This window comes from Channa argus, chromosome 9 (genome assembly GCF_033026475.1).
Source record: "Channa argus isolate prfri chromosome 9, Channa argus male v1.0, whole genome shotgun sequence".
Taxonomy (NCBI): domain Eukaryota; kingdom Metazoa; phylum Chordata; class Actinopteri; order Anabantiformes; family Channidae; genus Channa; species Channa argus.
Window position 1 is genome coordinate 10,629,773 of NC_090205.1, and position 237,517 is coordinate 10,867,289.

General features: G+C 41.2%; 12 protein-coding genes and 1 long non-coding RNA gene across 28 annotated transcripts in view; 11 read left to right on the forward strand and 2 right to left on the reverse strand.

The window, feature by feature from the left end:
• The window catches only part of fbxl3a (F-box and leucine-rich repeat protein 3a), a 7,442-nt gene extending 739 nt beyond the window's left edge, over positions 1-6,703 (reverse strand). Inside the window, exons 1-5 of one of the 3 annotated variants that reach the window (XM_067515823.1) lie at positions 6,481-6,703; positions 4,541-4,922; positions 4,271-4,393; positions 3,051-3,222; positions 1-2,654 (exon numbers count right to left, since the gene is read on the reverse strand). The exon at positions 1-2,654 is cut by the window's left edge and continues 739 nt beyond it. In XM_067515823.1, the coding sequence (XP_067371924.1) occupies positions 2,014-2,654; positions 3,051-3,222; positions 4,271-4,393; positions 4,541-4,921 (1,317 nt within the window). In that variant the 5' untranslated portion in view covers position 4,922; positions 6,481-6,703 and the 3' untranslated portion in view covers positions 1-2,013. Of the gene's footprint in view, positions 2,655-3,050; positions 3,223-4,270; positions 4,394-4,540; positions 4,923-6,409 lie in introns of all 3 variants that reach the window. The other 2 variants (XM_067515821.1, XM_067515822.1) reach the window with 2 other exon arrangements.
• Positions 6,704-18,760: 12,057 nt separating this feature from the next.
• On the reverse strand, positions 18,761-78,670 carry mycbp2 (MYC binding protein 2). Of its 4 annotated transcripts, XM_067516055.1 has the most exons (85): positions 77,951-78,670; positions 75,638-75,713; positions 68,564-68,779; positions 66,720-66,873; positions 66,275-66,471; positions 64,983-65,225; positions 63,745-63,816; positions 63,518-63,614; positions 63,341-63,414; positions 61,018-61,156; positions 60,734-60,810; positions 58,962-59,166; positions 58,679-58,843; positions 58,399-58,557; positions 58,102-58,306; positions 57,800-57,945; positions 57,205-57,315; positions 56,726-56,830; positions 54,562-54,681; positions 53,983-54,064; positions 53,651-53,768; positions 53,170-53,528; positions 52,827-52,999; positions 52,174-52,299; positions 51,834-51,961; positions 51,499-51,590; positions 51,249-51,383; positions 51,042-51,125; positions 50,832-50,928; positions 50,551-50,743; positions 50,063-50,337; positions 49,395-49,616; positions 49,016-49,207; positions 47,793-47,999; positions 47,515-47,652; positions 47,212-47,390; positions 46,995-47,137; positions 46,766-46,866; positions 46,458-46,676; positions 45,495-45,717; positions 44,681-44,799; positions 44,509-44,596; positions 44,320-44,369; positions 44,062-44,234; positions 43,763-43,907; positions 43,394-43,600; positions 42,673-42,728; positions 42,469-42,584; positions 40,629-40,726; positions 39,422-39,538; positions 38,669-38,809; positions 37,315-37,392; positions 36,087-36,311; positions 34,915-35,047; positions 34,667-34,792; positions 32,734-32,913; positions 31,251-31,361; positions 29,023-30,654; positions 28,692-28,861; positions 28,331-28,578; positions 28,073-28,240; positions 27,226-27,383; positions 26,936-27,135; positions 26,554-26,703; positions 26,309-26,469; positions 26,024-26,180; positions 25,664-25,888; positions 25,473-25,538; positions 24,946-25,185; positions 24,737-24,826; positions 24,562-24,642; positions 24,206-24,472; positions 23,257-23,540; positions 23,043-23,139; positions 22,764-22,883; positions 22,578-22,679; positions 22,356-22,484; positions 22,113-22,245; positions 21,851-21,954; positions 21,307-21,495; positions 21,098-21,205; positions 20,650-20,859; positions 20,462-20,569; positions 19,818-19,983; positions 18,761-19,462 (listed from the first exon to the last, which is right to left on the reverse strand). In XM_067516055.1, the coding sequence occupies exons 1-85, from the start codon at positions 78,220-78,222 to the stop codon at positions 19,347-19,349; spliced, it is 14,361 nt and encodes a 4,786-aa protein (XP_067372156.1). In that variant the 5' UTR covers positions 78,223-78,670; the 3' UTR covers positions 18,761-19,346. The 4 variants fall into 4 exon arrangements, with proteins under 4 accessions (XP_067372156.1, XP_067372157.1, XP_067372158.1 ...); XM_067516056.1 differs by lacking the exon at positions 31,251-31,361; XM_067516057.1 differs by lacking the exons at positions 31,251-31,361; positions 32,734-32,913; positions 37,315-37,392.
• Positions 76,238-81,993, forward strand: LOC137133003 (uncharacterized). Its single transcript, XR_010915193.1, has 3 exons — positions 76,238-77,727; positions 79,328-79,448; positions 80,035-81,993. It is a non-coding gene; the product is annotated as an uncharacterized lncRNA (long non-coding RNA).
• Positions 81,994-82,838: 845 nt separating this feature from the next.
• scel (sciellin) lies at positions 82,839-92,641 on the forward strand. 2 transcript variants are annotated; one of them, XM_067516064.1, is made up of 22 exons: positions 82,839-82,973; positions 84,166-84,191; positions 85,077-85,143; positions 85,338-85,400; positions 85,513-85,569; positions 85,679-85,711; positions 86,059-86,130; positions 86,212-86,280; positions 86,660-86,731; positions 86,820-86,882; positions 87,011-87,064; positions 88,018-88,053; positions 88,236-88,289; positions 88,382-88,447; positions 88,537-88,590; positions 89,091-89,159; positions 89,287-89,325; positions 89,427-89,468; positions 89,687-89,758; positions 90,522-90,630; positions 91,538-91,640; positions 91,770-92,641. In XM_067516064.1, exons 2-22 carry the CDS (start codon positions 84,179-84,181, stop codon positions 91,784-91,786), a joined length of 1,224 nt encoding a protein of 407 aa, XP_067372165.1. In that variant the 5' UTR covers positions 82,839-82,973; positions 84,166-84,178; the 3' UTR covers positions 91,787-92,641. The 2 variants fall into 2 exon arrangements, with proteins under 2 accessions (XP_067372165.1, XP_067372166.1); XM_067516065.1 differs by having other exon boundaries at positions 82,889-82,970; positions 84,164-84,191.
• A 616-nt stretch (positions 92,642-93,257) lies between these two features.
• On the forward strand, positions 93,258-103,153 carry slain1a (SLAIN motif family, member 1a). 3 transcript variants are annotated; one of them, XM_067516062.1, is made up of 10 exons: positions 93,733-93,864; positions 94,045-94,147; positions 95,006-95,142; positions 97,814-97,930; positions 98,656-98,766; positions 98,999-99,148; positions 99,882-100,211; positions 100,712-100,900; positions 101,085-101,418; positions 102,268-103,153. In XM_067516062.1, exons 1-10 carry the CDS (start codon positions 93,759-93,761, stop codon positions 102,341-102,343), a joined length of 1,653 nt encoding a protein of 550 aa, XP_067372163.1. In that variant the 5' UTR covers positions 93,733-93,758; the 3' UTR covers positions 102,344-103,153. The 3 variants fall into 3 exon arrangements, with proteins under 3 accessions (XP_067372161.1, XP_067372162.1, XP_067372163.1); XM_067516060.1 differs by lacking the exon at positions 94,045-94,147 and having other exon boundaries at positions 93,258-93,864; XM_067516061.1 differs by lacking the exons at positions 94,045-94,147; positions 97,814-97,930 and having other exon boundaries at positions 93,258-93,864.
• Positions 103,154-103,260: 107 nt separating this feature from the next.
• wu:fc50b12 (uncharacterized protein LOC103911624 homolog) lies at positions 103,261-105,944 on the forward strand. Its single transcript, XM_067516067.1, has 3 exons — positions 103,261-104,030; positions 104,164-104,327; positions 104,969-105,944. The coding sequence occupies exons 1-3, from the start codon at positions 104,010-104,012 to the stop codon at positions 105,201-105,203; spliced, it is 420 nt and encodes a 139-aa protein (XP_067372168.1). The 5' UTR covers positions 103,261-104,009; the 3' UTR covers positions 105,204-105,944.
• A 949-nt stretch (positions 105,945-106,893) lies between these two features.
• kbtbd7 (kelch repeat and BTB (POZ) domain containing 7) lies at positions 106,894-109,627 on the forward strand. The gene has a single exon (XM_067516063.1). It carries the CDS (start codon positions 107,280-107,282, stop codon positions 109,149-109,151), a length of 1,872 nt encoding a protein of 623 aa, XP_067372164.1. The 5' UTR covers positions 106,894-107,279; the 3' UTR covers positions 109,152-109,627.
• A 2,063-nt stretch (positions 109,628-111,690) lies between these two features.
• Positions 111,691-114,465, forward strand: zgc:101559 (Ras-related protein Rab-33B-like). The gene is made up of 2 exons (XM_067516066.1): positions 111,691-111,978; positions 113,253-114,465. Exons 1-2 carry the CDS (start codon positions 111,721-111,723, stop codon positions 113,697-113,699), a joined length of 705 nt encoding a protein of 234 aa, XP_067372167.1. The 5' UTR covers positions 111,691-111,720; the 3' UTR covers positions 113,700-114,465.
• A 495-nt stretch (positions 114,466-114,960) lies between these two features.
• katnal1 (katanin p60 subunit A-like 1) lies at positions 114,961-126,726 on the forward strand. 3 transcript variants are annotated; one of them, XM_067516175.1, is made up of 11 exons: positions 114,961-115,104; positions 116,195-116,368; positions 117,177-117,337; positions 118,621-118,777; positions 119,902-120,029; positions 120,130-120,235; positions 122,253-122,411; positions 122,512-122,638; positions 123,010-123,144; positions 123,366-123,492; positions 125,263-126,726. In XM_067516175.1, the coding sequence occupies exons 2-11, from the start codon at positions 116,207-116,209 to the stop codon at positions 125,459-125,461; spliced, it is 1,461 nt and encodes a 486-aa protein (XP_067372276.1). In that variant the 5' UTR covers positions 114,961-115,104; positions 116,195-116,206; the 3' UTR covers positions 125,462-126,726. The 3 variants fall into 3 exon arrangements, with proteins under 3 accessions (XP_067372276.1, XP_067372277.1, XP_067372278.1); XM_067516176.1 differs by having other exon boundaries at positions 115,005-115,089; XM_067516177.1 differs by lacking the exon at positions 114,961-115,104 and having other exon boundaries at positions 116,290-116,418.
• A 1,049-nt stretch (positions 126,727-127,775) lies between these two features.
• tspan7 (tetraspanin 7) lies at positions 127,776-139,716 on the forward strand. 2 transcript variants are annotated; one of them, XM_067516178.1, is made up of 8 exons: positions 127,776-127,974; positions 133,963-134,151; positions 134,491-134,565; positions 134,668-134,763; positions 135,125-135,280; positions 135,573-135,746; positions 136,595-136,680; positions 136,965-139,716. In XM_067516178.1, the coding sequence occupies exons 1-7, from the start codon at positions 127,810-127,812 to the stop codon at positions 136,661-136,663; spliced, it is 924 nt and encodes a 307-aa protein (XP_067372279.1). In that variant the 5' UTR covers positions 127,776-127,809; the 3' UTR covers positions 136,664-136,680; positions 136,965-139,716. The 2 variants fall into 2 exon arrangements, with proteins under 2 accessions (XP_067372279.1, XP_067372280.1); XM_067516179.1 differs by having other exon boundaries at positions 127,782-127,974; positions 135,663-135,746.
• Positions 139,717-148,391: 8,675 nt separating this feature from the next.
• On the forward strand, positions 148,392-150,210 carry LOC137133399 (mid1-interacting protein 1-B-like). Its single transcript, XM_067516977.1, has one exon. It carries the CDS (start codon positions 148,901-148,903, stop codon positions 149,390-149,392), a length of 492 nt encoding a protein of 163 aa, XP_067373078.1. The 5' UTR covers positions 148,392-148,900; the 3' UTR covers positions 149,393-150,210.
• A 2,059-nt stretch (positions 150,211-152,269) lies between these two features.
• Positions 152,270-195,201, forward strand: si:dkey-100n23.5. Of its 4 annotated transcripts, none has more exons than XM_067516202.1 (13): positions 152,273-152,461; positions 154,663-154,715; positions 155,399-155,453; positions 156,531-156,587; positions 156,688-156,748; positions 158,473-158,560; positions 161,554-161,643; positions 162,131-162,169; positions 165,962-166,040; positions 168,647-168,694; positions 173,932-174,014; positions 186,153-186,300; positions 194,732-195,201. In XM_067516202.1, the coding sequence occupies exons 1-13, from the start codon at positions 152,381-152,383 to the stop codon at positions 194,897-194,899; spliced, it is 1,050 nt and encodes a 349-aa protein (XP_067372303.1). In that variant the 5' UTR covers positions 152,273-152,380; the 3' UTR covers positions 194,900-195,201. The 4 variants fall into 4 exon arrangements, with proteins under 4 accessions (XP_067372306.1, XP_067372304.1, XP_067372303.1 ...); XM_067516204.1 differs by lacking the exon at positions 152,273-152,461 and adding an exon at positions 153,227-153,245; XM_067516205.1 differs by lacking the exon at positions 186,153-186,300 and having other exon boundaries at positions 152,270-152,461.
• An 8,932-nt stretch (positions 195,202-204,133) lies between these two features.
• On the forward strand, positions 204,134-234,163 carry bcor (BCL6 corepressor). Of its 2 annotated transcripts, XM_067515393.1 has the most exons (14): positions 204,134-204,939; positions 213,240-213,321; positions 213,481-216,657; positions 218,079-218,135; positions 218,634-218,793; positions 219,804-220,145; positions 220,984-221,268; positions 222,596-222,909; positions 224,179-224,463; positions 229,985-230,151; positions 230,765-230,910; positions 232,817-232,894; positions 233,045-233,198; positions 233,296-234,163. In XM_067515393.1, exons 2-14 carry the CDS (start codon positions 213,319-213,321, stop codon positions 233,624-233,626), a joined length of 5,499 nt encoding a protein of 1,832 aa, XP_067371494.1. In that variant the 5' UTR covers positions 204,134-204,939; positions 213,240-213,318; the 3' UTR covers positions 233,627-234,163. The 2 variants fall into 2 exon arrangements, with proteins under 2 accessions (XP_067371494.1, XP_067371495.1); XM_067515394.1 differs by lacking the exon at positions 218,079-218,135.
• Positions 234,164-237,517: the final 3,354 nt, after the last annotated feature.

A 237,517-nucleotide genomic window follows, 5' to 3' on the forward strand; every position in this document is an offset into this window, starting at 1 on the left:
TGGAGCATTCTTCTGTAGTAAGTGTGCAGGCTTAGATTCACTACAGGGAGTGCTGTGCTTCTTCCTTACAAATCTTGCCAAAGTCATGATAACTGACCAAAATTGAGTGCTAGTGGAGCTTGAACTTTTGGACCACCTGTGTGCTACAAACTACAGCGGTGGGTCAAGATCAAGAAAACTATCCTTGCTGCTGGTCTACCTGCTTATTACAATTCCTTCTCTAGAACTGAAAAACAGCGTAATTACAAAAGCATTATCCACATCAATAAATTATACAACCTATGTTCTCTAGTGACTGCGGCATGAAAAAGATCCATATAGTAAAGGATAACTAATAGTCTGCTTTTAGAAAAGACACGAGCAGTCAAGGAAACTTCAAACCCTGACAAAGGGTGAAATAAAGAAATAAGTACATTTCTATCCATAATAATCAAACACACAGCATTTTATATACAGATGCATTTGACTTCCTTCTTAAAGGAAAAAAGTTTGTTTCACTCATCTGACTTGCCAAATCTCTTTCAACTGAAATGAATGCATTTTGGGACACGAGTACTAGTGAAATCTGCCAAAACTATGTCAGTAATGAAAAGATGAATACTGCACCCACCCTCGCATGTACGATGTGATAACATGACAGAAAGCAAATGTCGATAAACAGGACTGCAGATATTCAAAAGAGAGACAGGTTTAGAGTTTGAACAGGCAAATAGCAGAAGATACAAATGAAACCTATATAGCAAATATATAATTATTTAAATCACCTGAGAGACACAAAGGGTTAGTTTTGCCTTCCCTGTGTGGATTAATTCTCAGCTGTAGACTATTCTACGTTGAATAATTACAAAGCAGTCCGAGTATGAAGGTTGGAGACTCACCATCTACCATCAGATTCAGACTCATCTGTGCACAATATATATTTACAAAGAATAATTTGATTAATTAGTAATTATAGCTTTACTACTTAAATATACTGCCCTTTACATCTGATCTGATTCATCAGAAGCCAAGAGAAGCATAAATAACCAGCATTAAAACCTGGGCCCAATTAAGAAAAATTGGAGCATTATAAAGCTAATTTCCTTGCTTTCAATAGAGCTGAAAGACTTGATTTGTCCTATCATTTTGTCACATAAGGTGCTTCAGAAATCTATGACTGTACAGACGTCCTAACAAAAGAGAAACTATATTGTCAGTTGTCAAATCAATTGATGCATGACACAGGAAAGAAAGATCTGCATAACATTAACATAACAAACATTAATTAGCACTCTACACCTTCACATCACAAATATCAACCCCACCCACCCAACCACACCCACGTTTTTGTCCTGGCCTACTTCTAGGATTTTCAACAGTCATGTTTCCTTCTGTGACGCATGATTAAGGAAGGAAGAAAAACTTCCTTAATCGTGGAGGTGGGGAAGAGACTCCAACACTTCAGTAGTTGCACAGTGCAGAGCCACCATCTTAGATTTGATTTACATCGGCCACATGTTAGTGTTACAACATGCATTTTCCCAAAGGTTTTCCCAATTTTCCCAAATTAGTCCACAAAGTAAATAAAACATTAAAGCACAGATGCATATGTGCACACATACTGACACACTGACATCTCTCATAATATAGATTATCATGACCAAGCTACAATGTTCATATTACTCATTATATGTTTACAAAAATTATTATTATATTAGATATATATTTTTTTCCCCACCTTCAACTGTGCTAAATATGTGAAGAGGCCAGCCTTCTGAGCTCTGCCCCTATATTAGAGATCCCCAAGTCCACTTTTAAGTTAACAAGCAGAAAATTTTGTGGTGTTTGGATTACATGATAACACTGTGGCAATCCGGTGCCACATTAAATCTCACCCTGCACTCCACATAGGAGTTGACCATTTTTATGCTCTACATGCTGGTACCAAACATTCCACTACAGCTGCATATTTAAAGGCTTTTCAATGCAAATATGTTCTACACCTCAAACTTTATGCACTAAACCTTTTTGTCTTTACCAGGTCGGCATCATGTCTGGGAACCAGACTCGGCCCAGGTGCTTAGAAACCTCCCAATGAATCTCATCCAGAGAGTATTTGTGATCGGGGATCAGCACCTCCTCCATGATGGACAGCTGGGAAAGCCTTCGACCGCACATCTTGACAAACTCAACAAATGCGCTGCAGGACACTTCACACTCACCCAGGCCAATGGCTGACAGCTGGGTGCAGTGCTTCGCAATGCGAATCAGCTCCTCATCCAGAGGACGCAGCCCATTGGCGCACACCACCAGTTCCACTAGACGGGGGCAGTGGAGGCCAACACGGCCCAAGACCTCCTTGCTGACTGAGCGACCGAAGTAGAGGTGTGTGACAGGGATCTCCTCATTAAAAAAAGGGCCAAACTCATCCTCATAAAGGAAGAAGTACATGACCAGGTTAAATTTGGGGGAGTGCCGCACCATGGCATCCCAGCTGCTCTTCTTGATGGTGTGGAAATGCTGGCCTGGGTTCTCGCTCACCACATCAATGCGCAAGTGTTCCAGGTGGACGTGTTTCTCCGAGGACAGAGCCAGCAGGAGGTCATCACTCAGGAGGTGGTAGTTCAGTGCCAGCTCTCTCAACCCATGACACTGGTCTGCGACACACAGGATCCCTGTAATGTGGACAGATCCACTTTTTATTTCCTTAAACTGATGAAGGGAAATTGAAAAGTTATTACTATAAGCAGAAAAAACCTCCGCACTCATTATCACAGTTAAAGTTAAAAACAAAAAAAAAGGAAAATATATGAATTGGGCTAAAACAAGAAAACCACATAATTCATTTATACTATGTCTCATCACACAATGTTTGCCAGTCCACTGCAAGAAACTACAATATTTTATGAAGTCATACAAGACAAATACAGTGTTAAAAAGCTGCTGAATGAAAAACGCAGCCTTGCTTAAAATAGTAAAACAAAAACGTGACTAAACAAAAGCAAAGCTTAAAAATACAATCACAAAAACCAATAACACTGGGGGAATGATGAATCTTTTGTTCTCGGTACCTGCAGGCGAAACGTGAGGGCAGCTGCTCATCTTCAGCAGTTTCAAGGTGTCACTGTTATTAGCCACCAGCACCTTCAGAGATGGATCATCAACTGGTGTGTCATCAATTTTCAGTGAAGACAGTGATTTGGAGTTTACAAACACCACAGTCAGAGCAGAGATGAAGTGAGACTGTAGAAGACACAACAAATCACAGAATTGAGTCTGACATTACATTTTAAATGTGGCTACCAAGTTGACAACTAAGCCTCAGGATTTGATGGCCAAAAGGGACTAAATGGTTGCTGTTAGGTGGTTAAATGTTTGTCCAAAAGCTGTTTATTAGCAGGTAATTCCAAATTGCTAGCTTACAGTACCTTTCCAGTTTTAGTGCTAATTTTCACAGCCCCAACAATAATCCCTTAGATTTAGCAGTCCTCTCCTAAAAATCAGCTCTGTGAATAATGTGTAATAATATATTGCCTATTTTAGGTTTTTGCGAAAAGATTGTCCCTATGCAATGGGCGCTGTAAACAGTTTCAATGGAAATACAGAAAAGCAGTTTCAAATCATATCAAATCAGCCAAAAACAAATGCTAATCAATTATTTGTCGGATAAAGTGTGTAAGAAAACCCAGGTGCACCACTACAGTATGAGCTAAGTTCAGAGTGCAGAGTCACTGCAGGCATGAATGAACTCATACTGTACATCTGACAGCTTCTCCAATCACTGAGATTTTCAATAGAAAGATAGTTTATACTACAGGAGAAAAATGTTCATTGTTTTTCTGAGGCAGTGAAAGTAAATATGTTGTAGTCCATAGGCAACATAGGGAACTTTCCAGCTCCATCCAAAGTTAAGATGAGAATAGAAAAACTATAATTACTTAAACCATAAAGATGCTACTACAATCTTATATAGAGAGAATGTTTCTTAAGAACAGGAAACTATAAAGACCCGGAGCAGCTGTAGCTCAATTATAAGTTGATCGGTTGGTTGCCCACAAACCACAGGCTCAGTGGTTCAATCACTGGTCACGGCTACGTGTTAAAGTAGGCAAAAGAAAATGAATCCCAAGCTGCTCCGGGTGGGTCAATTAAGCATCTTGCATGACGGCCATAGCCATCGGTGTGTGAATGGTGAATGAGAAGCAATATTGTCAAGGGCTTTGAATAAAAGCACTGTATAAGTAGTCATTTACCATTTAAGACCCAGAGCCCTTATGTTTATTAGTTTTACCTTTGGGACCTCCATGAAACTAGGCCTGGCTGTAGAGATGAGCCCCAAAGTCTTCAGTGAGCAGTTCACCAGCTGTGAAAGAATGTCACATGCTGCTTCTGCAGATTCTGTGCTACTGTCCACCTGGCAAATACAAACAAATGATGATCATCATTTAAGGGACACAAAAACGTAATTTTGAAACCAGGCGGTGCAGGCAAAATGTAAACATGTAAGCCCAGAATCGAGATGTGTATTTCAACATATACGCACAAGCTTAACCATGTTTACCTTGAAGCTTACATACTGCAGGTGGTTGGAGTGCCTCTTTATGATCTGCTTGATGAGGTCTGGATGTGTAGCTTTTAAGTAAGAGCTAGCTGGCTGGTTAAGCTCAAACTCAAAGCATCTCCACAGCTCAGGCATGTGAAAAGCCTGGTTCCATCCATGACACACCTGAGAGGCATAAGCCCGGTCTAGCAGTGGAAGGTACTGGAATATGTGGAGTAGAAGCTCCTGAGGCAGCCGAGCCCAGTCACTCTCTGCTGACCCACTGGCCACCACTACCTCAGATTTCTCGCTTGTTTGCTTCCGAACCTTCTTGCAAACCTCTGGTGGACTCTTACTAGAGGAGCTGTTACTGTCCTCCTCAGCTCCTTTCACCCGCTTCATCCTGAAAAATGGTGATAATGTAGTTTGTTATAGTCCAGCAAGGCATATTACTGACATTGTAAAATTACACTTAATGTGATACTGAGTAAAACCCTATTGTAATTGTCATTTTGTGGCTGTTGTCAGTTGGCTATTGCAGATACCACTTCTTTGGGCAAACGTGTATGTAATGCAAAATAACGTGCATGAGTATGCTGAATTTGAAAATTATCTTCTACCCTTTGCCGGTGTACCTCTCTGGTGGGAAATTTGAATAGTATGACTGGCTTATTGCTTTACAAATCCAACATTAAAGCAGATACATCCCCTCGTATTACTAAGGCTTACTTATTGTACTTCATGTCTTAAAATATCTCCACAGAGCCTAAACAATACTGTTGAAGGTCAGTCAATCATTAAGAACTTTAAAATTTCTTCAAGCACATCAGTGCTCTGCTGCTGAGGATATGTTCACTAGAGACATTGTCAAATAACAGCAACTCACAATAGAGGTCACACCCATGCTTCCCAGTAAGTTCAAATACTGGACTCAGCTCAACATCGAGTGTTCAAAAGAGACTGTGTGATTTAGGCCTTAATGATTAAAGTGCTGCAAAGAAATTAGGAGACCTAACTGGGCTAAAAAAAACCTGTAAACTGTAGATTAGAGAAGTGGAAACCTGTACTTCGGCCGTTTTTGTCAACTTTGACATTCCTTGTTTGAACACCTGTGATTTATTAAATGTAAAGTTAATGTGAATGGATCTGCATAAATGGTTCAAGGACCCAAAACACATCACAAGAGTGAAAAGAAAGTGCTGCATCTGACCTCCACTAACACCTAACACACAGATGAAGCATGTGTATGAATTTATTCAAGACTGCTTAATAATTACAGGTGTCTAAAAATCCTTAAACAGAGAAAATGTCAAGTGTCCAAAACGCTTATTAAAGCAGATTTAAAACCCAACACGTTTATTAATTGTTTAGATCATTCAAGCTCAATTAGGCCATTTTGCGGTTTTAATATCTTCATTATTCTCCAAAATGACCAAAAAAAGAATCTAAAACATTGCTACTGGTCCTGTAAGTACATGTATGAATGTATCATATGTATTTTTTGTCACGTCTTACTGCAGAAAAACGCGACTGTTATGGTACAGTTAGGCTGCGGGGCTGTGGCTAACAAAAGTTAGTATATTCACCTCAACGCGGGTAGCAACGTGCATTTAAGTAAAACACAGATGGTCGTGCAGTTTATGATTTACACCGGTCTTTAAAGTGACCAACAAGGTAAAAGAATGTAGCGTTAACCGTTAGCTTCTTAGCCAGTTTTAACGTAAACGCTAGTGAGCCATTGAAGCTAATAAACTTGTTATGAAAATGTGCCTTGGCATGATTCTATGCTTGTGTAATATTCGAAATGTTATGTGCAGAGTGACCCACGGGCCATGCCGTACGGAGAAAATTCATCTAGTTACAACACGGCTAGATTGCTCGGCCATTTACCTTCCTTACCTTGTTGTTTACACACAGCTAGCTCGGTAGCTGTTAGCAAGAAAATCCGACAACTGACTCACTTGACACTTCAGTCCGGGCCCACGCTGGGAAAATTCATTTGCATCAAGCGAAAAAACGGGCATCGGAGCAGGATAGGCGAGCCGGCAGACAAGAAAAGACAGATATTAGACGTTTTCAGTGAAGAAACAGCCTTAGCGGGGCAGCTCTGCTAAGTTGACCTAATTCCTTCGCGGGAGTTACGACCCCCCTAAACCTGAAATGGCGCTGTGTTGTTGTGACAGCAGCGGTGCATTGTGGGAAATGTAATACGAAATGGCTGTTGTCAAAGATCTTAAGTATACGAGTTATTATTCACTCCTGCTTTTATTTTAAAGGCTATTGCAGCACCAATCCTCCGAATGGACAACAGAACATTAGAATCTGAATCTGTTTTATTAGCCAACTGTACATTTCATATGAATGTGTGTTTATCCTATTTGTTCATGTTATTAGTCGTTGTTTAAAATAATCTACCAAAGCTATTTAGTGGGAGAGCTGTAAGCACAGCTCTCACACTATTGAGATCCTTTTCTTTATTAGTGGGAGAGCTGTAAGCACAGCTCTCACACTATTGAGATCCTTTTCTTTATTATTATTATTAGTGGGAGAGCTGTAAGCACAGCTCTCACACTATTGAGATCCTTTCTCTTTATTATTAGTGGGAGAGCTGTAAGCACAGCTCTCATTAGTGGGAGAGCTGTAAGCACAGCTCTCATTAGTGGGAGAGCTGTAAGCACAGCTCTCACACTATTGAGATCCTTTTCTTTATTATTATTATTATTTCGCCGTTTTTCGGTCACTATCTCCTCCTAGACGGTTTGTCGTAGAAACTTCGTTCCACTTCCTAAACGTAGGTCTGTTTTAGGAGATCTATGCTATTACTTTTCTTATTAATAACTTTTATACTTTTTATTATATTTCACTTTTTATCAACTTTTTTTCCCATTGAAAATGAATGGAAGCCACTTAAAAATTCCCTTCAACTTGCCACTTTTCATCTGCCTCTTGTGTCATCATACTTTGGAGTAGAAACTTCATTTAAACTTTATACGGGTCTAGATCCTTTCAACTTTTTCTGGGTGGATCAGCTTCTTTGTATCTTTTATACTTTTTGAATAATCGCAGTTTTAGTTTTAGGCAACTTTTGGAGCTTTTTCAACTTTTCCATTAGTGTGTATTGCGGAATGTTGGAGCAGCTAGAGTGGGTGACATCACACGCACTCTAACTTTTCAGCTTCCACTTTTAGCAACTTTTTTCCTTCTTTTCCTTCTTTCCTTCAATCAACTTTAATCTTACATAAACAAACTATACATCAGAATGTAGGTATTTTTGTCTTCTTTCAGTAAATATAACTCTCATAGTGACAGGACTGACGGTTCTTTCTCCAAGAGTCCAGAAGCGGAGAGAGTGCCGTCTGAAACTCCCATTGGAGCCCATTATAACAGAGGTTCTTAAATTCTCCTCAAATCACAAACGGGGGGCTGTTTTCAAATTGCCACCACGCCTTCATTTTATGGAGTATATTCAAATAAAGTACATCAGTGTGTTCATTGAAGCCTTTTGTCACTCACAGTTTTTGAATTGTTTCGATAGGACTAATACTTTTTCATATTTTGAGCATTTTGCGAGGCATAGTCTCAGTACTTTTCCAGCCTGCCTTTGCATTTGGCTCACATGACTCAGCAGGCAGGCAGCAGTCATTGTCATGGTAACGGACACAGCTGCATGACGTCATGTAATCAGCCTCAGAGCTGTGTCCACACACTTTACCTGAGTTTTTCTCCCTCAACATACACAGTGGAGACACACACAGACACACACCCTCACAGACAGGAAATACCCTTTCAAAATAAAAGCCTTTCATAATATTTTATCCACTTTTTAGCATTTAAATGCTAAAATGACTTTGTGGTGAAGTTTCCCTACACACACACCCTCACAGATAGGAAACACACTTTCAAAATAAAAGCCTTTCATAATATTTTATCCACTTTTTAGCATTTAAATGCTAAAATGACTTTGTGGTGAAGTTTCCCTACACACACACACCCTCACAGACAGGAAACACACTTTCAAAATAAAAGCCTTTTATCATTCTTATTTTAATTATTTAGCATTTAAATGCTAAAATGAGTTTGTTTTGAAGTCTCCCTACAGTGGACACACAAACTACCACACAGACACAGACAGGAAACACACTTTCAAATTAAAAGCTCTTTTCAACTTTTTTTTTTTTCAACAGTTTTTCAGCATTAAAATGGTTCCTTCATTTCTAAGTAGTTACTTCTAGCTTTTTTCTTTACACTTTAATAGCAACTTTTTTACTTTGCTTCTTTTTTTGTTTCTTTTAACTTTGGGAATATTTACCTTTTCCTTTGTTTCTTACTACTTCTTTCCACTTTTGTTAATCAAGTTGTTGCTTTTTCACTTCTTCCTTTACACTTTTAATAGCAACTTTTTTACTTTGCTTCTTTCTTTGTTTCTTTTAACTTTGGGAATATTTACCTTTTCCTTTGTTTCTTACTACTTCTTTCCACTTTTGTTAATCAAGTTGTTGCTTTTTCACCTCTTACTTTTTTCTTTACACTTTCAATAGCAACTTTTTACTTTGCTTCTTTTTCTGTTTCTTTACACTTTAAATATCAACTTTTTACTTATTTACTTCCTCCATTGTTACTTTCTACTTTTTTTCTTTTCTGAATTCAACTTTTCCTGGGATTTTGGATTTTTTCCTTTTCTTGTCATCTTCTTCTTTCTCTTTTTGTTTGTATTTATCTCTCTTCAGCGTTTGCGGCTTTGAACGTACAAACGCCTCTGCTCTCAGCAGCTTCTGAGCGGTCGGCCTCTACCGGGCGACTTAACAGCTCTCCCACGTAATTTCCTTGGAAATTGCCTTTTCTAGTTATTATTATTATTATTTTTATTTCGCCGTTTTTCGGTCACTATCTCCTCCTAGACGGTTTGTCGTAGAAACTCCGTTCCACTTCCTAATCGTAGGTCTCTTTTAGGACATGTGGGCTATTACTTTTCTCATTAATAACTTTTATACTTTTTATTATATTTCACTTTTTATCAACTTTTCTTCCCATTGAAAATGAATGGAAGCCACTTAAAACTTCCCTTCAACTTGCCACTTTTCATCTGCCTCTTGTGTCGTCATACTTTGGAGTAGAAACTTCATTTAAAGTTTATAAAGGTCTAGTCTCTTTCAACTTTTTCTGTGTTGATCAGCTTCTTTGTATCTTTTATACTTTTTGAATAATCGCAGTTTTAGTTTTAGGCAACTTTTGGAGCTTTTTCAACTTTTCCATTAGTGTGTATTGCGGAATGTTGGAGCAGCTAGAGTGGGTGACATCACACGCACTCTAACTTTTCAGCTTCCACTTTTAGCAACTTTTTTCCTTCTTTTCCTTCTTTCCTTCAGTCAACTTTAATCTTACATAAACAAACTATACATCAGAATGTAGGTATTTTTGTCTTCTTTCAGTAAATGTAACTCTCATAGTGACAGGACTGACGGTTCTTTCACCAAGTGTCCAGAAGCAGAGAGAGTGCCGTCTGAAACTCCCATTGGAGCCCATTATAACAGAGGTTCTTAAATTCTAATCAAATCACAAACGGGGGGCTGTTTTAAAATCGCCACCACGCCTTCATTTTATGGAGTATCTTCAAATAAAGTACATCAGTGTGTTCATTGAAGCCTTTTGTCACTCACAGTTTTTGGATTGTTTCGATAGGACTAATACCTTTTCATATTTTGAGCATTTTGCGAGGCATAGTCTCAGCACTTTTCCAGCCTGCCTTTGCATTTGGCTCACATGACTCAGCAGGCGGGCAGCAGTCATTGTCATGGTAACGGACACAGCTGCATGACGTCATGTAATCAGCCTCAGAGCTGTGTCCACACACTTTACCTGAGTTTTTCTCCCTCAACATACACAGTGGAGACAGAAACACACACACCCTCACAGACAGGAAACACTTTCAAAATAAAAGCCTTTCATAATATTTTATCCACTTTTTAGCATTTAAATGCTAAAATGACTTTGTGGTGAAGTTTCCCTACACACACACCCTCACAGACAGGAAACACACTTTCAAAATAAAAGCCTTTTATCATTCTTATTTTAATTATTTAGCATTTAAATGCTAAAATGAGTTTGTTTTGAAGTCTCCCTACAGTGGACACACAAACTACCACACAGACACAGACAGGAAACACACTTTCAAATTAAAAGCTCTTTTCAACTTTTTTTTTTTTCAACAGTTTTTCAGCATTAAAATGGTTCCTTCATTTCTAAGTAGTTACTTCTAGCTTTTTTCTTTACACTTTAATAGCAACTTTTTTACTTTGCTTCTTTTTTTGTTTCTTTTAACTTTGGGAATATTTACCTTTTCCTTTGTTTCTTACTACTTCTTTCCACTTTTGTTAATCAAGTTGTTGCTTTTTCACTTCTTACTTTTTTCTTTACACTTTCAATAGGAACTTTTTACTTTGCTTCTTTTTCTGTTTCTTTACACTTTAAATATCAACTTTTTGCTTATTTACTTCCTCCATTGTTACTTTCTACTTTTTTTCTTTTCTGAATTCAACTTTTCCTGGGATTTTGGATTTTTTCTTTTTCTTGTCATCTTCTTCTTTCTCTTTTTGTTTGTATTTATCTCTCTTCAGCGTTTGCGGCTTTGAACGTACAAACGCCTCTGCTCTCAGCAGCTTCTGAGCGGTCGGCCTCTACCGGGCGACTTAACAGCTCTCCCACGTAATTTCCTTGGAAATTGCCTTTTCTAGTTATTAGTGGGAGAGCTGTAAGCACAGCTCTCACACTATTGAGATCCTTTCTCTTTATTATTATTATTATTATTTTTATTTCGCCGTTTTTCGGTCACTATCTCCTCCTAGACGGTTTGTCGTAGAAACTCCGTTCCACTTCCTAATCGTAGGTCTCTTTTAGGACATGTGGGCTATTACTTTTCTCATTAATAACTTTTATACTTTTTATTATATTTCACTTTTTATCAACTTTTCTTCCCATTGAAAATGAATGGAAGCCACTTAAAACTTCCCTTCAACTTGCCACTTTTCATCTGCCTCTTGTGTCGTCATACTTTGGAGTAGAAACTTCATTTAAAGTTTATACGGGTCTAGTCCCTTTCAACTTTTTCTGTGTTGATCAGCTTCTTTGTATCTTTTATACTTTTTGAATAATCGCAGTTTTAGTTTTAGGCAACTTTTGGAGCTTTTTCAACTTTTCCATTAGTGTGTATTGCGGAATGTTGGAGCAGCTAGAGTGGGTGACATCACACGCACTCTAACTTTTCAGCTTCCACTTTTAGCAACATTTTTCCTTCTTTTCCTTCTTTCCTTCAGTCAACTTTAATCTTACATAAACAAACTATACATCAGAATGTAGGTATTTTTGTCTTCTTTCAGTAAATGTAACTCTCATAGTGACAGGACTGACGGTTCTTTCACCAAGTGTCCAGAAGCAGAGAGAGTGCCGTCTGAAACTCCCATTGGAGCCCATTATAACAGAGGTTCTTAAATTCTAATCAAATCACAAACGGGGGGCTGTTTTAAAATCGCCACCACGCCTTCATTTTATGGAGTATCTTCAAATAAAGTACATCAGTGTGTTCATTGAAGCCTTTTGTCACTCACAGTTTTTGGATTGTTTCGATAGGACTAATACCTTTTCATATTTTGAGCATTTTGCGAGGCATAGTCTCAGCACTTTTCCAGCCTGCCTTTGCATTTGGCTCACATGACTCAGCAGGCAGGCAGCGGTCATTGTCATGGTAACGGACACAGCTGCATGAGATCATGTGATCAGCCTCAGAGCTGTGTCCACACACTTTACCTGAGTTTTTCTCCCTCAACATACACAGTGGAGACAGACACACACACACACCCTCAAAGACAGGAAACACTTTCAAAATAAAAGCCTTTCATAATATTTTATCCACTTTTTAGCATTTAAATGCTAAAATGACTTTGTGGTGAAGTTTCCCTACACACACACCCTCACAGACAGGAAACACACTTTCAAAATAAAAGCCTTTCATAATATTTTATCCACTTTTTAGCATTTAAATGCTAAAATGACTTTGTGGTGAAGTTTCCCTACACACACACACCCTCACAGACAGGAAACACACTTTCAAAATAAAAGCCTTTTATCATTCTTATTTTAATTATTTAGCATTTAAATGCTAAAATGAGTTTGTTTTGAAGTCTCCCTACAGTGGACACACAAACTACCACACAGACACAGACAGGAAACACACTTTCAAATTAAAAGCTCTTTTCAACTTTTTTTTCTCAACAGTTTTTCAGCATTAAAATGGTTCCTTCATTTCTAAGTAGTTACTTCTAGCTTTTTTCTTTACACTTTAATAGCAACTTTTTTACTTTGCTTCTTTTTTTGTTTCTTTTAACTTTGGGAATATTTACCTTTTCCTTTGTTTCTTACTACTTCTTTCCACTTTTGTTAATCAAGTTGTTGCTTTTTCACTTCTTCCTTTACACTTTTAATAGCAACTTTTTTACTTTGCTTCTTTCTTTGTTTCTTTTAACTTTGGGAATATTTACCTTTTCCTTTGTTTCTTACTACTTCTTTCCACTTTTGTTAATCAAGTTGTTGCTTTTTCACTTCTTACTTTTTTCTTTACACTTTCAATAGCAACTTTTTACTTTGCTTCTTTTTCTGTTTCTTTACACTTTAAATATCAACTTTTTACTTATTTACTTCCTCCATTGTTACTTTCTACTTTTTTTCTTTTCTGAATTCAACTTTTCCTGGGATTTTGGATTTTTTCCTTTTCTTGTCATCTTCTTCTTTCTCTTTTTGTTCGTATTTATCTCTCTTCAGCGTTTGCGGCTTTGAACGTACAAACGCCTCTGCTCTCAGCAGCTTCTGAGCGGTCGGCCTCTACCGGGCGACTTAACAGCTCTCCCACGTAATTTCCTTGGAAATTGCCTTTTCTAGTTATTATTATTTTTATTTCGCCGTTTTTCGGTCACTATCTCCTCCTAGACGGTTTGTCGTAGAAACTCCGTTCCACTTCCTAATCGTAGGTCTCTTTTAGGACATGTGGGCTATTACTTTTCTCATTAATAACTTTTATACTTTTTACTATATTTCACTTTTTATCAACTTTTCTTCCCATTGAAAATGAATGGAAGCCACTTAAAACTTCCCTTCAACTTGCCACTTTTCATCTGCCTCTTGTGTCGTCATACTTTGGAGTAGAAACTTCATTTAAAGTTTATACGGGTCTAGTCCCTTTCAACTTTTTCTGTGTTGATCAGCTTCTTTCTATCTTTTATACTTTTTGAATAATCGCAGTTTTAGTTTTAGGCAACTTTTGGAGCTTTTTCAACTTTTCCATTAGTGTGTATTGCGGAATGTTGGAGCAGCTAGAGTGGGTGACATCACACGCACTCTAACTTTTCAGCTTCCACTTTTAGCAACTTTTTTCCTTCTTTTCCTTCTTTCCTTCAGTCAACTTTAATCTTACATAAACAAACTATACATCAGAATGTAGGTATTTTTGTCTTCTTTCAGTAAATGTAACTCTCATAGTGACAGGACTGACGGTTCTTTCACCAAGTGTCCAGAAGCAGAGAGAGTGCCGTCTGAAACTCCCATTGGAGCCCATTATAACAGAGGTTCTTAAATTCTAATCAAATCACAAACGGGGGGCTGTTTTAAAATCGCCACCACGCCTTCATTTTATGGAGTATCTTCAAATAAAGTACATCAGTGTGTTCATTGAAGCCTTTTGTCACTCACAGTTTTTGGATTGTTTCGATAGGACTAATACCTTTTCATATTTTGAGCATTTTGCGAGGCATAGTCTCAGCAATTTTCCAGCCTGCCTTTGCATTTGGCTCACATGACTCAGCAGGCGGGCAGCAGTCATTGTCATGGTAACGGACACAGCTGCATGACGTCATGTAATCAGCCTCAGAGCTGTGTCCACACACTTTACCTGAGTTTTTCTCCCTCAACATACACAGTGGAGACAGAAACACACACACCCTCACAGACAGGAAACACTTTCAAAATAAAAGCCTTTCATAATATTTTATCCACTTTTTAGCATTTAAATGCTAAAATGACTTTGTGGTGAAGTTTCCCTACACACACACCCTCACAGACAGGAAACACACTTTCAAAATAAAAGCCTTTTATCATTCTTATTTTAATTATTTAGCATTTAAATGCTAAAATGAGTTTGTTTTGAAGTCTCCCTACAGTGGACACACAAACTACCACACAGACAGGAAACACACTTTCAAATTAAAAGCTCTTTTCAACTTTTTTTTTTTTCAACAGTTTTTCAGCATTAAAATGGTTCCTTCATTTCTAAGTAGTTACTTCTAGCTTTTTTCTTTACACTTTAATAGCAACTTTTTTACTTTGCTTCTTTTTTTGTTTCTTTTAACTTTGGGAATATTTACCTTTTCCTTTGTTTCTTACTACTTCTTTCCACTTTTGTTAATCAAGTTGTTGCTTTTTCACTTCTTCCTTTACACTTTTAATAGCAACTTTTTTACTTTGCTTCTTTCTTTGTTTCTTTTAACTTTGGGAATATTTACCTTTTCCTTTGTTTCTTACTACTTCTTTCCACTTTTGTTAATCAAGTTGTTGCTTTTTCACTTCTTACTTTTTTCTTTACACTTTCAATAGCAACTTTTCATTTTGCTTCTTTTTCTGTTTCTTTACACTTTAAATATCAACTTTTTACTTATTTACTTCCTCCATTGTTACTTTCTACTTTTTTTCTTTTCTGAATTCAACTTTTCCTGGGATTTTGGATTTTTTCCTTTTCTTGTCATCTTCTTCTTTCTCTTTTTGTTTGTATTTATCTCTCTTCAGCGTTTGCGGCTTTGAACGTACAAACGCCTCTGCTCTCAGCAGCTTCTGAGCGGTCGGCCTCTACCGGGCGACTTAACAGCTCTCCCACGTAATTTCCTTGGAAATTGCCTTTTCTAGTTATTATTATTATTATTATTATTATTATAGCCCGTTTTTCGGTCGCTATCTAGTCCTAGACGGTTTGTCGTAGAAACTTCGTTCCACTTCCTAAACGTAGGTCCCTTTTAGGACAGGGGTGGTATTACTTTTCTCATTAATAACTTTTATACTTTTTATTATATTTCACTTTTTATGAACTTTTTTTCCCATAGAAAATGAATGGAAGGCACTTAAAATTTCCCTTCAACTTGCCACTTTTCATCTGCCTCTTGTGTCGTCATACTTTGGAGTAGAAACTTCATTTAAAGTTTATACGGGTCTAGTCCCTTTCAACTTTTTCTGGGTGGATCAGCTTCTTTCTATCTTTTATACTTTTTGAATAATCGCAGTTTTAGTTTTAGGCAACTTTTGGAGCTTTTTCAACTTTTCCATTAGTGTGTATTGCGGAATGTTGGAGCAGCTAGAGTGGGTGACATCACACGCACTCTAACTTTTCAGCTTCCACTTTTAGCAACTTTTTTCCTTCTTTTCCTTCTTTCCTTCAGTCAACTTTAATCTTACATAAACAAACTATACATCAGAATGTAGGTATTTTTGTCTTCCTTCAGTAAATGTAACTCTCATAGTGACAGGACTGATGGTTCTTTCTCCAAGTGTCCAGAAGCAGAGAGAGTGCCGTCAAAACTCCCATTGGAGCCCATTATAACAGAGGTTCTTAAATTCTAATCAAATCACAAACGGGGGGCTGTTTTAAAATCGCCACCACGCCTTCATTTTATGGAGTATCTTCAAATAAAGTACATCAGTGTGTTCATTGAAGCCTTTTGTCACTCACAGTTTTTGAATTGTTTCGATAGGACTAATACTTTTTCATATTTTGAGCATTTTGCGAGGCATAGTCTCAGCACTTTTCCAGCCTGCCTTTGCATTTGGCTCACATGACTCAGCAGGCGGGCAGCGGGCAGCAGTCATTGTCATGGTAACGGACACAGCTGCATGACGTCATGTAATCAGCCTCAGAGCTGTGTCCACACACTTTACCTGAGTTTTTCTCCCTCAACAGACACAGTGGAGACACACACAGACACACACCCTCACAGACAGGAAATACCCTTTCAAAATAAAAGCCTTTCATAATATGTTATCCACTTTTTAGCATTTAAATGCTAAAATGACTTTGTGGTGAAGTTTCCCTACACACACACCCTCACAGATAGGAAACACACTTTCAAAATAAAAGCCTTTCATAATATTTTATCCACTTTTTAGCATTTAAATGCTAAAATGACTTTGTGGTGAAGTTTCCCTACACACACACCCACAGACAGGAAACACACTTTCAAAATAAAAGCCTTTTATCATTCTTATTTTAATTATTTAGCATTTAAATGCTAAAATGAGTTTGTTTTGAAGTCTCCCTACAGTGGACACACAAACTACCACGCAGACACAGACAGGAAACACACTTTCAAATTAAAAGCTCTTTTCAACTTTTTAACAGTTTTTCAGCATTAAAATGGTTCCTTCATTTCTAAGTAGTTACTTCTAGCTTTTTTCTTTACACTTTAATAGCAACTTTTTTACTTTGCTTCTTTTTTTGTTTCTTTTAACTTTGGGAATATTTACCTTTTCCTTTGTTTATTACTACTTCTTTCCACTTTTGTTAATCAAGTTGTTGCTTTTTCACTTCTTACTTTTTTCTTTACACTTTCAATAGGAACTTTTTACTTTGCTTCTTTTTCTGTTTCTTTACACTTTAAATATCAACTTTTTACTTATTTACTTCCTCCATTGTTACTTTCTACTTTTTTTCTTTTCTGAATTCAACTTTTCCTGGGATTTTGGATTTTTTCCTTTTCTTGTCATCTTCTTCTTTCTCTTTTTGTTTGTATTTATCTCTCTTCAGCGTTTGCGGCTTTGAACGTACAAACGCCTCTGCTCTCAGCAGCTTCTGAGCGGTCGGCCTCTACCGGGCGACTTAACAGCTCTCTCACGTAATTTCCTTGGAAATTGCCTTTTCTAGTTCTACTTACTGTTTGTAGCTTATCCCAGTTGTACACGCCCCTGTATTTGACTCAACCTGTAAAAGTGTTATAATGTCTAGTTATTGTTTTAACGACCAATTTGAATTACTACTGCTGTAAACCTTACAGGTGAAATTAACAAAGTCGGAGTTAAAAGTATAAAACTACAACTGTGTGACTGAAATCTGTTGCTGAGCCATTGCGATACTGTAGGTTACAGGAGAAAGCTGTACTAATATACTGCAAAAAATATATAAGTGAAATGATGATGTAACAAGAAGGACTATTGCCAGTCATCTACCAATTTTCCTCCTACTATATACAACCCATGTTGTTGTTGCAACTAATGGGAAGTATGGTAACAAAAAGAATAAAAGCCCACATTTCAAATTCTCTGGAGGTTATTGTAGGCTGGAATTCATTGTATGTTTTTTTTTTTTGACATATGACAGGAAGTGACTAAAGCAAGTTTGCTATTTGGTACCAGGGAATAAGACAATATTGGTAATGATAGTAATGCATCATTTAGTAATCAAATAACTATTTAAGGATTGACAACATTAAGTCTTCAACTTAAGAGTAAGTAATTTAAACACTGCTTTAAAAAAATGACACATTGAACTTTGCTAAACAGAGAACCTGGTTTATTACCATTCAACTCCATCCACCACAGATATTACAGAGCAGATTCACAAGTATTAAGCTTTTAATATAACAGCAGCTGCTTTTTTTCCATACTCTGTTTTCCTGACCCCAACCCACCCCTGCCTCCTACTAGGGAAAAGCTTTACAGGTGCACAATTGTATTTGGTGTGAAGAATGGCCCCTCACATAATTCAGCTGTAATCAGTCTCGCTACGGTTTTTCTTTTTTTCCCTTTTGTATTACTGTAGGGTTTAAGTTTTATATTTCGTTAAACACAGCTGCAAATCGGAATTACATCCATCATTATTCACTGCATGTGCCAGACTCCATCGCATTTCCAGAAAACAGAAGAGGTCTGACATTTAGACAATGGGGGGGAATTACAACTGTCTACTGTATAAAAATGTACAGTGGCTTTATAGACATACATTCCATAGGTTAAACAGCTGCAAAACAGGAGGCACACCCAGTATTGCACTTCATTAAAAGTTCTGGCTCAAAACATAACCCAGAATATCAAACAAAACTGAAGTGAAGAGTAGCAATTTTGGAGACAGCTATTCTGAATGGTATCATTATATACAAGATAGGATAAATCGTACACTATTTTCCTCCCAAAGATAATATTCTTAACAGTCTTATCCACCTGTTCTCTTTTTTTTTTTGTCAGTCAACCGATGATGCACTTGACATTGGAGAATACTGTACAAGATTACGAAAAATGTTTACATATACCAATATCTTAAATATATAGTTAGGAAGCTGGAAATACAGCCTGTTCCTTTTTTTTTTAACCCCACGCTGATCCATAGTTCCTTTAAGCAAATGTTATTTCATATTCAACGTTTAATCTGGTATTGATGCCCTTCATCAGGAGGTGTGATCAGGTGGTGTGCAATGTCTATAGAAGCCGAGGGAATACAACGGCCGCATGCAAACACGTCACAAGTTATGTTCATTTTTTTCTTTTTTTAAAATTCTATTGTTGTTTTTTTCATTCAGGTTACTCTGAATCCACAGGAGCCGCCATTCGCACAGCCACAGTTTGCAGCAGAGCCCAGATACTGATGTTGGTAGAAGATCACCCCCCGAGAACTCTCGGGCACAGAGCAGAAACCTGGTCCAGGGTCCAGGAGGCTTGGCAATACAAGAGCCAAGCTTCACGACTGAGCTTCAGGAGCAGCAGCCAGAAATCACAGTAGACGAACTGGTTTTCAGTAAGAGTCTCTTGTCGTTTAGAAGGTGTGGGCATTCCTGCACACCCCACAGCCCAGGGCGAACTCCTCACCTGTTGGTGGATGGACCACATGCAAAGGGCACTCAGTACCCTCCAATTGCTTGCCTTTGGGCCCTGTGGCAGAAAAGACAATGATTACATCTCAGTTACATCTGATTGCTTTCAGTCTCATATTTGCAACCAATAAGTAAGTGTTTTTGTCTTTGTTATATGGAGTCTTTTTATCTTTCAGTTTTGAGAATTAAAATCCCACTTATTTCTTCCAGTCAAACAAGGTATTCATTACTTGCATTTGAAGCCTATACCTCCAACAGCCCTCATCATTGGCCTTATTAGCATTAATGTAATAAAAGGAGGTGTTTGTTGGGACAATACAGATTACTTACAGATGATCTTGCTCAGACTATTGCTACAATTAAAAAATGTTGACATTTTAAAGATAAATATGGCCAATAAAATCTTTAAGCACCTGCAGGACAGTGGGGTAATTCCTCTTTGGGGACACTGGTCATTCTCTGGAAGTCGTCATGGCAGGCGTTGCAGAAGTGTGTGGTACCAAAGCAGAAGAAAACAGCCACAGAGCAGCAGTACCGACATTTATACTCGAGGAAGTCTGTGCCATGTTTGGAGCACATCTGGTGAAAGCACACAGGGGATATCAGGGGTTGCGATTATATTTTTGTGTAATGAGAACAGATACACACTGTTTGCAAGCAACAGCTGCATATTGTGGCTATATTTTCTTGCTGAGAACGAGAGAAGATTGGTACTAGATTTCTGAAGTAAACATTTCCTCATAACCTCATAGTTCTGATAAGAGTCAAGAGTCACTGGTCTGATAAGGAAGTTGTTTAGTATGTAACCATCACTATACATTTTATTTAGTCCGCTTTAAACATTATGGTAGGTGGATTTTGATACCTATTTTTTAATACCACACCAGTGTAGCTCTTTACCTCTTTCTCTAGTTTTGCTAAACTAGGCTAACCTAGCATGCTATTTATAGCATCATAGACTCTTGACAAGTACTGTAGGTGAATATGCACATTTACCATGTGCAACAATTGTTTTAGACCAGCTAGTTTATGATCCTCACAGACATAATTTACTCACTTGAGCCCTAGAGACATCTGAGCATGCTCCACAGATCAGCTCACTGGGGTCATAGTCATCTCCCTGTCCTGCCTCTGCATCACAGCGAGCCTCTCCTCCAAAGTAGGCCTAGAAAAAGGACACCCGTTATTTTTCTACCGAAAAACATTTAAATATAAACATTTTCGCATGTTTAATTTATGCGGTACCTTCTTGCACTTGTAACAGACATAATATGCGTATCTGTTCATGGCAAAGCCTGCAGGGTCGTTGTGGAAGCGTGCTCCTGGTGTAGTTATTGCCTCACTTTTATGCAGACCCTCATACTCCAGCCTCATCAGAGCCTTTCTCCTTACATCTTCATAAAGTTCCTTGATAGGGTCAAGCAGGTCCTTAATGACTGAGTGATTGATTTTGTTCTGGAGGTGAACAAATAAATAAACAAATCAGCCCTTGTTTTTATAGGTAGTTCTGTGGGGTTTCACTGTGTTTAACGATAATGACAGCAAGCAAATGCTTTACTAAAAATTGAGGTATTCCAACAATTTATTTAGGCAAACCAAGCTTAATCAACATCAAGGTGCGGTGGAGGCTGTTTACAGCGTTGTCGTTGCTGAGTTAATCTCTTAAGTCAGAGAGGATCAGGTAACATCTTACCTTGCAAATGGGACACAACATAAACCCAAATGTGATCCTAGGCCCAAGCCAACGATTTTCAAGAACACGCCGAGTACACTGAAGGTGGAACACATGAGTGCAGTCCAACTGGAAAGAGAACAAAGAGTTAAAGATAAATGATATCACACTTACACCTACCAAGTGAAACTTTTAAACCTTCTGGATAAACAAGTCGTATTTAGAGGTACCTGTACAGCAGGAGCAGCAGAGAGGGCTTCTGTGAAGCAGATCATACACATGTCATCTGCATCCTGTTTCAGACAGCCAGTGTTCTTGTCACAGCCATGCAAACATGGGAGACAGGTCTCTTCATTCTTAACTCCTCCACAGGGATGTCCACAAGGATGAGTCTTGCTGCAAGCCAATTTAGCGTACTCCTACATACGGCATGAGTGAAATTAGTGAAACATAGTAGTGTGTCAAATACTGTAGGTTAAGTAAAAGCTTTACTTTAGAACAGTTCTTCCATGTCTTGGCTAGATATATGCATCTCCATTATCATAATCACAATGGATGCAGTTATAAGACCAGGCTCTTAAACAAACTATAGCTCAGTATTTCAAATATTTTTCCACTCAGACTTCAAATTCTACTTCTGTGAATCAACAAAATCCTTCAACTGTGACATGAATTAGGTTTCTGTGATTTGAATCTTGACAGAGTACATATATAAATAAATAATTAGTGTAATAATGGATAGTAATAATCTCATTAATAGTTGATGTTATATACCTGGCAGTCTGGATCTGAGCAGACGCTGCCAACTGCTGACAGCTCCGTGCCATTCCTCGTACCACAGAACCTGCAGGCATCTGAGCTGCTAGAAGCTGGTTTACCTATAAAATATTACAATTTGTCAGATCGGGTTTAGATTCTGGAGGTACAATGGTTGGAAACATAATTTTTACACAAATTAAGCATTTCTTTCAATAATAAATAAGCAACACAAACAACACCCATACAGTCATATTGATCTGTGTACATGTTACGGCACCTGTGTGCTCTCTGAACTCCACCATAGCCTTCATAGTCTTAGAGTCAGCCAGAGCCATGAGCCAGAAGAGCTTGGTCCTCCCACATCCTTCATGAAGATCCACTTTTATTGCCTCCTCTTCCTCCTTGAACACCTGAAAGCAGCCGCAAAGAAAAATGAATTTACACTTTCCCGCTGTACTTTACATTTTAGTTATAAATAGTTCTACTTTATTCATAACCCAGAAAAAGAGATCAACCCCACCTGTCTCTGGTGAGAGCGTGTGCGTCTGTGCAGGTGGAGAAAGCGGTCACAGTCGGTGCAGAGGTTTCCACAAATGTTACACAGGATAATGGCTGCCGTCTCACCATCATCATGGTTGTCACACATGGGCTGTGGATAGAAGAGGAGAAAATAAATATTGTTTACCTGATAAGTCATTTATTACTATATATTATAGCACATAGCCTTTTATATTGTTCTCACCATCTGTTTCTGCTGTCCATCTTTACCCATCCAGCGACCAGAAGAGAGCCTGTCTACATGGTCCTGGTCCAGCACACAAAGTGATGCTAAGGCAAGCCACAGCTATGAGCAAGTACAAGAAATTTTGTATTACTTTATGCCCTTTATTTTTAAAAATGTGTTCTTTATGATGTAAATAGTTCATACCCTTGTGGTCGCGATACACCGTACAGGTGACCGATGCTCCTCCTCCATTTTGGTCAGTGCTATGATCGTCTCAGCTATTGCATTTTTGGTGACTCTCGACCAAGCATCTGAAAGGTGGCCCTAAAACAGCACACAACTGTGTTAAAGATAGTTTTCTTTGTATCATAACGCTCACAAAATACCACAATAAAAATACTACAAAGATGATGAACATAGTTCCATGTTTCATGAGAGGTGCAGACAGTTAAATAGGAGAGAATGATATAAGCAGGAACTTACAGCTGCCATGTCTTTGACCAGCTTTATGATGATCTCTGCAATCTGAGGAGGAGTGGAGCCTTTCATCCACCAGTGGCTCTCCCCTCTGCGGATGTAACTGAACATAAGGAATGCCAAAGAATTTGTCATTTCCCACAGCATAAGTGAATTTGTGTTTATGACTATAATAAATTACATACTTTTGAACATTGCAACAGGCCAAGAAAATGCTCACCTAGAGTTGAAGATCATGGGTAGTGTCACAGTTGTGACCCCTTTGCCAGCAGCCATGCCGGCTGTACCAGAGATGGTTGTGCCTTTGGCTTTCAGTTGCACGGTGAGGGCTTTTGCAATGCAGCCCAGGAACATGTCAAGAATACCGAGTTTATTCCAGTCACCTTTCTCTGTGGAGTGGATGATGTCACTGATGTCTGCTGGTGGCAGAGCTTTCACCCCGATGACGCTGGCAAGTCTCACAGGTGTCACCTCTGGAAGGACTCGTCTAAGCAGTGACGTTACCTGAAAAGCAGTGAAGAAGATCAGATGACTTTTTTTGTGTAACATGGTATTTAACTTAACACATATACACACACACAGAAAATAAATAGAATATGTATTTAAATAATTGATTTTACTTCATCATGACCGCATGGTCACCAACAGCCAGTACTTGGTTGGGGATCGCTTGCAAATATATGTGAGAAACATCCTTCTCTACATGTAGCAAATCATATAGACACCCTGTGAAAACTGCTACAGTCCTCTAACACTTAAAGCATTTAAAGTATCCACTGTATTTAAAAACGTATTAACATTATTAAAAATCTCCTCTGACTAAGCATTGTGTCCAGTGTGCACAAGGACACAAATACCCTTGAGCATGAAGGCAAGTATAATACACATTACTGCCTGTTTCATGCAATTCCTCTGACTGACAGTTGGTGGTGGTAATGTATCAAAACACTTGCAAATGCAGGTAAGTGGAGGACTGCAAGATATTAAATATGGGTGTAACCAGTCTATGTTTGAAAATTTTTAAATTCTAGTGTTGCAATTGTTTAATGGATAAGTCAGCTTCCTCAGAACAAAAGGAAAATGTGTTTACAGGAACACTCCACAGGGTACCTTTTAACAGTAACTTTCATGCGACTAAACCAAATTTGCAAGTGTGTCCACTCGCCTACCTGTCTCTGTACTCGTGGGGAAGCTGTGTGCAGCAGAGAAAACAGGTCTTGCAAGAGTGTCAACTGCTGAGCAAGGTACTGGCGGCCCACATTTGAGCCACTCAAAGCTAGGACCATGGACAGGAGTTCAAAACAGTAGGCATCGGAGGAGGCGTCATCATCACTGGGTTGGGAGTTGGCATTCTCTTTACTGGAGATGGCGTGCTCCCACTCCTCTCTCACACGTGTTGCCTCCATACGGATGGCTTGGACAATGTGTGCGCACACCTGGAAATTAATCCATTCGTTAGGTTAGAGGCGCTCATCCTGTTAGATTTGAGAAGATTTGAGGAAGGTTAGAGGAACTACACATTCACCTGTTTCTGCAGGTTGGTCAGTTTGCTTCTGCTGAATATGATGCCAACCATGTGCTCTTTAAGGTCTGCATCAGATGGTACCTATTTAAAAAAACAAAAACAGACAAACATTAGGTTAAAGGTCGCTAAATATGCAAGTAAGTAAACAAGTCAGTTAAACTATCCGAGAGCAGACCTTGTCTTCTCCCTCTGGTGACGAAAGCAGGTTTTTCTCCTCTTGTTCCGGAGTTGGTTCTGCGTCTCCACTTATTAGTTTTCCAAAGACCTAAATACACACACAGACATAACATTAAAGTTTGAAAGACAATAAAACAATTTCCAACAGAAATAAATTAACTGAATAATGTAACAATAAGGCACATGGATGAAGCAGTTAAGGCATACCTGTGAGGTGATGAGGCGAAAAACTCGTAGTGTTTCTGCCTCGCAGTTCTTCTGCTGGGCCATGCTGGCTGAGATCTGCCCTATAATCTTGATGCTCTCACCCTCTTTCCAACCAAGAACTTTGACTTGGCGAACCCTCAGAGTGTTTTCAGGACCTTTTAGTTCCACCTTGATCACATGATGATCACCTCCAGGAAGCTCACTGGTTACCCAGCCCATGTGACGTGAATCAAGGTCAACCTAGGATGAAAAGGCATAAGGTAAATGTGCAGTATATTAAAACTTATAACAATAAAAGTGTATGTTGATCCCGTGAAAGAGAAGGGACAATATAATTTGGGAATCAGAAAAAGTATAAGCTGATATAAACAGTATAACACAACAAAAAAAGACATGAAAACAAGCTACCTGTTTGTGTTTTGAGAATAGCTTTGATTATAGTACTTCATTGTAAGTAAAAATACAGTGTATATACACAAGTATATTATTTTTACTCAACTTATTCATTGCAAAGAAATTTACCATACCTGTTTGATTCTGCATAGGTCCTCGATTGCTTTTCCACACAGGAATGTAACTGATGTGACTTTGTTCTGTGGAGTTATAATTAAATTCACTTAAATACAGTGTCATATTCTTTCCAGTGTAGCCTTTTATATATATTTAAAATCTAAAAGTCCCCAAACAAGTCAGTGCCTGGTTTGTTGTTGCCCCTTACCCCAATGTCTCTGGAGTTGTCAACATGAACAGATACATTTGAGGCATTTATGCCTTTTACACAGCTAATGGTAATGCTCTTGGTTTTGTTCTTGTCCTCATCTCCAGACTCCCAGAAGGTCTCCGTAGAGCCGTCTGTTAGGCTGCCAATCATTGCAGGACGACTAGACGTCTTGATGTCTACTACACTGGTCAGGTCCTTCAGACAGGTCACCAGGCAGAGATCCTATCACAACATACAGATACATTAAAGTCACGTCAGCGCACAACAGACGATAACAAGAGGATTCTTTCTGGTGGCTCAATTGGTGTTGATCAAAGGAAGACAGATGTAATGTATAAGTAAATGTAATTTTCTAACCTGGCTCATTGCTTCGTAGCCTGACTGCACACTGATGTTGAAGCTTTCTTCACTGTCTCCGTCATCTGACTTGGACAAGATGTTGTTAATGTGATGAAAAACATTGCTCTGGTGGAGGAACTGGTGGTCTGATTGCTTGAACTTGAGACTCCAGCACCTAAAAGTATAAAATCATAAACAGATTCTAATGAAATGTACATAATACAAAAAAAATACTAGAGTTAGTGTTAAAAGATACTTACACAATAGATTAAAAACTGATTTATTTTCTAGCAGAAAATGTACCTAAGCGCCATCTGCTGAAGTGAGCTGCCACTAGGTAGTGACATCATCAGGTCAGAGATGGTCTGGAGGAGGCGGTGAAAAGTGTGCGGGAGAGGATGGGCTGCCTCTCCGGCGATGACAATGTCCGAGAGAGGATGTTCACAAACACCAAGGTCTCTTTCCTGTAGTGTGCAGTTCAGCATGTTCAGAATTCTAAGTTGCCACAACAAAGAAAAGGTAAAGCTGTGTGCTGAATGAGTCTTTACCTGTTCTACATTTTCTTTGTTCCCCTTGTTCTCATCATCTTCCTCATCCTCAGGTTCAAAAGGAGAAGGGGTGAGAGATGCCACAAAATGCCACAGGATGTCGTGCAGAGAGGTGGTTTGGATCACATTGCACAGCAGCCAGTTGAATGCCTGACAGGAATACCATGAGTAAATCATAAGAATTAGTCTTATTATTACATAAATATAACATTAAGTCAAATTAAAACATAACTGCTAATTTACTATCCACATTAACTTGATTAACTCACAATATTCCGCAAACTAACTGCCTATAACCCAGAGTTACTGGTCTATAATAAGATATAATTAGAGCATGATTGAGCTCTGTAAAAAAAAGGTACTGCAGCTCAGACTGGCATACCTCCATGGCAAACACTCTGCAGGCAGACTTTCTCAGTGCGTGCTTCATGGCCACCTCCAGGCCCTCCAGGTCATGGTGCTGGATAACAAAAGCCAGAACAGGCCACTGGAAGTTCCTCTCTCCCTTACTGAGAGAGCCGTGGGCTGAGATCAGCCGGGAAAGCTCTGGAGAAGGGTGCCTCAACAAGGAGGATCCCACCTCTAAATGGAGGAGAGAGCAGGTGGATGATACAGATGGATGCTGTAATTCAATAATCAATAGTGATTTCTGTAATGATTACGTGTCATTACCTGCATCCCCACTGTGGACCCTACGCCTGGGCACAGCTTTGACTCGGGCTGGAGAGGGTGAGTGTTGCTTGTCATACTCAGAGGCTACGACTGAGTAAGACCTCTGAAACACTGTGCGCTTAGCGGTGTCGCTGTCTGTGATTGGACTGGTTTCGAGACTAAAAGAGAGCCCATAAGGACAAAGAGAGATAACCAGTGTTTAACCTCAAGGTAAAATATCTCTGAAGACATACAATCTGTTCAGATTTTTTACATAATCATAAATGAGTGTTAGCTGCCAAAACAGTGTGTGTTTTTTCAACAGCTATTGAGGGTGGGAGGATGAGATGGATGTATATATATGAACAGACTCTGGCAGTAATTATAAGAAAACTTTTGTTAAACAATAAGATATTTTTATCCACTCTGAACGACTAATGTCATGCTACAGTTTTTCTGATTGACATAAAAACACAAGCCCTATACAGAAACTGAAGCACTCAGGCTACAGGATGAGGCTGGTCATAATAAAGAGTCTTAACAATAAAGGCACATTTTTTTGAACAATATGCAATGGTGCTTGCTGTCAATCTATATGGGAGGTGGGAGGGTGGTGTATATTTGAATGAAAAAATGGCAATGTTTTGCTGGTCTGCTTTGAACATACCTTTCTTATTCTGGGAAATTTAAATATCTCAACAAATTTAAGAAGAAATCGGCAGAGGTGACAAAATGGTGTTGAATATACATATTAATCATTTTGCATATATGCCCCTTTATAGTTGATGTAAAGTAAAAAGCTGTGTCACAAGAACATTTTTAAGTTACAGTATGAAATATCACAATGACAGAAAATGGAACTACTTACCTGGGTGGCATTGATTTCATATTACTCTCTGGTTCCTCAAACACATTTGGGCAGGCATCTGGGGTGACCGAAATGTAAGGAGCGGGAACAGATGTTGAGCGCAAATACCTCATCTCATCTTGGAAGAGATTATCATCTTGGTAAGCCCCAAAGTTTTCTGTGTGTTGCCTGGTCAGTCAGGGGAGAGTGAGTCGCACATTACTATTAGGTTTTCTTACGAACAAAACGTAAGCAATTATTAGCTGAGCTGTTAGCTACCTAGCTAGTGTCTGTAGGTAGAGACAACCCATTTTATTGGGAAGTTCATCTGACACGCCTTCCTTGAGGCTGGGAAGCAGTTGGGAATGCAGAGGCCGGGGAGGGTGGTGGCACAGCATGCTGGGCTCAGCAGCACTGCTCAGGGACAGCAGGAATAAAGCGTTTGCCCGAATCACCTGGTGGGCCTCCATAGTGGGCAAAGCCCTTGGGGTCTTTACCTGCAGAGGTTTCTTTCTTGACTGCTTTACCTGACGAAGAACATGCAGATTGAGTTTGGTTTGTATAGTCACAGAACTCAGACTGATGAAAAAAGTTGACAGTGGTTCAGTTCCTTGCAAACCTTGCAGCGGCAGCAAATTACCTTTTCCCTGGCAGCAGTCTGTTTCTCTCTAAGGTACTTTTCCCGACAACGATCGCAGACCAGGTACCAGGTGCTGCCTCCAATGCCTCCATCTCCACAGTTCCCAGCCCAACCACCACAGAAGTGCCCAATACTGTTGTAGCCCTGGCCTCCAGCATAGCGTCCACAGCCTTCCATAGAAACACATAGGAGGGAGCACAGAACATATTTTAAACTTATGGCACTTTTCTCAAAGTTGCTATATGAAACTGACATACTAAAAGACAATCTGAATGACTAATCTACATTTACCTTACCACAACACTCTACCTATAACTTTCTGAATTCTTACCTGGATGAGCTTGTCTCATATGGTAGGTGACAGGGTAAGGGTGAGATTCCCCGCAAAGCTCACAGATGGTGTCTTTCTCTGGTCCACCCATGGCGAGCTGTGCCATCTCTCCAAACAGATTCCCTCTTGGGCGCACCTCTGCCTTCTCCCTTTTCTTTTTTTCCTTCTTTGCCTTTTTACTGTCTTTTTCATGTTCCTTCTTTTTTAAGATTGCACTTGACCCTGGGCTGGGGAAGATCATGTTCTGAGTTGCTGCCTTGATGGTTGCCATTGATATGTCCTCCCAGAATGCCACCAAATGCTGTAATGTTAACGGTAAGATTGACTTTGCCCTCATTGAGGGATGAGAATTCATCTCATAGGAAATGGCCTCTTTCCCATCCTCACATTTCTCTGGCAATGGAGGTTCCTTCAGCATAGACAGCACCTTGTTTTTGTTGATGCTTCCCATTTTGGAGATGTCTGGGCCATGAGGAGCAATATTAAACATGTTTAGTGCAGAGGAGATCTCTAAAGAGTGGCGGTTCTTTAACTTGCTCTCCTTTTCCTCAGCCCCCTGTCCTCCCAGGGAGCTGCGGATTGGTGCATGCTCTTTGGTTAAGTCTGGGTTGAACTTCAGGAAGGAGGAGCAGGCCATGGCATCGTGGACAATACCTTCATGCCAAAGGAATGCTGCGAAGACTGCTCGTGCACATTCAGCCACAGAGGGTGACATGGCCTGTTTGGCAGGCTCTGTGATCCTTGATGTGCTTTCACCTTTAAATAGAGGGCCCGATTTATCCTTTTTAGGCCGCGTGTGTCGACTGGAGTTTTTGCGACTGACTTTAGGCGAAGAGCGGCTCTCTAGTTCCTCCTTTACAGGGGCTTTTCCAATGCTAAAATGAACCTTACATGAGCTCTCGTCAGCATTACGGGCTTCCACGTTCTCATCATTGGTGTCCTCATTGGAGATAAGAGCACTAGAGGTGCACACCTCCACTACTTCACTGTGGAGGTTCTCCTGGGTTACATGTGGAGAAGGAACGCGGTTTTCTGCATTGCTGATCACACCCTTATTTGGATCTTTAGTAGATGGTTTGGGGGAGGTAGATCTGCCTCTAAGCGGCTCTGTAAGTGGAACCTTTTTCTTTCTGAGTGTGTCTGGGTCCAGAGTGTATGAATCTGATTTGGATCTCTCTCTGGGAGGGTCCAGCCGAGCTTTGGAAGATGGACTAACTTTAGGTTGTAGGTTCTTGTCATGTTGGGTGGAGGACGAGTGTTGAGGGGAGGAGTTGCTAGATGGACTAGACCTTCCTGAGGAGGATAGTCCCTTTTGTTTGGGAGAAGAGGAACGAGAGCCAGGGTTCGGGGACTCAGCCCGAAATCCGGAGGTTCTACCATCTGCCTTTAGAGCCTGAAGAGTGTTGTGATTGGGCGAGTGAGAGCGGCTGTGAGAGTCAGACCTCAGCTTGGCTGTGTCTGATCGCAAAACGAGAGCTTCACTGGCAGAGAGTCCACTCTCACTTGTCTTGATCCTGCTCTGTTCTGACAAGCGGCTTCCTCGACTCTCTTGTTTGGGAGAGCGATTTTCCTGACGGTGTTTGGAGGCTGGGGACATGGGCCTTGCACTGGTCATCAGGTTTTCTCGTTCACCTAAATGTTGATAATTCAAATGCAATTACCACAAAACAAGGCAACGACACAAATAGTTTACTGTAACTCTAGATAAAAAACTCAAGATCCGAGTGAAAAATAAAAAAATGTAATGTTTAAAGGACATGATAAAATGTCATGAACTAAACTTTACTTTTATGATAACAGTGGGTGAAACCTGTATTTCACAAGGTGTGTTTTTCACACAGAGTGGTCTGTCTAATAGTGAACAAACTGTGATATGAATGAGAATAGCTAGTGGACCATGGAAAACTGATGAAAAACTGATTCCAGCCTAGTCTTGGGACTTCTCCTGAATGTAGCCTGAGAATTAGCCAGAAATAGATGTTTTAATGGACATTAGTCGAATAACTCAAGATTTCCAGAACTCATTTTGAAAGTATTTGTATTACCATTTTCCCCTCTTAATTGTAACATTGTATTTAGCTAGTATCAACTGTGGTTCTTTGTACTTTAGGGGCATCGCTCTAAACGGCACACAAGATTATAACGACCACAAAGCACACTGCAGTTTCGTGTGTTCCTACCCACCCTCTGCTCAGTTTTAAGATGGCATGCATGCTGGGATTACCCACCCTTTTGCCTTAGAACGAGAGATGAGAGAGAAGTGCCATGCCCAGCCAAGGACACACTGCTTTTGTGCACACGCTCACGAGAAGCAAGGCTGCGAGATGAGCCATCTACAGCTGAAAACAGTGGAGCAGATAAACAAACAAGGCATGGAATGCAAGGAAGCCACCCCGAAGAAAAAGTAAGAAATCTAATAGAGGCTATGGGGTCAAGTCAACAGGGCAAAATATAGAAAGAGGCAAATGTTAATGTGTGGGAAAGAGTAGCAGAAAGGCAGAGAAACTGAAAGACAGAAAGAGACACTAACAGTAAAGGAAAAGAGATTACAGAGCCCTGTAGGTGTCATGGAGGAAAAAAAGACTGTGCATTTATAATTTCCATATTTTCCCCCCTCCCTTCTTTTAGTGAGTAGAAAACACCTTTAAGTGGACTGAGCCAAAGTTTGAAGATACATAAACATCCTCAGTATCAGCATTTTACAGCAAATAGTCCATTACCTTGTAACACATGGCTAAGGCATGTTGTGTTTAACATGTAAAATCTCCATCCAAGATCATAACAAACCCTATGTAAATAAGTCATCCAACGTGTAAAGGGCACATGCATTAATATACTAATGGCATGAACTTGATATATTTCAGGTATATGTTTGAGAGCATGGGTTTTTCCCCTCCATGATTGTTCCCTCTTTCTGGGCTCCAAACGAAATAGGAGCAGGTTAAGAAAAAAAAAAAAAAACTACAAATAGACAAAAATATAAATACAGAAGAAAAGACTAACATAAAAAACAACAACAACAACAAAAAGTGTTTCAGACTAAAAAAGCTTCAAACAGATATTCTGGATCTTGTTGTAAGGTAATAAATAGTCCCATTATTTATACAGTGGTAGTATATTTATAGAAATAAATGAAATTTTACTGCTTACTTTACGGCTTAATTTTACTGCTAATTTTGGTTACTGTAGACTGAACTCTGTTCTAATTTAGCCCTGGGCTGGTGGAGGAATAAAATAAAATAAGGTGTTATTCAATGATGGAGGATGCACATCTAAAGTTAAATCAGTACTGAAGAGATAAAGAAGAGAGGAACAGCAGCCTAAACAAGACGGCAGACATAAAAACGAGAAACTCAGCCTATTATTTGAGCAAGTGGCAAAATATCCATTTTGTTTAGTCTAGTATTAAAGTTTGAAATCATGTTTTCTAAAACAAGTGAAAATACCTGTAAATGCATGCTTTTTCGAAGGCAGTGTCACTTGATTGTTTTAGAAACAAGATTGAAACAATGAATAATAGACTTGACTGCTTGTTAAGGATATTTCTGCACTTTAGAACATAACTGCAGCGTTATGTATCATGCTCCTGCACTCTCCAGAAAATAGATAGAATAAAATGAATAGAGTACAAATTTTGCAAAAAGAAAACTCAGCAGGAAAAGGAGCAACACTTGTGCAAGCAAGCGCTGTCAAAAAGCAGGACAGACTTACTTAGAAGCTGTGGTTGTGGCTGAGACAGTTGGGAGGGGGATTGTCCAAACACAAATGGGCTGTGGACAAGGGAAGAGGAGGAGGGAGGTTGGGCGGCTTGCTCAAATATGGAGGAGGAGGGAGCTGCTGAGAGGAAGGGCCCAGACTGAATGGAATTCAGTATGGCACTCAACCGGTCACCTGCAACATGGAGACAGAGTAAGGGGACAAACTACAGCTTATACTATGGTTTGATGTTTTCAAAAGAGGGTCTTGGGGGGGGGGGGGGGGGGTGAACTGTCATTCACTTATTATTTCTAAAAGTAAGTCATCCAATTATCTCCCACAACAGAATAGATGGGCAGATGAACTACTACTGTATGCGTTTCCAGGGTCAAGAAGTTAAAGTCTTGAATGAGACTTTCTGCATGAGAACATTAAGTGACTTGACACTGGAGGATTTTCAATGCTTGCGATGAGCAATTTCATCTTAGTTTGTATTCACTACAGGCTTTCACCAAATCTACAGAGCGAAGCAGCAATCGAATTGAGTGAAATTTGTTGGGCAAGCCACATCTTTCACTTTCACACTTTGCTAACATGTGCATCTTGGTCATCAAACATAAAAAAAGCAGAGCACAAAGTCATCAGGAAGTATTCAAGATTGACTGCTACCAGTTAGCTCAAACCATCTCAAGAGGAGCAAACAGTGGAGAGTGCATCCAGCTCTCTAGGTCACATAAGCTTGACTACTCCAAAGTGTAACTACCACCAATTATCAGCCTGTATAAGAAGCCACTTACAGGGTTCTACCCATGTTAATGTTGGCCAAAAATACATAAAACACAGGCATCTTTCTACTTGTGTGAAAGCAAATGTGATTTTAACATTTGCAGTCATGCGGAGGGCTTTTATAGCTTTCACGCTTTGGACTGCAGTCAGACCTACAAAGATTTGCATTTGGTGGTGTCATTATTATGATCTGCCTGATAAAATGTATACTTGATTATGGAATAGCATCTGGCTTTTATCCAGACACTTGGAAAGACAAATTTAAATTAATCCTTTATTCTGCAGAAATAGCCTGCTTTGACAGAAAGATCTCTGTATTATTTACATAATCATGGTTTTCTGATTAGCATAACTAAGTGTCTCAAAAGACCAAACACCTTTTACAAGCGAAGTGAGGAAGAGAAAAGCTGTATGAAAGAAAATGGTCACAGCATCAGCACAATATTCAGGCAGAAAGAAACATCTGAAGCCTGCAAATCTCTGGTGTTGGCAACCCCACCTTTGAGAGTTCTTAGTAGTTTTTGAAAAACACAGATTATATAAATGATTAATCTTTTCTTAGCCAGTAAGTTCTTACAGCGTGGATTACAGGGTGAACAGAAACAAGTTCAGCTCCAGTTAGCCTATAATACCCTGCTAAACATAGCCCATAGTAGTCCAGAGACTGGCCCATCCACACAGACATAGACATATGTCTGATATTGCAAAGATGTTAGGCATGAAATACAGACGGCAGACACAATACAATGCATGCATAAATTAAAAGGCATGATAGATTTGTGACCGATGGCACCTGTGAATTCAGAGGCACTGACCGACACATCTGTGCTTATTGTACCAAGTGTTCCTCCGACATGAAATTCTCGATACATTTAAAATAGAGTAATGTATCAAACATCAAAGGCTAAGGGAGAAGTCAGACACTACTTGTTAAATAAAGCAGGGGAAAACCAACACACACAAGCAAAGTTGAGCTGAGGCAAATAATCAGTATTGCATAAATGTCACCTGAAATCTTTGATTAAAATCTGTGAGGTCACCCTTAGATGCAAATGAACTGAGTTAGGAATGTGGATGTTAAAAGCAAAGTGATATGCAGGTTAAGGATATTTTTGCATAATGTGGCCTCTTGAAACTTCTTAAAACATCTAGCTGACCTCACCTTTGTTGTTGGAGATGCCATAATCAAAGCCTTGCGCTCCATTTGAAGTTGTGGCTCTGTTGAAGGCCTGCACAGAAAAGGGGCTGGGTGGTGGTGTCTGAGCCCCACACTCAAGCAATGCTTGTTCTTTAAGACAAAATTGGATCATGGTATATTTCAATATATCAGTTGAAAGTTAAAACATGTCCCCATTGAGTTTAAAGAGATTATAAGCAGGGTAAGATAATGAGGTCAAGCTATGGGCTTACCCTCATCGTGGCGAAGGTACTGATTTTCTCCACGATCTCTGGCCAATGACCAGGCCTCTCCTTCATCACTTTCACAGAACTCCACTACACTGTTCTTATCCAGCTGTACCCAGGTCCCCTCTGAGTTGACAACCTGATACACAAACAACACTCTTTATCCATACCCACACACAATGAACACTTGTCACCCACATTTACAAACTCTGTGCGGCCCTCCCCTAGAAAGCAGGCACAACAAATTTCCATATCAACCCTTGTTCGATCTTACTGCACTTACTTTTCTTCGATCTTACTTTTACTGCACAAACCATGGTACAAACTCTACTACAATAGATCACCAACATGCAGAATTTCATTCGCACATACAAAATCCACAAGCGATGATTCACATGAAATTGATTTTGTGCATCATTAGACACTGCAGGAGAAAACTGTTATAGCTTTTAAAAACTTACTCTAAGCAAGGGGTAGCTTATTGAAAGGTAAATGCAGGAGGTTGTTTTTTATGAACTTTCTGAAATATTATAATTTTGGAAAAACACACATAGATGGAAGTATTAGTATGTGCAGGCTGCACCTCTCAGATCAAGAAAGGGCATTCCATTACAGGCTCAGAGAGGAAACTATTGAACAGCATGACACGCCACAGCAGCCAATGACAGGTCATTTCCAAAAGACGAGAGTCCCCACTCATCACAAGACCAATGACAATTCATACAGTTCAATGTATAATGACAGATTTGTTAATAGTGTAAGAAAAATACAGTCAAGGCAGAGAAAGGCTCCAGTATTTTGTGATTATACTTCCACCAGACAAACCTTTAAAATGCATTGGATTTACAAACAAATGTACTTAAATTAGTAAGGCAGGAAGACTCATGAATGGTGCAGGCACAGAGTAGTTAAGACCTCAAAACGTGGTAAGATAAAAATCACACGCCCACACTCAAAAGCAGCCGATGTATTCAGAAAGAAAGATTACAATATTCACTCTTAAAATAAATTCATGAAAAAGAGGGGAACTCCAATTTCTGAGACCAAAATCTACTAACAGCAGCTTTGGCCAATTAGGTGAATTAAACAGACTGATTTATTCAACTCCAGCCACAAAAAAAAATAAAATAAAAAAATAAAAAAAATAACACAATGCATTATTTGGGGTGAGTGCGTACCTCGCCTATGGCCTTGACCTTGTTGCCAAGAACTAACATTCCAATGGGGATACCCCTAAGGTTTGGGCAGCTTCTGATGTTGTGACCAGAGGGCCCAGTCTTCACTACCTTATAAAGCCCCGGGCCGCCGCCCTGCCCTGCCCTGTTCTGCACCCGAATGGGGGCCTCATGCGAAGGGCAGCTGCTCACCTCCTTTACGTTCTCCTGCGATTGGCCCCTGACCTCCTGCAAGAGGTAAGAGCATGGATCAGAGACAGTAACACACAGACAGGCTAAGGTTCAGACTACTAAGTCCAGATTTATATAGGTGAAAATCGTAAGATAGCAGTGTAACACAAGGTTCAGCAAACCTTTTGTGTATACATTAAAAATGTAAAGTATGAAGATTCGGCATGAAGAGCATACCAAGTTTAAAAAGCACCTGGACATGTGCTGTGTAGTCTTCAAGATCTTAAAACAATAGCTCACTAATTTAAGAAAGACTTGACACCCCTCTCAAGCTAAGCACAGCTAACCTGGCCAAGGCCTAAACTAACCTTACATTTACTGGGCAAACAAGAGTGTGCCATTATTATTCTTCTCTAACTCGTGGCAGAAAGTAAATAAGTGCATTTCCAAAGACAATTCATTTAAACTACTTTAAGATGCAGATGAGATTTTAATTTGAAACAACTACATATTCAAATAAAAGGGAGCACTGAAATCCTGAAGCACTGAACGCCTTTATCCTCAATCGCAATAAGTAATACATGTACATTACACTTGTTTAAAGTTTCATCATAATTAAATATCAAAGTACTTGCACTACACACAACATATGGATTTAATATTCAACTAAATACTGAATTGTTGCAATTTAAAGGACTGATAAACAATGGACCGATACAAATAAGTACAGTGTTAACTTATTTTTTATACAGTCTAGAGGGGGGCATGCTATCACACACAAGAATATAGGATAATGTATGACAAGCCTTTCAAACAAGACCTCATGCAACAGACTGCACATTAGTATCTTCAACCCCATGCAACATACAAGCTTAACCAGTAATTACTCAAAACTCCCAACTGTGCACATTGCAGTAGTCTAGCCCCTGATGTATTGTGTCATCACTGTACAACCATGCAACCTCTGATATCTCATTACAAAGTCACAAGGATCAAGAAGACCACAAATAGATAAACTTTGGGGCAGTCAAGTTATTTATTCCTCCTTAATACAACTCACCTGTAGTGGAAATATTGTTAAGGGTGTCCACGACAAAAAGCCGATATCCCTGACTCCTTGGCTAGCGTTAAAGACATTCTGAGCAACAGATCGTGAGACAGTCAAGAAAAAGAATTTGACCGTAGGAAGGAGAGAGAACAGGATGGGGAAAGGTGCGCGTGTATTTTTTTGGAAGAAAAAATGTTTTTGCCCTTGCTTTCCTGGAATTTCCAGTGTCAGAGGTTATTTGAGAAAGTGAAGAAGAAAGAACAGAGTCTGTCCGATTTTTCGTGAAGCACTGATAAAAGGTGACATGAGGAACTGTGAACATAAGACACGGCACAGACTGACAAATGTTCAAACACTTAAGGGTAAAACCAAATGCATTAAAAAAAAATACGAAACCCAGTTGCAAGGACAGAAGAATTGTAAGTTCACTCTATACACCACACAATCATGTTCAAATCACTGACCAAATTAAATATTGCATATAAAGAAGAAACTTCCAAAAAAATTCCCCACTTGGATGATGTAGTGTGTCATGCTGTTCAGACAGAGACCTTACATGGATGCCTACTAGTGTCTAAAGCATCCCAATGAGAATGTTGAAATTGTAAAGCAGAAGAGGTACAATTTCGAATAGAAACTTATTGTAGACCAGAGATTGCTTCATGACAGAAAACCAACTCGATATTAACTTGTCTTCATTCTAAAACACATCCTGTTACTGCAATAATTAAGGCTTAAATTATACCCAGATGTATTTTTTATTTGATTTTGTTGCATACTGTGGCAGGTTTTGTGGCATGGAGCAAATTGTAAAACGAAACCCTTGCTGTTACATGCTGTTGGGTGTGCGTGTTTTTGAAAAAGAAGACTTTACAGTGGAGACTAATCCACTTTAATATCGGATAAAACTGCTCCTTTACTACATCTTTCTTTATCTCTCCATTCCTGCATTGGGGTTTAGTTCAATGCACTAAACATATATTCCCAAGGCATATAAGCATTTAAGGCTGTGCCCAAATAAACACACAATGGTCACATTACGATAAACTTTTTGCTTTCAAAACATAACTTAATGCATGCACGCTCCCAGCTGCTGTTCTTTTGCAGTGTGTTAGTTCATGTTTAATACTCAGTGCCATTGTGATTGATGCTTCGTGCAAGAAAACACTCAATAGTTATACAGTGACAAAGTTCTCAATTTACCATGCTTCGAGGACAATTGGGTGCCAAACACCAGCAAGTTCTTGAAACCCATTACCATTAAACAACAAAGATTACGTCATAGCTTTCCCTCAAATGAACAGCACAGGAGCCTCTCTTTTTTATTTAATGGAGTCAGACCATTCAGCAGGCCATCTTTACTTACGTCGGCTGGGACAAGTAGGCTCCTGCCCAAGTGCTGGTTAAAAGAGAGGCACCAGGCTTCAGTGTACCCATTCATGCTGGGAACATACTTCTTTATTGTTTCATCATTCAGCCTGAGCCACACACCATCATCATTGTGGATCTATAGGAAAACCAGCAACAAAACAGAGCACAGCCATGCCATCCTGTTACTATGGAAACAGGAGGAGCATCACCCTTACACATACATACACGCGCACACAACACGTCTGAGGCTGCAGGAAAGTCAAATTAGAGGACTGTAAGCTGAGGTTACAGAAGGTGAAAACAGTGCTAGTGTTACTACCAATCGGAGGAAATTGCGGCATTTTTAAATATATTGAATATGAGTTCCATCCACATGTAATTATTAAGCTTTCAAGGTACACTTTTAATTTTGGAATTAAATCAGTCACATGCACCACGGGATATATGATGCAGGCATTTAAGCCTGTAGCCTCAGAGTGCCTTGCAAGAGAATGAAGCAACATAAATTAAATGCAACAAATTCATAAGCTTTGAAAGAAAGTAGTAATCTTCACTGCGAGACGTAATTACATATAATACACAGAAACCATTTAAGAAAATTTAAAGACTTTCTAAAAAATTACAATAGATTACAATATTTATGATTCAGATCCAATTTCAAGAAGAAACACAGAAATGGAATAAAAGTGGATAGAGCTTTAGCTAGTATACTTTTAAAGAATAATTTACATTCTGCCTGATCAATTACCTCGTCAATGAAAGTGATGGTGCCATTGACATGCACTATGCCTATCTGTTCACTCTGCAGGGAGGGGTGACTACGCACACGCAGGCCTGCGCTGTCCTTGGACACAAATTTGCGGACCTGAGAGAAGCAGAGGGGGAGATGGAGACTGTGAGCGGCCGGAGCAAAGAACAGAAAGTAAAAAAGACAAGTCCAACAGGAGGAGAAAAAAAGAGGAAGCAGGACAAGCGGGAGAATGCATGCAGTAGCCCACACAGACCCTGCTTCCAAGGAGATATACACACACAGCAAAAGAAGAAGAAATTTTAGCAGCTCTATTTTCAGTAGCACCAGTTGGATGAAGTTTGCGATGCATTGACAGTCATGGAACACTTGTCCCAAAGGAACATTTACATTGTTGATTTAAGGTGCATTGTTGCTCGTTTCCCCATTGTGGATTCCAAAATCAAAACTGCACTGCACATGCCTAACATCAATTTGAAAAATGTTCTGCATCTGAAGTAAATTTCATTAACTCTTTTGATGGATTTTTAAAGTATGAGATAATAATCCATCTACACATTCTGACTAGACAACAAGTATGTTTACACGCACACCAAAGCTTGAATACCTTGTACAGCATATTAGCAAGTGAGTTTCTCTAGTTGTAAAGCAACATCAAGCAGCAGTCCTCTTTCCTAATACCTGTAAAAAGTAAAGCAGGTCTGGAATTCCTACTTAAGAAGCCAACTCTTTGGCTGTGTCAGAATATTTCTGTTCACTTTGGATCAGCACTTTTCTGCACTGGATAGATTGTTTACGAACACTTTGTGTACGTTTCAAAGCTGGAAGAGCCTGTGCATGGCTTCTATTAGTCTAGTACATTTGATTTTTAAGATCAGCAAACTAAAAATAAGGAGGTAAACTGAAAACAACACACCCAAAAGTCCATTCTGTGTCAACAGCAACACTTACATCTTTTCGAAATTATAGCAGTATTTCTTTTCAGTGTTGATGCCAAATATTGCTAAATTAGGCTTTTAGATAAGAATTAGCTATTTCGTGGTGTAGTCAGATATAAATGTTGATGATGTAGTTGTACAAAAAATGCCAAATTGTTTCCAGTTTCTGTTGAGTGCATGCCAAGTGATTGGCCACATGGATAGATTTTTAAAGATGTGATGTTGTGCATTTTCATGGCCACATTTATTACTCAAAAGAAAAAGCTCACCTTGCTAGGCTGAGGTTCAGCCTTTGGTTTGACCATTTGAGTTCCAGGTGGTATCATGCCTTTAGGAGGGTCCTTGACCTCTACCTCCAATCCAGCATCTAAATGGGGAGGGGGGCACATTTACAGTTCATTATTATTATTCAGTGTTTAATCTATAATAGCAAAAGCATGGCGGACTCCCATGTCTATATGACAGGCATTTTTAAAAAATAATTATTTGTGTTTGGGAATGTCTGTAAGGTCTCTGTCCATGTCTCCTTCCTGTTGTAGTATGATTCACTTCTGACAGTATTGGTAAGAAAAGCAAACAAACCCAGGAATGCATGAAAACTGAATGAGAGTGACCTGAAAATATACAGCTTTTTATGGATTTCAAATGTGAACCCAAGTGCAGGCAGACAAGGTTATTTTCACTGATTAATCACCCAATCTTCTCAAGGTAACAGTAGTTTGTGATATATTTTCTTGTAGAAGTGAAATGTCACTATTTGTCTTGTCTTTCACTTTTCATGTTACACATGATGAGTTAGTAATCAGCGTCAGTACAATAGTTGAAGATAACTGATCCGTAAGGGACTATTGCAGATCTCTGTTGTAATGAAATTTGAGTAAAAGTACAATATAAGTTATTAGGCTGTTATTAATGCTAACATGAGCATTGTCCCACCTACAAGAAGAAAACCAGGGGACACGCAACCAAAAATAACTTTTTTTCCTAAATCACCAGTGCCAAATGAAGACAATAAAGGGAGGAGAGGTAGAAGATGGATGAGACGTATAAAGGGCAGAAGAGGACAACTACAACCTGCCGGTGAATCATCAAATATAAGCAAACATAGAACATCTGGTTTGGACCAAGACCCTATATGACTACCCATGGTAGACTAAGTTCCAATTTGTTAGTTTCAAAAGTATTTACTAAACAAAGAAAAATCTTTCTGGAGGGGAAAACAGATCTCAGGAACAGGATGCAAGGAGAGCACTAAGAAGCATAGATGAAAATGTCAATAAAGGGACTCTTATGGGAAAATTTTTACAAAATGATTTACTGGTGAAAAAAATAAAATAAGTGCAACAATGACACATCCACACTGTGTTCCTGATGAGAAAATGAGTAGTTGAGGAATAGTTCAAATTGGAGTTTGTGCCAAAATGGGAGTTTATTATGGTTTTATTTTAAATATAATTAATTATCTGGATGTTTTTATATATTTTAATACATTTTTCTTTGATCTTTTAACTTCTTGCATTGTGAAGTACTTTACTTAATTACATGGAAGTTAACAGCCTTAAGTTAAGTTAAGCGCATGTCTTGTGTTGCAGGAGAAATAAATAACAGAATATTTTAAAACGTGCATGATAAACCTCTATAATCCTTTTGTCACTCTTTTTTTTCTCCTTTCAGCTTATCCTGTGAGTTTAGGGTGACCACAGCGGATCATTAGTCCGCATGTTGATTTGGCACAGTTTTTGCCCTTCCTGACGCAACCCTCCCCAATTTCTACCGGGCTTGGGACCAGCACTGCACGGCTGGGGATGGGGATGGGCTGTTGGGGGGTTCTGTGTCTCGCCCAGAGACATTTCGACATGTGGTCAGGAAGAGCAGGGTGCAAACATCCAACCCTATGGTCGGTAGGCAGTCACTCTACCAAACTGAGCCACTGCCGCCCCTCTTGCCACCATGTCTGAAAATAATTTTTAGGCAAAACACTAATATTTAATTCCACTCTGAAGACTTTTACTCTCAAGCTATTAATTAATCACTATGCATTGCAGCTACATTACATGTCCTCCCGTGATAAGAAATGGGCCTTTCTAATGGACATTTACACCGACTTACCTATTTCAATGCCATCAATGGTGACGTGGATTGTATAGAGGCCTACAGCTCCTGGGGTCCAGTTGGCACTGTAGGTGCCATCAGTGTTTGCACGAATCAGCATGTTTTCACTAGGTCTGTGTAAGACATGAGTCATATCATGAGTCATATCATGAGTCATATCCCACTGGAAAGCTTGCTTGGTTTTTGAATTAGTCAACTTACCTCTTTGGGGTGGGGGAAGCAAAACGCAGCTCTTCAAAGGAGTAGTTTTCATATGCCTAAAGAGAGACAATGAAACAACTTTGATCTAAAAAGTATCGCAATTTTACAAATAACAGAAAAAGTTGCCATTGTGATATCCCCTGAATCAAAACTGTAATCATTGTCATGCATTCTCTATCACATTTAATCTTCATCTCTGAAATGCCGTGAATTATGTATAGTCAAATTTGATTAATACTTTTGTAAAGATTCATTATGCATTGTTATTTCAATATTATCTAAAAGTTATGGAGTCACAATATTGTCAACAGGTGGTATTCTTTGTCTTTACTAACACAATTCAAATAATAGATTTTCTCTTAAATATATTACATTATATTATGGCTCAACTTTTTGAAGCAAATCTGCTAAAACAAAAAACATAGCTGCTCAAAATGCTGGAAATTTCTACACATGTTAACATTGCAGTCGCTATTAATTTTTGGGGCAGCCTAGGAGATAAGACTGGGTCATCCACTAATCGTACTGTTGGCAGTTGAATAACTGGCTCCTTTGGCCCATGTGTTGAAGTGTTCCCCACTTTTGAGTTGTTTTTAAAATGTAATGTAATGCTTGTAGCAATGTGTCTACATCTGCCAAATGGCAACTCATTGTGGAAAATCTGTAACCTTAATGTAAATGAGTTTGTTAGTGATTGACAAGCTAGTTACATTAGGCTGACCTTCATCATGGTAATAGCAATGTATCGAGCCTCTTTGACAATCATGGGCTCGTATGTGGCCTCCAGTTTTGGCATTGGCAGACCTCCAAAAGTGAGATCAGGGCCAGAAGATGAAGGGGAAGAGCTTCCAGGTAGCCGTTGCAGCTTCTTTACATTTTCAGCCTGCACTGACTTCTTTTGTGAAACAGGTACAGCCTTTACTTCCACCTAGATATAAAAAAAACAAGGAAAATGAGTCAGAGAGATGTACCAGTGGAAAATTCCAAAAAACAACCTGAACTACTTTTTCAGATTTCATACTGACATTGCAGGCAAAATTATACTAGGTTTTAAATTCTGTTAGAAGAGGAAAAAGCTATTATTTTTAACCTTCATGTTGGGAACATGCACCACATCTCCATACTGGTCTTTGGTCTGTACAACCACAGTAGTGGGCCATCCACATCGTATGTCATCTTTGTTCAGGATCAGAGATGTCTTCTGTGGGTCTGCATAAGAATCTGGTTGTAACCACCTGGATGTCACAACAGAGCAGAAGGAGAGAAACATGGTAATAAATTGTTTCACTTTGTAATGATACCTGGGAATCTCAGATCAAAATCTTAACTGCTACTGAATTAGAATGGACGAGACAGCCAGAGCTGAGGATACTGAACACAAAACTATACCTGGCAAGACGTCCCCCACTTGAGTTCTGTACACAGGTGATGAAGTCTTCAAGAAAAGAGTGCTCATTGGTTTGGATGTGAAGGGGCAGATTTCCCTCCAGAGCCTCCAGGATGGTGGGGGAGTGAGACAAGGCCAGACCTTTACCTAGGATTCCAGAGTGGGCCTTACACACCTGTATGTGAGAAAAAAATTAAGGGTTCTGAAGGGAAGCCACACAAGTACACAAAGATTATCTCTGTATTTAATAGGTGGCATACTTGAAGTGAAGCTTCCTCAAGAATCTCAAGATCATCCTCAAGTTCATTGCCTGAAAAAAACAAAAAAACAAAAAACATAACTCATCTACTCAAGATGTTAAACAACATTCATTGCTCCCAGCATTTATGAACCAATGTATTACACAGTCATAAAATTACACTAATTTTCTCATTCATAGTTTTGCATACCTATAGGAAGGGCCAGGTCTTTCTTCATCAGGGCTGCAGCACATACGCTGCCCAAATAGGCCAGTTCTTTCTCTAGTTGGATAATACCCTGAAATGTCCAAAGTATTTTGTCAAAAGGGTGTTTGCACATAAGCACAGTGACAGTATGTCAGTTTAGTTCACAGAAGTGTACCTCATCTGGGCCAGGGTTGAATTCATATCCCACAGCTACACACTTAAACCCATAGAAACAAGCTTTCTCATCTTTAACATAATCTGAGGCAGTTTCCAGTGAGAACAAAACTTCATTTCCTGAAAGTAGAGGGGAGGGGGGAAAAAAAGAGAGAGAGGATGAAAACACAGGCAGATGGGAAGGGTTCTGTAAGCAATCAGTAGTAAATTAATGTCTGCTGTAACAGGTGGCTAAGTAAAGCATCATCAAACTGATTAAAGCACTCATGAGTACTATTAAGATCAATGAACAATAAATAGGATGCAAGAACTGTTGGGTAATACAAGATATTTCTTTAAAAAAAAAAAAGTGCTCCCTTTTTAACTTGAGCGCCCTAGAGCCTGAGAAGAAGCACTACTGCATTTTTGGGCTATATTCTGGGTGAGAAAGTTGCTTGGAAAATGAATGCTACCTGAGAAGAGACATAGTGATCCAGCCTAGAGTGTGTAATACTCATCTAGCATTTAAACTTCTAACAACGTAGACTGCAAGGGTGGTGGTGTCTGTATTTTGTCTAGTTTCTCTGTTCAACTATTTTTAATTTCAGTAATGTGCAGAAACACTAGCTTAGCTTGTGCTGCAGTATCACACAGCTTTCAAACACGCAGCACACCGCATTCTACAGATGATCTACACTACCTACTTTTAAATACTGTATATTATCATATATATATCAAATAGTCCTCCAAATTATTGTTTTTTTTTAGCATTGGGATTCATTACCGTCAAAGCAATTACATTGTTGTAAAATTCAAAACTACACTGCTTTTCTTACCTGGAAGCACAAGGACAGTGGTCGGCCAGCCTGTTGAGCCCGAGAACTTCTTGAGCTCGGTCCAGGTGTTGATGGTGTCATGGATCAGAGGTTTGCTCCCCAGGCTGGACAGATGAAGGGTTCGGCTAGGGATGAGCAGACGCAAGACATCCTCTGGCTGGGCAGTGCCACAGAGCAGATCAAACTCAATGGAGGTCCATCGAACACAGTCTGGGAAAGATACCTGAAGCAAAGTGAAACAGAACAGAAGATTAATGTCAGCCTAAATTATATGTATGTGTCTAGGACTATATTCAGACCGTCTCACTCAGTAACACAGGAACCTATGACAAAATTACACAGTCGTGTATGGAAAATAAATAAATGTTTGGAGCTGTTTCAACCTTTTCTGCACAGCAACGTGTCATCATCCAGTGGCAAATCATGTACATAGTATGAAGGATGCTGGTGGATTCATTTGTAATGTAAACACTCCTTGAGCTTTTTAAAAGAAACTTTTCTGCTGCAAAGAATCAGCTCAACTTGCGTATAGTACCTGCTGCCTGGTACTTTCTGGGTATCTCCTTAATTGAGATTTCAAGCAAGCTAAGGCAACATTAACAGGCCACGTAAACACTAATTACTGATGAGGCAGAGGGAAGTTTCCCTAACACTGTGTCCACAGTCATCTCGTCATCTAAACCAAACTGATGGAATATTTAAAAAGTGATTTTTTTTTGCACTAGAAAACAAAGCAATGCGAGTGGAGTACATTTGAGCCAAATCCATAAAATGGAAAAGAGGCTTATGATAGCTGATAACCAAGATAACTATCTTTGAGTTCTACAATACTCTGTGAGTATTACAAACACAGAAATCCATTCAACAACTAGACTTCCTGAATCAAATTTTGTACATATAACAATGCACCCCCACCAAACATTTTTCTACTGTAAGCAGTCAGAATGCCCAAGGACACTTTACCTTGTATTGTGTGACGCTTGCTTGCTTGTATGGGTGGTCACTCTCAATTACTGAGTAGTGGTTTGAGGTGGTACAAGCTGACAGGCCCTGCTCAGGCTGGTTGCCAGTTGTGCTGTCGGTTGACTGGTTGGGATTAAAGGTGGGTGGAGCGTATTTTTGGTTGAGAGCAGAAACAGCAGGCAGCAACTCCTGAACCAGTCCAAAGACCTCCACAGCAGCCTGGATAAGAAAGAAGTAATTTCTCTCATGGATAGCCAATTTAAAAATACATAAGATGAAGGTATTGCGCTCCTGGTTTGACCACTTACCTTAGGTACAGATGCAGCTACAGGGCCAATATAAGCCAGAATCAAGGGCAGGAGCATGGAGAACAGACTGGATGAACTTAATAACTCAGGAATATCATCTGCTGCAAAGAACAAAGGAGATCGTTTTAAAAAAGCAGCAAAACCTACTGAATAAACTAGATATAAATTTCTCTAAAGCAATTACGAGTCCTTGTATAATATAATACATGTGTACGTTTGCTTTGCTTACCATCAACAGCAAATGCCCTGTGAAGGAGGTCCTTTGCTGCTCTGACCACAGCACTGACAACAGACAGGGCTCTGCTGCAGTTCTTGTCTTCTTCGTTGGCTTTGCTCAGCAGCTGTGACTGGAGGTCTCCATCATATTCACTCCTTTAGACAATAAAGAAAGTTGAGTTAGAAAAAGAAAAAACAAATGAGAGACTTTAAAAAGCTGTCTTGTTTACCTGTAGTAGAGAATCTGTGGGATCTGTCCTCTGGTCTGGTTAGTCCCATTGCTACTCAGGCTGCAGGTGCTGAAGGTGAAGGACACACCATCAGAGCACTGCACTGTGGTCATGCCTCCATCACCATTAGCTGTCCGGCTGCCATAGTTTCGCAATCGAACAGCATACTTCACCCCTTCCTGTAGGAGAAAATTGTAATTGTATCCATTTAAAAGAAATGTACAACTAATTACAGTGTGCAAAAGTGTTGAAGCACTTTCCAAAATGACCACATTTGTATAATTGTCTTGAAGCTCTATACACCTTGAGTGGCACGGCCTTATCCAGGCGAATCTCTGCAATATCACTGGGAGAATCATCCGTGCTGTAGGTACCCTTCACCAGCTCAAGAGATGTCCACCTATGAGAATGTGCAGAGTCCCCTGGGTGCTCTATCTGTGCCTGTAGTATTAGGAAACAAAAGTGGTACAAAACAAAAGACGTCAAACCTTCCTAACTAATTAAGCTATGCCAAAAAAGATTATGTAATTTTTTACAAATTGTAATTAAATACAAGCAGATAATATTTCCCAACCACTTACATCATCAGCTAGCACTTCTAGTTCATACTCATGGATGCCCCCTCCTCCATAGACACAGACGCCCACCAGCACAACGCCTGGCTTGTCCACTGTAAGACAGATGGCATCCGGAGAGCCATTGCCTGTGTTCCAGCTTCGGCCCTGGCTCGTTTTAGTGAAGCGGTTAGGAGATGCTTTCACGGAATGGAGAGAGTTCAACCCATCAACCTTTAGAGAAAGAACAAATTACTCAGTTTATTACATACCACAAACAGATGATCAACATATTTGATAAGGATTTCCAAAGTTTAAAGGCAAACATTAGAAAACAATGAAATGCTGAATAAACGTTAAAATGTTCTATGCAATCTGCAATACTATCATTCTGAACTCAAAAGGCGGCAAGCATACCACCAGGTAAACAATATGAAAAAGAAAAAAGAAAAAAAACTGAGCACAGAGCATAAAAACAGGAGTAAATTTCAAAGTTTCCTTTAGAATGAGGGATATAAAATGTTTTTCATTTAAATGCAAAATGTTTTTTTGTTTAGAAACAAAAAAGTGCAGACAGGAAATTGAATGTCTCTAAAGGACCCACAGACATTAACTAAATAACATGAAATAAGAACAGGGCATTTAGAGCATGTGATCAGCCAGCTGACTACACCAAGCCAGACGCAGCTGCAGGGGGACCTATCCAGGTGCTCTAGGGAGAAAGAGTTGTTCCCCTAACAACAGACAGTGGAGAAAAACAGTAGTGTTGAGGGCTGTCATTGAGAGGTGTTACTATGACAACAAGAGCTAAAGAGTCCATTGACTGCAGTGGATGAAAATGTGTGCAAGCAGACTGATGATGTACATAAAGAGTGAGAAAGTGAGGGCAAGGGACTTAATGACCATAAAACATTAGAGATTCCAAAACACGCCCCTACTAGTGTTTTTGGCAATAATAAAGACATCATATGTGTCCCTGTGATAAGTTACTTCAATAACAAAAGGGCTTTGGGTAAAAGGACTGGAAGGAGGAACTAAAAACAATGTAGCCAGGATGGCAGAGGTCTTCAACAACTCATAATGCTGTATTGTAAAGAGATGAAACAATACAATATGTTAAAAGAATTTAGTGTTTTCTAAAGACACCAGCCCTGGGTACATGTTTTAATAAGTCAATCCCCAAGTGCCTACATACAAGCCTCATGCAGTCATTTGGGATGTGCATGAATGTACAGCATTAGATACTTTACCTCAGAGCCCAGGGCAGAGGCTGTGAGTTCAGAGACAATGGAGGCTAGCAGACCACAGGTGTTGGAGACCAAATGAGGAGAAAACAGCTCCACCTCCTTCCTCAAACTCTTTCTCACCGGCAGCACCACAATCACCAACATCTTCTCCAGTACCTCCCGGAAACTGGTCATACCCATCAAATTCTCCTCCGTCTGAAGGGTAAGACACAAATATGATCATTATGTTAATTTACCATGTCCCTTTTCTAAAAGAAGAGCATATGTTATTGATCACAGGCCACGATGTTCTCCAAATAATCAAACATTTACTAGCGCTGATGTCTACAATTATGAAGTGAGGATATACCTGACATATAGCATATAATGTGCAAAAACGTACATGGCTTAGTTTCTCCATATGGGCGACCAAGAGAGGGAATCGATGAGCAAGGGCAGAGTCATTCTCTGTGCTGACTTGTTTGACCAGTGAACGCAGAAGCACTTCCCCGTCATATGCAATGGGCAGGATAGACGTTAGCTTCACTGAGGTGTTGCATAGAGCTGACATTACGGCTGCTAGCAGACGGCTGCTGGATGTGCGGAAGTTGGCTTCAGCAATGTCCTGAAATCCATTGAGGACAAGAATTAGTATGGTTGTATTATCTTTTTTAAACCTGTCTAATATTCATTCAACAAACAAGTGAATAATGTCAGATAAACATGGTTTCAAAGCTTGTCCCTCTGTACCTACAAAACAAAATAAGCCTGTTGTATTTCTCTGTATTTACAATATGTTTTATTCCAGTCTCTTCTTACTGTATCAATTCCATTTCAAATTTTGGTCTGCTGATCGAGCAATACAAGCTGTTTCACAGCATTACTTCAGACTCGAATTTTAGATGTGGCATTTTCCTTTTTGTTTGATTAATATTTAATAGTCTTAGATAGATCTTGCTGCAGAATCACAAAACAATGGACTGCAGTCCTTTCTAAAATTCCTGTAAATACAGTGACCTCATTTGCCTTCAGATCCTTTACAGCAATAATAATTTTTTTCAGGTAAGTTACCTGGTCTAGGCAATTAAGAAGGTCACACAGGCAAGCCCATTGCAGAGCTGGGGTTGGGTAAAAAGAGTGGAAGCAGGCAGTGAAGGTGTTGTGGCACTCCTGTAACACAGCTTCAAGCAGGGTAAGAGGCTGAGACAAGTAGCCCTGGGGATCATTGTCCAGCTTGGTCAGGCAGTTGTCCATGCCTTCAGACAGGATCTTCTTCAGCAAGCTGCGCGTCTTTCCCACACACTCTGCCAGCTTGCTTGACTCCTCCACGACAGCTTTGGTGCTGGCTAGAGAGCAAACAATTTAAGATCTTTTCATAAGTTTTACACTGAATGATTTAAATCACTTAAAAGTCAAGTATTAAATTGCATATTAACTACTTCATTCTGAAATGAATACTGCTTTTATTCAGAAGGGCTTTAATACTCAATTAATCCTTTTGCAAATAGACAACTGTATTTTTTAAGGATAAAATGCTTTTAATTTCTCAGTTTTCCTACCAGCTATGGGGAAAATCTCACAGATGTAGACCCTGAGCAGACGGAGACAGCAAGTGCCTACAAAGCGCAGTCTCTCTAGGTCCAGCAGGGTGGCTGTGTACTGGAAGCCCTTGAGCCCACGCAGCTCCTCCACACCCAAAACCAAGGTGGTCCAGCTCCAGTGAAGGATACTCAGCAGAGATTCAAAACACTCCTACCAAGAGAAAAGTCACACACAGAATAAAAATACATGTTAAGAGACACTAAAGCAGGGAGAAACAGAAAGGTGGGAAGGTACTCACCACTGACACTGTACGAGCAAACGAGCGTTTCAGAATATGGACTGGTTCACTGGTCTGTTGTTTTCCTTTAGATGCATTGCCATCGTTTGAAGGAAGCCTAAAAGTAAAATATAAAGAAATAATTAAATGAATTTACTTGATGATAGACAAAAGTTTATAGACAAAACGAGCTCTTGTCACTGTGAATCTAATGTAATACATTTTACTTGCCTGTAAAGTAGCTGAGGTATTTGACCTGCATTAACATCTGTACCATTGTTTGACTTCTTTGAGCTTTTGAACTGAAAGACAACACTAAAAGAAGGAAAAAAAAAACAGGCAACATCAACATCAAATTCATACATTATTTCATATTATATATTGTAATCAAATAACGAATTAAAACACATATGCTTATTTTCTAATGCAGTAGTTTACCCATCATCAGTGGTAATGGTAGCCTGTCCATGGGAGCCACAGTCACTACTGGGGCCAGACACTCTGGCCCATGCCACATACCACCAACCCAGCTGCAGCAGCACAGGTTCATCAAACATCATGGCATATTTCTCCCTAAACATAGTAACACTTATCGTTAATATCCAACAACTATGACAAAAATAATTCCATAACTCTGCATTACTTGTAAAAACTTGGGACCAGAATTAAGAGGTCTGAAAACATGTACCTGGCAGCACAGTCATATGCGAGTACATCGGTCTCAGCCAGCAGATCACCATCTGTCTCATGGTCCCCACCATCAGGTCCAAGCTCAAAAAGCTGAATAGCAACAAGACTGGGTAAATATATTTCTGACTTTCATTAAAGATTTGGATCCTTCCTTATGGATTGTTATAGCTATTCATTTCAGAAGGTGTATGTATTAGAATGTAATGGTCAAACAGCTCAACGTTGTTCACTGGCAACTTATCAACCCATTAAATTAGCTTTCGTTCACAAATACAGATGAAAAAAAAGCTTTAAACAAACAGAACAGTGAAAATTTTAGACAGAAATGCTCACTTTGATCTTGGCGGTGTATTCCCCTCGTCCTCCAAACAGGCCCAATCCACCCAGCAGGATGTCTGCATCAGCACAGAAGCGAATGGCCTCCACAGAGTGTGCTGAGTAGCCCCAACCACCACCATGACCTACAACATCACACACTGGATCAACAAGACTGTGCGGGGTTCACAGAAGCTTTGTTGTGCATTTATAATGATAATTTAAACACTAACTAATGGTAACAGGTAATAGGTTGGTTTGGCTTCATATCATATTAATAATATCAAATCAATGCTTATAATAGCCAAAAGTCCCTGTGTATCATTTATCATGTACTCTATGCAAAGATTCCACTTACTCTCAAAGCGGTTTACCACATTGTAGTCCTCCTTAGAGTAGACCTTCATCACTGCCTGGGTCTCTTCCTCTGCACTGGCCACACCCATCTTCAGCTCTTGCATAGCTGCCAGTGTATCTAGGCAACCTTATATGACAGTACACAAATGTTCTTACAACTGATAGATGAGAAACCTTAATATTCATAATATACATTAAGAATTCCTGATGACTATAGCCCCTTTCATACATGCAGTGGAATTCTGACATAATCCTGACTTTTTTAAGAGTGGGTGTATGAATGAAAATATCCGAGGCTGAATTCTCCTAACTTTCTCTGGAGTACAACAGGCTTAAAAGAACAGGGCTAAACAATCTCAATACAAGTTATCAAAATTAAATCAATTTAAAACTTTATTTATATAGCACTTTCCGTGCAGATTAATGCTATTCAAAGTGCTTTACAGAAGACTGAAGAGGAAAAAAGACAACTGCAAGTGATGATTGATTAAAAGTAGAAAAATGCCCAATATAAAAATAAAGTGATGGGAGCTGGGAGGTAAGTACGACAATAAGTAGTTCCAAAAGACTCCACAAGGTCCCAGAAAGTTAAAGAAAACATGGTTTAGAGTATAAATGACAAAAATGTGAAAAAAATGTTATGCAAAAGATTACCAAGGATGTGCAGAGCTCCATGAGAGCGAGTCGTAGTGGCATGTGATCCTGAGGGCAATGCAAGCTCTGGACTGAGGATGCCACAGCGAGACTGTAGGTCAGTAGCAGATGGCATTCTGGCATCAGCTATCACTGCATTGTAACACCACATCTCTCTGGAAGCCGGCAAGAACCTAAAAGCACACAGGGAGACATGATAATGAATAACACACGGAAGGGATTAAAAATCCAAAAAGCAGTGAATTTCATATGCAGAAAAGTTTACATAATAATGCTGATAAATAGCATACATAAATCAAATAAACTAAGGATTGAATTTTGTTAATCACTACTTTGAACTCACCTCCATATGACATCATAGACAGGGTCCAGACAGAGGCCAAAACCTTGCAAGTCCTCCTGCTCAGAGTCACTGAAGGTTCTACAGCTTCCATCCATTTTGTTGATAAGCAAGCATTTAAATGGAGGCGGCTCAGACACGGAGGATGGCACAAGGCCAATAATGTGTTTGCTGGCAAAGATCTCTGAAGTAGCTAAGACATGGGAGTTGATAAGAGCCTCATCGATCCGCAGGAATGTTTGATCTCCACTGGCTCCAATCCACGTAGCCTTTCGTCCATATTTAGCACCAATATTGGGCATGGGAGATGGTTTGGCATTCCAGTAGGGCATGTCTAGGATTGGCCGGCCCAGCTGCCCTTTCTGGATTAAAATAATGCATATGTTCACATACTGTAGAATATTTGTGGTCCACCATATCTAAATCAGTATAATGTCCATCTTAGGTCCGACTATGATTATAAGGAAAACATTTTTTTTCTTACCGAGAAACTGCCAAAGGTAAAAACCTGGCCATCAATGAGGAGAATGGCTGTGTGATTACTGCCTGCTGTCACCTGTACACTTGGATTTGGAAGGGCCTGCACCAGAGTTGGAGAACCCCTAGCAGGAAAAACATCTGTTTTAGGAACTATGATCACATGTGTGATTTTATACAAATTTGTAATGGAATTCTAACTTCTTAAAAATGAATAGACTTCTGCATTTTCAAAACTTTACTAAAACAACTGGCCTGAATATACAAATGCTGGCTGAACACTGTATTAAATTTTTCGGTTTTCATTCATAAAAACAAGCAAGTGAACACAAAACATACCTGGAGTTGACATCTCCATGTCCAAGCTGCCCATGTTGGCCGTAACCAAAGGTGTAGACATCTCCATTTTCCATCAACACCACTGTAAAACAACAGAGTCATGATTTTTTTTTCCCACTTTTTTCCTTCAAAGGGCGACTTTACCAATTTTAAACTTGCTTTCTATGGCTTTAGTTTAAGGTGTAAATATACATGTAATGCTTTTAAACTTCTCTATGACTTGAATACATTACTACTTCTAGGTGAAAAACGTTTCTCCTTCATTAGGAGTTCAGATGATGTCTTCCAGGGGGTCTCTGGAGAAGCAGGTTGACTTTGATTACAAACTTCATAATATGAGCAACAAGATGACATAATCTGAAATGAAAGTTCTTTTCCGGTGATGTCATCTGGATGCATTTTTCAGAGAGATATTTAGAAGTCAAAGGTTTTTAACGGCATTTATGTACTATCCAAACTAGAACCAAAAGAAGCAAGTCCTTTAAGGTAAGCCCCTCTTCTACACATATTTAAAAAGGTTCTGTTCATATAGTATGCTGACAAACATACCAAAATAAGCAAAGAGAAATCAACTTATACCTGAATGATGGAACCCACAGCTGACCTGCACGGCTCGCAGTTCACAATCAAACCTCACTGCCCCTGGGGGGTAGGTGGTGATTTTGCTGGCATCCTTCTCTCCACGCTCACTGCTACCATCTACAAGGCAAACACTGAAGTTAGTATACTTAAGTAAAGAAAGAGGAGAGAGTGAGGTATAGCAGCAACGTCAGACCACCGAGGCCGATGTCTCTGCAGAGTCCTGGAAAACAGAGCTGGAGGGAGAAGAGGACTCAAAAGAAATTTGGAATAAAAGGAGAAAGCATGCTAAAATAGAAAGGAGAGCAAAACCTCTGTAACAGAAAGGCTTTTGGCAACCAGTCCCATTAACAAATGGACAGATGCAAAAATAAATGTATTTTCTTTATAACATCTGTCTGTGTTTAGTGAGGAGGAGGAAATCTGGTTTACCCTGAGCCCTGTGTAAGAGGTCACAGTTGTGAGGGGAAAAAGTTGGATAGATACCCATGCATTATTGTAATTATAACTGTACCACCTTTTTGGACCAGGAACCAGCACACTGTAACTGGAACCAACCAGATGAGATAACAACTTTGGTTTGGTATCAATATTGGAACTTCACAGTCAATATTAAATAAACTCTACGTGGCTAATGGCCCAAACATTCACAGAGCAGAGTTGGAAATTTAGTGCATGGATACACGTGTAAATGTTGGTGAGTAGATAGAAGTGCTCTTAAATGATATTTGAAGCCCACAAAAGCTGCTCTTGAAGTCTCAGACAGGAATACCAAGTCACTGGGGGTACTTGAGACATCCATTACTCTAAATGACTGTAATAACATGAAGAAGGATGCTCAAGGCTGGTACAACCAGTAAAAGGAAAGTTATTCCGTGAAGTTTCAACGTCTTAACTGACAATAAGGGGGAAACCGCTGCTGCTGTGAAATAGAACACTGTGGGATCATAGTTTCCACATGACATTCACACAAGCCACTTAAAAATAAAAATTGTTTTTACATAGGTTTCCAGATTTCAGGGGATGCTTAACAAGGGCACACAATCATTACAACTTGGGACCAAAAGTTAGACCCAAGCAATAAAGTCCAACAGGAGTTTCAGACCAACCTATAACAACGTAATATCCTGAAAAGTAACAGCAGCAACAGTTTAGACAGTAAGTGTGCTGATATACAGAAGGAGCATTATTTGTCGTCTATTGTATATTTAATGATATATTATCTTTTACTCACTGTACATTAACTGTCGAATATTTTCCTCTGAATACTAATAAAAATCGATCACAAGTCATGCATCATTGCCTACCATGATGAGATGACTTGTTTCATGTTTTCTGCTTATTATTTAAATAATTATGCAACTATTTTAAAATGTGTTCATTGTTTGAACCTCTGGTCCATACAACTACTAATTTCTCCACACAACAAACACAGGCACTCAGTTGTCTGATGCTTAAGTGCCTGAAAAGCTAAATGCTTTGAGAAACTGTTATTTATCAGGATTGTGATAAACCCCTTGTGATAAATCAAGTCCACAGATGTTTGGGAGTGGTTTCAAAGTGATTTCCATGAGACGACTTTGCATGTAAGATCTCTGACTTCCCCCTTCTGTGTCATACTTGTCAGGTTGTTCATCAAGGCTTGCTCTCTGCAGTGCTAGCTGTTTTATGTGCTTGTTATACTGCAGTTGCACCCATTATGTCACAAATCAGGTGCTATGCAATCCATATATGTAAATCTATATAGATATGTACAATGGTTTCTACTCAGGTCCAACAGCACAAGGCAGAGCAGGGATCCTACTATTAATGATTAGAACTGCTAACGCAGAAAAGTAATTTTATACTTTATTAAACCTTATATAAGAAGAAAGAAGAATAGAATAATGCATATTATTGATGTACAGTTTTAAATGCAAAAGAGAACACCCTGTGGAAGATACTGGACTTTAACCCAGTTTTAAGACTTCACAGTCCTTTCTTCACTGTGTGTCAAAGTGTCCTTCTTGCCAACGGGCTACATTGCTTGTTACCATGAGACCTGGTGAAGACATAATAGTCCTGCCTTCAGAGAGTGAGAGAGGAGGTGGACGGGACAGCCAGATTGGGAGATGAATCAAGAGGGGTGTCTCTGCACCCATTGAGGTAGTGAAGACCATAGTACCTTTGTGCTTGTCCCGTTTATGCCTTAGTGCCTGAAGGGGTCTTATTCTGGCTAGGGCCTGCTCACGCTGGTTCATAAAAATGGGACCAGGAAAAACAAGGGGGCCTGGGGGAGAAAGAAACTTTCACATGCATGCACAATGCTCACAAATGGGAGAGAACACATGATAATACTACACCACAATAATACACACACCACACACACACACACACACACTAAAACATTATAAGGACACGAGCAAGAGGGGAGCCACCAATGCACAACACCCAATCTTACAAAGTAAACTGCTACTAAAAAGGATGGGCATACCATTAGCTTCAGCCTATTAACTAATTTACTAATCCCCGCTCTCACCTTTTCACTTTCCCTGTACCTAAGTGCAGTAAAGTCTTGACTCTTTACAACAACAACAACAACAACAACAACAACAACAAAACTACACTAAACACATTCCCATACTGTCTAGCCCTGATCCATACCTCGGCCCTCCTCCAGTCTGTGTCGGCGATTGATCCTCTGTCGTTTCTCCTCCTGACGGATCTGAATGTGCTCCTCGATGTTCACTCCTGGAGGGGGAGGGACAGGCACAGCTGAAAACACAAAAGGCCCCAGGTACAGGCAGCCCAGAGAGGATGCAGGGGGAGGAGGAGGGAAGACGGAGCAGAGCAGAACAAAACAAGACACACATCAATGAATGATGGAGAGACGTGACACTGAAGCAATGACTTTGCACAAAACAAGAATAAAGCAAAGGACAAACCATGGCAATTGTACAAAATACAGCATTCAAGCAAATGTAATTTGCGGCATAAGCAGTGCAGGGGCACGGCTCAGAAAGATCTACTGTACAACTCACTCACAAACACACTCAGGACAGTCATTTACTCTGAACAGTTAAGGAGGTTCTAACATATAGAGCGCCACTAAAAATTGTAACATTACATCGTCTTCAGGTATGTACATGAGAATGACTTGTTAGCAAAATGTAAACAATAGAAGTGGTGACAAGTGCGATATTTTATGAACGAAAACAGGGGGGAAATGTGAAGTCATGTTTAATATCTGTTGGCATACCTAGCAGCAGGTCCAGTGGAATCATCTCCTTCACAGCATCAAAAATGCCTCTTTGTCTGGCTTCCTGACCATCAAGCTCCCTGGCACAGGCCTTGCAACAGCCACATGCTGAGCATCCAGACTCCCCAGAACCACAGCCACAGATGCTGGTTGACAGACACGTACACAATTACAAAAACATATTAAGTTAACTTAATAATAAATTTACTAACTTAATAAACAGGTTAGTCATAAAAGACCCTCCCAACCATATAAACATTTCCAGCATGTCAATCCTTTTTATAGTTTGTGAGCTCCCTTACCCTCCTGGTACTCTGTCTGGCCTTCCGCTGCTGACACAGCTTGCACCGTAGCCAGTGCAGTCTCCACAAACAGTACAGACCATGCATTGGTCCAACTTCCACTTGTGCATACCAGGCTGGCACATCATGCTCTTCTCTTCTTTCTCCTCTAGCTCGTCTTCTAGGTCTTCGTCCATGGCTGTGGCCATGCTCTCCACACCAAATGCTACACCCACCAAATACATAAACATATACGTATGCAAGATATAATATACAATGTGATGTGTATTTTTTGCCTGTGTTGGCACATTTTCTCACCTTTCCCTGCCTGGCTCATTGCTCCAGTGTCTCTGCCACACTGGCCCTTGTTATTCACCCCAAATGTCCACACTTCACCACTTTTGGTCAAAACACATGTATGGGCCTTTCCCATGGCAACCTGAGTTACAAAGTGACCTTTGAGGTCTGTAACCTGGCCTATGGAAAGGAAACAAATAGATCCAAACAAGGTGTTTATACTTTTTGTATAGAAATTAAAATAAATTACAGTATCCCAGATGTTATGAATGTGAAAATATCCTTGACCAAGTCAACTTACACGTGCTGTCACTGTAAATGGCATCTTTGCCAAACATGTATAGCTCTCCATCCTTGGTGACAATGCTGCTGCTGCCATTGTTACATGCCGTATACACTGCTGTCTTGGTCTCTAGTTTGATCATTTTCTTGGGCTTGTACGGCTTGGGCTGTCTGCGACTTTTAGCTGCAAAGGAAAATAACAGACAGTACCACTAGAGCTTCAGCTAAGATGTATCTTTGATTCCGTGTTTAACTAAGGCTGAACAGAATGCATGGTTAAATATAGGTAGAAATTGTCTTACTGGATTCTCCATCCTCTCCCTTGCTGGCAGAGCCTGTAAAGAACACACTTCCATCTTCGGCTACCAGCAATGCATGAGAGCCATCGTGGCCGACTGAGAATTGAACAATCTTCGGAGATTTTGTAACAGGTAATTCCACCCATTTTCCTGCTGATGGTCCTCCCTGCTTTATACCTAGGCTCTGGTACTTTCCTGTGTAGTAGATCTGTGAAAGAAAGGTGAGGGAAAGGTAAAGGTAAAGGCAGTCGTCCACTGACCACAGGGTGAGTGGTTCAATCCCTGGCCCTGGCTATATGTCGAAGTGTCCCTGGGCAAGACACTGAACCCTTAACAGCCCATTCCCCTCCCCAGCTGTGCAGTGCCGGTCCAAGCCCGTTAGAAATTGGGGAGGGTTGTGTGAGGAAGGGCATCCGGCGTAAAAACTGTGCCAAATCAACATGCGGACATTGATCCTGAACTAACGGGATATGGACAAAATAAATAAATAAAAAAAAAATTATAATAATTTAAGGATGTACTGTATATACTTGCTAGAATACACTGCAGCTAAAACTATGCCAGGATCGAATATTTTGTTGAATTTTTAATAGGGGCCTTTATGGGGAACCACAATGTGCCAACACAGCAATCTTATTGAAATAATGAGGACCCTATGTTTTTTAATGCACTGCTACTGTCAGTCTGAACATAACCTGAACAACAGGAATACATTTTGATGATACATGTTCAAAGGCTGCTGTATGAGATCATTTTTTTTATAACTCCAATCTTCTGACATTCACTTTGCAAATGACATTTCCAAAAGAATGCAGAGTGAACAGTAGATTGTAAGCCTTAAACAGTGGACCTTTGACTTTTGTCAGTAATATGACCTTTGTGCCATTATACACGTCAGCTGCTCCTATTTTTACTCATCTAGCCAGCCAGTGTTAGGGTAATCCGCAGATAAAGTACGCTGTGAGATTAGGCCTCTAGGCAGACACAAAAATGTTCAACAGGCAACTGCCCTGAACTGCTATCTATAAAACAAGCACGTAGCACCACACCTATAGTACAGACACACCACCACACCCTCCACACCCCAGCAAACTACATAGCTAGAGTTCTCTCAATTAGAAAACAGTCAGAAATAAAATGATAAATATCTTCATAGCTATAAGCGCTGCCTCCCAACTTGCCCACTATTCTTATTTAATAAGTTTATGGATAGAAAAAATGTAGTGGGTTGTGTTTTCCTGAAAGTGAACATTATATCAGAGGAAGGTCAGACCCACTGGCTAGCTAATCACTTCCAGTTATTTAAGCAGGGATGTCAGTTTATAAGATCAGTGGGCCTATACACCAACAAGAGCTAGGACTTAAGCACAATAAAGAGCGCAAAGACCACGAGGCATCCAATAATACAGCTCCTTTTTCTGCATTAAAGACAATCTAGGTTGGAGGGAAGACAACTATTTCCAAAACAAGCAGATATCGTATTGTTTGCTCTAGTACAGCCTAATCCAAATGAAATCATACTTTAGCTACAGTAACTACATACAGATGTCATAAGCTAAGAGAATGCTAATGTTTCACAATGGTCTTGTTTAGTCCGCGTGACACAGAAGGAGAAAAATCATTTTTGATCATTTTTCCCCTTGGGTTCACCCTGTAAAGTGCCTAGCCTGTCATTTGCAAAACAAAAGCTCTTAGATCTCAGCAGCTAAATCTGTACCAACTTTCATTTGGTTAAATGTTTTAGGCACGGCAGCAAAGAAGATTTTCACTCTCACCTTTCCTGAAGCAGTTTTCATCAGAGCAAACTCCCTGCCTGCTCCAAGCAATGCTGCCTCTTCATCAAAGCCTGTGCCTGAGAGAATAATAAACTATTTAGAGACAAATACATGAGGAGACAAGACTGGAAATAACTTTATTTAATTCTACTATTCTGAATACTTTCTAAATAATATGCAACCCTGTAGAGACTCATACAGTATCCTGGTAAGGGACAACATAGCCATATGGAAATCACTTCTCAAAGCCTCTTTCAGTTCTCAGTTCATTTTGAATCACTTACTGATGATGTGCAGATCCTTCTCGAGGTCAAAGAGAGAGATGCCGCAGGCGTGCAGACATTTCCTTGCCAGCTTCAGCTGCAGTTCCTGCTGCAGGGCTGGGTCTGAGCTCATAGTATAGATCCGCACTACAAAACCATCCTGCAGGAGCCAAAAGGAAGAAATGTTATTTAGATTCTCAAAACATTTAGACACAAGGGCTGAAGAATTTTTTAACATAAGTGGCTAAATCAAGTTAAAAGCCCAGCAGTGGCAGTGTTTATAGCATATCACTTCTCTTAACAACAAGAGGGTTATGAAATCTATGAACCATTCACACAGTGTGACTCAAAGTGGAGCATATAACAAATGCCACAACTGGCACAAAGGGCGGTTAGTCATTCTGCAGGGGAGGATACTGAAAGGAACAATTTACAGGGAAGAAACAGAGTAAAGAGAGGAAAACAAAAGAAAAATAACTGGGAAACTTGGAAAATCGGGAATTAAGGGTGGTGTGTTAGTGGTCTGGTTTTCACTATGTGGTAATGATCACAGGTTCATCTGTTATGCTTTTATTCCTGCGGAGCAGAACACATGCACCACTATTCTAACAAGTATCTTCTCCGTACTTTTCTTTTCTTACCTTCTTCCTCTGAGTATCCCATTAACCTCCCAGATTTCACCTACACCAACCTCTTACTGTTTTTCCCAGCATCTAAGGTCCTTTCACTTTGTCTTTTGTGGATTCCCTCAAATGTCAGTGGTCAGTAAAATGGTTGCATTTGCATGCTGCACACTAAAAATCCATGTACATAGCTTCAAAATGACTCTCCCAGAACTCCCCCATACAGTATCCTGCCCCCTTGACTAGCCTAGAAACTGCTTTTCAGGAGGAAGGCAAGCTATAATGGCAGATATTTGGATAATTTGCAAGGTTCCCTCCCCCACTTACATTACAGGGTCCTTATGCAGATAACTGTTTGTGAGATTAAGCCAGACCCACTTATACACAACACAAATACATATGCAGAGAAAAAGACACAGCTATACTTATAGATAATGGTAGTGGTCAGCTGAAAAGCCTTTAAAGTGATACAGGGGCCTCAACAGTAGGAAGGGTAATACATGATTCAGAGGGAAATTAGGAGGAACAACTACCCTCTTTGTAACAAAGTAAAGAATTGATTTTCATGCAGGATACAACATATAGTGAGTGAAAAAAGCTACCCCAAATTGCACAAGATAAAACAAGGAGAGATGACCAGGGGGCGAAATTGATTGTAGTGGTAAACAATTGATCACTAAACTAACATGTGAAACCGTTTTCCCCATCTTACTTTTTCGTTCTAAACAGGAGCACTACTCAGAAAAGCCAATATACAACCCCAATTCAAAAAAAGTTGGGATGATGTGTAAAACGTAAATAAAAACCGAATGGAATGATTTGCAAATCTCCCATGTGAAGATGATCCAGGAATGCCACCGTATTCTCTGGGCCAAAGCTAATTTAAAATGGTCTGAGGCTTAATGGAAAACTGTCCTGTGTTCAGATGAATGAAAATGTACAATTCTTTTTTTGGATACCATGGATGCCCTGTCCTGTGGACAAAAGAGGAGCAGGACCATCCAGCTTAAATGCCTCCATCTCTGATGGTGTGGGGGTGCATTAGTGCCTATGGTGTGGGAAGCTTACATATCTGGAAAGGCACCATCAATGCTGAGTGCATAGAGGTTTTAGAGCAAAATATGTCCCATCCAGAAAACATCTCTTTCAGGGAACGCCTTGCATATTTCAGCAAGACAATGGTAAACCACATCCTGCCTCCATCACAACAGAATGGCTTCACAAAAGAAGAGTCCTGGTGCTGAACTGTCCTGCCTGCAGTCCAGATCTTTCACCAATAGAAAACATTTGGCGTATGATAAAACAAAAAAATCCTTCAACAAAGGCCCAGGACCTTTAAGCAATCCTTCATCAGACAAGAATGAGACAACATTCCTCTCCCAAACTCCAGCAAATGGTCTCCTCATTTCCCAGATGTTTACAGAAAGTTGTTAAAGAAGATGCGATGCTACACAATGGTAAACATCACCTTTTTTAAACATTTTTGAGATGTGTTGCTGCCAATGAGCTAATATTTTCCATTTCTTGGTAAAATCAGAGTAATGTCAGGGGCAACAGATTTGGTTGTTTGCGTTCACACATAGACGCACCCCAGAGAAAGCCTGGAAAATGTCTGAATTCCAGTGCATGTCTGAAAGGGGCTGTGGTGAAGCACTGTACTGAGGACATTCTGCTGTGATATTGAATACATTTAAAAAATGTCTACTTCCATCTAAACTTACATCTTTGCAGGCTGCAATCTGATTGATATACTCTCCATCTGTGAATATGATGTTCTGGCCATCTGCGTGTTGACCTGCAGAGTTGCAAAAAACCCAATACATTAATTTTAAGTGAATATTCAAAAAATTGCAATTTTTTTACTTAACCTTAATTGCAAAAAAGTGTTTTTTCCGCACCTGGCATGGTGACTGCCCCCTCATGCTCCAGAGTCTCAGGGTTGATTTTGATGGCCGATATACTGTGGTTACTTGTGTCCTTATACAGCAAGTACCCCTGAAGAGACAACACAAATATTACTATGCTGAAATCACAAGAGACTGTGTGCTAATGTAACTTTTACAGGTGATTGGGACCAGATTTAATTATGGGGGGTGGGCATCCTGATGAATCCTTTACCACTTACCTGAGCAAAGCCCAGCCACGATCTCTTCTCCTTTCGATTTCTGATTCGAGACGTGGAGTTGTATACATGGCCCTGTGGGAAAACAAATACATGAGCAAGAAATAAATGAATACATGAACACACAAAAACAAACCAAGAGGTGACTTAAATTACTGATCAAACACAGGTTTTCAGTAATGACACATCAAACACATAAAATATTTTTTTTTACTTTAGAAGCTGCCACTTACACTTACTGGACTCTTTATTAGGCACACCCGTTTAAATGCTTGCTGACACAGATATCTGAATCAGCCCATCACATGGCAGAAACTCAATGCATTTGGGCATGTAGGCATGGTCAAGATGATCTACTGAAGTTTAAACTGAGCATCAAATTGGGGAACAAAGGTGATTTTGTTGACTTTGAATGTGGCATGGATCCTGCCTTGTATCAGTTCAGGCTGGTGTATGGGATATTTACTTGGCATACTATGGGGCCCCTATGTACCAACTGAGCATCATTTAAATGCCACAGCTGATCTGAATCATTATTGACCATGTCAATTCCTTTATGACCCTGGTGTACCATCTCTTGACAGCTACTTCAAGCAGCATAAAGCACCATGTCAAAAAACTATAATCACCTCAAACTGGTCTTTTAAACATGACAATGAGTTTACTGTACTCAAATGTCAGACACCATATCTCAATCCAGTTGACCATCTTTGGGACGTGGTGGAACAGGAGATTCGCAGGCTTGCTGCCATCATTTCAATACAGACAAAAACCTCCAAGGCATCTTTCCAGCACTTTGTTAAATCTATGCCAAGAAGAACTGCGGCCATTCTGAAGGCAAAAGGCTATCCAACTTAAATACTTTGAATTCAAGGTTACTTTAGCCTTTCAAATACATATGTAGGTGGTACATGGTACCTTTCTGTTTGAACTTGATTTAATCGCAATACAATACCAATTCATTACATGAGGTTTAAGAAAATATTGATTTAATTAAATAAAGAGCTACTGCTAGAATATACTATTTTTTTCTGAACAGATTAGACACCCAAGAAAAGTATTTATGTCAAACAGTCCATTTTTAAGCTTTGGGACAGTGTATTTTTCAGATGTTTAAATTGAATTTCTAATAAAATATGTTTCATAAAAATTCTCATCACACAAAAAAACATTTAATTCTCCAGTGTATGTGAAAACATCTAAACATCCAGTGACGATTTGTAAAAGTGAGTGTTACATACCCTGACAGTGCCACTGTATCCAGAGCCTACTTTGTAAAGTCCATCTTTGCAAAGCAAATACAGAAAGGAACCATCAGTCTGTAGAAGACAGCGCTCATCTTCATCAATGGTCACCTCCTTTAGTAGCCACTTGTTCATTAAGGATGCACGCTTGATGCCATTCCCAAACCAATCCTGAATTTGAATCTTCCCCACTAGGACTGCCTGTACACTCCTCTGTAGTGCATTCAGTATGGTGGGCACCTGGTCAGATTTAGGAGGACAAGGAGAATGTTTAGAGACTGTAGCACTGCAGACCTCTGACCCGACATACAGAAGTGCGTTTTGTACAGCTTCTCTGTTGCTGTCTGATTTAAATGGTTATATTAGTCACTATGGCTATGGTTACATGCATATTTGCTCTCTCCTAACTTCCCCTAAATGCATTTTCACACACATTTGCATTATTTCTATGGCAGATATAACACACTGCTAATTTTAACAATCATACACATGTAAACAAATACAAACAAACAGACTAGTACAGCACATAGGGGTACACTTCCCCCAAGCCTGCCTGCCATTGTGATGATTCACAGTCCAGCTAATGCTTAAAAAATGAGTAGGCAGTAAAAAAAAAAAAAAAGTTTATGTCTATGGGGGATAAAATTGTGGGAAAAAATATCTCCACAGTTCCGGTATGGTCCAGAATTAGATCTGTATGCAGGTAAAGATCAAACAATTTTAAGGTCACAAACATTATTACAGAAACTGTTTTGATATAGCAGAAGCAAAAAAACTGAAAGAAATAAACAGAATGTGGAGAAAGGACAAACAGCAATCAGAAAACCAGGTATGGGCAGAAGAAGGCAGGAAGGGTAACATAATCAAACACCAGAACAGCTTGACATTTTGGCTATCCAGACTTTGCCCTGGGTTTCTCTGCTCAAGGGAAATTCATGGAGGAACCAGATGTTTCTTTATCCACAAAAAATGCACTTTGGTGAAGTAGAGAATTCATATTAACCCAGAAGAAAAACCTAAGTAAATAATAGTTTATATTTGGAATATGGCTTAAAATCATTACAAATATATTTGTTCAATGTAAAATCTGAACAGGTGATCGGTACAAAGATAAGAGGTTGACATAGTTACTGAGTTAATTGTATCCAACAAAACGTACAATCTCATAATTTATAAAGACTACTCATTTTTGCATTTGTGTTTCTAACAATCTAGAGATGCAAACTTAAAACAAATAATGAAGACAATTGTATAGTCCAATTTGTAATTTATTTCAGTTGCTGAAATACCTGTATCGTCTGGCAGGCATGGCTGCCATTGTTGGTGAGGATGGCAGAGACAGCCTGCAAGATTTTGCCAGTGTCTCCCCACGCCACCACCAAGCTGAAGAGGCAGGCACATGACAGGGCAGTGATGGCTTGTCCTGTCGGGTCATTGGGCCCTGTGCTTCGAACAGTGGTCTCCAACAACAACTGGAACAGAGATTCTGAGAAGGCATGCAATTGGTGAATAGGTTAAATGGTTGTAAAAATGTGTGCAAGTAAATCAGGCTAAGCAAAACACAGTATTAGACATTAAATAAATTCACAATAATAAACAAATGACAAAAGACAAAATAAAGTAAAACAACTATTACTTAAAAACATAACATCACTCTAACTAAACAACAATTATTGCATTAGATTGTGCAGATATACTGAATAAACCCTTGTATGTGCATATTTTCAGCCTCACCTAGCACATCAGGAGGCTCAGTCTGAAAGCCCTCAGGCTGTTGTCCCTGCAGCATGTCCAACAAGGCCTGCAGGCTGCGCAGGCACAATGATGGGTGGGAGAACCGAGTCTCTTTAATCAGCTCAAAAACCCCACACAGGCCAATACCAATGATCTGCAGACACAAAGAAATAAGCTAGTAATCATCATTCTCCCATAAAGCTTCCACGCTAATTAGCTGTGATACCACTTCATACAGCAACATACTGATGTACTGAATGTGCAGTTTAAAAAAGAAACAAAATCCACACTTTTGTTAAATGCTTAGCATCGTCAATATTGCTGATAAAGAATTCTCTTCATTTTAATATGTATTCTAAATAAAATAGAACTGTTGAAGTACAAAAGTTTTTGATAGACGTTTTTCTTTACAAGCCTAAGAATCCTACAATAAAACAACTAATATTGACAGTATGTGCAGTTACTACCACTGCCGTCACCATCTATCCACTATTAACATTGTGTATAATAACAGACCCGCTTAAGCACATGGAAATGCCAGACAGAGAAAGAAGTTTGGCCAATAAAAATGATGCAGTTTTTATTTGCCATACATTCAAGAATACTCACTTCAAGCTTTAGCTGTTTCAGTTGAGGAAGGACCAGTGTGGTGCAAAAAAAAGTAATTTGCTGATACTGGAGATTCAGTATTTCAACAAACACATACACACACACAGATTTTATTTGCAATAAATTAATTAAAGTGTAGCCTCCAGAGATTTGAATTTCAGGCCAAGTGCACCAAAGGGCTAAATTCTTTCACATAATCTTAATGAAAAGATTGAGGAGTGTGTTTTACCATTTTTGGTAATGACTGAATCTGGTCATCCTGTTTTGTTTTGTTTTTTAGTTCATAAGGGTCTGTGATGCTGCTGCTACTGCTGGATGCTAACATTTCCCTCTCTGCTCATGTTCTCTCTGTCTTTGCATCATTTTCATCAACAATGCTTGGATTTTCCATTTAATTTCTATACATAGAACCCATTACCTAAATTGACTAGGTTGGGAAACAAATTGACTGTGAGGGCCAACCTGCATTGCATTTAAGTTTTATGCTTTATTTCAGTTTGTAAAAATATTTAAAAGCCATGTTTTTGCACGTGCAAATTCTGAACCCTAGCGAACCCTAGGGTTGGTGATTTAATTCTAGGCCCCTCCTACACATGTGCAAAATCAAAAAAAAAATGTATATTTATATTTGTGTCGTGTTCAAAGTGACACAGAAACTTTACAAGGTGATGTTCAGATTAATGGTGGTGCCCATGCCTCTTTATTTGGATGACAAGCAAAAAGGTAGCTCTTCAAATTAAATTTTGTTTCCATAATTGATTCATTCTTTAAATTAAGAATTATACAGACTGAAGCTGTTCTCTCATTTGAACTCATGAGTCCTGCTATGTGCTACACTCAGCGGGAGATTCTGTCGAAAGTATTCTCACCTACTAGAAATACTACATTTAGTTTGGGCATGGGGGGGTGTCTGTGTAATTATCTGTCTGTGTCTGGGTAATATCTAGAAGAGCTCTGTGTTACAGTGCATCTCTGAAAACAGCTCAAGAAAGACAAACCAGCAGACGGGTAGAAGAACGATGTAGGGAAAACAGATCAGGAAAGGCTACAATCCTCATGGAGAATGGGAGGGTACAAACCTCTAGTAAAGCAACTTCAATTGTCACCACAATATGAGCCCTACATACAAGCCTTGAGATAAAAGCACCATTGTTTCCTTAAGATTTAAAAAAAAAAACTTTGATATCAAGTGCTGAACCACCACATTATTAGACAATGCAAAGCCCTACTCATACCTTTGGTAGCTTCACAGCAGGCTCGCGGTACTCTTCCTCCTCCTCACTGTCTGAGTCGCCACTCTGCACCGAGCTTCTGGAAGCCAAAACTAAGGAGGCCTCTCTCTGCTGCCAGTCCAACACACAATGTCGCACGTTGCAGTAGACATTGAATGCAGATGGGTTGCTGTGCAGCTTAATGTCCGGCACAAAAAGTGCTCCATCTAGACTCTCAGCCTGTGGAAAAAAGTATGCATATACAATTACAGAAGATCTTCTTAGGTTGTGTTTCCCTTGTAGACACATCATTCCCAAAGCCTCAAAATCATTTTGTTGAAATTTTATTTTTCAAATTATCTTTAAAAAACTATTTTAAAAGACGTGTAACTAAAGACAACCATCACAAAAAAAAAAAAAAACGTGACTGAGTGAGACCATAGTTTTTGTGGAAAAATGAAGTGGGTGAAACTTTAGATGTCTCCAAGGAGCTTGTAATTCTTTGGAGCCAGTGCTGGTTCCGGATTTCATTCGTGATAGCCGCCACTTTTGGTTCAGAACAATGCCAACAGGAACATGCTGCTGAATTTTAGATTGTCTGTTTCAGGTCAAGTTACCACTGACTCATTAATAATAAAAATAGCTGTAAACATTTTGTCACATGGGGTGGTTGTTGTTCATTTCGGTTTGTGTCTCTTGACTGTTAGAGTCATGCAGCTGATGAAGTAGTTGTTTTATTGTTCATCCAATAACCATATTGCTGACCAAAGCATGTGCTTGTTCACCACAATAAAGTCATTCTAATCTGGCTTTATTAGGAAAGGCAGATTTGAGAAATCCTTACAGGCACAGCTCCCAATACATAAACCTGAGTAACTCTAAGCAGCTGCTGAATGCCATTTAAAACAGTAGGTGAGTAGCGTAATATTGCTACACAGTCTTTATACCCTATCCTGTTACTTTCATCATGTCTACTCAGTGATATAATTGTGAAATTGCAAATAAATAAATAGATATAGATATATAGATATCCTTTTGCTATGGACACTCACTTTTGTACACACTAGGTTTTAAATATGTGTACCCATTTTAAGATCAGCTCAACACAGCTGTCACAGTTACAAAAAGGCTGACCCGAGATATTTTTCACTAACACATAAAGTTCATTAACTGTTGACTCTAAACTTTAGTTTTTGTTTTTTTTAACTCATCTTCAGCTCTAACAAAGTTTTAAAGTTATTATGTAAAACTTCTCACATCCATATTAAAAATCTAAGAATAGAGGATGTAGTATGTACTAGAATGTAAAGAAAGAAGTGTGTGATTTAGGGTAATGTAAATAAAACTGAGATATTAGATATTAGTGTTAATCTTGTTTTGTAAGTTAGAAGAATGTGTAGTACATAAACCTTAATTAATAATATGTTTCTGTATTACATTATTACAATGGGGACAAGTTCAATTCTTCTTTTACCTCCAGCTGTTCCCTTTCAGGGGTCACCAAAGTGAATCATGTGCCTGTATCTAACCCTGTCCTCTGCATCCTCTCCCCTGTTCACCAACTAACTTCACGTCCTCTCTCACTACATCCATAAATCTCCTCTTTGGTCTTCCTCTAGACGTCCTGCCTGGCAGCTTCAACCTCAGCATCCTCCTACCGAAATATTATGTTTCTCCTCTGAACATGTCCAAACCACCTCAATCTGGCCTCCCTGATTTTTATTAAAACCATTTAAGAAAATTCATGGAGGCTCTAGTTGTTTGTGCTGTTGAAGTACACAATAAGAGGTGTTTTTAATATTGAGTCTACCTTTTTAAATGAGATAAGCAAGCCAACTGGGAAAAAATGGATGCTTTGCTCTTTGCCTTGTGCCTGATCTTGTGCATGTGTAATGCACTGGTTTATCTACAAATAGCTGTTTTTTTATGGGTGTGTCATATTCAATTCATCTTCTACAAATAACATTATTTTGCACCTTTTTCTACATGTGTAGTAGAATGGCAATATTCTGTTTAATAGCAGAAAGTAGTATGTAGTACAAAAAAGTAGTTCAATTTACAATTACATCATTACAGCAAAGGTTAAGCACTTACATCCAAATAATCATTACAGTATCAAACCTACACTCCACATAGAAACTTTCTAAACTAAGTCATAGATAAGCATTCTCCAGTCCACCAAGCATAGCCTTTTTAACCACAGTCATAAGGCAACCACTTGAGAATTTTATTGATCAACGGTGCTTTTTCTTGCAGTGTTGTGCTTATTGAATCACAATGACACAGGATGATGTCATCTATTTGGGGCGAGAGGTCACTCATTATCATCTTAAACCATTGGGGAAATTTCCCATTTCCCTTCCCATCTAAAAGCTCGGTCGAATGGTCTCCTGCTTTGCTGATAGAACAGCGTTTGTGGAAATGTCTCATTCTAACCTTTCTGTTTTAAAAAATGTACCTATGTACTATTTGGTATCACTTTGCCATTAAGGTTAATGGATTGCAGTAGATAGATTTAGCTGTTGTTGACATAGGGGCAGCACATTCAGTGGTGTCGCCTTGGCTAGTGGGTCTCCAACTGGTTGGCTGCCGCCTCTCCGTGTGAAGTTTGCGTGTTTAAAAAACAAAACAAATGGCTGCACACTAAAGTTTCCCAGTTTTTTTAACCAATGTTTCAACAGTTTGAATGTACTACACTGTTCTTCTCAGAGTTCAAATACATACATACATACACACACACACAACACACTAATGACTAAATTAGTCTAAAGGCAGGTCACTCCGTGATAGACTGGCGACCATTCCAGGGTGTAGCCCACCTATATCCAGCAGCTGGGATTGGCTCCAACACTCCTACAACCCTGAACAGAACAAGCAGTTTGGATAGTGGATGGATGGATGAAATCATGATTCTGATCATTAATCTTTGAGTCCAGCTGAATCCAAAAGGTATTTATTATGTAAATTAAAGCCTCCCCATCTGTTAAGGACACAACTGTCTCTTTTGTAATGTGTGTTTATGATTAGGGTGCCATGACTTTACAACACAATCACCAATTTAAGATATGTATGTTAATCTATCATCTGAGGCTCAATCTTGAACACATGACAAGAGGTAGTTAAAGTAAAAATGGTGTGTGACAGGTTCAACTAGACCTGGCAGCTACTGATCTATAATTGAATAGATAACTCGGAACATAAAAACTGAAACCTTTACACTATGTCACGATGCACACAAGCAAATGTAGACCCATGAATCAAAATCCTGAAAACCTGTGGCTACTGTTTTCTTCTCACTCCAATCTTCTGCATAATCTATAATATCTAAAGTGGTTTGTATGGGGCCGCTTTTCACATTTAGAATAGCTACATAGTTAAGCTTGATGGCTTTATGTAAAAATAAGAAAGCAGACTTTCAAGCCAGCACCAGTTCAGATTAGTAAATATGCAATTTACCAACTACTGAATATTAAAATCCTTAACATAAAAATGAGATTAAAACTTAATTTGTAGCAGATAGAACATGATTTTTTTGCATACAAAATTATCTTAGAGACTCTGCAAATACTGTTACCAAAACAGAAAGAGTGGCTGGAAATGTTCTTTTGGGTTTTTCAACCACTGCTGTATATTTGTCTTTCAGAGAAATTGATGCTTAGCTCTGTGCCGGATCTTGTGCCTGTGTAATGCACTGGTGTCTGTCATATCAATTTCTTGTTTATCTAGGAATAGCTTTGTGTTGTGAGTGTATCATATTCAAGTCACCTTCTACAAATAACATTATTTTGCACCTATTCTACATGTGAAGTTTAATGGCAATATTTTGTTTAACAACAGGAAGTAGTATGACAGATATAGTACAAAAAAGTAGTTCTTTTGCAGTAGTAAAGGTGGTGGATGGACAAAGGAGGTGGCAAATAATATTTTTGCAGATATTAAAATATGAATATTCTGACATAATAAAAAAGAAATGTAATCCAGCACATATAAAAATTACTATAAAATGTACCTTGCTAATGCAGAATATATGTATATGATTGTAATATGTACAGTGCCTTGAAAAAGTATTCATACCCCTTGAACTTTTCCACATACTGTCATGCTACAACTAAATACAAATGTATTTTATTGGGATTTTATGTGATAGACCAACACAAATGAACTGTGACGTCGAAGAGAAATGATAAATGGTTTTAAACATTTTGTAAAAATAAATATCTGAAAAGTGTGGTGTGCATTTCTATTCATCCCCCCTCTCTTTCATACCCCTAGCTAAAATCCAGTGGAACCAATCGCCTTCAGAATCACCTAATTAGGAAATACAGTCCAGCTGTGCAATACAGTCTCAGTATAAATGCACCTGTTCTGTGAAGCCCTCAGAGGTTTGTTAGAGAACATTAGTGAACAAACAACATCATGAAGTCAACCAACACATCAGACAAGTCAGGGATAAAGTTGTGGAGTAGTTTAAAGCAGGGTTAGGTTATAAAAAGATCCAAAACTTTGAACATCTCATGGAACAATGTACAATTTCTCATCCGAAAATGGAAACGACATGCCCATCCACCTTAATTGACATGCCGGAGAGCATTAATAAAAGGAGAGCAATAATCAGAGAAGCAGCCAAGAGGCCCATGGTAACTCTGGAGGAGCTGCAGAGATCACCAGCTCTATTAGTTAGGACAACTATTAGTCGTGCACTACCCAAATCTGGCCTTTATGGAAGAGTGGCAAGAAGAAAGCCATTGTTGAAAGAAAGCCATAAGAATTCCTCTTGGCAGTTTGCTACAAGCCATGTGGGGGACACAGCAAACATGATGAAGAAGGTGCTCTGGTCAGATGAGCGAAATAAATTGAACTTTTTGGCCAAATAGCAAAACGCCATGTGTGGCAGAAACCTAACACTGCACATCAACCTGAACACACCATCCCCACCGTGAAACGTGGTGGTGACAGCATGATGTTGATGGGATGCTTTTCTTCAGCAGGGACAGGGAAGCTGGTCAGAGTTGGTGGGAAGATGGTTGGAGCAAATTACAGGACAATCTTAGAAGAAAACCTGTTAGAGTCTGCAAAAGACTTTGGAGGTTCACCTTCAACATCAAAAGCTTTTATAATTCTTCTTTTTAATTTACATAATGCCTGTGAAATCTTCCCAACTCAGGGGGGATGAATACAAAAACCACCACACTTTTCTGATTGTTCTGTGAGCTTGGCACATTTGTGAGTGGTGAGGGGTATGAGTGGGGCTTTCAAGAGTTCAAAGAGAGCCTCATAGTCATGCCAACAACAGCATTAATGATTAATTTAAAAAAGTACCCATAGGTATCTTAAATCTGTTGATTCATTTGAAAAAGGCTTAAATAATGAGAAAAAAAATGTTGGGAAGATTTCACAGGGATTATGTAAATTAAGAAAAAAAAATAATAAAAGTATGTGGTGATCTTTTTGATTCTCATCAATTTGTACCTTCACAGTGTGATTATTATCATTTTGAAAAACAATTTGCACAAGACATTATATCGCGATCTTAACTGGGAGAATAAGGGTTTATGCTTGGTCTTTTGATCTGACTGCACTTTCACATAAACACATCACAAGACAAAGAACAGATGAGGCCCTCTGAAACCACACACTTATCTGACTACGCTGAGGCAAGACATGTTTGACAGAGCAAGATGAGCACAACACATACAAATACAGCAAGAGTGCCCGGTTAACACCCCATGCTTTTAAGCCTGCATGCCTTGACTAACACTGAAATCTTTGCCTCTAAAAACACTAATATGTAATATTTATGGAGAGTGATTTGCTGAACAAGTCAACCTGAAGAGAATTTAACTGACTAGCCCATCCCATGTTAAACTGCCTGAGGGGAATAGGTAAAATATGACAAAGTAGTAGAGCCTCTGTTCACTCTGCTTCTATCACATTAATTTCTCTTGCATCTGCTGCTCGAGAAAAAAAAAGTGTAACAAAATTAAATCCTAGCAGTGACTAACAATATTACAGAACAACCACAGAGCAGACTGCTCCTTCACTCAATAAGAAAAACAACAAGGAGATGACCCCATATATTCTAATTACATTTGCTGACATAACTTTGGGAATCAACAAGTTAACCTCTATGTTATCCAAGTAGGTGTATAGCAGACGCAAAAACAACACTACATCCTCTGATACAGACCAGGAGTCCTCTTTGACTCAAGGAGATGGATGCAAGCAACAGTTGCCGTGGAGACATTGAACATATCAGGTCGCTCGGCAACAAGCCATCATGCACAAGCCTGAGCCACTCCCATGTGTCTTATGTGCCAATACACATCTTTAGCTTCATGTGTAAAGGGTCTTTCCTGTTCATCATTACCCCACCCGTTTGGTCATATCACTATCTGTTAACTTCATTCACTATCAAAACACATGTAAGGACTTGTCAGTGCATACCTAGAGCTGTGACAGTTGTAACCCGTAAAATAAAAGAGTCAGTGATGTTTTCTATTGCAATTGTATTTAAGTAGTGCAAAGGATGTGCTAGACATTACATCACAGTAATAAATAATGGAACTGCTAGTGGTTTAACATTGCAATGACCATGCATTTTGTATTCATTGATTAGAGGGCCAAACAACTAATTGTTCTCTAACAAACAAATGCATTTTTTTTCAAAATTGCAAAGATGCAATATAAGACCAAATTTTTTAAAGTGTTGCTTTGTGTGTGTGTGTGTGTGTGTGTGTGTGTGTGTGTGTGTGTGTGTGTGTGTGTGTGTGTGTGTGTGTGTGTGTTTTTTTTTTTTTTTGGTTGTTCCTGATACTTTTTTTAAAACCCAACCTCTAGCTGGTAAGCTAAAATGCCTACAAGCCATCGGGCATCACTACCTGATGTGTTTGTGCCACTCCATACAAACACAAACCAAACAGCCAAAAGAAAATAGCTCTGATGATGGCGAACTTTATAGAGAAAGACATGATGCCCCTGAGCAAGCAGTATAGCATGTTCTCTTACACACATACTTTAGACAGACAGCAAAACTGGAGCTCCGGTCTTTTAAGTTGAATTATATTCAATAACAATTATTTTGACCATCAGACATCTTACCTTTGTTCTTGATTTGACTTTGGACTTGACCTTCTGTCGCCTTTTGAGTTTCTTCTTACTCAAAGCCTTCTTTCCCCTAAAAACACACATTGATTACTCAGTACTGCAAAATATACAGTGTACTTAGCAACGGTTACACTGAAACACATCTACATTCATCTTTATCCAACATAATGATGTGGGAAGTATTGGGGGGAAAATTAAGTTGTGGTCAACACATCCTCTTTTAAGCCAGCCATGATATTGGAAAAATCATGCAAATTATGCTTAAGTTTTCTTAGTCTACCTAGTATATGCAACTAGAAAAGTACATGTGCTATTATATGTATGAATATCTACTTAATAATAAAAGGTGCAGAGATAATCATTACATTCACTGTTCCACAGCTTGACAAAGCTCCTTTTTGAGGTATTTAAATTCTCTCTGAAATTTGTTTATCACTGGCTTCTTACGGCTGACAAATTAAGCACCACAAATACAATTGCTACTAAAAATAGAAAGGCAATACAGAAATATGTAGTCATTATTACTTACAGAAAAGCAGTGTATAGTGAGTAAATACCAAAGGGCCAATCAGGGAAATAAAGCTTACTGATTACTAAACAGTTATTTCACTAATTGATATTTTTCAATTAAATGTCTGAAAATATACATGATGATAGATTAGTATGAATTTTTCATCTGAAAATCCGCCTTTTCATTATGCAATGTCACTTTATATTTCGGAAAGAAAAATAGCTTTAATTGTGGCATGCGCAACAGTTCCAAGTCGATAATAAGAACTGTGATATCTGCTCTTTGGCAATTTCACATTTTGACAACATTTTGTAGCCTGTTAAGTCTTCCTATTCCTAATTTATAAATGTCTCTCTTTCTTGCAGATTATCTTAAGGGAGTATTGTTATGCTGGTGATTCAGTTCAGTCTGGGGACTGAGAGAGACCTGCTAAAAGCTCCCATTTCCATTTCTTGAAGGAGTTTATGATGAATTTTAAGGTCTGCTCTGGATTAGCATCCTGTTGCAGGAGACGATTTCTTCTCAGTTTCAGTTTCTTCACTGACTGCCGGACACTTGAGAACACATTTGCTGTAATCTAGTTGAATACACACTGCACTTTGTGCATGCAGCTTTTTCCCCTGTGTCACTCAGCCAAAAAGTCGGAAGCACCATTTATTCCTCAGTGCTTAAGAAGCGTTGACTTTGTAGTCTGTCCCCTAGTTTCGACATGGCAGTTTTGTACATGCAAAAAAAGTAGCGGTGCTATACCGTTTAATAAAAAGGCACTAGACGAAAAATAACTATGGCTTTGTGGGTGATGATGTTGCAATGATCCAGCTACTCAGTCAGTCTACAAACTGACTGACTAGAATGACGTAACTGTATTACCCGCTTATGCCAAAAAAGCAATAGAGGCTATTCACCTCCCAGCTCATCCTCATCCAAATATGCCAAACACTTGCATGTTTAGGTGCAAGAGGCTGCCCTTGTTATGTTTTAAGTGCACATTTGGTCATGGTCACTTTAAAATGTAGTTATATGTAAATATGTTCAGATTAAGGTAATCTTAGTAAGGGCTGATTGGTTCCTTAACCTTAGCTAGCTTCCCAAACTGTGACGCCGTTGGGCCTAAAAAGCACAGCTCACTAACAATACATCAAACTTTATTAAATAACTGTGTGCTATAATCTCTGCTGACAACCCCCCAGCAATGGGTTTTTTAATGTTTTACAAAAAAATCTAAGTATTAGCAACACAAGCGGCGCGTTTGTTTACGTTTAACGTTAGCTAGCTGGGTGGCAGCTATTAGTTGCAACTGTTGTGTTAGTCAATTAGCTAGCTAGCGTGTTTGTTTGTTTGGGATATAATGCTAAGCCGACGGTGCACTTTTCTGAGTGCGATACGGTCCAAGTGGGTGTTGGTTTCGTTTCAGGGGCAATGTTTGGGCGAAATGCAATGTCCACAGCACTCACAGTGCAACCCCCCCGCGCAAGACTGATCTAACGTAACGTTCGCTTAGCTTAGCTAACACGGATAAGCTAGGGAAGTCGATGCCAAAATGCTACATTAGCAAGCTGATCCCCAGAACACGGTGCGTCCAAACAATTGATTGTTTGCAGTTAAAACAGTGTCTTACATGACGATTGTCCCACTATCGTTAGCTCATGAACCACATAAACCGTGGGTGTAGCTGATGCTAACTGACGTGCCGTTGAGCAGGGGTTAATGTTAGCTTGCGGTCGTTAGCCTCGGTTAAAATGACACATACTCCTTTTTAACCATAACGCTATAAATGTTTCATTTTAACCACTTACCTTCCTTGATTTATCCCTTGCTCTTTATCACTGATAGCAGTGGTATAAATCCGTCTGTATCTTTCCGCCAGTGCTCGCCCTGAGAGTAAAAGCTGGTACCGAGTCCGACAATCCGACTGGGCTCCGGGTGTTGGACAAGAACCCATGCCCAAACCAAAAGTAGAGAGATCGGCTCTGGCTCCAGAAATGACCCTGACACCCAGCCCCATCGAGGGCGATGAGGAAGGCAGAATCCCTCCACCGGCGGCCGCTGCCGCAGCAGCACACATCATCGTTTTGGAGAACAATGCATATATCACTCAAAAGATAGCACAACTAGATAATATCTAGCCACCAGACGCAGCCCACTTGTCAATAAATCCAACACATTTGAACCCAGTTGTCCAATTCAAGTTGCAGAAATACCACGATTATCATCCACAGTCCCTACTAATTATAAGCGCAAATTGTAGCCTCTCTGGTGGTGCAACTAACGTTACGGTCTTCCGATCCAGCCAAAGCGTCAACACGATGGTCGCCTCCTGAAAATATATCTTCTCAAGCCATAACAAAACTTCTTGAAGAATGACAGGATCGGTGGCATTAATTTCCAAAAGGCGCTTTGCGGAGTGTGAGCTCCATTCCTTCCTTGAATAATTCTTGACCCCGGAGAGGCAGCACCCTCAGTAGGGTTGCCATCTTAGCTCCATCATCCCTCCCCTCCCTGGCTGAGTCTTGCGTCGCTAGCATGCCGGGATATTTTCATAAGTCCAAACGGAGCGATGCTGTAATTTCTTAATTTTAATAATTATCCCCCTGTATGTCTTTAATCTAACCTACAGTTTATTTTTTAAAAATAATAATAACCACTGTGGCTGAAATATTGCCCAATAGTCAGCAGATCTAACCTTATCGAACATATTGCAGACTGTGCACAGTAGAAATCTGGATATTTTATTTGCGGAGGTCCAGGACCCCTCCCCATTCGACCTAAAATTGGCTCACAGACACTTTGAAAGCCGATCAGATGCTTTGTCGCACACAAAAGCATCGAGCAATCTTTAAAAATAACTTGTATTATATTGAGGCTGCTTTGATTGTGCTTCTCATCTGCTATCATTTTCAGTCCATTTACTAGTGCTCTATTAATAGAAGCTGCCTGGAATATGTTTATACCTCTCCAGCGACCAATGTGTAACTCTGAATGTTTCCCTTTTAAGTAATATGTGCCAGAACCTGCTTTCCCTCTATATCTACTACAAAGGTGCACCTTTCTAGATGATGTTGCTCTCACATAGCCAGCTGACAAATGCCCTACATGTTATTTTTACTACCTAAAAATCTAATTGCATGGCCTCAGTAGTCCAACATTTTACTTTTATTTTCACCTTCTGATAGGAGTCAAACAATGGTGCAGAGGAACCACAACTGCAGGGTTAAACTAAGCGATGCTGCGTGTTGGGTAACAACAAAATGGCAGAAGAGGCCACTGCAAAGCAAAGGTGGATTCAGAAAACAGGTGCAGGAAGAGCATATTTCACACAAATTTACACAAAACAGTCACTTATACAGCTACAGTATGTATGACACGCATGTGATTCCCAAATGCATATATAATCTTTCCTTTAAAGGGTGGTACAGATGTATGTACATGTGGATGTACATTTACAGTTACTTGCAGAGAGAGAGATTTTCCCTGGCTCTAGTGGTGCTTTATTGGCTGTGAGGCATTGCAATTATCCAATGACAAGAGAGGGGTCGGTCCACAGTCTCTTCTCATAGCAACTCAGGAAGCATTCAGCAATTTACATGTAGAGTGTCACAGAACCTGCAGGTATTAGTGATGACAACAAACTCTTACAGCTGAGGGACTGTGTTGGAGTTTCAGTATTAAATATAATTAAAAGGGAGCCCAATTGAAGTGACTAGAACTATGCTGAAAAAATTAAAAATAAAAACCATTCTGGACCACAAACTGCTGAGATTCATTGGCAGCCTTTACGTACAAGTTTATAAAAAAAGGAAATTATTTGGCATTAAATTAAGTGACCTGAAGATGCAGCCACAATTGTCATTTAACCCTTGGTTGTCTCGCCTCTGTCCAGCTTGGACCAGTGAAAGGAGGAAATGCACAACCATAGCTCAGACAACAAGCAAGATGAACTGACAGAGATGACAACACAACTGGACTGTTACGAAAGTATGTTAAAAGTATCAGTTCATGTTTCAGCTCACAATCACTGGAATGAATAAGATTGGCATAAATTATTATATTGGCATACCATTGTGTCAACGTGTCTTCCTGAAATACAGGAAGATTTCCGAAACTCTTTGCGTTTGTGTAATCACCATAATCACTTTCAGTTACCATAACCGAACAGGTTCTTTTGACTCAACAGTAAACTCACCAGGACATATTAAGCCTCCAGAAACCTGCCATATTTATTTATTTTGTATCAGGTTGCACAACCAGTAATGTCACTTCCACTAATATAGCTTTAGCACCACCCAGTGTGCTGTATGAGGAATTAATAAGGCCTACAGTAAATCAGCACCTTTTTGAACATAGGTGACAAAGTGCTTCATGGTAAAATAACACATAATAGATATAATAATAAATACTAGAAAATGGAGATGGTAAATGCCTGTGTGAATAAGCGAGATGTGAGAAGTGACTGAAAAACAGTTTGATTCGGAGCAGACCTAAAGTCTATTGGAAGATAGAAGACGGTGTAAAATCTCGGAAATATGCAAAGGGACCAGGCCAGACCATAGGACAAAGGGCTGTATTTTTCAGAGTAATCAAAAGAAAAAAGTGCTTAACTTTTTCCAACAATCTCAGCTAAAAACACTAACATTAACCACAGAAGTAATCTGTTTCCAGCTTGAGAGCCCTATACATCACTGCCCCTACGTTTTTTATCTGAGCTTTTAGGTATGGGTCAACCTAGTACAGCCATTGCCCCCATCCAGCAGACAGTCTGTTTAGCTATCATTGCTATGAGGAATGTTAACAGATAACCAGCTTTTAATGTCTCTTGGGCAGCCTGCCAATATCTCACATTAATTTCTCTTACTCACGCTTACGGAAAATTTATTTGCAAGTCATGTGTGAAACAGTGGAATGATAACTCATACTTTCAAGAACTGAGAATAAGAGTGATGATCCTTAAGGGACCCCATAATTGACAGGAGCCACAGAAGATACACACAGAAATGGTTTATCCACCCTCGGTCTATAGTAGTTGATCACAACAAGATTGGAAAGATATTGTTCTTTAGCATAATTTGAGGTTTAGGAGGTCAGGACATTACTGTAGGATTGTAGTATCAAATATTCCAAGATGCTAGGCTTGTTTGTGGTTTTGTTGGTACTTTAAAATAATTACAACTCCTTTTATCTATATTTTGTTGGCTCAGTTAGAGTGAAGTGGTTGAATCTATAGGATTTGATCATATTTGTTCATGGACCTATGTTAAAAATGCACCATAGCCTGTGGCACTACACCATGTACTTTAATCATTGCAGGGTAGCATTCCTCTCATCCTGTCTTCACAACTAGGAGGGGTTCACCTATCAGTGTCGCGTGTTCACGCCCCAGCCTGCTATGCACCTTACATTCCTTTGATTGTCCAAAACATGCCACTCCCAAAAACAAAACTAACAGTCACAGACGACGACAGTCGCAGTTCAATGCTAATTGTCACTCTTTTGATGTACGTGGACTAATTATACCTCTGTGTATCACTTTACTCTTATCTCTTGTAACTTTCAGGAAGCAAAATCTTCTTTGCATGGCAGACAGACTGTTCTTAATGAGTAGTATTGTACATAGAGTGATGGAAAGTAACTGAGTACATTTACCCAAATAATGTAAAGTACAATGTTAGGGTAAATTATTTATAGGTGCTATGTTACACCGCTACATCGCTGCCTTTCAGGAGCAAATACGATACAATAAATACATCCAGTGTGTTTCCCTGACCTTTAACTGCTATTTTTGAAACTATGTTTCATATTTAAACAGCATATTAAGCCCCTTTTAAAACAATCCTGCCTACTCGACCCCTCTTCACAGGTTTCACATGAGGTATAAATATATATATAAAATATCAGTTTAGTTGTTATACTTTAAGTACATTTTCTCTATTAACCTTCTGTACTTCTACATAAGGTGAATTTTGTATGCAGACCTTTTTCTGGAAAAGGGTATTTTAATAATGTTGTACTGGTAAAGTAAAGTTTTGAGTACTTCTTCCACCACTATAGACATATAATTAAATGGCATTCAGTAAAAGTTTTATTCAAAGTTTCACGTAGGAATGTGGTGAGACCTGATAGACAGTGGTTTTCTCCCTGACTGGGTAGGTACTCACCTCAGACTTCCGGAAATTCTATAAACTGACCATGACATAAAAATGAAAACTGTCTCACTTGACAGTGCTTTTATTAGCATACATGTGTCAAAGTCCACTCTCGGCCAGATAATGTTGTCAACAAGATATTTATACAAGATATTAATACACAGCTATAGTGGTAGGGTACTATCCCTCATAACAAATTTAAAGTTCATCATATACAGTATAAACTGAAAATCAATATATTAGCACCTACATTAAGTCAGTGAATATGAACAAAATGATTGTTTTCACTCAATCATGTTCTAAGTTCAAGGCTGAGTGTGAGAAGAACAAAATCCCAAACCCACTTTGTCGTTCTGCCTCCTTGACATTTAGGTTGATATGCAGGTCCTTCAGCAATCCTCCATTTTTACCTTACCAACAGAATGCATAATAGGGCATGAACTCTGACAGAAGGACAAAAATGTAGGGTGAGCAAGGAGGAAAGACACTATTCTTTGATTGTTCATGCAAAGCCACTCCCTTGGGTGGTTGTGGAGTCACCTCCCTTGACGTCTATTAAAACAGGTGAAATGGTTAGGGTGTGTTTGCATACAGCGGAGTAGTGCACCAGTGCTTGAAACTAAACTGTTGTAAGCGTTCCTACTGTCTGTTCATCGAGTTCTCAGACCTTTCTGTGGAGGTGCGTACCCAGTCTCTTTTCAAATCTTAAGTCGATTTCCTTTACATTTTGTATAATGTCAAAACAGAATTCACTGAAAATGTGCTCAGAATAATGTATTGTGTGGTACAGATATTTTGCTATAAGATACAAAAGACACTTTTATTTTTTAATGTGTAATCATTGATATAATTATTTAATTATGCAACTACAGTATTTAATTACATAATGTATTTTTGTATTATTGGAACTACTGTGACTATTGATTTATTAAGATATTCCTGACACATTGATTCATTAGGCAGGGACACGACACACACATACACCCACCCTGTCATTTCATGTCTGAGCTTATTGGTTTACTGGATTAAATATTTGTGTTTAAAATTGCTTGTCTCTACACTTGAAATAGGATATTCTATTATGAAAGAGTTACATTTGATTTGTAATCGTATAATGATCAAGAGTAATTTTTCTAAAGTCTTAAAAGCTAGAGACTTTCCTTGATTTGTCATAAAATTCTATAATTCTTTATTATTATATTCGTTTTATTTTTTTTTAGAATGACAAGCCTTTCCAATAGTTCAGAAAGCTCCAAGAACTTCTTCATCAGCCCTTTAACTCAGACATTTGTTACATTTGTCATCCACATTACAAGATACAAAAAATCTTCACACAACCCTAAATACACAAATAGGTCTAAACACAGTGTTTATGGACTAAAAAAGTTGTCAGACTGTAGATTACATTATAGTTATTAGACAAATGTTGTATTTAAAGTTACAGATGCTTTTAGGTTTTTGATAGGGAAGTGTTAGTGTGGGCATGTAGTCGAGAGTGAATCATCTTTATCATTCGTACGTAATGTTATGTTACCTGCATGCCCCACTGTTTTGCTGACAATGGTACAGTTTGTTTGGAGCTGCTTTATTATGGTGGGTAGGTGTGTCTCCATCAGATCAAGGCAAACCAGTTTATTTTGAGGTTGAGCAGAACTTCACTTCATACACCCACAGACTCGATGGCAAACCCAGCTCATGACACATTCACAAAACCACACATGAATGCGCACTTAAAAATGGTTTTCCACTATACGGTAGTTAAAAAAAGATTCACTCCTATGCTTTTTGAGTTGAGATGACATTACAACATGGGACATGCATTCTGTACCTGTGATGTGATTATTTCGATTCTTGTTCTTTTGTCCATGCAGGCACAGTTACAAAATGAACAAGAGTGGTAAGTATTAAAAATTATCAAGACAAACAAAAGACCAACATGCATAACCTTATTTTATCTTTCAAATTCTGTATAATCTATGTTTTAAATATACACTATAAAAAATGACAATGCTAAAAACATGTATGTTTCCACTGTGGAGGTGGATCAGGCACTTTTGCGCTACATAAAAAAGGGAAATTTAGAGATCTTACTGTTGTAAGGTAAACTAGACAAATATGATTATGTGTACAGTGATATGGAGTTGTGAACTAACTACATTTTGCAGTATCTTACTCGTAATTAAGCTTATTTATGTAGGTTACCTTACCTTCTTTGCCATTTTTGGTGTAGAACGGAAACAACAGAGATGGAAGTGTTTTGTTTAGAATGTTTTTGCTGAAAATTTTGCTGAATTTGCTGAAATGAAGCTTGATTATATTAGGTGTTAATTAGTTAATGTCCAGAGTCAAATGTTCAGAGAAGTTGTTTCATGCTCTTTTAGAACTAACCTGTCTAACTGAATAATCCTGCTTTGTGCAATACCCCCACGTGGACTAGTTTTTGGAAGGCAGGTTTCTGACTGATGAACACTGAATACAACAGCGGACATTCCTTACACTGTCCCTTGAATAGTGGGGTATTTACAGTACACTTTATCTAAACCAGGTTTCTCCCGAGGGCAGCTTTGCTGTAGTTCAACATTTTGAAGTGTGAAGTAGCTTGCGAAGCTATAATATCAAAGTAGCTTCCCCAACACTGTTACTTCAAAAACATTTATCTATTTGCAGTTGCAGAGTGACATGTTAATTGTTAGAATTTGACAGTTCTCTGTTATGTATCATAAATATTGTCCTGCTCAGAATATGCATAACTGCTTTAACGTGAGCCACTGTTGATTTGCAGCGAAGACATCTCGCCTGAAGGACAACAGCTGGATCAGAAAAGTGGATGAAGAGGATGAAGCTGTCGAGTAAGTAATGCAAATCATAAATTATTACTACACATAGGCACCTTGGAAATGGCAGAAATGTTGGGTGTGACTTGTCGTTTGTATCTCAGTTGTTTACTCTGATATGTTGAGTAGAAAGTACATTCCTTTTGGAAGTCAGTGTTGAGTCATCTTTGCACGATTGGCATGAGTGAATTATTTTCTTCTCCTTTCAGCAAAGACCCAAACTTTGGCAGATCTATTCTAAACCGGTACAAAACCAATGAAACTGGTGTGAGGTAAAACAAATATTTAAGTATATTCACAAATAAATAATAAAATGCAGCTAAACTATTATTTAGTCTCATTAACTTTTAACTTAATGTATTTAATTTAATGTTTTGCTCATAGTTCACAGGGTGATGGAGTTGATAACAGCGGAACTACTGTGCAGGCTCTTTCCAAGCGGTATCATTTGCACAAACTCTTTATCTTTTTCTGATACACATGTTTGAACATTATTTTTAACATTCACATCATATGAGCAAAACGTTAATTGTGATTTCTCCCACTGCAGATATAGTGGAAGCCAGAATGAGTTGAAGAGCAGGTTTGTCCAATATTTTTAGTTTTCTGTCTATTACTTTTAGTACTTTTGATTAGAATTAATTCTACCAAAAGCCCCTTTCCATTCATTAAGAATACATCCTCTTCTTCGAAAAGGTACATTTTCATAATAAAGCAGCTAATCTTTGGAATTATCACTTTGCGGCAGCATACATTCAGTCCTGAAGTCAGATTTTTTTCAACAATGATTCAGTGAAGATAGATTTTTTTAAAAATCAACAGAGAAAAAAACAAATATGTCTAAAGGTTTTGTCTTTTGTTGCTACAGCATATCCAGGTCTTTTCTTATTGAGGAACTTGTTTGTTTGCTTGTTTTTTCTTCTGCTGTAGCACCACAACAACTATAAGCACCAAGGATGGTAAAACCACAGAGACCACCATCACCACCACCCAGAATGTCAGGTAGAAAATATTATAGTAAAATGTGTAGGACCTTGTCACACATTGTCATTGTCAGATTAATGATAACAGTTTGTTTTTCAGTTCTCCAGTGAGTAAAACTTCCACCAAGACTGAAACATTTACTGAGAAAGTGAAGTCTTCAAGCAAAGGGTAAACGCATAATACTAAATATTGGCAGAGTTGCTCATTGTAAAAGTACAAGTACCACAATGTAGACATAGTCTCAAAAAAAATAAACAAAACAGTTTTATTTCAAATTTGACTGCAGGTATAGCACAGACACATCAAAAATGTGACTTATACTGTATATATAACATTAGTACCAGTGAAAGAAAGTAATTCGCTGTTGGGACCCCTGAAAGTGAACAGCCAAAAGGAAAAGAAGGAAAGAGAGTTTATAAAAGATATGATCATTCTGTACGTAGCAAATCATTAAATGTGGAAATGAGAATGTTGTATTAATGATACAATGTTGGTTCAATCCGTGCCTGAATAAGAGGCTGATTTGTTGTCAAATCTTGTCAAACAGTCCACAATACTCAAACTACTCACAGATCAGGACAACCAAAGGGACCGAGACCACTGCTATGAGCAACAAAGAGTAAGATACTGCCAGATTATTGAATAACAATAGTTTACATATATCCATGGCGTCATATTTAAACTGTCTTTTTTATGTTTCTGTACAGTGCAGAGGACAAACTTTATGACTCACTCATCCCCTCATCTATAAAGGCCTCACCTAATGACAGGTGTTACTTTTAAACAAGGATCAACATTTCATATCAAGTGTTAAAACATGACTTGTATTGATTGTTACAGTATCAGTAATTACATGCTGTAATAATGTATATATGTTTTTGTCTTTCTGTTTTTACAGCAAAGCAGGCTTCTCCAAAACTGACACTGTTGCAGTAAAAAGCAGTGACACGAAGTGAGTATCAATCTGTAGTGGGTACAATGCAAGCTGTGTTCCCTAAATGTGGAATTATAGTCAAATACATTCAATTATTAGTCTTGGTATGTTCTACAATTGTGTTATTGTCATCAAAAGGCATTAGAAAGACAAAGAATAACAACTAATATATCATACTGTATAAACAATTACTGCCTGGGAAGTCACAGGCTCATAAACCTTATGCCATAGAATTGCCCCGATTTCAAAAAAGTATTTAATATACATTAGCCAATCTTGTAATTCCACCGTTGACTATTTTGAGTCAGTTCCACAGTCAGTGCTGTTATGAATACTCCGTGCAGCAACGAATGTGTAGCAGCTCATAGCTAAAAATGCAATGTTTACTTAAGTTTGAGTAATATTTGCTAGTAACTACAATGCCGAGCTCATTAAGGAAACAACTGGTCCTTTTTGAAATTAATTTACATAAATAATTACATGGATGTCCATTTCCATTGAGTTTTTTATATATGTAAATTAGACTGTAACATTCGAAATGAGACATAAAATATTTGAAACAAAAACTAAGGTACATAGATCAAAACACTACATGTTTTATTACTAAAGTCTCATTTGCCTTTGTGAGACCAACATGATATGATGACTGCTGTTGGCTAACTTAGGATAACAATGTATCGGATATGAATAAGTAAATTTGGGGACTCCTCCACTTGTGCAATTGTCACATTTTGTTTAACATAACACAGATAAATATATTTCTGCAGCATCACCACAAATGTAAACAAGCAACAGAGTCAAGAAAGCAAAGAAAAAATTCAGTTTGCTGATAGATTGAAACTGCCAGCTGTAACCACAGTGGTTCTGCAAAAATGATGTAGTCGTGCTATTTGACTCATGATGTAGCAAAACTGCTACTAATATTATTCTTAAAAACTATTGACCCTTTGTTTTTTATTATTTCTCCTTAGTGCTGAGGACAAATTGTATGATGACTTCACAAATGGGTAAGGTTTGAAATCACACCCACTATGCTGTAGTCACAGTGGCCATAAAGTGCAAAATACAACAACATCTCAGATGTATTGTGCTTTATGAAATGCACCTCTGGGCCTCAGTAGTGTTAAATCATAAAAGAAATAGTTCACAGTATAGTTCTAATGGTTCTAATAATATTCTTTTATTACAGCAAAAAAAACATCTCCAGTACTGAGACTGTGACAGTGAGAAGCAGCACTAATGGGTGAGTTAATGTAGAACAAATAATACACAGTGTGTACAGTTTACCCTCTTACAACATGTGACCAAATGTGTTTAATTTTGTTGTCTTTACAGGGCTGATGACCCGTATGACAGCCTGGTGTTTAAAGATCCTGCATTTAATCTGTCTAATTCTCTCAGGTGAGATTTCCCATGGAGTCACTTTAACAAAACAAACATCCATGTAGTTATTATCATGTCACTGAAGCAAGACCTTGTCATTGTCTCAGCCGGTCAAGTGTCACAAAGAGAGAGGTCGTCACAGTGGAGAGCAGCGGCAGAGGGTGAGTGAGGGAAATGAAGGTCTGGGAATGTGCTGCGCTCCTTTTGTGTGTATTGTGCAGTAGACGATGCTTTTTTCAGATTTTCCAGATGTGGTAGAGGTTGTATGTGTTAATGGAGTGCTAAATATTAATGTAGTACATTACATTGATCCATTTAATGTAGTTTTAGCTAAATTCATATTGTCTGACGTACATAAGGAAAATATTTCATGATGATGTTAAAAATGATTTCTAATTTTCAGTAACTATAATGATCTTTTCAAAGCTCAAATGATTTAGTTTAAATAGTTTCCCTTAATATTAAATAAATATTTAAGCCACTGAAAAAACAAAGCAACAGATGTGATTAGTTTATTTATTTAGCATTTTTTTTAAAATACAAAAAATGATAAGGTTTGTTCTGTTTGTTTTAAATTATACCACACAGTTACCACGGTTTCTTATAACAGTCAGAAAGTGAAGTTGCATCCAACTCATCCCTATGCTTCTTTAACTCACAGCTACAGCTCGTATACTGATGATAATCCCTCAACCCGCACTACCTCCTACACTATCAGTACCAACCCCAGGTAAACCTTTGACTGCCATCAACAAGTCACATAATTATAGACATTCAGCTCTTTGCAGCAGTGTCTCTGCTTACACAGCAAGATGAAAATGTATCTTATCTACAGTCTGTTCTTTTTGCACACACAGCAATAATGGGACCTACTCTTACTCCAAAACAGACTCCAGGTAGGATATAAACGTTAAAAAGTGATTTGAGTTTACACCGTGTTCAAAATGTTCTAAATCTCACCTGTGATCTGTGGCTCATTTTGTCTTTGTATCACCAGCCCCACTGTCTACTCCTCCTCATCATTGTACAAGAGCAGCAGGTATTTGATCATCTTTTGTACGGTGCCACCAGAAAGTATTCGCATAGCCTAACTTTTCCCACATTTTGTTATGTTACAGCCTTATTCCAAAATGAATCTAATTCATTATTTTCCTTAAAATTCTATAAACGTTACCCCATAATGAGACTGTGAAAGAAGTTTGTTTGAAATCTTTGCAAATTTATTGAAAATAAAAACAAAAAATGACTCTCTAACAGCAGGTCAGATGAGAATCTGTCAGATCCAATCTACTCGAAAACCATCAAGAGTGTGTATGCTTCTCCTGAAAGGTAGGAAAGTGGAGCAGGTCTTTCAACCTTGGAAACAGTTTGACTGAAACATTAGGTAAATGTTGACTCCCTTACCAAGTGGTTGCTTGAGGCTGTATTTGGACATTTGTGAACTACCAGAAAACACAGTTTTGCTGAAAGGCACATGAAGGGAACAACACTATGAAATTTCATGGCAATGCATCATCTTGTTAATAATCTTTGCCCCCCTCAGGGCAATGATGGGAAAGCAATCACCAAATTAATTTGAATTCGTCATCTAGGAGACATACATAGATGTCTGTACAAATGTGCCAATTCATCCAATAGTTGTAATGAAATTTGACTAAAAAGCAACCTTTGAACCTGATGTTGTTGATAACAATGTTCAAATCAGGTCCAGAAGTGCTGCCTAAAAACACTTCTGCAGAAGTCTCAAGTGTTCAGGCCTCGTTAAACATGTTTGTTTTTAACCGCTGGTTGTACAGAACTGAGAGGTGGTCGAATCATTATTTGATTGTTTATTTATCTATTATTCTGCGTTAAGAATCTGTGAAGTACATATGGCTTCAAGATAAAGGTATTAGAAAAGATTTTAAATAAAATGGAAGTACTAAAACAAATGACCTAAGTACAGCACTTGAGTAAAGTCTGCTGCATTGTATGGAACAAGGGCAAAGATTGTTTTTTTCAAATAACTGTTTCCAAGGTTAGAAATTAAATTAGAACATATGGGTTTAATGTGGTTCTAACATAATGTTAAAACACTTTCCAACACATGCAGGCCTGTGCTCGAGAAAGACCTGTGCACCTCCTGCCGTAAGCCCTTCACTGCTGAGGCCAAGATAGTCCTGGAAGACATGAAGATCAACTGCCATGCTTCCTGCTTTAAAGTGAGATAATTAGTTTGTTATCTCCATTTATGGAAAATGTAAAGGGTTAATGCTACAGTGATATTATATCATGATTGTAGGGATTGTCAGTAATGTATATGATGTTACTCCTGCATCAAAGCATAAGTAGTGTTTTAATTATGTGGTTGATAAGCTTGAGCAATTTCTTATTTTATAAGAAATAGTTTCATCACTGAAAATTGACTTTATAAAAAGTGATCACATAATTTGTATAAAAAATCTTAAGGACTTGCATGCATGACCACAAGTCAGGATTTAAAAGCTCAAACTGTTTATTGCCAGAATAATGAGGACAAGACAAAGACCGGTGTTATCAGGTTTGACATAGTTTTCTGAGAACAGGTCAACAGGCAAAGGGTTATAGAAAATCTAAAACAAGGTTTATCACTGCAGAGTCATGCTGATTTGGGCAAAATCAGGTCAAGGAAGAATCCAAAAGACAGGGAAAATCAATAATCACAAGCAAACTTATCATCCAGATGTCTGGGGACGAGCACAAGAAGACAACCACACAACCCACCAAGTCGGGGCATAGACTGGCAGGAAAAAGACGTCCAAATAGAGCAGGAGAGACACGCAGGGTCTGTAGTGAGAAAGATGTTACAAGACAGACAAACAGGGGAGCGAATCCTGAATTAACTGTGACTAAATGTATGTTTGCAAAACCTGAAGCCTTCACAAACTTTCAAACACCTTTGAGAGTGTTCAGAGCCTTTAGTGTACAAAGTAACTACAGCCATGAGATAAGAGCAGCATAATAAAAAGTACATGGAAACAAGTACCACAAAAGTCTGCCACAGGCCACAATATGTTGTGAGAAACTGTGCAGCTGACTGCTCCGCATGCATCTCTTTCCTCATGTGAGTGTTTGTTTTCATTTTGACAGTGTGATGTGTGTAACAGTACTCTGGGTCATCTGAAAGCTGGGGACAGCATGTGGATCTACAAGCGCAAGGTGCACTGTGAGACCTGCTTTGAGAACACCAGAGGTAAACACAAAATGCTTTCATCAATGTCCAAGTCTAATAAATAAATGTTCAAATGTGTTTCTCCTCTGCCTTTTTTTCTGAAAAATGAAGATAATTAAATCTAACAGGTGATTTCCATTTTATCCACAGACAAATGGAGACGCTGAGTTTCTCCCAAGTCTCCAACAGAGATGCAGCACAAGTGATTAAAGACAAAATAGTTCACTGTTTATCAGCATGTTTTGGGTGGCGTTGATTCTCCAGTGCAGTCTTGACAAGCTGACAGATCTGGGTGGGTCTGGCATTATATTTAGTTGTCTATACTTCTTGAGTATCATGCAAAGTAACAATGTTTTTGTCTCTGTATCTATTTTTTCATATGCAATTTATACTATGCGTGTAACATGATAGGAGATATTGCAGACATATTTAGGGCCGGGGGCTTTTTCTGTGTGCAATAAAGACTATTTATCTGTCTTTGTCAAAAAAGAATCCCAAAATACCTTGGTGTAAATTTGTCCTATTCCTTATGCAATTCGATATTTACTCTTTATCTAGACGTTATCACGTTTAACAAATACTGTTAGTAAAGCCTGCTGGCAAATTAAACAGTCATACCTATTTGCTGCACTCTAGGATTCATGCGTTTCTCTTTTGCACCATTCCCTTCATACTTGTTGCTTGCTCACAGAATTCTTTGAAATGTTCCTTTTGTATTGTGAATCAATCTGTGTTTAGAAGTAGATTAAAGCCCTAATGTTCTGCAGCTCCTCTGAAAGACAAGCCTTAATGTGATGAAGGAGGATTTTCCACAAACTGGCAACCCCACAGCTGTTTTTAGTATTGGCTTTAAGCTGCTCTATAAGTCATTTGTAAATTTCTTATTGTCCATCAATAAATCAATAATTACAGCTTTCAATAACTGCAGACTATAGAGACAGTACAATTGAATTCTGAATTTAAAATATATTTTAAGGACATTGCTTAAGCATTTTCAAAATAAACTAATTGCAACAATGTGATGCAGCTGTGAGCAAATATAAATCATCATTAATGTGTGTGTGTTTGGGGGCAGCCACTTAATTCCTTCCAATATACCAGAAGGAAAATATACTTACGGTATAATGCAAAAGCAGGAGTATTATGTACAATGACAAAATATAACATTGTAATTAATTAATAAATTAATGAGTGCACTAATGTTAATGGCTTAAATAATCATTTTAATAGTAACTCATAATTTATTCCGTGATTAAATATGTAATATTTATGTGTATTATTAGCCTAAATCTACGTAATAGCTTTAATGTAAATTTAATTGGATAAATAGTTTAATATTTTCCTCTGCAATGAAGTGAAGTAAAAGTATAAACCATCATAATGCAGACGAAATGTAAGTAGCAGGACTTTTGCTCAGAACTAATTCATCAGTCAATTCATCAAACATGACAAATAGTTTGATTTGCCACACACAAAACACTCAAATTGTGGAAAAGTGCAAATACTCTTTAGAGGCGTTGTGGAAAGCAGCCATAATTAATACTTCCTCAGCAGTGGTGTGATGGGAGTTAAGCTGCAAGCTGCTGACCAATGAGATGGAGGCTGGGCAGTCATACCAGCAGGAGCAGCAGCAGCATCACTGTGTGTATGTGTGAGTGTGTGTGTGTGTGTGTGTGTGTGTGTGTGCGTGTGTAGTCGCTTCAAACGGGGGAATCTGGACACCCTCTCTGAATTGAGTAGGACCCTCTGCAGGCAGGCCGTGCTTTTCACCCTCTAAATGTGTTTTTTACCAAATGGAAGCAGAGGTGTTGAACCCCCCGATGATGGCGGACGTAAATGGCAACAATAAAATCGCCAACGCGGAGCTGGAGGTGTTAAAGCTTCAGGAATTGGTCCGAAAATTGGAGAAGCAAAACGAACAATTGCGGAGCAGAGCGAACGCTGTAAACAATTGCTCCGCCGGCCCTCATCTCCGGAGCCCGTTGTCGTGTCTGCGCGGCGGCACGGCGCTGCCCGCTGACAATTTCGCCACAAAATGTGGCATTTCGAGTTCCACACAGCCGCATCCGTGTGCCCCCGGACCCAGGGCTGTAGCGGAGGAGCCGTTCGCCTATTTTCAGCCGAGCTCGGTGTCTCCTGATGCCGATGGGGAGGACAGCGACGCCACCGGAGCCACAACTCTTTTGGATGAGGTGGATATTTTGGACCTCAGCACCGTGCTCCCCATCGGAGAGCCTGATAGCTGGTAACTACTCGTGTGCAGCCACATATGTGCCTTTTGTGTGAATTTACATTGGGATTTCTTTTCCTGACACTAATAAATGCTGTAGGCCACAGACTGACACCTATGCAGAGTTTGGAGACGTGGTCAACACTACCATGCCATGTATCCTCTTATTGATTACATTATTGATCCCTCTCTTAGGCTTGGAGAGGCTGACAAACTGGGTGACTTCTTGCAGGAGGAAACAAGATTTTTTCGTATTCAAGCTCTGGGCATCCCAGAATGCACTCAGCATGCAGCATAGGTATCTGCTCAGAGTGAGACAGCATGAAATTAGGAACAATGACCCCCTTCAGTCTGTGAACAAACAGCTCGGCTTTGTGTGTGGTGTTCAGTCCCCAGGCTGAACTACTTTAAGGCTCTGTATATCTGCTGACATTAGGTAGCTCTCTCTCTCTCTCTCTCTCTCTCACACACACACACACACACACACACACTGTTATGCTGACTATTGAACCATTTCCAGGTTTATGTATTGGATGAGATGATGTGGAAAATATAGCACATAGCTGAATGCAGAAATTATAGGAGCCAGCCTTTAGCCACTGTGTCAGTACATCGTCACTCCATCTCACGTAACTCATTAAGTCAGAGTGACTGGACACAGTTTAATCTTCCAGTGTCATAAATCTACATATTTAATCTATACATTTACTGTATAATTTTGTCATTTTTAAGAAAATCAGCAATAGTTTGTTTTATTCAGTGACTACATGTGATCCACTTACAATGAGTGGAATGGGGTCTAGGTTCCAAAACTGATAAACTCCATTTCTGATGTGTCCTGTGTCTTATTGTTTTCATAGCTTATGATTTTGCTAAGAAAATGGCAAAATTGCTCTTTGTGTAAACTTTGAACTTTTAGTGTTTTCGCTTTAAATATATTCATTTAAAAGTGATGGATATGCCCTTGCTACAAATGGCTTAACATCACTTGGTTGCACATTAGGGATATTGACCCGTCGAGAGCTCTAGCTGCTATTTTATGGTGACACAGATTGTTCTGCAAATAAAATACAGCTGCCCCTCACTATAAAATAACACTATATGTTGTGCTATAAAGGTGACAGGAGTAAACTATGGTTTTTATTATGTGTTTCAGGCTGTATGTGAGTCCCAAAGCCAAGCTGCATGGTGAAAGTCTCCTCAGCCCTCTCCAGTGGTGCAGACAGGTACTGGACCACCCAGGGCCTGAGGTGGAGCTGGCTAAGATCACCTTCTGCCACAGGTTGGACCAAGGTACAGTGTACATCTGCTTACCACTGAGATTAACAGCCTATCTGCAGCCACATCTGGACAGCTGTGTCTCTAGGTACTGGCATGTGATCATAATCTGTGAGAAAATATCCCCACGTGCAACAGGATTTCCGAGTCCACAGTTTCTGAGCCCTGAGAGTGTTTCACTGCACACAGCTCAATCGCTTGACCCTTTAACTCACTCTCTTTAAATTTATGGCTTTTAAAGTACCTCAGCCAACTTCTCACAGAGTGATTATTTCTGTGTTAACAGAGTTGGAAGCACTCCCATTTACACATATCAGTATCTCCAGAGAACATTAAGATCAGTCTAAAGCAAGAACTCACGCTGTGTGGTTGGATGGCATTACACTTTGTGGAAAACTGTGCAGAGACAGCTATGGTCAACATATCATTGTTACATTTTACCACCAACAAGTGGTCCTACATAAATGGTAATGCTAAATGGTCTGCACTACACTTGTAAAGTGCTTTTCTACCTATTGGCACTCAAAGCGCTTTATTCTGCTTTTACAAACAGCTTCCTAAATGGGGATTTCCCACGTATGTCCCATATTAACCGCAGCCCAAAGGTGACACCATTGCACAGCCCAATACAATGATTACACTCTTCTCTCTTTTTGAAATTGCTCCTACAGTGTGTATAATCAGTCATCGTCTTTAGCTCATCTAACAAAACTGGTCATTTCTGTGTCAGCTGAGTCACCTCAACAGATTAACATGAACTTTTTGTATTTGGCTGAAGTTTTCTAACTAATCGTGAAGGATCGAGGTTGATGGTGATGATAACAGCATTATCACAGTGGGATTTGCATTTTCGTGTCAACATGCTGTTGACACATCATTAACTTGCTCGTATCGCAGAGATTGTAGTTTTGATGATGTCATTTGGAGTTTTTTTAAACCGGTATCTACCTGTGCTCCCTAAACTCCCCCACAAATCTGTGAAGTCACTGTTCAATCAGATTTGCTGCTGGGTCCAGCTCTAGATTTGGTGCTTTACTGATTCTACACTTGTGCATTGGGAGATGGTTGCCTTAGAAACTGTGCTTACATTAACTGTGGTTTGTAGGTAGATTTCCTCAGCAATTGCTGCTCAGAAAATCGTCTACAACAGACTCTTGAACTGTTAAACCATGTAGTGCTGCATGTGTCTGTGCATGTGTGTGTGGTCTGATGAGAGTTCTCTGACATCAATTATCCTCTTTTTATGGGGCTATTTGCTAGTTTGTTTGGATGTTCATTAGTGTGTGTAAGGTTTAAGGTCTTCTTTTAAATAAAGCTGTATTCAGGGAAGGTTGGCTCTCCTCCGCTGCTTCATGAATACATCCTTGTCCCTGAGTTCCAGTAGCCGTTGTTTGTGTAACTTGCTGTGAATGCAAGTTTTACCCAGTGTTTGGGCCTAATTGTGTCAGCGAGGTGTGTGCCACTCTGACTACCAATAAGTGTGGGTGATCTCAGTGTTTACACAATGAACACATGTTGTTTTTTTGTATCTGCTTTTCTTACAGTCACTTTGAATTTCATAAACTTATAGGGATGGGCAATCTGATGATCTTGTACCAAGATCAGGCTTAAAGATATCCAGAATTTCTCATTTTTGGTGATTTAAGAGATTATGTTATGTTGTTCTGTCCTGTTTGCCACTTCACTAACATGATAACTTCAAAGAGCTCCATGACAACTAACCAGTAGAATGATATAGCAAAATATACTCACAGGATAAATTACAGGCTCCTTTTCTTATTTTTTTGTCTGGCTATAATTCTCAAAAAATGTAAATATTGTGAATGTGAATGTGGCAAAATGGTTGTGGAATGATCTTTTAGGCAAATTCCCGACACTCACTGTACATTTACATTTACATTTAGTCATTTGGCAAAACAACTTAGAAGTGAGGTAGAAGGCAAAAAAAACAAAGGTTGCTAGACAAATTAAATTTGATTGATAGAATAATCGATGTATTCGTATAATTTCGTTCATATCCAAACAAAATATCCTCACCGCTAGTCAGCGTTAATTACCGCAAAATATTAGTAGAGTTAGGTTGTAGCTAATTTATTCATAATTTATTAGGTTTTTATAGATCATTACTAAATTATTAAGCATGGCAATACTTAAGATGAACAATGATGTCTGGCAACATCTTGGTCAAACTCTCTCTATTAGTGGTGTACTATTGATTTATAAACTGAATTAATTCAAAGCCATAACAACTTATAAACTTTATAATCCAACTTATAATAAATGAAGTACATATTAGCAAGTTTATATATTTAGAAGTTTATTGGGAGAAATCACATTGATGCAGTAGATTCAACACTGCAGAGTAGGTCATAGCAGATCTAATTCTGATTTTGGCAAAGGGATGTAGCCTACATACACAATCCCTGCTTATCCTTAGATCCCTCAAAAAAAAAATCTGTAGTTTAGTCCAATAAGCTGCAGTGGTGAGCTAAACCTCGTCTTACTTGATGAGTAGCTTCTGTCAAGCCGTGACCTCATCATTTAAAACATCAATACTGATCTGTTAAAAGCAGATTAATATGGTGATTTGAAATATAAATTATGCTGCTTTATGTGTGTGTATGTGTATGTGTTACATGGTAACGCAGTCAGACTAACATGTCCTTCACTACAATCTTGTCTCTAGCAAAGCGGTGGCGAGGAGTCTCCTCTGTCCGTCCATACAGCTGCTTGGAGGGGCTCTCCACTCTCAGCTGTCCCATCCTGCCTTACACTAAACCTGCTGCACTAACCGAGTCCCCAGGTAACAAAAATATGTTATTTAACTCCTGCTAACCACATAAGAGACGCCTTAGCCTGAGGATTATGGGTAGATGTTGCAATGTTTATCTATTGCTGCTACTGAACAATTCAATGAACGACTCTCCATTTTTGTTAACCTTATTTAACCAGAGTAATTTCATAAAGATTTGTTTCCTTGTCCACATTCATATATTTCCACTTTGACACTGCTCATTACTACCACAGTCTGACCTGTTGGCCTTTGAGCAGCACTGCTTTTTACTTTCTCCCACAATCTGTCATCCTGCCAGTGCTGGGACTTTTGTCCAGCCTACAGATGTTCGAAGAAAATGAAACTGAAAGCTAATTAGTATTTAGAGTCTGTCCAAGTTTAGACATAATCTTTATTGCTCAAATTTAGCTTAGCATCAGTTTGTTGCTCCATTTTACATCCAAGGTAATAACAGCACAAACCCTAAAACATCTGTTGCATCTAAAATGCCATCAGAGCTTATCGTATAAACACAGCCAAGATTCTTAAGCAACCTGTTAGCTGCAGTTTACAGCCAGATTACAGCGAATTGCAGGGAAAAGATTATGAGGTCATGGTGGCAAACGCTTAAAAATCCTTCTGCCTGCTCATCCCTATTTCCATAAAGGTCAGTGAGTGCAGGTTGAGTTTTGATATTCTCCGGTGTCCACTGATTGAATCTTCTCTCTCTCCTGCTGTGTTTCTCTTATTTCAAGCCCCGTTGCTGTCGTCTGGTCAGTCTTTTCTACAGTCGGCTTTCCCGCTCAGGCCCAGCTGCAGCCTCAGTGACAGAGCACCCACCTTTCTGTCAAACTCCTCTCTCCACAGTAAGATCTCAGCGACCATCTGTCTTCTCTGCTCAGTCATTACAATTTCTGCACTTTCAGTGAGTTACCATCCGTCTGTAATGATTACGCATGCATAAAAGTCACATCTGTCACAGACACATCCTCTCTGTGTGTCCTTTGGCTGGATCACATGCATTTTGTTACTACCACTGTTTGTCCTTGGCTAAACAAAACAAAAGTAATTAAAAGTGTCTCTCCTGTGTGCTTTTAGATGTGGGTCACAGGCATGCAGCCATCAGCCCCCAGTCTTCCCTGGACAGTGAGGTGGGTGTGTCAGAACTGGAGGACGACTCCATCTCTATGAGCTACAAACTGCAGGACATAACAGATGTGGAGGTCATGGCACGACTACAGGAGGAAAGTGAGTTGACTGTCTGAATGTCTTGTGGGCATTAAATGGACTAGAACTCAATAAAGGACTTGAAGTGAATAAATCACCACTACAACAACTAATACTATTTAAATCACAATAAGTACATCGTATTAACTTGCATATGAATAAAAAGTAGCTGTTCAGCCTCTTTACAGAGCATATGTGTGATTTTCTTGTTGCTTATTTAGCTCTGGGTTTAGTTATGGTGGTGATAGTAGAGGTGCTTTATGAGGCAATAATCGTAATGTCTGATTGCTGCTTTCTCCTAACACTTTGTGTCACACAATGTGTGGAGCATTGTGAGGCACTCGCATTTGCATTTTCGGGCCTCGACTAACAAGGATTTTTATAATAGATCAATTTACAGATTATTTTGAAGAATGTCTTATGAAAATATTTTGACTACGCTGTTTTATCTTGCATAAAATGCACATATATTACATTTTTAAATTTTGCTGTTTAAAGACCTGAAAATGCAAGTGAATGACATACAATAAAACACTGATATATAGCCTCCTGGAGACATGTATGGCCCAGATAAATGTTTGACCTTTGAACGGTTGATCAAAACAATGACAGGCTGATGTGTTGTTTTCGCAAAGTGCAGAAAAAAACTTTTATATCAGTCCCGTCTACAGATTTTGTAACTAAATAATGGATGAGGAGTTTGTCCAGAGTCAAATGTGTCATATAGAAAGCATTATTTTGTCCCCCCCTGTAGGTCTCAGACAGGACTACGCCTCTACCTCAGCCACAGTAAGCCGTCGGAGCTCCAGCTTCTCCTTGCACTCCCTCAGGCGGAGTGAGATGGATCTGGAGGAGGAGGACGAGGAGGACGAGGGGTACGACCAGCTTCCTCCTCCTCAGCCTCGACTGTTCCGCACAGGGTCTATGCAGCGGGGCAGCTTGCCCCACTCCCACACCTTCTCCAGTATCAGAGACTGCAGACGCAGCTTGACCACCCCTCAGTTTTCACTCAGTGGACTCGCCGAAAACTCTGAACCTTCCAGCCTGACCACAGAAACACACTTAACTTTCAGGAATAGTACAGGTAAGTGTCCATACAGTTTTTTTTTCTTCTGTTAAACTGATAGCAGTGTCCCAATTCAGACTGGAAGTGTCTTGACAAAATTGCCCAACAACTAAGCTGTCCCTTTTTTTTTGACCAGATGATTTATGTTTGCCAAGACAAGGATTTAAAGAGTACTCTTGATTACAGTATTTAAAATGCTTCCTCAATTAGGGTCAGTGTGTCAGTGAACTGTTTCACTGGTTGCGTGACTCACTGATGTTGTTGCCTGTGATGGTTTAGTTTGAGCAAAATTAAAACCCTGTTACAATTTTCCATTACTTTGTTGATTTTAAAGAGAAAAATCTGAATTCTTAGAGGAACAGTTAGATATTTTGGAGAGTACATACATTTATTTTACATTTACTTTTGTATTCCTCAAAATGTCAAACTTTAATGCTGAAAATGTGAAACGTGTCTGAAGCTTTACACAGAGTGAACCCCTCTAAGACTTGATTTGATTTGTCTATACGGTTGCATAGACAAACTACGGAGAAGCATGCCCAACCTGATCCGAGCTCCCAGCATGCCCAGTGTTCCCACGATTCCATGTCTGACTTCCCCTCTCAACCCACCCTCACTTGGTCCCTCCTCTTTGCCAACGATATCCTCCCTACGGAGCAGCCAGAGCTTTGATTCATCCAGTGGACTTGCACGACTCCAGTCCTCCAGTAAGGCTCTTTTTCTCGTGTCTATGAATAAATCAGCCGCTCAAGGCTCATTTTTATTCATGAGTTAATATGGAGAACTGTCTTCTGAAGGCATGCCAATTTCAAATACAATAATTGCAGTTCTGTCATTGATGTTAGGGTTACTTTCATCTCCATTCAAGTTCGTTCTCATCCTGTGTTTTAGTTACTTCCCCAGGGCAGTTCAGTCAGCGTGTTCAGAGTGTGGGGAACTTCCCCATCACTCCCCGACACCCAGTAAAAGCCACAGCCTACGTAAGCCCTACAGTGCAGCAGGGTCCCAACTCCACCCCTTTGTCCACCTCTACCAGTCTACAGTCCATCCCCAGCAGTGCTGCACTGCCCCAAACCCTCAAACCCAGCAGCAGTTTGTTACCACAGCCCCTAAAAACAGGCAGCAGTCAGCTGGCTGTCCCTCGCAGCTCCCTTCCTCGCCCAGCCTCCTTTGTAGGAGCAAGTGGAGTTCCACGCCCAAGCAAAATCACCCAAGCAACACGCAGGTAAGGGTGAATATATTGACTTAGAGAGTTTATATATGCTAGTGCGTAGCTAAAAGAAGTTTTGCAAAAGCCTTAACAAATGCTTTCAGTGATGTCACTTGAGTCGGAAGATAACAAGCTCTCTGGGGCAAACAAGTTGCATTACGGGTAATAAAGGTACCAATATTTGCCATGGATTAAGAATGCATGGAATTATAAAATATATATCTCTGGCTCTGCTTTTATTCTTTTTGCCATTTTCTTTGTAACCGATGAGCTGGAAGTGCAGTGCTAATGACCGGAGTAATTTTTTCTCAGTTGACACTGTAAAACTAGGAACGTGAGCTCTTGTTTTAGATCCAAAATTTTTAATAGACTGCCATTTTAGGCAGATTTATGGGGTGTGTTCATACTGAAAAGGTGATCAAATTTTTCTGTTTTTGGAAACAATGTTCTGCGGTGCCTTTTTAGTACAGGAAGTAGCGTATTTGTTTGACATCTGATGTTACATATTGTATGTCAAGCAATCAAAAGAAAATGAATCAGCAACACTTATTGATGTGACAGTGTTGAGATGAGAACTTTCTCCGATGTTTTATAAAATAAAATGGGTAAATTGATTGATAATCCAAAATCATTGCTCACTGGCCTCTACTGTTTATAAATTGTGCTGTGTGTAGTTGAGAAATGGGACACGGTACAGAGGTTTAACATTTACTGTGGTTGCCCTGTGGGAGGTGCTATAGGTAAATGTTCAACTTTGAAGATAAGACAAACCAGCTTCTTTATTGGTAGGATACAGTGTACTTGGTAGGAAGGTCCATGTTATTATTTTAGGTATTTAAATAACACATTTCTTTCCCCCTGCAGTTTGCTGACTCCCCCAAAGAGCCTGGCTGCCCTGAGTGCCCTGAGGGACGGCAGCTGGAAAGATGGCTGCTACTGAACCCAAATAAACATAAGTTCAACAGGTGCACAGGGAGAAGCTGCATCAGAACCAATTGATTTAAAACTCTACTGTCAGGAGGTTCTGGTCTTGGGCTGTGACGCAAGACAGTGCGACTGTTAACTTTTCTTAAAAGCACTACTGTTCACTGAAGGACAAAACAGAGATTGAGAACAGTATGGGTCCAGCAGGCTGGATCTTGACCGTACTACCTGCTGAAACACAGACTGACACTCTGCAAAAACAACCTGGCAATATTCCAGCACATTAAATGTGAACTGGATCTTCTTTGATATGTGTTTTTGATTTGTCATTGTAAATAGTTAAGGTTTTCTTTCAAAAGAAGAACTTTAGAATCTTAGAATAAAATAGCCCACGCTTTGTACATGCTTTTAATGATTTTGTCTGGCTGATTTTGCAGTTTTTCCTTTAGGTCGGACAGCAGTATGAAGTTAGACCTGAACCTGGAATTTTGTTACATACTGTGCCTGTTAAGTAGTGTCATCTATATCAGTTATACTTGTTGGCTGGACCATGCAGCATTTTTGATCAGAGTTATGATGAACACATTAAAATAAATTATCTTGTTTATTTCTTGAGTAAATTATGCATTTGTTTAGTGTACACTTTATTGTTTGACTAGTATCTTTCCGTTATCGTTTACATGATAGCTAATAATGTTATTGTTATTTCATAAACATAAATGATTGCTGCAATGATATTGCACATGAAGCTCTAATGCTTTTTATTGATCACAAGAATTTAAAGAGGAGGTGAACTTTTGAAGTGAATAAAAGCCTTTGAAACTTTTTTTGCACTTTTCAGTTTCTTTGATTATTGTCCATTTAGATTAAAACTAAAAGCAGATTCCAGGTTGCACTTTTACTCCAGTGTGTTCAGTTGCAAGCTGACATTATTATGTTTGTCAGTGAGTTGTGCTTTTAATTTATTTAAATATTGCTGTAAATGTGTGAAGAATAAGATAAACTTATCATTTGCAGTAAAAATATAATGTTGGTCACCATATTCCCCCAAGAACATTCCAATCTTACGATCCAAGATGCTTAGTTAAAAACATCTTCTTACTTATGCAAATGTTTTATTCTTTATTTATACAGCCCCACACACACTTTTCAATGACCATGCAGGTTCTCAATTTACCCAGTGAATTTAGGACAGTAGGCTGTAGATTGAGCTAATTGTGTAAATAACACTGATGGCAGTTACGACTACCCTGGTAAGCAACAAAACCCCTCTTCAATGCCCTTTAAATGGTAACAAGAACATACACCGATAAGATCATTCAGTGGTTCTTTAAATATTTGTTTTCTTAAATACAATCACATAGAATTACTTTTAGATCAGTTCACTGTTTAAAAGGGAGCAAGTGGGGGCAGTGTAACCTGACAGAAATGATGGCTCCACGGGGAACCAAAGTGACTAATGTTTAACTGGTTAGTATGTTGATGTTGCATCTCCCCAGTAACACTTTAAACCATGGTATTTTTCGACATACTGTCCCTCAAGGTAAGTGAATAAAATCTCCAGCAGCTTTTTAGACATTTGGACTTACAATTTTTGTTTAATCTTTTTCACAAAATCGTAAAATTAGGTTTATGAAGACATTAGTGTGACTTGCACTGCTGATCTTTGGGAATTTGTAACAATGCCCAACAAAGCCCAAGAGGTAGGTGTAATCTATTTTTCATTTTGACTATTATTCATCTCAAATCAGCAAAGCTTTTTCATTTAATCGGTTTAAATCCCCTACTGTATATCCATAGCTCTGAATGTTACTAAATAGTTTTTGATATTTGTAGGATGCTGTAATTAATCTGAAGACATTAGAGGAGTTTTCCAGGCACCTTGGTTTTGAGTGGACAGTTTTGGCATATGAGCTTGGATTTGACAGAACTGAAATACGCCGTTTCCACACAAAATCTACAGAGAAGAGTGTCCAGGCCAGGACCATGTTGGAAAGCTGGTACTCTGTGTGTGTGTGTGTGTGTGTGTGTGTGTGTGTGGGTGGGTGTTTGTAACTTCTTGTAGCAAACATTTGTTCACTGTCATTTTGTATCCAGATACTGTGTAATACAGTGGCATTATACTTACATTATATTTGCATACAATACATGCACGGTTGTTTCCTGATTTAACACCAGATGACTAATATAAAGGTGTCATAGACAGGGTACAGCTTTTACATCATTCTGTACATTTTCCAAAGCAACAAGAATGGATCATTTGAAATCACTGACTCCCAGCTGTTTCTCTACTGATGAATAAATACAGTCTCTGGTCTCTGTTGAGATAAATGATTGTATTTATTCTAAACACAACAGAGAAACACTGCAGAATTAACTTACTACTCATCTCACAGGGTCACTGTTGCTCTCTTCTCTGAATATCATTTCCAGCAATCACAGTTTACTATGAATCTATCTTTAGATACTGAGACACTATTCCACAACTATCAAGTAAAAGAAAAGTTATGATGTCTTCAATGAGTTGCAGTTATCGAAATATCAGTTTGGGGTTGTTTTAGTTATTCATATACTGTAGATTTCACTAAATTCCTTAGTCCCAAATGTTTCTCAGATGTCTTCATCAGGTCTTCATTTACAGGTATGAGAAGTCATGGCAAAAGCCCAATAAAACTAAACTGCTTCAAGATGGATTAGAGCGAGCAGGCAGACGAGACCTGGCTGAGCGGCTGCGCTGCCTGCACTGGGGCCACCAGAGGCTGAGCCGCAGAGTGGAGCTTCCGTCTGCCTTTCCCTTTCTTATCACAGTGCACAAGACCATTCACAACCAAGATGGATTACGCAGGATCAATGACCTCAACTGTAGATACACTTAGAATTGGGTGAAAATGCATATAGTTGTATGCTTATTGTTCCTACTTTACAAACAGACAATAGGCTTACTCCACACTGTCAGAAATCTGTCAAATAAAATGTGCTAACTTCACTGAAAAAAAATAAATATAAAAATCTAATAGTTAGAAGCCATTTTAAATTAGATTTAAAATATTGTATTGTACTGTCTAATTGTACTGTAAATTAACAGTTACGTTAAAGCAGGCAGTGAATTCTCAAATTTGAGAAGCTGTGGTGAGGAAATGTTTCAAATTTCTGCATAATATATGAGGGAGATGATTTCTTTTTCTTTTTCTTTTTTTTTGTCCTTTCAGCTTATCCTGTGAGTTCAGGGTCGCCACAGTGAATGATTAAACAATCATAAAATCCGCTGATTAATGTGCTGATTAATTAATCGAATGGACAAATAAGCACAATAATTAAGCGAAACAGGGACAAAATGTTGCCAGGTTTAAGACACCACAGGTCAATACAGCTGTGTAAGCATTCCAAACAACAGAGAAAGTATACAGTAGAGAACAAACTTTTACAATTAAATCTTCAAGACATCTTTACCACAGAGTCCATAAAGCAATTACAAAGCAATATATTATACTATACATGGATCGTAATAATAAGCCCATTATTTTCTTTTTGGGGGGGCTTTGGAGAAAAAGGTAGCGACTGAAAACTAATCCAAGTACATTTGATTATCTGTATGCTAGAATGTCACAGGTTATTGTTGAGCCATTTAATTGAAAATAAACTTTCCTAAAGTAATTATTTGTTGGCTTATTTACTTATTTACTTTAAATTTGCACGAAAGTTGTATTATTTTCATTAAATTCGATTTAATATTTTGATTTCCATTTTGTGCCTTCAAAATGGTATTTGGAAAAGATAACATTTATTTGTGATTAAATTACTGGCCTATGATACATTTGTTAATGTAATCAACGGACCAACCAAACATAAATCGACCTAGTTACACTATCCAATCACAAACGCGAAACCTTTCCTAGCAAGGTTGTGTGAAGCAGAGCGGAAGCCGGTCAAGGTTGTCTTCAAAATAAGATACTGAAGGATCCAGCGGGAGTTTTCTGTGTTTGTTGTGCCTTTGTTTTTCCTGCAGTCACACTGTGCATTGAAATTTTAAATAAACTAATAAGTGTATCGATGACATATTCAATGGCATCATTACTGCCTTTGAAGTTTGTCTGACCAGTTGTCAAGGAAACGATGTTTTGGTTAGTTTTCCAGTGAACGGAGGGACGTGGGCAAAGGAGCCGGTGGAAAATTGTGTGTGTAGCCGTGGAGGTACACGGTTTATTATTGTGTTCTGTGGCCATTTTATGTTATCATCTCAGCGTGTTGTTTTGGAATTATTTTGTTATCGGCTCAATTGTGGAACGTGGAATTCAATAAATGTTTGGTGTCTCATCATACAATGACCATTGAAGTGGATCATTGTTGGACAACCGGACACGAGTAAGCCTGCCTCTACAGATACTAGATTAATTGCATTAGAGGTTAAAAATAAAAATAAAAATTTTAAAAATAATTAAAGTATGAGACATGACAAGCGTAAAGAATAGCATTAAAATAGATCCGGGGCTTGCTGAATAGTCTGTAGTGTCAAACATAGAAAATCTGTGAAACCCTTATTTATGAAATGGGACTTTACTTTGGGAATTCGTTCCGGAAGCTATAAAATTGGCCACTGTTATTTTACGACCGCCCTGACTGTTTGTTATATTCAAAATATAGAACTGCGTTGACCAGAGAATCAAAAGCAAATTGATCTTAAAGCAACGGCGACTTTCGGGGCTATATTTGGTGGATTGTCTCTGATGTAAATGTGACATTATGGTCCTTTGCAGACGGAGAACTGCTGGTCTTTCATCCACACAGCTGTTAAGTCGCTGGTAATGTGTTTTCCCACCGCCGATGTTTGATTTTCATCTATTAATGGACGTGTCATTATCAGCGCGGAGACCCTTTCGCGATATCTGATATGCTATTTGAGTAATCCGTCTACGTTGGCCTAAAACAACAAATTGTTCACTGAAAAAGCAGCAATGGCTTCGCCGCTTAGTTGCTTTACTGGCCCCGAGGTGTTGGAGGACGCGAATCACGCTCGGGGTCTGATGAACGAGTTGAAATTACTGTACGACTGTCGGCTGCTGGGGGATGTCACTATCGGAGTGGAGCGTGAAGAGGAAGCCCTGGAGACCAGCGGTCAGTCCACCAGAGGTGGCGTTGCCCACGTTTTTTTGTGTAGTCGCAACGTCCTCGCCGCTGCCAGCCCTTACTTCAAAAGCATGTTCACGGGGGGGTTAAACGAGAGCATGCAGGAGAGAGTGGTCATCCGCGGGGTGGATGCCGAATCGATGTCCGTCATCATCGAATATTGTTACACGGGCAGTGTCACCATCACGGAGAGCAACGTGCAGCGGTTGTACGCAGCGGCCAACATGCTGCAACTCGAGTACATCAGGAAAGTCTGTTCCAGTTTCATGACAAGGAGGCTGGACCTCTCAAACTGTGTGGGGATACTGAAATTCGCAGACACCTATGACAACCCTGAGCTGAAGGAGAACGCGCAAGCTTTCATAGCCAGGAACTTCAGCCAGGTGTGTAACGGAGGAGACCTTTGTGAGCTGGATTTGATGCAGCTAAAAGAACTGTTGTCTCTGGACACTTTGGACGTGGACTCTGAAAGGAAGGTATGCACGGCTGCGTTGCAGTGGATAGAGGCTAATGCACCGCAGGAAAGAGAGGATGCCTTACAGGCTCTTAAATGTGTTCGCTGGAACCTATTTACAGAGAAGGACAAGTGTTATCTAGAGGGCCTCATGGCAATGCCTTTAATCGATAAATACCTTGCATCTTTCTTTAACAGGTCTGCAGAGGACAGCTCTGAGATGCCTGCAACTCTGGTCGTAGCAAAAAACCGAATAGGTGTAAGTGCAAAAGAAATGATCCTCTTTTTCGGCCTGCCTAATGACAACATAATGTGCTGTGACCCCTACTCTGAGGACTTGTATTTTATGGCTCCTCCGTTAGAGGACCTCAGCAGTCAGGATTACAAACACTCCACAATGGAGTCCTTAATCGCTTGTGCCACACCTGAAAACAACCTGTACCTAGCATCACACCTTTCTAAACATTTCTGGCTCTATAACCCTGTGCTTAACAGTTGGCAGGAGCTAGCTGAAAGGCCACTGGGGAGGATACACTCTGGGATGGGCTACCTTAATGGTCACGTGTACCTCCTGGGAGGCCGAAATCCATTGACAGACACCAGACTTAAGGAGGTTGAGTGCTACAGCGTCCAGAGGAACCAGTGGACATTTGTGGCTCCTCTGCCTCACTCTTTGGGTAAAATGCAGGTGGTGGCATCAAACGACCACCTGTATGTGGTAAACAAAAGAAGAATGCTTTGCTATGATCCTAAGAGAAACCGCTGGCGCCACTGTGGATCACTGAGAAGAGACAAGCTTCATAAGGCCTGTGTGTTTCAGGACCAGATCATCTGTGTGTGTGATATCCCTGTGGTGAAAGCGTACAGCCCCACTAGGGGTGAATGGAAGAGATTGGGTGACATTCCTATTGACAGTCGAGCTCTAAATTATCAGGTTATCCAGCACAACAACAAGTTGCTACTCCTCACTCAGACATTACTGCAACACAACAAAAACAGAGTTCTCATCCATGAATATGACCCAGCCAGGGACACCTGGAAGAATGTCATGGCAGTGTATGTGTCCACCCTGGGACCCGTATGTGTTTCTACACGCATCTACCCAGCATGCCTAAGCTCTGCCCAGAGCTTCTCTACAGAGGAGGACGATGACAGCGGTTCCAGCGCAGATTGGGACTTTGATGGGCTGACAGACGCTGACTCTGACTCTGGCAGCTCTAGCTCTTTCTCAGATGAGAATTGGTAGTGAAATGTGTTTCTATGTCAAAGAAAACTTAATTTTAAATAAAGTTTAATTCATTATGGATGATTAATGGATTTTACAGGATCACAGATCCAGATTAACCTCAGTATTAAAGCCACTTCTTTACAGTAGAAATGCAAGCTCATCAGAAGTGGGAAATCTCCATTTTTACATCCCTTCAAACATCTGACTGTCCATTATTCACAGAAGGAGAGAAGAAATGAAGCAGTGTTAGTTTTAGTCATTCTTCTTAATGATTTTTACACAGTGACAAAGGCCAAGAAAAAAGGGCTTCGTTTTTCAGTTTGTATAATGTCCTGCCAGCACGAGAAACAGAAAGTCTGGTACAGTGTGGAATCTTCTTTACACAGTAATTCAAGACAAATGCATGACTGGTCATTAGTGGGTTTCCTTGTAAATTGAAAGTGAGGCCGTCATAATTTAGCTGATACCCTTCATAAGCGCAGCTTAATGAAGTGTACTCCAGAGATGTGGTATTACACTTCCCTTCACTGATAAAGTGAAGGGAACTGGAACATGATTAACAAAGATTATTCATGCTAAATAAACCACTGGGTCTGACTCTTGCCATAATGGTGATGCACAACACCAAATGAAAAATGTGGAATGAAATTCAAAGCTTAACAAAGTCACAACTTGTCAAACACAGTTGTTAATTACAAGATAAATAATTAATGCATTGTACTGCAATAATTACTGAAGGTGAGCCATCATTATTAATAGTTCTACCTGTGCTGTACCTGCCCTGACAGGTCAAAATGTCTGCTGTGAAAGAAGTTCTGTGAATCTGATTAAAAAAGTGGGAATCAGACAGACTGATTACAGTTTGCAAAAGAAAAGCTTGCAAGTCTCATGAAGCAAATGTATGAGTGAAATTCAATATACAAAAGCAAGTCCTTGTCAGTACAGCAGGAGACCATGACAAAACTTTTAACTACTACTTTCCTGCTTGGTACCCTCCAAATTTAGGACCTGCTAACCACTTGACAGTTTCTTTAGAATAGACTAAGCTCTTTCAGAGCTACAAAAGACGTAGGACTGAGGGTGTTTGCATATGTTGAGAAATACTTCACATGATCAGAAAATTAGCATGTCAAAAAGGTGTAGGAATCAGTGATTGTATAAGCTGGACAGATATATTTGCATATAGTATGATATTTTGCTTAAATTCTGGCCCGACCCTGCTAAGGACTGATGTAAATTTATGTCTTTGACATATCAGGCAGATCAATTGCTTCATGTTCATGACTTCAAACATGGCCGGTCATTTACAGGGCTTTAAAACTTGCTGTCCATTTTATATTGTGACATTCAGCTGGTGTTCTGAAACCTTCTCTATGAAATGTAGAATCCAGTGTACTGTATGCTCACTCAGGTTTAGGCTTCAGCGTAAGCCTGTATGCCATAATTGACATTTCTTTTGAGATATAGTAAAATTAGCAAGTGACAAATCTTAAATCGTGTTAATCGTGAAAACATTTTCTTGTGTGTTTGTCTGAGATTTTGTATTTATGGGTTTTTTATTAGTGTTTATTTTGATCAGAAATCAGCTGTGATTTGCCTATTGTTTTGTCCAGATGCATTGTATTAGTTGGAAGACATTTTGTATGCATGACATAAAACCGTTGCAAAGCCGTTGTCCTCCCCAAACCATTTAATACGCTCAGTTACCAGTTTAATAGCTGAGGTAAAACTTAAAGAAGTGTTTCTGATGCATCTCTTGTCATTAAAACATATTTGTGACATAATATCAGAGATAAACAAATATTACATTCTTCATTAATGTGTAGACTTCATTCATACTGTATTTCCCTGATAATGAAAGTGAGTGTAGTTCTTACTGTTTTCTTGCAGTGTAACGGGCAGTTGAAGAATTACAGTATGAGTGTGAATGTGGTTGAAGGGAGAGCATTGATTGGCTACAGTACGACATGTGTTCTGGAAAATAAATCAGTTTGGTGTATGTGTCAAAAAAACATCTGTCCATGTCTGATGCCAAAGTGAATATGTGTATTTTAGGAGCCCGATTGAAAAAAAGTTGGGACGATGTGTAAAACAAATAGAAACTTGAAACTAAACTAATTTTACCATTTCGTGGAAAATATTAGCTCATGCCGTGTTCTCATCGTCCCAACTTTTTTTTTTTTTTTACAATTGGGGTTATATTGTTAAACTTTGACAGACATGCAAAACAACACTCACATGCAATTGTAGCATGAAAGTATTAATGGCCACTATAAATCACTATCAATCTGAAGACTACAGAGGGTACGTGAAGACGAGAAGGCTGGTGAATGTTGTGAGACTGATATATTATTTTAGAACTTCTACTATTGGTTCTTAAATTAGATTTAAGTTAATTTTGTCCTTATTTTATTTGTGCTCATTTTTGCCAACACTTAATTAGTAATACAAAAAAATAACATTTTTATAAAATGTGGTACGAGTTAATAAATAACGTTTACGCAGTCTCGACTGGCTAGTAAGGGCTCTCATATTCTCGCGATGTTTCAGCGTCGTTCATATCCCGACCGCAAGAGGATGAGGAGACATGGAAATAAAAAACAAACCTGAGGAGGAATTTGACACCATTTTCAGTCTGAATGACTCTTTAGAGCTGTCCTCAAATTACGATTACGAGCATAAACAAACTCGGATTTTTAAGATTATAGTAATCGGAGATTCAAATGTGGGAAAGACGTGTTTGACTTACAGGTTCTGCGAGAGCACTTTCGCGATGAACCCGGAGGCAACGATCGGGGTCGATTTCAGAGAGAGGACGCTGGAGCTGGATGGGGAGAGTGTCAAGGTGAGGGAAACAAACAACCACATCTCACAGCCATTGAATTTGACTGTTTTCACACAAAGTCTGTGTGCAGTGTGATTACACCAGTACAAAGCACTGACAACAATGCTTTGCATGCCCATCATCTTCTAATAAAGTACATCATTACTTTGTAGTAGACATTATGGAGTAACATTGAAATGTACATCTGTACGGACTGTTTACAAAACTGTCAACTATCATTTAAAATTTTGAATATGTAGGGCAGATTGGCCCTTTCTGACATTTTATTACCCCTAATTTTTATTGAATAGAGATATAGGAAGTTCCTGAACAGTGACACTTGTAAGACACATGTAAGAATCAAATCTGACACAATATTTGTTCTTGCATCATCAGTCACTGTTTACTGCTGAGACATTTTAAAAGGTTTTCCTCTTTTTTTCAGAAGCAAGAGTTGAGTAGTTAACACTTTTAAACTTTCCCCTGATGAAGAAGTCTTTTGTTGCTGATGACTTCCAACATGTGTAAGCCATCCAGCACAATACCAGGACCCCACAACTTGCTGATCTAAATTTTTAATCATTCATGATACCTGCCAAAATGCCTGGTGTGAAAACACCTTCTCCATCTTATTCTTAACAGATGTTTTGACTTGTCACAGTTGGAAAAGTGTGGATGTTTTTATTAGCATTAACAGTGACTCTGTTTGTCCCAAGGTGACACTGATACACTGAAATAGAAGCACCTAAATGGAGCCCTGCCATCAATAATTAAATTATTCACACCTTTGCTTTTCTACCAAGTGTCTCTCTCTTAGGCTCTGCGTCTGAATTGTGTTACAACTGTGTTACAGTTTAAGCTGCCTATAAAAATCTTTCAACATTCATGTCTTTCAAATAAAATATTAATTAGCAAATTGAAGAAGACCAAAACCAAAAATGTCTCCATACAGATTACGTCTCCCTGCCATATTGTGTTGAAAAGCTAATAAAACTCAGATCATTTAGTGTCAAAGTTCTACTTCATTGCGACACACAACACTTCACTTTGAATGATTCTGACACGTTAGCTCGTGTGTATTACTGTGTTGCTGATACAGTAAAAAAGCACAGTTTTCTCCTGTTTAAATAATGTTTGCTAAAAGCCACAGTGCAGAAAGCAGAAAATATTGAGAAGAATTAATGTATTGTTGGTTTTAGTTTTTCCATGGGATTTGTTGACCAAAGGAAAGTATAGAATAACACCACCCCTGCAAGTAAAAGTAAAAGTATCGTTGTCTGTTTTTGTTATACCAGCTGCAGATATGGGACACAGCAGGACAGGAGCGTTTTAGGAAAAGCATGGTGGAGCACTACTACCGCAGCGTCCACGCTGTCATCTTTGTGTATGACGTGTCAAACCTAGCCTCCTTCGAGAGTATCCCTGAGTGGATTGAGGAGTGTGGCCGACACTCTGTTGGGCCCCTGGTGCCCCACATTATTGTCGGAAACAAATGTGATCTGAGAAACCGCCGGGAGGTCCCCACGTCAGCTGCCCAGTGTCTTGCAGACAGCTACAACTTCCCACTGTTTGAGACTTCAGCCAAGGACCCTGCTGAGAAGGAACACGTTGATGCCATCTTTCTAACTTTAGCTTATAGGTTAAAGAGCCAAAAACCTCTGAGACTGAAGCAGCCGAGTGAGAGTAGCGTAAGGCATCTGTGGAACCAGAGAGAGCAGGAGGCAGGAACCTGTCAATGCTGAGGTCACCTCCATCCTGTGTGTGTTGCTGTGAGCTGTCAGGAACAATAACCCTGCTGAGGAAAGCTGTGTGGAACAGAGCTTTCTTTACACCGAGGCTGAATTTTAAAAAGGCCTCTTGTGATAAGAGAGAGGGAATGAAGCTTCCTAAGATTTTACATTTTCCCTGTCTGCTGTAGGACACAGAAGGCCGATATGTTTGCACAATATTTATTCCACAGTTCAGTGAAATGCATGAAAGCATATGGAAGTATGGCAAGCATTTGAAGCTCACACTGCACCTAAAATCATGTTTAGTGCACTTCAGTGCATACAGTACACAATTATATGCATATCAGCTGTAAATAACTTCAAGATTGATGCAGACAATGACATAAGAGAATTGATTTGAAAATTGATTTCAGTATGCGCAGAGGGACCAATAATGTAAACTTATACTGTGAAGAAAATTATCTGATAATTTTCTTTAAAACAGATGTTTTAAAGTTTTCTGTAACTGCATAACCAGCTTGTGTCTGCCCGTTTGGGAAGTGCTCACTCATACTAGACTCTAATAACAAAATGTAGCTGAACTCTGAGATAAAATGCAAATCCAACTGGTTCCCTTAAAATGCATGAGTGAATATGAAATTCGTGTTATGCCACAAGATGTTTATGGTGAAAGAAGAAAATCCCAACTGTGCTGCATGTGTACAATGATGCACTTTCCTGCAGTATGTGAAGATGTGCAACAGTGTAAAGGCTTAAAATCAATAAAAGTGGTTTTATCAGTGCAGTTATAAGTCTTGGCATTTTTGGTGTGGCGTGTGTACGTGTACGTTTGGCGAATATATGGCTCATTCAGTCAGACACTGTTTTTTTCTAATGTATTCTATTAATTCTAAAGCAATCTGCTGTCGTGTCATGGAATCCTTGCTGTTCAAATTTCCGATTTGTCTTAGCGTTTTTGGATGTCTTTTTCCATCTTGGGTTTGAATTATTATTATTTTTTTGTAGAATTTACTGCCGCCCGGTGGTCATTTCAATCGTTGTCATAGCTTTGATGATGTGTTAGAGAAATCGCGTAAACCACGGCCGCTTGAGTAATCGCTGAAATATAACCATAGCTAAATTGTGCCTCTCCGAAACGAAAATAAGAATCTAATGCGCCATTAAAATAAACAGTGCGACTTTGCAATATCAGCTCTTGGTTTGTCGTGGCCTTCCCCAAAGTATAGTACAGTAAGTACACACACAATTAGTGGGGTTGTCATTCTTACGAGCTCGCAAGTAGCCCGTGAATCTAGCACAGTCATCGAGCAGTTTGTATTCCTCACACGGCGTCTCTCTGCGGCCATGGTAACACTGTCCCCCAACGCTGGACCTCTGAATTAAACAAAAACCACCTAAACAAGTGCGTTTCATACAGGTATGACAGTTATTTTCACGTTGAGTTTGCCGTTAAACAGTATAATTTTGGCTGTTGGCCGTTTTGTTTTTGTCTATCTGGGTATTAAACACCTGCTAAAGGATTAAGTTACGTTATTTATTGCTACACGGTTCGCTTTGTTGCCAGTGTGTGGCCTAGCATCAAGCTAGCAGCGGCTAACGCTGGTCAGAGGAGTCCGGCGTCAGACGCTGATTTGAATAGTGGCAGGATTTAACCGTCAGGTGAACTGTCCGCGATAAACACTTGAAATCACTGCACCTGACATCAGCTAGCTTTGGTGGCTGGAGCATTTTTACCTTGTCTGTCAGATAGTTGGCAATGAAGGGACTGGGCTTGCTGATGGAAATGTAGCTTTTGCCCAACGTTAATAGCATGACCGACATGTCTTTTGAGGAGGATATATTTTAGATTTATTGTCAAATGCCAAAGATTTCTGACTTACTGCCTGTGACGTTAACACTGACAGTAGGTATTAGATTTAGATGATCTTGCAAAACAACGTGATAAACGTGTATATTCTGACAGTGTGTTGGTATATGGCCAGACTGCGTATAAGACCTCCTGTGTTGATGCGCTTTACCAAATGTATATTTTTTATAAAGACAAACTATTTTTTGTCATTACAGCTTGGGAAGTGTCAACATATATTGTTGCTATGGTTATGAGCAGGGATGATTTGTAACTGCATACAGTTACTCAACTACGGTGGCCAAATGGATTTTTAGATTTTGAAAGTTCATCAAACATATCTGGGCTAGACTAAACACGTCGTTTGTTGTCATCAGAGTCAAATTTAATATTGTTTTAAAATAAGCAGATGCTTCTCGTGTTGGAATATTTGTATTTCTGTACTTTAAGTTCGATTTAGAGCATGTATTAAGTACTGTAGTAGTAATTTCACTTGTAATGGAGTATTTTTTTAGATAACCACCTCTGGTTATGAGTGCTAATTAAATTATAGTATATGATATGAATGCTCACAAATGTCAAGTTTAGTTAAAAAAAAAACTAATTGTTTCAATATTCAGTCAAAGTCGTTATTGTACTTGTTTTTCCCCTCACCATTTAGCTATTATTCAGCATGAATTTGGGAGAGATATGTGACAATGCCAAGAAGGGGCGTGAGTATGCTCTGCTTGGGAACTATGACTCCTCCATTGTGTACTACCAGGGTGTCATTCAACAGATCCACAAGCACTGTCAGTCTCTCAGAGATCCTGCCCTTAAAGTCAAATGGCAACAGGTGAGTTACATAGTAAAAATGGAGCTTGAGACTGGACCTCTGCAGCACAGGTATTTGGAGACCACTGACACAGTCAGCTAAAGTATAGTTTTAGATTCTTTTACTTTACTTGAGTTCTCTCTACCTTTTATTTACTGGCAAATTTATAAATGCATAAGTCCACATGCACGTAAGTGTTGCTGTGTACATTATTCTGAAATGTATCATTTTGCCTAACAAGTACTTTTACTGTCACTGTTTTAAGATGCTACTCTTTCTACTTAAGTAAAGCTTTAAATGCAGTCTCTAAATTAATTTCCACCAGATTTTTTTCTGCCTTCATTGAGTCAGTTTTGCTATGACCTGTAGGTTTAGGAAACTTAGGCAGAAAAGAACTAAAACATACTGCAAAATATTTTAAAAGCACACCCTTATGTCATTGGTGTGTGTAAACTTGATTCGCCAGTACTCTTGTCAAAGTTCTTGTATTTGTCACCAAAGACTACAGGTGGCACTAACAAGCATATGAGTCTTTATTTCATCAGCTAATGGAATTTTAAGTCTTCTAATTGTCTGCCATGGATGCTCCCCCGTTTTCTTGGTGCTTCTTTTTGCTGCCTCTATGTAATGATTTTGATAACATACTGTATTGTGTTTAAGGTATATTTTTATTCAGTTTTTGACTGTTTGTATCTTTCTGAAAATGTAATGCTTTTTTTCCTGAACCCTGTATTGTTTTACTATGGACATTTATTTACATCACATGGCTGTGTTTTCAGTAGGATGTCTTGTGATGTAATTCTTTTATTTCACTACGGTGTGTAATCAGATCAGACAGGAACTGTCTGAGGAGTATGAGCAGGTGAAAGACATAATGGGAACACTGGACAGCTTTAAGTCAGAGAAGGCAGTTGTAAACCTTACCCCTCAACCCGATGATAGACCTGAGGATCCAGCAGTTTGGCCCCCTCCCACTCCTGCAGAACACCGGTATGTGTTTGTGTGTGTGTTAGTTAGCCTTTTTGTGCTTCATTCAGGGTCCAGCACTTGAAAATAAAACTTCCAAAGTGCAACATTTTTCTCTGGTGGCTCAGTGGTAGAGCATAGGGTTGGGATGTAAAAGGCAGCGGGTTCGAATCCAGTGGATTGGGCCACCTTGGTGCCAGTCCCAAGCCTAGATAAAAATGTGAGGTTTGCAGCAGGAAGGGCATCCGAAATAAAAACTTATGTCAGATCAAAGTGCGGGACACGTTCCGCTGTGGCGACCCCTGAAGGGACAAGCCGAAAGCCGTTTATTTTATGTTCCAACACAAGCAGCAAGGTGATCGAGTAGTTAGCACTGCTGCCTCAGAGCTAGAAGGTCCCCAACTTAAATCTGTGTTGACTTTGTGTGTTGAGTTTGCATATTCTCCCCCATGCATGTGAAGAGCAGAGAAATCTGATAAGCAGACCATTTATCTGACATTTGCTCTAAGTGCAGTTGCACGCTGTAGCTTTAAATGTTTTTAATGTAAAATTTTGGTGTGAAAATATAAAGGAACATTTATTTTGCACTTTATTTTGTATGTCATAGCACGTGGCTGCTAAGAAGGTTTGGTTGTATATTTGTTAGAAACAACTATCTCTAAGCCACACTAGTTTTAAAATAAATGCTCAGACCCCACTCTTTCCTATATTTTATTTAGCACTTACATAAATAAACTTAGGCTAAATTTAAAAGTATGTTTCTTTTTAATATTTCATTGACACATACTTTTGAAACCTTTGGTTCAGTATCATTTAAACCGGACAATCTTCAAGAAATGCATGCACATCCTTTTATACACAATTGTACATAATAAAACACAGAGAATGCTTAAAAAAAGCCTGCAAACTTCTGTCTCATTGACAGTTCTTGCTAGATTAAAATAAAAGAACTGGAAACAAGACAGCAGTGTATGGGTATTTATTTTTATTTATTTATTTATTTATTTAAATAAATATTCTTGTGAATTCTTTATTTAAAATGCCTGCTTAGTGAGCACATTTGAGTGGAATTTATGGCAGAGCTTATTGTGATTGATACAGCCCAGAAAGTCAACGGGACAAAAAGGTCCATAAGGAAGCAAAGAGAAATATTTTGCAAACTCAAAAAAAAAAAAAAGAAAAATGTGACTTATCATGTTGGATTTCTTATCATGGCTGCTTGTGTGTGTGTGTGTGTGTGTGTGTGTGTGTGTGTGTGTGTGTGTGTGTGTGTGTGTGTGTGTGTGTGTGTGTGTGTGTGTGTGTAGAAATCATATTGCAGTAAAGCGTCCCAACAGTGCAGTGAAGCAACACCGGAAAGACTCCCCCGGTCTGCAGCATCGAGGGCCCGGGCAAGGAGGACGTGGTCAGGCAAACCCTAAGGGAATCAAAGACGCCAGAGGAACAAAGGCAAAAGATGATAAGGTCAGGCTACACATGATGAGGTGTTTACAGCATAATCACACCTGAGTTTTTTAATCATACAATGCTGATGCTGGCCATTTATCCAATAACAAAATTAACATAATACTCTCCTTGCTCAAATTAAGCAAATTTCTGCCTTGATTTGATTTTTCAGACAAATCCCACCCTAACAATTACATAACAGGCACAGCTCTGAGGTGTACTTTGTACATTGATCTGTCTCCCTGTGAAAGCAGCCGCTGCTGAGTAATTTCAGCTTCAGTTTGTGCCCCTCACTACACCTTAAGTTTGGGCGACATTGGCACAACCGACAGGCCTACCAATAACTCTTTAAACTTATTTGTTTTTAAATGGCCACTTATATAGCGCTTTTATCCAAAGCACTTTACAATGTTGATTCCACTCACACACCCACGGCGGTGGCTGCCATGCAAGGTGCTCAACTTGGGGATCAGGTTCTTGCCCAACCCTTCGACATGTAGCTGTTACCAGGAATCGAACCACGAACCAGTTGGTAAACCATGGATGACTGCCTTACCAACTGAGCTACAGCTGCCCCATAAAAGGATGACTGTCAAATGGTGTGTAAACAAACCTCTACAAAAAAGATACTGCCACAGTGACTCTGAAGGGCTTCTAATTAAACTTAGAGTAGTTAACATAGAGTAAACCAAAATCAATGTGATGCACACATGCATGTAGCTAACATGGTGGTGAAATGGCTGTTACATCTAGAAGATCCCCGGCCAGCTGTGGCCTTTCAGGGAGCGCTAATCCTAACCACTTTGTGGGTTACCCCCCCCCCCCCCCCCCTTTTTTTTTTTTCCCTTTTTCATCTGTTTATGCTTTTACCACTTGGGGTGACTGTGGCACAGGAGGTCGAGCGGTCGTCCACCAATCCCCTAAGTTGCTGGTTCAATACATGTCGAAGTGTCCTTGAGCAAGACACTGAACCCCAATTTAGTTGCTCCCAGTGACCATTGGCCAACTGCAAAGCAGCTCCCCATTGGTGTGTGTGTGATTGTGAGTGTGAATGGGAAGCAGTGTAAAGAGCTTTGAGTGGCAATGGTAGAAAAGTGCAATATAAATGCAGATTTCCTATTTCCCATTTTCTTTCTCATCAGGGAAAGAAAGGGGCTGGAGACACCCCGGGTGATGCAGAGCAGAAGAAATTTGATGGCACAGGATATGACCGTGACCTGGTGGACTCGCTAGAGAGAGATATTGTGTCCCGTAACCCTAATGTACACTGGTATGGCAGCACACAGAAAGATTCTTCCCTAATCGTTTACACGTTTTGCTATAGGAGCAGCTTTTACCATTGATAACTGAACTCTCTTGGTGAACTGTAGGGATGACATTGCTGATCTGGAAGATGCTAAGAAGCTGCTGAGAGAAGCAGTGGTTTTACCCATGTGGATGCCTGACTTTTTTAAGGGCATCCGTCGGCCCTGGAAGGTATAGTATAACATATAAAAACAGACACGCACGCAAACTTGCAACTGTAAATCCAATCATATGGTCTCAAACTTAGCAATATTAACACGTCTATCATCTTATAGTGACCTCCGCAAGAGATTCCTGCAGCCGCTTAATCCAGACTGTAAACTCTAGTCTACATTTTAACTGGATAGTTTCACAATAAAATGCCACTTTGTTCAGTTGTACCATCTCCACCTTATTATAGAATGTGACTGCCTTGATGGAAATTAAAACACTGTTGCAAAGCGTAAGATTTCATGTGGTGCAACAGTTTGATAATGTGGGAGTGATGGACAGTACTCATCAGGGATGGAATTTCACATCGTCACTTTTTAACAGAGTTGTGGCTCCTAATGTAGTTTTATATGATATAGTATATAGTTTTGTATATTTTGTTTAATAAAAACTTTGGTTTTAGCCTAAACAATCCTACCTAAGCAAAAACAAGTTTCTTTTGAAAGCAACCAAGTGAAGGCAGCATGAAAATATAGTTCTTCTCTCTAAACCGAGTGATAGTAGAAAATAGTGTGTGCAGGTCAAGTACGTGGCCCTTGGCCCTGTGTGTGTGTGTATAGGGGTGTATTCTTTCACATCAATTGTGCTCCAGGTTTAAATAAAACAAATCCCTCTGGCTTTTCTGCAACTCATACAAGCCTTTGAACCTCCTTTTCTTGCTCTTTAAAATATAAAGACAGCTTTCACGCTTGCATATATTTGCATTAGTAAAATCTTTTGTTAATGGGCCTGCTCCATGATGCTGCCTCTCTGTATCTACATAGCTGTGCTGAATGTGAAGCACAGCTATGCAGATCATGTGAAGCTCATTTCCCCCCCTGGCCTGCCATGTGCGGGTGAATGCCGAATCAGTTTTTACAGTAGCACAGTGTTTTTTAGTTGTCTGATATATGCATTCATACTCTAAATGCTTACTGAGGTTATATAGATCTGTACCCTCTTTTCAGATAATTGGCTGTGCAATATAATGAAGCATTCATAAATCAGTTATTGAAAAAAGTCCTTTTATGTTCCACCTAAAATTCTGATCACTCACATCAGCATCACTGTTTTGTAATGAAAATCACATTAGCCTGTATGAATTCCTAGGTAGTTGAGAGTACAAAATCTGAATTATATCATTGTTCATTTTGGTCTTTATGTAATTTCCATAGCAACAGACACAAGCAATATATCAGAAGAGCAGTGATGTATGATTAATGGTGACTGATTAGAAATGGCAATTTTAGTGGTAAAGAAAATATATGTAGGAGTTTACACAAAAAGTAAGAAAACAACGAGGATAAATTAAAGGTTTACAGTTTACTGGATGGCACATTATTTACATGCATGGTTAAGCTCAGTGACACCAGCCTTTCATATTTTCTTAGCTCATAATTCATTCCGCGCTCATTCAGTGGTGGTGATGCTGAACACCATCATTTCCCTGAGTCTACAACATAGGTGTTCCCAAGATCCTATTTCATTCCTCTAATTAATCACAGCTCTGACATTTATATCTCAAACAATAACTAGGCGGGTCCAGATCAGTGTTGCTTTTTGCATTAGCTCTCGGAATCAGAGCTGAAGTTTGGTGTGTTACGGTAAAACAAACATGACATTTTTCTTTTTAGTTCACGCAAACAGAATTTCTCAATGTAGGATTCTGCTCTCTGTTGGCAGCAAAACAAAGGTATTAGGGACTAATGATAATCCAAATACAAGGGACATAATCAAAGCAGGATAATTTGCCATTATTTTGTATCTAGATCTAGAAATTTGCAACAAATCATATTTTTTTGCTAATAGTTTCCAAAACATGGATATTGTTATGAAAATATTGCTTATTAAATATACAAAATTCAACATAATTATTGAATTATTCCTTCAAGGGGCATATGCTGTAATATGCACATCAATTATGCTCATCAGCCCAAAACCCTTTTTTACTTTAGTTTATGTGTCTTAAGTTTTAACAGTGTGTAACATTTTATTTTAGGGTGTGTTAATGGTCGGCCCTCCGGGGACAGGGAAGACCATGTTAGCAAAAGCTGTGGCCACAGAATGTGGGACTACTTTCTTCAACGTGTCCTCCTCCACCCTTACCTCCAAATACAGGGGGGAGTCTGAGAAACTTGTTCGTCTGCTGTTCGAAATGGTAATGTAAAAACCTCACAATGCCAAACTCTAGATCTAGATATTTTGTTATACAGTTTGGCTGAGATGCACTGTTTTATTTATAGTAGTTTATTTCTTAGGCTCGGTTTTATGCACCAACAACAATTTTCATAGACGAGATTGACTCTATCTGCGGCAGGAGAGGAACATCTGATGAACATGAAGCCAGTCGCAGGGTCAAGTCAGAGCTTCTGGTTCAGATGGATGGTAAGTGCTAAAGACAAGTGGTAGGAAAAAGCTGTAAAGAAGCTTCTAGTACTTTTACAGGAGTTAATTCAGAAGCAACGAAGAAAACAACGAAAATAAACTCAAAAGCATAAATTGTATAGTCAAAACTTGTACAATAATGTTTGTCTTGTGGCATTTATCACCTTTTGTTATTAGTAATTTAGTTTATAATGAAATTTTCCTTGTTGATGAATTTGTTTAATATAAAATATTTGCATCTATAAAACTGTAGAAAGTCCAGCATTAAACTAGAACAATGGCAGTAAGGTATTCAAGATCCAGTGTCACCTTAATGTTACTCTAATATGCATTTTCTACATCAGTGGCTTTCGGTGTATTTCTTAAATCAGGTGTGGGCGGAGCCCTGGAGAACGAGGACCCCTCTAAGATGGTAATGGTGCTCGCTGCCACAAACTTCCCCTGGGACATTGACGAGGCCTTACGACGCCGACTCGAGAAGCGAATCTACATCCCCCTGCCCACAGGTGACCTCCTCTCCCAGAATGGGACAAAACGACAAACTAGACCAGGGCTTGCCATGGTCCAAATGAAATTCTGAACCTGTTATTTTTGATAGGCACTTTTGACTTAACTTTGAGTCAATATTGTTTTATTTATAGCACACTAGTGCCCGGTCCACTTGACAATGACGTTCAGATGCATCGTGTAAATATCTGATTAACACTCTTTTTGTATTTATGTGTAGCTAAAGGACGTGTAGAGCTTCTAAAGATCAATCTGAGGGAGGTGGAGTTGGCTGCTGATGTAGACCTGGATATGATTGCTGAGAAGATTGAGGGCTACTCTGGGGCAGACATCACGAACGTCTGCAGGTGTGTATGCTTTTAAACAAATGTACAAATTAGAACAGTCATCATCCATCCCTTCATTTATCTGTCTATGTATTATTATATATAATATAATCACTTATAATCACTTTTCCTGGTCAAGGTTGTGGGAGCCTATCCCAGCTGTAAGTGGGTGAGATGTGGGGTACACCCTGGACAGTTCACCAGCCTATCTTACAGCTACCACAAAAAGTCATACACAGACAGACAACCATTCACACTCACATTAACACGTATGGGCAGTTTAGAGTCACCAGTTAACCTAACATGCATGTCATTGGACTCAATAGGAAACCGAAGTACCTGGAGGAAACCCAGGCAAGCACAGGGAGAACATGCAAAATCTACACAAAATAACCACAGTCAGTCGGGGATTTGACTTTCTATGTTTGAGGCATCAACATGCAAGATTTATGTTTATCTTTAACGCTGGAGGCTGCTACAATGACAGAGCTGTTTAATCATTCTTTCCTCGGTGTTACCACAGTGTGCATCAACTACGCACTGAAATGCTAATTAACTCATTAGGATGCTCCTTAAAATGAAGTCTGTTTATGTTTCATGGTCTTGGATGCATACTTATTCACATTTTGCAGGAAGGGGTTTGGTAGCAGAACATCTTTGAAAATTGATGTGTGTCTCGTTAAAGCTTCAATAAGCAACCTCAACTTGTTACTTGCTCAGCCCTGCCTCTCCCTGCTCTACTGTGCTCTGCTATGCTGTCGTGTTCTGTTCAGATCTTCAAATATCAGCAATTATTCATTGACAGTAAATAAAATTAATATTAAATGCTGCCAGTGCTGCTCAATGAGTATGCGTCACCAAAGGCATCAGCAGCACCTTTTCACATTAAGATAAAATTTGATAGGATTGGAGTAAGATTGGTATTTTTCTAGTTAAAAAGGTGCATTCACTCTTTAAACTCCATAAATTATTTCTGTGTTTGCTTTTCCTGTTTTGCCTGTATATTTGCACTGATTAAATTCTATCCTTGATCTATAATTTGTGTCTCTGTGAGCTCATAGTACTGCTATATTTGGTCCCGATACAGTGAGGATAAGGTGAGTTTTTCTCCTCAAAGCTGAATCAAGCTGCATTCCTGTGCTTGGTTCAATCACCAGTTTCGAAAACATTTATATTTCTCTTGCATCACCAAAGCTGCATCCTTCTTATGTAATACTACATTATCTATTGTAATATAAAAACAAAGTAACATTGCCTATTTCTGATATGAATTTGTCGTGACACACATAAAGCCTAAAGAAACAGACTGAACCCTTAAATAACATATAATTACATCCAAAATGTAATCCTCAGATTATGAGGTTATGTTTGTCATACACTTTTATTTCTTTGTCTTCTCCTCTTCTCTTCTTCTTCACAGTCAGGATTTTTTTGTCTACTGTGGCTCAAACACACATTTAGACAAGCTCACACACATTTTGCTTACCTTGTGATTTTGGCATTGGCATCCTTTGTACTGTAGCTATCCTAAGAACATTTTAGGTATTTTACAGTATGTTGCCCAAGGTCCTCTATTTGTCTCCAGCTTGCATTGTTTAGTTTGACCTTGGATGTGTGCTGATATCATTCACACACTGCTACTGTCGAATAGTCCAGATATAGAGAAAAACAAATTAAATATGGAATTTCCGATGGACAATCGGCACTGTTTGAACTGTGTTTTAAGGAGTGCATGTGTTAAAATCAACATGTTAAACGCCCTCTGCTCTCCTGTCTTTCTGTTTACATCAGGGATGCATCCATGATGGCAATGCGTCGTCGAATCCAAGGCCTGAGCCCTGAGGAGATCCGAGCTCTGTCCAAAGATGAGCTGCAGATGCCTGTGACCATGGAGGACTTCACCCTCACACTCAAGAAGATCTCCAAGTCTGTCTCTGCTGCTGACCTAGAAAAATACGAAGCCTGGATGGCTGAGTTTGGGTCCGTGTAGAAAACATTACACTCAGAGGAACCAGAACCTTGAATTGAGGACATGTAGCATTAAAAACAATTAAGAAGAAGAGAGAGTAGAGACTGTATGTCACAGAGCTGAACGAACCGAGCAGCACATTAGGATTTAAGATGTCAAAGGCTCCACTCCACAGATCGATGCCTTTGTTGGAGCATGGACCCTCAGTGGCTTCACTCCTGCCCTTTCACATATTCTCCCTTCGTTGTTGATGTAACACAGTTGTCTGTGTAGGCAATCACCCAGCTGCTGACCAGTCTGAGGAAGAACAGGTTGAACGGCCTTCACAAAGGAATCATTTAATGTAAAAAGCAGCCTAATGCACACAGCTAGACCAGGAAATGTTTGATTGTAGCTATTGGGCCTCATGCAAGATGATTTTTATTCTCACCCCAAATTCCTCATAGTTTTCTTTGAAGGTTGTTACAAATTAGATTCACAAGACTCCTGTCAACTATACAAACCTGATATAATGCAAATTGTTAACAAGCAGTTTAGCATTTAGAAAAATTTGAATGGTTTTATATTTAACTATTTAAGAATCCCAAATGCTCTGTTTAAATTTCATTACCAGTGTCACCAAAGAGAAAAAGACTTTGATAAGACAGAGCTTCAAGGTTTGCTGCTGAAGAGTAGCAGGTGTAGGTAGGCAGATCAGAAGACCCAAAACATAAAAAAAAAAATCAGACAACAGCCAAGAATGGGATGTCATCAATGCAGCATCATACTGTGACAGAAAAGGGGGATTAAGACATGTCAGTGACCTACACAGTAAGGCAGCTGCCTGTTTTAGAGAATCTTTCCAAAAAATACTTAATTATGGTTACAGTGTCAAAATATTTCAGTCCGGACTGCAAAAAATGCCTCTCTGTAAATTAGCAAGCTTTTATGATTGTAATATCATCAACAAATTTAAAAGTGACTTTATTAAGATTAAGGACTTATAGTTCAGACTTTCAGACAGGAAAGTCTCTACTGCATGTGAATTTCATTCCCACTTTCCCATTTCTGGCAAATGCAATAAATGATCTTAAATCATTTTTTTAATCTTGCATGGGGCCTGTTGTCTTTCATTTTTAATGCATTTCCTTGAGGAGCCTGTGTACTTACTACTGACTGAATATACTTGAAAAAGCACTGTATTTGTGTTATGTTGTGACTTATTGTTGGTTTTATGTGGGTTTTAATATCTATTGTTTTCAATTTTACTGCTGTTCAGATCAATAAATACTGTAAAGTTAAAATAACTTGACCACTGGACCCATGGATGGTTTATTAGAGGAATTCTTGCAGGAGACTCACCTAGTTATGTGTTGATCTTCCTAAACTAAAGATTGTAGACAACCTGTCCCCAGAAGACTTATCACTCCTAAGTTGTCAGATCATTGACTAAGTACACACAAGAGGGTAAGTTGAGTCTTAAGATGACTAGCTTGTGATAGCCTCAGTCTATTATCCAACGGGTGTTTGTTTCTACTTTAAATGTAGTTTTAGGACGCCTACAATCTTTAATAAATCCTGCTGAACACAAATAAAGAACTAAGTTTCCACTATAATTTCCTGTCACGTTTTGTGGAGTGGAATTATAAAGTGTAGCATAAATGCAATTTTGTGTAGGGAGTATAATGGAGTATTGTGTGATTTGTTTTTTCATATGTTAAGCACTCACATGTAGTATGAAGTAGTATTGAATAACGTAGATGTAAGCACGTGAAGTACAAATACCAAATATTTAAGAAAGTGCTTGTTTTACCTGAGGTACATGTTTCTGATAATTGTTAGCTACTTGCATATCTTCACAAATCTATAGTAATACTTTTATGTAAAACACATTTCATTTTCCACTGCTGCTGAAAGCTTAGTTTAGCACCTATCTACTGTGGAAGTAGTACTCGGATAAAATGCTCCCTTGCTGTACATGTACACTTAAGTAAAAGTAAAAAGATTTCAGTATAATGTAACTATCTTGTAAGTAGAAGTAAAAGTGGTGATGAAGCAGGACAAATAAAAATATTTAATTTAGAGCCAAGAAAGTGCACGTACGTGCTGCTCAAGTAAAAGTATGAAACAACTCAAAAAATCAGAGAACTCAAATGTTTTTCTTAGCGAGGAACGTTTCACTCTTGTCTCCATCACACGTATAAAAATGAAATAGTCCTATTTTAATCCACCGACCTGACTGTTCTCACAAACAAAAACATACCAAATCCCTTCATGATTTTAGGGCATATGGGAGACGACTGATACGACATTGCACACGTCTGCACACTAACGGGTGCGTGTGTGAGCCAGTGAGCATAACGGAGCTGCTGCTTTGCTGCGTTGCTCCAATGACGCTGTGTGGCTGCATCAGCGCAGCGCAGCAACGCGACAGCGCGCACACACGCTTCCGCTGCCGCTTTGAACACAGCAACTCTGCCCGTACAGAAATGGAGACCAAACCGGTCATCACCTGCCTCAAAACCCTCCTCATCGTTTATTCCTTCGTGTTCTGGGTATGTAGCATCTGTTATGGCTCTTTTGTCTTTTTGTTTTTTGGTTTGTTTTTTTTTCTAAATAACCCTGCAGAGAACGATCGCAGTCCATCCTAATCCACCGCTGACGGTGTGTGTTTGTGTTGATGAAGGGGTGGACAGAGCATCAGCATCATCGACGGAATCATAATGTAATGTGGAGAAAATGACCGACAGATTCCTGTTTTCAGCGTTTTCTCTATGAACTGTGTCGTCCTGCGTTATGTAACGTGTGTTAGTGTTGCACATATTTTGGCTGCTGGGCGTCAGTGGTGTCAGTACACGGAGCACATAGCATCATGGTTGTTGGCAGCAGGCGGAGGATGATGTTAATATCCGCGCAACGATTTAAGTGTGTGTGTGTGTGTGTGTGTGTGTGGGGGGGATGAGAGCACCGTTAAGGGCCTGGTCTGTTTGACAAGGCCCGGTTTAAGGCCGTTTTCTGACCACATACTCCACATTGTAGGGTCGTTATATAGATTCTTAAAGGGGACATGCTCTGATAAAAACACAATGAAACTAAGTACTTAAGTGCAAATCGGAGGCATTTTATTCAAATATTTCCATTATGTCATTTGACACACAACTTAACTACATTTGTCTGACTGATATTTACATTAAGATTAAACTTTTACATATAACACACAATATATGCATTTGTTAAAAACTATCTCACTTTCTGCAAGCTAAATTCAAATGCACTACACAGGGTAATACACAAGTAATAATAAAAGTAATCAATAAATATACAAAATGATGCTGCTTAATAAGTACTTTCCTATTTTGTACTCTAATTACATTTTCTCATTGTCCCTTACTTAAGCAGGCTAGAGTTTCCATGTAATGGACTGTTTGATATCGTTGTATTGCTGCTTACTTCAGTAGCATCTGAGTGCTACTTCCACCACTGTATAAAGATTCGGCACCAATAACCCAGCATTACTATGTAAAGAATAGAACCATTCGGTATCTTGCTTAAGTAAAAGTATGTAGCCAAGCATTCCTCATTCTATAAAATGCTGTTTTGTTTTATCAGTGGAGCAAATATACAATAACAATAACAATATGAAAATACTCAACCTACAAATGTATTCCCTAAGTGTACCTAGTTCCTTTCCAACACTGTATATCTGTAAATCTGTTGATCTGTTGAACTGTGTTTCCAGAAAGACAGACATGCTTGAATTGTGTTATGTGATTAAAATACTGTAGTAAATAAGCTATAAATGCTTTATATGTTCAGTTAATGTTGAGAACCCTGTTCAGTTAGCCCGTGAATACAAAACTTGGAAATAATAACTCTCCATGCTATATTGTATAGAGGCAGGATTTCAACCCTCAGAGATGTCAGGTCCCAAAGTTACTGCTGTTGGTTTCCTCCATTCAGACACATACAGAGAATAATAGTTACTTAACTCATCGTGACTGCAAAATATGTCATTCCTGTTCTTTCTGCCTTTACCTGCATGAAAACAAGGACAAGGATAAAAAATGCTCCTTTAACATATATAACTATTCAAATAGTCACCAAAAAATTCACAGCAGCCACACTTACAAATGTTTTACAACATACAAACTAGTATCGATGTATCATCATATGTATCTCTCCAGTACTGCTCTGGGGTTGGATGTGTGTACTGTCTGCCTTCTTTGCTTCATATAATGTTCATCTCCATTATTCATGCAGTGGAGAAAAACATTAGACACACCCTAGAAAATTATGCATGCCAACCAACCAACCACCACAAACAGCCTGAAAGTTTTACTCTGATTCGAATTCAAACAAAGCTGTATTCACAAAGCAAAGCAAGCGGCATAATTTAAGCTCTTTGTCATAAGTAAATGTTAGTCAGCACATCACTCAGGATCAACTCAGCTACTAAAACCAAATTCATTTTGATGGGAATGCTTTCCCACTTGGGGATAAATTGCTCTGAGAGTAAAAGATAACATTGGTCATATTCTAAGTTAGTTATTATTGTCCACAGTCACCATGTTAACACCAGCACTGACTGTTCTCTACTCACATTTGGTTGGTCGTCAGCCTTTTTTGGACAAGAATGAAGGTCCACATCCCAGACAAACACGCTAATCCAAACAGAAATAGAGAAGATTTAATGTCGGCCTCAGTGATGAAGGATTCCATTTAGAAAATGACTGAAATCTCTCTTTTATTTGAAAAGTGAGGATTTGCCTTTTGCCACATTTTGATTTCCACAGATTCTTCAATACAATCTTGCATTCGTGCGAGCAACAGTATAAATCTACTGAGACCACATTTTAGCCGCAATGTCTGACTCAATTTAGCAGTGTTTGAATTATTTTTTTTTTATTTTACCATCATTTTTGACCATATGATACAGGCTCATTCCTATCTGTTAGATTTCTGTTGGATCATCTAGTGAGGACAAGTGGAAGTGGACGAGTGGAATTCACCGTGAACTGTAGGAAGTGAAAATTGCTTCAACACAGCTATTTGGTCATAAACGCTATCTATTTTCACGCCTAACTTAGCAGAAAAAAAGCTGAAGTGAAACCAGCTTCTGAGTTAATGTCTGTGGTCATGAAGGCTTAAAAAGACAAACTCTGCTGTGTGTCTTCCCGACCTGCAGACATGTGCCTGTGTCACGGATATCAACTTTTATATTTAGTCGGGATTGGATGGTCCTTTAGCCCTCCCTTACATCTGTAGCATCAAGTTTCAGACGTTTAACATGCAGAAGTGTCTCACAGTTCAGTGGCTCTCCTCAAACCCCAGGGTTGGAGAGAGGGAGCTGGCAGAGGCTCGGCGTCAGGCCTCAGTTTCACTGTCATCAGCTTGTCTCTGCAAATAATGTCTCGAGTGTGAATATCTGTGTTGCCATACTTTAAAGAAAATGAAGAGCATGTGGTAGAGGCTGCACGGCGTCTTCGCCAGCGCGCTTTGTTTTCACCTTCTGTTTCTTTATTAGGCTGAGGGACTAGGATGGAAAAAGGGTGACCTGTTTTAAACTCTGCGCTGTAACCAGGGTGGCTGGCCAGGCATTGAATTTCAAACAAAACGTGCAGCTGAAGGGGGGGGGGTACTCAACTCCAGGGAGGAGGAGAAAGATCGTCTGAAACTGTTTGGAATTCAGCAGCAGACATGAGGTCTAAATGACTTGCCCCTGCTCTTTGGACTTGATTTCCCCGTTGGCTTTAAAATGAACACTTCAGCTTTGACGAGATGATATTTTATTTGTATGCGGCAGCAACACTTAGGGGGAGAGACATTTTGTTGCTGATTATTTAGGCCATAAACACTGAGCACATCGTCACCACGAGGACAGTTCTCTGAAGTGACAGCCTGCTCTGGCTCTTAGAGTCACTGTTAATAGAAACTGTAGATGTCATTACTGAAAAATCTAATCATCAGCCGGCAGTCCTTCGCTTCAGCTGGGCGGCCGATGAAGAGGGGAGATACTTTACATACCTCCAGAGATTTAGTGATGCGATTGGCAGGAATTGGAAGTTATTAGGTAAACAAAAGTATTTGTTGTGTCTAGCCTCTTTGTCACGGGACGGTAACTGTCTTTGGGGTTCGGAACAGCGGTCAAACTGCATTTTTCACATTTTCCGATGTTGAGTAGAGAAAATGATTAGTCAAGTGATGAGTCATCATTTTTTCAAGTAAACAGAGTCAAGTTATGACCCCCACTTTACACTAAATGACATTTGTTTGGCTGATAATTTGGTGTAAAGCATGGGATATGTGCATTGAGACCATCACCATGAGTTTAATATTCTAACTTCTGGCTCCAGTGGAGCTTTGTTCACTTGCAGCAAGAAGTGAAAAGACAAACTCTAAAGCTAATTTTGTGTGGCAGAAGTGTCTGCTTTGCTGTACTGTTGATCAGAGGGGCTGCAGCCCTCAGCTCTAGGACAAGTACATTAGAGTATTAGATATTTATTTTTCATGTACATATTTTTATTTTTGTGAAGAAGTAACCGGTTTACTGCATAAAAGTTCATCCCTTCCAAACCAAGTTCTGAATATAATATATAACTAGGTCTGCTTTTCCACTGTGGAATATTTCCTGTAATAATGATCAATACCAACCTGCATACAAAACTGCATTAATCAACATTTTTAGAGCAAGACTGTGTCAGATGACTATGTGAAGTGTGAGAAGCGTCTTCACGTGACCCTGCAGTTCCCCATCAGATCCACAGAGTTTTTTTTAACATCTTGCTCCTCATTCCTTCATCTTTTTAATTTTAGTTAAATATGTCAAATAAACACACTGTCTGCTTCCTGCCCATCACCAAACAGCAGACGTAAACAACTAGCAACTCATTGGAGACCACAGTGGAGCAGTGAGCAACTGAAGAGCCTAAACACATCTCCCAGTGTATGTTCCTGTGTCTAGTGAATGTGTAAATAGGTTTCTACAGTCACATTCATCCAACTCAGCCATGTAAAGAAATGATACTGTATGTCAGTGTTGTTTTCCAGCTGCCCCATAGTGGCCAAAAAAACAATATGTACATTACGTAAAATACATGTAATTATTTACATTTATTTTAATTTACCATTTTATGTCTTTTTTCAAGCAAAGATGCCAAAGTGTTCTTAGATGCAAACATTTTCTGGTTTCCCCAACAGCAAATTAAATTTCTTTGCTACTGACAGATTCAATTTAAATATTTCAACTTTGGCTCTAAATTGTAATGGCAGGGGTTTTTTTTTGTTTGTTTGTTAGTTTTTTTGCCATATTTTTGACTAAAGAATTCACTGACATCTGTAAATGAATTACGCAGTTTTTGGTGATGCTCTCTTCAGGAGCTGCCTTTGAGTCCGTTCTCTCTCACTGTAATTGTTCTTATCATCTCATCCTCAGCTGAAACTCCCCGAGATATGGAAATCCATGTGTGGTCGTTTGCATGAGCCACTATAAAGTTTTGCCATGTGACACAGTCATACTTGACACGCTGCATTCAACTTACTTTCGCTGTGTCTCATAGCACTCGAAAAAATGTGTTTAAAAACTGCATCATACTGCATCAGTAATAAGTGGACAGGAAGGCCAGAGGCTGGTGATTTGTCGTGGTGAAAAGCTTTTGCCCACTCATTATGTGCACACCCTGCCAATGGAGCAAAGTCTAACTGTTGTTGATGCAGTCGTTAACTTTCACATGGTGGTTGTCTATAGAGAGGGAACGTTAGTTTGTGCAAAGAAATGTTTTGTATTGTTGTATTGTCATTTATACATAGCATGACATTAAGCTTGAGAACTACGTTGACTAATTGCTAAGAGAGAACTTTTATGCAAAGAGCAAAGCTGTTTTAGTCACCGTGCATTTCTCTCAGTTTTTGAGGTTTCACGGTGCACAGAGACATTTTGCACAGACTGCTCCCTCTCTAATCTGAGGGCCTGGCAGCAGGATGACGAGCGGCCTCCTCTTGGAACGAAGGAGCGTTAGCGTGATGAGTTGGCCCTCGCTAGAGTCAGATCGTCAGCAGCCGTTCCACTCCCCGCTCTCCTTCTAATGCCAGTAAGACATACCCAGCTGAGACACACGCTGTTTCAGCTGCCTTGTACAACACGCTCTTTTATCCGCAAGCCTTCATTTGAAATGCTAAGAGAGGCACAACAGGAGGAAGCGTCTCGCCTAGGATCAAAGAGCTTCTTTGATTTGCCCCCTTTCTTTTTTCCTTTTTCTTTCTCTGTGTTTGTGTGTGTGTAAGTGCAGGCACATTCACAAAGCAGGTGATCGCTATTCTGTATTCCAGATAAACGTGTGTCTTCTGTCTTCAGTCTCCTCCTCCGTACTCTAATTGCTAGCCTTTCTTGTTCCACCTTGATCCTCTTACTCCTCCTCCCCCATCACTAGAATACCAGCTATTGTAAATATCGCAGACGTGCAGCAATAAAGGCCTGTTCCTGCTTTCATTCTGCTTCCTGTTCTCTCTCCCTGTTGCATCCACCTCTCCAACCCCCTGCCCTCTAGATAACAGGAGCCATCCTGTTGGCAGTTGGAGTATGGGGGAAGTTGATGCTGGGCCCATACATTTCTCTGATAGCTGACAACTCCACCAACGCCCCGTACGTCCTCATTGGCACCGGGACCGTCATCATCGTTTTTGGCCTGTTTGGATGCTTCGCCACCTGCAGAGGAAGCCCATGGATGCTGAAGCTGGTGAGAGGCCGTAGGAGGGAGGGTGGAGTTTTATGTTGCAGCGAGAGGGAAGAGTGTAGTAGATGCTGATTAATTAGCTTCAGGTCACATGATAACGGGAGTAATGGTTGACCTCTATTGTGTGGAGAGGGATCAGAAATCCAATAAATGCTGCAGGGCACTTTGTTTAATGATGTGTGTGTGTGTGTGTGTGTGTGTGTGTGTGTGTGTGTGTGTGTGTGTGTGTGTGTGTGTGTGTGTGTGTGTGTGCGTGTGTGTGTGTGAGCATAGGTAAATGATACACACATAAAGCAGAGTCTTTGTATGCAAATCTCTCCCTTCCTTCCTCTCTCTCTGTAGTATGCCATGTTTCTGTCACTCGTCTTCCTTGCTGAGCTAGTGGCTGGGATCTCTGGATTTGTGTTTCGGCACGAGGTCAGCACACAGTAATCAACGCAATTAACTTTGAAATCTGACATTAAAGCACCAAAGCACCCTCATGTTGTTAATGTGTGAGATTATGTGTGCACACTACAGATAAAGGGAACTTTTCGCAGAACATACAATGACGCAGTCCTGAACTACAACGCCGTGGATGAGGCGAGCATTGCTGTCGACAACTTGCAGCACAGGGTACGTTTCCAAAATCAATAAGACACAAGAGCTAATGGAAACTTAAGCTGAATGGTGTTGGATTTTTAAAGGATAAACGCGGCATTTATTTGCATTTTTCTATTTTATTGTAAACAAACCGATGAAAGACGAGAACCAACAATGATTTTCTGTGGTATTGAAGCCACAGCTTAATTGTGTCAAAGCGTTTCAGTGACTCACAGATGTTTCTTAATTGCAACAAATGACTGAACAGCATTCATTTCTAGTTTTTTCCATGTACATGCCATCGTCTCTAGATCTCTGAAGCAGTAATGGCTGAAAGTAGTCCCTTCCTTATACATGACTTCTGATGTGCTCTCATTATTTTCTTTGTTTTTAGCTGCGTTGCTGTGGGGTGTTTAACTACACCAGCTGGTTCGCCAGTGTGTATTACCCATCTAACGGCATTCCTGCCAGCTGCTGCTTTAACTCATCTGACTGCAACCCCGAAGACCTCCGCAATGCAACTATAGCCCCGAACAAAGTCTACCACAAGGTTAGTGTGTGTGTGTGTGTGTTGTAGTTTTATATATATATATATATATATATATATATATATATATATATATATATATATATATATATATATATATATATATATATATATATATATATATATATATAAAATATATGTGTGGATAGATATGTGTGTATTTTTCCTGCTTGTTGACAGTTTTTGCTCAAGTATTGAATGTCATGGCTGTTTTGTAAACCTGACAGGTCTTCATGGATTTTTATTCACCAATGTTCAACCATCTTCCTCCTCCTTCACACACTAACTGCCTCAGATACTCTCCCAGATGTCCATCTTGCCCCTAATTTGCACTTATAACATGTCCCCGTTCCCTCAGCGAACTAACCTGCCCCCTGTGTTTCAGGGCTGCTATGATCTGGTCACTTCATTCATGGAAACCAACATGGCCATTATTGCAGGAGTGACTTTTGGGATTGCCTTCTCACAGGTAAGTGTAGAAAAAAGTTAAAGGGCGACTTCACCAAATTTCAACTTGCTCTCTATCCTTTTAATTTATAGTGTAAATTTATAGTGTAAATGTACAATAATGCTTTTAAACTTTCTTCTGATTTCCTTATATTGAAATATTTCTCCAATTCCAACTGAAAAGCTCCTCCAGATGACATCGCCCGGAGGAGTTTTTCATCATTAGGTGTTTAGATTATGTTGTCTGGGGAGCTCTGGAAAAGTAGGTGGACCATGATTAGAAACTCCATAGTGTGAGCAGCAAGCTTACATAATCTGAACTGAAGGTTCCTCCAAGTAATGTCATCTGGGGGCATTTTTCAGCTAGAGTTAGAGAGATATTTTGACATAGGGAAGTCAATGGGAAGTTAAATGGCATTTATGTATATGCACTACCCAAACTAGAACCAACAGAAGCAAGTTCAAAATTGGTGAAGGCGTCCTTTAAAGTTGCTGGTGTGACATAGTGGATTGTGTTAGTGTAAAAAAATTCTCACCTAAACATGGAGAAGTAATTGCTGACAGTGGTTATTTCATTTAAACTCGACAGCAAACTTTTAAAGTTTTTAAACTCTTTAAAGTAAAGATTGTCTAAAAATGAAAGAAGATTACAGCTTTATTTCCACTCCTTATTTTACATTTACACAATGCCCATTCTGAATCACGGCGTATTGTTTTTTAATCTAGCAAACCTTCGTATCTTAGTAAAGAGGACACTTGTCGCGTTACCCTTTTTTACAACAGGCCAGATTGCGGACTTCTTCATTTTGAGAAAACAAAATTGTTTTCAACGTCAAATAAACCAAAAACTGTTCTGTGTCTGTCTTTCAGCTGATTGGCATGTTGCTGGCCTGCTGTCTGTCCAGGATCATCACAGCCAATCAGTATGAGATGGTCTAGCTGATGTGATGTGGCAGGTGAGACACACAGAATTCATAACAGATAATATTGGTGAACACTGTTGCAGTTGTGCACACATAATGATAGAGTTAAAGCAGCTAAATAAGTATCATGTATTACCATTAAATCCCTAATGCAATGTGAACAGATCCAAAACTCTTATATACAGTATTTGGTCTAAACAACAGTTAGTGACTAGTCAGTGAACATAGTTGCTGCTGCCTCCAAGTGGCCAAAAACCATTACTGCAGTGTTAACTTGTGGATAATAGAGTTTTGTGTTTGTGTTTCTGTCTTTTTAGGGAGATGATGCCTTTGATACATGACAAGAGTAAATTCCTAAAATGTTATCACGTGTCTGAATTGGAATTTACCTCCTTTTGTCTCTCTGCCTGTGAGCTTAATGTAATATCTTAATGTATCTTATTGTAAAGCACCATTCCTTGGCTCATCGCTGTTGCATCAAAGCTTCCTATGTCACCTGTCAAACTGCTGCTTGATGTAGAAGTTGCTCATTAGCACACATCTTGAATCAGTACAGCCAACACCAAGCAGGTAGAGCAGAGTTGTCTGAGCTGACAGCGGTGTCAGTCTCAGGTGGGTGACTGGGTGCAACTTGGCTTCATAGTTGGTTGCAGCATGCTCCGCCAACCGTCATCAGAAGACCACATTCACATCTTTGTATAGAATGACATTACTAAAGCTTGAAAAGGTACTTTAATAGATAGGTTTAGTTTTGCTTTTTGACTTTGCTATTGCTCACCATTGTATATCGCTATGGTTGTGAAATTTTGTGAATTGATTATGTCTACTGAGGATGGTATTTTATGTTTATATAAAAAATAAGGAATCTGACTAAGGAAAGACAGTGGGGAGTTGTTAGAGTATTTCTAACATCACACAAGGTTAAAATATTTTATGACCTGATTATTTAATTTAATGTAATGGCAGGTTATAATGTTAGTCACATGTAAAATTATAATTTAGTATGAATTAAAGCCTTAGACTGGGATACAAGTGTAAGAACCAAATATTAATCTTTGCTGAAACATGTCCACAGAAAAACAAAAAAATAAATAAAACGGTCGATTTCACATCAATTTATAATATCTAAATACATATGCATACATATTTTATTTGAGTTCATCAGTTTTAAAGAATGAAATTCACCCTTCTAGTAAAGAAAAAGTAGATCAATTGTGGAGCAAATCTGTTACTTTGGTTTAAGGCTCTGTCACACCAGAAAGTTACAGTAACTGTAGGCTATTACTCAAGCCTGAGGCTGCATACAGCTAACGTGACTTTTTGCATGGCTGGCATTTTGATTTATCAAAGTAGGAAGAAGAAAGATGTAAATAAGAGCATCAGTGGTGGCTCTGTTCCATTAAGCGTCCCAGTAAGTCATGTCAGTGAGGGTGTATGCACAATACAAGAGCTCTGAACCTCAGCAAAATGCAGAATACAGCCATCAATTATGGCCTTAATTCCATCTGTAGTTTTCCTGTCTTGACAAGTCAATTAATAATTGTTTTAAATGTTGGTGTGATGGAGCCTTTTCACACTAACCCACCTGGAATGCTTCAGCAATGCTTCAAACAGAATAGTTTGCAATGGTGTGTGATCTTGACGTGTTTAAAGCCAAATGTGTTTCTACCTGTTCCAGGCAGTCACACACAAAGCGGAGCAAAAAGCCTGCCATCATAAAGATTGGCAAGACATGATAAATTGTAGAAAAGTGGATAACGGAGCGCATGCTCAGACAGTCCCCTCAAACGCATTTTGAAGGTTTGCACGTGCTTGTCAGACAAAAAGTACAGAAAGGAAAAAGCTCTGTGAAGAATGAACAGAGACTGAGAGAAAAGTTTAAACCCTGAGAACTTTTGCACTTCCACACACCTGGCCAATCTCTGCATGTCTGGTGTAGGTGTAATTGTCAGATTGTCAATTTTAGAAACTTCTTTAGAAAGTCAGCCCCCGACCACTGTTTCCAAGGTTGCAAAGTTGTGCACAGGGAGAAGACGTTTGGGATTGTAGCTGATGATCAAGCACATCATTCAGAACCCTTCTTTTTCCAAATTCACAGAAATAATCTTAAAAGCTGCTCAACAATAGCTGAGAATCACTGTTTCTGACCTCTAGTGGTGGAAATTGTCACCTTGCTGCAGTGACGTAGAGGTGAACATGACATCTCTGCTGAGTGCAACCAGACAAGGACTCAGATTTGAATTTTTAACCAAAGGAGGTCGGTCAAGTGACACTTTTTACCCCATCCTTAGGGTGAGGAATTGTTTTCTTCTATTCAAAAGTAATGTCTGTTACAGTGACAGAAGGCAGCCTTAGAGGTATGCAGGAGTCCCAACAGTTTGTATCTAGTATTTACAGTATTTTAATGTAGTGCATCTACATGGCTCCATCAGCATCATCTGTAAATATGTATTGGAAATGTAATTTTTATGATGTTTCTCTAATATGCTAATAACTGTAAATGGTTTGTCCGAGTTTTGATTCTGTACGTTGTGCTGTTAATCTGTATTTGTTTGATAGTTTATAGGAAACTCGCACTGGGAAAAAAAATTGTTGTGGCCAATGTTTTGTTAATTGTAACGTGCAACATGTAGCTGTATATTTATTATGGTTCAGTTGGCATTAAGTTCACAGTATCATCAAGTGATTTTCGGTCTCTCTTTCAAAATGGTGTGTGTGTGGAGTGTGTGCGTGCGTGTGTGTGATTTTGTTTCTGTCCTCTTTAACAGTGAGCATGTGATTTTCTTGAGCGCGTGTGTGTCCTGTTGTATTCATTTTTGCTCAGTATTTGGTTGTGGCTTTTAAAAAACTTCTGATTTTAAAACTGTACATTTATTTTGTGAATGTTGTGTTTTACAGCACCTGAAACTTGTTTTTTTCTCCCCCAAACTGTCCTGTAAATACTAACTTGTAATACCATCGAGCTTACACATGGGGTCACTCAGCACTCAGAACAGATTGCACCACGCTGTCCACCATTGACTCAGTCACCATCAGTGGTCTTATTATCAATAAATATACAGATAACAATTGTGTTTAACATTTGTTCATTTTGTTATGAGAGAGTTAGCTTTGTCTGTTTTAAATATAGAGTCTAAGTGTGTATGTAAGTGTCCATGGAGAAGTTTGAAAGTGACTTGGTTGACCTCATGTTCTTTCTATAGCTTGTTTGCTGTCAGCAGATTGGGTACTGGCAGAATACAACATATACATAATATTTAGGACACAAAAACTATACTTTCATTTAATTGCCTGCCTCTTTGAAACAGACACTTGAAGCTTTTTCCACCTTTTATTTGGGATCCTTACATTATTGCAGAGCCCTTTTTTCATCAACTCCAGCACCACATGGCCTTAACACAGGCCTCACTGAAAAAAAACAAATGTACATGAACCACTGGATATCTACTAAAACATCTCACATAAACCTTTCATACTGTTTACCCCTGAAGATGGTGTATTAGATTTACATTTACATTTACATTTAGTCATTTAGCAGACGCTTTTATCCAAAGCGACTTACAAGTGAGGTACAAGGCAAGCAAAAATCTAAGTCAGTTTTATTAGATGGTGTTAGATTGTGGACAACACTGAGTGACCAGTGGCTGTTGACATCTCCCGATATAAAAAAACAATGTGGTCAAATGTAGTCAACTATGAATAAAGAGAGAATAGGCCCCTAGGCACAGAGAGAGAAAAGACCCCCACTCTTTCTTTTGGTTGTTTGTGCCTGTCTGTGTGCAGGATTTTCCCATTTGTTTTGTGGGTCTCTGTGCTGTTAATGCTTTATCATCTATTTTTGAACATTTAGGTTCTGGTTTTGGTCATTTGTTTGTGTTATTTTTGTTGTTGTCTTGTGTCTGTATTTGGCTATTTTGTGCCTCTTTTAGATAGTTTTAGGTCATTGTTTATCATTGCCAGGTTCTTGTGCATATTTTTTGTGGTTGTGCATCTTGTGGTCATTTTGTGTTTCTAAGCTGAGCTCTTTCAAACAAGAATAATTATCAGTAACATCAGAGGCTGTGGTCAGTGAGCCCCCCTGACCTCTCTGGCACCTTATGCCCAGTAGCCAACAATAATAGGTAAGACGGAGCAACATCTATTGTCTATTGTTTCCTAATAGAAATAGCAAGAAAATGGAAAGAATAGAAACAAAGCTCAAACAAGAGTCCCATACAATTTCAGATCAAGATAAACTGACATTGCCATAAAAGCAGAGACATGTGACAGCCTTTATGGAATGTGTCTTCTATTGTGATCTCCTTCCTTTTTTAACATTACCATTTAACATTACTCTGATCACAGACAGTGTTGCTAAATCGGGTACAACAGTCCTGAACCATTTTTGTTCAAACAGTATTGTATATAAAATATGGTGATGCTAAACTGTATACATCTACACTTCCCAGGTCAGGAAGTGTAAGATAATGTCTGACCTCTCTAATCCTTGAAAGTCCAGATTCCAAAAACTGATTGGCCCCGGAATCAACGACAGCATTTTTTTTTCCTAGGCAGGTAACAAGAATCTTCAACAAGAATTATTAAGCTGTACAAGCAAAACTTTTCTGTCCTCCAGAGTGTCCACAAAACTCAGAAGAACTAAATTGGTTTGTATGGGTGTACCTAATAAACTGGCGCATAAGTGGGTAATCCTGTAAACGTTCGTGTATTTTTCACATCGCCGAATGTCGTCCTCGTCCACATGGTGGCGCTTGGGTATCAGCATAAAACGGACCTCTGTAAGCGCACGCGTGTGTGTGTGTGTGTGTGTGTGTGTGTGTGTGTGTGTGTGTGTGTGTGTGTGTGTGTGTGTGTGTGTGTGTGTGTGTGCTGGGGGGGGGGAGGGAGCTGCATGTGTGGGAGGTAAAGCACCACACATAAATCCTCAGTTTCTCTCCGCCTGCCTCTCCTCCTGCGCTGCTGGCGTGAACTGCATCGGAAACAAGGGCGGAAAATCGGTGAGAACATGTGGAAGAGAGGCTTGTTACTCGGGGAGACCGCGCTAACCGGGCTCGCTTCAATCTCGTTACGCAAATTACCGGCAGCGCGGCGCGGCAGTGGGCCCGCTAATGGAGCGTGCGTGCCGCTGGCTTCCGCGCCCTGCTTCCTCCCCCTCGCCTCCGCCTCCCGAATACACTTAATGGGTTATAGGCTGGAGGGAGTCATCCACCGGGGAAGCGCTATTACTCACACAGACACACACAAACTCGGGCTGCGCAGCGCATGGACACGTTCAAGAGCAGTCAGTCAAATTATGAAAACGCCTGGTTGCAATCAGCTACGTTTTTATGAGGATAAAGGCGCTTAATATCTGATTATACCCACAGCTCAATTACCAAAGCAGGCAAATGCGCATTGGCCCCAAACCCCTATGGTGGCCCCAAACCGCAGATCTGGGACATATCTAGAGGGGGCCAGCTGGGACCCCAACTCCCCCCAAAAAAGAACACTTTAATGAAAATGACCTAGATACACGGGGATGACGCCCTGTCGTGCCTCCCTGAAAACCTTTATGCTGCCCCTTTGCCACCTCATGTTGAAACCCATTGTAAGATATTCTAATCTTCCCAAAGGTCTGCCCACCCAACACCAGTTGTGTGTACATTATTTTATTGTGTGAACTCAATAACTTCATTATTGGGTCTTTGTAATTAATTTTTTGTTTGTGTAGGCTGTTTAATAATGATGTGGCTCACACTGAGCTCCTCAATCTCTCTTTCAGACAGTACAGTCCAACATGAAACACAAATACACAGTTAAAAAAACAAGTCAACCCAAAGTAAGGGCAATGTTCAAGCCTCCATCCGGAGTCATTGGTTTGGTCTTTGAATGTTGTGTTGTGTCCGATTGCTTCTTTTGTTTGTTTGTCACATAATTCATTGGGAGCAGTGAGAGTAGGAGAATCAAATGAACTTAACCTGCAAAATACCCACTGAGGCACAGGGAGAGCTCGCAGACTCCACTCAGAGAAGCCTGAGTCAGCCACAACTCAGTGTACGTAGTAGTTCGCGCCAAAGGAAGTGTAGGCTTTGAACCAGCGATTACCAACAAATGTCCTTATACACCTAAGAATTCAAAGCTTAATCAATGATGGCAGAAAAGAAGGACCAAATGATGATCCTCCCGCCACCAAGGTTCTGATGACGCAATGCAGATTTAGGTCATCAACAAAATCAATAGGATTTCTCATTCTGGTCACACCTGTCCGATGAATATCCTTCCAAAAGTCGTCCACCATGAACTCACGGCCTCAAGGAATCTGTAGACAGTTAGCACTACTATGTTTGGAAACTGGTTGCTTTATCCCTGCAGTGCTCCACTAAACTAAAACTAAACTTCCCACTAAACTGCTGTGTACTTTTACTTAACACTGTTACAAGCCACTGTAAGTGAGACCTCTAGTTTCCTGGATGTTACCTCCGGCATTCCTTGTGACCTTCTGTGGCATGGATGTAGAAGCCACATTGTTTGTTTCAGCTGTGTTTAACTGAAATACATTGGTTTGGAGGCTCTCTGTGGGGCATTTTACACATATAAACCTGAAAAAATGCACCAGAAGCATAAAAAATATGCTTTGCGTTGTTCTCATGTGATCTCCTTTGACCTACCATCCTGGGGAAGGTGCTAAACGTTCTCTGGTTGTACACTGCCTGGCAGGTGACTGGTGGTCCAGACTCTTTTGTGGGCATCAACAATGTTCCTTGTAGTATTCAGAAATTTCATCTCTACAGCTCAACGCTTCAACAAACTGGTGTTGCTAAGATCAGATTTGGATCATAAAGGCCTAGATTCCTCTTCTTTAAAAAGGCAGGGCCTCTTAGACTCATGTCTAATGATCTCATCTCGTTAATTGAAACCCCCGACTTTATGTTCCCCTTTTACTGAATTAATATGCAGATTTCACATATATTTCCACACACACATCTTAGATTGGGTCATTTTCCACTATAAATAAATGAAAAAGTGTATATTCTTTCTGTCTAATTTGTTTATTTTGGGTTTTACTTCTAATTCAAAAAAATCTAATGATGTTTTGGGTCATAGTAATGTTGAAAGGGTTTTAGACCCTCCAGTACCCCTGTTCTGTATGTATCAAAGTAAAGGAAGTTTCAATCAAATGAGTCTTCCACAAAAAGGGTCCACTGGGATTTTCAAGTTGCCAAACAATGCATGCTGGGAAGTCCAATAATATGCTAATTAAGTTTCTTTAGAAATTTGGGTTGAATGAACTCACAGTGGTAAATTCAAGCAACTGATCACTGACAGGCCTAAGACATGTAGTCATATGAACTCGTGGTTAGAAAATTTGGTCTAAAAAAACAAAAAAAAAACTTAACATAAAATTAAAAAAAAATGTATCCATTCTTTGTAAACTAATGAGAATATATTTGTCAACTCCACTAAATTCCTGTATGACATTTACTTACACAGCAGAGTGTGGCAGAGTAGTGTAGTAGTGTAATTTTTCAGATTGTAAATTCCTGCAAAGAACATAACTTAAGTCGTCTGTACTCATCTATTTACTTGTTTAAAGAGAAGGTCCTTGGTTTGAAGACAGTAACTTTTCCCACTTTATAAACCTGCAGATATGCTATAATGAGGGCTGCTCATCACAAAAATCATTTGTTTCTGTGAAAATTACCAGCTTCCTATCATAACACTAAGTGGCTCACTAGTCTCAATACGAAAGGAATGTGTTTTCAAATGGCAGTTTAATCAGATTTAAAATCTTATTAAATCTGTGACAGGAATTACTGCTTTAATATGATCTTATTATGAATTTCATTTTCAGAAAACTGCAGAAGGAGCACTTTCACCATTTCAAACACACATCTCAGAGAAGCTCCCTTCTCTAATTTACTGTGATACCTCATTTATTACCTTATAAAGTAATATAACAGGCCCGTCCCACTCTGCCTGGCTGTTGTCACTGTTGTTGTCGCTGTTGCCGTCTTTCTAATTGCTGTTGCTGCTTCGCCTCAAGCTTCCCAGCTGAACTCAGACACCCTTGCCTCACACTTTTCAGTAACATGCACTTGTGATGACAAGTACTAGAGTTCCCACTCAAGCTGCCTGTTCTTATAGTGCAACAGCCCACCCCTCCCACCTCACCACCTCGCCCACTTCCCCCCCTCGCTAACTCTTTGAAGCCTTGTGGGATGATGATGACACCCACCGTAATCGGTGGATGCTCAGCTTCTGACATGACACTCGATCGAGAAATCCATTCGTACTGATCCAGGTTACAGTGTTGCATTCAGGCGCAGTGCGTCCTCTGACAGGCGGAAAGGCCTTTCGCAGGAGAATAGAGGAAGTCAGCGAGGTGGGGCCTTGATTGACAGCCCTGTTCAAAATGCAAAGCCAGCTCCTGTACCTATCTGATCTCTGCTTAGCAGCGGTGCACATTTGCTCTGCTGACCTGCCTCTTTTCTACTAACGGAATCTAGGATCAGCTAATCTTCAGAGGAGGGAATAAGATTAGTCCATTTGTTCATGTAGCTTTGCATCCAAGGCAGATTTAGAACTGAGGGGGTGCACATGAAGACAGGGAATAGGCTTCAGGCAATAATGAAAAGTAACTTACTGCATTTTCTCAACTAATACTTATACTTTACTTGAATATCTCTATTTTCTGCTACTTTACACTAATACTCCCTCCAGAATAAACTATTGTACTTTCTACTAGTTTTAGGATTTAGGTACTGCAGTGACATTAAACGTCTGCAGCTTTACATTTAACATTTGTACTCATAAAGGACAGGCAACAGTGTTTCATTACTTTAACTTTAAGTACATTTAGCTTATAATAACTTTCCCGTTTGATTCAGAACAGAACAAATTAGGTTAATTGGGATTTTTAATTTTTTAACTTAAGTAAAGTGCTGAGTACTGTAAATAACTGGTAAAGTGTTAAATGTGGATTTTCTGGATTTTTTTAAGTGGGACTAAATGCCCCATTATTTAATTTTAATCTTTTTTATTTTTGTTTAATTAGTTCATTTGCAAATTAAGATGTAAAATCTATATTAGTGAAACACATTTTTTGAAACATAAACACGTATAAAGAGTGGGCCTGGTGGCTCAGTAGTAGAGCATTGGGTTGGGATGCAGAAGGCTGCGGGCTTGAATCCCACCTCACTAGGTGCAGCCCGACGCAGCCACCAACGGCCACCCTGGTGCCAGTCCCGGTCCTGAGCCCGGATAAAATGGGAGGACTGCAGCTAAAAGGGCTTCTGGCATGAAAACCCAAGCCTAATCAACGTGCGGAACACGTTCTGCTTTGGCGAACCCTGAAAAGCGAAAAGCCAAAAGGGAAAAGCCTAAAGCCAACTTGACCAACCACATTAAAATAATGCTTACTTGTACTACCACAAGTTTTACATTAGGGTATTCGTGATTCTTTACAGTAATGTATACATCAGTTAATAGTATTAACCTGTTCTGATTTACTTGAGGATTTTAAGTTTACTACTACTTTTACACTTTTACACCACTACATCTCTAAAGGAAAAGTATTAACATTAACACAAATATATTTGTTTTATTTGACAGCTACAATTACCCATTCATTTTAGACGGAAATGTTTAAAATCTAAACAAATCAAATAAAATGCACTTGTAGTTAATTTGCTATAAATTGTAAAAAACGATTACTTCTTTAAAGGTTTTTTTTTGCTTTAAATTACAAGAAGTAATTCATTAATGAAACATTACAAAGTCAGGAGCCCATTCTGCCGGAATAGCAGTATTTTACTCACTTTGGCTACCGACATAATTTTACTTATCACATTTTGGTATGTCAAGTTTTACTTCGCTACATTATTTGAATATTTCTTTCACCACTTACTTCATACCAGGGAGCTGTTCTGAAAAATTAAACGAGAGACATACCAAGATTAGACGCAGAAGTGGGATGCGAGAGCGAGAGAGGAGAAACTCACCCAGCAAGTTTTGTCTCTCCATTCTTGTTCTTCAACAATTTTTGAACACTGATTCATTTGCTCGCATCTGGAACAAGCTGTGCCCATTGAGCTCTCTTCCTGGGCATGGTTTATCAATCAGGCCACATTTCTGTGCCTGCCTCCTCCACCCTCTCTCCTTCTCATATTGCACCTATGCACCTTAATGCAATTTGGTCTATTTTAAACTTCATACATTTCAATCAATCATACATGTTTTCATTGAACACCACACTGTTTGTGGCTGCTCACTGGAAAACATGTTTTTACGGTTTCACCTTGATCAGAGGTGTTTACCAAAGCTCAGATTTCAGGCTGCCCAGCAGAACATGTGCTGATGCTGAGCTATTTCTGATTCATGGGGTGTTCAGGACCCACCCCCCCACCCCCCGTTTACCAGCAGCTATAGTTAGAAGAGTACAGGGAAATTCAGCTCGCCACCATCGCTGCTCGAAAGTGGCTGGTGCAACAGCTTGGTTTTAAGTGTAATCTGCAAAGCTTGTCAGTACTGTAACTGTCTTGGACTAAAGTTAGCCCAAGGGGAAATAACACATCACTAATATTTCTATAGAGCTTGCTGGTGTATTTTATACGGTTTCATTAGCCACTCTAGCACTATAATAATTGTGTGATAATTGTACATTTGCAATAATGATGTTTGTTTTTTGGAAGGTTTCATTAATGTGGCAACAATTACTTCACTACTCATTATAATTTTGGGACATCTGAGATAATTGCAACAATGTTCCCACTGTGACCATTGTTATATGTGTTGAACATCAGTGGATCTACTCGAAGAAATATGTGGACTGAAAGTAAGTAAACTAGAACTACTGTTAAGTGCAGTTTTACTCTTTTAAAATATTATCTGCAATGTTCTGAGATGCTTTCATTTAAATAACGTACTAAATAATTTCAGTATCTCACAAATCACTGGCCTCAAGAGGCTTTACATTCACTTCATGCCTTCTCTCTGGAGTCTCTGTTCATCTAAAGAAAAACTTGCCCCCACCCCTTCTGAACAAAATGAAAGAAATTTCTGGAAGGATAACAGAGGTGGATCCCTTGTCTGCATTGCCATACAAGAAATGTAACATTAGAATGACTCTAGCAAACATACAAACGACTATAGGTTGAGGATGTTTCAGGTGCCACTAAACATAGAAAACATGAGTCTCAATGAAGTGAACGTCTTTCGTTTGTCAAAGAAGAAAAGAAAAATTACATAATAACTGTTTACTAAGTAGTTTCTGCAGTTACAGCAGTAACGTGCTGATCAAGCATTGGTGCATGGTTATATTGGTTTAGCTTTTTGGGATTTTGAACGCATGTGTTTTCATATATATGATTGCATTAGTACCTAATTAGCTCTCAATAATTCTTTCACTTGCTGCGACACACAGAAACGCAGTCTGTGTGAGTTAAATCAAAATCGTATTCAAAAGCTTGAGACTTCGGCCACGTGTCGGCTGTTTTCTATATGTAAGCGACTCGACAGTGTCCTCATCATTGGTCCAGCATGGACTTGTCCCGCCTCTATCGCCATCGGATTGGCTTAGGGCGAGGCTGAAGCAGTGGGCTGATGGATTGCTTGATGAATATGCATAAACCGGCGCGCCCGCTTAGGCCTCACCCTGGATGCGCCTGGCTCATCGGAACAGAATGTGGGACGTGCTGATGTAATGTCCGTCATTTCTTATACAGCACAGCTCAGACTCAAAGGACAGCTCACTGCATGTGAAGTTTTTAGAGGAGACAGTGTTGATCCACGAGCTGTCAGCTGTTGTGTTCACTTTTAAAGTTTGACCGTGGAGCTGAAGGATTGTGGATCTAAGTGATGTCTGCGTTCTTGAGGCCACTCCTCCCTGCTCTGGTGGGGCTTAGGCTTTTACAGGTCATTTAGGTTCAGTTGTTGCGGCAGTGGAAGAACTTGACAAGCGGGTTGTGGGACCGCCCATGGAAAACGAAACCACCTGAATCGGTGCTCTATTTAAAGGCGCACCCATCATCCCATGAATCAGAAACTACGAGAAGGGCACAAACACTCATCAAAGGGGGAAATTTCAGAACCGTGCCGCACCAACAGCGCAGCTCGCCTTATTTCAAAGCCAGACAATCCCCGACGCAGCGTGACAGACAAGCAGACGCTTATTTAAGCCGATCAGCCGAGATTTAACGGAAGGCGCCCACAGAGGAGAATCAACTCGGATCTGCGCTTTCCCCTCTGTATCCGAAGAGCAACGATCGCCTCCAAGATGATGATGCAGCTGATAGAAACTCCCAACCAGAAAAACTCCCTCCTCAACGCCATGAACCGCTTCATCGGCGCTGTCAACAACATGGACCAGACTATCATGGTGCCGAGCTTGCTGCGGGACGTCCCACTGGATGAGGACAGGGATTTGAGCTCATTGAAATCGGACGTGGACGAGGGGGACATGTACAGCTATTACCAGGTCCTGAAGTCCATCCGCAGGGACATCGAGTGGGGGGTCCGGTGCGCAACAGCTGATGAGAGGCGCAGGGAGAGCATGAAGATCACCCGCACGATCTCGTCCGCATCCACCTCCTCCTCTATATCGTCATCCTCATCAGAAGAGGACGAAGACCATGATGAGGATTTGGAGAAGCAGTTCCAGTACCATCTGACCGGGCTGCAAGGGGTGCTGTCCAAGCTTACGCTGCAGGCCAACTGTCTCACCAAGCGCTACAAACAGGAGATTGGCATCGGAGGATGGGGCCATTAAATCTGGAGCGCACGAAAGCTGAAAGGCCAGATTTCTTCTTATTGGACTGGCTGAAGTGATTTCTCTAAACGGGCGTTGTTTATCCTCCTGCTGTTGCTGCTGTTACTACTGATGAAATGAATGGACTCATTATTGAATGGTATTTGATAGGCAGCTCCTTTCTGTCTGTAGGCCTACATGCTGTTGGTCTGCCCTGTGGTATTGACTGTAGATGTGTTGATCTTGAAGAAAGCTGTTGTGTACTTAACACTACACTGTTACATGTTTTGCACTCCAAAGTGTTGTACACGTCATGCTCCCAGTGATACACAGATGAAACATATTTAAACCTTTATTTAAAGTATAATTTATTACCTCACATCGAGAGCCAAATGTTTCAAAGTTGGAGAAGAAGTGGACTATATGAACTACAGGACCTGTCATTTGAACCACCTGCCTAAGGGGGATACTGACAAAAGATTTAGCTTCCGCTTTGTGATGCTGATGATGTTAGTGTGTTCAGATGGTTTTGTCTTTGTATGACCAGTGCTACTTTCAAACTGATATGTCTTTGTCTTTACGTTGTGCTCACATGGAAGGAGACAGATGCTTACTGTGTCTGCCTGTGATCTCCTAATGTCCTACATGGTCAATGAACTGGAATCAACTGATAATTCTTCTGCACGGAGAATAATGAGAGTTTCCACGAGATGCATTGTTGTTGTTGCCATTTATTTGCTATTACTAGAGGTGTCCATCTGTCAAAACAAGCCAATGCTTTTGCACTGTTTTTTTACTGATATTTGTTTCTACAATAAACTTTTTTTTTTATAAATGCACTGCGTTTGTTGTGTATTATATTTACAGGACTGAAGTTGTATTAAAATTCAAGGGAACAAATACAATGAAAACTGAATTAGGCTGCATTAGATGTGTTTATGGTTTTGTGCTTATTCTGCAGCGTGCCTCACTTATAGCAGAGCTCTCCCACTTTAACCAAGAAGCCTGTACGTTAAAATACTCAGAATGCACAAATATTAGATGGTATTAATGTCCTAAAGTATCTATGAAAGAAATTATTGTTTCTTTAGGAGAACTCTGGCAACACAGTGAACTGTCATTTCAAATTATATATAGTGTTGAAAAAATCTGGGTGGTAACAAAGGACCAGGTTGACACGACATCTGTCAAAACTCAACATCGTTAAGACAGAAACACGGTTTCCTGCATCTGGTCTTGGGAATCGCTTTTGAAAACAGGTCATGTAATTGCTGTGCAGAATGAACCCTGCACTGTTTAATATATTACAGTCTATGACCATAACTGTTGCTGTCCTTTTGTCAACTGTTCAAGGGTTTACCTTTTGTAAAGGTAAAGTTTATATTACGTCCAATCTTTACTTCAGAATGGGGTTCATTATTATACAACAAGAGACAGCTAATGACACTGTAGGTTTGTCGGTAAGGCAGGATTCAAGGGAGGGGAAAAAGCAAAGGAATCACCTAATGTGTTGTTGTAAGTAAATTTATTAGCAACAATCCTACAGTAGGTTTTCTTCACCCATCAGATGTTACTTGTGTTTTAAGGGAGAGGCAGATTCCTGCAGCTTAAGGAATGTTGGCTGTCAGTTAGAACTTCAAGTGACAACACCTTGAACTGTGAAACTAAAGAGCCCGAGGCTAAAGGGTGGTTTGTTCAATGAGGCGACATGCACCAGCAAACCATTTTCATAAAATTACCAGTTTACAGTGACGTGTCTTTATCGTTGAATAAAAGACAAAAAACTTTAACAGCAAATACTTTACGCTTTAATTTTAAGATACATATGAAGCGCAACTTGCCCTGAAATCAAGTTAGTTTTGCTCTTTAGAGTTTTTGTAGGCTACATACTGTAAGGAGAGAGTGAATGGATACTTTTTCTGTTGCCTTGCCAGGTGGAAGGCAAGACTATGGCAAGTGGAAAAAAAGAAACAACACATTTGATTGTTGTTTGAGTGACTGGCAGTAACAGCCCCAAAGGTCACTGAGAGAACTGGGGGCAGTTTCAGTATCAATAGGTCGAATGTGCGACATACCAACTTTCACCTCTTACTCTCTCTTTACACCTTTACATTTTGAGAAAACAAACCCACACAATGCAAAAATGTCAACTTAGTGATTTTTGTTTACCATGTTCTTGTGGAAACTATGGACACAAGTTGTTACTTGGTGTAGCCTAATGTCATACATATACATTCTCAGCTGTAGTATATATTTAAGTTAGGCATGTTTTTCAGTGAAGTTTAACATTTTTTTTTTGGTGCTTTCGGCTTATCCCGTAAGTTCAGGGTTGCCACAGTGGATCGTTGGTCCACACGTTGACTTGGCACAGCTTTTGTTTTTACTCCCTTCCTGACACAACCCTCCCCAGTTTCTGCCGTGGACCTACTTTTATGATACATAACTAATTAATATATTCCTGTCAATAAGAGGCAGTTTAATATTGTAGCTGGTGGAGGTGAAATTCAACCACTTATGATAATGAGCTGGTTGGCAGAGGAATTTATGCAGTGCATCATATTTTATACATGTGGTATTAAAATGTAGTTTTGTAACGTAAACAGTAATGTAGTGGGCTAAAAACTACAGAATAGGCCTTTAGCAGCAGTAAATTTGCAGTAAAAATCCCACACAAACAGTAGTTTGGGTGCTTTCCCCGACTGAATCATACAGACTTTTATAAAACAAACGTCAACAACCTGTGCAAGTGGCATTAAGGTCATTAATAATGTCTTAATTATTTATTTGTGTAGTGAAGTAAGGCACATCAGCACTGGATTATAAAATAGATACTTATAAAGTAAAAATGTAATCTATGAGTCATCGCTGAACGAACATTTCGCCTTTCGACTGTGCCGGGGACACTTTTTGTCCCTTTGGGGACACCCTACAATCAGGAAAAAGAATACAAGCTACCCAAAACAAAAACAAATCCAAGCGAAATTATCTAAAATTAATCTTTAGCGTAAAATGGACATTCAGAATCCAAAGTCAACGAGTAACGATTCACGCTGCGTATTTTTTAATACAGATTCGGAAGATTATCGTTGCGTAAGTATCTATCCTCATTGTAAACTCAGTTTTAGCTTTTGAGCTACTTAGCTACTCAGCTAACCAAAACGTTTCACCGTTAGCTAAGTTGCTAACTATTTTATGAATTATTCACTCGAGCCGATTGTTTATTGATTGATATTGATTTTTTGATTGATTATTTTGATTGATCAAGGTGATGAATGGAGACCTGAATGCTGCATGTTTCCTGGGGCTAAACCGTAACGGCAACTAAACTGTCAGTCATCTACCACCCTAATTAGCTGCATTAATTGCCCTGAATATTAACATTTTATTGCAACTCTTTCATTCAAACAGCCACCAAAATGGCTTAACTGGCTCACCCGCTAATGAAAAGATAACGTTAGCTTACTAATTGACAAACGGAGTATTACCAAAACTACTTAACAGTCTCGTTGTTGCTTAATCTTATACAACGCTAGATCAGGCATAACAATCCCGGAACTGCGGAAAGGTTTAATTTGGTCAGTATTAGTAAAGATAAACACATATGTTGAGTTCCTTGTCTTACAATTATTTTTTATTCCTAATGTCTTTTTTCCACTGCTGCAAGAACATATTGCAATCCAATGCAACAACAAAAAATGGCTGTGGAATGAAAAATACCATGGTGTCAACATCTAGAAGAAAAATACCCTTTATTGTCAGTGAGCACATACATGTCACAATGAAATTCTTTCTCTGTATTTAACCCATCCACCTGGGGGGGAGCAGTGGGCAGCCCTCAGCGTAGGCCTGGGTGAATCGGTCACGGACACACCTGGTGGGTAGGCTGGGATTTGATCCTACAACTCCTGCATCCCATACTTCTTCTCTACCCATTGACCTACTGGGCTGCTAACTGACCACATAACTTAAACATGTTCGAATTTCACAAACACAACTTCCAATTAGACTGCATCAAATCTACAGGTGATTGTGGAATTTAGTCCAAATACCTCAGGATTTATGTAAGGAAATATGAGGATAAATATTTCATGACTGCACTTTAAATCTTTAAAATAACCTAGTTAGGAAATATGCTTATAAGTTGTTGCATTAATCAAGGCTGACAAATGCTGGGCAGATGAGAGACTAGATGCAGAATTCAACATGATAGGACTGATTTTCCATACCAACTACAGTTCAAGTGTTTGAGTGACATTCATATCATGGGGGAAAACAACCATTTCAAAAGTGACATAATCAACTTTCACTAACCACTATTTATGAAACTATCAATAACAAAATGTAAAGTTCGTGAAGCTTTTTTTAACACCCCTGCAGTTCCATGTTGGGAGCCACCATTCAAATATAATTAGAACTGTAATAAATTGGGAAAATTGGGAAAATGTCTGTGAAATAAATACTCATCTTATAAAACAAATCTTTTCTGTTAGAAATCTAACATTAGTGCAAAAGAAATTTAAAATCTACCTCAAGGTATTTGATGAAATGAGTCAAATTTATTTTCGGCAATAGATGTCCCTCTTTTCTTTATGATGCAGCATATGAGATTGCAGTATTTTTGCTGAGGTAATTACAGGTCATCAGACTTAACACTGAAGGTAGTTCTTTCTTGTAACCGTCAGCAGTTCAGGTTTTTGACACTGCTTATCCACAGCAGTGGTGTCGCACAACTGGAAGTGGATATACACTGCTTTAAGACTTCTGTTGACTTATTCATTTTCCCTTGAAGCTTACAGGCCTGAGTTTCACAAGTCCCATTCTTGTCATACCTTCAGTCTTTTACATTTTTTGTTTGTTTCTCTCTGAATAACTCTCTGAAAGTTTCAGGTTGCATGCTTTGCATGTTACAATGTACAAGGTATGTAAAGTGTCAGGCTCTAGCCATGTTAGGACGTCTGACTATCTGTATTTTACTCCACACTTTTGTTATTTAATAGCCCTCTGTGTTTTTAGAGCATGTTCATACAATACAGGTCAGATGCATGTGGAGGTAACATTCAGTTGCACACACATACACACACCAAAGTTGCTTGAAAGAAACAGCAGTTTTGTCAACTCAGCAGTTTCTTAGCTTATGATTAGCATGATGGCAGCAGAATACTGCTGTTGCTCTTCTTAGCAGTTTCCACAATGCTTTACTTAAAAAATGCAAAGTAAGGCATAAGTCAGCTTTGATGCACTGTTTTTATTATTTGTTTGCCATTTAGTAATAAGTTTTTTCTGATTTACAGGTCTGGATTTTAACAGTAAAACGAGCCACAGGAACCTTCTCTTTAGTAGGATGGTAAATATGTATATTTATATATTTTTCTTTCTTTCTACTAGGTTTAGAGTTAAGTTTTTAATAATGTTGGACATTCAGCTGGTACAAATATTCTTTCATTATCAAACCAGAAATGATCAAGGAATGCATAAAATACTGATAGCAAAATAATGGAAATTAAATTAGGGAAAAAGTCCACCTCCATAAATTAATTAAAATTGAACTAATGTATTTCTGATGAAGAAACATTTTTAATAGCTAATTGTGTATTAAATATTATGTTAGGGGAAAAAATGTTTTGTCACTTTGTCATTTAAAGATAAGGGTGTACCAACATGACTGGAACTGCAGCATTAGCTCTCAATATTTAGACATAATTTAAACATAATTTTTAAAGGCAAACTTTAGCACAAGAGAAATTAGTTGGAATTTTAAATGTGGCCTTTTTTTAGTCATTTGATAAACTGCATTTTTTCAGATGTTGCTGAGCAGATCTTTGGCAGGTTTTGGGACTAACAGGTTTTACTAGATTTAGTTTTGCAAGCAATGCTGTCATCATCAATGATCATGAGGTGTAAAGGTGATAAGGCAGAGTGTAGGAGTTGTTATCATCATCCTCGTCATCATCACTATCGTTTGATCAAATTATAGCCTCTGCATTCAGCAAGAAACATTTAACTGTTTTCTTTCTTCTCACTTCTCAGTCTTTTCATGCTGTTCATCATCTGGCTGCTTCGTCGGTATCACTCCTTAGCTCAGGTAAATTTGTACACTACAATGTGTGGTCCATTTCCATTCGTTGTTTGCTTTGTTGCCACCGGAAATGTATTTTAATAAGCCATTGCAAATCTTGGGATAATTTAAACCAATTAAAATGCACAGATTAGTTAATTGACTCATGGTTGTTCTCTGATAATGGCCGTCATCTTTTGCCCCCCCCCACCCCACCCCACCACCACCAAATGAATAATCTTGCAATTATAATTTAGGCATTAATTATGTTCTGCATTAAAAAAAATTCTTTGAGCTACAAATTTGGCTAAAATATAAGTTTTTGTTGAGTCTGCCACTTGTCTACTGTACCTGTGAAGTAGTTCTTTTTTTGGTTTGTTTTCTAAGGCAGCCCACCAAGCCCATCTAGTTTAACAGCGCTGCATGTTTTCCTCATAATCTGAAGTAAATGATTACTTCTGGACCAGGTCACATAGCGGGGCCTCACCTCCTTCTGATCTTCTTCCTCCTCTCCTATATCGCATAAACCCTTGGAGTAAACATAAACCCTTGGACCTTCGTAAGGGGATGGAGGTTACCTCCTTATGAAGGTCATCTAACATTCAGTAGTCTTTAGTGCTCCCTGGCTGTACTGCAGTCTTTTTTTGGTCTCCCCCTTTCTATCCTCCTCCCTTTCTCCTCCCCCGGCTCTTCCTGTGTGGCCTTGGCAGGGTCATTGTTGGACACTGATTAAACTTGTGAGTGTGTGTGTACTTTTTCTGTCTTTGGCTCCATGTGTCTACTGCAACCACAGCTTGGAGGCACCTCTGTAGGCATAGTTGATAGTTATATTGCATAGCAAATGCCTTCTCAGAATTCTGTACCACACAGATTATTGATTCATTTTATAAAAACACACTGAGTTCAGTTTGTATAGAAGGAATTAAGGGTACTCTCGCCTCTGTTGTCACTGGGGACGTTGTATGCTAAGCTGTCAGCCACATCAGTGATCATTTGATCTATAATTTGCCCTTCTCTCTATAAATACATTGAATTTTTTTTTTTATTATGGATGTTCTGTTAGAGAATCCCCCTTCATGTCTTTCTCTCATTTTCTCCGTACAGAAGATGATTCTCAGCCTGACTGTAGCCGCCTTTTTCGACAGTGTAGCATATGTCATGGTGAGTTACTCCTGTCTGTTTCACTTAACACGTATATATTGCAGCTTTTTTAGAGGTTTTCTGAAGTGTTTTTCTGTGTTGTTTTACCTTTCTTCTCCAGGGTGAGTCCCATCCAGAAGGATCTCTTTGTGACTTCCAGGCCTGGTGGTTAACTTACTTTGGTAAGAAAAAAATGGTAATAAGTAATATATTGTGTCTCAGTTAACATTGTTTCTGATGTATTTAACAGTGAGTTTACAATATTTCTCCCAAGGTAGCCCACTGATTTCAATGTAGGATTTTTTTTCGCTTGGTGTTTGGATTCACACTAGCTGTCAATGATGTAAAGCATAGGTTAAATTGCCCACAGTTTAATCATATTCACACACCCATGCAAAGAATACCACACCCGAAGCCATGGTGTAACACTGGCTGCGGGTGTGGGAGTCAGCGCCATGCTGTGAAATTATTGGCCCATTGCAGCCATTCATAATAACGCCCTCAATCCAGATGCCTGATTGTTTCATTACCGTCCCTTCTATTATTTTCCTCCAATGACTGTCCAGGACTGGAGCATTTAATATGTTTAATCAGGGGCATCTATAGGCATTTTGTGAGAAAAGAGAAGACTTCTTTGTTGTTCATACTGATGAGACAGATTTCATTTTGCATTAAAAAGCCTGGTTTTATTTGACTTCCTGCTTGTGGCTGCAATTACAGCTCCTTAAGCCTTGATTAGCATAAATAGTCCTAGTTAGGACTGGCTGCTAACACTTCACCAGACTTGTAGTATCGGTCAGGCAGACCGATTGCATGCACATACAGACACACAAACGCTCAGATTTATACAGGGCAATGGGCCAGTGCTTTAGGGTTTGTGTGAGTCACCTCAGTTTATCATGAGGATCCTCACGCTTAGGACCACCAGCCTAACAGGCACTTTATTCTGTTACGAAACGTCAAGTCTAGTGGGAGCCACATCACATTGCTCTGCTTTTAACTCTGACCAATAAAATTTTATGAAATGTGTTTGAAATAGAAGGATATGGTAGCAGGGGCAGCATCAGAACAGGTGGTGAAGCTGAGCTATGCGTTTTTAAGTTAAAGCGAACCTTCAGCTACGGTGTGGTTATGTAAGAAGCGTTCGCTATCAAAATGACAGTGATTTATTGTGATAATGACGCTGACAGCCTGCCTTCTTCTTAGTCCTTCTCCTTAAGCATCATTAAGTGGAAAAGGAGTGCGTGTTTCGTGTGTATGTGTGGAGAGTTTGTTGCATGAACCTCAGTAAGCTGAGTATGTGGCTCAGAGAATCCATCATTGTGACGACTGGCCCTGCCTGTCCTGTCAACAGAAACACACCTACACACAAAAGAAAGGGCTGAATACAAGGGCGGAAAAAGAGAAGTGATCTTCCTAGACTTTCTTCCTTGCCTCTGTAAAATACATTCATTTTTTCTTCCTTCTGCTGACTATGCCTTCCTTCTCCTTTCTTCATTTCTTCTTTTCTTTCCAATGTCTTTACACTCGATCTAGTCCACTCTGCTCACCCCCCCCCCCCCCCCACTAACCTCGCATCCCTGCACCCCACACACCTCTTCCTTTCTTCCTTTCTCGTGCACACTCCTGTGTTATCTCCCTTTGCTTTTCCACAGTTCATCATTATCTCTCTCTGAGCTCCCCCCTCTCATCCATCACCCTAAGCCACAGGTTTCCCTCATATTACTGCAGAATGGGCCTTCATTTATCAAAAAGTGGAACACTTGCGTACACACACACACACACACACACACACACACACACTTTCTCTCTCTCTCATATGTGTATGTTTGAAGGCTCAGGCTTTGTGGCAGGGAGCTGTGTTGTAATTTGACCTTGCTGGTTTTTTGTATGTTTCCCTTTGCAGACTGGAGCGCTTTGGCCTGGGTTTGCCTTATCACTCTGAACCTGTACCTCAACCTGGTCAGAGAAATAAGCACAAAGAGATATGACATGTGAGTAAGTGGAAACTAACATTTATTTTCATTATCCCGTCAGTTTTTAGGTAATAAAATTTGTTTGGAAAATATATAATACACCAATTATTTCAATGCACAAGAAGTTCGTATGTATGTATGTAAGTATGTAATCTATATTTCTTGTTTTGTTATGGCTGCTAGTTTCCGGGTGTGTTTTCATGTGTGTACGTCTCTTTGGTCTGCCAGAGCATGTGTCTCCTTGCAGAGCACTGACAGCCTCCTCCTCCCCATCCTCCTCCTCCTCCTCCTCCTCCTCCCCGTTCTCTGTTCCAGCCAGCCGACGCTCTAATTGAAAAGGGAGTGAGTGTCAGCCCTAAAGTGCGTGTGTGTGTTTGTGTATGTGTGAATGTGCATGTATGCGCACCCATCTTCACGCTTTGCCGCTCTATGTTTCTGTCGCTCAAACTCCCATGAGCACTCTCCACAGTACAAGTGTGAATTTTCTTTGTGTGTGTGTCTGTGTGTGAGGTATTTTCTCATTTTCTATCCTAGCACAGAGCTTTGTGACACCGACACGCAATCTAAAAAAATGCATGCAATTTGTAGGTGGAAGACGAAGAGGCAGCTTTAACAAGTTAGGAGCAACTGTGTTTGCTAAGGCAAGTTGATTGTTCATGGTTGTATCTTGTAGATGTGTGTTTTGTGCACACCCCTCCTACCAAAGTGTTTGTGAGGGGTTGGATTGGTAAAGAGAGATGCTTCCCTCCCACCTCCACCCCCTGGGAGTTTCCCTGCATTGATTAGCAATAAGCCAGACGATATAATAGTGGTATAACTCAGAAGAAGACGGCTTTATGGGCACAGTGAAAGGGGCAGCTAGGGCAGGATGAAATCAGATCACTTCATAGCCCGTCAGCTGAATATCTCTTATAAGTTTGTACACACAGACATTTGCTGTGTGTTAAAATAACACAAAGGACTCCATTGTTGAGCGTTGTTTCATGTACCACCGAGACAACTCAAGTACAATCCAGAAAGTCCAGCTGGATAAACAGATTTATGGGTTTAAAATCTTATTAGATGCCAAAACACGACACGGTGGTTAGTAAAAGTCACAGTATTGAACAACTTTGGAAAGGGTTGATGACGAGATGACCTTGAGGTAAAAGGTGCATGCACAATGCACCAGGAATGCACTGTTGGATGTATGATTGGCCAGTGTAGCTCCTTAATAGATGACATCGCATTGTGTTGCTGGAAAAGTTTTTTGCCAAACAACATTGCGTCATGTGGACGCCCCCCCATCCTGTGGTTCCCCTGGTGTGTCAGCACGTTTTCAGACCTGTCTGAAAGCTGCCTAAGATCAGAAAGAATAATGTGGGTGGAGGATGTATCTGTTTGTGGCTGGTCTCACATAATGTGAATGGAAAAACCTTAGAGTGGTTTATTGGTTCAGAGTAAAGAGAAGACAAGACATGAGGGGGGCTGGTGTGTTTTGACTGCTCATAGATAAGTTGTATGCATTTAGGCAAGCGTGTAGGTGGCTTTGCATGCATGCACAATTACCCCTCAGGCACCAAACCCAACCCCCCAACCTTTCTCTCCCTCACACACACACACATTGGCAGCACAGTGTAATGGTTTATGAATGAACAAATCACCAGGGGAGATGAAGAATGGAGGCTGGATGATCTAAGAGTGATTGAAGTGGATGCAAGAGAGGATGGGAAGTGTGTGTGCATGTATGTTTATGTGCGTGTGAAGGACGGATTGAGACAGACCAAATCTAAGGGCAGAGAGAGATAGTGGTTAAGCTGAAGGAGGGTGGTAAAAAAAAAACGAGTGAGATGGTGAGAAATGAGATTGAACCTCAAGAGGTTGCTGTGTGTGTGTGTGTGTGTGTGTATGTGTGTGTGTGTGTGTGTGTGTGCGCGCGCGTGCAGGTGTATGAAATGCAGAGTGCAGAGCAGTCCTGCTGTGCCTCATTAAACTCATGTTGCGCGCAGCTCCGGACCTCGTCATCTCCCTCTCAAAGCTGTGGGTCTGCAAGCTCTCTACATTGATTTCCTGACAAGCCCCCCACCCGCACCAGTTGGACTAGCAGCACTGATTTCACCATTTGTATCTCTCCTCCCACCACACAGACTCTCTCTCTCTTAGTGTGTGTCTCTTTCTCACTCTCCCTCCTTTGCTTTCTCTGTTGCTCCATGCAGTTGCTCTATTTATTTCTGTTTTTAGCTCCTCCATTTCCTTTTCTCACATAGTCACTCATGTATTTGACGTAAACACACACGTTCTCTAGATCTATACATTTCTAGATCTATACATCTCCTTCCTTCCCACTGTTCTATTTAAACCACCAGCCATCTCTCTTTCTCCACCACCTCCCACACACTCGAACTGCTGTCCATCAGATGGGGGTACAGCGGGGAGAATAGTGTGCCCCAGTGAAATAGAGTTAGAAGGCATGTGTGATGCACAATTCAAGCGGGATTGAGTGTGTGTCAGCCGTGTCACCACTGCTCGATTGACCGCACTTGGTACAGGTCAGGGAAGGACTTCCACTCTATAAAGTATCGATGGCCTCGCTGACGCCCAAGACACTGGAGCACACACCTCATCTGAGACACACACTCACACAGTCATGTTCATCGACTGGGATTTTCCAGACTTCTCAGATGACTACCACTGATATAAGCTTCTGTATCTTTACGAAACCTTTTTATATAAAAGTAGGCTGTTTTATACTCTTACGTTCAGCCACAATTTATCCATCCCTGTCCTCAAATTTATTAGTCGCTATAGCACCAGCTGAGTGAGGCTCTGCATCCTCTTTGTGGTTTAATGCAGACGTCTCCCCTGCAAATCATCTTTTCCACAACAGTGAGGGTAATTATGGTTTATATTACCATGAGTAATTGGCAGTCTGGCTGTATAGGCATTCGTCTACACCTGCACCACATCTACATCTACACCAAAGCTCCCCACTCTCTGTGCTCGTAATGAAATAAATGTCTGCCTTTTATCAGGTTGTACCATCTGATGGCATGGGGGGTGCCTCTGGTCATGGCCTCTTTACCGCTACTGAAGGGTTACTACGGCCCCGCAGGAGCCTGGTGGTAAGTACAGCCATCCAGCTATAGCATAGTTTTTCTTATTGTTTTGTCAGCCAACAACTGCGTATTTTGTGTTATATCTTTCCTTTTATGGAGGGCCACAGCACTGGCCTTATTCCAGCTCTCGTCAGGCTCCTTCTGTCATAAGATTTAATGTGATAAAAACGGGCAATTATCAACACATCTTTGAATCACGTAAAATGCCCCCTCACACTCTCCAATTCTTGTGGTGAATAGGAAAGGCATGAATTGTTTTTGAGGGTAGTTAAGGGGGTGAGGAAAAGGGGAGGAGGCCAAGAAGAGGAGGCGGTGGAATGAGAATTGGGACAGAGCCTTAATCTCCGGGCTCGGCTCTCTCTTTCCACTCTCGGCTTATTAATAGCTACAGCTGCACAGCTTTTCCCCTCCGCAGTCACACAAGTCTCTCTTCCGCTCACGCTCTCCCTTTCCTTTGTAACTCCCTCATCGCTCTCTCTCTTTCTTCCCCCAGCTGGATCACAGCCGATCACGTAGCCTGGAGATTTGGGATGTAAGTAGACCCTTTCAGCGCCGCCATCAAAGCTTCCCCCACTGGGCCAGATTGGGAGGAGGAAGGGGGAGGAGGGCTGTCTCTACGGGGAAATGTGAAGGGTTACATGTCATGGGAGCCTAAAGGGTTTTTTCCCTCTTGGTGTAAGGCCAAGATGTGTGTCTGTGTGTGTGTGTGTGTGTGTGTGTGTGTGTGTGTGTGTGTGTGTGTGTGTGTGTTTGAGTGTGCAAGTGTGGATGTGTCTGTATCTGCCTCTGCCTTGTCAGATTTAGGGGAGCTGCTACACTGTGTATTTAAGTGTTTAGGACGGCTATGAAGGATTATGCCTGTCTACTGCTTTCTGCAACTGGCCCTAAGTCTGCAAGGGCTCTGCCAATCCTCTCGATGGAGACACTTAAATACACGTACACACATGCACACAACAACACTTTGCTATGAGCCAAGGTAATCGCGTTGCTGCTCACAGCATCAGCAGGGAATCAATCTTTCTAAACAAATAAGCACACACACACACACACACACACACAGACTTGCGCAGACAAACACACACAAATGCAGAACAACATAGCTATCGGCTGTGCTAAATGAGCCTGTGTCTCTTTTATCAGTGCTCTTCTGCTCCCTGGCTCTTTCTAGTTTTCCACGCTGTTGTGGCCCACGGGGACAAGCCGCTCACAGGATCAGGGAATCTTCATTAGCTCTAATTACATCAAACCAGAAGAGAGATTAGAGGCCAAGGCAGTACCCATCAAGGAAGAAAATCTCATACACTCAAACACACACACACCCAACTGACAGCTTACTGGGAAAGGCACATGAGGGCAGAGGTTGGAGTATTAATGGTAAAAAGTCAAATAGGTGGGAAGGAAGACATGTGGGTTAAGGTTACAGAGACAGGGAAGGAAAGAGGGACAGCATAGTGGGATGGAAAAAAGAGGAGAGTGAGAGAAATAGATTGCCCTCCATCTCTGCCCACACCCTGTAGTGTGTCTTCATCAGAGCAGACAGGACAGAGAGGGGGGGCTCTGAGGAGGAGGAGGAGAGTGTAAAAGGGGAAAGAGAATGAAAACCAGTGGACAGGACTGTGTGATGGAGGTTCAGAATATCAGGTTGAGTCAGCATTCAGAAGCACTCAGGCTTAGCTGAGTCACCACTCTCCACTGGTGCCTATCATGGGCTCTGGTCAGACATGCCACTGGAAAAACAGAGAAAATGACAATGAAAATTTGCCAGGGCTCTATATGTAGGAATGGAAATGTTTATCCACGACTTTGGTCCAGATTAAAATATCTCAAAGTCTGCAGGACGAATTGTGCAGACATCCATCTTAGCCAGACGAGGAACGGTTTCCAAACAGTGTTTGTTAAACAAGTCCCAGGTGATCCCCAGACTAAAATCTAATCACTTTGGTGAGCCCTTTTCCATTGGTACATCTGATGAGACATGCCCCTCACACCCTGCTGTTACTGAATTTTGTGTCTCCTCCCAAATTGCGTCTTTTGAATTGTCCTCTCCCTCTACATGTGGTTGAACAGGTCAATCATGATCTTTCACTCAGCAATAGGATCTTGTGGGCCAAAGTTGACGGCTGCACTTGAGCACTAACTCACATAGACAGGTCTCTACCTCACTCTCGTCTCCCACCGAGCACTTCAATTAAGGCCTCCTTCATCCAAGCCTCATTCTTCACTTCAGAGCAGTACCGGAGGGAAGGCCAGGCTGAGGCCGAGAGATTGAATCTGTGAGCATCTGTGATGATCTTTCTTTCTGCCAGTCTCAGGCATTCCACCCTTGCTCACCATAGTCCTTTTCTCCAAGTCTCGGAGCCCCCTCTGTATTTATCTGTCTTTCTATTCATCTCTCCCTAGTCGATGTATTGGCTGCAACCTCGTTTTGCTTTTCTTTTCATTCTCACTATGACCTTCTCCCTGTGCCTGTCTTTTAATCACCCGGTGCTTCTTTTTTATTTCTGCTCTTTCTGGTCTTGACCCACAATGTGCTGTCATCAATCCACCTTTCCATCCAGCCCTCTATTCTTGCCTTCCCATTCTGTACCTTCTCCCTCTCTCTGTGGCTCATTTCATTCTCCCTCCCTCCTTCAGCCTCTCTCTCTCTTTCTCTCTCATCCTTTCCCTCTCGTCTCCCATTTGCTCTCGCTCTCTCTCCGGGTAGTGCTCAGCTGTAGAGCACAGCGGACTCTAATGGCAGATCATTATCATGCTAATTAGAGCACTTTGTAGCTGCCGCCCATCATTCTCTTCTCCTCGCAGCCCCCCGCACTATTGTTAAAAAGGCCACCCCCTCCTTTCCCCTCTCCGCCAAACCGGCCACCCTCCACCCTGTCTCTCCATCATTAACGGGATGTGCGCTGGCGTAATTGGGCGCTGTTTATTCCAGAGAGCAGGTTATTAAATCACACCGAGGTGACGCTCATGCAGGTCTCCCCTGAAACGCTTTTATCATTGTACTATGCCATTATTGAACCTGTGTGGACGTGCGCATACACATGCACTCACATACATGTTCAAAGTGAAGAGGGTATTCTTTGTATGTTGATTTTCCCTGCAAGATGTGCGAAAAGCATGATGTATAAAGAAGTCTTTCCCTTTTTTCTTAATGTGAAACAAATGCCTACCATCTCAGATTTCCCTGCCAATAAAACGTTTAATTTGATAATGCATAGTCAGTTGCTAACAACCTGCAGAGTCGGAAGACAAGTGTGGACAAACTTAAATTAGGCCAAAGACCTAAAATTCGCCCGATGCGATGCTGCTGAAAGATGCAGCTTTTAGCCCACATGCCAAAGCTCAGTGTCGGACATTTATTCCCAGTCCATTTTCCTTTGAAAGCGTGTCCCTGTATTTATGGGTCAGAGAAAAATTCACTCTGTTTTTAAATGTCAGTCGAACTTTTTTCTCCTGGATCATGAGTAGGCGTATAATTACTACTGATGTTCTTCCTCTGCACAACCTAATATGCTCATCACGTAGGTGTGTTTGGTGCCAGGTGCTCAGGAGGACTTGGGTGTCGCACAGCACGGCCTCAGATGCTCAGAGGCACTGAGGCTGAACAGAGAAGCAGTGGCCAGGAACCTGTCTATCAAAGTGAGACAAAGGCTTGTTTCATGATTACAGGGAGAGGCTGAAACTCCGCTGAGCTTACATCACCTCCCAAGTGGTTACATAACACAAGGCTGCCACTCCAACAAAGCCGTCACCTTTGTTTCTCTCGTTCTGCTCGCTCTCTTTCATGGGCTCAGAAATACCTGACATATTACTCTCCCCCATGCCTCCCTTGATTGTCAACCCTCCCTCCCTTAGCAATCCCATGCGTTTCCAGCGTTGTGACCTTACTGATAATATCTTTTGTTCTTGCTCTACCTCTCTGCTCTTTACTTTGAAGCTCAGTACATTAAGGTCCAGTGGTGCTGAGTCAAGCTATTCAATAATGCGTTATTTGTGTGTTCTCTACCCATTAGCTGGCTAGAGTAATTATGTCGTGTCCACCAGTATAACTGTCTCTATTTTGGTGTTTACGTGTTTAGGTTTAATCTGACTCTTCAAACGTAAAATAAGACTTTTCAGATCAAACTGAGGAATGTTTAGAAACTTTTAGATTAGAAACTTTGAAATACATCTTTGTCTGATAACATTTCTAGATTCTCCTCCTAATACAGAACTACAAGGAGCTAAAATAACAACAAAGATAACATACAAAACAGGTTGAATAATTCTTTCTTAAAGTTCCTCATTTAAACACTTCATGCTACCTGCTTGTTTTTGTGCTTTGCAGATGGTATGTGCCTCTGTTCAGCCTTATATTCCTAATGATTTGCTGCTATGCCAGGATCATCTGCGTGGCCAATGAGAGGGTGAGTATCAAACATGCATCCCGACAGCAGCAGCAGCGGCAGCTGCAGAACACACTGGCATTTTAACTGTATCTAAATGCATTGTGACATTTTAGAAAATGAACATTAGTGAGAGGTAAGGCAGGATTGTTTTTGTGTGTGTGTGTGTGTGTGTGTGTGTGTGTGTGTAAAAAAAAAAAAACCTCAAAAACTAATCCAAGAATTTATTTTTTAGGATTACGACTGTGTTGTCGAAAAGAAAATAGTTTTTAGTCATTTAATCTTAATGCAGAAGTTGTTAGTCTGAGTATTAAACCTGCAATATTTTCTAAAGCTACTAATTATTCAAATCAGATTACTATTTGTGTGTTTTGGGTATCATGTTTACTATATCTACTGATTACTGCTATATTCAGATGTGGGGATTCCCTACTAAACTTGAATGTCCTCTGTGTAGGTTATAGCTAGATTAACTGATGTGCTACTTACTTAATCTTGTCTTGTTGCTGGCTTGTAGTTGTGTATAGTTTTCTGTTGTCTGGGTGCAGTAGAAGCCCAGAGGCAGCATTCCACAAAGTTCACATAGCTGTCATTCCGCTGATCTGACAACACCAGACACTGTGGCTGTGGTGCCTCTGCGAGGGCGCTGGCGACGTGTGCTACGGCAACATGTGTTTGAGTTTCTAGTGTGAGTCATCGGGTACAGAAAAATAGTAAAGAAGAATCAGGCTAAAGCCAAACAAGACTCACAATGAAGTGCCTTTGTGAATGTTGGCATTCTTTGTTTGGCTTTTTCTGTGGGGCTTTAGAGTGAGGGATGGGACGGTGAGACCGATTTTGTGGATAGCTGGGCAGAAGATAGATGACATCACAGACAGACAGCAGGTAGCTAAAGGAAAAGAGACTACACAGCTCTTTATCATGAGCGTGATAAAGAGAATGAATGAATGTCACCGGTTTTCAACCTGCATCTCATAACTCATTCCGCTCACAGTATTCTGCTGTCTCTCCTTCTTCATCTCGTCTCACTGTGCTTCTGTATTCCACCTTTCTCATTTTCACTCTCCTCCTATTTTCCTTCCCACCTCCATCTATCTCTCTGTTTCCGTTTCTCTCCCCCTCTTATTTTCCTTTTCACCATTTTTTCCTTTTTGCCGCCACGTCCCTACCCCCTCTTTACTCTGCCGTTTTGCTTTCTCTATCATATTTATGAAGAGCTCACGCCTTATCTCTTTTCAGCTGCAGGCTGTCTCACTTGAAAGAATTTTAAAAGCTTTGAAAGCAGGGTAGGTGGCAGTGCAATGCAGAAAAGGATAAAGAAGAGGGAGGCAGGATGCTAGCTGGACAGAGAAGTTTCTCCACTTTCCAGTCAGATGGGGAGAGAGAATAAGTGCATAGTGCATTAGTTTACCAAGTTCACATTATTTACACCAGGATTATTTAGAAAAACATGAATGCATGCTGAGTGACTGTGTGAGTTGTTACTAACTAGAGAGATTTGAAAGCTAATGACTCATTTTCTGGACAGACAGAGGTCTGAGAGTGTGGTGGTGTGTTTGTTTTAGCGTTGCGGTTTGTACATGCCCACTCCTTCGCTCCTAAGCCTCACGCCTCAGCACTTAACTGAGTGAATTGCTCACCTTCCTGTGGCGTGGCTTAAATGAGTTTGCTACAAAAACTGCACACTGGAGACCAAGCCAAAGCCTAATGATATTGCCACTTATTATCAGTATTTGTTGATTTTAATGGATGGTGGTGCTCAGGTGGATATAGCCATTTTTTTTTCTTGCTCTACAAAAAATACCATGGCCGCACATAGATTTACAATGACAATCACTTCAGCACAGAGAAACCATGGCAACACTGAGTTAATAAATAGCAGAACAGAAGAACTGTTTGTGCACGTCGTTCGTGCTGCCTTTTTGTCTGTGTGCACGTGAATCTCGCTCAGGGCCTCCAGAGACTTGTCTGTGATGTCTCGAGTTACATAAACCTTCCGGCTTCCTATGTCCCCCCTCCCCCCTCCCCCCCATTTCCCCCCATTCCCCCCCATTCCTATCCTTCTATTATAAATCCCAGCCTTGTGCTTGGGTGTGTGTGTGTGCGTGTGTGCGCTCCTGCGCTTGTCTGTTGACATTTTCCCTGCATTCCCCCGAGAGAGCAGACAGAGGAAGAGCGAAAAGTAATTCCTACGTTCTCTCTGGAGAGCTCAGATCTGCCACGTTTGCTCCACTTTTCACTTTTTCTTTAACACTTCTTCAAAAAATGTCTCCCTTTTCTTTACACCCGTTGGCTTTCCTTCTTCTTCTTCACGTCATATTGAGTGCACTGAAGCTGATCAGTTCCCTCTTTTTGGTGAGATGCCGCGAGCTGTTTAAGTGCTCCCCTCTGCCTCTGAGCTCTGCACTCTGCTGTGAATTAGCCAATTTTGGTGGAATTGTTGAAGAGGTGGAGGGATATTGTGTTAGTGTGATAGCCAATGTGAAATTTGCTCCAGCTTATCGCTGCAGGTATCAACCTCTAAACCTAAGGCTACTCCTCTCTAGGACAAAAAACAGCTCATTGCTATACTGCTTTTTTTTTTGGATCCTGACATTTGTTGTTTATTTTGTATATTTTCTGAGCAGATGCAGTCATGGTTGGGAACCTTCAACCCGGAGAGGGAAAGACGCAAGGTAATAACCTGCCTGACCATCACATTTCTCAGCGCACACACTCACAGCGACACGCACAGGCACAGAGCATGAGGATTAGAGCTCGTGCAGGATTAGCATTTATGGTCACACTGGGTAGGTGTCAAACACGGCAGGGAGCAATTTGACCTCTTGACTCTCTTTGTATGGGTGAGGTTTTGCATGTGTACAAATGTGCCGACTCACATATACATGACTTTGATCTGTTCCCCACCTTACTGTATTGAGAGAAGTTGAACACGTTAATTATATTTATGCCAACACAGATTGAGAAACGGGACATGAGAAGATGAGAAATAAGGGAATGGAGACATTAATTGCAGAGGGAATTATTTGCTTCCTGTAGTAAATGTGATTTCTTTTTTACTGAGCCTAAAGGGGGACTTGACTGATTTTACATGTAGTGGCCGGGTTATGCTCAAACATAACTATTATTAAGACATATTGTCACATTATAGATGCTCTGGAATGGCCACACTCGATAACGGTGTGAAACGCTTGCCCTCATAGAGATGACATATTGTTTAAATTATAGGAAAACGGTGCACATTTCTCCTGGAAGGCATTCATAGTGTTGCACTTGGTTGTTCACCTGCAGAATTAAATAGTTATGGAAAAACTGAGAGAAGACAACCAAGTCCAATGGTTGTCTCCTCTGTCAAACGATGTGGGACGGAAGACTTTAACAAAATTTGGAGTACTGATTAATGTGAGGCGCTACCAATTTGATACACACTTCTGAAATAACAAATTTACTCAATTTACCTTTAATTATATGTTATTATTAATAATTAATAATATTCATCTATGTGAAGACACTGATCATGTTAATGTGATTTGAAAACGAATAGCAACAAAAAAATTAGATGCAGCTCATTGGTAAGTGGCGCTATGTTTAGCTATTTTTAGAACAGGCCCGCGGGCGACTCGTGTGGTCCTTGCGGGCACCATCTTGGTGACCCCTCCTCTAGAGGAAAAGTCAGGATTTCTCAGTCTGCGCTGATTCTGGTAAATCCCTTGATTTTACAAAAGTGCAATACTAAATTGCTGGAGTACGCCTTTAATGGATTTCTTGTAAAATGCTGGTACTGGGAAGTGTTTTTGCTCTCGGACTGAATGCATATCGCTGCGTCAGTTCCACTGGGCTTCAGGCTACAGACATTAAACCCTTAGCTGCCCACAGCAGGCATGGAGATGCCAGAACATTAAAAAGGGAAATCCCCAATTCCACTTAACCAGTGCATTCTCCAGAAAGGTGGCTAGTGTCACTGTCCTGCTTTTGGTTTCTACCCACCCTTCCCCCACCTCTTCTTCTCTGTTGTTCTGCCTCACCCTCCAAGGTGAGGTGTGTAGGGCAGGTTAGGGTAAAGGTTATGTAGATGCTGCCCCTAAGTGGCAGATGTAATTACTGCACAGTGAACTGGCGTTACCCTTACCAATGACGTGGGACGTGCATGAATGTGTGGCAGCCACACACACACACACACACACACACACACACACACACACACACTGTTCATACAGGCTAATTGCTATGTGTAGCACAGAGTGTAAATAAGTCAGCAGTGGTTTTATCACACTCTCCGTTTCCTCGTATCTCTTTTTCTCAGCCCTCTCCTCGGTTCCATGTGTTTTACTCGCCGCCTTTCACTTTGCGCTGTCCTTCTCTTTTTTTTCCTCTCTCTTTCTGTCTTTTTCTCACTCACTCCCTCTGTCTCTCTCACTCACTCTTGTACTCATTCCCAGCATGAATAAAGCAGCAAGCCACGTTCATGGACATGAATATTTATGAGAGTTTATGCACGCGCTGTGATGCTTTAAAACAACAACAACAGCCTCCCTGATTGTGCTTGCCAAGCCAGCGAGCACTGGTTTCTTGTGGGTATTAGTGTGTGTGTGTATTATAGAGTGTGTATGTGTGTGTGTAGCAGCAGGTGTAAACTAGAAAAAGAGATTCCTGCTGGGTGTCTGAAGACCGCTGGCTCTGGTGATTTCCATTCACTTCGTCAAATCTCCCTCCTTCTGTGCCTCACATGTTCTCTGTTACATACACACACAGATGCTCCCCTCTCATGTTTTGTCCTCACACTTCCTGCATTCTCTCTCTTTCTCTCTCTCTCGCTCTCTCTCTCTCTGACTCAGCCTGGCTCCGTCCAGCTTTCTATCAGTGTGTGTGTGTGTGTGTGTGTGTGTGACGTACATACATAGCTAGTGTTAGCAGTTATCAGGGCCGTCAGTCACATGGTTGTGACGCATCTGTGTGAGTCTTGATGATTTGTTTGCAGCCATGCATGAGTGCACATAGAAGCACGAGCACCACAAAGTCTTGTAGCTGCACAGGTCAGCGAAAGGATATTCAAAGAAGGAGCTCAGACAGTCAGGTTGCGCGCACACACACATACACACACACACACACACCTTTCAACACATTTGCACAACTGCACACACAGCAGCTCAGTCCCATTGGGTAGCAACAAAGCTGGCTGAGCAAACAGCGAGCTGCTTGTTCGTTATCTTCCCAGGGTGTTTGTTTACTGATCCTCACAAGCTTTGCCTTGAGTCACAATGCAGTGTGTCTACTTGTGTGTCTGTGCACGCGTGTGTGTGGCCACATGTACAACCTTGCTTCTTGTTGAGCGTTATATCTACATGCATACACCCTTGTTTATCCATCAGATCTTTACCTTACACATCAAGTTAGTATGTGTAAGCTGTACATTTGGGTTTTGGGTCTTTAAGGGCTCTTAAGCAGGACACATGGCTTGTACACAACAGATATACCTTCTTTTGTAGGGATCATCTCTCAAAGCTGCTCGATAAGCAGCAGTAGTACTCAGCAGTACTTCTGAATTCAAGAAAAACGAATTAATTTGAAGAGTCTGACCCGGCTTTATTGGCCAAGTACATTTGCCCAAAACCAGCAATATGACTCCAGTTTCTAGAGGGGGTGAACATACAATAATAGTTTGTCACGAAGACACACACAGAAAAACAACACAGCATCCACAAGGTGGACAAAGATCCTTTTATACAAACAATTAAGTGAGAGAAAAGGGTACATGTGTATAGTTATATATGACTCTCAATTCCATGGACGGTTGACTGACTTAAAAATTGTTCAAAGTAATCGCAAATTGAAGCGTTTAGAGCAACATTTGTTAAAACACTTCCCAGCTGTGCATTTTGGAATCAAATGAAGTGGTGTGGCTGGCTGGTGTGGTTTTGCAAAAAAGATTTTCTCTGGCAAAGACAAATAAACAAATCCAGGTTTCAGACTGATAGAAATGATGTATCAAGCAATTCATTGTTGGTTTTGATTGTCTGTATGGGAATTGTTAAAATTATAATTATTTTATAAATATCCTTTAAGAGAGGATCTTAATATGTTAGTTGTCATAACAACCTCTATTTGTAACAGTTTCAGAGGTTTCGGTTAAGTCACTCATTCCTCCTCAGCAAATGGAGGTTTGCTTAGTTGACATGGAACTAGAATTTTAACACTTTCTGAACACTGAACTTCTTGTTAGTCTAAGTTTAAGTGCAGTTTGAAAGTTTAAAACAATAAAATATATTAGTGCAGGTTGAAGGCCGAAAAGAACAAATGTGAACCGTGAAAACAATTTGCACAAAATTGTAAAAGATGAAATGCGAACCTTTTTGGGATTGTTGCTGCCTAAAATGCCTGGTTTTGCATCAGCTTTTCTAAAAACATTGCACTGCATGTTGTGTTGTTTTAAATTACAAAGTTGTGCAGAATTCATGAAGTATTGGTTAAAAATAAGTGCTGTGACCGCAACATTGCTAATTCCTACAGGGACTTAAATGTGCTCTCTAAACCTCTTCTTTAAAAAAATCATGTCACATTACGAGAAAAAGCAGCAGCTGTAGATGATTGTAATAATGATAAATACCAAGTGCTGTGTCTCATATAAAAACATTTCTTTATGAAGTTTTATTAAAAATTTTAGTCCTTGAATTTTTACTCCAGAAAGCCTTTTGAAAAGTCCTTGAATTTGATGTTCAAGTGCAACTGGGAAAAGCGGATGCTGCTATTTTTAGAGCAGGTTTTTCTCTGAGATGAGTGCGAGCGAGGGTGAGTGCAGTGGGTGGTGGAGGGGACGGGTTGCTCCTGATAACCGTCTGTAATCTAGCGTGCGTCATTAACATTGGGACCGCTGCGCCCGCCGCACATAATTACGGTCTCATTCCCCTCTGCTTCCCGAGCAGTGCAGGGGCCTCTGACATGGGAGGACTGTGATTAAAAACACGAGGCACTTTAACCGCGCTCTTCCTCCTCCTCCTCCTCCTTTTCTTCCTCCACTCTTCCACATCCTGTCTCTCATGCGCTGAAATTCCTCAAATGCCTGTCTCTGCCCCAACCTAAATTTTATCTTGCTTTCTTTTTAAGCCTTTTCCCCAAAAATACACAGACAAGGCTACACGTCCTTCCAGGTCCCTGCTTTGCGCTGTTTCTTTCTCCCACAACACACTGGAGATGACAACCGGCAGAGCTTGACATGGCCAGTGATGTCAGAACTTCCCGTGATAATAGCGCTTGCACGCCTTAGGGTCTTTCTGGTGAGTAATTAATTTCCAGCATGTGGGGGTAGAGACCAGAGCTTGTGGGCCTGTCTCCTGGCGCTGCCTGCGTGTGTGAGAAGGAGAGAAAGAGAGGGGAGGCTTTGCGCTGGCTCGGCTACTGTGTGGAGGAGGGGGGAAAAAACAGCACAGCGCAGAAAATCGATCCAGGGGCCGTGCTTCTCAGCCTCTTCCGGACGCAAGAGTCCTCCTCTCCTGGGAATTAGATAACAGCTTGTAAAAGCTCTCCACCGCCAGACTCTCCCCCTCCTCGACTTTTAGCTGCTGCCGCATCTCTCTGTCTTCCTGCTGCCTGCCTTTCTGCTCGTCCACCAGATATTGAATTCATCCCATTCACGTTATGGCAAAGTATTGGCTTCCGCTTTAATTGGAATCCCCGTTTCTCATAACTGTGTAGAGATTGCGTATTATCAGCAGGTTAATATTTTATTAGGTTTTAATTGGCCTTTGTTGTTTGCCTCAGTGCACTGATCACCCAGTTTAAGATGCTGACTGTGTATGTGTGTGTGTGTGTGTGTGTGTGTGTGTGTGTGCGTGCGTGCGTGACACAAGTGAGTGTTGGTGTGATCTTTTCTTCGTCAGTTTCTCAACTTGAGTGAGTAGTCAGCTTTCTCTTCCAGGTTTCCTTGGCTGAGGAGATCAAACCGTTGAAGTGGTACCCTTCCGTTTACCTGCTGGTGTCTATCTTTCCTCTTATCAACAGGTAAAACACACACACACACACACACACACACACACACACACACACACCTCTGTATGGCAAAGAACTTCTGTGCTCGGTTGTTTTATTTGCATGTTGGCTTCACTTTGCTCTCTCTCTTGTCACCGTGTCACCCCCTCCCTCTCCCTCCTCCCCACTCGCCTTTCCCATCTTCCTCTCATGCGCTCTCTTATCTGAACTCTCACAAAGCTTTGCTCTCTCTGTAGCAGCACAAACATTAAAGGAGATTTTCTGTGAGCACGTTTTGCAGGTATAGAGCATTTTCTTGGCTTCTTTTAAACCATGGCTTCGTCATCTGAGTTGGTGGAAGGAGGCGGGTGGTCCAGAAAATGATAACCTCTGTCTGCGCTGCGCTGTTATTACTCCTTCACTCCCTTCCCTTCCTCCCGCTCTCTTCCCCGTTCTTTCATTTGCTATCGCTGCCTCCCTCCCCTTCCTACCCCTCCACGCTGAAATGGTGTGATTGACAGGTCAGGGTTACTAAGTGATTAGCTGCGGCGGCTCCGCTTGTCGCCTCTGCGATGTAGGCGGAGACACAGGTCAATTACAGGGTCAACGTCTCTCAAAGGCTCCGCTCAAACACTGCCCATCCCCCACCTCACCTCCCCCTTTTGCCCTCTCCACCTCCTCCTCCTTCACCTTTCCATCCATTCAAGCCACCACCCACCCACCCAGCTCCCTGTCATGGCCCGGCTGTCGGCTGATGAAGATTACAAACTGCATCCTGTGCTAACCCCCAACTGCCCTCTTCTCTTTCTCCCCCACCTCTTCTCTTCCTCATTCCTTCCTTTCCTCCATTAATGGCACTTTCTCTTCCTCTTTTCCTCTTTTCCACTCAAAACGCCTTTTTTTTTAAAGCCCCCTTATTTCCCTACTTTCTCGCTCGGGCTCTCTGTGTTTCCCCTTCAGTGTTTTATATCAGCTCCCCACCTTTTCCTCCTCGTCTTCCTCCTCCACTTTTCCTATCTCTTGCCATACAACCCCCCCTCCCTTCTTGTTTTCTCTCTCTCTTTTTCTCTACCCCTCTTGAGCAAACAGGCTCTCACTCGCTCAGCTCCGCTCTGCCTTTCTCCAGAGAGCGAACGAGGAGAAAACTGGAATGAATTGCTCTCTCGTCGTCGTCCTCCACCACCACCACCTCCTCCCCCGTTCCCAGCGCTGGCTGTATACATCTCTGGCTCCTATTAATTTGTTAGCCTCCCCTCCCTCTCCCCTCTCTCCCCCTTCACTCACCTCCCTCCCCCCTGGCTCATAACCTCCTCCTCCGCCTCCTCCTCCCCTCTTTTTCTCTCTCTCCTTCCTTCCCCTCTGCTGAGTGCTGGAGTGTGTAAAGTGTTTGTCACGGTGCCGTGCCGATGTCGCTGTGCTCTGCCGTGTGGAAGCAGCGCACAGCAGACAGTCTTAGTGTGTGTTTTGCTGTATGTGTGTATGTGTGTAGGCGGGTGGTTGGCTTCGTGTCAAGGAGAATGTGCTGTCTCTGCTTGTTGGTGTATGCGCGCGCACTTATTTGTCCGCCTCGACTTGAGTGTGTACTTTTGTGCGTCTGTCTATGAGCACTTCTCTTTGTGTGTGTGTGTGTGTGTGTGTGTGTGTGTGTTTTTTTTTATTTTGCGTGTGTGTCTGAGTGGGGGATTATTTCTATCTGAGCTCCAAAGCCTCCTAAACAAGGCTTAGAGAGACGGCCCAGGGCAGCAGCTAAAGCCGTTGGGGTAGAGCTCTCTCTCTTTTTCTCTCTCTCACACTCGCTTATTCTGCGCCCGTCTTTGCCGATCTCTCTCTCTCCCTCTTTTTCTCCCTCTCGCGCGCTCTCTCTCTCCACCATTTTTCCGTGCCCTGATCCATTGCATTAATACACAGACACTCCCACACACAAACACACTCTTGTTTTGGCCTTCATCTCCTACGCCACACGCACACACAAATGCGCACACGCAGTCACACGCCACACGCAATTTTAATCTGTTCCAAATGCACACTGGTAAATGTGTTAATTCGACACCAGCTGTTGCGAATTGAAATGGGAAAGCGCTCCTACTTTTCCTCACCCGCATTCGCACACACATGTATGGACGAGTCATTATACATCATTTTACCGTGCATACATCTCTCTCTCTCTCGCTCTCTTGCACTCCCTCATGTCTCCCTCATTCACTTACCCTCGTTTGGCAACGCAAAAGTAGCACCAGACACTCACACCTTCACACTCCTCCTTCTCTCTCTTTCACCTTCTTTCTCCCTCTCTCTGCCACTTCAGTCTCTTTAAGCTCTATGTGTGTGTGCGCGTGTGTTTGTAATCACTGCCCGGGCACGACTAGAGTTTTCACAGTCTGCTTCTCACATCACCTCCCCTGTGTGCTTTATGGTGTGGGTGTGTGTTTGTTTACAAGGCTTGTCTAGATTCCTACTGTGCGTGCTTGTATGCCTGTTTGCATAAATAAGCCCTCTCTCCTCAGAACCTAGCTGCCGATTCCTGTGGCGTATCGTGGCTTGATGAGCAAGTGCTCCTCCTGGACAGCCTGCTCATCTTTTATGAGGACTTTTTACTTTCCCTAACCCGCTGCATTTCTTTTTAGTGTTTTTTATCTTTCTTTTCATTAAGGCTTTGTCTTAAAGCCCCAACCTCCAAAGTGAGGCACAAGGCAAGATCGTGTTGGTTTTGAGCAATCAAGGTTACGTGCCTTGAGGAGGGGTTCTTCTGCATGGAAAGATTGACCTTAATGGCAGAGCTTGAACCGGTGATGTTTCTGTAACCTTGAGTTCACCCTGCCACTCCAGGAGGCACCCTGTGTCCTCCTAGTTATTTTTGGTTTCCCTCGATGCTGCATGTGGGTTTTGTGGTGTGTATAGGCCTATACGTGCTTGCAGGGGTTTTTTGTATGGGCTCCCTACAGCGTCTAACCCCCCCCTCCCCGCCTTTCTCTGGAGGAGATCTGATTTCCCTGCTCCAGGCAGGCAGCGAGAACAAGACAGTTTGTGCGTGCGTCTCTGTGTGCTTCAGTGCGTGTCTGCACTTTGGTGTGTGTGTGTGTGTGTGTGTGGGTGCGTGCACGCACACACGCAACCCGGGCTAGGCAGACCTTCCCCATCTCCGTTTTACGCTTTGAAAAACGAGGGAGGAAATCTCAGAGCAGCAGTTATTATTCATCCCTCAAAGAGAACGGGGAGGCGGAGGAGAAGGAGGGAGGGAGGGAGGGATAGATGGAGGGAGGAAGAAAGAGAGAGCCAAACGGGAGGGATGAAGAAGGGGTGGGGGGATAAATTAACTCTTATCTCACTGTATTCGGCTTTCTGCATCCCAGGATGCGCTCTTTCTCTCCCCCTCTGTCCCTTGCTCACTCCTGCTTTCTCTTTCCTTTCTGCACTGGCTTCCTTCCGTTCTTTGCCTCTGTGTCTCTCAGAATATCTTGCATTCAGTGCACATGGATATGTGCCTTTGTGTGTGTTGGTTGGTGTGCGGTTTGTACTGTAAATATCCTAATATCTTATGTGGTATATTTTGTTTACTTGAACAAGTGAACTTCTCAGATGCTGAAAATCAGTACGCAACTTTCTTTTTTTTAATCTATCGCTTCACATTCAATTTACTGCATTAGAGTGGCAGCGTTAGCCTGTTTACTAAAATAAGTTCTGGACTTGATATAGCTTGCAGGTATATGAGTTTTTTTCTTCAGATTTGAGGCAAAACTCAATCATTCTTCATTTTGTGTTGTTTTGATCTCTGATCTTTGCAAGAGTGATTCCTAGACTTTGCTTCAGGAGGTCACCAGCAATGTCACAATTAACTACATTTGAATAAATTATTGTACATTGGAAGTTAACAGAGAATAACTGCTATCATCACCAGTTTTAAATGTCTTATTATTTTGGCATTTTCTTTATTCTTCCTCAAATCAAATTTGCCTGTGGTCTCAGATGTCACCCTCTTTGAACGGCCTGATTGCCTGTGTGATATCTTAGCCACATGTGGCTGTGTGGTCAAAATAATATTTGGTGGATATATGATCACGCTGACTGTGTGTGCCCATGTGTGTGCACTTGTGCTTTTGCGTCTCAAGCGGTGATCGGTATGTAACTGAAGACGGTGAGCCTCCGAGCCATTTGTGTCCCATTGAGCAGCACTGACGCTTTGCTATTCATCCCCATTTAGTGAGACACAGGGCTGGCCTACATGGCTGTGTGAATGGGAAACACACACAGGACATGCACCTGCACCTAGCCTAGATGCACATATACAGCGTTATTATAATAGTGGGCATACATTGCAAGCACAGTAATACATATATCTTTGCATGCATGAAAATGAATATACAGCAAGAAATTACTAGTATATATAAATGAACATAAAACATGCCTATATTCTCATCCTCAGCTGCGCAGTGCCGGTCCAAGGCCGCTAGAATTTGGGGAGGATTGCGTCGGCAACCGTCGAGCATCCAGCGTAAAAAAAAACTGTGCCAAATCAACATGTGGACAATGATCCGCTGTGGCGACCCTGAACTCACGGGATAACCCGAAAGGGAAAAAAAAATGTACAGATATCAACTCAATACAAGCTATATACACATAGATATACAGTATAAGCCATATGACGCTTGTCCTCCTTTAAAGGTGTACAAGCTATATACAGACATTTTCATGACATACTCACGCACATGCTAAAGGAGGTAGTAGATAACCTTCCTGACACACACTTAAGCACATTCACGCATTCATAGGCGCATGCAAACAAAAACACATACACACACATACATACGCTGTTCCCCTCCCTCTGCTCTTTCAGGCATGTCTTTAAATATTCATCACTCTGGCTGCTCTGAGAGTGCCGTAAACGCTGCCTCACACTCCAGGGAATCGCTAAAGCCTACTCTATCATCTGCTCTCACTCCCCCCTCTCTCTCTGTCTGTGTCTCTCTCTCTCGCACACACACACACACACACACACACACACACACACACACACACACACACACACACACACAGACTTCTAGCCGTAGCCCCTCACAAGGATAGAATCACGTGCACAAACACAGGAAAGCATAGTCAGTGGCATTGGTGGACACACAGACTCGGGCCAGAGACAGAGAAAAACATGCACTGCAATGTACAATGAACAGATTTTGTACAGACACACTTTGTGTGTGCGCCTGTGTGTGTGTGTTGGCTGCTCCCAGCACAGAGGGTTGAGAGGTGTTATGTTCCAGGAAACAGGATGTCTCTTTGTGTGGGTTTTATTCTGTTGGTGAACGTTAGCTGTTTCAGTCCCCAGGGTCTGTGTGTGACTCTTGGTCTGTTTGCGTGTGTGCACACGTGCAGGCGTGTGCATGAACTTGTTTGTTTGTGTTGTCTGTGCCGAACAAGTCTACCTGTTTGTGTGTTTCGGCCTGATTCCAAAAATATTTTGGGTTGGGAATCGAAACTCTGTTCCAAATTACAACAGAGTTAAAGAAAATGCTGAGTTCCGGTTACCTGTAACCAAAATCCAAATTTGGTTCTGCTTATCAGTTCCAAACAAAGGACACATGACTGCGAGGACTTGCATAGGCATCTGCCAGGAGAACCTGTCTACAAAAGATGTTCACCGTGTGTGGGATGCTAATTCGCCTCAAGTCTGGTTGCGCATCACACTAGACAGTGTGTGATGGCATGCAGTGTCCTATCCCTGTTCAGGACCCATCTAACAGAAGTGAAGCACAGAAGCTCTGTGCTTCACTTTGACAGTTGAGGGAAAACAAACCAAATGGACTTTTGCAAAACCAACCACTGAGTCAGGACTCTAAAGTCTTTTCTCTTGTAACAGTGGAGCACAGTGTTTGAAAACATTTCCAGTAATGCAAAAAGCTCTCTTCTGTGTGGCCTGTCCAAGTGTTTTTTCCAGTGCAGCATCAGCGTCTCCTCATTCTCCTGCAGAATTGCTTGCTAATGACACCTGTGGTCTGGGTGTGTGGCACCCGAATGAGAAACAGGAATGATAAAAGAATAGATATTTTTAATCTAAACGTTAGACCCTTAACATGTTTTAACTAATACAGAATCAAAACAGGGAACCAATAGAACCAGAATTGATAAGCAGAATCAGATACGGAACTGCAACTGATAAAACTCTATTCTAGAAATATTTACAATAAAGGATGGGAGAAAATACGTGTTTGTTGTGCATCTGTGGGTATAGTGGGAGTCATATCTCTCTCATACCTGTGACAGTTGGCAACGTGTTGTCCCTGTGATCCAAGTTGGTCGTGTTCCATATTTGATAGTAGTGCACATGCACACAGACGCTCATTAGAGACATCATTTATTTAGATAGTGTCATACGTAATGGCAAGAAAACTCACATGCCCATAATTAAGAAGTTAAGCACACTCATGCAGATGGTTCACAAGGAGAACAGTCTAAAGTCAACGAATATTGAAAGGGCTTGTCCACTGTTAGCTATGCTAAAGGTTGCCACTCGGGTATATACAAGTGAAAAAGTTACTAACAGAATCTTTTGAACCATTGTATTCAAATGTGAGAATTTGTCTCAGATGAACCAATCACATCATTGTCATATCAAATCATTGATAGGTAACATGTAAAGATTAGGAGTCCTTCTGTGTGTTAGTCAGTGTGATAAATGTTTGAAGTCTTTTGTTTAATTCTAGGTGCATTTAAATTGTCTTGATAAACCTAAAAGTTTTCTGACGCACTATAGGTGGCTATGCTTTTTAAAATGCACGTATATAATTAGAATGCACCACAGTCACAGGGATTTTGTCACACCTACTGTTTGTCAGAAATGAAGGTTAATATCACATCTCTTTGTAAAAGGGAGTTGTGAATCACACACCAACTTTAAACAGACTTGTGGAATTGCACTTGGTTTGTTAGAATTATTCCTTTTAGTCAGAGAAAATTTTAGATTTATTGTCAGCAGCAGCACCATAGGCAGCACTATGGCCTTGTTTTGGCACTGTGAAGCATGTGATTCGTCTGGAGAAAAAAAAGAAGTCAAGCAGTCTGTTTGAGAGAGGAGGAAGTGTAAGTAGAGTCAGGATGACTTCTCTGTCTGGCCGCCCTCCACTCAAGGGTGGGAGTTCTCGCTGTTACCCTGTGTTTCACCCACAGCTCTCCGGATGTTCAGCACAACAATTAGAGGCAGACAAAAGGTGAACTCCGATAGAAGCAGGAAGGAAATTGATGGATTGAAAGCAGTATAGACTGGCAGGGTGGGATATTGGATGAGATTGGTGGAGGCAGTGGATGAGGGATTTTGCACAGAATCTGAAGGGTGAGAGAAAGACGGGTTCCAAGAGTGACTGACAGCATGATAGATGGAAGGTCTGAATAAGTGAGCGAGGCTTGAGACGCTGTGCGAGTACTAATGATTGACTGCATGTTTTTAGGTGGTAACAGCCATAGACTTAAAACTACCTGTGTCTGCTTCTATGTGCGTCTGAGCCTGAATATGTTTTTATTGTTGTTGACCGTTTGCTCCTGAGCTGTACAGTATACACAATATCATCTCTGTTGTCCAACACCAGTCAGCCAACTGTGAGACTCACTCGACTACACCACGCACGCAAACCCCCACCAGCGCACACACACACACACACACACACACACACACACACACACACACACACACACACACACACACACACACACACACACACACACACACAGCAGCTCAGCCAGGCATCGCCCGCAGCCACACTCTCCTTCCCACCACTGCCTCCCTCATTCATCTTTCATTAGCCCAGCTCACACAGGAGAAACAGCCTGCCCCCTCCCTCCCCCTCCTCCTCCACACGCCTCCACCCGTCTCTCCATCTCCCTTCTCTTTCTATCTAACCTTCTCGCCTTTTTTTTTTTTTTTCCTGTCGTCTTATCTTGGTTTCTTGCGCACGTAATCTCTTTTGTTTGTCTCGCTCATGTCTTGCAATCTGTCTCTTTGGATATCTCTCCTCCTCCTCCTTCTCTTCTTCCCTCGCTTCCTCCTTTGCTTTTTAGTCTTTTCTATTCAGCCTCACTCCTTCAGCCGTCCCCCCATCCTCCTCCTCCTTCATCGCTCTCGGCCCTCGTTCCCCTTCACAGCCTCACTCTTGCACACTCTCACCTCTTTATCATGTTCTCCTATCCTCTTCACTCTCTCTCTCCTTCCTGTGTGGTGCCTTTTCTGACACTTGTCTCCACCCCCCCCACCCCCCCACACACCCCCCACCCCCCATCTCTCTTTCTCTCTCTCTCCTGCCTGCTCTTTCTTTCTTCCTTTTATTTCGCTCTCCGTCTCTCTCCCTCGATGGAGGGGAAAGGCTCTTTGCCTCTAATTGCGGCTGTTCCGTTGCCATGGCGCGTGTTGCTCAGTACTGTGAGGTGCTGTGTGTGTGTGTGTGTGTGTGTTTGTGTGTGTCTGTGTATGTGTGGCAGGCAGATGATTGCTTGCTGCCAGCTCTCGTTTCCCGGACGCCGATCGCGTTTCTTTGCAGCAGCAGGGAAAAAAAATGAGATGCCAGAAATAGCCCCCCTTCACAAAGACCCACTCACTCTCACCGCTGCGCTGTTAGAGAAACACACACACACACAGACACACGAACACATCCACTGCATTTCCTCTCCACTTGATATCCTAAAAGCATGACCTAGGTTTTAGTGTATGTACACACCTCTCAGCACATGTACGGGTGAGATGTGTGTCCGACTTCCTCTGTGTGTGTATGTGTTTCCAGTGCCTCTAAGGAGGTTGTGTGGGGACTCCTGATTTATTTCACCTTTAATGGGAAGTGAAATGAATGTGAGCAGCAGCTGGTCTGGTCCTCTGAGATACAGCGGTAGACTAACCCAGAAAACAAGCAGCGTCACTCTGAAATGGTCCGTACTCTGACAAGCGCCAGGACACACCGCTGTGCGCTTCACTAGCTGCGCTGTTAATTTTATTTTAAGTAGAATTTAGACCTTTTCAGAGTTGATACTCGTACTTAGAACGACTTACAGCAGGTGGATCCTCCTTACAGCTTTGTCTCAGAAACTCTGGCCAATCCAACTTGTGGCTTTTTTCTTGAAACAACTTTTGAAAAGGTAGTTGGAAGGTAAAAGGAGACAGATTAATAGCAAATAAACCTTGCACCCTCATGCTGCAAAAGAGGATAAGAGAGGATTATAACCAGATTTGTGAGTGAATCTCCATAATCATCTCCTATGCTGTTCACTTGCAGTTCTCACTGGGCTTTTAAGAAAATAAAAAAACTGTTTCTTAGTTTGGGAAGGGAAAGTGCTTCAAAGTTGTTATTTGAAGGGGCAGCGTTTTTGTCATTCACAGAAGCGCTGGGTGCTAAACTTTAAAACTGAAGGCATCCAAAGTCATGCAGCGTGTTTAATAATTTTCATGTGTGCTTTACTACTTTAATCCATTTATTCCTTTGTTCAGACTAATGTATAATAGAGGCCATGTCCATATTGTTCCATCTCACAGGTTTATTAATGTGATCAACTATGAGCTGTCGTCTACAATTACTTGAATATTGGAGGAATTAGAGTTTGACACATGGGTGCAGATAAAGATAATTAAAAGATGCTGTGGTGGTCATGTGGGTACACTTTGGCCTCAGTAAACATCATACAGATAAAAAGAAAGATGATGTAAACATTGTCGGAAAATTGCTGCTGCTGCTTTGGCTTTAAGAAGAAAACATGAGCGGTTTGTTCCATCACGTGAGGCATCACTGTGTTTTACAATGTGAGTGCATGGCCAAGGAAGAAATGATTAGAAGAAGCCGACACTGGACACAAGTGTTTGCCGAAGCTGCAGGGTAAACCAGAAATCTGCTGCAGACTAAAAGGTTATTTTTAACCTTGTTTTTATTTTTGAAAGTCTTTAGAGTTTGAAAACAGAGTCAGATTTGACCTTGAATTATGGATGTAGTAAACGGATTCCTAAAGGTGTTCTTAACAATTCAATACAGTAAATGGTTACTCAGACACAACTCATGATTTTCAGTTTGTTCACTACAAAGAAATAAAATAAGCCCCTGACCGAAGGAAAACCTTGAACAAAGATGTATTTACAAAGATAAGTATTATTGTCAACGCTAAACGTGACAGTTTGACTTTGTGAGCTATTTTTTCTCAGACTTAAATAACAGTGTCAGAAAAGTGTATCAAATTAATTGCAATTGCTTTATATGATTGCCCAAACAAATGACATTATGGCTAAAATGAATAGAAGCCTTACTGCACTTTCAGTGTCTGTGTTTCTTTAAATTAGTATATTTTTCATAAATACACTTACTTCATGTTGCAAATACAATAACATGCTACATATATATTTCCCTGACAAACAGGTGGTCTTCTTTTCTTAGATTTTCTTTGTAGTAATACGAACGTCTTACACTAATAGACATTTGCAGGAAATCTTTTGTTGTTTCTTATTTTTCTATTTCCGGCGATGACCTTATAATAAATTAGTTCCTCCAACAAGGTTACTGTGTAGCTGACGCCCCATTAGTTAAAATGTTTTGTTGGATCACAAATCAAAAGCAGTCAGATTTGTATATTTCCGTTTCTTAAATTTATTTTCTTCTATTACTTTTGTTATTTTCAAGATATTTCAGTGAATATTGTGGATTTCATGGAAGCATACCAACGGTTTTGTTCACGTCTCTATGTGACACATTGACTGTCACCTACATAATGTGACACATTATATTTCTCACAATCTACTTGTTCAAAATAGGCCTATTTAAGGTTTTGATCTACAACTCTCAAGTTTATGACATTAGGTGTGTAGCTTCTTTTCCCCTTACAAATCATGTTTTGAGGACTGTCACTAAGTTGCAGCCTGACAACAGATAAGTTTAATTTTGGACTTAATTTTTCACTGAATTAATTAATTAGCAACAGTTTCACTGTCATTGAGGAGAACAGCACTGCAACTTTAGTGGTGGACAAAAAAACAGTAAAGTTCACTAGATCATTGATCACTAGAAAGATCATTGAAGATTTCACCAAACTCATTATCAGTCTAAATATCAGTATATATCAGGAGATAACTCTTGTCCATTCAGACATAAATGACTGTAGTGTCATGTAACAGCAATGGAGCACAGGCTCTTTCTCAAATGCTTGAGAAAGAGGGAACAAGTAGCTTGGGGGTTGACTGTCCCAATCCCGAGGTCAAACCACCATGACCACTTAGTTCACTCTACATACATACTCCTCTCATGAACATCACACGTGGAAAATACTGTGAGCTGTGTGCAGTTGGATTCTCTCGCTAACAGATCAATAAAAGACATTAGCGGCAGGCTAACCCGACCAGCAGCGCTAATACAGGGTTAATCCAGGGTTAATGGCTGAGCCGCATCATTCTCAGAGGCAGCCATTAGTTTTCAGCCACACCACACAATATCAGGTTCTCCTCCTAGTCGTGCCCTTGGATCCCAGAGAGAGGGAATGGTATTGATAAAAAAGGGGATCGTCCTTATGACTCAAGTTGAAAACGAGATATCCAGACGGATGCATCCTAACGCAAATAAATGGGAGCAGTATTGGAAGGAAGATGAACAGTGTATAGGAAGCGTGCATGGAATGAGACAGAAGGAGAAGATGAGATGGTGAAACTGTGGTCAGGAGAAGCAGGAAACCGAAATAAGAGAAAGGGGAGAGCAGGGAGAGCAAGGGAGTTGAGCGCTACACTTCTCCCTGTCCTTGTAAAGTGCTGCTTGCTGTCGAAGCGGCAGCCAAGAATGTGTCAGCCCAGCCGTCTCACGCTGCCTAATGGGCTCTTAAACGCTGATATAAAGCTCACTCGCTCTTTCGCCCTCGCCTTTTCCTCTCTCTCTAGCTCTCCTTTTCTGCCTCTGCTGCTCGCTCTCATTACCTCTCGTTCTCACCCTTTCCCTCAGTGTCACTCACTTGTCCTCTGCCTCTCTTCCTCTTTTTCTGCTGCTCTGTCTATCAACATCTTGCTCTCCGTCTTTTTCTTTTTCCTGTGGCTGTCACCCTTCTCCCTCTGACTTCTCCTTCAATTACGCTGTCCTCACCTCTGAAGCTTTCTAGCAGGTTGTCTCTTTATTTACAACTTTTTTTATGGATGAACTCAACACTTCTGTCTGTCTCTTTTTTTTTCTCTCTCTCTCTCGCCAGGCTCCATAATGCCTTCTACCCACAGGACCCATCCTTCTCACTCACCTTGTTGCACGTCCTATCGGCGCCACTCCACGGCTTGGCCAATGCCTTTGTCTTTGGCCTGGATAGGGATTGTTGGAGACTTCTGAGCCCTACTGGTATCCAGGTATAGCAATTGCAACCCTGCATCTACAGTCCCATTCAGACCCACATAAATAATACTAAATACTTCACATAAATGTGAAGCCATTCATTTGAATCCTTTAACCAGAATCGGACAATTTGGGGACATACACAAATGTCCCCAAACCGTCCGATTCTGGTTAAAGTTGCTAATTCTCCCATTGACATTAGGGAGAGAGTTGTATGACACTAAATATATACACTGCATTAGAGTCACGCCAACAGCTCTTTGAGGCTGTACTTACACACAGTAAGGAGTTAAATGCTAATGTGAACATGTCCAGCATCTTACTTTAGTACATAAAGGGGTTGGTGTAGTCCATGTGAATTGCTTGCTTGAGCTTTGGATAGCTTCAGAAACATCTACTACCACACCTCTTTGACATTGGGTTAGAGGTTGTCTGTGACAAACCATTTCTGTAACTTTCCAAAAAAAAGGATCTTACATTCACACCCACTTCGTACCATAACTGTTTAGCCTATTTGGAAGTGAAAGGACGCTGTGTTTTTAACTTCTCTTTCCCGTTTTCTTTTTTCATTTGTTACACAATATTTGTGGCTTTTTGTTATCCCCATGTTTCATCATGATATCACATTTCCAACATCCCCTTGGCGTCCAGCATTTTACTTTCCCTTTGAGTGTGACTGGTCATATCAGGTGTAAATACTGTGGGTAAATGAACCCCTTCTCTTCTAGCATAATCTTGCACTTTGGAGTTTAACATCTACTACTCAGCACTCCACACAGAGCGAGACCAGTGGGAATATCATTAGTTTTTTGCAGAATGTTTTTCATAACCCAACTATTGAATCAAATATTTGTTTTGAAATTGAGTCTGGGGAAAAAAAAGTTGTTATAATTTATCCTTAGTGGAAATGAATATCTGTACCGAATTTGATGGCAGTCCATCCAAACATTGTTGAAACATTTTAGTCCAAACCCAAACTGTCAGCCCCTTAGTGATGCAAAAAAGTCAGGGGCTCACAAGAGTAACTACAGGTTATCCTCTTGGCACCATGGAAATCTGTCCCAAGTTTCATGGCAGTCCATCAGTTGTTACTGAGCATTTTACAAAGAATGAATCCTTGTTATATTTCTACAGGAAATTGAGGGGATCCACAGTCATTGGGATTCATCCTCTGGAGATATGAATGTCTTGAAATCTCATGACAATTATTTTAATGGTTGAGATATTTCAGCGTTTTCCAAAGTAGTCAACATACCAATTTCACCATCTCTAGAGCCATGCAGCCAGAAATATCATGAATTCCTAATCCTAAAAGGGCTTTATAAACCACTGAATGCTGCTAGTCCTCTGCAGTGTATGTGTTAACTTCTTCAGGGTCACAGGTGGCAGAAGCCTATCCAAGCATGCTTTGACTGAAAGGCTTATATTCATTTTTTTCTGTTTTTTCAGCCCCTGCGTGTTTGAAATGTTTTCCTATATGCTTGTGTGAGGGACACAGTTGTCTTGTAAAGTAGAGGCATATTCAGAGACAAATAGTGTACAAGGACTTATGCAAAGCTGTTTTGAGAAATAGTTCTTGTATACTACCACTACAAATTCAACATCTCTTTAAATATTAGGTTTGTCTAATAAAATGGTTTATTGAAGCTACAATATAGAATGTTTGGGAATCAAGGTAGGTGTAGAATGAAATTTGAAATTCATCTACCCCAGGAGTCAAATACTTATGCTGTGTCAAAGCACATGGGACCTCATAGACACTTGCATCTTTCCTGTCTTCATGTGATGCCCTGGGTATCTCTGATTGGTTAGAAGGACTAGTCTTGCTCAAAACCCTTTTGAAAGCAGTATAAGGTTTCGACAGCACATAGTTATAGAACATGTCTTTCCTAAAAAATAATTGCGGAAAAAATGCATTTTGTAGCTTTAAGTGCCTTGAAGTTCTGCAAATATTGGCATCACTGTGCTCAGTGTGAAGCTGAAGGCTTGTCCTCTGATCTTTACTGCCCATATCGTTTTTTCATATCATCCCTACAATCTCATACAACCCAGTGCATAGTGCTGCTATGTAGGAAGGCTTGCGTCCGTTGAAATTGTACCCCTTCTGGTATTGGGCAACAAAATGGCAAAATACTTTTGCTACGATCCAAATGTTGGATCTTGACTCCTGACACCAGATCTTGTAAACATCATGATGTGAGAACAGATTATTCGTAAATTGAGAGGAATCATCAATCAGTCATAAAATTCCACAACAGGGGGCCTGATCAGAACGGTTTAAAAATCAACAGTGACGTCCATTATGTTTGTTTAATTAGCAAAAAGTTATATCATAAAACAACCTTTCTATGCTGGCAAAGTCTGATTGGCCAACAAATCCTTTCCACTTAGTTTTGAACTGTGAATTAATGTGCAGTTATTATGAGCAATGAGATTGGGAAATATTGTTGTAAAACACTCATGTTTGTCCACCATCAACATGAAAACTCTGGCCACATATACTATAAATCACTTGGTGTAGAGTCAAGTCTCACGCATATGAGTAATCTGTCACCGACCTATGTTGGAATGACTGTTAAGTGATAATAATGTTTAGTTTGAGCTAGCAAATGTTGAACAGCCGTTTTTTTTACTTATAATACTTCAAGGCAGAAAAGAAAGGCTTTAGGGGAGATGGTGTGTACGACCACTGAATCGATTGAGGTAGAAAAAGAGAGCTGACAATCAGCAGTTGTTGCGGTCTGTGTTGCTCCACCATGCATTTCTAGAAGAGACACATTTCTGGGGACCTCCCCAGAAATGTGTCTATGCGAGACCGACTGCATAGATTTGACGCACAAGTATATATGCAGCAGACCTCTACACCGTAACCAGTCAAGTCAAGCTTAATGCTGTCGATTCTCACACATTTTGACTACGTTCACAGCCCAGTACACGGTCAATATAGTTATACAATCAGGGGAAGAAAATTGATTCTGTGCATAAATTTAAAAAGTTAGTCACATAAAAAGAGAATTAAGATAATTACACCATCCATTAAAGGGTATCTGTTCAGGAAAATGCACTTAAGATGAGAAAATAATCAGCAGCTTGATTGATAATGAATCTAATTGTTAGTTGTAAATATTCCCAATTACATCTGTGTTTCCTAATCACTACGTAGGAATGCAGAGTTCGAGCAACCTAAAAACCTTTATGTTTATTTAGGTTAACTAATGTGCTCATCACACAATAACTTGTATTATGTCTGACATTTTAACAACTGAACAAAAATGAAAAATGAAATTAAATTACTTAGTTTCCAAGTTGTCCTGATGCATCCATACCAGCTGTCCACATGTCATCTATACTGAAAATAATTGTTGAGCTAATACTAAGATCTCCTTATCTATAAAGATACTAGTACATAATTTTCATTTCTTACTTACATTTAGCCTTTTGGAAATAATGCACTAAAATAAGAAAAATTGTGTTTTTAAATTTGAGCCACAAACCCCATTGGATGTATTTCAATAAACACCACAATCAATACAGTTCTCCACAGATTTTTCTCAATCTACAAACACTGACAGTATTTGCGGATATGAGCCAGAGCTGATATTGAACCATGAGCAAAAATATTCGCTGTGGTCTTAGTTCTCACACACACACACACACACACACACACACACACACACACACACACACACACACACACACACACACACACAAACACACACACACACACACACACACACACACACACACACACACACACACACACACACACACACACACAAACAGTCACCTCAGTATCACCAGCAGTGCTGATAACTGGTCATGAGCACAATGTGGAAGAGTGGAATGTGTGGTATGACCTTCAACCCAAATGTCAGTGTTGCACTGTGGTGAGTCGGGAGAGACAGACAGAGGAGTGAAATGGAATCTCGGAGTGTTCGTAAATCATGGTGAAAATGCTGTTTGTGTGTGTCAGAGAGAAAGAGAGAGAAGGTGAGAAAGAAGACAAGAGAGAGAGAGAGACAGGCGGCGTGTGTGTTCGTGCTCTATCGTGACTAACAGCCGGTTGTTATTCATCTTGGCATGCGACTCCCAGCATCCCCCACACATCAGGTGTGAGATTGGCGGGGAAGAGGAGGGGTAAGAGAGAGAAGGAGCTGGTGATGTTGGGGGGATTGTAACAGCGTCAAAACATTCCTCTCTCAACGCAACGAAACTGCGCTTTCATACCAGACAACACCCCCACCCTTCCTTCCAAACCTGCCTCCTCTGGCACACTGACTGGCTCACGTTTTCTGTCTCTGTTGCTGTTTTTAAAAAAGATGCTCCAATTTATTCTGTCTTTACACCATATTCACATGCTCTACCGTCGAAATACCATTGATTGCTGTAACCATTCCTCTCCTTCATACTTGTCCATTAGAGATCCACTTCTATGACAAGACAACAATTTATCAATTAACAATTTAGTCATAGTTGCTAAAACTAGTGGTAAAACTTAAGAATTGGGATTATAAGATTGAAAAGCAGTTTACAGACTCCAAACATTGAATATATGTCAAGTTGTGGTTTCTTCTCACTATACTGTAGCAATGAAAAGACAGAAGATTATCTTGAGGGCCTTTTTAAGAAAGACAAGTTTGGGGACCATTTTGGATTTATAAAATTAATAGCTTTACAAGACAAGAATTATGTATTTAGTGAATACAATGTTCACCATTAGTCACAAATTAATACTAATAAACCAAGGAAGTACAAGCAAGCCAACCAACACGCTGCACCAGTTAAAGTTATTATGGGGGTGTGGTAGGATGTAGAGGGAGAGACACATAACAACATCTACATTAGACCAGATCAATTCAAAAACAATATTTTGGTGGAGAAACAACATGTGTCCACACCAGGCTTTTCAGGTTGTTTCTGCAGTTTCCTCCCTCCACAACTACAAAAAAAATAATGATTTTATATAATTTCAATTTCCACTCTGTGCATTGTTAATAGTGGGCTTACTACATGTATTTCAGTTAAAGTTTAGAGTCGTGGCAAGCGAAGAGTTGTATTGGGAATTAAAAACTCTTGTTTGTCTTGATGGACAATGAAGCCTGATTAGTTTTACTAGTAAATTGCTGCATTACTGTCACCATCTGGTCACCAATATATCAGCGTTTCCAAAAAGCTTTGTTTTCCCCCTACCCACCACAATTACAAGCTGGCGGTCTCAGGTTTGCACAACTAATGTGCTTCTTAAAACTCCAGACCTTGTCTCAGAATCCATTTTTTTCTTCAGTATCTAGGTAATCTATTAGTAGTCATCTGTACATACAGTAGTATATGGGTAATGTTGAGTAAAGTCCAGACATGCCCTCCAGCAACCGCCCTACCCCTGCTACCTGCATTTTTCCAAAAAAGCTGCATAAAAATGGCAACGTGTGTGGGTAAGGTCAGTGTAGCTGTACAAATTGACAGAAGAGATAAGTAATTTACCACTGAATACTTGCATGTAACAAGACTCAAGCTAAGTGAGCGGCTTCTTCCCCCAGTCAGTGTTCTAGATACATTTTCCTGGTTCTAGCACTGCAGCAGTGAGGGAGTTAGTAAGATCACACAAGAGCTCTCTGGATAAACTTTGAGTAGACGTGGCCAGTAATAAACATTGATTGCACTCAAACAATTAATGCAGTAAACTGTGTTTTAAACAGCTGTGTATTTTCAGCAGACTGAAGACTGGATTGAATGGTTTGGTGCAAAGTGCTAAGGGTAAATTTGTGGCTCTTTTCTTAATATTGATTTTAAAATCAAAGTGTGACTCTAGATTCTCTCGCCAACCGCTCCTGTTTATGTGCTGAAATGCTTTTGAAAGAATGGTTGAACCTATTATGATTGCAACAAAAACTAAGTAGCTTCTTGTAAGTACAGACCGGCTGCATTTATACAAAGTTTTATACAGTAACCAAGTTACTGTGGTGTACAAAAATGTGTTGTCTAATTACAGTAACTAGACTTCAGCTAGTAACCTGTTTTTGTGCACATGTAAACTACTCCACTTGTGTCTCCCTGCCTTGTATCACTTGCTTTATCTAGTCCGCTGTTTTTCTTTCTCTTCCGCAGCTGTCGTTGACTCTTCCCCTCCTCCCTCTCTCTGCCTATCTCTATCTCTATCTCTATCTCTCTGTACTGTATGTGTGTCTCTTCTGCTACCTCCTCTGTTCCCTGTATAAGTGTTACAGCATTTTTGGCATTTATCTCTCTTACATTATTTCTGCTCCTCTTCTTTGTGTAGCATCTCCCCTCCCACCTGTGTGCTCTTCCTCTCGCTCCCTCTTTCTCTCTCTCCTTCCTCCTGATATTGATCTGCATTCTAGCCATAAAGCTGAACCGCCTGTGGCTGTGCAACGAGCTCAGCGCTCACTTCTTCTTGCGTGTATGCGAGTGTGCATGCAGGGGGAAAAAAGCTGCTCCCAATCCCATATGTCTCAGTATCACTGCAGTCTTAGCCTACACCAACACTGTTTCAGCTAGTTTGAATTAAACCTGGGACATAAAACAAATCACTGTTTTACGATCACTACCTTTTTTGACTACCTTAATGCAACTTAATACACTTGTGTTTGATTGATTGTATTTGTATTTAAAATGCATGTTCATCAGAAAGCTGATCTTTTATATCATTGTCTTCCAAAAGCTCCACACTAAAGCTTTTCTCCCATCCACCCTGAATGTGCATTTAGACCGTAAACAACCATGTGTTGAAGTAGGCATGTTGTTTCAGGCCCTAGTGAAAAGATGATTCACAGCCCAGGAAGGCCATTTTGAGTAATAACCCCATGATTTATCAGATGCCAAAGCACTGAACAGCAGTTTATAATGCTATGAGAGAGGATTTTACAGCTGTGGAAAAATATCAAGGCAGCAATCTTTTTATCTTACCTCATGATCATTGTGAGGTACACAATAAAAAACAGTATTCCAAGTAACTGACCAAAAGTTGAGCCAGTTTTGTCAGCTGACTCTGGTTTGGTGCAGGCGAGCACTCTGCATTGGCACAAATGCTAAGCCAACACAGCTGTGCTACCATGATATATCGTGCAGTTCATATAGTCAGTTTGATCACCAGTACCGACCGGTTCGCACATACAGACTCAAATAGCAGGCTCTCTCTTGCCTCTCACAAGCCTGAAGCTCACAGACATGCCTAGTGTTAAGAACCTAATTTACATACTCTGATTGGAAATGAATTTTTTCCTGTTGCCACTACAGTATATAGGGGCTCTTTTTTTCAAGCCCCAATACCTCATTAAACTTACATTTTATTGAGTGGAGAAGCTGTTGACCCCAACATATGGGGTGTTACTCATTTTTGTTTGCAGGTTGGTGCTTTTATGTTGAGACAGCAGAGATAGCGTAGAAATGAAAACCACTTTGCTCCAGTTTTCCACAGGAACCTAAATGAGCATGACTGGTTATCTCAAGGTCGTTGTTACAATGCGTCAGAAGACATCAATTAAAGCTGAACACTTCTCAGCTTTTGTGTTCCAGTTTTCAACTACTGAATCACAATGGCTTGGCCAGGATGTTAATTTCACAATGAGAGGCAGCCTGTTGTGCCTTGAATGTTTTGAAACTATGTGTGTGTGTGTGTGGTACGTGTGTATTTGTGTGTGTGTGTGTGTGTGTGTGTGTGTGTGTGTGTGTGTATATATATATATATATATATATATATATATATATATATATATATATATATATATATATATATATATATATATATATATATATATATATATATATATATATATATATATATATGTGTGTGATGATGATGATGATTGATGATATGATATGATGATTTAAATAATATATAGGCAAGCCAAACTAAAACTACCAACTTCAGGTCTTGAGAATTGAAAAGTATTATTGGTCTCTAGGGACAGGATAAATGCTGAAGACAACGTAGCAAAAAAAAAAAAGAGTGGAATAGAAATTCATTACCCCTTTGTCAAGTAATACCTGGACAATACCCCAGCCAAACTCGTGACTCAGAATGAATACCTCTTTAATGTACTTAGCTGTTAACAAAAAATGCCATCACACAGAAATGGCCACAGCCAAATCCTCCAACAAACGGCGGCTGGACTTCAGCTGTCAGTAAAACAAATGGTATGAAAAAACTGATCTATACCTAAAACTGTTATGTAATCAGTATTTAAAATTCCAGGGAAAAAGTTCCTGTTTGTCCCCTTAAGATGCAACTCTTGGGAGATGTCTCCCCTTTTTATAGAAAGTTAGTATAATGTTGCCTATGTCAGCACCTTACTTTTTCGTGAAAATATCAATGGAAATTCTCAAAATAAAAAACTGACTTGGCCAGCTAAGTGTGAACTATACTCTTTACCTCCGTATAAACAGCATGTGTTAATTTCCAATTATGTATGTGTCTTTGTTCTTTAGATGGCTCTGCAGTCGCGGCTTTGTGACAGGACACGAATTGGAGAGTACCACCCTGGGGCAGTGCGCTACACGCAGGCTGACCTGGTCGACCTCAGCGATGACGACGATGATGACACCAATGTGCTTTTCTACTCTCCTGACATGACCCTGAAAGACCGAGGGCCCTGAGACAGAAAGAGAGAGAGGGAGAGAGAGAGGGACACAAAAGAGCTAAAGGGAAGGAGCATGAAGGAGGGTGACAGCCAGAGAGAAACACAGCGGATTAGAAACTGAGAAAGAGGAAAAAGAGGTAGGGAGGGAATCGAAGGGAAGATTGGAGGGACAGTCAGGCAGATAGAAGCCGGAGATGAGCTGTCAGGTTCCATTATTAATCTCCATCCTTTACTATTTAATATCCTAAAGACACACACACACACACACACACACACACACACACACACACACACACACACACACACACACACACACACTGAACATAGCTGCAGCTCCCTGCAATACGACCATCAGAGAGGCACGAGAAATGAGAAGCCCTAAAGATCCTTCCAGTGCAAGACAGCTGCAGCATCTATAAGTCTTAAAATTATTTCCCTCTCTGTTTCGCCTTCTTGACTCCTACAATCTGCAGCATTTTTGGCATTTCACAAAAATGTTAAAAAACAAAATCCTAAATGATCGCTGAAAGCCAATCATAACAAGGTGTTTAGCAAGTTTAGCATTCGCAGCAATTACCATTTCACTTCTCTGCAGAATATGAGGTAAAATGCAGGCCTTTTTAAAATGTGTCGCACATGAAAGCATCTTCATCTACGCTGAGATTGATCGTGGTACTGACCAATTTTCTTGCCAATAGGGGGAGTTGGGCTACGGTGGAACTACAGAGGGGAGTTTTTAAAATACTAAAGATGACTGGGAAGGGCAAATAAGTCCCATAGTATCAGTGTTTCTAACAAGGAGTCTCTCCTTTCTCAGACAGTAGGCTTCCGTTTTACTGCAAGTATTTCTTTAAAAGGTTGTTTTGTAATTTTGATGAAAGTATGAGTTTGTTATACTGTATTTATAACAGATTGATTTACTGTATATATTTAAGTGTACAGTCTATTTTTGTAAATGCCTCAAAGTGAAATGTAAACAACATTTTCCTCTTAGGCCAAAATTGCTGCTCTCAGGTGGCAGTCAAGCAGAGCCCGATCCCCACTATATAGCCTTCTGAACAATTTATAAAGAATGTTATTAGTCCAACAAACATGGACACATGGACACACATGCTTCTCTCAGCGTCTGCCTGTCAAACAGTGTGGAAAATGATGACACATGGCACCCATGACATAGCAACAGCCTTTGATGCTTCACCATTCATGCCCGTGATGCTGAGGGGGCATAGTGGAGATGTGACTGGCAGGATAATCGAGCCACTTTATATTCAACCTTGGCCCATTTGGTTTTCCCCACATCGAGGTGGTTTCATCACTGTTGGTCCATGCTGCCGGCTGTCAGCTGCCTCTCTGACATGCCGAACTAATGAACCAACGCTTGACCCCTCTCTACCCTTGAGTTGTTGAACTTTTCTGCTGGGCGTCAATGACACCAGGGCACAACTTCAGTTTTGAGTTCACGAAGCTCCACCACTGTACTACACGCAAACACTTGCACTGTGCCCTTGCCTCTAATAGCACTGTTGCTGCTTTTACTTGACTGTGCACTCCATCAAATAAATGAGCAGGAGAGACATTTCATAACAAAGCTGAGACTGGGCGTGTTTATTTTATTTTCACTTTGATGCCATCCCTCATTCCGTCATGCCACTGACTTGACTCCTGTGAAGAGTGTATTCGTTTATGTGTTTGTGTGAATGTGCGTCTTTCAGACCTGCGCTGCTTAAATAATGGATATTAATTATTGGTCGGAACCTGCTGGCCCCTTTCCTGTCTCCGAATCTGGTTAACTGGATTTTGATTAATGAAATATGCGCGCCATGTCCTCCAGAAAACCACACTTTGCCTCCACACACACACATACACACGCGGCTTTCCCCAAGATGCTTGAACGTTTCGAGCCCCGCACCCTTCCATATAAAGTGCCCGGGAAATAAGCGAATCTCCCTGTCACGCAAGAAGAATTATTATTACCCCCTCATATCGTTGCATGCGCCGTAATTGGATACAATTTAACACCCGCGGCCCACGGGCATGTCGGCAGGCGCACTGCCTACTATTAGCTCTCCTCGCCTCGCCACCCTATCATTTGTCAGATCTGTGTTTGTGTGCTCCTGCTACCTCTGCGTGTGTGTGTGTGTGTGTGTGTGTGCGCACGTGTGCACGTGGCTCGAGAAACCGGAGCCATTGTTGGAGTCCGGCCATGACCTAGCTGTGACGCACGGAAAGCAGAGAGAGAGAGGCAGAGAGGCGACACCAGCAGCAGCAGCCCAGACGCTGAAAAACAAGCTGCAGCTCTGTCATCTCGGAGCGAAAGCGAGACAGGCCTGATGGGTGTTAGTCGCTCCTCTGCGCAGCTTCCACCGGGAGCCTCGGCTGTATTTACAGACGGGAATGTGGTGGAGGGAACACGTCGTCCTAAACTCTGCTCACTCGCCGCCTGTATTACATATAAGGCTGGAGAAGGTTAATACGGGAGATTACAGCCAGTATGAATCGTGCGTTAAACGATTGTGTTGAAGTTATGTCGCCCTTGCGTCAGACGTTGTTAATGAGTTTGCTCTAAGCTGTTGGTATGGAAGTGTCTGCAATTACACTCCTGTAATGTGTGAATATTCTTCCTTTTCACCGATATTATCCATTAGACAACTTGAAGGATCTGTAGGTGCAGATAGCTTGACACTTCACCAGGGCCCCTTTTCACCGAATACTGTCAACGTCGGACACGCATTTCTCATTGTGTTTGATAGATGTAGCCATTATTAGACCTGTTAACGGAGGATCCCACCAAATGTCAGCTACTACCTGTATGATAGGCGAGTATGGCAACCTGATGGACAATTCACCTTTTATTTAGACTACCCACCAACTAAACCCAGTGCGAATTTCAGAGAATTTCATAATTATTCATACGAGTTTCACGTTCTAGTAAATTATTCAATTATATTTTATGCTCTCCGTATCATGGTCTAAAATGGAGCAGTAATTAACAAGTATTCTCATTTTTAATTAATCTGATGTTCTGTCTACTAATCTGACAGTTTCTCGAGTAGTAGTTTCCACTTTCAAGTGCCAGAACTCCCACTTAACCAAAACAGGAGACTACATGTTAAAACATGAATTTGTTTGGTCCGAGTTTTTGGTCCAACACTCACACATCTGGTTTGGTATAAACACAAACCAGAAGCGGCAGAGCGTCACTGTTGAGGTGGGATGTTGGTCGATGAGGTCTCATTGTTTCACCGTGGGGCCAGGTCCTCAGTTGTGATGTCTGCCTGATTGACAATAGGCAGCTTTCGTTTTATAGAAATTCGTAGTTAAAGTTGAAATTTGTAGCCCAAAATATGAGGCTCGACCTATGTTTAATAACTCCTGACCCCAACCCTAACCCTCCCATAAATATGGCCTTGGAGGCTATTATCCCACTTACATTTGTATGTCTTTTGTTTACTGTCCTTAATTCCCCGCATCCTGTTTAGTATTAGTTCGGCTGTGCTGCTGCTGCCCGAGCTGATCGTTTAGTGCTGGAGCGAGCGGAGCTCTATGCGCTGCGATCCAGCCCCTAAAGAGTTAAATAATCCCTCCATCCTACCCCCTCTTTCTCTCTCAACACACACACAGGCTGCCACCGCCCCAGATAACAGAGGGGCGCCTCTCCCCAGCCAGCCAGCCTCCGCTAATCGCAGTGGCAGGAGGGGGGAGTGGAGTGCCGGCGGCCTCTCACAGCGCTGGGCTTTTTATTGACGCTGCCTGCCTGTGTGTCTGTGTGTCATCTGTGTGTGTGTGTGTGTGTGTGTGTGTGTGCATGTGCGCGCGCGCGTACGCTTGCAAAGCAGTGCATGCTTGTGGGTGCGTGTCAGAGCGAGAGAGCTATAAAGAGCTCTGTGTGTGTGTGTGTGTGTGTTTGTGTGTGTGCGCTCCCCGCCAGCAGCGGAAAGCAGGGAGAGGCGGGGAACTGGGAGGGTGGGTGGCGAGGTTATGAGCGGAACTCGACAGAGGCCGACAGGCGAGAGAGAAGGAAGGGGGGGTTGGGGCACGGGGGGGTTGGGGCACGGGGGGGGGGAGGGAGGGAGGCAGTGAGGGAGGGGGGATCTTTCTTCTGCTGCGCTGAGAACCGCCACCGCGTCTCCCTCCTCTCAGATAAGGTTCGTTTGAAGGTTTTAATCTTTATTCTCTAAAAATGACGCGAGTGTTCTGTGGTTCTGTCAGCGCGTCGCGGAACGGGGGATTGCCGTGTGTAATCCCCAAGGTCGGAAAAAGACAACTGGGATGGATCGCATTGGTTATTTTATGTCACGGGCCCACTGATTGATTGCATCGATTCATTTAGCAGCCTATTGATTAGGGTGTAATCTATAGGCCCGTGTCTCTCAGTGCTCCAATAATTGCTCTCTCTCTCTCCCTCCCTTCCCCTCTCTCTCTCCCGAGCAGCAGTGTTTGGCTCGGAGCCACTCTCGCCCTGCCGCGCCAGGCTGTAATTATCCCCGGTGAGGCCGCGCTAACGCAGCGTGGCGCGCCTGTGGGGAACCGGTTAGCCCTACAACACCGGTGGGGGTGCATGAATGTGCGTGCCCGCGCCAATATGCGTGTGATTTTTCTGTTGTTGTGTGACACAGAGGCAGAAATCAGTGCTGTGCTGATATTTCAGTAGCTTTTATCGGAGTGATTTCAAGTTCTCGCACCAACCTTTAGAGCTTTCGAGATGAATTATAGATTAGACAATCGATTTGAAACGGCTGATACGCTCGCTCTTAAGTCACCAATGACCATCATACAGACACAATCACTCCATATAAACACATTAAGGGAATTTTACTTTCCGTTTTTCAAACTACCTGGGAGCATAAACAAAGTATAATGGGCATCATGAGTGTAGACTGACTGGAGGTTTTTTGAAAGTGTGTTCAGACATAGATCTACTGATTGCTCGTGTGCATGTGTCCAAACCTGTATGCGCTTTAGTGACTGTTCAGGCAAGTTTCTGTGTGTGTTAGTGACTGTGTGAGTTACAGTAAGCGATCCATAACGATCTGCAGGTGGATTGTGCTGATTAGTACCGGCTGCTGCGGACTGAGCTGCGTGCAAAGAGCTTCCTGCAATCTGAGCCTGCCGAGTGAGAGAAAGAGCGTGTGTTTGTGTGTGTGTGCTCGCGCGCGCGCGTGCCTGAGTGTGACTGCAACATACTTGTTTGTCTGTTGGCAGTCAGCCTTTGAAATGTGTGTCAGGGCTTTGTGTGTCTGTTTTGAGGACATCAAGTGTATATTTGGCTGAACATGTGGTCTTGTGTGCTGAAGGTGTGTTTGCTTGTGTGCACATTTGAACTTATGCATACGTGTGCGGTTGTGTATGTGTGTGTGTGTTTCAGTCCACTGCTTCAGTGTCTGATTGCAACAGCAGATGGCTGGATCACTTTGACCTCCCAGAGCGCTGCTTTTTCTCCAGCGGGGTGTGTGTGTTCATGCTGTTTTGGTTTTTACAAGACACACACTTACGCATGAATGGCAGTTAGAGGATAGGATCTTAGATTTAAGCAGAGTTCTCATCACCATTATCTGGCATGTGCCTTTGAAAAGGCACATGCTGTTGTCAGGCTGGCTTTTCAAACCACAAAGTTCATGCAGTTGTAAAATTGAAGCCATAAAAAGGCCTGCGCCTGCTCTCTAGACCCTGGTTTTGTGTCTCCCTCAGTCTCTCAGCAAAGGTGTACAACTGTGTGTTTTTGTGTTGAGCGTCAGAAACCTAGGTTGCCCTGCGGTTCCTCAGAGCAATATTCATCCTAATCCAGTTTCCTAGTGAGTGATGGAGAGAGCCATTTGCCTTCTACGCCCTCTGAGTCAGAGCAGAAGGGAGCGAGTGAAGAAAGACACGGTATCTTTGCTCTATGATTTTAAGTGTCTTTCCAGCACCCATCTGACCTTTAAACGTGATTATTAGTTGTGTGTGACGTCCGTATGAGTCTGGTTTTAACTGCTCAAGAACTGGGGAAATATTTCTGCACTTACATATTATCTTCCGGCTCCTGATGGTCCATAAAAAAACAGATCTCTCCTGACATCCAATACCTGAAAATAGGGCGCATAGACAATTAGATTAATGATTGTTCTCAAATGTATTGGGACCAGCGTGTGATTCAACGACAGCAAAGAGTGACTTTCAGAGGAGCACTATTGCTAAGGACATCAACCTGACCCATCTCTTGATATTCAAGTCAGAACAAAATCCATGTTGTTGCAGACTTTGTCGTGTGGCTTGAAGAAAAGCAGCTTTTCTGTTTGGAGGCAAGAGTTATGGATATAGGTGCTCTGAAAGGCTACCTGCTGTCATCTCTGAATAAATGGAAATCAAGTCTTATTATGACTCCGCTTTCACACTGACTATTTCAACACCTAGTGCTCTGGTATGATGGTTTGCAGTGTTCCATGTTGGAGTCTACCTGCAAAAATATGTCATGCAGAAGTGAATGGGACATATGGTACAATGTTGCTAAATGTGTTGAGCGTAAAACTCTAACACCCACATTGCCAAGGCTAAAGATGGTGGTATGTGCTATGGGGAAACACATTGGCATATTTGTTAGGAGCCCCCCAAAAAAGCATGTTAATGGAGCCAAATAACACCTTCTAAATGTTTTTACTGTTCTGATGCTGCTCTAAACTGTTACCCCCTTTGGATCCTTAAATGTTCATTTGCATGGAGAGGAAACAATACCACACTGCAGTAAGTGGATATGAAGTGTGACAGTAGCCCCAACTGTGTTTCAGCAATAATGATATTGTAGCATATTTTCTGTATAGTGGGCCCATTTCACCAATTCGCCAAATTGGTGAAAATGTATTCACCAAGAAACATGTCACCTGATGGACAAGAGTGTGTGGCTGATGTGATCCTAATCCCTTTTTGGCAAAAAAAAAATAAAATAAAGGAGGTTTTCCGCACAGACGAAAAAGCTCACTGAGGGTCAGGAACTGTTTTAACTCTTTCGCTTTTTCACGTTATTGAGTTAAACACACACACAAAAAAGAGCTGCTTCTAATCCTCGTTCCTACTCTCCAGAGTTGCCATTTTGTTTTCTGCAATAACCATGTGGAACGTGTACATGTCCATATCCCCAGTTTTAGAGTGAATAAGAGCACATGCGCGTCACCTCTTCAAACAAGGGTATGTGGAAAGTATGATTCCCCCTCGCTTTTAGTCCTGCTGGAAAAAAAAACTGGCCTATGACTTATTTGAATGAAATCAGTCTATTGGTGCAACAGCAATAGAAGTGTCTTTGAATAAAATAGTATCATCAGTAGTACTTTACACTGCTCATCCTAACCAAGGCAGACTGAGTATGTGCAATGTAGGCAGTTTCCTCACGTAAACCTTCTTGAAAACAGTAATTGAAAAGAATAAATCTGAAAAACTGGCTGCATATTTTAGTGTGGAAAGAAAACTTTACTAGAACAATGATGTGAGCCAGGTCAGGATAGTCACTCATGTCAGTGTAGATGATCACACACTCCAGTGGCTTTCAGTAGCTTGTGTACTGTATGTGTTATTTGTGCATATATACAGTATATAGTTGCAGAAGGTGAGAAGATTGATTTTCAGCATACAAAGACACAGCAGAGCAGCATGGCTGTGTGTTTCCAGCTTTTTCACTGCTTACCAGATGTTGATTGAAACGCACTTTTATAGTTTGCTGACGAAAAGTAGAGGAAGACCACGATTAGAAATGACATTCTAGTGGATTTTTCTTTTGAATGTGACCAGAAACAACATGAAAATGATGCTTTGGATGACGGCGTATTCACATGTAAACTGTTGTCAGATTGAACAGGGGAAGTGTGGACGTAGCCTCGGCTCTCTAGTGATTTAAAGCTGTGTTCATACAGTGGGCAACTCCCAGTAATGAATGGTAGAGGGTTGGGCTGATAAGAGCAAACATGGCCAGCAATTCACCCTGGATTTATTTAAATTTAAAGAAAGGCCCTCTTCATTGCTGGCCATAGAAATTCAAATGCATGGTGCAGATTCCTTGGAGTCTTATCCAAAAAGATAAAGTGGAGTTGTGCCATACATGAATACACCCACCCTACATCCATTTTTTGTCCTCCCTCTTCTCTCAACTCACTTCCTTTGTGTCTCCAAACTTTTGGACAACTTGCCCTTCAAGATGAGTTTTGCTTTTTAATGCCGCCATATGTGAGTGCTTTGTGAACTTTGTGTTTGTTTGTGTATGACCGTCTGGTTTAACTCCTACTTTCAACAGCTGTGGCGAATGCAGCCAGACCTTCAGTTTCCAAGTCCCCCTCTCTTTTTCCTACTCCTACTCTGCCTCTGTCTGTCTCTTTGCTGGCCTTTCTCTCTTTCTGTCTCTTTTCCCTCTGTCTCCTCTACACACACACACACACACACACACACACACACACACACACGTGCAGGCATATGATGCACACACCTTCAGGCTTGATATTCATAGCCTCCTCCTCCTTCACTTGACATGGGAGCCTTAACAGATGTGCCCCAGCCTTGAGCTGCCTCTCCCTCACTCTATATATCTCTACAGCCTCATGCTCCACAGATTTGCCTCATCTGTTGGCTTGAAAGAAAGCTAAACTGACATTTAATTTGGATCTGAACTCAAAGTCTAAATTGCAGAGACAAAGTGCAAACCATAAAAAAAGATTTGAATGAAAATAAGAGAACAAAAGACAGTAATAAGACAAACGGGAACAGGCAGTTACAGTACATTCAAGCACACCTTAATTACCCACATTGAGTTCATGTACAGTTTACAGCAAACCGTTGTTTATAGACATTAAATACATTGCCGTTTTATATATTATTTTTGATCTGTTTTTCTTGGTACATTTTGAGAGCTAAAAGTCTCTTCTTGTCCAAAGTAATTGGACAAATAAGCTGATTCTTGTGTTTTTTCATCCCAGATATGGATATGCACGATGGGCCTCTTTGTCTCTTATGATATAAACTTTAAAAATAGCCTTGATTTCTGTGCTTTTACATTGGCGAAATATATATTTTCAGTGTATTGCATTTGCCCAAAAAGCTCAGTTTGTTCCAGTGTCATTATTGGTTTATTTTCATCCTTATTTCTGCAGCTTAAACCTCGCCTATTCCTGTTTTGGAGTGTCAGCGGAGCTTGTTTCGCTGTGTGTGTGTGTGTGTGTGTGTCTGGGTGTGCGTGCGCGCGCAGCCATTGCCGTGCGCTGGAGGCTTATGGTAATTGCGGTCTCCCGACTGGCCTTCTGGGTAGAGTCTGCGCGAGTGGGAGTGGAGCGAGTCGCTCGGTCTCGGCAGTGTTCATCCATTCTGTGCGGCACTCCCCGTACAGCTCCGTGCGTCCTCGGTGCGAACCGGGGGCTCCAATTGGGGTGTTCACTACGCTTACCGAAGAAAACGCGGGACGAAAAGCTACACGGATTAACCTTTAGCAAACCATTACGAGACACTGACTCCGGAGTCAGAGAGGACATGGAGTGACGGAGAGCGGGAGAAAGGGGCTTTTTCCGAGGACGGCGTGCTCCGCTGAAACCCAACATGGCGCTGCTGCGAGGTACGGCCGATCTGAATTAATTTCTCCGCGACTCTGCCGACCTCGCCACCTGTATCCCGGGCAGTACAGCGCATTGGTCCCCTGACCTTAACGGATTTTCTTTTGTGGATTTCTCTGTATCGTGACGTTTGTTTCCACTCCGCGCAGGATCTTTTTTTTGTTGTTGTTGCTTTGTGGAGACCCAAATGACATTTTCAGCAGCAAAAAAGTCCGCTTGAAATAGGGGGTTATGGATGAGAGTTCTCTGTAGACAATAGAATAAGAACCTGGTGCTTAATGTGTAAGACTTGTCTTGTTTTGTGACAAGTGGATAACCTGTTAGACACTTTTAGTTTTTTTTTCTTCTGCCGGGATTGTCCGTCTCCAGCAGATAGGACCGTAACCGGGCTAGTCTACGTACGCACGGATCGCTGCCCTCGTAGTTAACTTGGCAAAACAGGAAAAAGGCTTCACTTTGGGCAGACGGACGACGGCTGGAACTAGCACCAATTAACCAGGTGAGGCAATCAGTGACGAGAAAATGTGTTTTCTTTTGCATGTGTTTTTGGCGATGTGAAATCCCGGGGACAGACAACGCACAATGCTGTTTTTTTTGTTGTTGTTTTTTTGTTTGTTTTGTTTTAATAGTAGCCTACGGCAACAACTAACATGCTTTTCAGTTGTCTTGTGTTGTTATATTATGGGGTTTTTTTTTTTGTAAATGGTCTTTTTGTGGGTTTGAATGTAAATGCGATCGCCTGGTGTTCTGCGCAGAGACTGGGAGAAGATCGGCCACTTCTAAGAATAGCGCATAGGGTGGTCTTTGTGCGTTTCGGCGGGGCAGTGGCATGTGGTTGATAACATGCGCACACACACACATAATGATGCGGCCGTGAGCTTGGCCTTTCTGTTACAGCTGTCCCGTCAACAGGAAGGAGGTGAGAAGGACGCCACATAGGTTAACGGACTCCAAAGTGGCGCCGTCCCTGATGGTGAATGATCAGGCTTTTCGCACTCCGTTGTGTGACGAAGTGTTCGGGTGCCAGTGGGAATGGTGTGTGTGTATGTACGCGTGTGCGTGCGCGCACACGGAGCTTCTGCGCTAAACAAGGTTACGGAATCCAGCCTCGCCCTGCCAAAGGGAAAGCGAGCGGTGCTGCTCCGTTTATGCGCGGCTTGGTTCAGATGGCCGGCAGCTCCGCGGCATGTTTGTGTGTTCACGGGGGAAGTACGGGGGCTTTGTTTGGACAGAGTGGACGTTGATCAGTTGTCTCATCAGTCCCAATGGTAGTGCTAGGAAAAGATGGAGGGGGGAGGGCAGACGGGACTGCACCGTTCACCTTCCTGTCTAGGTGACGGAAACCACTCTGGCATCGTGCCATCTCTCTGTCTCGCGCGCGCGTGCGTCTTGCAGGTGCTCTCCGATATGACTTTGTGCTACAGCGGGTTGTTTTTTACTCATACACGGAGTCTTGCTGTGTGACTAGTCTTTGCATTGCAGGGGAATATCCTTTGCGTACGGAGAATCCATGGAGCGCCAGTTAGGACCCCCCCACCCCCATCAGCTCCGATACGCACTGCTCTCACGCGGAGAAAGTTTCACTGCTCGGCGATGGCTTGGCAAGTTTAAAACCACTTTCCAATCCACTGTTTCAACTTTGCCATTATTAGCTTTTTTTTGTTCTCCTCTCTCTGCACTATTATGGATGAAGGCAAATCAGTGTGATCCGCGTTTTATAAAGTTGCAGTTTAATTGGAATACGTGCTGCAGGGTGTGTTGGATGTGTTCCAAACGGAATATTTTTTCCTACTTATTCTTTAAAGCACTGCAGGCTGTCCCGCATTCGATGACAAACAAAGTATTTAACCGATACGTTTTTTCCTGAAACATGTTAACACAGAAATCGCAAGAAAACTGTTAATATAGGAGTGGGGGTTCTCCCGTGCCGCCGTGCTTGATGTCTGTCCTGGAGCCACACAGACACTAATTAGGGGACGCTCTCTTAGGACGATCGATGTGCCATATATTGGCTGGCTCCAGCTCATTGACGAGCTCAATGAAGGAGGCAGCGACTAAAAGACCTCTTCAGCCCCAGGATAAAGAATCGTTCATAACGCAGGCGGCCAGGAGAGCAGGACCTCGTGTTGAGACCTTTCGAAGGAACAGAGCAGGGGATTAACTGGTGGGGGGTGGAGGCTACTTCTCGGGGCTTTGATGCAGAATAAAAGCTTAATTGTATTTAAGTGGAACGTCGATCTCATTCGGTATGTTAAGAAAAAGGACGTTTGTCAAACATCTACCTGAATTTAAATAAGAGACCCCTTTTGAAAGGATAAAATCTGCGAAGGTCTGGACATTTGGCGGCCTTGCTTTAAAAATGCACTTGGGTAGCTATAATCCATGAGATTATGTGGCTAAATATCAGTGTCCACATAACCTGTTTTCATTAATCATTGTTGAATCATTTTGGGTTGCGTTCTATAGATGTTTACACTTTAAAAAAATAAAAATAAATCCTGGGCATCAAATATCCCTCTATAGGTTCTGAGAGTGTTTTTCATTAACACACGTACTCTGAAACAAAGAGAACCTTGTTCCTGACTTTTTTTTTTTTTTTTTTAATGTTAGTCTGAGTTCAAGGTTATAGCCTTTTCCCCAAGCGGTGCTTGTTGTGGAAGCTTAAAACTAATACTTCACATTTTGTGTGGGCCGAGTTTATTTATAGTGCACCCCGTCGGATTGTTTTTGCGCATCATTTTCCACTGTGTGCTGTGAAGTCAGTCTCGGCCTGATCTGTTCTCCAGGTGTTGGAACAGAGAGGGGGAGGGCTGCTTACCATAGATTGACATAGCCTACTGTTTTCTCTCTGTGTGTTTCTTTTCTTGCGAGAGGACTTAACACTTCTTCCATAAACAGTGTTTTATTGCCCCAGACTCATTAGTTTTCAAAGTGGTGTTCAAGGGTGGTCCCCAAGCAAAATGGGGTTTTCAAGTTGGCGCTAATTTTATTTATTGGAAATTATTTCTACTGGGGAATGTGCAAACGATGCCTAAACTAATCACGTTTCACTTTCATCTCTGGTGTACCTCTGAATGTGCGCAAACAATTCCAATCAACGTCCATCCGGGGGGGGGGGGGGGGGGCATGATAAACGGACAAGATTAAAAAGAGACCCATGAAAGCTTCGAAAACAAGACACTTTTGCATCCTTCTTTGGGGAAATTCAGTTGGTTGCGTATGTTGTGAAGAAAAGTGCACCTGATGGCAGCACCAGCCCCGGGTGTGCCGGGGTCATATGTCATGCTGAGTGATGTGACAGTGGATGTGTCAGCTCCGTGCTCCGTGTGGCGGCTGGAGAATCTGCTGCATGTATAGAGAAAACCACACAACCTCCATTTTAAACCCATTAAGCGGCCCGCTTTTCTACTCTGGAATCAATAGGGACCACGTGGGGACCTCTATATGCACAAGGAGAGCGCGTCAATAAAATCACAGGGGCCGTTTTTGCATATCAAACCAATTCTGTTGTGCTGGGAAACAGGCACGGAAATGGGTAAAATGCCCGTGTTCTGTTTTTATCTAGTCGGAGACATGAGGTCTGTCTTATTGTTGTCGCGCTTTTTTTTTTCTTCTCACACGCCTGGATATAAAACAGTCTCGTCGCTGCCGGTGAGGTGCATGTGAACGAAAGCGGAGGCACGGCAGAGAGCCGAGGAGAGATCGGTTTTCCAGGCACTGCGCAGCTCCCGGAGGAGACGTCACGGTTTGATTGAAGCTATGCTCCGTGCTGGCCTCCCGGGACCTCGCGATGAAACGGGAGAGCCTCCTCCCCTCCCCTCCTCTCTCTGCCCCCCCTCCAACGCCCCACGCTCTCTCTCTCGGCTCTCCACAAAGCTTTTTGTTTCGTCGAGGTCTAGAGCGCACGGATCACTTCCCCGCAGAGATGTGTCGGCGGGCAGTACTGTTTCACCGACTCAGACTGTCAGGACACTACGAGACGACCACATTACACACACGACGTTACAGTCTACTGTCTGATGTATTAAAACAAATGTTTCTGCAGCCGATGACGCATCTTTTATAATTCTAGTTTTAGACATTATTTCCGTCCTATAACGTGCTCGCTAGTCTTCAAAACCAAAGAAATGTTAGTTACTTGTTGTTTTATGAATGCGGGGATCCAAGTCTCACTCTGGTTGTATTTAGCGTTCTGACCTCGCTCTGGCCTATTGGAAGATTGATTTAGCAGCAGAGTAATGATGACACCCCTCACCTCCCTCCCGCGAGCATTTGCAGGCTCAGTCTTGATCAGGGCTCCTCGTTTGTTTTTAGATGTCGGTGCCTCGGGCATCTATCTGACGAAATCCCACAGACGCTTGGCAGCGCAGCTTGGTGATGGCGATAGGGATTTTTTTTTACCGCCTTCAAAGCAGGAATGTGTTATCTGCCGTCTAGATGGCACACAACCGAGTTAATGTTGGCTGTAAAGCTTTTGACCTCGAGTTGCGGATCATCACTAGGAGAGCAAAGCAGCTAGGCAGGCCTACTTAAACTAGACTATGGTAAATACATTTGTGTGTGTGTGTTTCACATTTGCGTCATTTCCTCATATTTGCGACGTTTTAAAAACTATAAATCTAGGGTTTATCTTGGAAGTATGAAAGCTGGCTTTACGTCAGACTGTTTTGCACCTGTTTAAAGTGGCATTCATTAAACCTAATTTGATTCTTTACAAGACACTAATAATTAAATCTGCCTTTTTTTTCTTTTTTTTAAAAAGGAAAGACTCTTCCTCCTATACGGGGGCGGGCGATATGTAAATGCTTCATGTGCCGGGAACATCCAACATGAAAGCAACTCACGCATTTGAAAGAAAAGTCAAGAAATCTCCAGTAAACGGGGTCGACTCGTGCATGCGCATCCCTGTTACAATCGGGTCCTTTGGTGGCATAAAGGGCCATTTAGTCCTCATTTGGCTCTGGGTGAATAGAGCCAGTTCAGCAGCGGCCGCCAGGGCCCTAGTGACAGCACGGGGTGCCTCACAATGTCGCCGTTGTTGACGGCCGTGCTGCTAAGGGAGGGAATTTAACCGTGCACCGAGTTGCATGCGGCTGTGCAGTGGCCCGGGAGGACGCAGGGGCCCATTGTTTACAGCTCGGTCGCTAATAATGTGACAGCTGAAGAGACGCCGCTGGCTCCTTCCAGCTCTGCGCTCCACCGGCATCTATGTGCTCCATGTTTCTCCCAGCGCCTCTACCTCTGTGTAGTTTATCATAAAACTACATTGACAACGTGTCAGCTGTCCATACACTGCACTCTAGGTTTGCGTTGAGAAGATCAATTGGACCATTTGGCACATGTCAGCCTAATGATCAATAACAATTAAGCCTGGCCACGCGTTCTCATCCGCGCCTACGTCCTTTGTGATGCCGGGTGTTAATGCAGTGAGTGCGGCCCTGAGGCTGTGTGGTTACCAGTGAGGATGTAGTTTTGCTCCGCGCTCTTTATGCATCGCCAGAGATGATTTCTGTTTTGCTCATCTGCACCGTGCGCAGAATTTATTTATTTTTTTATCATGCACGCACACACACAGCGTCACAGTGGTTTGTGTGCGTAGCTGCGTTATGTGCGCGTGCGCCTGCATTTAATCCGTGTTTATCTCCACCCCCCTCCCCCGTCGCTGCGGAGATTATCCTGCGTCACACTGTATTTTTTTTAGAGCTGATCGGAGCTTCGCTCCACAGAGTTTGGCAAAGCTCCAGGGACAAAGAGCGTGAGGGCGCCTTCACTCCCTGGGTACAGCAAACCTCCCATTCCCGGTTTGTCGTTACAGTCTACTAGGAGCAGACATGCAAACCTCACCGTGCAACACCCAGATCATAAACACAGGAGGGTGTTTGTAAATTATTGATATGCCCTGGATTCTTTTATTATGAATCTGCTTCTTTTTAGTTGGTTATTTATCAACTTTATGATGAAGAAAGGTGCTAATGTTGAAACAAACACCTTCCCAACGCCATAGTTTGCCCTGAGTCTCTCCCACGCATACTTAATGCCGGTACACAACGCTGCATTGCAGGCCTCAGCCCCGAGGACATTAAAAGCGGTGCCGGTGTTTGTTCCGGTGTGTGAACCGCGGGTCACATAGAGTTCAAGTTGTAGTTGGAAACAGGAAAAGAAGGAGAATTGAGGCTGTATTATCTCACTCTTTCTTCTCCCTTTATCAGTTTGGCCTTCCCCACCGCTTTGCCCCTCCTCCCTCCAAATCAGCCGAGTCAGAGTTGGAAGCGCCCGGTGGTTTTCTGTTAAATGGTGCGAGTCAGGGCTCCGCTCCAGCGGTCCGCTTTAGAAACGCAGCTCCGACCGTTGCGCCCCCTTCCTCCAGGGTGACTGCTGCTCCCGACCAGCATGATGGATTGGACGGCCGTGGGTAGTTGTTTGTTGCACAAACCATTCTTACAGCAGAGGGGATGGGCGTCAACACGTTGCCTTTCTCTCCTCCCCTGTCTCTCATTCCTCCCTCCAGTGTGACATTTTAGCGACTTTCTCGGTACATGAGATTTATATTAGACGAATGCAACGGGGGACAGTACTATTCAGACCTCACTGAAATTAAAATTAACACGCTTCCAGCACTCTTTAATAATCGTTATTGATGGAAGTGTTACATGAGCACACTTTCCAAAATATGTAAAATGAGTATATAGGCTTACAGACGTTAAGTGGGCTCCCAGAAGCTGAGTTTTCTTCCTGGTGGTGCAACTAGTGTCTTCAAGTGCGTGATCCTGACCTTCAGGCCCGGTGCAGCCTCTCGTCTTAGCTGGACTACTACTCATTTCATGGAAATGACAGGTGTCGTGTCCGCATAAACTACACGGTCATCAGCACAGTGTAGATTCGCTGTAAAGTAATTATAGGTCATACGACACCAGGCTGTGTTTTATCTCACTAACCTGAACAACAACAAATCATTATATCTTAAGTTGTCGTTTTTTTTTGTTTTTTTTTTTTGTTGTTGTCTTTCTGTAGAAGCCACACTGGTATGTGCCAAATAGCGACATTTCACTTTATGTTGCTGAAGGTTGAGTTATGTTGAAGAGGAATTTCACTAAAGATCTGCGTTTCCATAAGTGGATTATATTTTCTTTTCGTTTGGTCACACAGAACGTGTGTGTGTGCGCGAGCGCGTGTGTGTGTGTGTGTATGTGTGAGTCAGAGAGGGAGAGGTGAGACTGCCGCTCCAGGAAATACAGGAAACGGAGTGATGTGATTTCTCAGCGATGTCTGGGTAATTTGCAGAAGCGCATACAAGTGTCTGTGTGCACATTCATACAGTTTAGTGCGGGTGTTGTCGAAGCAGGACTGGCCCCGGCGAGCTGGGGGAGGGGGTTATGGGGCGGGGAGATGGAAGCGCTGGAGCAGGGGAGGAGCTGTACCGAGGGGCCCGCAGCAGGCTGATTAATGGGCCCCAGGTCACGGCAATAAAAGTGGCGTGCCAGTGGCGAGGCTCCGAGGCTTTCTCTGCGATGATCGAGGAGCAGAGTTTCTGTGCTGCTCTCAGCACTGCTGAGCACGGCAAGGCTTCACATTTAGTATTTAAAGGCGTCTCTCTCGGTCTCCCTAACACTTACATCTGCTCAGGTTTGCCATATTTTAGCAAAAAGATTGTATGATTACCAAATTGATGTCTCATGAGATTGTCATATTGTTCACTTCTCAATACAACTATTGTAAAAAATATATGTTTTGGTCATTGTGGCAAGAACTATCTCTTTGTATCTTTCTTTTGATAAAGGTATTGAAACCAGCCCCATCAGCACCCAGCTGATAAAATATTTGATACTAAAAACCAGTTATTAAATTTGACATTTGTGAAGTGTTGCACTAATGAATAATTGATATTAACCGTTATGCAAATTATTTTATATTTTCCTAAGATAAAACAGTACAATTGTTAAAGGATATTTCACACACAAAGGTTTGGTTTTTTTTTTTGTTTGTTTGTTTTTTTTCGAAAAATACATCAAAGACAATTTTTACTTTTTAAAAATACTTATACCTCTTCTCTCTTTGCATTTTCATGCGCTGTGTGGTAATATACATTTTGCATACTTCTTTATTTTTACCTTCCGTATTGTACTTTTGCGGGTTTTTCTGTGTTGTGTGTCTGTGTGTGTTTGTTGATCTGTGGCTCTGTGTTGGCGGGCGGTAAATGGTCTCCCGCTGTACTGATCTCTGATGTATAATCTTCCCTCGCTCCGCTGGCTGAGGCAACCGAGAGAGCAGGTCAAAGAGGGCGCAGAAAAACCAGTGTGTGGGGAACGTGACTGAAGCCCCACAATGCACGTCTAGCCCACAGGACAGGCGTGGTGGGGATCAGGAGAGGGAGGATAGGAGTGTGGAGGGTGGCTGAGGGGATGTTGACGGATGGGAGGCGAGGGGAGCCCACAAAATGCTTTCATCTCCAGCGACAACCTCAGTGGAATTGTATATGTAGGGGAGTGAGAGTTAGAAGGAGGTAACGATTATAGCGAGCAGTGCCATTATCATTTTTTTTTTTCCCTTTTGGACCTTCACTCTGCTCCTTGTCGTTATTTGAATTTACGCATAACTGTGCCTCTATTGCTTTCTAGATGGCCAGAAACACGTTAATATGGGAAATGCTGCTTTATTTTTTTGTTATGTTTTTTCTTTATTCAATAAACCTCCAGTTTTACCTGTCAAATGTTTTGGCAGTGGGGTTACAACAGAGTTGCTGTGTGTGTGTTAGTGCCAAGGCCAAGACATTGACTCCTAGCTTTTTTCTTACCTCCACAGGGCAAAATCTGTTCGTGATGTCGATGCTGAAACACCGACCAACCTGGAACTAAGACAAGGGAACCACATCACACACAACATGGCAAGTCCCCATGCCTGTTTTCTTCATGCATACTAACGTGAAACTTACTAACTTGTACCTATGTTCATGTTTTAAATCTAACATTATGCTGTTTTGCTTTAAAGAATGTGATTACTGTGATAGCCAAATTTACTTCTCTCGCATTCCCTTTTGCTGCAGGTGGATGCAAGGTTGACACCCCTGGCAGCAATGGGGCTGGACCGAGGCACTCTGATGCACGATAGTCTTCGTCTCCACAGTGGGGTTGTGTATCCAGAGATCAGAGCACTGTCAACAGAAAAGAGCAGAGAGACGCCAACCCTCCCCCTCACTTACAACAGGGATGCTCTCCCAGAGCTCATCTACAAGCCTGATGGCCCTCTGGACAGTCGTAAGCCCACTAATGGATACATGGGCCTCTACAAGGGCACACCTCCAAGTCTCCACAAGCCTGTGCTGGTTCCTGGAGCTGAAAGTCTAGGCTTGGAACGCAGAGTAGGGCCTGGGGAAAAACCATCTGAACTGGGGTTACCAAGTGCTGTTGGCAGCTACCTTCGCCTACCATGGCTCAGCCCCTACCCTGAAGCAAGCATGTATTCCTTCATGGACACATCCAAATATGCAGCTCTTAACATGTACAAAGCTTCATTGCTCAGCCAGCCCAGTCCCTATCTTCCCCAGCACCTGGCCTACCCTTCTTTGTGTGCAACTCAGGGTGGTAATGTTAACCCTGCTGCAGCTGCCTCTGCTGCTGAGAGGCTCTACTATATGCCCCCCTATCCTCCTTCTCCTATCTCCTCTCCTCTGGTGGCCCCGCCTATGAGGATTCCTGCAGTCACAGTAGCCCCGACTTCACTGGTTCACTGCCAGGACAAGGGACTTGGCGTTGCATCTCCATTTGCACAGCAGCTTCACCAACCTTCCCCTCATCCTCAGCACCATCAGGCTGCAATTGACAGAGACCGATCCCCAAGCAGGAACAGTAGACCAAGCAGACCTCCCTCTAGGAAGGGTTCCAGCAACAACAATAACACCAGTAGCACTAATGGCGCCACCAGTGGTGGGAATAACAATAGTCTGCCTTCTGATACTTCTCATGGATCTTCACGCCTCCACCAGCCTCCCCCTCCCCCTGCTCTCATTGACAATTCACTGGACTTACAAAGGTCATTTGCTAGGGTGGGACAACCACCCACCTCCTCCACGTCTTCAGTAACTGCTTCGCCTTCGTCCACGCAGTCCATTTCTCTTCCATTTTCTGTGAGCAGCATGGCTGGAGAGCAGCCCTCTCCTGCCCGGCCCAGCTCCCACAAATCCAGGCCAAGAGATGGGGCACCTGAGCACAGAAGTGTAGGCGTTGAGAAGAGGCCTAGCAAGTCCCCCTCTAAACCTAATTTTGAAAGGTCGTCCCATCAAACAACCAAAGACTCAGCAGAAAAACCCTTAGATTTGTCTGGAAGAATGCTGGAATTTGGAACACCTCCCAATGGATTTCAAGTTAAGATGGACAATATTGCATCAGGCACACGGTATGGACTGCCACCTGGCCGAGAGCTCCTAAAGGAAAACCTGTCCCTCTCCCCATCTTCCCACCCTCACTCTGTTGTCAGCAGCACTTCTTCAAAGGTCTCTGAGAGGCCAGAGATGATCAGCACTTTACACTCCTCTTGGGTTGTACCTAGCCCTTCTCCTTCCAATACACAGCACACACCAGGCTTGCCCCCCTCTCCAAGGCCCAACACAGACCTGGGCCTTTCACAAGCCAAAGGTACCTCACCATCTGTTATTAAACACAAGGGTTTAGAGAGAGTACTCCCTCAGCAACGTAGCTCATCTTGTCCAAGAATAGGAGAGCCCAACCACAATGTTCCCTGCACTCAACACTCTGGGTCCTCACTGGTCACTTCCAGGGCTCTTTCTCCCAAACCCAGCGGGGAGTGGGTCAAACATAGCCCCAGCCAATCAGAACGTCCACTGGGTATGGGCAACCATAGAGAGGGAACAGAGAAGTCCTCGCAACTCGCTAAGAGAGGTGAAGCTACTCCTGAAGTGTCTTCATACAAGAGGCCGTGTTTAGAGAATGGTCACCCTTCTAGCCATCTTTACCTTACTCAAAGCGACGCTTACCTGAACCACAGTTTGGCCTATGCCAATAGATACCTGCACTACCCCATCCCTGATGGCATGGCACTGCACTCGCTACCAATTACAGGAAAAGGCCCAGTCTACCCTCACCCAGTAATGCTGGGAAGCAACAGCCTTTACACCACCCCCCTGGCAGCAAAGCACCCTTTACCCTACCACAACCTCCCAGCTGGTCCAGGAGGGGAATACCTCACTTATAACACTCAAGAGATGGCCCATCCTCTGATGCAGACCCACTCTGACAATAAGCTGTCAGAGAGGGGAGAGGCAATTGTGAAATCCCGGGGGCAGGAGAAATCCCGGGGAGCTATGGAAGAATGTGGAGGACACAGAGATCACAACACTGGGAAAGAGACAAGCGAAGGAAGCCAAATAAATAAGCCTGATAGGGAATCAGGAGCACAAGGACAGTCTGGCAGTCAAAGCAAGCCCCCTGCATCCTCTGTCACGTCCAGAGAAAAGATTGTCTGCATTGACCTTGTACACTCAGACACAGATATTGAGTCTACTCCAACAGTCCACAAACAGCCCTCTGCTGAAACCAGCTCCAAGGTTAACCAAAATGAATGTTGTCATAGTAACCAAAATCTGACAAAGACTGACAATGAACCAAAACAACATATTTCACATCCTTATCCAATCCACTCTGGACAGAGCCCCATACTGAAGCCCAGTATTGCTGACAAACAGCCAGAACTTTCCTTTGGTAGACCAAAGGTTCTTCAGGACTCAGACTGTCCCAGGGTAACCTCTAGCACATCTCCAGCTTTTCTAGGACAGGTTTGCCCAGAAGAGGAGAGCCCAGAGGAACAGAGTCTCAGCCCTGACCCTGGAGACCAAGACCAGAGCACTTTGCGCTGTGCTCGCACATCTGGGGAGCGCAGCTCTGGTAAGGACAAAGGAGACAGAGACAGACGAGCTGTCCACCTCACTCAGAACTGCACAGATGTGGTGAAGAAGTCAGACAGAGAAAAGGCTTGTGAGAGGGACACTGAAAAAGAAGACAGTGTTGTTGACCTAGGGGAGTCTCAAGGAGAGGGGGATGACGAAGAAGAAGACGGTAGCCATGCTTCATCTAAAAGCTCTCGTCAATCCAGTCTGGCCAAGAGGATTGCTAACTCCTCAGGCTATGTTGGCGATCGCTTTAAATGTGTCACCACCGAGCTGTATGCTGACTCCAGCAAGCTGAGCCGTGAACAGAGAGCACTTCAGGTAAGACCATTACCACTTGTGGGTGTACATACAGAACAGAATAAATTAGGCTCAAGTTGATGATGGGATGGAGAGAGGTCAATATGACCAGTGTTTCTTATGTGCAGACATTTCAAACATACTTTCATTTCAAACACAGATGCAGGAATAAATCCCAAACAGTCACTGTCTTCATTTCCTTGCTGCTATATTCAAAGCTGCCTGTGGAACAAACCCTGCATGAAATTGGCATACCCTGCCTTTACAACACAGTGCAGAATAATACAAGTGCTGTCATGCCACTGTCCTGGCTTAGTCTTGACCTTCCCCTTAATTTATAATTATCAGGAAGGCCAGTTGAGGCCTTCTGTCAGGGAGGTCAGTTCAGAGGTTTACCATGACTGCCATCTCTCTATGTTGATTAGTGAGCAGTTGTTGTAAAGGTTATTTCTGTGCGTTCATGTTTGTGTGTCCGTACATGCTTGTCTTTGTGTGACTGCCTTGGGGCTACAGCATGTGTTTGTGCTGACTGCGCCATAGAGCCGTATACTAAAGTTTCAGAGCATGACTGTGGCAGCCTCACAGTTCACACTGCCTTTGGCTATGCTTAACCCCAAGGTTAGGGACAGTGGAGGGCTTGCAGTGTGGTTAAAAAAAACCAGCAGCTACCCGCTCTGTGGTTCCTCTTAGGCTTTTGCATGCCCCCAACTGCCTCCCCTGCCCCCTAACCCCGCCCCCCCAGATGGCCTATGCTGCCTTGCCTGGTTGCTGTCCAAGGTCAAAATTCTCCTCACCCCATTGGCTAAAAGATCCTCTCTGCTAACACACATCACACTGCTTTTACAAAACCTGTTACAATTACAGCAGGGCCCCCCCACTCTTGACTACCGCCCCCCCACCCCACCACATCATTCATATACATATAAGGCAAATCATTTTAGACTTTTCTCTGTGGTTCCTTATGGTGAGTGTTCACAATATAAACAGAAAATGGACCATGTGATATATTGTCCACACACTCAGAGACAAATATTAGAGGTGTGCAACCTATTATGTTGTGAACGCACCCTAGAAAACTAGGTTTTTCTGTGTCATGCTTGTCAGTGCACAGCTGCAACACAAAGCTATCAAATGCACTATTTCTGAACATTTATAAATTGGATTTATAAATCTTAAAAAAAGTGTTAAATCTGCATACGCTTTATCAGTCATGCTTATATAAACATTTTTTTAAATTTGTCATTCATACAGTTCAGAAATAATTTGATAGTTTTGGCGCAGTGTTAATTGACCTGTTGACTCACTTTAATTTGACTGTGTTGTTTTGTGGGATTGTGGCTGCCTATTGTGTGTAAAGAAACATGTGGAGAAACATAAATTCATTAACATAAAGAATGAAATGATGGACAGATATATTGAGCCCCCACATTCTAATTGCTTAGATGGAAGGCATATCACGAGAGGGGAGTAATATAAGTCAACCTGCAGCTATCTGGGAGGTCAGTTCTTTACATTTCTTATCACATCTGCCACTGAGGTGCTCTGTCTCCTTTTTACTCTGTATTGCTGCACACTCCCTTTCCCCCCCACTCCCTTCTTTTCTTTTTTAATCTCCTCTCTCTGCCTCAGGGCTTGGATGTAAATGTTTCCTAGCCATGTTTATGTTTCAGGAAGGGAGATGCCAGGACTTAAGCCCCAGGGCGCATGGACTCAATGGCTGCCGTAGCCTAACCTGTGTCTTGATGCTATGCTTGAGATTTTTCTGTATACCTTTTTGTCCTTTGTCCGTTTGTGTGTGGGGGTTTAATTTCTTTGGCATTTTCTTTTGATTTGGAGACAATGTAATTTCTGATGCAATTTTTGCTTCTGTAGCTTTTGAGGCCAGATTGAGGCTTAGAGAGGTGTGTGTGTGTGTTGCGTGGGCAGAAGATGAATGGTTTTCATGGGTTTTCTCTGCATTTGTGTGTGTCTGTGTCTGTGTGTGCATGTGCACGCAGCGGGCAATGATGCGGTTCTCGGAGCTGGAGCTGAAGGAGAAGGAGGGCGGCGGTGTGTGTGTGTCTGCCTCGGCAGCGGGACGGGAGCTGGCAGACGTCCAGCGCAAAGAGCGAGGGCTGGAACACTGCCAACACACCACCAAGCAGGGAGACAGGGAGGGTGAGTAACCCAGCACCACACATACACTCGTATTGCACGCACGCACACACATACACATACGTGTAGCCACTGTTCAAATGAACACAAAAAAAGGGACAAGCACAAACAATAGGTGCGCGAACACACTCACATGTACTTGCAGCAAATGCTGAGGCAAGGCAGGGTCACTCTAAAAAAAGACACTTTTCCACACACGCATCCACACACTCTTACACAAGCTAGACAGCGCAAGCAAGCAAAAGAAACAGAGTGGGGGAGTTTTATTTTCAAGAAGCCTTTTGTGCTTATCTGCGCGGAGAGACTATCGAGGGGGAGAGATTGCGTGAGAGAGAGAGTGAAAGCAGGGGGAGAGTTAGTGGGTGAAAGCGGATGGGAGAGTGCAACGGAAAGAGAGAGAGAGAGAGGGGGGGGGAGTTACGCTGGCTGAGAGCCCAGCTGTGTGTGTTGGACCGAGGCCGTGGCTGACGTGTGAGCCTAATTATGGCATGGAGAGAGACAGAGAGGGAGTCGAGGAGAGAGGAGAAGGGGAGGGGGGGGCAGAAGAGTCACGCTCTGTGTGAGAAGGGCGTGGTGCGGTCATGCCGTGGGGGAGGACACAGGAAGGAGTCGGGGGGGGGGGGGGTTGCAAGAGGGATAGGAGCCTCCGCGTTCAGTGAGTGCGCAGGATGTTTTCTTGCCTCTCCACTCTGGAAGTGCGAGCGGCTGCACTGAACCATCAGGCCACTGGCTTGGCTCACATCAGATTAAAAAGTCTTTACCCCATCAAAGTTTTACTGCCTGTCTTTAAAGAAATATAAAAGCTAGCTGGTGTTTAACTGGCATACTCCTCCACCCTGTCTCACCCTCATCCCTTGTTTCCCTGCTCCCTGTCTGTCTGGTTTGTGGTCTGTCTGCGTTCTCTCCCCGTCTGTCCGTCTCGCTTTCATCTTCTGTTGCTTATTTTGCCTCTGGCTGCTCCCACCGTCTTCCTCCCCGCTCTGTTTCCATCCGTCTGTCTCTGTTCTCCTCAGGTGTCCGGCATGTGTACACTAACAACAGAGTTCCAGTCCTGCAGAAGTGTGGTGGCCAGAGGGAGCCTTTGTCCCCAGCGCAAGGGGTCCGAGATGGAGCGCGAAGTGGCAGCCAAGGAGGGTCAAAAGATGGAACCAGGAAGGGAATGAGAGAGTCTGAAGGTGGTCATTGTGCGCCCCCCACTTTGACAGCAGCAAAAGGTTACCATGAAGAAAAAAGCAGCGCAGGCTTTGGACCCAGCAGGAAACGTCCACTTGGCCCCAAGGCTGATCAGGAGGAGATGGAGAGGGAGGAAGGAGACAAGGTGTCACACCCAGAGAAAAGAGCCAGAATTTCTATGGGTGAGAACTTCTTGAACATGCCACTCCCATTTTCCTCAAACTCTCTTCTCTCTCTTCATCTGTTTTCCATGCATCTCTCTAACTCTGTTCCTTTCACGCTGTGTGATGCTGAAACCTGTCTCAGCCCTTGTTTTTTTTAAATATATATATTTCTTTTGAAGCTTCTTCCTTCCCAATCAATTGTACCTTAAACCCCCTCTCAATCACAACATCCCACCCCCACCCCCTTCCCACTCTCTGTCCCATCTTTCGCTCTGTGTGGCAGCCAGCTCAGAGAAGTGTTTAATCCTGCCTTTGAGCGGAGTGCAAGAGAGAACCAAGGAAGAGGGACAGCCATGCTCTCACTCTCTCTCTTTTAGCTCTGCCGTTCCTCCACTGTGCTTACCCACCCTCTTCAAAGCTGCTCTTTTCTTCTCTTTTCATCTCCTTTCTTTTTTCCCTCATCTGTTTGGGTTTCCTTTTTTTCTGGCATGCAGTATTGCGCTTGCTCTCCCCGGCACTGGCAGACGAGTCAAATACCCGTCCCCCGTGAATTACAGGGGGGAGAACTCTCCCTCTGCTTTTCCAGTCTTTATTGCTTTGTTTCTCGGCTGGATTCTTGACTTCTCTCCCCTTTTTCTTTTCAGTCAGATTCACATCCTGGTCCTTTTCTCGTGTGTGTGTGTGAGAGAGAAGTGAAAGGTTTAAAAGGGAGTTTGCATGTTTTTAAAAATGTAATGTGGTCAGTATTTTATTTATTTTACCTGTTTTTTGATTGGTTTGAATGACCAAATTAGGTATTTTTTGTAAAAAAAAAAAAAAAAAAAAAATTCTATGTCAAATTCTGTGTGGTTTGCAGATGAGCGTGAGCAGGCCAGTCCAAATGAAGATGACGATGACGAGGTGCGGAAGCTCAAAGTCTGCATTGAGCTGAAGGGACTGCGACTAAGCAAGCCTACTACTGGCACAGCATTACCTGAAGGGTCTCAAATTAAACAGGAGAGAGTGTGGGCCCAGGCCAGATTCATAACCACGCCACAGAGCCTACAGGAGCGCAAGATCAGGCCCAGCGAGGCAGAGGAGCGAGCCGCAGCACAGAGAGCTGAGATCAACAGGAAATGGGGTTGTGAGAAGATACTTAATGGTAAGAATGAACCACCAGTCGTGCAAACCACTTCTGTATTTCAGAGTTCAGCTAGGGTAACGGAAATCTATCTTTGGCTCACGTTTCACTTTCTTTGTTGAGCGGCCCCTCTTCAGGGGATTTCCCACAGGGCTTTGGGGACAGGGCAGAGGAAATGAGGTTGGGGATACTTCCTTTTGCCAGGGGAAAGGCTGGGGATTCAGAAATGGGGACCTGGGGAGTAAAAGCTAAAATGCCCTGCTTCCCCATGTGGTTTGGGGCTTTTTGTTCACCTGGTCTACATGAGACTGTAGACCTGTGAAAAAGTGATGAAAGAGTGACTGAAGGAAGTGGCTGGTAGAGATAGGCGTAGGCAGGTGTAGTAGTGTGACTAATGTGTGATCAATGATTTTTCTTTTTTCCCCTCAAGAGCAGTTGCGTGGAAATGAAAGGCGGGGAGACTGTGTGTGCGCGGGGGGAGGGGGGGGGGTAACTTATTAAAGACAGGGCTTTCCCTTATTCATGTGCCCATACTGAGGCAGAGAGAGGCACAGTAGAGGAGGAGAGAACGAGCGAGCAGGACAGAGATTAAAGGAAGTGAATAAAGCAGGGGAGGTTTTGGTTTTATGCTTCCTGCAGAAACCACAGACCTTGATTGGCCACTGACTTTTTTTTTTCTCTCCTTTCACCTTTTTTGATAACATCACCCTGGCAACAGCCGTGTTGTTACAATGAATGTGGTTATTCCACTGTGTGTCTGTCAGGGCTGTGGTCTTCTGTGTTATTGGGTTTTTTTTTTTTTTAAGTCACGCTTCCACTAATCAAATGGTGAAACACACTCATGTGACTGATTTAATGCACTGTTTATTGTTGAAGTTGGGCTATAACACAAATTAGGCCTGGACCACATTCCTAAGTAGTCAAATGCAATGATACTTAGGGGGAAATATACCTCTATTAAGATATTAAACGCTGCTTTGACATTGTGTTTTCAAGGGCTGTTTTTATTTTTTTGTAAATGTGCACTGAATGAGGCTGAAGCCAGACAGTGGCACATTTGTTTAAGGAGATTACTCATAGCAGTGTCCTTGCTGCAGCGAACGAGTACGCACAAGGCACCACAGGGGTGTTTGTGTGAGCTTGTGTGGTGCATGCAAGAGTGTGTGTGTGTGTGTGTTTATTTTTAAATGTTTTTTCCTGGGTGATCAGGCATGCTGCGCTCCCAGACAGCTCTGTGCACTCATTAATAAACCAACAGAGGGTGAGAGATGGCCTTGCAATACCTTCCTATCCTCTCACACTATCAGCAGCTCACTCTGTCTCCCTCTTTCCTCTTCTCCTGCTCCAGGAGTAGCTGCTTCTCCCCTCCCCCCGGGCCAGCTGAAGGACAGAGCGAACCCGTTGGGCCCCTTCTCAGGTGACCGTGGCCTCAAGGAACCTAGGAGAGGCCCCCCATCTCCGGCTCCAGAACCGTCTGTGGGAGGCACCCCTTCCCTCAAGCTTCGTCGCCATAGTGACACGGAGAAACCCAAGGGCAAACGTCCCTGCAAGACCAAACACACCAGTCACAAGGAGCGTGAGCGGGAGAAAAGGAAAGAGGCCACTCCTAACAGCCCAGGCCAGCGTTGTGTGGCTGATCTGGGAGCAGCTGAAGATGACAAGGTGAGTCCTGATAGGGTGTCTGGTCATGATACAAGCGACTGGATGTTTGCAGCAGCAGAGTCTGTTTCAGTATGCCTGTCGGCGCCTCTGATTATGCAGCTGGTAGAGGGAGGGAGGGAGGGAGGGAGGGAGAGAGGAAGGAAGTATGTTTACAATGTTTAGAGGGCTGCTGGAGCTTTGACCTCCTCATGCCCTTAGCGACTCCCTGTGGAGTGCCTGCATGCATGTGTATTTGTCTCTGAGCTTAATTGTCAAGTGTGTGTCATCGGTGCTGTTTTGTGTGTAGGTGCGTGCCAGGGCGGCACATGTTTGTGAGCATTCTTGACATAACAACAAAACCCCAGAGCAATTATACATCGCACTCAGTGCTGAACACAAGGCTGCACACATGCTCTCCCACTCTCACAGTGAGGAATGTCACAGCCATGGTCGAGTGTATAAAGCGCCTGAGTTCAAAGGAGGGGGGGAAAAAAAGAGCACGGGGGAAAAACTGAGAGGGGGGAAAAAGAGGGCTAGTTGTTTTTCGCCCATGCAGCCCTCCTCCCCTGCACCTCCTCAGCCTGACAGCTGCTTCGACATGGAATTCCACAGAGAGGGCACACGCACGGGCACAAACACAGACACACACAAACACAGAGAGAACACATACACACAGAGAGAGAAGGAGGCAACTCCCTCTCGTGTGTTACGCTGTGAGGGCTCTCTGTTGGTTTAGTGGTTAAAGAGAAGTGGAGTGCCAACCTGCAGTGTGTGGGGTGTGAAAACTGTGTGTGTGTGTTTTTTTTTTTTTTTTTTAATGATGGACAGCATGTCTTACATACATAGTAGTCATACATAAACACAGACACTGTAAATGAACAATCTATCTATACCTTAAGCTACTTAGTTAGTAAACAAAAGAATTAGTATTAAAACATAAGAAATACGCCTTAATTAAATAACTTTTGTTCAAATGTTATGGAAATATACTTTTTGGATGCATTTAGAATTTTTAAAATAATTGTCATACGTAATCAGTTGTTTTTTGTTTGTTTTTTTTACCCTGCCGCCTCTTTTTTTTTCTGGCAAAATTCACATGGTGTGTGCACGCATATACCCTCGTACACTCAATTGCGCACACCGTGTGTGAACCGTGTGTGAGTTTGTACACACACACGTCTTTTGTGTGGTTCTATCCATGTGCCCTTAAATGTCCGTGTGTGAATGTTTGTCCCGTCTGCTTTGTGGCGTGGACTGTAACACACACTCTTTCTCTCACGCTCTCCACAGCTGAGTGAGCAGTGCGGCGCTCAGAGGAAGAGAGCTGCCTCTCCCAATCACTATCCGGGCTCTCCAGTCAAGCCCTGCTCCCCCTCCACACTCGGTCCACCCTCCCTGCAGCCCCAGGCGAACAGCAGAGCAGGCGCTGTCCCACCAGAGGTGACGGGGGTGCACAGGACCCCCCCTGCCGAGCCCCCCGTGGTGCGTCCCATCCCGCCAGAGGCCCGTCGGCTGATTGTGAACAAGAACGCCGGGGAGACTCTACTCCAGAGAGCTGCGCGGCTGGGCTACGAGGTAATGGGCTTCGTTCAAAGTCATCCTCCATCCTGATCTATTTCTCTCTGCACATTTTACACTCTTACACTTCAATTGAGCTCATTTTCTTCCCCTACTTTGTTCCTGCCTGTGACTCTCGCAGACTTAAACTAGACTTTTTTTAAAAATTGTCTTTCTCCATCTCCATCTCCTCGTTCATCTGTTCTATCCTTCTTTTTTCTAGTATTTTTTTTCTATTTCACCCTTACTTAAGCTTTCTTCTCACCATACTCCCATTTTTTGCTCGTCTTGCCCGCTACACTCTCGTTCTCTCTCAGGTCCCCCCCTTCCCCTCCTCAGCGCTCATTTTCTTCCTCTCTTTGTGACTCAGATTGTCGTTGGCACCCCTCTCCTCCCTGCGAGCGCACCCCCCTCCTCCTCCTCTTGCCTTGCTCCGCTCTCACATCTCATTAATTTTCGGTGAGGCGAAGTGTGACACACACACACCCGCTGGCGCACACACACACACACACACGAACGTACGTGCGCAGACAGCATGAGGAATCGGTGGGATCATTATACGGAGACTGATGCTCGCTGCCTCTCTCCAGCATCGGGAGGTTTTTCTTTTTTCTTCTTCTTTTTTCCTTTTCTTTGTGTGTAGCTGCCGATCACTTGCTTCTAAATCAGATCCTCTGTCTCCGCACAAACAAGAAAGAATGACACTTGTGTATATTCTACTGAATCTCTCAACTCCTATTGCTCTGAAAGCATTTAATTAAAGTTTCCTGCCGTCTTGTTCTCCCCCATCCCTTGTGTTTCTCTTCATGAGCCTAAACGTTCCTCCTCCCTTGTTGACAGATTTTACAAATTGATTTATTGATCCAGTTGGTTTTAATGCTACTTGAGCTGCAGATTGTGCTGTGTGTCCATTCTCTCATTTGACTCTGTTTTTGTGTGTGCATGCGTGATCATTTTTATTACCAGCAGAGGTATCTTCACAGAACTGTAAATAGGTGTGGGTATCTTTTGTTGCTCATTAACCAGTTGCTTTATTGTTGTGTGTGTGTGTGTTGTACACATTTATGATGATGAGGTGTGTGTGTGTGTGTGAGAGAGAGAGTCAGAGTGAAAGAGAGCAAGAGTGTGAATGAGAGGTAAGCACTGGGAGTATAATCGCGTTCTAATGGCCCTCTAATGTGCCGTGGTGACTGTGGTTAGCAGTGGCGGCGGCTGTTTTTCTCCCTTGCTTACACGCACGCGCGCACACAGGGTGCAGCACAGCAGCAGGGTTCAGTCAGCCATGCTGGAGAGAAGCTGGCTCGTCTCTCTGATTTATGCATCTCTCTCGAACATTTTTTTCCCTCCCTCTCCTTTTTTTTTTTTTTTTTTTTTTTTCAATCCCTCTTCACATTTTTCCCTTCCTGCGCTCTGCGTGTGGAGAGGGAAGGAGGGGGGAGGGAGGAGAAAACCTGAGACTACACAAACAAGGCGCTGACCGCTGCGCAAACAACACCCCCACCTTCCCCTTCTCCCCCTCCCTTTCTTTCTCTCCCTCTCTCTCCTCCCCACTCTCAGGAAGCTCGTCTCTCACTGCCTGTGTGTGATAAGCCTGGGGCAGACCCCTGGGGCGCACACACACACACACACACACACACAAACATACACACACACACACACACACACACACAAGCGGACATGCGCCGGGAGACACACACACACACCAATTTATGCATACAGTCTCACACACATACAGACACACACTCATACAAGCCTGTAGATGCAGTGAGCGCTTGTCTCACGCTGGTGTTTTAGTGCCGCAAGCTCTGAGCTTATCACACACAGGCAGAGAGATATGAGGGCCTGAGAGACGGAGGTGCTCGCGTGCGTTCTCTCTCTCTCACACACTCACACTCACACTCTCTCTCTCTCACACACACACACACACACACACACACACACACACACACACACACACACACACACACACACACACACACACACACACAGAAATATGCACAGAGAAACACCCGATATGACCCAGTAAGCACAGGCTTTCTGACGTGTTCTTTTCCATATGCTGCACAGTGTGACGACTCTCCCACACTTACTGCTGTCGCACAGCCACGCAGACCTGCTCATGCAAATTCTGAATTGCCTACTGTGTACGCGCACACACAACCCACGTGCTGACTACAAACGCGCGCGCACGCACACACACACATCCGCAGAGAAACACCAGTTGGTAAGTACGTGCACAGGATTCTTCTTTGTGTACAGACCTGCACTTGCAGGGTGCACAATCACCTCATGCACGCATGCATGTAGTTTAACATGCACGCCATTCTGCGCTGTTCCCGATGCCCAGCCGACACTGTGCATATTTCATGTTCGTTTAGTTTTTTTCGATCCGTGCCTCTGCACATGAAAGCCCACTCTCTCTCGCTTCCTCCCTCCCTAGCTCTCTTTTATTCTCTAGCTCTCTCTCGTCTGCCTTGCTCTCTGAGTATTTGAAATGGTAATGAGGAGAGATTCTGCGGATGTCTTCATCCCTCTCATGCCGGGGCTCGGGGCCCCTCAGCTCTGCCCATTGAAAGCTCAGATAAAGGTGCAATCTGTCATTTATTCTCCTCCCGTGAATCACTTCTGATTTTCCCTCTCAAATCCCTGTATGATCTGAGCAAAAAGAGAAACGAGATTGCATTTTAAGTGCCCAGTCAGACCAGCATTTATGTTGGCAAAACTTTGTGTCGTAAAAAGTGGATTGACTTTTGATGAGAAGTAAATTCACTTTGGTTTAACTTTAGTGAAATTGCACCTTTTTGGCCAACAGCAAACAGTCTTGACAGTGCTAAAACTTTGGGGGGGGACCAGAAACCAGAGTCCAGAATAGACAAAGACATCATATATATGCTGTATCAAACCAACAAATGTCATATACAATAAGACCTGAGTTCTGATTGCTTCACATTGGAAATGCAGCCCTTTCTCCAGTCAGTCCTGCCAAATTGAATTATAAACATGCTGATTTTTAAGCATTTTGATTTTTTTTCCATTCAGCAACTGAGTTGCTAGCTTCCTAGTTTACTGGCATGAAGACGGCTGGCTGGAAGCTTCATGTTATTGGGGAGCTACATTACCAATTAGCTCACCAACCACACAGCTCGTGAACACGCTCCATTCGTAGTCACCAGCATCGCCATGCTCTCGGTGACTCATTCATGAGGACATTAGTGTTTTTCGCTTTGACACTGTTCTACCAGTGACTTAATTGATGTCTGTTTCATCATTTAGTTTGTGTAGTTGATGAGTGATCATATGCAAAGCAGGTTATTGGTTGAGACTGCAGGTGTTTTTGTGTGTGTGTGTGTGAACACATCATAAATTTCTTCTTCAGTTAGCTGAAGGCATGTGTGGTTCAGAGTGAGATTAACTCAGAGATAGTCGGTGCCTATGTTCTCAGGCTTCTTCTGTTACCCCAGCACAGTCATTCAACGAGAGGCTTGCTCTTGTACACTCAAACATCTACACAGTTCTCTTGTCTGGGCATGCACCAAATTTACTGCTTTTGGCTCTTCAACTCACAGAGAGCCATTCATGCATCACCTGCGCATGTGATACGCATTTATACACACACACACACACACACACACACACACACACACACACACACACAATCACACACACCTGTATATGTGAGAAGCGTACAACGCAGCGCTGCAAGGGGTTAAATGTCTGAGTGATGCATTGATTGCAGGCGAGCGTAGGGAAGCATTCTAGAGAGAGAGATTAGAGGACGAAGAGAAGGTGGGGGGGGGGGAGTGGTGTCTCATTTTACTGTGGAGGAGTGTGTGTGTGTCTGGCGGGAAGCTGGGCTCTCGTGCTAAGCTCCTCGCTCTTTCCCAGCGATATTAAACACGGCTCTGGAGGGTTAGCGCTGCACCTCCTTCACAGCCACACACACAGACTAATCAGCAGCACAAAACTACACGTGTGTACGCATGCACGCACGCTTAGGCAAGCTGCATATCAACACTCTCTACACGTCAGTCTCTAACGCTTGCTCTCATTTTCACACGCAAAGACAGACACACATGCACACACAGAGAGTGAGTGGAATCCCCCAGAGGCGAGCTTCAGCACAGCGCTCCTGAATCTGTCTCCAGCAGGCAAACAGAGTGTTGGCAGTGAGTGAAAACCAGTTGGAGCGTCCCCCATCCCCACCCCCACTCCTTTCCCACCCTTGTTTCTCTTTTTCTCTTGGACTTTGTCTTGCTCACACTTGCTCCGTCTCTCAATCCTGTTCTTCTCTTCTTCCCCCTTTTCAAATGGTCTCTCCTTCCTCTACAGCTCCGATCGTCCTCTGTATCATTACAACCCCCTCTTCATACTCACCACTCACTGCACCCCACCCCACCCTTTTATCTCTTGTTATTATCAGCTTCAACCCAGCGGATGGCCCCGGCAGATTTCATCCACAGATTCATTTATCTGTCATCTGTTGGGGTGTTGCCTCTCGCTTCTCCCTTTCTTCCTCCCTCTCTAACCGCTCATCCTTCTGTCAGTCTGTTTTCTCTCCATTCCCTGCCTTTCCTTCCCTCCCCTCCATCCGCCCCGTGCTGAAAGAGAGAGAGGACGAGAGAGGGAGATAAACACTTGGACTAGACGACAGGATAGAATTAGCATAGAAATGGAAGTTTGGAGTCATTCCTCAGGTTCAGATGAGCAGCTCTCCTCCCCTCGGCACAGAACTGTTAGGATAGAGTGTGTGTGTCTGGATGTATGAGTCTTGCATACAAATTTATATTTATTAATATATATATATAAAATTAGGTATTTTCTGTTTTTTCAGAGTTCTGCAAATACTTTTGCCCAGTCCCACATTAAGTTGCATATTCAAACAGCCAAACACATACCTGTAGTGTTGAAATATACACTCGTCTGACTCCAACAGGCCCCATATCAACACACAGCTGTCCTGTTCTCTCTTTCTGTCTCGGGCTCCTTTCTGTTTAATAGCAGCAGACGCTGCTCCAGTCCAATAAAAACCAGTCTGACTACTTAGTGCTGGATGCCCAACTGTCACAGCTCTAGACCAGAGAAAATGCTTCCAGCTTTTGAGCGCCTCTATCAAATCTCTTTGTTCCACTTCCATTATGTTGTGTTCAGAGCCCAGGCATCGCAACTGGCTGCCACAGTGTCGTCCAGGCCCAACCGTGGCACACAGACACCCACACACAGTCATACAAACTAATGCACGCATGGATCTGGCAGGCTAATACAGTTGAGTCACACTTGGTCTCATCGATGTGTCTTGGCGCCAGCTCTAGTATTATGGAGCATTTGTGTGTGAGTGCATGTGTTTGTCTGGCACAGGAACACACTCAGTTCCTCCTTTTCCCTAATTCCTTTCCCACAGGAGCTGTAAAGGAAAGGACTGTTTGCGTATGTGTCTGCTCAGTCGGACTTCTGTGTTTGGATTCGTATTGCTCGGGTTATTGCCTCACATACATCTATACAGACACAAACATTAAACCCTACTCTCCCTCTGTCTCTTTAGGAGGTGGTGCTGTACTGTCTGGAAAACAGAGTCTGTGAGGTGAATCACAGAGACTATGCCGGTTACTGTGCTCTCCATGAGGCATGTGCCCGTGGCTGGCTCAGCATAGTCCAGCACCTGCTGGATTACGGGGCCGACATAAACTGCAGTGCACAGGATGGCACCAGGTAAACAAACGTACTCATTTATATGAATACACAATTATTAAGAAATAACCATCATAGCTATATCAACTTGCCTTAATAGGGCAAGTCAGTATTTAGTCATCAATTAAGTTTGTTCATCAGAAATTTTCCATTTATTAATTTAATGGGCTCTGCAAACAGTGATTTTATAGATTGTCTGCAGTTTTCAATGGGAAAGCTACTACTTTCATTTCAGTGTTATTACATTTACAGCAGGGGGTCTTATCTAGAGTGTGCAGATCTAAAAGGGGTATTGCAACACTGGTCATATTACAGAGCACAGGTGAACCATTGCTGGCATATGGGAAAATGGGAGTCTAATGAATATTTAGGAATTGGACTTATTAGGTCCGAGTTTGACGACAAATTTAGGTAATTGAAGTGTGTTCTTTTCAAGTTTGCTGAATAGCAGATGTTGCCTTAAAAGGAATCACTCCTAACGCATTGTTTCTCAGTCAGTAAAATCACAGAATGCGCATCGAACCATTTCAGCGACGTAGAGGAGTTTTGACATCTGACTTTATGCCGGCCACAAAGTTATGAATTATAGATCTTGAGAATACCTTGTTTGTAAAATTCACATTTGTGTGTCTAGACCAATTCATGATGCTGTAGAGAATGACCACCTGGACGTAGTAAGAGTCCTGTTATCCTATGGCGCTGACCCCACCCTGGCCACATACTCTGGCCGTGGACTTCTCAAGATGACCCACAGCGACAGCATGGAGCGTTTCCTCACTGGTAAGATCCGGACTAGTTTTTTTGGTACTGTCACAGTTTAGCTGAAATGTCAAATAATATGGCCACAGTCCCATCATTTCTGTGCACACATACAGTAGCTTTTACTTTTTATGCCTACAACCATCACACGGAGTCTACCCCTGAACCTGGATTAGACCTGGTGGCAGTTTAATCTAATGCGCTCTTCTGGACTGGTGGAATTGAGGACTTTTGTTAAAGCCAGAGGGTTCCCTTGCAAATGATCTCATTGAGAAATAATGAGAATTTAATGACATAAACGTGTACGTTTTTAAATTGCACTTGGAATTCGTATTATTACAATACAATACACTGATGTTATGCATTTAACTGTTTTGCAGAGAGCGCAAAACAAAAATGTTTCTTTCCTCATACAGTCAACATAGAATGCAAATGCCAGGAAATTTGATTTTAATGTGCCTTGTCCACAAGTCATTAAATCGCAAATGCTCGGAAAGGAGGTAAATCCTTTTTTTAGACAGTAGGATGAGTGTGCTCTGAGGCAGGACAAGGATAAAGATTTAATTTGCTGCATATGAATGTGGTTTGACTTCTGTGCAACCTGTTGATTACAAGTCCATCTCTGCAAATCCTCCTCCTTCACCTCCGAGGCCACACTTGACCTGTCCGTGTCTGTCATCCCGTTTCCTATCCAGTGCCCTCCTCCCCTTCCCTCGACCACCTGTTAGACGAGGAGTCTCAGCCCGCCAGGGTGCATGCTGCTGCCTCTGAGCTCCTCTATCTGGTTACTTAGCAACGCCAACTGTGTTTGCTCAGCGTACGTGTGGAAATGGGCTTCGCTCTGGCTGGAGACTTTGCTTTTGTATGCATGTGTGTCTTTTCACAAGGCTGCCATGCTCAAGTCTGACGTGGTCTGTATTTAGGGTGGCTGTGTTAAGAGATCTCATCTGAATGTTTGGAGTTAAATTGAAACAGCACAAGCCTGTGTACATGAGGAGGAAATGAAAGCACACAGAGGCACGCACTTCCTCCATAGCCAGCTGCTTAATATTACATGGATACGTAAATGGTTAAAGCTGATTATCTGAACCACACTAGAGGCCTTAGTAAAAAGAGGCAGAAAAGGCAGGAGAAAAGATTATACAAAGAGTGTGAAAATGAACAGGTGCGAGTGCATGGTCAGCAGAAGGGTGAACAGGTTTAGTGCAAAATGAAGATTTATATGTCGACGGCTGGAAAGGTGGTGTTGAATTTGAAAAGAGCGTGGACAGATAGATCGATGGCTGCTCGACTGACAGAGCAGGGGAGAGAGGAGAGATCGAGCGCCGGAGAAAATGAGCGAGAACGAGCGATTGCTGCCCTCCCTCCACCTGGTCCCACTCATCTGGAGGCCGTTAATCCCTCCAAACACACGCCAGACGCCCCACGCCTCAGCACTGGCACAAAGCCCAGCTCTCACTCTGCAAATGTGTGTCCGTGCCTGGATGTGTGCGTGAGTGTTCACGCGCATAAGCTGAACACACACTTTGCTCTCGCTGTGTGCTTACCCAGCTCCCTTTGCTTGTTTGTTTCCAGCTTGCGTTCTCTGTGTGTGTGTGCGTGTGCGTGCTCTCAGTGACTGTGTGTGGTTCTTGTTTGATTCCTGGCAGCCGTCTGTAGCCTTGCTCTGAACTGAGCCAGCACTAACCCAGCGGAGACAGTCCCTCTCCTCCCCCGTGGTACAGCCACTGGCCCCTGACCATCAGCCCTCCCCTTAACTTTTGCTCTGTTTGTTTCTCTGTTCACTCTTGACACTGGCCCTCCTCCTTCTTTTCTATTTTACTGTGCTCTTTATCCATTTTTCTACCGTTGTCTCCAAGGGCAATTGTATTTTCCCCAGGGCTCCTGCTCTTGAATAACAGACGTTGCTACTCTCCCCTCTCCATAGATTATTTTGCTGACCTTCAGGGCCGCTCGGATGACGACCCAGGGCTTTATTGGGAATTCTATGGCAGCGCTGTGTGTGGTGAGTACTGATTAGCATGTGTGTTTTAGTGCAGTCTTTTTAAATAATCTTTAGTGCCATCTAGCTTTGAGCAATACATGTCTGTATCTTGCCTGATAATGTAGCTCACTAAAAATGATCAATGTGTCCCTTTTTTTAATTTTGTGTCAGAGTCTAGAGAAGAAGGTGGGGTTTATGACATCCTGGCAGACCCTCCCGGTCCAGATGATGAGGAGGAGGATGATAAAAGGGAGGTGTTTGAGTTTGAGTTCTCTGACCGACCTCTGCTGCCTTGCTACAACATCCAGGTTTCCCTCTCCCAGGGGTGAGCTTTGATTGCTAGAGCAGATGTGCCTGTTTTTAATATTTCTTGCCTGACTGTTGGCCCCCATTTCTAAGCATTGATTGATTTCCGTTTTCAGGCCAAGAAACTGGCTGCTACTCTCCGATGTGCTTCGTCGGCTGCGGATGTCTGCTCGCAGTTTCCGACAGGCCTTCCCACACATGGAGGTGGTGACGGTGGCGGAGGCAGAGTTTTACCGACAGGCTTCCCTGTCGCAGCTCTTCTCCTGCCCGGAGGAGCTGGAGGGCTTCCATCCAGACAGCAAGGAACTGTTGGACCTCGTGGAAGACAGTGCTGAGCTCGCCGCTCTGCTGGGCTCTACGCTGGAGTGTCTGGACGACCGCTGGGACTACCCAGGGGACAAACTGAAGGACAAAATCAAAGCAGTTGGCCTTTTAGGGTCATCCTGACCCGTGAGGCCACTAAACCTAGACTGTCATCCTAGACTGTTATCCAGTTTGCTCTAAAACCGACCAGGGGTTATGATGATATGCCTTAGTGTGACCCTTAGTTCCGACGCTTTGGCCCTGCTCTGGAGCAGCAGGGTGCACTGTACAGATAGACTGACCTGCTGGCTGAACAGGCTGCTGAGATGTTTTCCTCCATCAACTGAGGATCAATACATTTGTGACTTAATTATGGTCTTATTTTTATAAATTAATATATGTATAAATAAATAAAATATCTATCTATATATAAATATATATATATATATAAGTATTGAGATTTTTTTTTTCTTTTTGATGATGCTCATGACTCCTGAAAGATTTTGTATGGCAACAGTATAATTGTTGTCAGCGACTGGATGGAGTGTGTGAGTGTGCAGCATATTGTGCATGTGTGTAGCTGTACAGGATAGTTCTGAGAATGTGCTATTGAATGTGGTATTTGTGTTTATAGGAAGCACATGATTTCCTTTTTTTTTTTTTTTTTTTTTTTTTTTTTACCCTCCTCAGACTTCAGTGCTCGCTTGAGCCTCAGGGGCTGTTTTGTTTTTTAATTTACCCCTAATGCAGAAACTTTGCTTCCTGTTTTGTCTGTAATTTAACATGCAAAAGTACAAAATTATTTGTATAATAAAGTTTTAAGATAATGTTGATATTCATCCTTTGGCACAGAGCTTGTATATAACAGGGAGGCTACTGCAGTAAAGTAATTTTTGGTGTGTTCATTTTTTGTTTTAACTTTGTAATTAAGATATCTCATAATTTGTATTTATATTTTACAAAAGAAGTTGCTTTAAAATAAATATACAAACTGCAAGATGAAATATGTGTCATTCTCCTCATTAAGTCAGTGTAGGTTAATTAAATGAAATTGAATCTTGAAGGTTTTTCTGTCTTAAATAATTGCTGGCTGCTACACCAGTAGGTCAGTAAGCTGTGATCAGTAACACAATCCTATGTTGCCATCTTTTGGAATTTTTTTGTATTGTAGGTGTCATACAAATTACTGCTGCAGCCTTGCAACTCGAAACTCCCATTTGCGGCTCATGGTTGCTGAAAAGCTTGTGGCTTGCAGCACCCTCTAGTGTGTGTGTGTGTGTGTGTGTGTGTGTATTTAAAAAAAAAATAATAATAAAAAAGGAAATGAGAACAAATGACTCAGAACATAGCAGATCAACGGCCTTCAGCTTGTCCCTTTAGTCATCGACACAGCGGATCATGTTCCACATGCTGATTTGGCATGAGTTTTTACGCCTGATGCCCTTCCTGCTGGAACCCTCCCATTTTTATCCAGGCTCCAGACCAGCACCAGGTTGGCCCTTGGTGGTTGGGCAGGGACACGCATGGTGGGGTAGGATTCGAACCCACGGCCTTCTGCATCATAACCCAATGCCCTACAAGTGAGATATGACTGAACATAGCCCGGAGCAATACTACCACACTGTTTACTGCTTTTTAATATTTGCTTTAAACTGCAGCACAGAGATTTTACAGGAGACATTGCGGTCTTTTAAGAAATGAAAGTGTATTTTTATGAGGGTTTTTTTGAGATTTATGTCTTAGCAGTAACAAATAGGCTTGGACATAAGCATCACACACAGAACAGTGAAGTATTGACAGATTAATCGCTTTGGTTTTGGTTTTGTTGGCAGTAACAAAATACAGAACATTGGCAGCTTTACCCTAATAAGCACTTATCTTTTGAGATATTGTGCTTGGAACTGAGAGCCACTAAGTATTTTAGTCAAGGAGTGCAAGTCGATATCTTGTAGTGAATGCATACACAGACACCGTGGACAAAGCCATGTGCAGTTTGGAAGGGGACCCCAGAAGCCCCCTTCATTACCTTACACTTTGGCCTTGGTGTTGTGGGGTGTGTCAGAGTTTTAAAAGTTTATTTTTAGCCTACTTATATCCCGTTCCATTTCTAATGTGCTCATTTGTATTTATTTCTATTTAAAGTGGGTAACACCTAGGACACAATTCCACAGAGTCCACGCTGGCATATAAGGATTTCAATTAGCAAAAATATTGGACATCAACCAGCCCCAAGAGGCTTTGTGAAATCAGAATTGTGTATTTTTGCAGGTTTTGCTACTACTCAAACATTAAAAACAATGATAATAAAACAAGAGGAAGAATATTTAACTATCAGCTCTGGATTCCTGGATGGTTTCAGGAAATCATGGAACTATTATGTATAATGGGGTCAGTAAAGGCCCCAAAACAAATCCATGTCCCGAGGCCCTCCAAGACGTGAATCCAGCCTGAGAGATTAACAGGTCTGACCCACAGTCCATGGTCTGTAATAAATCCTGGATATACTTTGAATGTAACTCAACCCTTCATCCTTACATAAAACTATCGAATAAGGCAAACCCTGGACCTCATTGGGTGTCTACACAAACTCACTAAATGAGCAGCAGTGTGTCAGCGCAACTTATTGGGTGAGCTTCGACAAAAATGATGACTGAACTAAAGGCAAGCCACATAAGGCAACTCTAAAATAAATTCCCAATTGTCGTGTATCTGCTGTGTAGGTGGAAAACCATGGCCGACCTCCAAGAGCCAGGCCCAAATTCAGGGAGGTTTTAGTTGATCTACAAGATGACAATGGAGCTAGAGGGACAAGGTAAAACCAATCCTCTTGGGACATAAATAAACCTCGAGGGAGATTTACTGACGAATGAGGGAAGCCTAAAATCACCATAGCTCCAGGATGATGTTAAGGCTTCTTTTTAGGTTGAAAATGTTTTATTTTGAAACAAAGCTAAGGAGCTTTACAGACTTACAGTCTTCTGGCGGCGAGAAGTCAGTCCACTTCATTTATCCAGGTAAAGGTCATGACTCAGATTTCAGTTTCTCAGGACACAAATGCTGAAGTCAGATCCTGAGGCAAAGGGTGCAGGAGGGTCACACTCAACATGAAGAACTCCTCACCATCTTTACTGGGGAGCAGGATGTGGTTTTACCAATAAATGCTCTGAACCAACTATAATAAGCCTCTAATAACCTGCTATTGTGTTGTTGCTTTTAATGAACATCAACTAAGTAAATTGTACATCAGATTTTTAAGAAAATGCATTATAATTGTGGAAAGTAATCCAAAATTTAAGTTTTTGCATCATTAAAGACATTAGTGAGTAATAAATCATATTCAAAGATTTGTAAATAAGCTTTGTAGAAAATCTGATAAGGACTCATATAGACATGCCAAATGAAGATTTGCAATCGTGCAGGCAGATGTTTATGAAAACTGGGAATAACTTAAAGAACACAAACACAAACTGGTTTGTGTTTGTGTTTCTTTCTTCAACTGGCTTCAATCTTTCTTCAACTGGCTTGTAAACTTTTGATCTTTAAAAACTAGAAATCTTGTCAAGGAAATATAAATGCAACAATTTGAGCCCCTGCAAAATACCACAGTCAAGATTTATTACTTCATCTAAATCTAGATATTTTGTCTTAGATTTTATCTTTTCTAGTTTGACACCATAGTTGTTTTGGGCCCAATGAAAATTCACAACTCCTTTCTCTTTTCCCACACAATGTCTTTGAGGTTTTTGTAGGTTATTGAACTAAATTTAACTCAGCTAGTGGGCTTAAAGAACATGTTGCCTTACAAGTGATACAAACTGAACTTGTGCAAACACTGAAGGGCATTAGAGTCAGATGTTTGTGTATGGAAAAACAGCTGATGTCATTGTGTCTGCTGCTTCATGACAAATTAGAAACAAACAAATTATTTACTACATTTAGCATGAAGGGAATCCATTAGAAGGTATAGGAACTGGTCGAAGAAAGTGCTCCATTTCAAGCAAAGATCATTAAGATAGTTCCAACGTCAAAATTATT

What these genes read in the sequence shown, in the direction of transcription:
- mycbp2 (XM_067516055.1), bottom strand. Translation starts at nt 78,222, where the DNA reads ATGATGTGTGCTGCTGCGGCAGCGGCCGCCGGTGGAGGGATTCTGCCT. An exon ending in CAGACTGGAGGAGGGCCGAG is followed by an intron (nt 56,831 to 57,204) that starts GTATGGATCAGG and finishes TTTCTCCCCCAG; the next exon opens with GCCCCCTTGTTTTTCCTGGT. An exon ending in TTGAGGAAGCTTCACTTCAA is followed by an intron (nt 44,235 to 44,319) that starts GTATGCCACCTA and finishes TCTCACATACAG; the next exon opens with GTGTGTAAGGCCCACTCTGG.
- scel (XM_067516064.1), top strand. An exon ending in ACTATCAGTACCAACCCCAG is followed by an intron (nt 89,160 to 89,286) that starts GTAAACCTTTGA and finishes TTGCACACACAG; the next exon opens with CAATAATGGGACCTACTCTT. An exon ending in TACTCCAAAACAGACTCCAG is followed by an intron (nt 89,326 to 89,426) that starts GTAGGATATAAA and finishes TTGTATCACCAG; the next exon opens with CCCCACTGTCTACTCCTCCT.
- slain1a (XM_067516060.1), top strand. Translation starts at nt 93,413, where the DNA reads ATGGAAGCAGAGGTGTTGAACCCCCCGATGATGGCGGACGTAAATGGC. An exon ending in TGCACTAACCGAGTCCCCAG is followed by an intron (nt 97,931 to 98,655) that starts GTAACAAAAATA and finishes TCTTATTTCAAG; the next exon opens with CCCCGTTGCTGTCGTCTGGT. An exon ending in GTCAAACTCCTCTCTCCACA is followed by an intron (nt 98,767 to 98,998) that starts GTAAGATCTCAG and finishes GTGTGCTTTTAG; the next exon opens with ATGTGGGTCACAGGCATGCA.
- wu:fc50b12 (XM_067516067.1), top strand. Translation starts at nt 104,010, where the DNA reads ATGCCCAACAAAGCCCAAGAG. An exon ending in TGCCCAACAAAGCCCAAGAG is followed by an intron (nt 104,031 to 104,163) that starts GTAGGTGTAATC and finishes TGATATTTGTAG; the next exon opens with GATGCTGTAATTAATCTGAA. An exon ending in AGGACCATGTTGGAAAGCTG is followed by an intron (nt 104,328 to 104,968) that starts GTACTCTGTGTG and finishes CTTCATTTACAG; the next exon opens with GTATGAGAAGTCATGGCAAA.
- kbtbd7 (XM_067516063.1), top strand. Translation starts at nt 107,280, where the DNA reads ATGGCTTCGCCGCTTAGTTGCTTTACTGGCCCCGAGGTGTTGGAGGAC.
- zgc:101559 (XM_067516066.1), top strand. Translation starts at nt 111,721, where the DNA reads ATGGAAATAAAAAACAAACCTGAGGAGGAATTTGACACCATTTTCAGT. An exon ending in TGGATGGGGAGAGTGTCAAG is followed by an intron (nt 111,979 to 113,252) that starts GTGAGGGAAACA and finishes TTGTTATACCAG; the next exon opens with CTGCAGATATGGGACACAGC.
- katnal1 (XM_067516175.1), top strand. Translation starts at nt 116,207, where the DNA reads ATGAATTTGGGAGAGATATGTGACAATGCCAAGAAGGGGCGTGAGTAT. An exon ending in GCATCCGTCGGCCCTGGAAG is followed by an intron (nt 120,236 to 122,252) that starts GTATAGTATAAC and finishes ATTTTATTTTAG; the next exon opens with GGTGTGTTAATGGTCGGCCC. An exon ending in GACATCACGAACGTCTGCAG is followed by an intron (nt 123,493 to 125,262) that starts GTGTGTATGCTT and finishes TGTTTACATCAG; the next exon opens with GGATGCATCCATGATGGCAA.
- tspan7 (XM_067516178.1), top strand. Translation starts at nt 127,810, where the DNA reads ATGACGCTGTGTGGCTGCATCAGCGCAGCGCAGCAACGCGACAGCGCG. An exon ending in TTTATTCCTTCGTGTTCTGG is followed by an intron (nt 127,975 to 133,962) that starts GTATGTAGCATC and finishes CCTGCCCTCTAG; the next exon opens with ATAACAGGAGCCATCCTGTT. An exon ending in GCCCATGGATGCTGAAGCTG is followed by an intron (nt 134,152 to 134,490) that starts GTGAGAGGCCGT and finishes CTCTCTCTGTAG; the next exon opens with TATGCCATGTTTCTGTCACT.
- LOC137133399 (XM_067516977.1), top strand. Translation starts at nt 148,901, where the DNA reads ATGATGATGCAGCTGATAGAAACTCCCAACCAGAAAAACTCCCTCCTC.
- si:dkey-100n23.5 (XM_067516202.1), top strand. Translation starts at nt 152,381, where the DNA reads ATGGACATTCAGAATCCAAAGTCAACGAGTAACGATTCACGCTGCGTA. An exon ending in GGTATCACTCCTTAGCTCAG is followed by an intron (nt 155,454 to 156,530) that starts GTAAATTTGTAC and finishes TTCTCCGTACAG; the next exon opens with AAGATGATTCTCAGCCTGAC. An exon ending in GGCCCCGCAGGAGCCTGGTG is followed by an intron (nt 161,644 to 162,130) that starts GTAAGTACAGCC and finishes TTCTTCCCCCAG; the next exon opens with CTGGATCACAGCCGATCACG.
- bcor (XM_067515393.1), top strand. An exon ending in AACCTGCAGCTATCTGGGAG is followed by an intron (nt 218,136 to 218,633) that starts GTCAGTTCTTTA and finishes ATGTGCACGCAG; the next exon opens with CGGGCAATGATGCGGTTCTC. An exon ending in CATGGAGCGTTTCCTCACTG is followed by an intron (nt 230,911 to 232,816) that starts GTAAGATCCGGA and finishes CCCTCTCCATAG; the next exon opens with ATTATTTTGCTGACCTTCAG.